The 231,592-nt window shown below is 29.1% G+C and overlaps 1 protein-coding gene, 2 long non-coding RNA genes and 14 other non-coding genes across 20 annotated transcripts; 8 read left to right on the plus strand and 9 right to left on the minus strand.

Moving 5' to 3' along the window:
* Positions 1-4,314: 4,314 nt before the first annotated feature.
* Positions 4,315-4,388, minus strand: TRNAN-GUU (transfer RNA asparagine (anticodon GUU)). The gene has a single exon. It is a non-coding gene; the product is annotated as a tRNA-Asn (tRNA).
* A 3,772-nt stretch (positions 4,389-8,160) lies between these two features.
* On the minus strand, positions 8,161-8,234 carry TRNAN-GUU (transfer RNA asparagine (anticodon GUU)). The gene has a single exon. It is a non-coding gene; the product is annotated as a tRNA-Asn (tRNA).
* Positions 8,235-8,983: 749 nt separating this feature from the next.
* On the minus strand, positions 8,984-9,057 carry TRNAN-GUU (transfer RNA asparagine (anticodon GUU)). Its single transcript has one exon. It is a non-coding gene; the product is annotated as a tRNA-Asn (tRNA).
* A 570-nt stretch (positions 9,058-9,627) lies between these two features.
* Positions 9,628-9,701, minus strand: TRNAT-AGU (transfer RNA threonine (anticodon AGU)). The gene has a single exon. It is a non-coding gene; the product is annotated as a tRNA-Thr (tRNA).
* A 1,615-nt stretch (positions 9,702-11,316) lies between these two features.
* On the minus strand, positions 11,317-11,389 carry TRNAK-UUU (transfer RNA lysine (anticodon UUU)). Its single transcript has one exon. It is a non-coding gene; the product is annotated as a tRNA-Lys (tRNA).
* Positions 11,390-13,582: 2,193 nt separating this feature from the next.
* Positions 13,583-13,655, plus strand: TRNAR-ACG (transfer RNA arginine (anticodon ACG)). Its single transcript has one exon. It is a non-coding gene; the product is annotated as a tRNA-Arg (tRNA).
* A 27,264-nt stretch (positions 13,656-40,919) lies between these two features.
* Positions 40,920-79,176, plus strand: LOC107437305 (zinc finger protein ZIC 4-like). Its single transcript, NM_001323803.1, is given in 2 exon segments — positions 40,920-41,894; positions 78,259-79,176. Coding segments are annotated over 2 exon segments (1,308 nt in total). The 5' UTR covers positions 40,920-40,984; the 3' UTR covers positions 78,657-79,176.
* A 7,896-nt stretch (positions 79,177-87,072) lies between these two features.
* Positions 87,073-199,500, plus strand: LOC122270466 (uncharacterized). 4 transcript variants are annotated; one of them, XR_011636192.2, is made up of 5 exons: positions 110,840-110,996; positions 143,013-143,327; positions 149,119-149,199; positions 181,950-182,002; positions 197,526-199,500. It is a non-coding gene; the product is annotated as an uncharacterized LOC122270466 (long non-coding RNA). The 4 variants fall into 4 exon arrangements; XR_015431445.1 differs by lacking the exons at positions 110,840-110,996; positions 149,119-149,199 and adding an exon at positions 87,073-87,215; XR_006225813.3 differs by lacking the exon at positions 149,119-149,199.
* On the plus strand, positions 88,631-88,704 carry TRNAN-GUU (transfer RNA asparagine (anticodon GUU)). Its single transcript has one exon. It is a non-coding gene; the product is annotated as a tRNA-Asn (tRNA).
* On the plus strand, positions 96,100-96,172 carry TRNAK-UUU (transfer RNA lysine (anticodon UUU)). The gene has a single exon. It is a non-coding gene; the product is annotated as a tRNA-Lys (tRNA).
* TRNAK-UUU (transfer RNA lysine (anticodon UUU)) lies at positions 97,623-97,695 on the plus strand. The gene has a single exon. It is a non-coding gene; the product is annotated as a tRNA-Lys (tRNA).
* On the minus strand, positions 112,674-112,746 carry TRNAK-UUU (transfer RNA lysine (anticodon UUU)). The gene has a single exon. It is a non-coding gene; the product is annotated as a tRNA-Lys (tRNA).
* On the minus strand, positions 122,929-123,001 carry TRNAK-UUU (transfer RNA lysine (anticodon UUU)). The gene has a single exon. It is a non-coding gene; the product is annotated as a tRNA-Lys (tRNA).
* On the plus strand, positions 128,278-128,350 carry TRNAK-UUU (transfer RNA lysine (anticodon UUU)). The gene has a single exon. It is a non-coding gene; the product is annotated as a tRNA-Lys (tRNA).
* TRNAK-UUU (transfer RNA lysine (anticodon UUU)) lies at positions 132,270-132,342 on the plus strand. Its single transcript has one exon. It is a non-coding gene; the product is annotated as a tRNA-Lys (tRNA).
* Positions 135,738-135,810, minus strand: TRNAK-UUU (transfer RNA lysine (anticodon UUU)). Its single transcript has one exon. It is a non-coding gene; the product is annotated as a tRNA-Lys (tRNA).
* LOC139425092 (uncharacterized) lies at positions 161,775-168,355 on the minus strand. The gene is made up of 2 exons (XR_011636287.2): positions 168,001-168,355; positions 161,775-161,904 (listed from the first exon to the last, which is right to left on the minus strand). It is a non-coding gene; the product is annotated as an uncharacterized LOC139425092 (long non-coding RNA).
* Positions 199,501-231,592: the final 32,092 nt, after the last annotated feature.

Genomic DNA, 231,592 nt, shown 5'->3' on the forward strand with positions numbered 1-231,592 from the left:
ATTTAGAGGAGAAAAATATGAATTCCTTTTTGTTGTGGTACAGAGGAATGCTTGTTCGCCGAAAGGAAAAAGAAAACATTGCACGGGAGGGTGTGCTGCTTTTAATACACTTCTTGAAGAGTAAAATGAAGTGGTCACCAATCTATTCAAGACCATTCAATGCATAAATGGAGGGCCAAGTTTAATACACAACGTTGGATAAAAGATAAAGGGGACGTGGTGGACCATGCATTATTATACTTAAAGAATTCGCTAAATGGGAAGGAATTTATATTGAGGCTCTTCAGATGAAGATGTTTCATAAAAGAAAATATTTGCTTTTTGTGAGAATGCTGAAAGGTCTTAGAAATTTTTTTTCATGAACTTTCTTTTATTTAGACAGAGTTACGCGTTTTCTCCGTAATTTTTTAATGGTTATTAATGGATTCAGAGATTGATAGAGCCCTCTTCTCTCACCATATTGATTTTTTGGTTATATTTTTGTTCTTTCAGAGCCTTTTGTTTTAAATTGTTTTATTTTATATTTTATAACCGTTGTTGAACAGTCAACCCAATTTTTGGGTTCACGATTACCAATGTTCAACTTCGTAGCCTTGTAATTTTGAACACAATCCAGAAAAAAAATAAAAAATAGTGCGTGGAGTCCCTTCGCGCGGAAGAAGTTAAACTTCGTAACCTGCAACGTTAATTGTAGAAGAATCAGCAGTCGTAGAAGGATCACTAGTTCTATTCAACGACTCTTTTTCCTGCTCCGCTCGCTTCCGTGCTCTGTAATAACGGTAATATTGTGCATTTTCCCCTCGTGGACCTCTTGAACCAGTGGAAGTGCTTGTGGTTGCCTCATCGTCTCGCCATGGAAAATGTATTTGTATTAATAATGTATGTGAATGCGTCATAATGTAATTTCAAAAGAGAAAGCCTAACAATCAATTGATATTCACAAGAGACGTACCTTGATATAACCTTAAATCCGTCGCATTGTCCGTGGGATTGTTTTCACTCATTTTTTACAATTGTTATCCACTAAATTTGAAAATAAAAAATACTATCCTATTAAATTATATGTGTATCAAATCAAATTAAAAAAATATTTATAGAAAAACTTTTATGACTTTTATTATTTTTATGCTAGTGAGAACCAAAACAATATGGAAATGAATGAGGGAAAACCTGATCCTACCACGTGATTTCCCGGAGAATAAAAATGTAGCGTTAAACGTTTAACGCAACCTTGTTGGAAGTCGCATCAGAAGTATAACTTCTAAAAGGGAACGCTTGGATCAAGTATGGGAGAAATTTGCGTTAGTGGAGGATTTTTCGATGTAACTAATCCACATTTGTGTTACATGGAAAAGAAAAAAAAACGAAAACCTGACACGGTAAGGAACTTGAATCGGAAGGGAATTCTAACCCATGATCCGCCGACCATTGAGGTGCGGAATTCGTATGGAACAGCCCTCGCTGGGATTCGAACCCGTATCACTTTATTGGGAGGCTAGTGCTCTAACCCCTCAATCAATGAAAAATTCAATGAAAAGTCAATGAAGTTAGTAATCGGTTCATAATCATATGCTGCTTTGAACATATGGTTCATTATAAAAACCAGTACAAATGTTCGCATAATAGTGCAGGTGAATTTTAAAATAAAATGTCTATATACCCGTCTGACGAAAAAGATGTCATTTTAAATCCTATTTAAGTTACATTTAAATAGTATAGAGTAGAATTTAGTATAATATACTAAAACTCATTAAAAGAATTTCTTTTTCGAATTTAAAACAGTAGAGATGGAAAAGTACTGAAAAATGTTATTATCTCGATAACCCGAATATTTAGACTGTCCGAAGTAGTTTAATCTCAATTATTTCAAATAACCAATGTTCTAATATATAATTTATTTCAATATTTTATGCATAATTTCATATCAAATTACTACTACTACTAAGTAAAAGAAAATGGAATTCTGAGTTTTGAGCTATTGAAAATCGATATTGCAAGCATTACTTTCAAATTTTGAAAGTTATCAAATTAAGGGTATATACATTTTCCTTAGTTTGAAAATATACATGAAAATTTTTTAAATTTCAAAAATGAATGAACGTGGCCATGTATGATAACTAGCTAAGTTTATGTAATTTGAGCCACTATTGAACTGCGCCCCCTGCTCGCTGACGCTCGCCAACCCCCGAAAATTGCTACGCAATCTTATATGGTTTGCTTCGCAAACCAAGCTCGCTTCGCTCGCTAACTTAGATACGTTGCAAATGCGCAAAATTCTAAGAATTCAAAACAATCATTCAAATCCATATAAAAACTTTTTTTTTAAAAAAAAATTACATCTTTTTAGTAAATACTAAGTCATTAAAATAAATTTGAATTCAAATAAATGACACGTAATTTGTTAAACCTATTAGAAATGTGCTATAGTATAAAATCTTAAGATAAAATTTCTAAAACTGATATCTCTTTAAAAAGGTTAAAATTTTGGCTATAATTAAGTCTATTAGAAATTGAAATAAGTGAATTGCAATGGAAAAACCTGCATAAACAAATAAATTCTCGTTTCACAAATAAATTTGTGATATAAATCAAAAATCGTCAAATAAATTTGTAATATATAAATTCGTGAAAAAAAGCGCTTTCGACATAATACTAAAATAGAGATCTATCGACAAAGACTACTCACTTCTGCCTAGCTTATGCTCTCTCTGGTTATTTCAGTTTCCGTTTTTAAAAGCGCTATATGTTGAGCCATCTCAGCTAGATATGGCATGTGACATTTTTAGAGGCAATCATTGGTCTATTTTCTAGCGTTGCCATTCGGGGAGTTGTAATGAGGCTTTTTTTTGTCGCCGTGTAAGAGAAATATGTATATATATAGATATAAGTCCTAAATTATAAATGATTAAATCTTACAACTAAAAGTTATTCTTCATTTCATAGCTTTATTTTAAAAATTATTTTTCAATGTATATAAAACTAAAAAATTTAAATTAATGAAATAAATTTTAGTCAAATATATTTGTAGCTAGTATTAATTTAACATTTATCTACATAAGTTGTTAAAAATGCAAACACAAATTTCTGTAAATTTTATGATAATACATGAAATAGTTTTTCAGAAATCATGCCTCTAAAAGTTTTAAATTTCATAAAACTTGTTTTCCTACTTTTTAAAGTGTAAGAAATATATTTACTTTGCAATATCTTACAAGTTATCAAATCATTATTCGTGATATCAATTTTCATTAGTCAAAAACTCAGAATTCTATATGGTTCTGATTAGAAGCACTTTAAAATATTATGGGTTACGGTTTTCGTGTCCTTTCAAGTGTAAAAAGGAACTCAAAAATAATTTATATTTATTAGCTCCATGCAAAGCCTTATGTTGGCCCACTGTTTCAAGAGGTCCTAAATCACGTGAATGTTTAAATTCATGTCTGTATTATTTTTACTCTGCATGAACTTCGGTTCCACCGAACTTCGGTTCTTCTTTAGGAGGACTCCATACCACGGGAGAAACTTTTCATCGCTAATTCTCTTTCACCTCCATTACTAATTTAGAATGAAAAAAAAATAAAGTAAAAAAGTAAAAATGAGTTCAGGCAAACCTAGAGTAAGCTATTAAGTTTCTGTTGCCGAAAAAAAAAATTAAAATATCAAACTGCAAGCAAATTATTGGAAGAGAACTTCTCCATTGCTTAATCGTAAGTTATCGTCTCATAATTTATTTTCATTTCACTATTTAAAAAACATTCTTTTTAGTATTTGAAACTTCATGGCTTACTCTAGGTTCTTCTGAACTCACTTTTTCCATATTTTCAATTAGTTATGGAGGTGAAAAAGAATTTGCAATGGAAAATTTCCCCCATTGTATAGTGTCCTCTTAAGTCATTTTTTTAAGTAAACTAATATTTTTTTTTAAATCCAATTTGTTATATTTAAATAGGAAATTTGAATATTTAATCACTATTCTTGTAATAAGCCTGAATTTGTGCTTACTTTTAAAACTTAATATATCAATAATAATAACATAAAATCCAAATTAAAAAAACATTTTTAATTAAAAGACATAATACCCAGTTTTTCCGTAATAAAAGTTATAAAATTATATGCGCAATTTTTGTTTGGATAATGATAAATACGTCCACATATTCTAAATACCAAATATATTCCTCTTTTAACTCAAAATTAAAAACCCTGGAGAGTAGAAATCAATAAACGGATGTGTATAACAAATTGATTTAAAAATGACGAATTAATGCATACAATGAATTAATTAATAAATTAATGCAATGAAATTAAAAATGAACTCGCCCCCGGGTGGGCTCGAACCACCAACCTTTCGGTTAACAGCCGAACGCGCTAGCCAATTGCGCCACGGAGGCCACTGCTATTCTATAGACTTTACTTCGAAACGTTCATCTAAATTATCATGCATAAAAGTCTACCTCACATTTAATCTCAAATTCGAAATGAATCCGAAATGAATTGGTTTTTGAGGGTTACTTCAAATATGCTAATTAATTAGTGCTAACTATTAGTAAAGTTTGAAATCAGACACAGGCTTGTAAGTTACATATATTTGGTGATGGTCCCAAAAAATAGCCAACAACTGAAGGAACTACACTTTCTACAACTGAAGGAATTGTTGAATGTTAAGTGGCATTTAAAAAAACATTGAAATATGTTATGTTTCAGAATAACATATTGAAATAATATGTTGCATTACTTAAAAAATCGTTTCATTCTGTCAGATATTTAGGCTACATATTTTTCTTTGTATAAAGATGATTTGCAAATAACATCCTGGTGTTTCGATACGTTCTAAAACTTATTTTCGCAAATTCAGCATAAAGTGTCGCAGAACATGTTCTTCAATAACTATAAGAAGCTACATTTATCACCAAATACCGCTACTATGATTTCTTTGTTTTCTTACACATATCTGATACGATACTCTTCTTCGTGTTCGTAAGGTCCTTAAGATACTGAAATGGTGGGGTGGCACAAAAACTTAAACGATAAAATATTCAACTTCCTGAACTCAAAATATCTGGTCTCAAATTTTTAAATTTAAAGTGAAAGATAACTTCATAGTTACTATATTGATGCTACGGTTCTCTAAGACCACATGAATCCTGTTAAAATATTAAAATGCATATGTTTATTTTTAGTAAACTGGATATATAATGGATATATAGTATAATAGTAAACTGGGTTTCCATCGCATATTCTTAACCTTGATACCGCTATTATTAAATTAATGGAATAAGCTTAGATAATAATAGTTAAATTTGCTCTCATTAGCTTTCAAGGAACAATATGTTTCGTCCAAACAGATTTCAACTCTGGAAATAGTGAAATTACTAAATAGGTTTTTGGGAGCAATATCATTCTTATACTCTTATGAGGAAATATAGAAAAAAATAGGTAGTCACAGTTTCTGAAAAAAGTATGTTAACCTTCTCGCTGCGTATTTTTTTATTTATTTTTATTTTTTTAATCAAAATAAGTTTGAAAAATTGCATATTTTTTATTACATTTTTCAAATCAGATGATGATTCTAAAATTGGCACAATTTAGAATCATCATATTTACAAATTTCAATTTTTAGTATTTGCTGTTTAACAACATAAGGCATTTTTTAATAACAAATTATGCTATACTAATATCTTGGGAATTGTGCTAAAGTTAAAAAATAATTTTAACATAAGTATATTTTTTCAGCATCTTTTGGTAAAAGAACAGCTTCCTTTAAATTAGCTGCATAATATATAAGTTTAAACGTCAAAATAAAATTGCGGTTTGAATTTGTTCATTTAGAAAGCATAGCGAACAATTGTGGTTTTTTGAGTTGCACTAATATGTAGTTACTTTTTACAAACCAAGCAAATAAGAAACAATAATTAAATAAATAAATAATTTGTTTGTTCAATCTCAGAGAAAAGGGTGCACTTATTTACTATACGATGAGGTCAGGTGTTTTCCGCCGAGTAATTTTAACACATAAATCTTATCAGCTTCTTAAAATCTTATCAGCTAACTGGCTATAGTTCTGAGACTCGAAAAAAAGACTTAACAATTGCTTACTACGAGAGTTTATTTTAAGAAAAACTTTAAGTACCAATAAAAATTAAATAAAATAGTTAAGTATATTAACGGAAAGAAATCTACGTGGTAGCATACAGAAAGAGGAAAACAAGTAATGAAATAATTAGTTAAATAGTTCTGTGAATAACATGTGACCAGGTAATTAAAAATTTAATTTTACAATTAAAATGTTAGGATGACATTCAACATACTAAGATATAAGACGCTTAAAAATTTTGGCTACGTATTCGACAGATCTTTATATTCGGTATCTTTATACTGCTGGTGATGACTAATAAAACATAAACACTATTTCAGATAATCTATTTTAAAGTTACAAGAAACAATAAAAAGAAAAAAATTTCAATAATTTATCTTCATTTTTTGAAAAAATAGTATGCTTAGTAAATAGTCAACTGTTTTGCATTATATTATTTTAAACAGTAGAATGTTTTTAATTTCTTAGCATGATTTTATTCTCAGCTAGTAGGCAATAATTCTAAGCTTTCTTCAAATAAAAACTTTTTGAAAAACAACAATTTAAAAAAGAATTTTACTTTAAAGGATAACCTTAATTAAAGTACTTTAAAAATTGATTAGTATCTTATTGAAAAAATGATATACGTGGTAGCGCAAAGAATAAGATTTCTAAAATGTTAAAATTTAATTAAATAGCTGGTAAAATAGCATTGCGAAACACGCGAGGACTGTTAATTAAAAAAATTACTTCAAGATTAAGACATATATATGATGTTGGGAAATTTTAAGATACTTAAAAAAGTTGACTGCGTATTCGTATTAATAATTATAAAATATATTTAAAGAAATTGATAAATATATTATTCAAAATCTATGCATACGCATGTATATTATTGAAATTGTTTCAATTACTGAAAAACAAACTAGAATATTAAATATAATCACATTAAATATAATCATATTCCAGCAGAAACATGCTTTTATAACACTTAACAATCGTTGAATAAAAAGGTTTTTTCTTCAATAAAATGTTTTTTTCTTCTTTTTTTTTTTTAAATTTCTTTACTAAATTACAAAAAAATTTTAGACGACTAAAAAAGAATCATCGTATTTTATAATTAAAAAAAAAGAAGAAAAAAAAGATTAGCAATCGGCTATTAGCAAAAAATTATGAATGAAATTTTACGCCACGAGGGCCCGCGGGCATAAGTCAAGTTCCTCGTTAGTAAAAACAAGTAAATATTAATCGCCAAATTTAAATATTTCTTCATTGTCGCCAAAATATTTTTAAAAAATAATTAATTTTAATTTTTCTCGGCTTCTACTAAATAAAAACACTAGAAACTTCAGATTTTTCAATAGAAAAATGTGTAGATTTGTATGAGACAATAAAATTCATACCTCATAATTCAAAATTTTTTCATCCTCAATTAAATTAAATAATAAAAAATAACAAATAATTTTTTCCATCAAATTATCTTTGGGTCAGTGAGTTTTATGAGAGGTGCAGTGAGTTTAATGAGTGGTTTGAATTGCTTAACTAGTTATAATAATATGACTAAAAATGCAAAAAGTGAAATTAATATTAAGGGGTCAAAACTTTGAATCGCTCTTCTGACCTAACTATGAGAATCATATTTCCCAGATTGTGGCTATCCCCTATAAGGCTTAGAATCCAAATACGTAAAATAAATATATATGTTTATTCAGAGAAAGTGCGTTCTTGTGTCCGAGTTCGTAACTTAATTAATAGTTAGTCCTAATTAATTAGCATATTTGAGGTCACCCTTAGGTGCCATTAAGATTAACGCTTGGTTCGTAAAAATCCGATCATTAGAACGAAAGTTATTCAGCGTGATTCCTTTTTTTTTCTCCCACTGTACAAATATAAACGTCCAGTACCTTAACTTTTTAAACATTAAAAAAGAATCGCTTTAGAAAAAAAATTAAAAAAGAACCGGCTAGATTTGGATTCATGATTTCCTGTTTCAGAAAGTATGCTTTTATAAACTGAGTACTTTTCCAACCTTAAACCTTGCAACAAATTAAAATAAAATATCAAGGCAATAAAATGAAAAGCAAAATAACCGCCCCCGGGTGGGCTCGAACCACCAACCTTTCGGTTAACAGCCGAACGCGCTAGCCAATTGCGCCACGGAGGCTCATGTGAAAATTGTTGACATCATTATGAAACGTTTACATTAATTATCATTCATAAATACATCGACTTGAATGATTGTCAAATTTATAATGAATTCGAAAATGAGAATTTTCTTACAGTTACAAAAATGAAAATTTACAAACAGTTTATAAAAAATAAACTTTCGTAACATAAACTCATAGAAACTTTTTACCTTGCATTAAAAGAATAATTAAATCAATGCAAAAATGAAAATTCGCAAATTGTTTTTAAAGAATAACTTTCTTGGCTCAAACGTTACATGTAAAACAGAAAAGTAGAAACTTTTCTACTTCATAAAGGAAAAACTAAACAGGAAATACGAAAATGAAAAATCACAAAACGATTTTAAAAAAAAACTTTCTTGTCCCAAACATTACATGCAAACGAAAACATATTGAAACTTTTCTATTTACATAAAAGAAAAGAAGAAGAAAACAAAACATGAATTACAGAAAGAAAAATTCACAAGGCGATTTTATAAAGTAACTTTTCTATTCTAAACGCAAAATACAAACAAATATATCTCACAACTTTTCAGTATACATTAAATAAAAAATCGTAAAATACGAAAAAGAAAAAAAAATCGTAAAATATGAAAAAGAAAATTCACTAATAATCTTTAAAGGGCGTACAAACATAAACATTTAGGACATAACAAAATCATCTAACTGCCAACTATTTTCAGGAAATGGCTCTATAAAACAGCTAAATTTTAAGAAAAAGTAAACGCGCCCCCGGGTGGGCTCGAACCACCAACCTTTCGGTTAACAGCCGAACGCGCTAGCCAATTGCGCCACGGAGGCCTGTTATTCGAGTAGTAAGCTTTATTTCGCTATGTTTATCTTAATTATCAAGCATAAATACCTCAATAATTAATGTCAAGTTCAAAATGAATTCGAAAACGAGAATTAATAATTTTTTTTTTAAAGAATATCCTTTTTATTCTGAAAATCTCGTAGCCTAAACATAATGAAATTATTCGACTTACATTAAAAAAAAAAAGGGGGGGGGGAGAAATGCAAAGATGAAGATTTACAACTCGTTTTTGCAGAATAACTTTCCTGTTCTAAACGTTTCATTCAAAAAAAAAAAAAAAACTTCCAAAAATTTTCCAACTTACAAAAAGAAAAAAAAAAAAAAAAATCCTGAAATGCGAAAATGAAAATTTACAAAACATTTTTAAAAATTAACTTTTCTTATTTATACGTAGAATACAAATAAAAGTATCTCAAAACTATTCAATTTACTTACAAAAAAAAAAAAAAAAAAAAAAAAAAAAAAAACGTGAAATACGAAAAATAAAATTTACATATCGTCTTTACAGTACATACAAACATCATTATCCAGTAACTTAGATTAAAAAGGAATCGCGAAGGCACCGGCGAGATTCGAACTCACGATCTCCTGTTTACTAGACAGGCGCTTTAACCAACTAAGCCACGGCGCCACATTACCGTAAGTCAGCATAAAAGAAAAATGCGTGTTAAACTTCAAAATCGATAACAATGTCATTGATATCAAAATTTATTTATTGATTTTCTTTATAATATGACTACTATCAGCAGAGTGGCGCAGTGGAAGCGTGCTGGGCCCATAACCCAGAGGTCCGTGGATCGAAACCACGCTCTGCTAGTAATCATTTTATGAATTTATATATTCCAAATAAAAATATTTCTATTTACGGCTAATATTTTTTATATTTCTTTTTTTCTAGCAATTTTTTATATGTATATATATATAAATAGATTTATTTATTTTAAATTACTTAATTTCATTTGTTTCATGTATTTAACAATTAAAATCAAATCAATAAAGAAATAAAATATTAATTTGAAAATTATTGACATTATAGGCTTGACTCCCATTTGTAGGTATATTCGGTGTAAAATGCACTTAGCATTCGGTATAAAATAAAATTAATCAAATGAACTAATTAAAGAGAAAAGAAATATACTAGCAAATAACTAATTAATTACTGAAAATAATTTCAATAAAATATCAAACAAAATATTGAAAAAATATACTAACTCGTAATTTATTAATACTTACATCATATATATATTAAATCTATCAAAATGGAATAAAAATTTATACATGTACATGACACGAAAAATTGTTTATTGTCCGTTGTTTCAAACAAATTTATGTAATTAAACTGATTGTTGATTGCATTTTTGTTACTGGGGTACACATTTTTTAATTATATTTTCAATTGTAAAATATTTCTCACAAAAGATATGAAGACCTTTGAGATTATAAATAAGTAAATTTTTTATTAATATAATATAAAGCTAAAATTTAAATATAAACTTTTATTACTTAAATTTTATTACTTTTTAAAAGTTCAAAACATAGTTTTTGAAATTCAAGAGTTATAATATATTTTATATTGGTACAGAATTTCATTTGATGTTTGGTAAAGAAGCAAAACCTTGTTAATTTTTTTTTCTACTTCCTGAGAAAATACATCGTATATGGATAGCATAGAGGCTGACAGTGAGCGAATTTTTTATAATTTTTTTGCCCTGAGTAAATCTTTTGAAACTTGTTAATGTGAGCGTCAATTAAAAAGAAAATACAAATGTCTGCCCAGAAAAATAAATAAAAAGTTTTCAAAAAAGATTTATTTAGTCCGAAACATGCTACTTTCAGACTATATAGTATATCGATATCAAAGAGCGGACAGGTTGAAAATTATTTATATGTTTTTTTAACGAAAAATCTGGTGAAACTTGTTTTATATTAAAAAGTGAGCTTCAGTTTAGAAGAAAATACAAATATTTGCACAGAAAAATTAAAAAATAAAAGTTTAACAAAAGGTTTGTTTTGTCCAAAACAAGCTATTTTCAGAGCATACATAGTTTCTATTTATTAAGTATTCCAGCACTTAAATTATGTATATATAGCTTTTCAAATGTGTCATAAGACGCATCCCCAAAATATTGTGAATATATTTATGCTAAAGAAAAAAAAAGAAGAAAAGAAACATACAAGCATTTGTTTATATAAACACCAGTTTATATAAAGGTGAAAAAGTTTCAAAAAGGAGAAAAAAATAGAACCGCCCGAACAGGGACTCGAACCCTGGACCGTTAGGTTAAAAGCCTAACGCTCTACCGACTGAGCTATCCGGGCTCTGTTGTAGAATAAAAACTAAAATAAAAGTCACATGGTAAAAGTTTTTAGTATTTTTATCTTTCTAAAGGTTTGAATTTATGTGGTAACAAATCATTTCATTCACTATTTAAAACTTTCTACTTTTCAATAAATCTTAGTTATTAAACAAAATAATACTTTTCTCTAGCGTCATTCGACACCACTATACCTTTCAGAAAACATTGAAGAAAAAAAGATCGCTTTATTAGGTTAGAACAAATATAATTACTTCCTACTTCTGTTGAACTGGTGTAAATGTAACCAATTACAACAATAAATAACATTTTACTATAAAAAAAAAGGAGAAAAAGTTTAATTTTGTAACTTTTTTTTCCCTTAAGAATTGATGGCTACGCAATAAAACGAAAATCCGAACAATAAATATGGGGAAAACTATAACAATTTTATTAGAAACAAACTATACTCCATGCCTTTTTTTCTTACGCTAAAAATTTTAAATTATTAGATTGATTGAAAGCAGAACTCAATTCATTCTACTTCCCGAACGCATGAGCAGAGTGGCGCAGTGGAAGCGTGCTGGGCCCATAACCCAGAGGTCCGTGGATCGAAACCACGCTCTGCTAGAAATTACTTTTTTAATTCAATCTGAGGATATTATTTGTTTTATTTTATACCTTTCAAACTACAGACGAATAATCGAGTTATTTTCTGTTTATTTTATTCATTTACTTCAGTTCAGTTTTTTTATTAAAATTTATATGGGTCGTTTATTTCCTTCACATTAGGAATATGATAAGCAAAATATTCTTGTATATTTAGTTTTTAAATGCTTTATTTGTAACATAAAATATTCAGTTAAAGTTTCCATTAAAAAATACACAAAAACTATAATTCCGTAATAAATCACAAAATCGAAGTGAATTAAGTTCTTTTAATTTCGTAATGGAAATAACTAGCTTTATATAGTTCATATTTTTAATTTTTTAATATACATCTAAAAATGGAGGCTAAATAAAATTAAATAATACATAATGTGTAAATACAAATTAAAATTAAAGGTTAAAAATTTTAAATAAGGAAATGACTGAAATTTCTATTGGATTTAATTTTGTTTATGTATCGTAAATAACACTCATAATTGACAATAAGTAACATAATTATCATGGAATGATTTGATAGTTTGGTCATTATGTTCTTAGATACGAAGATTAAATAAATTAATCAATATGGTGTTACTTTTTTGATTTTTTTACCCTCACTATAAAAGAAATTAGTGATTTAAAACAAAAATTATTTTAAACAAAATCAAATTATTAAAAATAACAAAATTATAAGTAATATTAATTAAAGATTTTTGCTGCAGGATAAATTTATTCTTTTAACTGCAAATGTTTTAATGCTTTTTTTTTTTTTGTAAATAATATACATTTTTATTATTTTTTTTCTGATATTTACTCATTTATTTTGTAATGCGTTAGAAAATCCAAACAAGAAAAGAATTTTTCTCTTTTTCCTCAATCAAAAAAAAAAAAAAAAAAAAAAGATACGCATTTTAATAGCATTAAAAATGTTTTTAAAACTAAGTTTTTTTTAAAAGAAGAATAAAATATTTATTTAAACACTTTTGCTAAAAACAATTTTTTCAATTACATTTTTTTAAATTTTCAGATCGTAACGAAGTTATAATGTATATATTAAAACAACACAAATGAGAAAAGCAAAAGTTTCGTTCAGTCTGAAAAAAATAATTTAAATTGGGATTTAGAGGCGTTGTGAACTTGTGGGAGGTAGAAAATTTCCATTTTGTCGAATGAAATTCCTAATTCGATGGAAAGTGGCACCAAAAGTGGATCTATGAGCTATGAGCTATGAATAAGTAACATCTCGGCATTTTAGCGCGAAGCGCCACTCACCGATTCATCGGAATTGTGTTGGCATAAGTTGGGAAGACATAATTAAATCAAACAATTTAGATAAAAGGAGAAGTAAAAGTGGATTTTCTATTTCCTTTCCTTTATAATAGACCAGTAGACATTTTTCTTCCTTCAATGGGAAAAGTTAGACTATTTTTGGTTTATGACGTTAATGCCAAACATTGGCCCTTGTATCTCTTGCCTGCGTACCACACAAATTTGTACAAAAATACATATATTGATTTCGCATAATCTACAAATGTTGGTAAACCAATATAAAATTTTGCAGCACCTTCGCGGGCCTGTGGCGCAACGGATAACGCGCCTGAGTACGGATCAGGAGATTCCAGGTTCGAATCCTGGCAGGCTCGAAACGGAACATTTTTAAGCTTTTTCTTCGAATACGAAGAAACATACACAAGATAGAAAGGCAAAATAGATAACTATTTTTTCTCCCTTTTGATTTTTTTTGGTCTCTGTTGTCAAACTATTATTTATGGAATATGCAGGTTTTTACCTCTCCTTCTTTCCTTTAATGTAAAATAACTGGAAGAATAATCCCATCAGTTGTTAAAAGATGGAGACACATGTTCTCTACAAAATGACAAGTCACATCAAAATCACCACTAGTAAACTAACGTTATTAATTATTCTAATAATGTTGGTTTAAGATTTTCGAAATAGCGTAATCGACTATCAATTGCAAGCACAATAAACTTGAACCTAAGCTACAAAATAAAAACTAGACAAATTAAATTTGCTTCCTTGTCATTTATAGTACTTTTGTTATAGTCAATTACTGTGAATTACTATTTTTATGCTAACCGATTCTCCATCAGTCAGCTGCTTATTTTTTTTTTTTTTTTAATTTTTTTCTTTAAGTTTCACTTTAAAATTTGAATTTGAAATCTGAATGAACAACATTTCAACAAACGAAACCGTGGATTTATAATAAATATTTAAAATAAGTGATAATAATGTTATAAAATAAATTAAGCAAAAAAAAAAAAAAAAAATTAGGATTTTCATTATTTCTTTTAGAATCCCTTGGGTTTAGTTTTTGCGTATACATTTGTTAAATTATATCAATAAGTTAGAAAAATAATAGCAAACTAAAAATATTGTTGGAACTGTTTTATACCACATTTATTCATTTTTTTTAAAAACTGTAAACATGATTCGCTGGTTTTTTTTTTTTCTCCCTTTTTCAAAAAAAAAAAAATTTCAAACTTCATTAATTATGAAAGATAAGTATTAAAAAATATATTTATTAAAAAGCTGGCGGAAAAAAGAAAGATATAATCACTTTATTAGTTCATACTTTAATTTACACAAAAAGGAGTGCTTTATAATATTGTATTAATATAGCCAAAGAAATGTGACAATATAACCAATGAAATCAATACAATAGTGTCAGGAGCACTCAAAAGCAGAGAAAGATTGAAGTAAGTGCTGGACTTGTTAGAGCGGCTAAATAATTCGGACCAAGAGACAAATCTGTCCAAAAATTTTTTTAAAAGAAAATAAATTTGATAAAATGGATCAGAATTTTCATCCAATTTATAGATTTCTTCGTACACTGAATAAATATACAACAAATCCTGCTTTACTATATTTATTTTCCTTTTTTTTTATGTCGAATTATACAAGCAACTAACAAAGTAGTGTAGAATGAAATATTAAGTGCTAGAATTACTACAGGTGAGAATTCTAACAAAAGGACAGTTCTGACAAAGGAAATCAACATTTTCAACTACGTTGTTTATTTATTTTCTCGCACACTGAATAAGTATATGAAATCTGACCTACACAATTTATTTTCCCTCTAATTATATTCACATTAAAAAAGAAAAAGAAAAACGGGCAAAGGACTCCAGATTGAAGTAAAATTGAAAATTAATGTGTGTAAAATGTGCAAAATGAAACTTATTTGGTCACTCTAGCGATGCTTGCGCTGAAAAACAACTCTCTAGTTCGACCAAAATATGTGTAATTTAAAGAGGGAAAAATTTGATATGTCAAGTTTTATATATTGATTCAGTATATATAGAAATTATTAACAATTGGTACCTATGTAATTTCTTTTCATTCTGACTATTACCTGAAAAAATTGTTGAGAGTCTGTAGTTTTTGTACTTTTATATTTGGAGGGGAGGCTGAAAACGAATCCACATTTTGCGACCAAAATTTTTTTCGGGCGGGCAATATGCTTCTTTTCGCCGAAATGTACACATTTAAAAATGTTATATATAACAGGGTGTCGGGTTAATGTTGAGACAAAGTTATAGGGGAGTTAAAGCAATTCAGGATTAAAATTGGATAGGCATCCAAACCCGGAAATATCGTAGTACGCAGATAGGAACGCTCCCCTATCGTCAAATGACGGCAATTCCAAGTAGAGGTTTCTAAGCAATTTTAATGCAACTGATGTGATCTAACTTCTTTAGAAGTTTGTTGTAACATTTACGTGACAACGTGTTATATGTAACGTCTTTAAACTTATACATTTCGACAAAAAATTGACTAAAAATGTCAACAAAAAAATTGTAGCTTGTATAGAAAAAAATCATTACAGATTTGAAATTAGTGAAGTGAAAATATCTAAGATCTGTTTTTAAAAAAAAAAACTTAAACAGAAGTGTTATATCATCTGTTTTCCCCTGAAAAGAAGTTAAGGGATCCGTTATTACAATGCTATAGTTATTATACCCAAACTCATACTTGTTTGATTATTACTCGGCAGACACATTGTAAAATTTGTAGGAAATCTCCTCTAGCTTTCAAGCAGGCCATCAGAAATTTTGTATCTTAAACTAAAAAGAGATTTTTCCAGAAAAAAAAAAAAACACATTTCCAGGAAAAAGTTATGATCGCAAAACGTGAATTCGTGTTCAGCATACATAAAAGATGTACAAAAAGTAAGAACCTGTCGTACTACATTTCTTCTCTTATTTTTTATATTGAATTAAACAAAGAATTTTGGCAAAGGAAATAATCCTGACAAAAATATCATTATTTTCTCACTATTTGTTTATTTATTTTCGCATGCACTGAATAAATATCTGAAACCTGAGCTACCTTTTCTTCTCCTTTTAATTACATCGAATTAAGCAAGAAACGAACAAAGAACGGAATTAAATGCTCAACTCGCAAGAGCGGGAAAAATTCTGACAAATGGAGAATTCGGCAATAGTAATTCTGACAAGAAGAATCAATATTTTACTCCTATTTGTTTATTTATTTCTTCATGCACTGAATATTATCTGAAACCTGAGCCACCACATTTCTTTTCTTTTTAATTACACCGAATTAAACAAGAAACGAACAAAGAACAGCAAATTGAAGTCAATGCTCAACTCGTAAGAGCAGAGAAATTTCTGACAAATGGAGAATTTGGCAATAGTAATTCTGACAAGAAGAATCAATATTTTTCTCCTATTTGTTTATTTATTTCCTCGTGCACTGAATAAATATCTGAAACCAGAACTACCGCATTTCTTTTCCTTTTAATTACATCGAATTAAACAAAGAAACGAACAAAGAACGGAATTAAATGCTCAATTCGCAAGAGCGGAAAAAAGTCTGACAAATGGAGAATTCGACAAGAGTAATTCTGAGAAGAAGAATCTATATTTTCCTCCCATCTGTTTATTTATTACCTCGTACACTGAATAAATATCTGAAACTTGAGCTACCACGTTTCTTTTCCTTTTAATTACATCGAATTAAACAAGAAACGAACAAAGAACGGCTGATTGAAGGAAATGCTCAACTCGCAAGAGCGGAAAAAAGTCTGACAAGGGGAGAATTCGGCAATAGTAATTCTAACAAGAAGAATCAATATTTTCTTCCTATTTATTTATTTATTTATTTATTACCTCGTACACTGAATAATATCTGAAACCTGACCCACCACATTTCTTTTCCTTTTAATTACATCGAATTAAACAAAAAACGAACAAAGGGAGGCAGATTGAAGTGAATGCTCAACTCGTAAATGCAGAAAAAATTCTGACAAATGGAGAATTCGGCAATAGTAACTCCGACAAGAAGAATCAATATTTTCCTCCTATTTGTTTATTTATTTCCTCGTGCACTGAATATTATCTGAAACCTGAGCCACCACATTTCTTTTCCTTTTAATTACATCGAATTAAACAAGAAACGAACAAAGGGAGGCAGATTGAAATAAATGCTGGACTTGCTGGAGAGGCCAAATAATAATAATCATAATAAAAAAAAATTTTATTTCGTACGTGAGCTGGAAACAGCGTGAAACTAGACTGAAACTTCGCATCTAATTAGCTCTCATCGAGAACCAATTTCTTTCACCACAAACAACCCTCCTCCTCCAGAAAAATAAATTAAACACCAGCGGAAGTAAATAAAAAGAAAGAGAATCATTCTCCTTTTTTTAATTCATTCTCTCTCTTTTTTTTTGTTGTTATTAGCAGTGTGTATGGTGCGGTAATGAGCGAGTAATGTTGTCATCTATCTGTGCACTGCTGGATTCCTTTATGCCTTCTTTTGACGTACATAATTACTTTTCCCGTGCGGTACTGACTAAATTATCCCTGGAGCGGGGAGAACAACACCACGGGTAGCCGTGGTTCATGATCAGCAGGGGTAGCTGGAAATTTTTCATTTCGCGTCGAGCTTATTGTTATTTTAATCCTTTTATATCAGACCTGAACTCTTTGATGTTCATTTCGACGACTCTACTTATGAAATTTTTTCTCTATCCACCTAAAAGATTTTCCCCTTCCCTTCTTTAAAATGCGAAAACGTCACTTTAGATTTTGGGATGGATAACTTTTTGTCTGGAACACAGTTTATCATCTCTACCCCCTTCTAGTGCGATCAAAAGTTTTTGGTAAATTGATAACTTTATTATCCCCGATAGAGATTTCGGAGAATCAAAGAGTTTAGCTGAAATTGCACATTTCTTATTTTTTTTGTGGAAACAATCAATTTAGGTTTTACTTGATTAAAAACTTCATTCGCTTCATAAGTACACAAATTCGAAATAATAGATGACATGTTTTAAGCGCTCAAAAACAGGCACCCATTTTCAAGACTTGTCAGATGTGAATGAGAAGAAACAAAAGTGATTTGGAACATAAAACGTAATGCTGCCAACGAAAAATGGAGAAATATAGACGAGAAACAAAACTGGAAAAACCACAATAGCCAAGAGAAGAAAAAGAAGGAAAAAAAAAGAACAGGAAAAAACTCAGTGGCCAAGAGGGCAAATCAGGGTAAAATGCATTTCTGCGCTGGCGATACATTTTGACTGGAGACGCACGGAGAACGTGGAAATGCCTTTTACCCTGATTTGCCGCTCTCGGATACGGTAGTTCTTCTAGTTTTGTTTTTTTGTTGGCTACTTTTACGTTTTATTGTATTTCAAATCACTTTTGTTTCATCTCATTCACGACTGGCAAATCTTGAATGTGGGTGCCAGTTTATGCGCGCTACAAACAACTCGACTGTTATTTCCAATTTGTGTATTTTTGAGCCGAATGAAGTTTTTAATCAAATTATATCTTGCTGCTTCCTTTTTCTTGGAATTACTCATTTAATATCAAAAAACGTTTAAATTTTGAGTACAGTATAATAACCACACGCCTTCACAATGCGATACACCTTCGAAAACGCTAGTTTATCTGAGCACTAAAAAAATTAAGTGCTACTTTACGCCAACAACTACTTTACACCACCAAAAGTGATATAATCAAACACCAGAGATAATTCTTGATATAATTCTTGATATAAATTGAATATTAAAGATAGTTTTTGGTGTAGTAGTTACTAAAAAAACATTCGGAACTCATAATTTTACTCGTCTAATAATTTTAAAAAAAAAATCTGTTAGATAATTTTTTCTAGGTATCTCTGTTCTCATAACATAATTGAACAGGTAGCGTAGTGAGTTTAGTTTATCAATATATCTTCAGAAATTTTAGTGACAGTATTTCAGTTTTGTCTGAATTCTATGTGTACACGAACTTGTATGATTGAATTCAGAAATGTCAACTACTTCGGTTTCGACAATAGAAAACTACAAACTAAAAATTGCAGATTTTCGGTTATCCGACTTTTTATAAGGCTCAACGTGACTTAACTGTAACAAAGTGGTGTATTACAAAAGCCTTTGAATTATTTGCAAGCAGTATTGAGTAAAAACCATATAAATCGAATTTGCTAAACAAAGAATCATACATTAAAAGACTACCACTCGAAAATATTTATCCGTTGTCCAGAGCAAGTTGGCATGTCTGTAAATTGATACACAGACCCCAACTTTTCGAATACCAAGTAAGTTTCAATCCTGTTAACTGATTGAACAAAACTATTGAGTTTCGTCGATTATCCGCAAATAATTTCAATCATCCAGTCGGTTTCAATTGGCACACTAATCGTAGTCTATTTAGACGTAATTTTTTGTGTGTAGTGTTTTCAAACTTAATGACATACATTAAAAGACTACCACTCGAAAATATTTATCCGTTGTCCACAGCAAGTTGGCATGTCTGTAAATTGATACACAGACCCCAGCTTTTCGAATACCAAGCAAGTTTCAATCCAGTTAACTGATTGAACAAAACTATTGAGTTTCGTCGATTATCCGCAAATAATTTCAATCATCCAGTCGGTTTCAATTGGCACACTAATCGTAGTCTATTTAGACGTAATTTTTTGTGTGTAGTGTTTTCAAACTTAATGACATACATTAAAAGACTACCACTCGAAAATATTTATCCGTTGTCCACAGCAAGTTGGCATGTCTGTAAATTGATACACAGACCCCAGCTTTTCGAATACCAAGCAAGTTTCAATCCAGTTAACTGATTGAACAAAACTATTGAGTTTCGTCGATTATCCGCAAATAATTTCAATCATCCAGTCGGTTTCAATTGGCACACTAATCGTAGTCTATTTAGACGTAATTTTTTGTGTGTAGTGTTTTCAAACTTAATGACATACATTAAAAGACTACCACTCGAAAATATTTATCCGTTGTCCACAGCAAGTTGGCATGTCTGTAAATTGATACACAGACCCCAGCTTTTCGAATACCAAGCAAGTTTCAATCCAGTTAACTGATTGAACAAAACTATTGAGTTTCGTCGATTATCCGCAAATAATTTCAATCATCCAGTCGGTTTCAATTGGCACACTAATCGTAGTCTATTTAGACGTAATTTTTTGTGTGTAGTGTTTTCAAACTTAATGACATACATTAAAAGACTACCACTCGAAAATATTTATCCGTTGTCCACAGCAAGTTGGCATGTCTGTAAATTGATACACAGACCCCAGCTTTTCGAATACCAAGCAAGTTTCAATCCAGTTAACTGATTGAACAAAACTATTGAGTTTCGTCGATTATCCGCAAACAATTTCAATCATCCAGTCGGTTTCAATTGGCACACTAATCGTAGTCTATTTAGACGTAATTTTTTGTGTGTAGTGTTTTCAAACTTAATGACATACATTAAAAGACTACCACTCGAAAATATTTATCCGTTGTCCACAGCAAGTTGGCATGTCTGTAAATTGATACACAGACCCCAGCTTTTCGAATACCAAGCAAGTTTCAATCCAGTTAACTGATTGAACAAAACTATTGAGTTTCGTCGATTATCCGCAAACAATTTCAATCATCCAGTCGGTTTCAATTGGCACACTAATCGTAGTCTATTTAGACGTAATTTTTAGTGTGTAGTGTTTTCAAACTTAATGACATATATTTTGAAAGTGTACTCTCATTATTGCTTCGAAAAATTTCGCCCAGTAACAGCTAAGATCAATTTTTATATTATGACTTAACTTTTGAAATGGGCTCAAATTTTCATTCCGACTCTAATTCATGTTTCAAAGGTTTGAAGCATTGAATAGAACCGGGTAACTTATTACCACAGTTCACATATTATGTAACATATATTTGTATATTAAATACCTATTACTATAGTACCTATTACCGCGATATCAGTGCTGCCTGTTAACTCAACTACTAAAGCATCAGTCTCGTCAATAATAGCTAGATGATATTTTTACTAACTTCGAAACGGAGATGTACCTAAATTTATAACAATTTGCTTCATAAACTGTTGTAAACAATATAGCTTTTTAATTTATCAAAATCAAAACTAATTTTATTTCATTTCTTACAGAAAATATCCTTTTTCTTGTATATATATGGGGAAAGCAACACTGTAAAAACTGTGATTCAGTATCTCACCAAATATGATGTTGAATAATCCAAAAAATTGGGTGAAGTATTATTCCAGGTTAACTCTATCAGACGAGCTTTCATATACGATTTAAATCTTGGGATTTAAATCTTATATAAAAGCTTAAAATTGAATAGGACCGAGCATTCAAAGTTTTTAACCCTTACGAGAATTAATTTTGTTTCCGTAAATATCAAGGTTAGTTGGTTGGTAGAATAATTTAAAAAAAATTGGGTGAAGTACAACTTTATTTCAGAAATAGCAAGACGAGCGTTTTTATACGATTAAAACCTTGTGATTTAAATCAAAACGCTAAAAATTGAATAGGTTTACATCAAACATTCGCGTTTTTATACCATACGAGCATTATTTTTACATCCGTAAACACCAAAATTGGCGCGATTTGTTGGTGCATATAATTTGTTTGCCATTCAAAATGATCTGGTTGCAGTGAAACAAACATTAACACTAGATCCAAAAGTTAATCACGGCTTTTCCCTACATCACCGTAATGTAAAGTAGTTGCCACGATTTTTGGTGTTGAGATTCACGAATTTTTTTACATCGAACTCACCAAAGTTTCTCTCAAGCATCCTCGTTCAAATTTATAGAAAAAATTTTGAATATTAAAGGAAGTATGAGACTTCATAACGAAATAAAGCATGGCATTATATTAAATTATGTTTCGGTTAACAATTTATTGTGCACTTATATAGCTTCCATCTAGTGCAAAATATAAAAACTAATTTTTACACAATTCTTATCTTTTTTTTTTAAAAAAAAATAAGAGATTTAGAGGCTTAATTAAATCTTTGATTTGAATAAGAAGTAGATGCGGGTAAGGGATAGTGTTGAAAGGTCCCTGTCATTCAAAAAGACTAACTGTTTCATTCCAGAATGATTGATTCTGGATTATTTACTAACACAAAACATAGCTTCTTGGAAAATCTCAAAAGAACCAACCTCTTCTTCCAAAGAAGATTAAAATCCCAATCTTTTGAAACATTATTTGTTGAAAAGTTGGAGACGTTTAGAAGAAATCTAACTGATTGTTGAATTCCTTGGCTTTTTATTGCCGTTAACGAAGTTCTCGGTGGTTCGTAATCCTGTCCTTTCAAAAACTTTCTGAATAGCTTCTTTCTTTCTTTCTATTTTTTTTTTCTTTTTTTTTTTTTTGGCATCCCTCTATTGTGACTCTACTCTCAAATTAAAAATTCCTTAAAAAGAGTGCAAAAGGTATAACACCTGATATCCTTTGCAAATCTACGGATTGCAATCTTTAGTGTCTGATGTACTTATGTACTATATATGTCTCTCTCTGTCTCTCTCTCTCTCTATATATATATATATACAGTAGAGTCCCGATTATCCGAGCCCCGGTTATCCGAGTTTCCGCTTTAACCGAGCTATCAAATATTTCAAGGATTTTTTTTGTTCTAGTTTATTTTTTAAAAAAAACCGCTGAAAAATAAATCTGAATTTTATCTTCCAAACACTCAGAAAAACAAAATCCAGCAACTTGGTCTGATGAAATTATCGTTAATATCGTCAATAATGATAATGAATCTAGCGAAGATGATGAGGACAGTGATTATTAAAATCAACATATAAAAATCTCTCATACAGATGGACTAAAAGCTATCGCTATATGTACTATTGAATATATAGAACAACAAGAAGAGGCGACACAAGCCTTCCTGTTATCCCTAAAAAAGGCGAAACATTACTACAGAAAAGCGCCAAAGTTACGTAGAACGAAACTCGATTAAGGACTTTTTTTAAGTAAAAACTTTTTAATTCTCGTAAAGTATGCTTTTTAAGTGTTTTTAAGTAAGCTTTTTAATTATAATATGAATTGTATGTGGTATACTCGTATACATTTTGTATTTCTTAAATATATTACATTTATACCTTCTCTTTTTCTTTCCGTTTTTATACTCTTCGCTTTAACCGAGTTTTTCAGTTATCGGAGTTTGTTGCGGTCCCCATTAACTCGGATAATCGGGACTCTACTGTATATATATATATATATATATATATATATATGCTTATAGACGTGGAATTCAGACGATGTATTTATGTTAGCGTTTTACATTTTGGATTAATAACAAATATTTTTCTTTATTATTTATCAATTAATCATCCAAAATAGGGATAAAAAGTATTTTTCGAGAGATTTTAGCTATTTATGATCATTATGATTCGTAAAATAGCTTTGAAATTTTCCATTTTTGAAATTTTCTATTTTGAAATTTTCTATTTAACGGTCATTCATTAGTTATTTCGTAGAATAACTAGCTAAAGTATGAAATTTTTCTTCTATTATATACTTTAACTGACTTGTCTATTTATTTCATGAAATACCTTGTTATTCTGCGAAATAACTGAACTATACGCTTTAGTGGTAACATATATAGGAGAAAAAAATTAAATTTATGCTATTTTCAATTTTTATTCTTTTTTTTTTCCATTTGGTTAAGTTGATCAAAATTTCAACTTGTAATTTGTAATATGCAGTTTTGTTTTATTAAAAAATTATTTAGATCTCAAAATCGTATTTTATTTTCAGAGTTCAATTTTTTTTTTTAATTGTTTAATTTGCAAATACGAAATAGTTAAATTGCATAAAATTGCAAATAGTTAAAGTCAGTGAGATAAATTTAAAAAGAAAATGCTAAAAAAAAAAAAAAATAATAATCACAACTCGTTGAGATATTTAAAACCAGTTGAGACATTTCCGCATCTATTTCAGGAACTCCAAGCAGCAGAGAACAGCATGGTGAAAACTTTTTAATTATTTTTTTTTAACATTTCTGTATCGTTTTAAATCTAGTTTAAAGACCTCCCACATTTCGAATAGATCTTCTCACGGGTTTTAAAGACTTGAACAAAGTGATTCGTTTAGCTAGAAAAAGGGGAACTTCTAAATCCTTTAAATAATCCTATTCCTTTGATTGTATACATTGAAAAGTGTCCATTTCCTCTAACTTCTTAAGAGATCTTCATGTAAAAGGATTTGATAGTACTGATGAATTTTTGTACATTGTTAGAAATTTTGCAATGCATGGAACAATAATATTATTAAATTTAGCAAATTCAATATGCTGCTAAGTCGATTGATATTATGAAACTTCTTAAACTTGATTGCTTGATATTCTAGTTCAATTTGAACGGAAAACTAATTTTGATTTGAGATCAATTTACATAGGGGTAAAAAGTTCTATTTCAAGGTATGAGTAGTAATTAGTATGAGTTTTTTTCTTTTTTTTTGGATCTATATGTAACTTTACAGCAAGAAAAAAGAATGTTTTTTCGTTCACCATTTTCTTAACCGTGTGAGACGTTTGCGTTTAAACTTTAGATTTAATAGGAAGAAAAAAAATCGATTAATTTTTATCAAACTTAGTTATTTATTTATTTTTATGTTTACAAGAAATTCAAAAACATAATAAACAAATACGAGGTTTCTTAACATTGGCTTAGTTTCTTTTTTTTTTTTTCTTGCTTTATTTTGTTTGACAATTAAATCAAATATTCAAATATATTGTATACATCCTCTTCATTACCTCGAATTACGAGAAAATTAGTAGCTTTACCTTCATTGAAATATTCGTGGATGTTAGAACTTTTTGCAATAGAGGCAAAAAATGCAAATTACTTGGGTAGAATTCCACATAAACAGAAATGATTTTGGAAAAAGGACGCTAAATACATGTGCTTAAAAATGTAACTAATTTGAAATATTACATAATTTATTTATTCTGAAAATAATTTCTTTCCGTTACTTAATAGTTTTGTGATCTGGGAAGCTTTAAAGTTTATATTTACCTTATATTTAAAAATAATATACTTAAAAACATGCAGATCAACGTATACTTATCTTGGTACGCATGTCGAAATTTGTGACAGCATAGCAGTCACGTAAAATCTCATAGTATTAGGCGTATTAAATTTTATATCTATTTAGTAGCACTTTTATGTGTATTTTAATTAATTGCTTTATACTAAGGTACATACATACACTTAATAACTTCAATTTTCCGTATTTTTCACCCTAATTTTGAAATTTTACCCCCAAGAATTAAATATATTTTTATTGTTAATGTTAGTTTTGTTCAATACTTATTTATTCTGCATTGTTTGCCTAATTAAAACATTTTTTAAAATTGAGATTTCAAGCAGTAATGCTCTGGTAAGCATTGGTATTGCATTTAGCATTGCATTTCCTTGTAAAAAAACTTCGTATTTTTTAACATTTATTTCCTTTTATGAATAATTATTAAATCTATTCATCATTGTATTTAAATACACCGTAATAAAACATTATGCGTGTTTGTTCTTACTTTAGGTGCAATTTAGCATTATAAATATTTATATTATTTTATTTAGTTAAATCCTGAGGGCCATGTATGAGTACATAAAATAATTTGCCCCCCCCCCCCCCCCCCCGGCTGTATAATCCATATTCTGTTTATCTTATTATAATTTACTGCAAAAAAAAGAGATATTTGGAACTGTAAAGTTTTTTTCTATATGTATATATATATATATATATATATATATACAATATATATATTATATCACAATATTTCAGTATTTATTGCTTATTCATTAATTTAAAATCTAGAAATCTAAAAATTAAAAGATTTATAAATCAAAAGTTGAATTTACATCTACAAATCCTAATTGAATAATAGTCTTTTAGATTAAAAATTTATATTTTAAGCATTTCTTTATAATATAGTCAAGATCAGTTATATGGAATAGCTAATAGGTTGCGAGTGAAAATTAAACGAATATCAGTAAAACGGAATAAACTGTACAATCCAAGGGTTGACTTCTGCTGTCAGGCATGATACCTCTTTAAATCATTGCAGATCCATGTGCTGCCATCTATTTAAGAGACAGAGAAATTATTGCAAAGCATTCTACCAAATATAATTTCGCAAAATAAATATATTTTTGAAAATCTAAATCTCTTGAAATCTTTTAAAATGCTGGTTTTGTATCACGTATAGTCTGAAAATAGTCCGCTCTGAAAAAAAATAAAAAAATAAATAAGTAAAAAATTTAAAATTTTAAAGAAACTCTTGATTCATTTTTTAATTCTTAATGAAATAGTTCGTATTTTGTGGGACTAATTCGTATAGAAATAGACAGTATCTATATTACGCAATACTATAAGCTTAGAGAGATGAATAAGGCAAAAAAGAATTATAATAATAACTAAATAATTTAGATAAAAATAAATAAATAAGATAAAAAATTAATAAATTATAAAAAAAATAGTAGAGGCAAAATTAAATGAAACTTTTGGCCCATAGCCAGGGTGGACTTCTGTTTTTGGGCATGTTTTCTCTTGAAGTTGGAAACGAGTCTAGTGCTGCCACCTATTTAACAAAAGATTAATTGAGAATTAAAAAAAAAAAAAGAAAGAAAAAAACAAGACTTAACACAATGCTATTAATTGAATAATAAGATTGTTTAAGTTTTTTAAATGCTTCTTTTAAAAATATTATTAACTGCGATTAATAGTATCATGACATGGGGTTATTTTGAGTTATACGACCAAATGTACCGGAGTTTAATATCATGTAGTTAGTGAATTTTTCTCCCATCTCAAGAGCACTTATGTGGTTACCGCAGCGCGGGCTGATTTAAAACAATTATCATTTAATAGCATTTTTTTAAAGCAAATTTCATGTAACATAAAATAATTTTCGATTCTCTGTCAAATTGCATACTTATTTAATGTTTTTTAAGTATTTAGAATGTGAACTCGTTTGACGTGAACTATGTTTTAAAGTAAAGGCGAATTTTTTCATCCCTGGAAAAATTATTCATAATTCATAAATGATTTATGAAATAAAAACTAATGATACAAAATTCTATAGCAATATTAACGCTTTCATGTTTGGTGATGTAGATTTGCTTCGCATGTTTCAAACTACTTCATATTTCTTTATGTAGTAAACTTTGCATTTAAGTACGTATTATTATTTTTTTTTTTTTCAATTTTAACTTTTTACCTACATGATTTATCATTTTTGAAAGTAACTAGAATTTTCGACAGTTTATTTCTTTATTTGCGACTATTTTCATTGCTGGCGTACTATCTGAGTACAATTTTATTTCGGTTAGCACCGTTAGAAATTTTTCGGAAAAATGGCTAAATAGCAATTTTTTTAATTGTTCTTTTACTATATCCAAAGAAAACAGTTAAATAACCATAAATAGGATAGTATTCAATCTGTTAACTGTGAGAAAAGCAACCAGAAATTTATAACATCGAATAGGCTCATCTAATGAAACCACTTAAATCCTTCTACCTAGTTCCTTAGGTACATATTATAGCCGAGAGTGCTAATCTGTCAGTTAACGACCGATAGAGCTGTTTAATGCAAAAAAGTAGTATTTCCCAACTCTTACGATAGGTGAAACAGTCATATAAAATAAAATAATTCCACGATTTTTTCGATAAAATAGAACTCAACCACGATTTATGTCCATTACCTAACAGAAAGCCTAGCTCTATTGTTCAATAAAAAAATTTTCCGGTTTTGAAACCATGCTCGTTGTAAATGGTTAAGAAACTGTATAGTTTTGCATGAATGGTTTTTTAACCATATTAGTTGTGAATGGTTTCAAAACCGTAAGGGTTAAAAAGTTCTTTACCGTAAACTTTACAGTTAATTGGATGGACAGTCCTGCCGACAGTAGCTGCCGGTTATTTTACCGCAATTTTGAAATGAAAATTCTAACAGTGTGGTGATATGATTTAAGATTGCTTAGATAAAAAGTAACCATGTTTAAACTATTGTTGAGTAACTATCTTTGTTCTATATATGATTACAATGGGGAACATTTTTTTTTCTCTTGCATTACATTTATAATAATAGATCTGAGATATCTTCGTATCTCTGATTTTAAATCGGCGATCAGTTTCTCTCTCTGTGATAGAGTTTTTTTATTTTTTATTTATTTTTAAATGGCATTTTTTGTTTATTTTTTGTCGAAAGTTATATGACTTATAAAACGTTATATAAATATAACAGGAAGTCGCGCAAATGTTGTTACGACAAGTTCTGGAGGAGTTAGAGCACATCATCAGGATTAAAATTGCATAGGAACCCATATCCGGAACCCAATCCATCTTCAGATCAATGGGTTCCATCTTGTTTGGGAAGTGAAGACGGCCGGTGCGTAATGCTGACAACATGACACCCTCGTACGTTTATGGTCTGAATTGTGACCAGCGAGATCAACGAGTCTCGAGCCTTAACCACCACGAGCGTCTTAGCCAATAATTTTAGTTGGAGTACTTTAATTTAAATTTTTTTTTATCATCTGCCCCTGCTCGCTCCGTTCACCAACCCCTGTGGTTGCCTTGCAGTCATCCTTGTTTTTATTTCACCCCGAAAAAGTTGATATTTTTTGAAAAAATATTTTTTTTCTTTATAAAATACATAATTATTATAATTTATGAAAAACATTTTGTTAATATGTTAATCGTAATAAACTGAACGATTATTTGAATTTGTAAAATAGCCAACTGTACGTGAAGAGGAAAAAATATTTATACTTAGGAATACAGAACGCGTGACAGAATAAAAAGTAATAAATAAAAAGCAATTTTATTTACAAACAAAATATAACGGAAACCTTATATTGTATAACAGTTGTTAATTGGAAACGATATTTATCTGTCTTGAGACTATTATATTTTTTTAAAATTTCGATATAAATGTTAAGATTACATCGAAAACCGTGGCAACATTTTCTAAAATTTTATTTATTCGTTTTTTTCGTATTTTATCATTCGTTCACTTTATTCGTATTTTTCATCATCTCTTATTATTATTATTATTGACATCAAATCTAGCTCTAGCCAAGGGAGTTAAAAATGAAATTTTGCTCGAAAGAGAGATAGTTTTATTCATTAATGGCTAAGTAATTATTATTTAAAGCAAAATGAAAATATTCGTTAAGAGCAGTTAAAAATACAATAACTTTTAAACAATCTGAAAAAAAAAAAACTTGCATTAAGTTTATAATTCAAATTGGTTTTTTTAATTGACCACATTTCAACTCTGTACTAGCTTTTCAACGAGCATCAAGATTAACTAAGTATTTTTTACAAAAAGTTTAACAGTTTACAATTCTTAAACGAATTGAATCGTATATCTTTTCATATCATCGTATTCCTAGTACATGTTTCGACACACATTCGCAACCTATATCTAAGTCTTATTTATATCTTATTAGCAACTTCTCAAATTCTTCTCAATCTATTCACATATGTTTGTTGAACATACCTATCGCTAGAGAAACTCTATAAACATTTTTCCTCACTGCAGACTTTTTGTAGATGACTCTTATTTTAATTTATATTTTTCTTATTTCATATTTCCTTTCAAAATTCTTGCTGTCCAGCCTCCTTGAGAGCCTTACACTCTAAAAACTGTACCTCTGATTTCAGAGGCACATTTGGATCATTTGTGCCTCTGAATTTTAAGGGCACAACGTACCTTTAAAAATGAAAGGCACAATGTACCTCTGATTTCAGAGGCACATTTGGATTGTTTGTGCCTCTGAATTTTAAGGGCACAACGTACCTTTAAAAATGAAAGGCACAATGTACCTCCGATTTCAGAGGCACATTTGGATCGTTTGTGCCTCTGAATTTTAAGGGCACAACGTACCTTTAAAAATGAAAGGCACAATGTATCTCTGATTTCAGAGGCAAAATCAGATGTACCTCTTAACTTGAAAGGTACACTGTACCTTAGATTTTGCTTTTGTGTACCGCTCATTGAAACAAGCATTTAGTGGTTCCAAAACCTGTTATTTACCAGATTTGAACACATTTTTTTTTACCTATTTGTAATTTGCTAGCACTTCATATAAAAAGGGACTTTCTATTTGGTTTACACTATTACCAAGATATTAATTATAATAATTCTTAATGAAAAATATTTCTCCATTCTTTGAATATTGGCCACTTGAAAGTGATCATTTCAAGGGATTCCATCTAAGGCTTTTTCATAGACAATTATAAAATATGTAAATTTATACCATTTCTTTAATTATGTAGCGTTTAATGATACTTCAACAACTAAAATGGTGCTTTTCTGATCAGATATAGGTACAAAAAGATAATATTTATCTCTGTTAGCCCAAGTCAATAATAATTCATGGATTTTTTTTTCAAAAAGCATCCTCAAAATGGAAATTTCTTATAAATTTAGATATTTTTTAAATATTTAGAGATTTAATAAAATAGTTTTATAAGGATCAAAATTAAACACTAAATATCATGAAATCTAATATCTTTTATTTTCACACATAAGGAACAATTTTACATAATTTAGTAACAGTTGCAATATGATGTATACAGTTGCACAAATATGGAAAAACATAGAACTTACATAGAATATTTTAAAATGATAGATGTAGATTTTGACAACTTGGATATTTTATAACATAAAATATGTTTAATCAAATGACTTAACAAGTGTAAAATGAAAGATTTCCTTCCATTGACATGAATTCTTTTAAAATCCAGATTTTGGCGAAGAATATTAACCAGTTAGGCGCCATCATTCCTATTTTGGGAACATTAGCTTTCAATTTTTTTAGAACTAACTGTACTTAATATTATTTAATCGATGATTTTATTTGAGCTCAAAATATATGAAAAGCTTTCTGCAATTTTTCTGGAAAGCTTGTTTCAGAATTTTTTTTTATTGTATTTTAAAAAACGTGAAATTCTGCATTTTTGTCCCAATCATTAAACATGCATTTGTTTTATAAATATCATTAAAATAAGAATTACTTTCGTGCTTCAACTTAATTACAACAATCGGATTATAGTCGGATTGAGGATTAATAAACTTCAAACTTCTATCTTAATTCTCTTTTCTATAATCCGAATTTCGATGTCTACAGTATTTCTTAAAATGCTCTATTTCACTACAATAGAAACATTCACTTTCAGATCTAAATTTCTTCACAATACTTGGCGAATTCCATTTCTCATTAAAATGTTCTTTCTGGCGATCGTTATTACACGGAATATCTTGTGGATCATACTGAAAATTGGCAATGAGATTTTCTTTAAAGTAATAATAATTATAATCATAAATTTCTGACTTTTCAGCAGGAATAAGATGTAAAGCACACGAAAACCAAAGATCGAAATTCACACTAAATCTCTTCGCTTTCTGTTCAAAGAGTTCGAAGTACCATCGAATTCCACACTTCTTGGCATCAATTTTAAACATCTCATTCACTAATTTTTTCTTAAGTAGGAAATCCATAATAACAATAATATTTGTCACCAATTCTTTCAAAAACTTAATAAAACATTTCTGGAACGGATCCCAACGCTGCCATCAATTAAATACATAGCTGTAGCGTATCAAGCTATATTAAAGAACTGTTGAGTTTTTTTATCAAAACATTTATTTCACACCACAACAAATACAATAACAAATATAAAGTACCCGTAACAGGATAGTTAAATCTCATAAAGGAAACTAGAAAAAGTGCCCGTAGCGGGATATATGAAAACTCACCCGTAACGGGATAGATAAAATATCAAGGCACTCTAGATAAACCCGTAACGGGTAATATGAAAACACAAATTCCGCACAAAACTAATTCTAAAAAATCAACAACTTTCTGGTGTTCTAATTTTATCGTCTGCTTTTATTATTTGTATTTCGTCATAAAATATTTCATTGATGTGCGCATGCGCTTCTTCTCCGTTACATCGTACCGAAGAAAAAGAATTGAAGCCCATTTGAGAGGCACAGGGAACCGGTAAAATCCTTTCGTACCGCGCATTGACTCGTGTTTGCTTTGGTGCCTTTCATTTCTTGTTGTGCCTCTCATTTTTAAAGGCACACTAGTTATGTGCCTCTAACACGAGAAAATGAAGGGTACATTTAGCTTGTGCCTTTTATTTAAGAGGTACAGTTTTTAGAGTGTACACTTTCGACAGCTGCCAAAATAATCTTCTTATGTTTTCCAGTTACTTATCTGCCATGTAATTTCATTATTATTACGTTAAAATTAATTTCTATGCTTTTTGTTTAAGGCATTTCTCTATGCCTTTGTATTTTATAGTGTAAATATTTTCAAAATTTAATTTATTCTTTATATGTCATTTATACTTGTTGCTAATGTAATTTTTTGTGTTTTATGTGTGTTTTGTCAGTAGAATGTTTGTTCTACTCTCGTGTGCCCTGAATAGGGCGGGTCGAGGTATAAATAAACAATATCTTATTAGCATCTAAGTCTTATAGTTTTTGCACTGCAAAAGAAAATGTAATACAATAAAGTAAAGAAAGTGTAAAAAATTTGCAAAACAGTACTCAAAATTGCAATAATTTTCAAACAAAATAGAAATTTAAAGGGGGAAAAAAAACTTTTCAGTACGCAACATTTCAAATCTTTAATAGCCTGGGCCTTCAAAGAGGCACACATGATCAGTTCTACAAATTTAACAATGATTAATTATCTAACTAGTTATCAAAAGTTAATTTTTTTTATTCGATTGTACATTTTTCTACACAATTATGCATTTTCAAGTTTCTAAGTCTTACTGTTTTTGAGCTGATAAACAAAATGTTGAAACGCTACTCGTAAACGCTAAGTTGAACACCCATTACATCAGCAGTGCCTCCGATTTTTTTTAAAATATATATTATTAAATCTATGACATTTTTTTTAGCTATAAAGCATTTCAAAACTGACTTAAATTTTGAGATTAAAACTTAAAAGTAATTCACTCAAGTATAAGAATACAGAGTCAGTACTAAGTATACACGTGTCCCTTAACCATACTAGTTTTCCCCACCCACATTGCACTGCTGACGTCAACGTCTATTAAGTTTCCAAGAATGGTATGACGTTTGTTGAAAATTATCGAAAGACTTTCAAAGTCAGGAATTTCCTTTGTCAGCTGTATGTCAATACAACAATATTTTACAAGACCACCAAGTAGGTACGAAGTCATTAAAAAGCCCACCCATCTTTTGGTAAATTCGTTAAAGGTGATTCTAATATGATGTTGAAGCCAACTCTAATTTACTTTCATTAAAATTTAAAAAAAAAATGTTTTGGATTTTTTTAAAAATTATTCTAAACTCATGATTTACAATTTTTCTTTTCTAAATTCAATCACTGATTCCCTCGTGAAAGTTCAATTGAAGTGATCGATAATATATATATATATATATATATATATTAACATTGTTCAAATAATTTCGTTTAATTAAAAATGGTAGCATTCAAAAATTTATTCGCTCATTCTCTTATGAGAGTTAAATTGGAAAAAAAAAAATTTCTATGGACAACAAAATTTTTTTAAAGATAATTCGCATCTATTTAATTGAAAATTAGACAAAAAAAATGCATTCACTGATTCCCTTATGAAAATTCAATTAAACTTGAAAAAAAATTAATATTAATTATGAAAAATAAATATAATTTATTTTATTATTGTTCACATTATTTCATTAAATTAAAAATTACAGTGCTTGAAAATATATTCGCTGATTCAATTATGAAAGTTCTATTAAACTTGAAAAAAATGAATATTATTTATGAAAAATGAATATAATTTATTTTAACATTGTTCACATTATTTCATTAAAGTAAAAATTACAATGCTTTAAAATTTATTCGCTGACTCTCTTACGAAGGTTAAATTGAACTTGATAAAATAAATATTATGAACGACAATATACATTTTTTTAGCATTATTCATGTTTAATTAAAAGTTGCTGTGCTTAAAAAATTGTTCGCTGATTCCCTCATATATGCATTTTTATATATTCACATTATTTTAATTAATTGAAAAGCTTGGCAGCATTCACGATATCTTTTCTAAATTAATTCGCTGATACATTTGGAAACTTTAATATCATAATGAAAACTATAATATATTATGTATCATATTATAAAGTTTATATAAAAAAAAAGAATTACAAATAAAATAAACATATGATGGACAATATATCTATAGAAAGTCTTAAAATTGCTCATAACATTCAATTTTATTAAAAATGACAATATAATATTTTGCGCATTAAAACCAATTTGCTATGTAGCTTACGCAATACATTATTTTATAAATTCATTTTAATCTAATACTTTTTCAAATTTATTTAAATAGTGGGGCATGGAAAAAGATGATATAATTAAGTAATGGATAGTTTGTCAAGGAGAGAAAGGTGGCTAAAAAAAGGAAAAGTTAAAAATATTAGGAACAAAAATGTGACATAATATTTTGAAGGCCCCTAAGAGTCTCAAAAAAAAAAAAAAAATACTATGAATTAAAATACAAAACTGTTAAGGTTTTTTCAAAAATTTTAAATAAAAACCTGTTCAGTAAGATGCAATAATTATGCATTTAATAATTCCAATATCATTATTTTATAATTATAAATATAATTATATATTTTTTCAATGCAGTTTTCTTTCTTAATTTGACTACGCCATAACCATAGATTTCGTACGATTCAAAAGTTATCTTTGAATAAAGTAAATAATAGTAATACTAATATTAATGTTTAATATTGGAGGTATTAAAATAAAGATGAATAAAACTAAATAAAAATTTGCAATCTTTAACACGTCAATGCAAAATCAAACTACATAGAGTCACTTATTTTCTGTGAATATTTGTACGAACAATATTGTATTCTATAGTCTCTGACAAAATTTTTCTCCTTACAGCCTCAATATCGGCATATATTTTACCATAGATAAGTTATAAGGTGATCAATAGAGCCATGTTTATTTAATTAAGTTTTGGAAGAATATTTACGTGATATTACGGATGCAGCAAATTTGAAAAGTTAGATAAGTATCTAACGAAGAGAGGAGGCTTCTGATTTGCCTACACGAGGTTATGAGTTTTGAAAGTAAGACACACTTATTCCAATATTTTGATTTTTTTTAATGCACTCAAAAAAGTTAAATTCGGATAAATTTCAAATTTCAGGGAATAAAAAACTTTTTCAAGAAGTTAAAAAATTTTGTAAGATAAATTTTTTATGTAATTGAATTTTTTTTTTTTTTTAGTTACATTTTTTATTTGAATTGAATCCTCAAATTTTTTAGAATTAAAAGGGAAAAAATCTAAGTTAAAGGAGGAAAAAAAAGAAGAAAAAAAAGAAGGTGATACGACCTTCTTACGCAAGCGTAAGACGAATCTTATAACTTGCTTACTTTTGATGACAAAGGTGTAGGCAAAAGTGCTAAAAACACGCCTATACGTGATTTAAAACACAATTTTTTACTATTTTTAATTCAGCAGATATATCATAATTTAGTTCAGCTGAGTCGTGGTGGCTCAGGGGATAGAGCGTTCGCCTTTCAATGAGGTGACCCGGATTCGATCCCAGATTCGCTCCATTCGAATTTCGCCCTCGGCTCTCACCGACCACAGTGCTAACATAAAATATCCTCAGGGAAAGACGTATGACGGATTAAAGTTCCTTTGCCGCCAGGCTAACCGTGGAAGATTTTTTGTGGTTTTCCTCTCCATGTAACGCAAATGCGGGTTAGTTCTATCAAAAAGTCCTCCACGAAGGCAAATTTCTCCCAATACTTGATCCAGAAGTTCCCTTCTTTTCTGGATTGGGTTCAAAATAATAAGGCTACGTAGTTGAATAGTAGCCGTAAACCCAAAAATTGGGTCGGCTGTTCAACGACTGTTGTAAAATGAAATAAAATTTAGTTCAACAGAAATATCAAAAATAGTGTAATTTACAAAATTTGAAACCTTTAGCTTGAAAAAAGTTTTCTAAATAATTTTAAACAATCCTAAAGTATTCATATACTAATTGTTCTTAAAATAATAATAATAAAATATGGCAAGTCTTTGACAATGTTTTAGTTATCTATATCAATATCTATTTTTATTTATCTATTTAAATATTAATTTTATAATTAAATAGATTCAAATTTGAGGAAATTTATTGTTTTGATAATTTAATAAATATGAGTTAAGTTATTGGTTTTATAATTAAAAATATAAGTGAAATAATAATAATTTTTTTTTCTTTATTTTCAGAACTTATACCTAAACATGAAATTTTTAAATAAGATTTCAGAAAATTTAGAATCGTTTCAAGTTGAAAAAATTCTCCGCTAAGTAAATTCAACGACTGGTCAGCAGTCAACTTAATATTTTGTCGATAACAAAGAAAAAATTCACTTAATTTTTTTACTTTTTTAAAAAATACATCAACTTCTTTTATCAGCTCCAAATATTCACAATAAGCTCAACCTACTTTATTCAAATAATTTTTCAAACAATAAAATTTTGTTTAATAGAAACAAATAACTTATTTAGTATATTCGATTTAATACCTTCAGAATTTATCAGTCAAAGAAAAAGATTTTAGATGATTTATTTATACGCTCAATAAAAACCTAATTTTCGAATTTTAATTAATGCTTTAAAAAGTACACTTGAACTTATGAATTTCAGGGAGCTAAATTTATCTGTTAAAGGAAAAAGAAGTATACTAACAATGAAAAATTTTCATCAATGTATCCACTAAGTTAGAATATTTTATTACATTTCTCATCTAATAATAATTTCTTTCAGAACTTATTCAACAGATTTTGCACATTAAATTACGTAACTTAAATAGTATTTGTTTAGTGTCTTTATAATTCAAAATCATTTTAATTTCATTTTTTATAAATGTTTACATTTATTTATTTAGCGTTCAATAATTGAATGGATAAAAGTTAAGTTCTTTTCTCATTGGAAATTTGCATCGCAGAATTTAACCTTAATACTGAAAATTCGCTGAAATAAAGTATTCAAAGTGCATGCGTTACAATAAACTGCTTCATTACCCCTAATTTAGATCGAATTTCCTTTTTTTCCCCTATTAAAAAACTTCTTTGAAACAATTGTTATTCTGTCAGTTTTGTATAATTTCGCATAATAAGTGCAGTTCTGTACTTCAAAAGGCTATACAGTAGAGACCCAATTATCCAAGTTAATGTGGACCATGAATAACTTGGTTAACCAAAAAATTCGGTTAAAGCGAAGAGTATAAAAAAGGTATAAATGTAATATCTTTATCAAATACAAAATTTATACGAGTACATCACGTACAATTCATATTATAATTAAAAAGCTTTCTTAAAAACACTTAGAGAGCATACTTTACGCTCTCTTTTTTGTTTTACATTACTTTGCCTTTTTCTGCAGCAATATTTCGCCATTTTTTTTTTTTTTTTTTTAGGAATGACAGGGCTTTTTAGGGGGCTAGTGTCACCTCTTCTTGTTTTTCTGTATATTCAGGCTCGGTTAAAGTGGAAACTCGGATAATCGGGACTCTACTGTATTTAGTTAACCTTAACTCCAAAAATGGGGGTAGCCCAAATTTTTCATACAGCATATGGGTGATCAAATTTAAACCTAGAGACGTCAAATGGTAAATAAATCAGTAAATCATTGATAAAAAGAAGAAGAAAATGAGAGAGAGAGGGTGAGAGGAAGGGAGAGAGAATGTAAATAACAGAAGCACGGACATGTCAATTAATTTTAAAATTTATTTTTTGTAAAAAAAAAAAAAAAAAAAAATTATAAGAACTGTGACAAAATTTTCTGTACAACTTTTAGTGTGCTTTGCTATAAAAGGTAATTTATCATAAGCAATTTAGGTAAGATTGTCTTTTTCCCCAACTAAAAATAAATAAATAAAGAAAGAAATACATAAATAAAAGAACCTACGATGAAATAAAGAGCGATTGACGAATTTTTAAAAATTTATTTCTCTTTAATCTAACTGCCTAAAATGTTTATAAGATGGTACAATTGTGTAGGGGAGAGTGGGGTCAATTGTAACATTTTTTACTTAACTATTTTTAACTAACAAAATATCCAATATATTATTAGTATTAATTGACAGACGAGTAAAGTAGACTATCCTCTACTAGAAAAAAAAAACAAATACCTGATTTTAAATGTTATTATATTAGTTATTAACAATTTTTGACAGTCGTGCACTTGTTACAATTGTCCCCACTTACGGGGTCAATTGTAACAATAAATTCAACTAAAACATAGTTAATTATACATATTATCATAGTTGCGATATATTTTTTATTGATCAAAATAGTAGTGATATTTTAGGAATAAAAATAATAATGAGCAGAGACCTAAAGGGTTAAACTTTTAACTTTAAGGGGTTAAAAATTTTAATTTATGCTGTGAAAAGTGACAAATAAAATAATGCACATGCAACATAATATAAATGATATAGGAAACTATTGGTGGTTCTTAAAGGGTTAAGTAATGGTTTGTAAACATAAGATTATTTATTTTCAGCTGTTACAAGCGTCCCTTTACTTATTGTTACAATTGTCCCCAAGACGCCATTTCAGCTTCATTTGTTAAAAACAATGCTAGTTAATTGGCAAAACTAATCTTTCTTTTTATTGAAATGTTAATTAAGGTGTCCACTTACATATTCGGTTACTAATTTTTATTTGTTTAAACAAAACTACTTTGTTACAATATAATATTCTAATACCAAAAAAAGTACTTGGGTGGCGTGAAAATATCTTTTGTGATGTAACTCTTTCAAAATTACATAAAAATGGTTGCCATCAGGGGTGTACATGTAGATTTATTAAATACACCTTGTGCGCCACCTAGGAACGAAATCTAGAACCCGACACTCGAAATTTTTGCTCTGTTACAATCGTACCCTGTTACAATTGACCCCACTCTCCCCTACTATATAAAAGATTCAGAAAATTTAAACGATATTATAGTTTAACGTTTACAAAATTTTTATTAGTGTAGCTATCATTTTAAAATAAAATTACGTTTTAATTATGCAAAAGTGCGATCAGTAACAGTTATTAACCTTTTTTTTTATCTCTCTTAGCAGTGTGTTAAAAACTGGGATTTTAAAACGATCAATAGAACCATGCTTCTGTATATATATCATCAATTAAATCATCGGTTTGAAAGAAATTTTTAGAAATCCGTCAGTCGCTCTTTATTTCATCGTAGTTTCTTTTATTTATATATTTCTTTCTTTACTTATTTTTAATGGGGAAAAAAGACAATCTTACCTGAATCGGTTTGCATATCTAGCCGAAAATTATTATTTTGAATGATAGATATTATGGTTTAATGCGTCCTAAAAATTTTAACAGTTTATCTATCATGCGCATATAAATGTTAAAATAAAGTTATTAACCATGTTAAAAGTGCAATCAATAATTGTTATTAACCCTTTTAATACAGTTTTACAAAAAGTCAGCTTTTGTTTATTACATTCACACACTTAGAACAATCGGCTGAGCATTGAACCACCATATCGGTACCAATTTATAGTTCAATTATCCATAATATAGTTGAAATTTACTTCAATAAGGTGTTACATTATACTATATTTCAATTCAAGTTAAGTAGTAATATTTTGTATTCAAACATAGAAAGGAAGGAAGGAAGATTAATTTGTAAGGTAATATGGTTAAAATTGATTCCACAATAAGTAATGTAATTTAGAAAAATGCCGTGTTTCAATACGCTCTAAAAATTTTTAATAGTGTATCAAGTGAAAACTTATTGATGCAAAATAAATAATATTTTTGTTCCATTTAGAAAGACGAATTGTAATATATCATATACAAATTAAAAAATAATATCTAAAAAAAAATTATATCCCCGTAAAAAGAAATAATTTTTTAAAATTTTAAGAGTTTAGTTCGTAATTTTAAAAATATTTTTATTTTAAAATATAGCATTGTAATAGCTATTCGTTACTCTAAATCAACGCGTAATAAATATTTTTAACGTATTCAAAAATTATTTGAATACGTTGTTGTAAAGTACATTTAATGCATTTATTTTTTCAAAATTTTGTGGCCTTTGTTTCTTTTATTAAATACTTATGAAACTGGAAATTAATATGTAAATGTGAATTTTTAGCTAATCTAATAATAGTTAAGTCTGTTAAATAAAACATTGCTTGCATTTTTAAATTCAGAATTCTGTAAACAAACATCAATTTTAAAATATCAAAGTATAAAATTTTATCGCTGATTCGAAGTATAAAATTCCGTGTTAAAATAAATATTTTTTTATTGCTGAACCAAAAAAATTTGAAGCATAATTATAACCAGCATGGAATTTTGTGTCAACCTACCGTCTATTGACGAATCTGATCTATTCTAACAGGTTCGAGAAAAATTCTTTTCAAAACAAAACACAGTATCAATGTCCCACCCACAGTGCTTGATTGGCATGACGTTCCACTCCTACCGAGAATAGCACTTCTCCATTGGGTGGAATCCAGTAACGCCTACTTAAGCAAGTTCCCCACGGCCAATACGACTCCAAGCGAGAAGCTGGTGGGTGGGACGTTTGACTGCTTCACAGGTGCATTTTGAATGGTTGGAGTATCATTATGGCCAGCGGCTTGAGGCCAAACCAAGCAGTGCTGCGCAGTTGGATAGATCCTCAGATAGACAGCGGGATGACGGGCTTCCCGTTTTCTCAGCGCGCGACTACCACCGATTCTCAAGTCGATATGTTGAACCACTTCTCCGTGGACCCTGGTGTGTCCATCGCAAATATCAAACTGAGTCCAGGTCACCAAGCTAACCATACTTTTCATCATCAGCAATTTCCACAAAATGGATATGGTCACATGCCCTCCGCGGGTTATGGATCGATGCTGCGTCGGGATCCCATGCAATCCTTTTCGGACGCATACGGGACCCCCACTGGGGCCCTTCACGCAGATCCGTCTCACATGCTTTTCACAGGTATGATGTCCGACCCTCACAATTATCACAGTCACATGAGAGTGCCATTACCGGGGGGCGCTGATGTGTACGGCAGGACTGATGGTTTTAACCCTTCTCACCACCACCACCATCAGATGACCAGGACTGATCCATATTCGGCTTCGTATCATCATCACCACCATCACTATCCCACGCATCATCTTCAACCTCCAAGTGGTGCCTTTTTTCGGTACATGAAAAATCCGGGTATCAAGCATGAAATGGCATGTTTATGGATTGATCCTGATCAGATGCCACCCAAGAAACCGTGTAATAAAATTTTCCAGACTATGCACGAGATCGTTTCACACATAGCTGTGGAGCACGTAGGTGGACCAGAGTGCACGAATCATACCTGCTGTTGGCAGGAGTGTCCCAGGAATGGGAGGCCGTTTAAGGCAAAATACAAACTTGTCAATCACATACGGGTTCATACTGGAGAGAAACCTTTCCCCTGTCCTTTTCCTGGTTGTGGGAAAGTATTTGCTCGAAGCGAAAACCTCAAAATTCACAAAAGAACCCATACAGGTAAGTTGTACTCTTTTCGATCTTAATGTCTTATTTATTTGTATATAATTTTATGAGTTCGTTAACAATAACTTTAATATAGTGTTTAATTATTTTTAAAAAGAATAATTTTTCCATTTGTATACAAAAAAAGTTAATCTGAAATCTAAAATATCATTTAGTTCAAACTGTTTTTACAAAAGTGATTTTTATTTTTAAACGGTTAAAAATTAGATCGGAAAATCCTTGTAGTATAATAGTATTGTGTTATAATTTTTGTGTAATTGCCTCCATATAAATTATTCAAAATTAATTTTTTCGAAAAATTTTATCTAAACATTTTTATTTATTTATTTTTTCAAAGCATGTGAACTAATTTTTGTCCCTTTACTTAGTTTTCCTATTGTTGTCATTCGCTATACAATTGCTTTTCTGGTCGAATTATAAATTTTTTTTTTTTTTCATGGGTATAATCGAGAAAAAAATATGAAAGTTTAGCTCGTGATGTAGATAAATAAATAAATATTCATTTTTCAATTAAATGCTTTATTATAAGGAGATATGACCAGGGTTTTAGTAGTTCTGAACCAAGCAAAGCATATTTTTTTTTAAATTTCTTGGCTGAATACATGCTAATAATTTTTCTAAGATGAAAATTTTGAAATTATTAATAGGTATATCTCATTACTATTGATAAGATGTGTAGTGTATACTAATAGCTTTTAGAAATTTTCTTTAGATACTGCTTTCAATAATTTTAATTTATTTGCAATTTTACATGTTTGTTAATGTAGCGCATTAATGCTTCTTGTTAGGCTATGTAATTGACTACATTCTCATAAAAATTGGTGGAGCTTAAGATCATAATATCAATACCTTGAAACAAATTACTGTGCAAATTCTCTGTAAGTTATTAAATTGGATCATGTTTCTGTCAGAGTTTATCTTGTAGTAAAGTTCAAAAAGTACAAAAATTAGTGTTATAATAATTATAGTATAGTTAATAGTAGAAATAGTAGTAGTTCCTATAGTGGTAACCGACATACAATAGATAATAAATTTGTAGTAAACATTAAAATAAGAAAAGTAGTTCTAATTTAATATTTCAGGCACAATTTTCGGTATTATTTAACCCCACTATAAAATTATTTCTTTGCAATTCTATTATTGTTTTAATATGTTTTATATTCGACTTCCGTCGACTAAAGTGTTGAAAACTGGAATACAGTCGAATTTCATTAGTGTGAACTAATTTTTAGATCTCAGTCCGATTGTAGATGTATTTGTAAGTGATATTATATAACTTGCATTTTATATTATAAGTGAACACGCTTAATTTTAAGATGTCTATTTAGGTGAACTCGAGTTTCATAACTCTTGGAGAAAAATTTTACTTTTAAGATGGACAGAATAATTCATTTCACACCAACCCATAAGAAAGCTTGCAGTTATGATTCACAAATCCTTTTCGATAATAACAGGGTATTTCTGAAATATATGCCATTTTCATTGATATAGTGTTGATAATTTGCACATTATAACTGTTGTATGAATTGAGTCAGTCTGAAGGGGCGTGATTGAACCAACATTCTTGTTTATAAAGTAGACAATAAGTTAGACACTTTGAAAGAATAAAAGGACTTTCCAGTGTTGGAAAAGATAATTTCACATGTATGAGTGCATTCATAAAAGAAAAGGATATCCTTATTCTTTGTTCTGTATGGGTGGTCATTTCTCAAGTACTGTAACAGGTTATTCTAGGAAATTGATATTGATGATTCAACTCCTACTGTCGACTGCAACACCTGGTTATTAAAATTTTACTTCTTCCTTTGAGTTTCATTTGAGAATACTACGGATAACAGAACGATTTTTGTCTTACACCAGCTCTTTTGTATGATTTCTATGCATGAAAATTCTTTGGAGATATGGATAATTATTTTTAAAATATTAAAATCTGTAATAACTGTAACGGGAATTTCGTTCGAAGTGTAGGTTTTAGTGTGCGAATTAATTTTATTAAAAATATTATGCAGGCCTATATATTGGGTGTCGATTTTAAAATTTCCTGTTCAAATAAGGAAATAGCATTAACGTTTCTCAAAAATTTATGAGTATTCCATATTTTCTAACATTAATAACATGAGTGTTTTTAAAATTATCTAATGATTATATAAAGATATTCTAGCAATTATTACTCTGTATAAGCCTAGAGGATCTTGCTGTTTCATCAATAATTTATCAAGTATTGTTACTTTGCCCAAAAGGAAAAACATTTAATCACGAATGCACTAGTCGTTTTAACTCGATATACACTAGTTGTTTTAACTCTCACCTTTGGAAATTATATCGACAACAATTTATAAACGAGAAATAATTATTTTTTTTGAAAATAAAAAGAATCCTTTTTTTAAAACAATAATAAATAAATTATTAAGGAAGTATGGTCAGTGTGCAATGCTGACTACATTACTGTCTTTATGACATATAGCCTTTTTATTACAATCCGCGCATAAATTGTATTTCGTTGATAGCATTTTAATTGCAATCCTTACAAGTTATATAGTTTTGCTATGTAATGATTGTTTGTTTAAGGTTTGATGTTTAAAATTAAAACCCACGGACAGAATCTTAATCGTTTTACTCTCAAATATTTCTTTTTTTTTTTTTTTTTTACTATGAAATAAATCAAGAAGAAAAATTCCCTACTTATTAATGTTTGAAAATGTTTTGCGCACATTTATATACATTACTACTTCACTCATTATTTTGCGAACGTAGTATAATGGTTTGGAGAATTTAAAACATATATAATTTAGGTTGGACGTAGGTTACCGACCTTAGAAAAAATAAAAAAGTTAACAGTACTGAAGCTGCATAACTTTTGCCTACTATTTGGGGAAAAGGAGATGCAGAACTACTTGAGTTTTTAATAAAATGAACCATATGCAGTAAATATATTAATTTAACGGAAAAGACAGATTTGTCTAAAATTGTTTCTTTTCAACATCAATTATAAAAATATAGACTCAAAAAAATTTTAAAAAAAAATTCGTTATAACACCATGACACGAGCAGAACGTTAGAGAATTAGAGAGAATGCTGCAACATTGACTTTGTCCCATTTTTGGCGAAAAGGTAATAAAATTTCCGTTCAAATGTTGTCAATTTAAACAACATGCAGTAAAATAATTTCAGAGTTCTTTTTCCCCCTGCGCAATCTGTGTGTCGTCTAAATTAGCAGCTTTCAATTATAATTAACAGTTGGGTATCCTTAATTTAATAGATGTATAAAATTTTGAACAATAGGATGTTATTTAGTCTGAATTTCTTCAATCCACAAGATTTTTTCGCAATTGGTCGGAACTTAGTCATAAACTTCTTTCTTGAACCAACTCGAAGTTTTATCGGTTAAGTTACTACGATCAGGATAGACGAGAATATTCTAGGATATAAAGCCGTTATAAACATTCTTAGGAACATGTCAAAATGTTTATTTACTTATTTATTTATTCATTTAAAGTCCTTTAAGCTTTAGGAAAATTAATTGATAAAATAACATCAATTGGAGATTATTGTACAGAGGATTCGATTGAAAATTCGAATTTTATTTTATACCGTTAATTCTTTGATATCCTAAGGTAAATTAAACATGTATGATATGTAGCAAGGTAGTATATTGCGAGCTGAAAACAAGAAAAAGGTTATTTCCTAAGTCTGATGAAAACTGGGGATATTCTAATCCGGGTTTAGAAAAAACGTATTCGATTAACAGTAATATATTATTTGTAATCATAATTATAAGCAATCGTCACTAGCGATTACAACTGTTAAATGCGATGATCTCGGGGTTTAAATCATTGCGACTGTGTAAACTAAAATAAAAAACCACGTAAATATCGCACGGTTAATCTATACATGATTTGTGCTTTATTCAATTCTATTCGAAGAAATATTTTTTTTAATAAGGAATTACTTGTAATCGTAATTATAAGCAATAGTTGTTAACGAGTACTGTTTTAATCGGAACTAATATTGAACTATATATTTTCAGAAGTAGTATATATATATATAGTTCAGAAGAAGTATATATATATATATATATATATATATATATATATATATATATATATATATATATATATATATATATATATATATATATATATATATATATATATATATATATATATATATATATATATATATATATATATATATATATATATATATATATATATATATATATATATATATATATATATATATATATATATAAAGTGTATAAACGGTTATGTTAGTCGTTAATTGTCCAATTTTTTCTTTCCCTATACTTTTTAAGCTCTCATTTTTGTTTATCTACTTGAGCGATCAATTGTTTTCAATTTGACATCATAAAATATTTCTTTAGAAATAAGTGCTTTGTTGACATTTGCAAAAATTGCTATGTTAATATTTTGTTTCATCATTATCGTTAACGATTACACTAACATTAACGAAGAGATTCAACATAAAAGCCAGTTTATGTTGAAAATAAAATAAACAAGCAGTCGTAAATTTAAATTATTTTCTATACTGAATTAAAAATCATTTCGTCACTAGTTTACAAATCATTACTATAATCGATTTAAATGAGTTGGTGCAATGTTAAGCGTTTTGAACGATCTCAGTTACAATAAAAACTTTACTATGCAGATTAATGTGAGCACTTTTCTCTCCGTTTTCAGGCCTTTTGTAGTGATAGCTTATTACATCTCGGCTATATTTTTGCAAAGTAAATTCTTATCACAATGGACAAAAGCATTGGTCTTTAGCAATATAAAATCGGCAATGTTTGAAATCCGGCATTCTATAAAATGCCTAGACACTATATATGAAATTAGCAGACAATGTATGAAACGATTCATATCTCACACATTTCCCAGACATTCTATAAAATGCCAAATGAAAAACCGGAAAATTATGAGACACATCTCCGATTCGTTTCAAATATAATGAAATGTAATTCAAAATGTCTTTCAAGCCTTCCATGTTGCAACCAGTAGGTTATTTTTAATTTCTTATTCTTTATGAGAAAATTTTATTTCCCTTAAAATAAGAAAGGCTTAACGTATTTTGAATAATTTTTTTAATGGCACTCTTATTTTTTCTTTCTTTTCAAAATAATATTTAAATTTTTGAGGAATGCTCGTCATTTTAATAATAGCCTTATCAGAATCATTTTTCATACTTTGTCTAAATAGCATTGGTCATTTTATAGAATGCCTAGGTATACTTTTACTGCAATTTAAATTTACTAAATTCTAGTATATTATATACAATTTTTAAAACATAAATAAATGGTGAGTACTTGCCGGTAACATTTATAATTTCTCACATAATCTGTTTAATTAATTTTTTTCATCCTTTGTTATTGCAAATAATTATTTTTTACCTTTTCTTTTCGTTTTTTTTTATTCTTTTTATACAGTAGTGTTTTATTGCTTTTAAAAAGAAATTGTTTTTCTTTTAAATAAATTTAATACTTTAGATTGAAATATTTTGAAATTACACTCATAGCTGATAGTATTATTAATAGAACCATACTTTCAAGACAGAAAAATCAGTAATTTTCCCTTTTATTTAGAACATATTAAATTTAACACGCTAAATTTAAGAAAAATCCCAATTAATTTTAGGCAATGAGAATTTATTTTAAATAAATTTAATACTTTAGCTTGAAGAATTTCGAAATTATGCTCATAGCTGATAGTATTATTAATAGAACCACACTTTCAAGACAGAAAAATCAGTAATTTTTCCGGTTATTTAGAACATATTAAACTTAACTTGTTAAATTTAAGAAAAATCCCAATTAATTTAAGATAATGAAAATTTATATTTCTTTTCTCATTCTTACCAGATGCCTGTACTTTGTTACGATAGAAAAAGATGCGCTTCTAGTGAGATCTTTATCGTTTTATTTACGAGCAATAGTTGACAAAAAATCCTCTTGAACTTAATTGATAGGCGTTATTTTCTTTCTTTCCCGGAAAAAAATTCATTCGTTCATTTCGAATCTGGAAAAGAATAGGAGGATCAGATCAAAGTTTTATGTAACAAAAAAAAGGGGGGGTTGGATAGTAATACATTCGAAATAAAATCAATTTCAATCTAATGGGACGCGTATACTTCGTTACGATAGACGAAGTTAAGCTTTTATCGTTTTTTTTAATGATCTATAATCGAACTAAAAGTCCCTAGAGATACTTTTTCCTCTTTATTCATTCCCGGAAAAAAAAAAATCGTATTTAACCCAGAGGTACAGAATGTTCAGAACTAATGATTTCTGTGCTAAGGAAAAGGCATTGGTGTTTTAAACATTGGTATTAAAAACATTTGGAACAAAATCAATTTGGACACGTGTATTTTGTAAGGAGGGGAAAAAAATACGTTTCTGGTGAGATCTATATCATCTTATTTTCGAGGAAGAATTGACGAAAAATTCCTTGAGGTACTTGATCGATAGTTGTTATTTTCTTTTCTCGAAAAAAAAAATGCTTCAATCTTTTTAACTCAGAAGAAGAATAGGATGAGCTGAACTAAGGTCTTCTGTGTTAAATAAAAGGGGTTGGACAATAATACATTTGGAACAAAATCAACTTTGTTACTTGTGTTACGCCACTCACCTCTTACTCAACAGGTGTAGGGATTAAAGTTTGAGGGTTACAATGCATGGTCATTTATCAGGGATGTTTAAGATTGTCCGTGAATAAAGAGTTGGGCACTCCTTTCAATAAGCAACCTATCGTTACTAGTCTAGATCCATTGTCTAGTTAGGTAATGTTTTTTTTTAAAGAGTATCACCACGTCACCATTCGTTCCACAGGATCGAAGAAATATGGGACTATAATGGGCAGTTCAACTCCTTAAAAGTAAAGGGTATTTATCTTTTTTAAAGACGTCCGTTCCTTATACTTGGCTCGCAATAATTATCATAGATCAGCAATAAAGAAGAGATTACCCTTATTAGGTGATAAACTTTAAAGTAATCAAGTAATAGGGGACTTGAGTATTACTTGGAGGAATATTTTGAGAATATAAGATAAACGTTGATAGTTTTCATTTGGTGTTCAGACTACTCTGAGGAAGGTTCTTCTTTTTTAAAAATCTGAATCTATAGCATACCCATATCTGTACTTGATTTGTACTTTAATTTTTCACTCAAGTCAGTTCAGTTAATAATTTTGTTTATGGCAATTTCACAATTTGACCTCTAAATTACTGCGTGTTTATTTTAATTCATTGATCCATAAATGCTCAAGAAGAGTTTTGTCGCCGACTTTTAAAACCCTATTTTAATAATATATAGAATGAGCAGAAATTTTCTGGTGTGAAATATATTTGTACTTTTGTGTTTACTTTAGGGAGCAAAATTATTGATGTAGTTTAAAAAATTACAGTGTGAGAAAGAGGAGTTAAATTATTTTCTATAGAGGGAAAAATCGTATTTGTATTGTAGTCGTGTTAGCCCTTTGACGCAGAATTCTTATTAAACATATTTTTTATTCGATTTTCATTATTTCGTATTAATTTAGGTCGAAATAAGTAAAAAATATTATATTTTAGAATTTTAATGTATTGTTATGAAATACAGCATGAATCACGGTGCCTTTTTTTTGCTACTCAGCTCATGTCCAAGCAATAGTTTTTCAAATTTGCATTTATTTGCAGTTATTTAGATATAAAAAAAATAAAAAAAACAATTATTCATCATTAACAAATCTTTAACTTACATAATCAATTATTGATACATTTTCGAGAATAAATGAAGAAAAATTACTTTATTATAAATGTAATTCCGATTATCTAACACATCGTAATATTTAATTTTTATAACAGCCGACCCAATTTTGGGTCTACGACTTGTAATATTTAGCTGCGTAACCTTGCAATTTTGAACCAATCCAGAAGACAAGGAAACTCCTGGATCAGTACCCACAGAGGTATGATTTGTTATGGAAACATGGAGGACTTTGTGACTCGACAGATTTAACGTGCATCAGTCACCATTTACTACACGGGAAGTCTTCGGTCGACAGGGATCGAACCCACGACCTCTTAGCCATAGGGCCAGTGTCCTACCAACCAGGCTATCCCGACCAAACTTATTTTTACAGTAACTATTGGGCTGTTTTTCTATATAAGAAATACTGAAATATATTTTTACTTAGAATTAAATCGTTAGAATATATATATAAGGCACACCGGTGTTCCATTTGCATCAATGGATTAAAGTGCTATACACTTATTTGACATTTTAGAAATATAGGATTTTTCAGAGACAAAATGTGTTGGCACTTTTTCTAGCATTTGTATTAGGAAGCATAATTCTTGACGTATTTTTAATGAACACACAATATCTATAAGGAGAGATTAACTCAGAAATTCGGAATATCGCTTTAGTATTCTAATCGTGTTAACACGATTGTTGCTTCGTTGCTAATTTGAAAATAAACATGTACTTCAAGAGTTTCATTCATAACTTTATCAATACATTTCGTGCTTACTACGCAACTACTCATTCTTATGCACTTAGGTTTTCACGCAACTTGATAGAAATCGATTGTTGCTCCAATGATATTTTAGGTCCCTTACTTTAAAAGCTAAACTCGTACTTACTACAACGCTGCCTTTAAATAAAGTCATGGCAGCAGTTTATTTGATGGCTAATTAGGGCTTATGGGTGTGTCTACATCCTGCCGAGGATTGGTTAATTTATAAACTATGCTCAAGCAAGAGGGAATTAATGACTTTGTTATTTCTAAAATAATACTTTCATAACAATGTTCATATTGCATAGAAAATTTAATAAATATTAACTTATTATTTAATAATCATTTACATGTTTTTCTTTTAAATATTTTGATATCGCTTTTAAAACTAGGTGCTGTTTATTTAAATTGATTAATGATAATATTAGTTTTGTAAACGTGTTAAAATGTTAGAACTTAAGTAGTGAAACTAGTTTCGAATTGAAATGGAAAGTAAGTCAAAGTAGAATAAATATAAATAGAATTGTAATTGCTCCTTATATTGTATATTTTTGCAAAGGTTTTGTAATAATAATCATTTACCGTTTCTGTTTTAAATGTTTACTTTTTACTTACTATTAAAACTGGGTGTTGTTGATTTAAATTGATTATTAGTTTTGTAAACGTGTTGAACTATAACAACTTAACTAGTCAAACTAGTTGTTTATTTCAATGTAAAGTAAGTCCAAGTAAAATAATTATAAATAGAATTCTAATTGCTGATTAATATTTTATGATTCATTGAATATAGAATCCTTAGAGGAAATTGTTTTGTTAAATTAATCCAGTTATGATAATCTTTCAAATTGTCTAAACCAGGATTTTTGAACTTTTTGGAGTGAGGACCCTATACTATTTACAAAAATTTTGCGGGACCCCATAAGCATTGAGCAAATCCGACATGCTCATGAGTTTAACTGACTGGTTCTTCACTTGTACTGTAAAATATAATTGTAGTTTTAGGTCATTAACTTTAAATTTATGACATGAAACAATGCAAAAATTTTAAGTAACAAAATTAAGAATTTAATACAATAAAACGAAATAAATTCAATTACATGGGAAAATTCTGTAAGGTATTGTATTATCTTTATCTATTTTTAGATACATTGTATAAAATTACTTGATAATTGTAAACTTATTGCAATGAGAAAAAGTGATATCAAAATTGCAAACATTTTTGTCGAGTTTAAGAAATCCAAATCTAAAATATTAAATGCAAATAAAATTTGTTTTAAAAACACAAGTGTCTAGATTACACCAGCTTCTGTTAAATCCTAGTGAGATCAACTCTCAGTTTTTACATATTTTGGAAGTATTCGAAAAGAAAGAAGTATTAAGAGCACTTATCGTCCGCGGAGGGGAGAACAAGAATTTTTACTTTGTAAAACTTGCTAAAAAAACAATGATCTGTAACTTCTGATTCTCTTACAAAAGAGTCATTTTGTGATTTATCGCTCAAAAAAAATCATTATTACAACTTTGTTTACATTAACACTAAAAAGAATTAAGTAATTAGGTTAAAGCTTGCCATGGTAACGAGTATCGATTTCCTCAACGCTCCAACTCTGCAGTTTCATCAAGAATCTTTTAAAATCGATCATCACCGAATAATCACGTTAATCATCTGATGATGTTTCAAGAGTATGGTTGAAGCCACAACATCTGTTGATGACCATCTATTTGAAACCGTTGGGGGTCGTCCCACAACTGAACTCAATAAATCAACTTTTAATCTCTTAAAAATTACCTCTGTTACTCCCCAATACTCCCCAATGATCGGTCTGCGATAGCCTGGAGATCACTTGTCTATCAGTGGGACAGGGGAGTTTAAGGAGGGGTAATTTCACTTTTCTTTCAACCCCTCGGGCCCACCCTCTTTAACAAAACGAAGTGACCTCTCCAGGGGAGAAACATTGTCCGAGGCGTGACCTCCCAGGTGCTTGTGGAAGTAGGAGGGATTTCAACAATTTATCCCTCTTTTCTAAGAAGGGGTTGAAAGTGTCAATCCTAGAAGGCAAAGTGTTTCCGGCTGCTAAGCTTGTAGACAGTGTAGTAGTAGCCACTTTTTGAGATCATTGTTTAGTGGGTACCTAATCCAGAATGTAGACATTCCTTTTCTGCTAAGTTTTTAAGAATACAGTAGTTTTTATTGTAGACTAAAGCAAAAAACAATGCGAATAAAACATCAATGAAAGTATATAAATTGACATACTATTGTTTCAATTCTATAAACAAAACCTTCCTCAGTGCCTAAATATCGAAAAAGTTTTTTAAACGTTTAGCCACAGAGAAAGGTTCTTGTTTATAGAACTGAAACTATAGTATGTTAATTTTTGTACTTTCTGCACTTAGTATTTTACTTTAGCCTGCGTAGTACAAACTATAACTTTTCCTTTGTTGATGTTTTTATTCTAATTACAAGAATATTTTTAAATTGAAAATCCAACACAATGATTGCCGGAATCCATTAAACATTAAAGCGAAAATCATTAAAAAGAAATAGATTTTATAGATAGAGATTTTAAATAATTGTTAATTTTTTCTGCAGTTCTGGAAACATGATTGGTTCAATGTTTGCATTTATGCAGAATCTAATACTTTAGATAGATTCGATCGAGCGAATGATATTTAATAACTGAATCGGGTTTAATTATGTCTATTGATTCCAGTCATTGATTCTATCTCAAATTTTTTTGTAATCTCAAAAATTAAATAATTAAATTTATATTTCAAATAGCGTAATGCAGTATATGATATTTTTCTTATCAGATAAAAAAGTTAAACTTACAGTTTAGTTTTTATTTCTATTTAGAAGTTTACGATAATAAAAAATATCAAAAACATTTTTTTGTGTAAATTGAAAGTCGTAGATAAATAAACTTTCAGGTGCCATCATTACTCTTATTATAGTTATGCTATTACAATAATACATTTCAGCCACTATTATTTGTTCCCTCTTATTAATCGAAATGCATTAGTTGCTATAGAGGGAACAAACCTTTTCTTGGAGTTGTTCACTTTTTTATTGTGACTCGATTAGTCTTAGTCTTTCAATCAATGTGTAAATGTCGAAAAGCTTTAGCAGATTTAATATGAAAAACTAAGAAAATCGAAAGTGATTTTAAATTATTTAGTTATTTTTTCTGCACTTTTGACACTAGTAGTGAAGCAATTAAATTCGTGTAAATAGAATTAATCGAAGCATACTTGATATTGGAGATAGATTCAATCATGCCAACGAAATTCGCTAAATCAATCGCATCTATCAATTCCACTTATTGATTCTATCTTCCGATAGTATACCACTTCCTCTTTAATCATGCTAGTCATCGTTTTGTGTTGCACTTATAATCAGCAAACTATTCAAGATTATTGTTTTTGTGAAAGAATCTATGGGATTCCTTTTTAGTTCTGTCTGAAGAAATTTATATGACTGCTTTGTTATTTTCATGACGAATATGATAACAGATAATATTGATAAGAATAATGTCAAAAATACAAAAGCAAGACTAGCTACTTCAATGGATGTTTGATAAGAAGATCCCTGTAGGTCATGACGTCACAGAAAGGGGTTTCTGATGTCATTGATTGCAATGGAGAAGTTTGTAATAATGCCCTAAAATCATAATTCTAAATAATAACATGTAACTTTATTTCTTGAGTGATAATTTTTCAAAGAGGCATTTCGAATATTATTCCCATTGCCAAGTATAACGCTAGCTTTTACCTCCACAACTTTATTTCTATTAATAATATTATTTTAGAGCTATAAATAATGAATCACGAAAAGACAACCAACAATAGGAAAGACATATTTATTTACTCACTTCTAAAACAGCTTTTAAAATAATTTAAGTTGTATTTTTCAAAATAAGATAGTTTCAGTATAAATCATGTAATTACTGTGTTTGAATATTTGGGGTTCGATTCCTTCATAAAAAAAATATTAAAACATATTGTTATTTGGGTTTTGCTTATTTAAATGCAGACTGATATCTCAACTCAGTTATTTACGTTTCACTCACATTCTTTTTATATTTGTACTCAAAAAACTGCGTTCGAAAAAGATTTTGCATTCCATACCTAAAAAAGGACATTTTAATGCTTTTTTCTTTTTTAATTTTTCCTTATTTTTTGGTATTAAGAGGAAGCAATATGGAGGGAAACAACCAATTACTTTGAAACCTTACTTGGTTTTGCAATATTTTTATTTTAGAATTCTCTAAAAGCTCCGAGTCTGAAACAGATTTGGTATTGTATAAAATAAGAATTCTCATAAAAACACATAAAAAAAGCAGGGTATTTTTTCATGTTTTTTCTTCTTTTCTTTAACTTCTTTCTTTTTTTTCTTTTTCTTTTTTTCCTTTTTTTAGTTTTAAGGAGAAATAATGCAAAGAAAAAAAATAATAAATACTTCGAAACACTAGTAGATCTTACAATATTTTTATATCGATTTATTTTTTGTACTCTCTAAAAACTTTATATTCGAAATAGATTTAGAACTGTATACATGAAAAAGCTGGGTATTTCTTCATGTTTCTTCTTTTTTTATCTTCCTATTTTTTGTGTAAAGAGGAAGCATTATGGACAAAATATTCCAAATATTTCGAAACACTTATCCAAAAATTTTAACGACTAACAATCACTAAGTAATTTACTTTACTAAAATATAAAGGAGAAATGTCAAGCTTAGGAAGATGTCCACACGTAAAAGCAGGTGTTTCAATGTTACTGACGGATCAGAAATTCTCTTCCCATAGAATAGTTTTGCCACACCTTTAAAGTCTCTTTTTTTATTCCTTAGCTCGTAACGAAGTATATAAAACGAGTGTTTTTATTCGAGTCGTTAAGAAAGTAATTTTATTTTTTATTATCACTAGGTTGTAACCAGTTGTCCTTGGGTGGACAACTCGATGTAGAATTCGTATCTTTGCGCTCTCGCGTAACAAGCCGCTTGAGTTGGTCTTTTGCATGAGATTAAACTGAGAATTAATGGGCACTTTATTGCCTGTTGTTTGAATCGCTTATTTTGCCAATAGATGTCAAAGATATGTGTTTTAGGTAAAGTTCCTAGATGTTTTTGGATATGTATCCTGCGGTGTTGGATGGCCGGAAATCAATATTTTAACATGTATGTTATTTTATCACATGTATCCTACTGTTTTATAACAGCAAATAAAGCTGGATTTTGTTATTAAATTGCGACGCTTGATTTTGGTGGATCACTTTAGAATAGGTTGGGGTTGATTTTTTTTTTGGGGGGGGGGTGAGAACAGATGTTTTATGCATACATTAATTATGCATGTATATTAATTATATATATATATATATATATATATATATATATATATATATATATATATATATATATATATATATATATATATATATATATATATATATATATATATATATATATATATATATATATATATATATATATATATATATATATATATATATATGTATGTATGTATGTATACAGTCGTTACGTTTAATCTGGAAAATACTTTATAAAAAAAAGAAGAAAAAAAGTATTAATAATAAAAATTTCTTTTAGTGATTTCTTGTCCAAAACGCGCCTTTTGGGGACTGGACGAAATTCTAGTAATAAAAATCAAAACTCATACATATAGTTTTTGTTTGTTTTATGAATGTCTTCTTTAAATCGAAAGTATGTGTGATTTTTCCATGACATGATTGACATTATTTCTTTCTATTAAAAACACAACATAAAAGATATGAAAAGTAAATTGGAAAAAATTTTTATTTGAAATAATGAAATTTACATTTGGGGAAAGAAAAAGGTAGAAAATTTTTTCTTCAAGGAGTTTCAAAATTTTAAATAATAAACTTACACATAAATTCTGTTTTACGCAAGTTACATCTTTTTCTAAAATTTATAAATTAGAGCACTACAGTTTAAGTTAAAACTAAAACAATGGGAGGATTGCGACTTTCTTACGTAAGCGTAGGATCTTGTTTGTAATTTTTGCTGACTAAGGGTTCGTCCCAAAGTGCCAGAAATATGATTACATAATACTTTAACTGCCTCATTTCTACAGTTCGTGAAGGGAGAAAAAAAATCTAGTAAATTTACCATACCGGAAGGTAATGACATTACTTTTAAAACAAACAAACATAATTCTGGTTGATAAAGCAAAAATATACGATATTTAAATCATTCGTTTAGTAATTTTTCCGTTCATGTCGTTACGCTTTACTGGAACTTATAGTTTACAACAATATAGTTCTTAGTACCACACATTTAGTAGAAAATTAGCAAGTAAATTTAACCAAATAATTGGTCTTATGCCACGCTCTAAGGTATCATGACAAAATTACCAAATTTTACCACATTTACCGAATTGTATCAATCAACCAAATTGTATCAAATTGTATCTACTTATTTTTGATTGTAATTGCAATGCACCGGCTCAATATACGATTATCTTGTACACTTCATTAGTCTTCTTATTTTTAAATTGAATTAAATCCATGCAAGAAAGACTTAAGTGAAAAATTCAAAACTACACATAAACTATTCATAAGCTTAAACTTATGAAGAGATTACGGTTGTCAAAATTCCAATACAGGAGTGCTTGACGGAATAGAGATACTTCCTGTGATGGCCAGCGATTAAAGACTATCAAAAACGTGACTAATCGGTTTAAGTAGTAGCAGATGTTGAGGGTAATAGAAACACATCCTGGTTAATGATATTGTGTTTTGACTAGTGATTTGCGATGTGTGTTATTACTTGTGACATGATCACTAGCATCCGGCCCCCCCTTATATCTCCTTAAATAATAATAATTTAATGAAGATCTTATCTAAAGTAACACTCTTTGTGTATTTAGTAAAATAGTGGGCTGTCTTTTCCTAAATAACTTATTAACCGTAAAGTACCGGCAATCTGGATGCCGGTACTTTTCACCGTAAAATCCTTTCTTACCGGAACATGTTACAGGACACAAATCAGGATTTACCGCAATTTTTACCGTAATATAGCTAGACGGATTTTAATGATTAAGAATTTTTCTGACACTTTTCAGGTTTTGGAAAAAGTAGTGAAAAGAAATTGAAAAGTAGTGAAAGTTTTCTTTCGTTTCAAAGATAAAATATCTTATGTTTTCTTTTGAAAAAGGATTTTCAAATAAAACATTTAAAAATTTTTCTCAATATTTTTATCGAAACAATTTAAGATTCATTTTTAAAATAATGAAACTCGGTTTAATTTTATTTGGTTAAATTCAACCAGAGCAATTTTCGGTTGAGCAAAAAAAAAAAAAAAAAAAAAAAAAAAAATAGGAAGAACAAAAATTTTTTTGTTTCACACAAAAAAATTTTTCTAAGGGAATTTTATTGAAAATGTTTAAAAAAATACGTTAATTTCGTTTTTCTCTCTTGGCTACAATGGTTTTTCTGGTTTCGTTTTTCACCTTTATGTTCCTACTTTTCATAGTTAACGTTACGTTTTGTATTTCAAATCATTTTTGTTTCTTCTCATTCACGTCTGGCAAGACTTGAAAATGGGCACCTGTTTTTGTCCGCTTGAAACATGTCGACTATTATTTCCTATTAATGTATTTTTAAGTGAATAAAGTTCGTACTCGTAAATATCTATAACATCATAAATATTTAAATTTTTTTATTTAAAAATTTTAACTTTTAAATGCTCTTTTAAATAAATAAACAACTCTAGATTAAACTATTGTTTCATGGGATGCTAAAGCAAATATTAACTGCGATTTATTATTTATTTACTCTAAATGTACATACATTGGATGAGGGGAACTAAAGAAACGCACTTTATGAAGACCGTTACAGGGTCAGGGGGGTGTCTAAAAACCGGAACTCTTCAAATCTCCCCGAGCCTTATCCTTATTGCAATGAGTTCTCAAGTATGACAGGCCTGACAGCATTCTGCGGGCTATTAGCTCTTCAACAGATGTTGTATTAAGTTATGGAGAGGGATTTTTCGTTATTAGAATTGAGATAAGTAGATAAAAAAAAAGGGTTCTGTCATTCGAAAGTGATATTAAATATAAAAAATGTGTTTTGTGCAGTTACATAATCTTAATTTAACTCCTCCCCTCAGTGTTATCCGAAAAAAATAATAATAAAAAAAAAAAAATTGAGAGTAGTTTCACTTATCAAATAATTTTTTTTAGTTTGAGATTGAGGTGTGAAAAAGAGATAAATATTCGTAAATTACTATGATTATATTATAATAAACATATTAACTACGTAAAGTAAACAAAAATTTATATTTGACCAAAAATATTTCACGTTATTTTCATTTTTTTACACTATGGACAGTTTCATTAGACTAGTGTTTCTAATAAAAAATACTTATTAATTTGAATTAATATTTATACTGAATAATTATTATACTGAATTTTTTTCATTCTATCGTTTCTATAATTTTACATACATGGTGAAAGCATTTCATGTGAAGGCCGCAAACTACCGATTTTAGAAAAAATAGTCATCTTTCTTTAAGAAGTGAACCTCATTTACTACGCGGAGAAAAAATTCTAGTAAATGTTCCTTACTGTATGGTAAGGACATTTCCGTTAAAAAGAAGAAAAAAAAAACGTAATTCTGGTAGTAAAAATCAAAATATACGGTACTTATTTAGATATTCAATTTGTATTTTTTCCGTTCGCATGGTAACGGTTTGCCAAAAATTTTGGTTTTCAAAATTATAGTTCTTATTACTACATATTCAGAAAAATACAAAACTGAAATATAAATTTAACCAAATCAATATAAATTTAACCGAAAATTGTTTTTATGCCATGATCTAAGTCAGCGGTTCCCAATTTCTTTCGGCTGCGGAACCCTAAATAATCAAACTTCTTTTGGCGGAACCCCGACTTTGTAAATAAAGTTAATTTAGATAATTGTGATTGCTATGCCCTATAAAAAAAAACTTTTTTTTTAAAATTTTTAAGTAGAGGAATTTAGATTTTTCATCGCTTTATCTTTATTAATTTTAAACTAGGTTTTATTTCCGTCAGTGAAATTTGGAGTCCTTTTTTTACGTCTAGTCTAGTAATGACTTTGTTTTGATGTATATACATAAGCTGAAAATGAATAAAATAAACCCGATTCCAGATAAAAACTGCTTTTGAAAATGCTTACTAGGGAAAAATGTTTCTTTATATAAAAGATTTATTTTATTTTGATTTGAAAAGCGCAATGGGAAATACTAATGCAATATTTCATAAATGTTTGTTCGTTTCATAATTTGTTAAATTCATTGTTATTAGAAATACTATATTTTCGTTTAAAAAAATGCCATTTCTATTTCATTGGCGGTTTAATTGAAATAATTTTATAAAGGCAACCGAGAAATAAAATAAATTAAGAATTATAGGTTGCATAAAGAACTCAGTGGCTTTAAAACTCATCACTGGTCATAAAAAGTCACGAAACCCCGAAAATCTTTTCAGGAACGCTAGGGCTCCGCGGAGCACCATTTGGGAACCGCAGCTCATGATAAATTGACCACATTTACCAAATTTGATCACGTATTATAAAATCATATTTTATGGATAGACTTTCCAAAGCCATTACGAAAGCGGAACGGTAAAAATTACCGAATTTTCCTCTGGAGTTAGAAAAGCGGTAACTTTTACCATTTTCTGGTAATTTCAAGCATACTTTTTTTTCTCAGAGTATGAGTGAAATACGCTTCCAAATGCGTACTCATGAACTCAGTCTCCATTTTCAAAGATGCAAAACTTCGACTTCATTTGATTTGTATTATATTTTTATTCAACGAATTTAAATTTCGCTTAAACCGTGATACTATTTAAAATTGCGTTTCGATGTACAATTATATCTTAATTTAAAGATATATATATTTGCAAATTTATTCTTGTAACAATTCCCATTTAATTTCTTTTTTAATTAGATTTTAAAACTATGTGGTTTAGATTTTAAGAATATTAAATTTTTATTGCACATCAAATTATTTGTTTTTGGGGGGCTTTAAAAATGTTCCTTAAAAAATACAGATGATATTTTTAGATTAGAAAGTTAATTTCTTGCTCAAATATATACACTAAGTTCTATTGTAGACAGTGAAATGTTCTTATAACTCTTAAAAAAATTTATTGTTACACTATTTTTGAATCATAAAGTTGGATAGTCCATGACAATGATGCTACTTGAATTTATGACCAAAATTAAAAACAAATAACTGAAACGTTTTCAAATTAACTGAATTCAAATAAATTCGGTTATAAAAACTGTTTTGAACTATGCTATTTAAATTTATGACTAAAACTGAAAATAAATTCTGAAAGGTATTAAAAATTTATAAACTTTATAAATTTAGGTTGCGTAAGTGTTATAAAGTATTTATTACCTTACTGGATATATTTTAAAACAAAAGACAATTGCTTTAAATAATCACAAAATTGCTCTTTGTATTCGCTACAAAGCATTCTGACAGAAATATTAGAGATGCCTTTTTCATTTTGTTCAAATGCTATTTTTATTAACAAAACGTGCAACTTTTTTTCCTACATTTTCAATTTACCTTTTCAAGCAGAAAACGATGTCATGTATCAATGCTAAAGAATTTATTTTTACATAAAAGAAGGTTTAAACTCCGCCAATCCTAATTACACCCTTCGGGGCATGCTCATTACTTTTGAAGCATGATTTTATTTCAATTCACATCCTTTAATTTAGCGTGAGAATAGTAAATAATAAAAAAATGAGAAAAATATTTTTTTATTTACCAAAATCGCTATGTTACGCGAATGTGTTTTAAAATTATCACAAATAATATATATATATTAGAGTCCTAATTAAACATAATCTTAGAGAGATCATTAAAATAATTTCAAGGTTTAAATTAAAGAAATACGATTACTTTAAAGATGGAATGATTTAAGAGCGAGATCATGGATTTTAGATTGTTAGATTAGAATAAGTACGGTTTTTAGTACGATAATTTATGCAATGCACTGAAATTTTATTTTCAACATAGTGTCTGCGACAGATTATTCAAGAATGCAAAGCTTGATATAATGGTTAAATCTTAAAGGGCATAAAAGGTATGAACATTTAAACAGATTAAATGATAGCATTATAATAAAACATATTAAGAAGCCTCTACCTTTGCCACATCCTGGATTTTAGATTAAAATTTTTATTTGTGTTTTTTCAATATTTCTTTTACGAAGCAAAATTTTGATTTGTACTAAAATATTAAATTCTGAAAAAGAAAAAAAAAGTAGTTTGAAAAAAAAAAATTTTTTTTTACCATTCATATTCAAAAATCTATCAAATTTGAAAATTATAGAAATTTCAATGATGAATAACTGTTTCTCTTAGATTTAAAAAACTGCATATTTGAAAAATTATTATTTGGAAGTAACTCGTGTATGGAAAATTTTACCTAAAACGCAGAAAAAAGACATGGGTGATTCAGGCTGGTGTCTTTTTCTAAAATAATCACCGGTGTCACAGAAAAAAGCCCCGGTGATTATTACTAATGTATCATAACCATGAATTAGAATGCTAAATATAATATTTTTCTCTTGTTTTGACCTAAGCTAATAAAAAATAATGAACAAATTATGGAAAATATTTTTAATAAAAAAAGGATTACTGTAAAATTAAAATAATTTTTAAATGATTTTAATTCAAAATTTTCATCGATGTTCTTACTTTTTAAATTTATGAACTTACGTCCAAAACATTTCTTAGACGATTATAAGTCCAACTTGAAAAGGTTCAAGGCTTTAATCGGTCGGTTGCTCCCTCCAAAGAAGTTAGCTGTCGCTCACTTCAGTTGAGCGGGGAGAGGTGGAGGGACAAGCCGAAGAAGAATTGAACACAGACGCGGTTATGGCTATGAATGCACAAGCAGTGCTCTCGCCTGCAGAAGTGTAACATTTTGTAGTAATTCTCCCCTTGGCGATAACTTTGTTTATGTATCGATGAATGTAAAAAATGCGACGCGTAGGAAGTTGATTTGAAGATGAGTTTGTCTAACAAGTGTATTTGATTTACAGAATGATTAGTTCGTTTAAATGATTTCAGAGTTCTGGATTAGATCTGTCGAAAAAGCAATTTAATAACAAAATGATGTGTTGGTGAATCCATGTTTCTGTGATTATTCTTCCCGTCAACTGAATTTTAAACGAATGTAGGATACAAAATGTGAATTAGAAAAAAGTTTTTAAGAAAATAGTTTCTTTGAAGCTTTTTTTTTTTTCGTTCAATTATTCTACAATTAAACAAAATGTTCTAAAAGCATGCTGCAATATTTTTTTTTTTTTTTTGAAATTTAAATAAATTTTTTTTAATTTTAATTAGATTTTTGGTCAGAAATATTGAAAATACCGTTCTGTATAATAATTTTAACTTTTTCTAAATTCTTGTTGTTTCTTTATTGTAAAAGAGACTTGGAGCAGTATTCCACAGTTATGAATTGTTCATAAAAGCGTTGATGGTGATAACGAACGTATTTTCCGCTTAAGAAATTATAATTTTTTGGGTATTGAGTTGTTATCAAGTAGAAAATGCAAAAAATTTTTGAGCTTCTATCGGAAAAGAATACTGGAGAATAGTTATACCGATTACTGGCCAACTGATGAACATTACTGATGTAAAATAACTATACTCATAATTATATTGTCCCAATGATAATGATATTGTTTTGCACTAATAATGCCGTACTTATTTCCCCCAAAGCCCTTCATGTGTAAATACACGGTATTAAAAAATTCTGAATAGTAATATCATTTGACGTTTTATTATGTTTAAGTATGTTAGAGAGTTAAAATATATTTAATTTGACTATCAAACCACCAGGATACACGAAAAGAAGAGTAAGAATTGGTTAAATAATGCTTTACCGTTGGAGAATTCTATAGAATAACTTAGTGTATATTCTGTAACATCTAATATTTTTTTTAAAAAGTGAAGAAGTAAATAATTTGTGGTTTTATGTTTATTTGTGACTATATATCCGTCTTCCTTTACTTAAATTATTGAAAACTTTCTAAAAACTATTTTTAAAATGGATACCAACCCGCATTTAGCGTTATCGTAGGTAAATCTTTTTGTTAATTAAAAAACAATCAGGCTCGACACGCACGTGTGATGTCGGTTATGGGTATCCAATTAAATCTGAATTAAATCACATGGTTTGGCAAAATCACTTTACTTCTTTACGAGGTGCAAATACCCAATTGTTTATAATGGACGGTTTTTTTCCCTAATGTTTCTTATAAGATGTTTTTATTATTATTAAGAGGGTTTCTTTTAAAAAAACATAGCTTATTATTTAATTTTCAAAAAAAAATTTAAATGCTCAAAAAACTGAATTCATTATACTTGAAAAGCAGAAGCAATCATGTTCGAAACCACGCACGTGACGTCGCTTATAGGTATTCAATTAAATCTGATTTAAATCACATGGTTTGGCATAATCCCTTTACTCCTTCATAAGGTGCATATACGCAATTGTTTATAAAAAACGGTTTTTTCCCTTATATTTCTTATACTGAGTTTTTTTTTAAATTATTTATTAAAGGAGTTTCTAATAAAAATCTATAGTTTCTAATTTAATTTCTATAATAAAAGAATTTAAGTGCTGAAATTTTTTTATTTATATTACTTGGGAAGAGGAAGCCTGAACAAAGAACTATGTATACATAGTCGATCGCAAGCAAAGCATGTCCCCAACATCCGCAAACTTTCAGATAAGCTTCAGAAAAGCTCACTGTAACAAATTGATTTCATTACATTAGATTCTAATGTATGCTTCCCCAACGCTCTCCGTTGAAACAATTTTTACGCCACCCTCTCAAATAATCATCAAATGTGGCAGGTAATATACCTACTCAGCGAACAATTTTCAAATGTGGCAACCCTTGGCAGTCTGTCTGGATTTTAAATCTTTCTGTTTCATTTTTATTATTATAGGCGTTTTTATTACTTTTTTTTATTTTTTATTTTACCTGTGCCTCCCCTACTCTATAACCCGAACACGAGCAAATCTCTTCGCATTGTTATGACAGTCGGGTACGCGTGGAAAATAGCGTGGTCCCTTCATCGGGTAAAGAATGGAAGAAAAATAAAAAATAAAATAAAAATCCATAGCTTTTTCCAACCTCTGTACCAAAGGCCGCATTGGTTTGTATTATTATAAGCTAAAGGGGGCTGGGGGGACATTTTATATTATATAGTTTTTACCCTCCACCCTACTAAGCTCTTGTCGCCCATTATAAGGTCGCATAAATCTCTCCGGCCCTGTTAAATGGCCTTAGAATAACTGCTGGCTGAGACTGGATACGTCACGGCCTCTACAACATTCGATCTGCCCAAAGTAGTCTGAAAAAAGGGGAAAATAGGATATTGAAGGCAGTGTTTGCAAACGTTTTGGATTCATGTTTTGGGTGGGGAGATGAGAGGTTTATGAAATGGGTCTTTGAACGACATTTAATATTCACGACGTTTACATTTGCGGATAAATGGTAAAGTTTACATAACCGCTTTTTCAGTCTCAAGTTACGTCTTCAAACTATTTACTATTTTACCAGAACAAGAGATACTGTTGTATATTAGTGACGATGAGAATTGAAAGTATGTTTTTGTATCTGCGGCTTGTTAAAAAATATGTAAATATACAATACATGATTAAATATGATTATACAATACATGACATGACATACATAATATACAATACATGATTAATTATTTAATATTCACGACGTTTACATTTGCGGATGAATGGTAAAGTTTACATAACCGCTTTTTCAGTCTCAAGTTACGTCTTCAAACTATTTACTATTTTACCAGAACAAGAGATACTGTTGTATATTAGTGACGATGAGTATTGAAAGTATGTTTTTGTATCTCCAGCTTGTTAAAAAATATATAAATATACAATACATGATTAAACTCGTTGTTGGTGTCTGCCTCTTTTTAATACTGTTATTTTTAATCAACAGAGTAACAAATAATGTGATTATCTATTAAAATATATTTAATGCAAAAATGGATCACTTGCTTTTGTCGCTAACGCTGCATAAACCATTCAAATCCTGTTGAATTCCCATAGAATAAATGTTGGTTGTGACGAAAAACGTCACGAGCTGCCCTAAGAAATCTAAAAAGAAAGAGGGAAGTAGGGTATTAAAGGCTTTGTTTAGAATAATTTTGGATTCAGATTTTTGGGTGGGTAGATGAAAAAGTTAATGGAATGGGTTTTTGACGAGACATTTCCGCGCGAATAGTAAAGTCATAGCTGCTAACTGTTCCGAATTTTTTGGATTTGTTCATAATTTTTAAATCAAATCTGAAAATCTGATATTTTTATAAAAAATCTGAATTTTCATAAAATTGCAGTACATTTGCTTTTAGACCAATCCCTTATTCTGATCGCCGCAACTGCGCTTCCTTTATTTATTGTGCTGAAGTAATTTTTAGTAGCTTTTTATTAGAAAATACTATTCCAATAGCTGTTGCTGATCATTTCGCTAAGATGAATCTTTAACAACTATTAGCATTTTTAAAAAATTCATTGTAGTATTTTAACACTTGCGTCAGAAATATTTGTTTGTGATGTAGATTATTATTTACCTGTGTCTTATAATTTTGAGAATAATAATTATATATTAATAGGTAATGATTGTTTTTTTTTAACTATTATACCGGTATTCCTAATTATAAAATATTAATATTATTAATTTCCCACAAAAAATAGTGTTTCTAGTTTTGTTTTACTAATTTACATACGGTATTTAAATATATGTCTATTAATGTTATTATTTATTAGTTAAATTTTTGTCTTACTCTCGTAATTTTTGCGTATTATTTTGTCGCATATAGTGTTCCTAATTTTTTATTCCTAAGGTTGGCAGCTGTGTAAAGTTTGTATAACCTCAGAGAGCGTTTTCAAACTCCTTCTAATTATTTTCTGCTACTTTAAAAACAAGATATTCTGTTTATAATGTTATTAGAATTGAAATTAAAAAAATATTCGAGGTTTAATGTTCTTGAAATCGATGATGTATATATCAGTGGCAATGAGTCCTGAATGTATCCTTATGTAAGTGGTTAATTTAAGAATATATAAGCATAATACATGGTCAAACTCGTTGTTAGTGTCCACTTTTTTTAATATAGTTTTTCAATCAACAGTGAAAGAGAAGAAACAAATGATTTGATTGTCCCGAAATGTACCTTATTTTCTTTTTAAAACTGGAAAATTATGGTGTGAAGCTTAACAGAAAAATTACTGTTGCATGTCGAGGAAATTTGAATTTTAATCGTTGTGTTATAGTTTACTATGTTCAATAGTTTTCCTGTTTAAAATTTAAGAGTAGTTACCAGTTTTAAAAAGAGACCATCTGTTCAAATATTACTTTAGAACTAAAGGTGTGGGACTAGCTATCTGCTTATTTTCCATAAAAACAGAAAAAAAGTACCAAAAAATTATTTAAGCTCTTCGTACTTGATAAATTCAGATTGATATTGTCTTTTTTTTTTTCTTTTTTTTTTGAGCAAATTATAATGCTGCTGCCCTAATGATTTATGACTCTGATTTTTCATATTAAAATTATCGTAAAAGCAAAAACCTTAATGCTTCATGAAATTTTGTTATTGGAAATTAGAATTACTGTGGCTTTAATGTTGGGATTCAGCACTTACATTTACCATCCCGCACTTTCACATACATATACTACGAAGTAACTAAACAGGCGCAGTTTGAGAAATCTGTTTTATGGGCTTTTGTTGTCAACTCGGAACGCACTCGTTCAAACGCACATAAGTTCATTCTCAGTTCGTGACATTAAAATTTCAGCATGCAAACGGTTTTTAAAAAATTATATACATATTTGTTAATTTTAAAATCGTTATACTTAGTTAAACTTCCTAGTCAACAGATTTGAAGTATTTGAATAATAGTATTAAAATTGGTAAAACTGATACGAGTTAAATATGTTGCTAATTTAAAATTTATTTAAAAAATAATTGTCGCTTTTGAGTTTATTTAAACAAAGCAAATTTGCATTTTCTCAAAAAATAAGGAAACGTTTCCTTCAACTTCCGCCTCAGAATTTAAATCCGAATCCTTTTCTTTGCCATCAATTTTCTTATCACAAGCAGGACTTCAGCATGCTTTTTCTTAACCTCTTAACTCCACGTTCAAAATCTGAACCGAAATAATAAGAAAACCGAAAATATTCTTTAAAAAAAGGAAAGAAGAAAAAAATTACTGCCATTTAGTTCCAGCATTTTACACGGAAAAGAAGAAGTTGGAAAAATTAGCCGAATTACTGAACTACACCGAGGAACTGAATGTTTACTTGCACATCCTTAACCTACTTGATGGGATAATTACAGAAGACGAAATTTCTACACAAAGACCCTTTAACATTTTTGTTTGTTTAAGTTCTTATTTCCTGCCAATATTCTTAAAGAGCGTTTAGTTAACAAGATTTGGATGTTAGTTCATTTATTTATTCCATTTTAATTACTTGTGCTATTTTTGCCCCTTTTAAATGCTTGTTATGTTTGTTTAATATAAAATAAGGGATGTTTAAAACAATCTTTGAAGCAACTAATTTTAAAGCTGTTGTTTTAATGTTGAAATATATAAAATGAAAATTCCTTAAAAAAAATTCGAAGAAAAAGAAAACGTTGAAAAATCAGAAGAAAACGTTAAAAAATCACTTTAAAAATTAACTTGTGAATGGCAGTGTTTAATCTTGTTGGGGAAAAAAAGCAGAAAAAACAATATTTTAAGGTGAAAAAGAAATTTTTTTGAGAAAGCGGCTCTGCTAAAATTACAATATAAATTTCTTTTTCTAGCTTACAGTTATAAGCTCTATTCGAATGTATTTCTTTGATTATCACGGAATTATATTTTTATTTCAAAACATAAATGGGTTAAGTAAAATTACAAAAAAATAAAAAAATAAATATTTATTTTTTTAACATTTAAAAGAATTTGAGAACAATATTTCTTGGGAAATTGGATTAAAAAACATGCTCTGTTTTGCGTAAATTAGAAGAAAAGTCAAAGTGCAGTTTCTTAAAAGAGTCACCGTAATGAATTACAATTAATAGTAATTTATTAATATTAATTATTTTAATGAAAAAATTGTAATTAATCATTTTAATGAAAAAATTGTAATTAATCATTTTAATGGTAAAATTATCAGCGACAATTTTATATTTATAGAAATGCCAAACATATTTGTTAAACTTAAATCTCAACTCAAAAGAATTTCTAATATTTTCTATATTTTTTGTTCACTAAAATCGTTAAATATATTTTCCTAAAAATAACCTTGCTGTTATCACTGCACTGGACAAAGGGGCAAATCCCGGAACATATAAGGATAAAGTCTAACTTGAAATATAGGAGTTGGTTATTTTTAAAAATGACTGCAAAGTCACTGATGTAAGTAGCACCAAATTTACATAGTAATATTACATTATTTTTTTATTCAAAAACAATGGGTTATTTTATTTTATTTTTAGAAAAAAAATACTATAAAGTCAACTAAATAGTTTCATACAGAAACTGCACTTTTTAAGAAAATTCTTAATGCAAAACATAGTATGATTGAATCAGAAAAAAACAAAACTTCGATTGAAAAATAATATTAAATAATCAAGGTAATAAGCAAAAAACTATAATCTGTTTAAAATCAAAATTTATTCATCGTTCCAAAAGTTAGTGAACTCGTTTATAATCTGACTTAATGCATGTCAAAAAGAATACTTTTTTTATGTGGTTTATAATCACGAGTTTAAACTGAGCAATCATTTTTAATCAGTCTCCATGAATGGGTGCGAATGAAATACAACAACCCACACGCCACAACAGTCAAATCTTATTTTGATTAAAAGCATAAATCATAGATCGAAATCTATTTTTAAACCAGCTTTTAAGAAAATTAAAAGACCTTTTTAACCTAACAATTTGTTCAGTTGAGCGACCCGTTCGAAGACTACCTAAATCTCGATCGACGCATGTTCGACTTCAACGCATCACTTAAAATCCAGGTCAAAAAATAAATCGGCATATTGGAGAAGAAGCATCGAACAACACAACTCCAATACTTTCAGCCCGTCATCGTGATAATAACAAATTTATAGTGAGATTGCAAAAATAGACGCTCATCAGTCTTTTAATATGACACAGCGATTGACGCGTCGGGCAGGTGTTAAAGTAGAAGACAATAGACAATTTTTTTTCTTCCCCTTTGCCAGTCTCTCTTCCGGGATGATTGAATTTGACAAGTTTCTCAAAGTTTTTTTTGCATGTGGCATCAGAAATTAAGACTTTTATTGTGTACGGGAATAGTCAAATACAAAGAATTTTCAAAGCTATTTTCCCATCAATATACGTCTAAAACATTTAGTCTTTCTTTTGTCCATTCTGTAAGTAAAGTTTATTTATCATTTCTTGCATAGATTGAATGTTTATGTGGTTACCCAGGTGCCTTTTTAAAATGTCTAGAAAAATAAGGCTATTTTTCAATTAGCCCAACAGAAGAGTCATTCAATATTTTTGAGTTCATGAACTGGAGTCCTTTGACGAATTACCAACAAATATAATATTTGCCGCTTTATTTAATAATTTTTAATTTACAATTCGTACAGTTGGAAATAATTGAATACCACATCCTTGGCCATTACATTGCTTGGAATTTTATTTCCATTAAGTCGAAATAAAATTTGAAAACAATTTTTTTTATTTATTTATGTTTTTAACCTCCACATTAACTATATTGTTATTTACCTGATGCTTGTCGTAGCTGATGCACAATTTTTTTTCATTTGTTTTACAAATGTCATGCTTTGTCTGAAATATTCCTTATTTTGTCGTAAAATCCAAACTCTAAAAAAAAAGTTCATTTCTATTTCAAATAAAGAGTTCTATTAATGGAACAAAAACTGAGAAACCAGCTTGCCGCCAGGCTTTTTAAGTTGATGAACAACATCAATTCTTTGTTAAATTAATGAATTGTCATTTACCTGACGCTTGTCATGCCTGTTGTTGAATTTTTCCGTTTATTTCACAAATTTCATGCTTGGTCTGAAATATTCCTTATTTTGAAGTAAACGCAAAACATTAAAGTCCATTTCTATTTCAATTAAAGAGTTCTATTCATAGAACAAAGACTGAGAAACTAGCTTGAGGACGGGCTTTTATAAGTCAACGAACAAAACCAATTCTTTAAGCTGCGTCAACGCGATAACAAATTGCTTTGTTGCTTGTCATTTGAACATTTTCATGCCTGTAGCCAAATGGTACCGTTATTCATAAAATCATTGTTTGTGCTTATGCTCACTTGATCCAGATTAATTAAAAAATCCTTTTAGTTCTTTGATTAAAAGCACTAATCGAATAGAGAATCATCCAATTGACAGGTAATCACTGCGTTTCCCACCGCTCTAAAATCTAATCTCTGTTCTGGAAGAATAGAATTCAAGTAGAATACAACACCGATAATTAAACACTCTACAAACAAGGAGTGTCATTTCACCTTCCTCTGTTGTCTAATTAAAGCCATGCCACAGTGAAGAGCTTTGTTAGAAGCCGTCGATCAAAAAGACTTACTAGCCCGTCTGTTACTTGTATTTGGAAGCAGAAAAAAAGTGTTTTGACAAGTTCTCGCGATCGGCAAGTTTTTGATGAACCAACTTGTCTTATTATTGACCTTGATTTCCTCGAAATACCAATGATAGTAAACAGTTCTGCTGCCAGGAATACTCGGAAATAAACTTTTCGCGCTTGAATGAAGCCTTTATCATCGAAACATGAATTAGTAAAAGCAATCGATAATTTCTTGAAATTGTAAATGAATGAAAAAGTGACGTATTTTATGTACCTTTAGGTATTATTTTAACCAGGAGGGTTCAGAAGTTCAAAAAATTCCGTTAAAATTCTGAAAAAGGAGTGAGTTCTTTTTATGGTAAAAAAAAAATTAAGAGGGCTTATTAAGTTCCAATAAGTGTTTAGATGGGGTCATCGATTCTGGAAGTTAGAGAACGTCTGCTTTAAACCATTTGAAACTAGTACAGGATTGCTACTCTCCTTTAAAACTGATGATAAAAAATAAAAAACTTTAAAATCTTGGTAACTTTATTTTTTAAATAATTTTAAAAGAGTATAGAACTAAAAGTTATAAAAGAGTACAGATCTAAATTTGTGCTAACCGGTAAATATATTTTATAATATTGCACTTTTTTGTTCATTGTACTATAACAAATTACTTTAAAACTGGAGCAGGGTTCCTAAAACTTGAAATAATCTAACTTTAAAATCTTAAAGAAGACGGGGGGAAATGAAAATAGCTATCAGTACAAATAATTATACAAATACAAATAAAAATACAAGAAATTAAAGCTAAATTAAACGGATTAAAAAAATTTAGTAAAATTTTGGCTAAACTAGTGACACATTGGGTCAATAAATGTGTAAATGACTCGACGTTGTAAACTTGAAGAGTTATCTATAATAAGAGTAACTTTCTGAATTGTAGAAGGATATACAGATTATCACACACCCTTACAGTTGTTCACTTCAAAACTTTTCCTGGTTTGGTGCGGCACAACTCCCAAAAATAATTATTAAAATCGTAAAAAAAAGTTTTATATTCTCCTCTTTATTTAAATACTCGGCACAATTTGATGGAGTTGATTTTTTTTAAGGTTTCTTAATGTTGATGAACTCAATAAAGACATCCTTTATGACGCTTCGCGCAAATAAGGAGAAGTGAGAACAAGGCTTAAGTCGCGGAAGTCACTTTGCACTGGGAAGGAAATACTAGACTAATCCTTCTCACAACTCCATCTTCATTTCTACATTTATTTTGACAGCCACAGTGAAATTGTGGGCGCAGGCAACCGGCGAAACTCGGATATCTGTTTTGGCATGTCTCCTTTTTGGCCATTTTCTGTTCAACTGGAGAATATGAAAGAACAACAATTGGTGACACACCGGTTGACATTTTGAAGGGCTCCCATGAGTAAAAGGTTAAGTGTCCTGAACCTAGAGATGATGCTCTAGCTTTGTTTATTTATGCAAAAGGAACGAGATTTGCCTTCCGGGATTAAATCATTGTTTACGTTAATACACGTGTTTATGTTTTAAGTTAATCAATATTGATAAGACTGATGTTGTCTTGGGCTTCTAGGATTGATTTTAGAGCATAATTTGTGATATTAATAATTCTATTAGTTTGAGTGAATTTGGAATAATTAATGCTTAAACCCTTTCTTTGACTATCGACTGTCGAAGAGATGAGAGTATTGTAAATATGCTTTTTTATTTCATTTTTAACAAACAAACTGATGATGGATATTTACTCTATTTGGCAGTAACTTTCGTAAAATATAAGGCCGCTACCTAATCGCAATTTGATATATAAAATCCTAGGGATTTTAAATTTTCCATTAATTTTTCCTAACAAAATTATGCCAGTACAATTCTGCAATCAACAATTTTTGATGGGTAGTAAACAGTATACAGTTGCCCGTTTTTAAATTTTGGCTAAGCATCTTTGTTTTTACGCAATTAACATTAGAAGAATATTTTAGTGTCATTTATCAGTTTAAACTGTAAGATTTTAAAAAAGTAGATTTTAAAAAAAAATCTAAACACAGAGAAATGCGTAGTTTTAAATTACTTACTCAAAATAACGAATCCCATCATATTATTCCTTTAAAGTTGTAAGGAAAAATTCATGGAAATTTTAATAACTGTCAATTGATATTTCTCCTAATTTAACAAGATGACTACCTTAGATAGATTTCTACCTTTGTAAAATAGATTTTCTACCTTTTTTTTAGAAAAAAAAATATTATGCTGTCCAGTAATACCATAAATAATACCAATAATACCATAAATAATACCAATAATACCAAAGGTTTTTTAAGTACAAAAAATATCAAGCAAACATAAATCAAATATATAGCGTAAAATCCAAGAAAGCGAGATTCATTTCTAAAACATATTTTTTACCTAAAAATATAAGCCTTTTGAGATACAACTACAGTGTAATTATTTGCGCAAATACCATGTGCTTTGAACATATTCTTTTTATATGGATTTATAATTAAATGAAAAATATTAACAAAAGTGGAAAAAAAAATTGATTCAAGTGCACTTCTCCGATAGTTTTATAGCCTCGATTTGAGTCTTACACCTTTTTGTTTCTTGACCTCAGCGTATAGAAGTACACAATGACAGTATGCTTAGCTATCAAAAAAAAAAAAAAGATCCAGAAATTTATTTTGTCATGTCATATGAATTAATAATAAAAAATAAATTAAAGTTACTAAATAAAAATTTAAAAAAAAATTAACTTTTATGTGTAACTTAATTTTAATTTACATTTTTTAAATAATTATTTTAAGTAAAAATCAAATTTTCTGCAAATATATCAAGCTCGGGTATGAGGAGTCTAAAGCTAAAATATTTATAATATATCTATTTATCTTTTAAAAACTTATGAGGTTGACGTGCGTATTCCTTTTTTCTTTCAGTTTTTCAGAATTCAAACATTATATAAACGTAAATATTATTTTCTCCTATCAATTTTCATATTTTATCAATTTCCATTTATGTGCGGGACATGTGTTGTGTCGACATTTAATTTGAATACCAATAATATCAATTAATTTTAATGTATTCATTAAGTCATACTAATCCATTATAAGCAGTTATATAAAGCAGCGGTTTCAAAAAAGTGTTCCGCGGAACCTTAATGTTCTGTGAAAGGAACGAGATTTAGGGCATGTTTGCAATATGCAAAATACAGGTATGCAAAAACTTATAATTGAAACTAAACAGGAACATCATTCCAGTTAGTAACAGGATTGATCGAAAGGCTCAGTTTCGAAGGGAGTGTCGTGTAGGCATAGGAATTAATCGAACTGAATAAAATAAAATGTGAATAATGATTTTTAAAAAATAACTGTTATAAACTGAGAGAATGGTTAAGGGAGGATAGATAGCTGATGGAGAAATTCTGTTTTTTAAAATTGGCTTTTTCTTTTCTATTTGTATTTTACTTAATTTCATAAAAATAGCTTTTATAAAATAACTTTTATTAAATATGAAATAAATAAGCAATCCTTGTTTAGATACAAACTTATTATAGGTTTCAAACATCATTACTGATCAAAAAAAAAAAAAAAAAAAAATCCTGAATCACCCTGTGACTTTTTCACGGAACCCCAGGGTTCCTCGCAACACCTTTCAGGAATCACTGTTCTAGATTCATTAATCATGTTGAAGCACGACAATGGCTTTCTTAGCTAAAATATTCAATGATTACAAGTTGGGGTTCTTCTAAAAGGGGGTCGATCTCTTAGGGTTCCATAGCTTTAAAAAAGAAAAAAAAATGGGGGCAACTGATTATAAGCACTTTTAGATAGTTAATAAGAAAATCCTATTACTAATTATGTAAATGCCAAGTAGAGACTCTACTCCAGTGGTTCCCAAATAGTGTTCTGCGGAACCTTAGGGTTTTATGGAAAAGTCACAGGGGTTCCGCGAGTTAGAATATTTTTTTAAAATCCAGTTTTTGAAACCTGTAATAGGTTTGTATCCAACCAATAATACATCACTTATTTAATATTAAGGTATTTTTTTCGAAAATTATTTACGTAAAATTGCAATGAAATTGAAATGGGAAATTTTAAAAAACATTTCTTTTCCTAATAACAATGCATTGAATAAATTGCTAAACAATATGCCTCTATAAATTATTGCATCAATATTTCTCATCGAACTTTGAAATTCAAAATAAATTAACAAAATTCAAGAAAAAATAATTATTTAGCTCTTAAAATCTTTCTCAGAACTTAAAACATTTTTTTTTTCAAAAATTATAATTCAGCCTATTTTATTCAATTTCAATTCAAACTGCAAAAAAAAAAAAAAAAAAAAAAAAAAAAAAAAAAAAAAAACGGAGCCTTTGTAAACTTGCGAATTAAACTGTCTAATATAAAACCAAATGTTAAAAGTTATTGATGAAGTAATGAAAAAATTTCATTCATATTAAATATTTCGGAATTTTTTTTTTTTCCGTTATCATTTAAAAGTCAGGGTTCCACCAAAATAAGTTTGCTCGTTTTGCGTTCAGAGACTGAAAAAAGTTAGGAACCGTTGCTCTACGCCATTCTAGTGTAAAAATATAAATTTATATATATGATATTCAAGGAAACTCGTTCACGGGATTGCCGTTCTGCGAAAAATGTAAAACCAAATGTTACTCCCAGAAGTCAGCTGCATTATGTCTGAAGGATTATGCCTCAATAATTTTTTTTTAATGTGTTCATTCTTAGAGATGCAGGAAAAATGAAACTCTTCCACCTTTTGACAATGAATAGAGTTTCTTCGAAGAAAGAGATAATTTTTTTTGAAGACGTCAATCACGCAGAGTTTCTTTGAAGCTGATGGGTAGGAACTGCTGAGGACGTTGAAAAAATCTACTGATATAAAATCTTTAAAATAATCTTTGCGATGTTTTATGTCTGGTTATAAACGGGAGTTGTACATCTAAATATTTTTTTCTTCCTTAGGTGAATAGCATTTATGTAAATTTTTAGTGCAATTTAATACCTTGAAAAAACTCTTCTCTTCTTTGTACTTCCAGTTTAAATAATTTAAACTATTGTTTTTCTAAGTAATTTTTAGGTCTCTTAACTTTAAAAAACTACTAAGTTCTTCAACGAAACTCTAAAAACTACTTTGAAGTATTGGAAGATACCTAGTGTAAATCTTATAAATTCTGATGCTGAATATTCAATTGAAATTTTAAAGCTGTTATTTAGAAAAAAAATGGAAAGTATATTTTTCGAAAATGTAATTATTCTTCGTTACTTTTTTTTTTTTTAACTGAATACTAAAATGTAAGGACATTAAGAAAAGTTTCTTAAAATTATAATTTATTTAAAAATTAACCAAGAAAAGTTTAATAGATCGACAATTTATTGAATTGGTTGCAATCGATGAGTTTTTGCGGTAATGAAAAACTAAGATAAAAGCAGTTTTCTGGATTTTAAAACCTTTATTTAGTTTTTTGTTTTGCTTTAATGTGTTAAGACAAGACGTTGTGATGATTCTAATTAACTGAAATGCCACTGTAAATTTTTCACTCAATTTATTGCTCAGATTTTGTTAAAACCACTGCATTTTAACATTGATTTTAAAAGAGGAGATGAAAACATTATACTAGAAACATTTTAGGTCTGAACTTTTTTTTTTTAATCGTCTAAAAGCTTTTCTTACAAGTTATTGCATAAATCATGGTATAACGATGCATTTTAATAAAACTAATTCTAATACATGATAAGAAAGCAGTATTTCGAAAGCACTTAATGCTTAAACATTCAAAAAGACAAGATGAAAGTTGTATTACGGAAATATTCTGAGCTAAAACTTTTAATTGACATTCTAAAAATGTATTAAGACATCGTGGACATTCTAACAGTCCGAGATCTTGCGATAAATTCTTCCCAGCTAATATTTCAAGCAGTTACAGCCCTAATAAATATCTTGAACCTTAGACAGAAGAAAAAAAAAGAGGGGCTTCTATGTTTTGTATCCCTCCTCCTTTGCACCTGTATTGAAGGTAAACACAAAACAACACATTCCATTCTTTGCAGGAATTCGCTATGGGTATGACTGGAAATGATGGGTAACTCTTGACTGTAAAAATCACTTTCAATTAGATGGTGGTGGGTGATTGAAGAATGCAGGTGTAGGGAAAGATCTGCTCATGGTAGGGGTTTCAAATTGGGAGCCTCAGCACCCATCTATTTTTTGATAAACGGTGCTTTTGGAGAACTGTAAATTTAAGATATAAAAGGTTTCTATTCAGAGCTACCCAAGTGTCAAAGTGTTCGATTTGGTGAACAAGGGTTCGTGGTCCAGCGGACAATGGAGTGGGTGGGAACCTTGTCTTAAAGTGGGCCATTCTTTGTATGAGGCATGACAATGATCAATTCTCTCAGTTTTATTGGATGGAATTGAAAAGACTTAAAAAAAAAGTGTCATCAGCACCTTTAGACGAACTTTATCATATTTAAGATATTTCGTGATATATCTGCAATTGTGCTGATTCTAAGTTTTCTTTTTGAATTGTATTGTTAATCTATTGGAATTCTTACATTCACTTGTAAATAATAAAAAAAAATGTTTATTTTAAAATTATTCTCCACTGTTTCCTTTGCCATCTTTACATCTATAATATTTCTAAACTGTTGCAGCCATATTGTATTAATATTTGGGTACAAATACATGAACCAGTATATGTACGCCTTGTTACAGCAATGCTTCTTTGCTTTTTGCTAAACATAATAATTGTACGGAAAATAAAATTTCTACAATTCAGGAAAAATTGTTATCAGCAAATATCACACATAAAGGCAATCAAGAAATAAAATTTTTATGATTACATTTCTCTTAATTTTGAAATATATCTAAGTACATATTTACAACATCTTCTAATAATAATCCATAAAATAGTTATGATTCAGGATTGTTGGAGGAGGGTATAAAGAATGTTTGGTACATTTTTTATTTGTACAATTACTACGTACATGAGTTATTTTAAATCGATATTAGTTTTATATCGAATCAAATGCATCTGTTTTGCAATACGTTCTACGACTCTGGTTCATAATGTATCGAATTTAGAAACAGAAAAACAAAGTAGTAATTATATTATAGTTTTTAAATTATTTATTTGCTTATGCTTTCATAAATTTTGTTACTAATCTATCCTTTTCTGTTGCAGGTGAAAAACCATTTAAATGTGAATACGCTGGCTGTGATCGCAAATTCGCCAACAGTTCCGACAGGAAAAAGCACTCTCATGTACACACGAGCGACAAGCCTTACAACTGCAAAATCCGAGGTTGTGATAAAAGTTATACGCATCCATCATCATTACGTAAACACATGAAAGTACATGGTGGAAGTGGGAAAAGTCCGCCACCAGTGACGCCAAATGGAAGCACATCTGGATCTGGATATGACAGTGACAGTGGCACTACAACGACAAACCTCAGTGAGTGGTATGTATGCCAATCCACCATGCCAACTCCTCCAAGCAATGAACATTCTCCAGTTGCTCCAGTTCCGAATCCTGTGTTGAACACAACCAGTCATTTACCTCTTCATAGTGTCTTCTGACGGGGTCTCAACACCACACAGTGGTGAGCAAGCGTATTCTTATGGTCAAAAATTCCATTGTATGCAAAAGCAGTTTGCATATTAAGACGCAGGCAGTCTTAAGTATTAAAGCTGGTCATATCGAGCTCTTGTGTTCTTAAGGTGGAAACGAGATGGCTTTGGCGTAGCTCGGCGAAGCCATTTCGGAGTGTTATGCCAATTTAAATGCAATCATGTCTATAATAAGTAAATATATAAAGCAGAGTTAAATAACTAAATTTTCTATGGTTGTACTGCCAGTAGAATTGAACACGTATTATATGGTACAAGCGTGATGTTACACATTAATTTAGCTGGTTTCATTTATCACTTTGTTGACCGGAAACATTGCGCATTATCAATTTCATGTCGCCTATCGTTATTTCGATGTGAATAGACTTTTTACCAGAGCAGAAATTAAAAAGTCCAAACAAATATTTTATTCCTAGATACAGGTATCTCAAAGGTATATTTAATCATTTGAATACGTTTTCTAAAAAAAGGGGAAAAAATAACATTTTTAATAATAGAGTTGTATTCAGAAATATGAATAAATCAAGCTTAGGCTTTCTGTTATATTCGGTTTGCTCATAATTCTGAGTGCATAAAAAAATATATAAATTTAAAAAGTAATTTAAATTTTTTTTAAAATGCTGTTTGATATTTAAAAGATTTTAATTTAACTTTAATTGTAAAAATTGTATTGATCAGTTTGAACATATATTTAATTTATTTACTGAAGTGTTTTGTTCAACAAAGTGTTAATTATTTCTTAAAATCAGAAAGAAAAAAAATAGATATAGATTATAAAAACTACACGTTTGACTCAATTATGTTAAAAACTTATAACTGTGATTCGTTCTAAGAAATGTTGTAAATCAGATTAATTTTATGACATCTTGCATACAAAATTCAGTATCATTCGAATTTTCGTATTGAAAGTCCTATACGCTTTAAAATTCAATACAATATAAACTTTTTTCTTTATGATTCAGTTGCAACATATCTTACATAACCAACTGTAATAGGTTGTATTTATGCTTTCAACATCTGATCCATGGCGTATTGAAGGGTAGACGTAGAAATTTCACCATACTGATAGTAAAACCCCATTTATTTTAAAAAAATCCGAAATTATTTTGATTAAGAGCATACAAATTTTTAGCTATCAATACACATGCCTGACAATGTTTGTTTTTTTTACATCTGCAAATAAACTATCGGTAAGATAGTTATAATCACATAGTTATGTGCAGTAAGAGCTTAAATCTATTAAAATGCTGTTATGATTTTAACAAGAAATTTTGACATTTCTTTAAAAATTTGATTTACTTTTTTTAAGCAAATTTTTCATAGAAATTGCTTTAATACCCTTTTTAGAATGTTAATGCCTACCTATTTGAGTTATTAGTTCAGTTTACCCATTGCCTGGCAATAATTACTCTCATTTCAGGAACGTTATTTTTTATCCCTTTTTCTTAATATTATTTAATAGCTGAGTTTTGAAGCAAAGAAGCAATCAATCACGTCTATTATATTTATTAATAAAAATATTTAAAACAATACAAATCTGTGGGATGACTATTTATTAAAAAAAAAGATCTCTACCTAGTATAGGTGGGGAAAATGTAACACTGAACCGCATTTATTATTAGTATTATTATTTTTTTTTAAGAACTTAAAATTCTTTACATCATTACAAACGATAATATGTTAACATTCATGCATCAAATAACACTTTTTACCATAGTCCTGATCCAAAGCTTGCTAGAGATCCTCTTTATTTTTTTTATTTTTGTTAATCTTGATTTATAATTAGGTTAAATTTTCTTCCATTAATAATGTTTGACGCATTATAGTCGCTTTCAATTTCTGTGACATTAATCTCAATATTTAATCAATCATTGATTAAACTTTGCAAAACTTTTAAGACGAATAAATATTTAATTCTAGTCTTCTAACTCTCCAATGATAAAGGTGGTCAAAAAATATAGTAAATATACATTCCACATTCAATAAACAAAAATGAAGGAGTTTTGTCAAAATCAAAAGCATACCATGTTTCATTTTTACTACCATTTTTTACACTGTATGAGATTCTTTGTAGTGGTAGCAATATAGTAATTAGTTCAAAGCAGGAGTTATTTTAACGATGAAAACACTTAATATTTTTTAAGAATATTATAAAAATGATTCATGTGTGGACAAAATCATTATAAACCAACTTTGCTGACCATTTATTTACCAAATTATTAAAACATTACCAAAGTTCTGTGAAACTTTTTTGTCTAATTAAATAATATATATTTTACATTTGGAAACTATTATTTTTATTTTTTATGTATTCATTATTATTTTATAATTTTTTATCGATGAATCATTATAATGTTTTATTTATGACCCAACACCACATTATAAAAGTTTAATTAAAGTTAAATAATTAATATCGAGTTGAAAATGTTAGTGAATCAATAGAAAAAAAATTAAATACTTAATTGCAAAATTGAGTTTAAGAATTTTCTTGCAAGCTGAGAATTCAGGAAGCATGGCTAGTTCCACTGGGATATTCTGTACCGTTTCAATGCAATATGGAAATAATATTACTGTGACCTAAAAATCTCGTCGGTATAAAAATAGGGTTAATAGGGTAATAGGGTTGAAAATAAGGGGATATGGAAACATTAGCATTTAAATATTTTTTTTAGTCTTAAAAATAAAAATAAAATGTTTCCGAAAAATCAGGAGATTCGGCATCTAGTTAATCGTCGCAAATTTATGCAACTTATGAGCCTATGAAGTCCAACCGGCATTTTCTTCAAATTCCTTGTGCAAAAGTTTATTTTTTAAAAAAAGTACTTAATTTATTGAATTATTAAAAGATAAAAAAGCTTTTCTTAAAAAACAACGGGACAAAACAAAGCATTATTTTCCTAGGAAAAGACATTCTTCTAGAGTTCGATATCTACCTTTTCAATCTTTAAGATCAAAATGCAAACCTAAATTTAGATTCCGATATTTATCTCTGAATCTCTTCCCCAGTGTTGTAATTAAAATCAGTTTTGAAATTTCTAAAATTCAAAGTAACCCGAAGAATAAAAAATAATTATAGTACCCTGTTTTCAAATCTTTGGAGACTTTTTTCTCCAACCTTGCCTGTTATCTCTGCTTCTTATTAAAATTCCCGTGGGAAAACTGACCATATTGGTGCTAAAAAGGCTGACCTTTCTTCAGATAAAACCTTACAAATTGCTTGGTTTTGATGTATTTTTTTTCTTCTTCACTTTTCTCACCATTTAAAAGGGATATTTTATTGCTTTGGTCTTTTCACTGGAAAAATGTGCAATTTCCCCCCCATCTCTTCACCTTCATGGGTGGTCGGAACACACATTTGTTTCGGGGGAGTATCTGGAGTTTACAAGCAATTTGTCCCCTTTTTGTGGTCATCCTTATCTTACAATAGCATGTTTTGGTTTCTATACTGGGTATTCGATATCCCTTCCCACGATTTTCAGGATTCGAAGTTCTTTCATGGAATTTCACGCCAATTATGAGCGTAAACCACACGAGTATTTATTACAAAACGAATATATTGCAAATCTAATTGCCTGTCAAATGTTCCAAACCAAATCTGCTAATTGGATGTTTCACAAAATTCTAGCAAAACCTGTCGATTTTATGCTTTTTAAAAGGATTTTTCCTGGGTGGCATAGAAATATGAGTTTTTAATTGAACTTTGAAATAAAAGTTTAATCCAAGAATTGGGAGCTTCTTTCAGTGGATTTTATTTATTTTATTTTATTAATAATGGACGCATCTATGAAAAGTTTTGAAACAAAGAAACTTAATGTCTCATATTCAGACTACTATTATATTGTAGTCTGAAAATGAAACATTGAGTTTATTTATTTTAAACATTTCGTAGCTGCTTTCATTTAAAGAAAAAAATAAAGAAAACTAAACAATAAGCTATTAAATCAATATTTATCATTAATTTATTAAACATTGACTCTTAAAATTTTAATATTCAGAGTATTGTATAGTTGCTAGGGTTGACAGAGCTATATCTCGAAAGCAAACGGTTGTACAGTTTTTTTTTTTAAAATTTTTTTTAATAATTTCCCGACATTTTAACAAGGACTTTTAATATTTAAAATAATTACAAAATCTAATTTATTAAATCATTAATCAAGAAACAAAGCGTACATTTAAGTAAATGTGCGTCATGTGGAAGCTATAAGAACATAATGCAATCATATCTGCTGAATATATTTAGACTTAAATAAGAAGGTTTTTACCAATGATATACGTAGACAGTCACAGTTAATTTGTAACATGTATTCATTGCTAGAGTTGTTTGAATGATTTTGAAAAAAACCAAAGATGAGGTGCTGTTAATTGTCTCAGCTGATCACTAGTGTCATCCATTGTAAATACTTCTGATAAGCAGTTTTTGCAGCTATCGTATGATAGATTGTATGTAAAATATTGTAAGAATGATTTTGTACAAATGTAATAAAGTTATTTGAATTTTTACTTATTGTATATTATTTGTTATTTACACGCACATTGAATAAGTTAGACTAACGTTGGGTCAGAACTGTTGTTTCCAACTTAGGGGTGATTGCCCTCAAATGTACGCTTTCTCTGCTCAAAGAATCGATAAATTCTCATGGGGTAAAAGAAAATAAATAAAATGTCCTCAGTATGTAAAAGAAAATAAAGTGGAGCATCGTTTATACGACGCCGAAGGGACCACCGAAAAACGTCGTATAAACGATAACGTCGTATAATCGATTTTTACTTCTAAAACTGAAACTAACTCTGTTTTCAGTTAATTTTAATGTTTAACGTGTTGATTTACATAAATTTCTAAATTAGACAAAGCAAAACAAACAAATAACCAAAGAAGAAAAATTGCAGTGAGCAATTTGAATGTATGATACCTTTAATTATATTTTCTTGCTATTAGTCTCTACAATGCTTTGAATAGCGAGATGAACTTACTGCTTTCTATTATGCAATTTTAGATTTCTAATCACGGTCAAATCTAATGGCTGAAGCGCACTTGTGCAATTTGCAGGAAAAAAAGAGCTTTTACATTTTCCAAAATAATTAGTATCGATGGGTGCGCTGGATATTGGTCGATGAATAGCAAAATTTTTCGTTTTTGCCTCCTCCTAACATTGTCTAGTTTTTCAGTCATCTAGTAAAAATTTCGGTCGTCATCTAAGCATTCTTGTTAGCACCCTTTTCTGTATCATTCATGTTGGCAAATTCCGCCCTTTTTTTAAATACACAAGAAAAAATAAAAAATTAAATAAACGTGAACAAAATCTAAAAACCGACGTATAACCGATTCTGTGCGTCGTATAAACGATATATTTTTACATTAAAATGAATGGGAATGATTTGGGACCACACTAAAACGTCGTATAAATGTAAACGTCGTATAAGTGATCGTCGTATAAACGATGCTCCACTGTAAAGCATTGATAAAAATCTAGCGAATATCGAAATTGAAAACTTGGAAGCCGATCGTTACTAGTCGAAATTACGAGAAAGAAACGATCGATATTTCGAATTACCATTACGATATGAATAACTATAAGTGAAGATCGAAATTAGGAGTTAAAAAAATAAATAAATAAGGAACGTCTTCACTTACCTTGGGCTAAACAGAGATCTGTCTTCCAGTTCCTTTCGGAACAAAGAAATATGTTGAATATTTGCTTGAAAGGTGATCACTAACGAATATGACTTTCAAGCTTTAATTGAAAGTATAAGGCAGTCATAAAGATGAACAATCGAGTTTTCAAATTTTAATTATCAACGTTTTAAATTTTTCCAGATTTCAGTCAAAAAAATAAATATTTACTCCTGTTTTAATTATATTCTTTCAAATATCTGTTCTTTTTTGTCGGGGAAAAAAAGACGTAAATGAGCTGCATTGTCATTTTTTGCTTGATTCAGTATTATCGATGCTTATTGGTGACTCACTCATGATCAAAAAGAAAAGAGGGGCGATAAACGGAAATCAACATCTAGAAGGGAGTGATGGCCAAAAAAGGTTGTAAACCACTTGGTAAGAATGTGTTAGGCTGTTTAGTATTATAATTTTTGCAAAGCACTGAAATTATTATTTTTGTTTACATAGCGTTTGCCGCTGATTTTCAAGAATGCGAAGTTAGATATATTGGTTCAACCTTGAATCATATAAGAAATAAAAAAAAGTTAAACAACTGAAATGATAGTAAGAATTAAACATATTAAAAAAATATAGAAAATGAAAAAATAAAAAAGAGTTAAACTCTCGGATGCCAGATATTTTTCCAATGAATATTTAACGACTAAACTTAACGCAGTAAATTTCATTCTTTATAAATAATAGAAAAATTTCTGAAATCATTCAACAGAAGCAAATTTTTTATTCTGTATTAGCTTTGAAGCTACGAATTTCGAAATTCATAAAATTTCATTTCCTAAAAATATTAAATTTCTTTCCTGTAAATATGACTATCTTCAAGCAGAATTATTCTGCATGAATAAACTTTTTATATAATGCCAACAAATAGGAAGATGTTTTTTTTTTTTGGTAGGCAGAACAAAGAGCACCAAAAAAGCACTAGGAAAAAGGGTATCTTAAAAAAAGTACCAGATATCACTTCTAAGGGTATATATTAATATTTTATTATTTAAGCATGAAATCTCCTTGTAATTGCGTTCTTTCATAAATACTTTCATTTCAATTAATACTTGTACAATGGAAAATTTAAACAAAAAAAAACTAATGTATTAACACTTTTTAAAAATGAAAATTTAATTTAAAATTATAATTAGCTGGGAAAATTTCTTTTCTTTATTGTATTTTTAAAATTAATATTTCCGGCGAAACTCTATTATTGCATATCAGCTGAGATTTAATATTAATTTACAAAAGTTTATAAAATTAAAATCAAATTCGACTTAAATAAAAAAAAATATTTTTCTGAAAAAAATTATATTTAAAATCCACTTGTTATTGAATTTTTTTTAAGGTTCGCTTGTTAATTATAAATTAATGCTTATTGGACCTTAACATTAATTAAAATAAAAAATGTTAAGATTATTTATTTCAGAGGTCATTTTTGGGTCAAAATCAATTCCAATTTGATTATTATTTACTCTTCTTAATATCAACTCTAGTTTTAATAATAAATTTTATTACTTGTTCATACTTACCCTAATACTTGCTTCTGATCTGAAAATGCACGTACTATTTCGATCATAAGGTCATACCATGTTCATTAAACGATCATTAAATTTATATCTCATTAAACAATTAAACAGTTATAAATATATTATCAAATTCTTCACATCAAAAGTGAATAATTAATTTATTGAGTTTTTTTTTAGGCATAATACATATCTTTTCTGGCGCTTTTTACTCTTGTTTTATTTTCCGTGATATGATTGTTTTAGAAGTAGAATAAGTCATGAATCTTAACTCCTTATTAATAATAAAAAAAATTTAATTAATAAGATATTGGCATAATTTTTTTTTACTGTTTGTTGCGAATTTATTGGTTTAAATCAAGATAAAACAGACAGACTAAACACGTAATGAAAATCGAAATTTTTAATGAAATGGATTGAAGAAGAGCATTAATTTCATATGGAAATTATTGAAAGATCTAAATACAATTAAAAAAAATCGAAATTTTTAATGAAATGGATTGAAGAAGAGCATTAATTTCATATGGAAATTATTGAAGGATCTAAATACAATTAAAAAAAAGGTTTTGAAAAAGAAAAAAAAAATTTAAGCCTGATAACTGGTTTCTTTCTACCTGATTTTGTGATCTTGTCCTTATAAAATCTTTAAAAATCATAGTTAAAAGGCATCTTCTCAAGATTTCGTTCAATTCATGATTAGAATGTATAACTGCCACAAAACACTAAACGCCAACAAGACTGAGCTGAAGAAACTAAATCTTTTCAAAAAGCAGACGATATTGAAAATATTTCCTAACGTTCTTTAATTTTCATAGATGATAAATAAATGCGTCATTTATTTATCATTCTAATGGTTTTAAAATTTTAACTGTGACAGAAGATTTTATAAATTTCGTATAAGTAAATAGATTATTAAAACACATTTTTTTTTTGTTTATTTAAAGAAATAAGAATATGTGATTTTCAATAAAAACACTAAGCAAAATGTTCTTGTATGAAAGCACTAAGCATATAGACGTCCGGAAAATTTAAAAATGCAGACGATATTTAAAACATTTCGCGGTCAACTTTGTTTCACTTGTTGCTGCCTGATGATATTTATAGCAGACGATTTTATATATGAATATCCCTTCAGTGAATGTGTTATAAAGAATCAGATAACTTGTTTATTCACAAAAACTGAAGCGTTATATGATAGAAAATTTAAATCATAGTTTTAAAGTACATTTTTTTCTTAAATTTGAAACATTTTTAAATGAAATAAATGACATTATTCTACGCATTTCTTTCATGGGAGTTATGTGAAGTTAACATTGATAAGTCATGATGGTGAGTAATAATAAATTTGTATATTTTTTTTCTTCAGAATTTTCTAAACTTTTTCTAATAGAAAGAACTATCACAGTATTAATAAATGACGGTTTTGTTGATATCTTTATTTTGGTAGTTTGCCTAAACATCTTTACTTCATGGTATATATTTTTTGATTTTTTTCTTCTCGAACTTAGGTTGTAATGAGGAAAAACAGAATTTACAACTCAATAATATCAAAGGTTCTAAGTTACGTAAAATTTGAAAATTAATTTTAATATAATTTTCATGATAAATATGAATGATATTTTTTTATTGAAATCGTAACATATACATTGAATAACATTTATTTATGTAATGCTTACAATTACATCTTTAGATTTGTATTATATAAAGATACAGCTCCTTCGAATATTTTTTAGTCTTAAAAATGATGCCCTGATTTCTAAGCCCTTTTCCCTCGATATCTTCGCAATTACTTCTTAATGTTAAACTAACAATTAAACAATGCTTATATATACTTTCAGTTTCTACAATATTATTAAATACAGCTCATACATTACTTGTGAAGGAAAACCTTATTGCAAAATCAATTGAAATTCACGTTTTCATTGTTTTTTATTAACTTTTAAAATAAATTAAAATATTACTGAAAAAGTTCTTCGTTTTTAATCAGTTTATAAAAGAATAAAGACAAAATAATAACAGCGTAATTACCCTTAAAATATTTATAATGAAAAGATCTATATTTTATGAAATGAAATTTAAAATGCAGCGATATCTTAACCAAAATGTATTAAAATTTTTTTACTGCTTTCATAGTTATTATTTGAATTTCCTTCCTCATGGCCTTCCTTTGTTTAATGAAAACGCTTTTTATTTTATTCATTTTTATTTGTTTAAAATTCCTAATTATAGGAGAGCTATGAATTAAATAAAAATATATTAAAGTATTTTGCATCATATTTTTAAATACATTACACTGGAAAAGTAATTTGAATACATTCATATCTTGTTTTCTGCTTATTAACTTATTGTAATTATTTAGCACTATAATAATAATAAAAAAATAATAATAAAACATTAACTTTAACGGTGGTTTATTCTTTATGTAACCTCAAATTTTTTATGACTTATGGTTTAATAACACAAGGTTAGCCAACTAGAATAATTAATTAGAAAATGACATTTCTTTTAAAATAAAAATTAAATTTGATAATAATTGTAGGATAATACAATTATAAAATAATTGTATACTTTGAATTTGTCTTTAAAATCTACGAAATAATATTCGCAACAATTATATCAACATTTAGTAATCGTTATTTAAATGACGGAGAAAGAATGTTTATCTCAAATAGTTTCCTGATAATGAACATTTTGACGTACAATTGACGTTTTATTTCTAAACAATAATCGTGAAGGTCAGGTAGGCCTCCGTGGCGCAATTGGCTAGCGCGTTCGGCTGTTAACCGAAAGGTTGGTGGTTCGAGCCCACCCGGGGGCGAGATTTTTCTTTTAGAAATAAAAGTTCATTCTTTCATCTCGAATCTTTTTTTTAACGTTATCATACATGTACGTTTTTATATACAGTTGTTATTAATTCAAGTTTTGAAAAGAAAAAATAATTCAGAAAAAAAGTCATTTATATTTTTAAATATTAGAATTTGAACATTTTATTGATTCATACTCTTATTTTTGACTAGTTGAACAAAGCTATTATTCGCAATATTTTTATTTAAAACAGTAATTATTTTAAGGCTACACAGAGAGTCAAAATCTGTTTGAAAATTTGTTTTGAATATGAATTAATATAAAAATTTATTTATTTCCCACTGTAAGAACTCAGTTTGAAATTAGATATTTCAAAAAATTAACTTTTGCATTAAATGATAATTACTTATACATTAATAATTAATTGTAAAAAATATATTTCATACATTATTTTTTAATTACATATAGTGATCGACGAAATTGTACTTTCTTCTGAATTTATAAAATTTCGTCTAAAAATTAAAAGTAAGAATAATTTATGTTACAATTTCGACTTAATATTTGATACAATTATTATTTAGGTAAAAAAATAATAATAAATAAATAAAAATATTGGCTTTTGAACGTAAGGTATTGCAAAACATATAGATGTGTTCGCTAATAAATGAAATAAACTAAATCTGTTACTTTTTAACATAAATAAATCAATTCAATCAAGTCCATTTTTAAAAATAAACAAACTACTAGTTCAGTTTAAAATGAACTTAAGTTTAAATTCAAACTCTTAAGAATATACATAAAATGCAGTTTAAATAAATTAAATTATTCTTCAAATTTCAAGTCTGTAGAAATAATTTATTCTGCCTTTTATAAGATTTTTAATTACTAGAATGATGAAAGCCACACAGAGAACTTATTAAAATAAATATAAATTCCGTAGCGTTACAATTAACAGAAACGTAAGCCGAGTTTTCAAATAATTTTATTTCAAAACTTAATTAACAACCCCTTAAGTAGGAAAATATAAATTCTCAACCGCAAGCAAACTATTATGTCCTTTAAAAAATATTTATAGATTGTTTGAGCCAAAACTCAAACATATTTTTCGATTTAATATTCCTTCAGCTCCATAATTGTCTCTTGTTAATTGTCAATATCTCTCAGTTTTTCTATTTTTTTTTATACCGATAAGAAGCCTTAAATAAATTTATTGCTTTTGTAAGCAAATAATATTCGAAGTGTAAAAATTTTGAATACTATAATTTTATTAAATATGACAGATAGAAGAAAAAAGAAATTGCACCTATACATAAACATAAAAAGTTAGGATGAACTGGAAAATCATAAAATTCCACCATTTGGCAGGTTTTCTTGCTATTATGTTCATCGCCTTCTGCTTTGGACGACTGGATTGGATTGGAATACTGGGGAACAAATATTTTCTTGAAATTATGTAAATACTTGATTTTTCCTGATTCGGGTTTGCGGATTTCAATTCTGGAATTAGCTTTGCTACTAAAGCTACAGACTTTTTTTTTATATATAAAAAGGACAATTTTGGTCTATTTTTTTGCTTTTGTCAAAAAGTAAAAATTTCAAATCTCTATAGTATATAACAAGGAGTATCGTAAATGGTACGGATAAACTCATAGAGGAGTTAGAGCACATCACCAGAATTAAAATTGCAGGAACCCATGCTCGTAAACGTCATCGTACGTGGCTAAAAAAGCTTCCTTATTATGACCTGTTCAGAAGCACACGGAGAAACAATTCATGATAGTGAAGTGCCCCTAGTGGCGTATGACGACATTTCTTGACACTAGTTTCTATACAATTTTATTCCCGATGATGTGCCCTAGCTCCCCTGGAAGTTTGTTGCAAAATTTATGCAACCTCCTGTTTTATATACCGTTTTTAAACTTGTACATTTTGACAAAAAGTAGACTAAAAATGTCATTAAAAAAACTATAACTTGGAGAGAGATACCGATTGCAGATTTGCAATCAACAAAGCATAAATATTCAAGATCCGCTCAAAAATCTAAAGCAACAATAAATTAAAAAAAAAAATAAAAAAAAACACTTGAGTAATTTAAGGTTTTTCTCTCACTTATTCAGTCATAATATTGCAATACGCTATATTATTGAACATTATTTTATTAATTTTTAATGAAAATTTATTTACTTTATTATTATTAATTAATTTATTTTTAAAACGTCACGTTTTTGTCAGAAATAATCAGCATAAGAATAAATTATAGAGGAATATATTGTATAGGAATACATTAACGGTATTCTTTTTCAAGAACTAGTTGCGAACATTTTATTCTTTTAAATAATTTTGCATAATTGTAAAGGAATGACGACTCACTTCTTCGATTTTTTTTGTTCCTTTGTTGGAAAGATATATGCTTTATAATGATTATAATTAAAAAGAAAATAGTTGAAAAATAATTTATTTAAAACTGGAAAACAAGATAATGTTGTAGGGATTTAATTATCGACGATGCCAACCTTCATCTATGAAAAGGTACCTCTTGATAGAATCAAATTAACATGTTTTATATATTAGTGAATTAGTATTTATTATTTATAGCGGTAGTACAACCACAATGTAAGCGATTAAATACATCATTATAAAGTAAAAACACGAGAAGCGATTCTTGCATTGTAAAAGTTTTTCTTAGAGCATTGCATCGACGAGCTTGAGGCAATAAACTGATAAACCACACTTTATAAAAAAGATAACAATTTTGCAACGAGCTCTTATATAACAAAATGTTTCTAGATATGTATTTACAAGTTTACTCGGGATAGCACTACAGTACATAAAACATCTTACGAACGACATGGAAATTGTTTATTAGTATATACCACTCTAAGAAACGTAATCTTAATTATTTCTGTTTAAAATGTGGTTTATTATTACATTGCTTGAGCTCTTAAATTCAAAATGTCGCTTAAGTTATCAAATTAACACAGCGATATTTATATTTATATTTCCGACATAAACTGGAATTTCATCATAGATATTTGCATAAGTAATTGTCAAAGAAAGTATTGATTAATTTATCAGTCCGAAAGATTCCTATTTGGCAAATTAGTTATGCATTTATATCATTCGTACCGGTGTTGGCGAGAAATGATAAAATGAAAAAGATGAACCACATACCCGGAACCGAATCTGACCTTCATATTTGAGTATATAGGAGGGATGCGCAGAAAAACTGAAAAAGTGGGTGGTATGATATTTGTCAATGTCTCGAGTTTGTTTTGTGATGGATGGAATTTATGCAGACTCCCTCCTGAGAAGTTAAAAGAGGGGAGAGATTTTGTATCGTTTTTCTTACCACCCCCACAATGGTATGCTAGGAATTGTTTGGCGTGTTTGTTTCTTTTCCTTTTAAATTTTAAATATTACAATCCAACATGTAATAATTCATACCTTACAAACCTGAAATTTAGTAAAGGGAGCATATGGAGTTTCATAAAAAATACTCTTGATCATCGTGCAAAGCAAACCTCCACGGAGCAAAAAGCTAACTGTTGACTGATAGGTTGTTTAAGACCAACCGGAAGCGATGTCTTTTTGCAATAAGGGAAACCTGAGGGGTGGTTCAGGGGATAGAGCTTTCGCCTTTCAATAAGGTGATCCGAGTTCAAATCCCAGCGTGGGCAAGTTGATTCGAATTCCCCATCTGCCTCGCACTGAGTACAGTGCAAGCGGAACATATCCTCAGTGGTAGACGGATCATGAGATAGAGTGCTCTTTTCGTCAAGCTATCAGTGAGAGGGTTTCGTGGTTTTCCTCTTCATGCAACGCAAATGCGGGTTAATTTCATCAGAAATTCTTCCACGAAGGCAAGTTTCTCCCAATAATTGATCCAGGAGATGTCTTCTGGATTGGGTTCAAAATTACAAGGCTACGGAGTTGAGCATCAGTAGTCGTAAACCCGAAATTGGGTCCACCCGGTTATAAAATAAAATATAAGATAATCCTAAAATTCATGTACGTATTTTCTTAAAAACCTAAATTTTATTGTTTTAAATTATTCTTTTTCTGCATATTTTTTGAAAACGTTCTATTTTCATACTATGTTAACTCATCTCGTCATTTTTCTAATCGTTGCCTCTGTGACGCAATCGACTAGTCAGTTTGGCTTTTGTGGGTAAGGTTGATAGTTCCAGCCCACCCGGGATCGTTATACTTTTGCAATAAGCGAAACATACAGCTCTTCTATCATCTTTTAAATTATTCTCGTATTATTTTAAAAAAAAAATATTTTATTATATTATTTTTATCTATTTTAAATCACTTAATTGCATATTTTCTGAAAACAGTCGTCCCGCAGTGGACTTATCATAAAGAAGTTATTTTTCCTTACGATCACCGTAAAGAAAGATAAGACGGAAGAAGTCAAGCATCACTGATTGTGGTCAGTAAGCGGATGAGTGATCACTTCGATCGGCCTGCCTAGGGACCGAGGATGCGCAGTATCGGTCCCCGTTAAACTGTTCTACCGTAAAGTGCTCTTCGTCGAGCTTCCAAGGCAAGGGAGCCATCTCCTCTGCAGAGGATTAAAATTGCGATGGCACGTCTTCGGATCATCCACCGGGATGTTTTCCAGACCGTCGCCAATAGCCCATTGTGCAGCTCTAGTACGACGTAAATAAAGTACCTATCTACCTGTAAATCGTCAATTAATTCTCTTAAAACGTTAATTCAAAACGTTATTTTTTAGAGCTCGTCTCCGTGGCGCTATCGTCTAGTTCGCTCGGCTGTTAGTCGAGAAATTGGTAGTTCGAGTGTAACGTGGTTGGTGTTAAATTATTTTTTATTCGTATATTTTTTTATTTACTTATTTATTTAATATTTTTTTTTTAATTAACAAGAAGCGATACCTGAGTACAAATGGCGGGGCTCGCAACGATCACATTGCTGACGTAAAATATCATCAGCGGTAGACGGATCAAGAGTTAAAGAGTCCCCTTGAATTCAGGCTGGCTGTGTTGAGTTTTCGTGGATTTCCTCTTCATGTAACGCGAATGCAGGTTAGTTCCTTCAAAATTTTTCAAATGCTCGGACCTATTCTCGGAAATTATTTTTCGTTTTTCTGTCTTTTTTACGTGAATTTTGAAATTATGTTATTTTTAATACTTATTGCGGCACAGGAATTTTAAATTTGATCAATCACTTTTGATGAATTTTGAATTTGATTAATCACTTTTTGACGTGCTCAATTCGCGACTATGCCATCGCAAATCCACGTCATTTTCTAATCGTTTTCTTGGCAGTTGTTGCAGTTATCTTTCTTCCAGTCTGGTAACTTCCACACTGTCATTGAAATATTGATATTTTAAATACAAAATTATTACACGTAATCGTATTTGGATTCGCGCATTTGAGTATTTAAACTTTCGTACGAGTGTATATATTTAATATTTACCATTCAGTAATCGTTTCATTGCAATAAGTCACACAGAAATGATTATGTTGAATTCTCTAAATCATATTAAGTATTGCGATACCGCTTTAAAAAATACTTGTATGTACCCTGATTTTGCAAATAGTATTTTTTAGCACTAGCAAACTTAGTTACTGATTTTGAAAAATGAAATCATGCCCTGAAATCATGCCTGCATGTATGTCTCCCTGTATAGCAAAACTACAATCAAATTTCGAGCATGTTTTGTTATATATTCATTTCCTCAATGCATAGCTTCATCAGTAACGAATAAATTGAACCAATTTTCTATCTATTAATGAGGAAAGCAGCGCACCCAGAAATTATCAAACTCTGAGTGGTAAAATACAATAACATACTGTATTATAAATGATACAGGTTTTCTGCAATTGCTCTGGGCCCCACCTTATTTACAGACAGATTGCACAGACTATTGAGCCTAATCTATCATTGTCCTTTGCCAACTATGACTCTTTCAAAATTTCAGAGGTTGAGCCAGAGACATATGTAACTCCACCTACGTATAATAAGTTTTTATTTGAAGTATCTGAAGTTCATTTAATTTGCCTTCTTCTTTATTCTTTTACCTACACACCCTTACGTTATTAAAGATTTTGATTATTTTCATCACTATCAATCGGATTTTGAAGTTATTTTTTAATTTTCTTTTCCACTTTGAATCCGGATGAAATAAAATAATCATTTTTAATAACTGACGGAATATAATTTTCCATGGATATCTAACTACATCGTAAAATGACCTAATCATTATTAGATAACGTGTGATCATAGAGGCCTTTCGATATTAAAGTCTTTTACTATTAAATATTATAGAATATTGATAGTTAAAGTTAATGTTTTTAAAAACAAATAGTAAAGTTTCAATTTATTTTCATCACTATCAATCGGATTTTGAAATTATTTTTTTATTTTCTTTTTCCACTTTGAATCCGGATGAAATAAAATAATCATTTTTAGTAAATGACGGAATATAATTTTCCATGGATATCTAACTACATCGTAAAATGACCTGATCATTATTAGATAACGTGTGATCGTAGAGGCTTTTCGATATTAAAGTCTTTTACTATTAAATATTATAGAATATTGATAGTTAAAGTTAATGTTTTAAAAAACAAATAGTAAAGTTTCAATTTATTTTCATCACTATCAATCGGATTTTATAATTATTTTTTAATTTTTTTCCCCACTTTGAATCCGGATGAAATAAAATAATCATTTTTAATAAATGACGGAATATAATTTTCCATGGATATCTAACTACATCGTAAAATAACTGAATCGTTATTAGATAACGTGTGATTGCAGAGGGTTTTCAATATTAATGTCTTTTATTATTAAATATTACGGAATATTGATAGTTAATGTTTCAAAAAGCAAACAGAAAAGTTTCAATTAATTTTATTTAATAATTTTTATTTTGAATAATATTATGAATAATTTTATTTCGAATATTTTTTTAAAAAAATTATATGATTCTGAAAACACCTTTATGAAATTCGCATCGTAGCTCTTTTTCATTTTATGTGTTTCATAAAAGTAGGTCTTTATAAAAACGTATAAATTCATGTTATGGTAAAAGATAAGGTGAGATAAATAAAAACACAAAATTTCATAATATAATCATAAACAGTTCGTAATGTATAACATAGATAAAATTTTTGTAATAAAGCTATTTTAATAGTTGATTTATAAAGCATAAAAAAAAAATAATAATAATAAATTTTTTTTAAATAAATTTTGTGAAATAAGTTTAAATTATGCTTCAATTAATTAATTATTGATAAAATTTTGCATTTAAACCTAATTTTAATAATAACACAATACAAAAATTCTCCTTTCCTTTTTTAATGTACTTAATAAGATAAAATGTATTGCTAGTTCTTGTCCAAACTTCTTTCATTATTTCCGTTAACCATCTGAGCCCGGATAGCTCAGTCGGTAGAGCGTTAGGCTTTTAACCTAACGGTCCAGGGTTCGAGTCCCTGTTCGGGCGTATATGTTTTTGATGGTTTTCCGTTTTACAATTATTATATTATATGCATAAGGAATTGTATTTGCATAAATATGCCTGATAAATAGTATATCTTTCTGTGCAAAAAAAAATTTAGTTATTGTCGGCCTCACAGCAAATTTAATCTTTTAAATATTATTTTTTTTAATTAATTTTTTACAAGCTAATTATATAAAAAACTAAATCTCGTTGTTTTATTTCACGCTTTGTTTCATTTTCTCGTCTATTCACTTATTACACTATTTATTCACTCGCTATGTTAAGAAAATATATTGTCGTATAACGCTTATAGAACATATTCGATATAGTATAATAATAAAAGACTCTCACTATATTCTCATTTGTATTTTAATCTGTATATAATTTAGTTTTAATTTGTGTTCGCATTTTATTTGACTTTATTTAGCTTCAATTTTTAGATGCATACTTAAAAATTAAAAATATGAACTGCATGAATCTGAAGTTATTTTTCGCATTATTTTCTCATTATCTCATTCTCATTATTATTTTCCCATTATCTCATTATTTTCATTATGAAATTAAAAGGATTTAATTTATCTATATTTTGTAGTTTATTACGGATTTATATTTTTTAGCTTTAACTGAATATTTTATGCTACAAATAAATTATTTTAAAACTAAATATATAAGAATATTTTACTTATCATATTCCCAATTTGAAGGAAAAAAATGATCCATATAAATTTTTAGTACAAAAACCAAATTGAAGTAAATGCATAAAATAAACAGTAAAGGAATCAATTATTCGTCTGTAGTTTGAAAGGAATAAAAGAAAACAAATAATATCCTCAATTGACGAAAAAAAATAATTTCTAGCAGAGCGTGGTTTCGATCCACGGACCTCTGGGTTATGGGCCCAGCACGCTTCCACTGCGCCACTCTGCTCTCTTTGACATGACGAGAATAAGAATGAATTGAGTTCTGCTTTCAATCAATCAATCTAATAATTCAAAATATTAGAACAAGAAAAAAAGCTTGGAGTATAGTAGGTTTTAGTGTTCGGATATTCATTTTATTGCCCAGCAATCAATTCTTAAGAAAAAAATAGTTAATAGAATGAACTTTTTGCCCTTTTCTTTAATGAAATCAAATTTTGTTGTTGTAATCAGTTATATTTATACCAGTTCAACAGAAGTAAGAACTAGAAGTACGAAGTAATTATCAAGCACTGTTTGTTCTAACGTAATAAAGCGACCTCTTTATCTTCAATATTTTCTAAAAACTATAGCGTTGTCGAATGACAACAGAAAAAGTATTATATTGTTTAATAACTTAGATTTATTGAAAAATAGATAGTTTAAAATAGTAAACGAAATGATTTGTTACCCAATAAATTCCAACCTTTAGAAAAATAAAAATACTAAAAACTTTTACCATTTGAGTTCCTTTTTAGTTTTTATCCTTCTACCGAGCCCGGATAGCTCAGTCGGTAGAGCGTTAGGCTTTTAACCTAACGGTCCAGGGTTCGAGTCCCTGTTCGGGCGAATATGTTTTTGATGCTTTTCTATTTTACAATTATTATATTATATGCATAATAAATTGTATATGCATAAAAATGCCTAATAATTTGTATATCGTTCTGTGCGAAAAAATATGGTTATCGTCGGCCTCACAATAAATTTTATCTTTAAAATATTTTTTTATTCATTAATTTTTTACAAGCTAATCTCTCTATTCTAAAAAAAAGTTTTTGTAGTTAATTTTGTCCCCTGAAAAACTTTTTAACTACGTGATGAAAATCTAAGATTAAGGAATCAATTCATTCAGAATCTTTCAGGGAAGACATTTAGGGCATTCAAATCTTTTACATAATTTTAAATTTTTATTTATTTTAGTTTTAAAGCACGATTTTGCAGTTAATAATGAAGAATAACCGCCGTTCACAACAGCCAATCACATGTCTGAAAACGGCAAGCTTAAAAAAGCGATTTACAAGTCTGAATTTTCTTTTTCAGAGATGCAACCAATCACAAAATAGTTAGAATTTCATTCTTCAGTTTTACAACATCTCAACTTATTTCGTATTGATATATTGATTAATCTGATTATTTGTTTTCTAAAACGTTAATTCGTAAGTTTAATCTGGTTCCGGCATATAAGATAAAGTTGAATGACAAGGAATTTAATTAATATGCAATACAGTAAATAAGCGAAGAGATATTTTATAAAAGTATTTAATGAAAAATAATAACAGCGAAATATATGCGTTTGCGAAGCGTTCTATTTACATCTCTGAATGTTGCCACCTATTTTTATGAAAGTTAAACTATTCTCTGCTATAATAAAATTAGACTTATGCGAACCTTACATTCTATTGATCTAAGTGACGATGGGATTTGTATTTTAAAAAAATGTGATAAGATTCGCTTAAAAAATGTTGACGTTATTATATGGGACGAAGCAAGTATGATTCCCAGAAAAGCAATAGAAATGATCGATAGAACTTTTCGTGATCTTCTAGCTAATGAGATACCATTTGGTGGTAAGATAATCATTTTAGGTGGAGATTTTCGACAAGTGTTACCTGTCGTTAAAAAAGCTACACATATGCAGGTTATTAATGAAACTATAAAATACTCTTTTCTTTGGCCATATTTTGAAATCCTCCATTTGACAATTAATATGAGAGTTAAAGCTGGTAACCAAGAATTTGCCAATTGGTTGTTGACAATTGGCAATGGAGAACTTTTACATCTTGATGCAAGCACTCCTGATCTTTATTGTAAAGATATCATTTCTTGGTTTTTTGAAAAAATCGATTGTCTTAATACTAACTTCATTAATCACATCATATTATCACCGCAAAATGATGAAGTTAACAAAGTTAATGAAAATATTTTATCACGTGTGCCAGGTGAAGAGGTTATAAGTTATAGTATTGATAAGGCCACACTATATGGAGTAGATAAATCAGACGGGAGAGAAGAAGAAGCTACTTTAAGGTATTCTATTGAATATTTAAACTCCATAAATCTCCCGGGACTGCCACCTCATCAGCTCAAATTAAAAGTTGGATGCATTGTAATGCTGATCAGGAACATATCTATTGTTGATGGCCTTTGCAATGGAACTCGATTGACTGTTCTTAAAATAGGGAAAAGAGTATTGACTTGCCAAATTGCTACTGGTAATAAAAATGGTAGTATTGTCAATCTTCCAAGAATAGAATTAAATACATTATCAAGTAATTCTTCCTTACCATTTGTGCTTTATCGACGACAATTTCCTGTTAGATTAGCTTATGCCTTAACAATTAATAAGGCCCAGGGCCAAACGTTCGATAAAGTTGGGCTATATATTGAACGGCCTATTTTTTTCTCATGGTCAATTATATGTGGCATTGTCAAGATGCACAACGAAGGAGAACATTAAAATATTTATTAAAGATGATCCTGTCATTAACAATATTGTATATAGAGAAATATTATAACATATGTATATAATGTCAAATTTATAAATGTATTTAGCGTAAAGAAAATGCTATTGGTGCATTGTTTATTTTAATTCCGCAAAATTAATGTTTTCATTTATAGTTATTTTGCTGAATATTATTAAAATATTTTTTTAAAAATTACCCTGTTCTTAACAATATTGCTTATTGAAAAATATTATAGTGTTTGCATATATATATATATATATATATATATATATGTATATATATATATATATATATATATATATATATATATATATATATATATATATATATATATATATATATATATATATATATATATATATATATATATATATATATATATATATATATATATATATATATATATATATATATATATATATATATATATATATATATATATATATATATATATATATATATATATATTGAATTAAATGTGTTAAAAATATATTCATTTCTTTGGGACAAAGTCTGTATTATTGTGATTATCATTTTTTTTTAAACAAGTTTCATATTAAGATTATATCTGCACATTGATGTTAATTTCTGACAATTTTGGCTCATTTAAAGAACAAATAGGACATAGAAGGAACTGTAGTCAACGAAAAAAAGTGACATTGATATTGACACACTGCTTATTCTGCATTTAAGAAAATTAATTCTTTTCGATGATAACAGTTACTATTCAGTTTAATATTGAAATATATGAAATCAAAGCATTCTTGGTTTTGCGAAGCAAACCAAGCAAGAATTGCGAAGCAATTCTCCGGGGGTTGGCGAGCGTCAGCGAGCAGGGGGCGGAGCCCTCTAGTTATTTAAATAACTAAATTTCGTTGTCTCATTTCTTGCTTTCTTTCATTTTCCCTGACTCGTCTATTCACTTATTGCACAATTTATTCACTCGCTTTATTAAGAAAATATATTGCCGCGTAACGCTTATAGAACATATTCGATTCTGAATAATAGCAAAATCTCACTATAAAATGCTAATTCTCTCACGTCTTTTACACTGAAAAAAATTGCAATAGACTACTCTCAAAGAAAAGTAAAAATATTTCATATTTTAGTATTTTTCAAGTAAAAAAGTAATGAGCAGCTAAAAACGAAACAAAAAATTGTAATTCTGTTTATGATATTAATGTGATAAAAGCAGTAAATCTCAAATATGTAGCAATAATTAAAAAAAGGAAAAACAACGTCAAATGATGCATAAATGCGAGTTTTCTCCCCTATTTTTTACATTAATTTTATTATTTTAAATGGTTTTTTATGTACAAAAAAATTAGTGATAATAAAAGAAGTTTGAAATATGTATATAATGAATGTTTCGAAAAATATAAGATGACGTACGTATTTCCAGTACGTTAATTTTTTTTATTTTAAATCTCAATCTCATTATTACGCACGTTTTGATTAAATTAATCTCTTGCAATCATAGTGATATTTATTTTTTGGGAAAAATAATTTTAAAATGTTTCAAATAAGTAGGATCATTTTAAATTATTAATTGAATTTAAAATTTTAAAATTAATCTGTTAATTACTAAAATTACATTTATAATGAAAAAAATGCTCTGAAAGAGTTTTTAAATGTATAATTGATAAATGATTTAAGTCATATATGTATAACTATCGACTTATCACCAGATGTTAGTAAAAGCGTTACAATTGAAAGTTATCTATCATAAGCTGATGTTGAAAGCGATTAGTGAAATGTACTTAAGATGAAGTTTAAGAAAATTAAGAAAGTTTTCTCTCCGATTTTAATTTGATGTATTTCAAGTTACTAATTACAGTTCTCACCTGGTGTTACCACTCGCTGAGAAAAAGGGTTAAAAATGACTTTTATAAATGATTTGGCGAAAGATTCAGCGCCAAGGAATTTTCAGCTTCATGAGGTCTGCAGAGGCGAAATATAAATGCCACAATTTGACTGAAGTAGTTGGAAACTTCATAATAGCAAGATGATAAAAACTAAATTTGCTAAAAAAAATTATAAAATTTTGTATCAATTTTTTTTTACCTGCATGAAACGTATAAAAACTTATAAAAATTTTTCTCAATTTTGTAATATTTTTCTAAATTCAAGTATTGTAATGAAAGAATACGTTTTTAGGAATTAGATGGCAAATGCTCTTTTGTTATGAAATTCGAGTATCATTCATTCAGTATAGTTCACTATGGTTCATTCAGTATAGTTCAACCACAGTTCGATGTAAAATTACTCCATCACCATATTAATATGTAAATTTGCTGCAACTTAATTAAGTGCTAACTTGAATTGTGTTTTCGTCTGAGTTGCACCTTAGTATCGTGAAATCCAATTAAAGAAAGATTAATTTGCTCAAAAATATGGTTCAACTTGGTTAATGCTGTATAAAGTTGGAGCATTATAGTTGGAGCGTTGCAGCATTAAAGTTAATAATGCTGTTACGTGAAGATTCAACAAAATTTTTCAACAAACTCCATCAACAACGTCAACCAAATTTAAGATTGCACAAGCGCTTTTTTGTGAGGAATATTCCATTAAATTAAGGTGTTGTTTTGTAAAATATTTAAATAAATTACTATAAATATCTGTTTTTTATCCATTTACGACAGGATATCTGGCTGAAAGTATTGTCAGAAAGATATAACAATATTTTAAATCTCTTTAAATAGTAAGTTGATTAATCTCTTTAATATATAAACAAAATTAATTAAAAAGAAATTTTGTAAAAAACTGGAAAGTTAATTATCATAGAAGCAATAAGTAGGCGGAAAAAAAGTACCCGCATTTTGAAAATCTCTGCATAATAAAATTAATCATCGTTAATTATCTAATGATAAATGATCTTGCTGTTGAATTATGTATTCATACTCAAGGGAACAAAGAGGAACTGTCATTGCTAAAATAATTAACCATAATGATGAAATAATTTTTTATTTTATTTATTGAGAAATATATTTTTCTATCTAGAAATATTAATTTAAGCAAAAAAGGAAGAAAAATGCAACAAAAATAGATTATGTATTTAATTAAAAAAGAATGTTTAATGATTAACACTTTCAGATTTAACTATGCAGAAATATTAATGTCTATGTTAAGCAAATAAATATTATTGTCGATTTAATATTATGATATTGATTGTAAGAATTTTCTATAATGATTAATTTCAGAATGCTATTTTTTTTTTAAATTTATTTATTGAGAAACATATTTTGTACCGAGAAATTTTAATTTAAATTTATTAGAAAAGGTTTATCACAGAATGAGAATGCGATACTCATTTAATTAAAAAGAAATGTTTAATGATTCACTTTTTGAAATTTTTCGTAAAAAATATAAAAGCTAGAGGATAATATTTATTATTTAACTATTAAATATTTAAATCAAGAATAAATATAGATTTTTAAACAAAATTGCCTTTAATTATCTTAGTTAACATGCTAATTACCACGAGTAATATCATGAATGGATAAATATATCTAATTCTTCTTTTTTTAAAATTGAACCTTTAATTTTTAAGGAGTATGAAAAGTGTTTTATACCAGCCCATGTTGAAATGGCCAATTTTTATGCACCTCTCCCAGAAAGGATAAGTAGCAGTTTGTAAAACAATTTGTTTCTCTTTCCACCTTTTTTTTCATGTTATGATTCTTATTCCATTATATCATTTATTTATTTATTCCTTTCAAAATTATTTATCCCTATCAAAGCAAGATAAACAGATCAATAAATGTTTTTAGAAATTTTTCCGTTTCTTTTCTGGCGGAAAGTGGCATTTCAACATAGGTGTTGAATAAAGACCCTTTTCCTCTTAAAATAAACTGGAATGGTTTTTTTTCTCGTAACATTTATAGATTTTTCCAACTGTTATAAGCTGAAAATATGTTGTTGTTATTATTATTATACTTTTGATTATAATAATTATAAACAGTAAAGCCAAAAAGCAAAAGTGCTATTGATTTATTATTAAGTAATCAAATGATATTACTATGCTATGCTATAATTTATAATGGAAATATTTACAGTTATTAAATGGTAGATAATTTATATCTACTTTAAAAATAAATTTTGTGTAAACTTTATGTAAAACTGTGTTTGCAACTTTTTACGCTATTTCGAAATAATTTCATTGTGAAACAAACAGCAAACGAGCTCTCTTAGATACCAAAATTAAAATAAGAATTTTAAAGTCAGGTGCATGAAAATATGGACAACCCAACAAAATTTTAAAATTCAAATTTTTTCTCTATAGAATCGAAAATGTAATCAGTGAAACCAAAGCTGTATTAATACAACGAAAATTAGAAATTGGGATGTTTAAGGAAGCAATAGTGAGGACGAAAAACTCGAGGGAGTTGACAAGTGAACTGAGAAGGAGATAGAACACCCTAGTAAACTAAAACATAAAAAGAAAGAAATATCAAAGAAACTAAAATCAACAATTTCTTTCTTTTTTTTCATATATAGAAACACATTTAAGGCGTTTTAAGGAATTTTAAGGACATTAAGGAATTTTGAAGAAAAAAAAATGTAATAAAAGTGATTATAGAGAACTGAAATTTTACAAAATGTGGGCATTACGGAACCACTTATTATTTAATGATTCCTCAATCTTACTACTCCTAGTTTTAAAACTAATGAACATTTAGTTTGAATTATTTTGTATTAATTACTCTTGATTAATTCATATATTATAGTCATAATTAAAATAATTAGTTGTTAATTATATTTAGTAAATTGTGTAATAATTTCTCATCTGTAAACATTGAAGTCACGAAATTTTTATTTATTTAAAATTAAGTTTTAATTCAATAACCAATTGAAATAAAATAAATTTGAATTCCCAAACAATTATAATTACGATTTCAGAATTTTGTTTTTCAATTTTTCTTTAATAATTTACAACAAAATTGGATGTAACTTTCTATTTGGAGAAAAGTTTTATGAAATTCGCGATTTTTCAACTTAGAAGTTTATCAGACCTCGAATTGATGACATGTTTTTTAAGTAACTGGACCCTGATCAAATTCAAAGTACTGCAGTACTTAAATCAGTCTTATTACAGTAATACTTATAATTTTACTTTATACGAGTTGCATCACTCACTAATAAAATAAAATTTTAAAAGAGAGGAAAAGAAAAATCGAAATGACAAGACTCTTAAGAGTAAAATGAGACAATTATATCCACTTCCCATGAGGAAATGTTCTGAAGAAGTACAAGCCCCATCCCGGGCTGTTGTGCCAATGATGATGATGAATATCCACTTAAATTATCCACTTAAGGAAGAGTTGTTCTTTCACTTCATTTGTGTTTATTTTGCCAGAGCCACTGTAATTATATAGCTTCAAAAACCAACAGAAAAATTTTTTAATTTTTTTTTTTAAATTTCATTTCTAATTGTGTCTGCCATATCGAAAAACTGTTGGTCAGTGCAAAAAAGCAGCAGACTAGTCTCACATTTGTTCCGACCTGCCAGTACATTACATAATATACGTTTCGCTTCCTCAAATACTTTAAATAATTAAAAAAATTCAATGATCAACTAATTCGTAGTAGATAAAAAAATTTACATGAGACAAACATTTTGCTAAATTCTTCCTGATTTGAAAGAGCTCTCAAACTTAAGAATAAATTTACTTATACCTTTAACACAGAATCTAAATAAATAAAATAAAAAATTAAAGAAAAATCAACCACATATTTAAGCACCATATATTAAAAATGTAAACATGCAAGAAACTAAACAATGAACACTCGCACAAATTTTATTTCATTTAAATTTTCTACGTTTCGTAACAGGGTGAGAGTTCATGAACTCCCGTATCTTCCCCATGGTTAACAACCCTGATCTATAGTCACACATTTAACACATTATAACACATTTATTAATGTATCTTCCAAAGAATAAAAAAAACAACCGTAAAATCAATAGAAATCTATACATCATCACGATTATAGTAAATATTAAAACATTAAGAGGACGTTTTTCATTTCAAAAATGGCAGACACCGTGGGGTTGTGATAGCTTCCCACTGTATGCGCCACTGTGAAGCATATTGGATCACAATAGGTGCCATGTTAAGACTCCTTTTCAAAGAGTGAGAAACAACTCGCCAAAAAATCGCTGTTTTGAGCCAACATTAGGGCGCACCCCATCTTCCCTTCCCCCCACGGAAAGGTAGGGGTTGGGGGGCTCATGGAAAGGCAAGCTCTCACCGGGTGTTCTAATGCCCGCCCAGAAACAATGGCAACTCTCAGTGGCAGAGCCAGCCCTGATTAATTAGATGTTCGCCACTAATTGTTCTCGTGGCTTTCTTATTTCTTTGGGTTACCGCCCATCCCTTGGCGGTTATTCTCTTTAAGTTTTCTTCTTATTTGCGTGGGATGCGCAACTTACATTGCGCCGATGTGCTAACAAAGTGAAGAAGTTTGCGCTTCATCAAGGAAAAGAGATCATCTATAAAGTGAAAAATGTATACTTATATCAGAGATTTTTATAGTTTCTTTTTGCGAAGTTTCTTATATCTACATGTTTTTGCTTAAAAAAGGGTAAAAATTTTGTCCTCTTTTAACTGTTGCTAAACAGATAAATAGCAATATTTAATTTCGCCCGACACACACCGGGTCTAACATATTTTTCTTACAAAGAGAAATTATGAACTTGACATTTTTAATTTAGTTAAAATTTATTAATCTATTTCGTGAAACTGTATTAATTATTATAAATCTACAACTATTTTTTTTTTTTTTTTTTTTTTTTTTAGTTTAAAATAGCATAACAGCTTCCGATTTTTACTCCGTGAAGTCAGTATTCTAATTTTACGTAATTTTCTAATTTCTTATTAATTAACAGTAATTTTCATTTGTAAGTTTCCGGAGTTTGAAAAAACTCGTTCAAAGTTTATAAATAATGGATATTAGATTGAATAAAAAACAAAAATAAATAAAATAAAATGAATAGTGAAATTTTTCTCTAAAAATCACTCGAATAATTCTTACTATTCAAAATTGTTTTAGGCAATGAAAAAAATTTGATAGCCTGAGGAAATGAGGAGTGTCTCTGCTAAGCACTATTCAACTTCTGTTTCCTCCGGCAATCAAACAAGTTTCATAAATGATTCGATAGATTTCTTTTGCTTTTTTATTATTTTTTTCGCACCTAAATATTAATTTCCTTTTATATGTTCAATATGGAGCAAAAAAATTGAGACTTACAAAAAAGTCTTTATTTAAGTAAATAAAACTAGAAATAAAAATTAAAATGCATTTCAAGATGCATTTATTAAAATGTACTTTCTTAATACAACATTATACTGATAAATCAGTAGTAAGTTCTTTCTCCTTTAGTTTTTTTTTAACCAATCGAAGCAGTCTTGGCGCAAATACAACGACAGACATAAGAGTGTCGAAAGTTATTTTGACCTATATTTTTACCAAGTCTTCATCTGATTCTTTAACTATTTTCAAGATTATTTTTCACTATTCTCTACGAATTTTCCTAAGGATAAACGGATTTTCCAATTTGAGACCAGGGAATGAGGAAGGCCACTTCAAAATATTTATTTCATTACAGTTAAGCTATTTTGTAGTTTGTCTTGAAGTGTAAAGACTTGTGTAAGAAAGAAAGTAAGACAAAAAGCCGTCAGGGTAAAGTGTTTCCATAGTGAAAACCAAGGCAGTAGCCAGGATATATAATTTTTTTTTTTTTTTTTTTGGGGGGGGGGGGGTATGGTAAGAAGCAATGACGGTTTAAGACATGCAAAGTAGGGGAAAAACATTGTAACAAATATTGTTTATTCTGTTGTTTGAAAAAGTTAAACTCGTAATTAAAAAATATTCATGATAATTATTTTTCAATTTATATTACATAATAATTTTAATCAATTTGTAAACAAAGTTTACAAAGACATGCGACGGGGATTTGAAGGAAATTTTTCGATTACTTTTTTAGGACAAACCGGAATATCCCGAAATATGCTTAATAAAGTTAATAAAAGTAGTTAATAAAAGGTTTAATTCGACAGTTTTTGTTTTTCTTTTCACTGAGAGGCTCAAAGAAAGACTAAAAAGTTTGAATCCCAGAATTTCGGGGGGGGGGATTTGTCCCGACGGCCCCCCCCCCTGGCTACGGGCCTGGTGGAAAGGAACTTTCGTTAATTGTTCAGTACTCCAATGATCATTTTTTCGCATTAAAAAATAATATTTTACTCTTATTATTTTATAGGAAAATGATGATAGGTCTTTAAGTTCCTGGTCTTCCTTCAACCTCTTCGTAACTCTTTCGGCGTGTTTTTCATACGAAAAATTGTAGCTCTGCTCAGGGCCTAATAAAGAAATGTTAGGGCCCATAAAAGTCAGGAACTTTAAACCAGGTCGGAACTTTCATCCAAATTTGATTGTCGTTTATTGGTGAAGTGCTTTTCAATTATTTTTAACATGAGTAAATTACGATAGATTAGTAACTTTGAGCTGATACCTATTACAATTTTCTTTAATTCATTATTCTATTGGACAATTCTAAGGGAAAGACCCAAAAAGAAATCTCTTGAAATATTAGGGAGACCCTAGAGCTAGGTCACTCAGGCCCATATATGGCAGTACTTTTACTTTCGTTACTTGCACCGCCGGTACAAGTAAAAAGTACGTACTTTTACTTGTACTTCGTTACTTTTTAAATTTAGTACTTTTACTTGTACTTTCGTTACTTTTTTTGGGAAAAAGTACAAGTATTTGTAACAGAAATGTCGAATGAAATCGTTACTTTTTTCTAAAACTCGGTAAGTTTTCTAAAAATAAAATTAAAAAAAGTGCTGTCAAAATGCAATTATTTTGCAAAATGAATAAAAATATTAATTAAGAAGTTATTTTCATTCATTTTCGAGTTTTATGCATTTGTTTAATACATTTTAAATAAAAATTGTTGGATTTTGCTATTACGTTTTTCAATTTTCTTTTTGATTTCACTAATAATACATTTTTGTCTTAATACATTTTTTACTAAATACATTTTTACCTAGTACATTTTTTCCTAAAATTATGTTTATGCCCGACCTTGTCAAACAACGCCCAGTCAAATCTCTAAGAACTTCGGAACTATTTGTGCGACTGAAAACTATTTTACTATTTTAACTCTTGAAAACTCGAAGGTATTAATTTAGCCGCTGATACTAAAATTCGTTTACAAATTTTAATCATTCCGTTTGGCAGAAATGTTCGGAAAATGATTTTCTCGCATGACTTCAGCATTAGCCATTGTTACAAATAAAACTGTAGACTGTTCTGTTTCAACTTACACTGCACATTCAATTATTTTTTACCAGCTCAAAGAACACAAAGCTATCTGAAACCCCATGTTTGCTTTGTTTATTTTTGTGCTTTTAAAACGCGTTTCTATAGAGTAAAACAATTTGAAATCAATGGTAATTTAAATAAATAAAAATAATAAACTAAAAATTAAAATCAATAGGTAAAATTTTTTTTTAGTGCAAATCCATAACAAGTTTGATGTTAAAATTATATTTGATTTTAAAATTATATTATGCGATTATATCATAAAATTATATTATAACATTCCGAAAGTAAATTAATGTTCATAACTTTCAAAATTAAAAATAATTAAATAAATAAAACCAATTTTGCAAAAACATTGAAGAACATAAGAATATTATTCAATAAAATTTTAGATTACTTTGAATTTTCGATTTCCTAGAAATGTACTTTTAAATCGTTACTTTTTTTGTTTAGTACTTGTACTTTTTACTCGTTACTTCTTAAAATAAGAGCTTTTTACTTTTTATTCGCTGCTTTTTTTAAAAATACTTGTACTTTTACTCGTTACTTTTTAAAAGTAACGTTGCCATATATGCTCAGGCCTTATGGAAAAACAAGCTATGCTCTTTCTAGTCATTTTCATTAGTTTTTAAACGTCATGAATTTCACATTATTAAAGTTTCAAGCGTCTTTTTATCTTTCTTGTCTATCCATAATTCTTTATTCAAACCAAATTTTTAAACTAAAATTTATTTTTAAGCAAAGAACCTTGACTTGTACAGAGTGATTATGTTCAGTGTTTAGTTCACTTATAGCAACTTTTATATGTAAAATAAAATAGAGACAAGAATCACAAAAATGTAAATTTTTAGAAGTCTTTTCCTTCGTACTGTGTGCTTTTGTGTCTTCATTTCTTATAAGAACTCAAAAAATACACATAAAGGATGGTGATTGCAGAACACCCTACGAAACTTTTAATTAATTTATCAGTTTCGTTTCTATTTAAAAGCTTGTAAAAAAATTAGCATAAAAAAATATCTGTCCTATCTATTAAAAAAAAAAAAACGTTTCCATACAATCTTTATACTCTAGAGACCCGAGCTTTAAATAATGGTAGAAATTTTTTTTTTTTATTTAGAACTTTTACCTGAAATAAATTTCTATTCGGAAAAAAATAATTCATAAATGCTATAAAATATTTTTTGAAAATGAATAAATGATACTTAATTATTTTTGTAGTTATTTTTAATAATTACATAAAAAGGATACACTAAATTTTTTTAAATATTTTTTGCATATTGTAAGGATAACGCATATTTCTTCACATTTTGTTCAAGAAACTAAATCGACTAGAAAGAAAATTTTAAGACATATAAATATAATTATAGTATATTTATATACCGTTAAACTTCCCAAAAAGCTATTAGAATTACTTACCTTTCTTACAATTTTTCATTGTATTTATAATCTCTAACAAAAGAAGATAAATCCAATTATATTTTTACATAGCTTTGTTAAGAGGCTTATCCTCGTAGTTTATCCTCGTATAGTTTATCCTCGGCATCTTGGATTTTAAATAAAATTTTTAATTTTAAAATTGTACTGAATGCTGTCCAATATATTGGACTCTGGATCTTAGGTTATCTATATAATAATTTAATTAATAGAAAGAAACTCCTATTTTGAATCTCACAAAAATTTTGTAAGCTTCCGTCTAGAAAATAAAAATGGATGCTATAAATAAAATCGGAGAAGTAGAAAAAAAACAAAGGTTCTCCTGTGTCTAAAAATATTCTTATTCTTTCAAAAATAAAACCAACATGGAAATCCTCTGGATACAATAGCATGATGCATGGAAAAGGGCTTTATGTCCCGCCCTGTTGGATGTCGTCCGGGCAGGGGCCCCCCTAAGAGCCCCGGCAGGGGGTCTCCGAAAAGCGAGCCTCGCCCGGCCGCGGAACCGGCAGACGATTTTGCGGAGGAGGCAGCCGATCGAACGTTCTGGTCAGCGGAAGGTGGGATTGTGTGAGGATTTAGTCGGGTTTTGCATCTTCGCTAGGTCCGTTGCCGGGGCTTGTTTTACTCCGAGTTTGGGTTCTTGAAGTAAGTAGATTCCCCATTCCTTCTCTTTTTTTTTTCTAACTTTTCAAGTTTAAAGAGTTTTTCTGTTTCTTTCCACCATTTATTCTGAAGTCCATTTTAAATTCTTGATCTCAAAATTGTGTAATAATTATTATTTCCTTTGATAACATGATTTCCTTTTTATTGCATTTTCATGCTCTCGTATAAGAAATCATAAGATTTAAAAAAAATTTAATTTTACGTCATTTCCTGATTTAAAGGGAATGCATATATATAAGTAAACTATAAAATTTTTATAACATATTTTTACAATTTTGACACTGATATAGTATTAATATAGTAGCAAACAACATATAAAGCACAAATCATGTGATAGAAAACTATTCTCTGAAAAAGCGACAGCAGATTTGGTACTACAATCAGAGCCATATTTAAACCCTTTTGCTTACGGCTGGTACGACATGTGAACCACATCTGGTGGTACAACATGGAACACCGGAAGCAAAGGGTTAAGGGTGGCAGAATGACAAGGATAATTGAAAAGGAACCAAGGACTGCTGAGAGCCCGATTCTTTATTCAAATTGGAATTTGACTCTTTATTTAAAAGTACAATGTTTTTAATTTAATGTTTTATATGTATAAAAAAAATTTCATTGATATTTTTATTATATACATTTGAAATCGTTATACAATTTTTTTCTCGAATATGCTCACCACATTTCAAACAAATGAAATTATTCGGCAATAAGTATTTAGTTTCCGGAAAAGATGTGCATTGATAAAAATATAATTAAATACTTTAGTGTCTTTATAAAATATATACTTTGAAAATCAAAAAGTAAATCACCGTTTTAAGAGATGCTTTTTCACACAGCTTACAAAATATGAAAATTACAAAATTTGTCTACAGAACATAAAACAGCGTGAATAAAGCACAAATAAATAATAGAAATGGACATACTATAATTTCAGTTCTCTAAATAAACGAACCTAAGAGTAATTAAATTTCGAATCTGATCGATGTAGAAAAAAAAATTTTAAAACATTTTTTGACGATATTTCAAATTCTTATAATTGTAATAATTTTTATTTCTTAAATTAAGTGGTTTTTAAATAAGTGGTTTTTAATTAACTATTTTAAAGTGGTTAATTTTAGCGTTTATATTGTAAACTACTATAATTATAACAGTTTTTATTTCGCAGATAATAATTATTATAGTGTTATAGTATTATTATAGCATTATAGTAATTCTAAGATTCTTTAAACACAAAGCAGACTGCTTTATTTTGAACAGTGCAAAAGGGTTCATTTCTTATCTCTTTTCTTGACTATAATTTTATTAAAAATTTTTTTTGCTTGCAAAAATAAATCCGATTCTACTTAAATTTTCTAATAAATAAATTAAAAAATAAATAAATAAATAAAGTGAATAAAATAAAATTTACAGTAACTTAGTTTTCACATTACTTAGAATCTATCATATTTGGCGAATAAGCTAATACGAGCAATTGGTTTGTCAAGGTTCTTTCAAGACAATTAAATTTAAATTCTTAGACCAGTAATTTGAAAAGAATTATAAAAAAAAAAGAAAAAAGGAAACGTATTGAAAGTATACAGAAATACATAAGTAATACTAAAAATAGATTTCAGACATGGAGTTACACTTGATGAAATAAACTGCAGCAAAAACAAATACCGCCCGAACAGGGACTCGAACCCTGGACCGTTAGGTTAAAAGCCTAACGCTCTACCGACTGAGCTATCCGGGCTCAGCTACAACTGGTTTATCTTTTAAAAGTTGTGAAGTTTCAAAAAGTATACATCTCAGCAAAATTCCTACTTTTGCTGTGTCAATTTCCTCTCACTTTTTATTTTTTAATATTTGCTTCATTTAAGGCAGAATTTATTTAATAATTGCGATTCATAAATCTCGTTAAATGAAATCATGAATATTTTGTTAAAAGTATCACGAAATTATTTGTTACGAAAAGTAACGGAAGGAAGGGGAAACGAAAAGAAACATCATAAATTTTTTTAAGAACTCCAACATACCTATTAGGTTACAAAAGACAAATTGGAGGTATGAGATTTTTTTTTTACTGAAGTAATTAACAAAAATACAGCCCGAAATTGAATTCGAACCTTTAACTGTTACAATAAAAGGCCTAAAAATCTACTGACTGAGCTATCTCTGATTACCGTACTGACAATAAATCTTTTAAAAGTAATTTAATCTTTAAAATTATATATAATCTTTACAAAATTCCTTCTTTTATAAAGTCACTTTTTCCTATTTTTTTTTTTCACAACCTTTGCTTCTTTGATTGAAATACATTTACTTTTAAATTGTGATTCACTATTCTAACTAAATTATACAATGAGTTTTTATTTAAAATAATTAAAATTTTTTAAATATTTTAACAAAAACATGAGGAAAAAGGAAATAGCAGAATCCATGGGGGTTCGATTATTTACGATAAAGGCAGGGGCTAGTGGGACTGCACTTTCTCTAGTCATTTCATAGTGATCTACGACTATGTCATGCTCCGAGCAGGAAAAGTCCATGCACGGTTGGGCGATTGGGAAGTGCGTTGCGGAGGTCGGATGATTCAAACCACCATCGGTCTTGCGACAAAAGTGGTTCTAGTTCCTCAGACTATTGCCAATATTTTATTAGTGTAATTCCAGTACAATGGTAACAAACAAACCAAACACTTTAGTTATTAATCTATACAGTTTTGCTTGTTACAAATATAATTTCTTGGAAATTTTTATTTGTCAAAACTTAAAACTATTACCGTATGTTAAAAGTTCCCAAAAAATTCAATCTTAAAGGAATGCAATTTGCTTTACCAATTTAGTGATGTATAAGTGCAATTATTTGTAAAAATTACCTGGCTTTTTTTTTATAATTAAAAGTAATTAATATTTTTTTTTAAAAAAGAAAAATTTTAAACTATTGTTTTTGAAGTATTATTCAAAAAGAAAAGTTATTGTTCAAAGTTTTACGCCATTGGTGTTACAATAAAAAAATTAAGCTCGTTTAGCATTTACAATCAAACTGTTGCCGGCCAAGGGTAGGCTCGAATCACCACCCTTTCGGTAAACAACGAAATGCATTAATAAATTTTGACACAGAAGCTCATTTAAAGATTTGAATCGATAGTAAGCAATATTTTTTAACTAGTATAGTTTATCATTTCCCTAGATTATGAATCAGTTTTATAAAAATTTTTGCTACAAGTATACATTTTCAATTACAGATTGATAAGCATCTTCTCTGTAAAAAGAAAAAGTATAAAAATGTTCGAAATCGTAGAGATCTACAATAAGTCGATTAGCATTTTATGCTGCTGTTGTTGTTTTTAATGCTACATGCCAATAGCAAGAAGTGAATTTAAAACCGAGTGTACGTTTCTAGTTTTTCAGTAGCGCCATCTATGGCCGAGAATACGACTTCAGCCTCACACACGTCCACCGCAAGTTTATAGGGTGGAACCATTCATTAATCCATAAATAGTAATTTTGGCTGAACCAGAGACCGATCAATCTCCAATTCAGAACTCCCAGAGGTATTGATTTCTTATAGGAGCATGGAGAATTTTGTGACCCGACAGATTTAACGTGCACCAGTCGCCATTAACTGCATGGAGCTGAGATCGAACTCACGACCTCTTGGATATGGGCCCAACACCCTACCAATAAGGTTAACTGGACCTGTACTTTCTGTGAAATTTTTTTAACCCTATGGGTGGACTCAAACCAGCAACATTGCACTTAACAACCGAACAAGCTAACCTTTTGCTCCACCGAGGCTCGAGCTCTATGAGCATTCTGATTTGATTTTATGAAATTTCTTATAGGTATAACTTTTTACGCCACATACATAACAACCTTTATTCTTTAAAAAAGAGAAAGAAGAAACCCATAAAAATAAAAGAAATCGTAAATAAATTAAAAGTCTAGTTCGCAGTTCTGCTGCTGTTGAAATACGTTTGCTCTCAAATGGACTTCAAATTAACTGACGAATACGCCGTATACGTTTTTTTCGATATATTAAATTAAGATAGATTAAATTAAGATTTCACTCTGAAACAAATTTTTTCACATAATATACTTCAGAAGTAAAATAAAATAAAAACCATATTTTTCAGCTCTAAGAAAGAAAAATTACATGTTGCCATCAACTGGGATAGAACTGGCGTTCTTTATGCTCTCACCCAATCAGCGATGTTTGTTAGTTTGTTTCCATTTAAGATTTCAATTTATATTTTGAGTTTGAAAATCTGGCGATTTCAGGTAAAAAAGAATTGCGATTTAATTGTTCCATTTTTTGAGCTAAAACCTACAATAAATAAAGTTATATTTGATCTTCATGATCAACGAATATTTTGATCAAAATTGTAAATATTTTCAACAAAATTGTTAATTTTTTAACCGTATGACGCAGAATTTTCAGTAAACACATTTTCATACTTTTTTAATTATTGTGTATTAATTTAGATCAATCTAAGCGAAATTTTATTAATTTACGGATATTATTTTACGGAATTTTATTAAATTCTGGTCAACGAATTTTATTAATTTACGGTTATGAAATAGATATAGATAGGTGAATATGTCCCTTGGCAAGTAAGGACTAACAGTTCACTTCCAAACAATAATTTTCCTAATTTGTAATTATTTAGATTGAAGAGAAATAGTAATTCATCATTGAATCGCAATTGAATAGCAATTAATCATTTCTTTGATTTACAAAATCAATTATTGATAATGTTTTGAATCTGCATAAAAAAAAATAACTGAACTACTTTTTTAGACTTTATATTTTATTACAAACATGATTCCTATCATCTAACGGATTTTTTTTCGTAGCTAATAGACTGTCTTTTATAGTTACAAAATGCAAAAATATTTTTTTACTTGTAAATTTGAGAGTCGTATAACGATTTTTGAGTTAGAACATCTTTAGTTTAATTTATAACAATGATAAATTAATCAAATGACAAATCAAAGATAAAAACTTATGTTCAAATGTCACTCCCGAACATACTAATTTAAATTTTGGAACGATATTTAGCTGCTGGGGTTAAAATTATCCTTCGCTGCTGTTGTCCCAATTTCGGGACTCTACCTCAAATGGTTCTGGAGTTATAACCCGTACAGCACACAAAGTTGTAGGAATGTAACAAATACATAACAGTTAGAAAAAAACGCAACGAAATTCAGAAAGTGATAACAAACATGCTTCTGCAACATCGCGATTGAAATATTATAACAAAGTGCTCACAGAAACATTTCTGCAATTACTGTTCTTGTAAGCTTCCTCTGTGCATGTGCAACGCGTGACTTCTCTTGCTGCTAAATTATCTCTAGTTGCTGTTTTCAGAATTGCGAGACTCTACTACCTCAAATAGCCCTGGAGTCCTCTGTGCTTGTACGACGTGTGACTTCGGCATAATGTATTAATATTTGTAACATTTTATGCTTATATATCTTGTACTGCATTTTGCTAAGACTTATGGAAGAGGAAAAAAATTATTTTAGTTTTGAGGAGACTATTAAATTATTAAGAAGCTTAGCTTCAAGTTTGTCTTATTGCTTAAAAGCAATAAGAGAGGTACGCAGACGCATGCGCAAACTCTTCTTTACATCATTATAGATGAAATAGATGAACAATATCGTGGAAAAATAAAAGGAAAAATTTTCCACGACAGCATCTTTTATCAAAAGCTCATAATCGTTTCTATAATAAATATCTTTTTCAAGAAAATGAGTTATTGAAGAATGGTTGTGTCGAAACAATGCGTGATATCTTTCAAGACGAAACTCTATTTTTCAATCTCAGCCATTGAGTTATGAGAAAGTAATGGCTCCTTTATTTTGAAATATGGGTAAATTTATAACACTCTTTTTTTTCCTCATCTATCTTTTAAATAAATTCATTTTTTTTTCTGAGTAATATTAAGCAATTTTTTATGTAGAGGTGAACGAGTAGTATTTCAGAAATTTATAGAAATAAATTTAAAAAGGTTATTTGCTTTGAATGTGCATTTTTAATCTGAGGGAGGGGGGTTTCAATTAGAAAAAGTAAGCAAACTACAAATCCCCTTCAATGCTGATGCAAGGAAGCCACTCCCCTCTCCCTCCATTGTTTTTTGCTTTAATTTATATTTTTACTATAGTAATCCAATTTTAAAAATTTTTGAATTGAAAATCAAATAAATGACGTAAGTTTACATAGAACAAATTTTGTTTTGATTCAGTTAGTAAAAATTTTAAACACCATGAAGAAGATTTTTCTTTCCCCAAATACAATTTTTATTTAAAATTTAAAATTCTTCCAATTGGAAATTTTTTGTTTCAAATACAGTCGGACTTCTATTTAACGAACTTCCATTTTGCGAATTTATCTAATTTGCGAATTTTTTTCCAGGAACCGAGAACATTTTGGAAATTTCTTCTTAAAATAACTTTTGAATAACGAAGTGAATTTTCTATTTAACGATCATTTCTTTGAGAACCACATTCCCTATTTCCCAAAATATTTCGAATCATTTCAAACTTGTTAACGCATTCTATAGGAGAAATAGCTTTGAATTAATTTTCGAAGCCACTTTTCGCTTTTTGTTTGCATTTCAAACGAAAAACTCAGACAAAATTAACAGATTTTATTAGCAGTTAAACTTAAGAACCCATGTGGAAATGTATTTAAAATTACTTTTAAAATAAATGCAGCTATAACTTTATACATAAATTTAGCTTCTTTTCTTCGTTGAAAATATATGTAGCGTGATAGTGTAACACTGGATAATGTTTTGCTCTATTCTTGCTTACCATGCAGATTTCTTTTGCGGTTAAGATTTATAAAATAAATAGTAGATACTAGTCTACAAGATAAAAGTGTATCAATTGCTATTTCAATTATATCTACTGTTTTGGAATTTAAAGCCTGTTTTGTGTTAAGTATTTCAAAAGTGATTTTCTGTTTAACGAATTTTCCATATAACGAACTCATTATTAGGGTTTAACGACTTCATTAAATAGAGGTCCGACTGTACTTATCTTTTTGTTTTGTTTGATAATTTTACGATTTGAGTGATTCTGTAAACAAAAAGCTGTTTTTCAATCGATTTAACAATTTAATATAATGTTTTAATTGCTGACCACTTTAACACCTGTCGGTCGGAAAATAATAGCATTTGTATATTTATGACCAACACTGTCCCGTTGTTGTTTTAATTCCTATAACTGTATCAAGATTCTTTCGTTAACAAATTTAATATTTGCTCTTCCTTAAAAGCACCATTTTAATATATATATTTTATAAACACTGTTTCTAATCTTTTTCAATAATTTTATTTTTCTACTGTCTTTAAGGGATCTGAAAACATCTATAATATATTAGTAATTCAATTTCAGTAAATACCTTCTGCTGAGAAATTTTCAAAACATGCTTCAAACGGTTATTGAAACTGCATAATTTTCCCACTTGAGATTTATTATATGTTTTTATAATTGGTTAAAGTTGTAAATTCTGGATATAAAATTTAAAAAAAAAAATATATCGTGAAAAAAATGATAATTTTTCTATTTCTAATTTAATGGTGCGTTAACGCACCATTGGTCGAATGCATGAGAAATAGGCAAAATTTGAAAACCTACTTTTTATGCAAGGTTTCAGAGTTTTATTTTATAACCGTCGTTGAACAGCCGACCCAAAATTGGGTTTATGCCTACTAATGTTTAACTCCATGGCCTTGTAATTTTAAACCCAATACAGAAGACAAGAGACTGACTGGATCAGGAATTGGAAGAAATTTGTGTTCGTGGAGGACTTCGTGATGGAACCAACCTGCACTTGCTTCACATGGAGAGGAAGACCACGAGAACCTCCCACAGTTAGCCTGACGGCAAGGGGACTCTAACCCATGATCTGTCTACCACTGAGGATATTTCACGTCAGCACTGTAGTAGGTGCAAGCCGGATGCGGAATTCGTATCGACCAGCCATCGCTGGGATTCGAACTCGATTCACCTCATTGGAAAACTAACTCTTTATCCCCTGAGCCATCGCGGCTCTTCAGAGTTTCATTGAAAATTTAGAGTGATTTACTTGAAATTATTTGAGTAAACGATTGCCAATAATTCGGAAATGCATGAGTCGAAATAGATTTAAAAGCATAACGCAAAATATTCATTTGTCGGATAACTCTTGTCTTGATAAAACCGACAAATTTGCTAAGCTAAGCCCATTTTTTTATGCACATAACTCAAAAGTATCTACAATTTGGAATATTTTATCAACATTTGTCAATTGACGAAGAGATAGTGCCTTATTTCGAGAAGGCATTCGTCAAAAATGTTTATAAATTGAAAATCCGTAAGGTTCGGATTTAAATTTTGGTGTTTGTGATCCTTATTTTTGTCTGACGAATATCTTTTCCAATTCATTCCTTGTGGAGGTTCTGAAGCTAACAGTGATCAACAAAATATACCATTAGAAGCAAGCTCTGTTCTGAAGTTACTTAGCGTTGCTTCAAAACCTGAGATGCTCAAAATTTATTTTAATAACTTTTTCTCTTCCTATGGTTTATTCGAAATTTTGCAAGAAAAGGGTTTCTGTGCATCTGGTACAGTTCGCGAAAATAGCACAGCTGGTTATATCTTATATTACAAGGATGCAGATGTGCAAAAAAAAAATGAACGACAATACTGTGGTAAAAATTGTTACTAATAGCGGTATCGTTTTTCCCCTTGTAAATTCCAAGCGATTCAGTCTCAAAGAACGAAAAGATGCTGTGATTTCACAACGCAACGTTATTTCGGATTACAATAAGCATATGGGAGGTGTAGACCTACATGACAATACCATAGCTAATTACCGCATCAAAATTAAAGGTAAGAAATGGTGGTGGCCATTATTTAAAAACATCATTGATAGCGTTAAAGTAAATTCATAGAAGCTACATAGAATTTCAACTTGCTCAGAAATATCACTTGTAGGCTTCAGATCTTATATGGCCATTCCCCTATTAAAATCTGAATCCAAGAACTATCCATCTGGTGAAAGTACATTATAAGTTGACCATCCTAACGAAGGTCGCCCATCATCCGCAGCTCTACCAAAAGAAGTGCGGACTGATAGAATGGGCCATGCAATAAATAAACATGAAAGAAAGCCAGCAAACGATGTAAAGTACGCAAAAATTGCACGATTTATTTAGGCATCAAATGCAAAGTCCGTTTACATTTAAAAAAAATTAATTTTTAATTTTTCTATTAAAAATGTTTGTTTCTATGAATGTTTCTATTAAAAATATAACTGTTGAACTAAGCGAATTATTCATTGATCTGGCCAATGGTGCGTATACGCAACATTTTATTTCTTAAATACAATATTATTTTTCATGCACGAAACTTATTTTTTGTCTTTACCCATTTTAGGCCAAGCATAGGAATTTTATGAAATGTGGTATTATTTTCATTGAAATACGGAATAATTATACATTTTACAAAAATTTAAATTGTCAATAACAGTTTTAGGTTTTAAAGAACTTGAATAATTTAAAAATTTATCAACAAAAATTGTTCATTCATTGAATTACTAATAATTTATGGATGTCTTCAGAACTCTTGACAACTGCAGAAAAATAAAATTAGTGAAAAATATATGTCACAGTGTACTAAAAAATATTTATTGAAATGGTACGTTTTCGCACCTTTCGCCGAAAATTTGTTAATGAATGTAGTTTAAAAATATTTCAATGAAAATAATACCACATTTTATAAAATTTCTGTCTTTGGAAAAATATGGGTTCCTTAACAAATAAATAAATAATCTCCCAAAATTTCTTTTTTTTATTAGTTTATAATAATTTAATTACTAAAAAATTTGTACTCCTCTGAAACTTATTAAATAGTTCACAAAAAATAGTAGGAATAATCTTTTTTTCTTGTCTAGATATTTGTTATTGTTTGAATAAACATAGTTCAACCGATTGCTCACTAAAATACCATGAAGTTTTCGTGTATTAAGTTAAAATAAATATATATGAAACCAGCACCCAATAATGATTATGATTTTAGTTTACAACAGTATAGATAAATTTTGATAGTTCAGATTATTAAAATTTCTTACATTTTTTCCGAAAGTTAATGAAACATTTTTAGCAATGTCTCTTCAATAAAAATAATAATTGATTTTTTAATTTTTTTATATTTAAATATGTTTTACGAAATTGGTAAATCAAAGAAGAAAAAAAATGCTTTTATTATCATTCTAATTGAGGTGAAGATTTCTGTTATAGTTAAATAATTGAAAAACAAAACAATTTCTAAATATCTATATAAAATTATTCAAAATTATAAAATTGTTGCTTATAAAATTTGTGACAACCTTTATTAATACTGCCATTATATTCCCTTTATATTGTAAATAATATTTGCAAGAAAACAATTCCTTATTTTATTATTACCACGTTTATATAAACTTGCCTTCGTGTATGTCTGTCCGGGTGGAATTCTGTAATCGATTTTAAACTAACTTCCCGACTAACTACGAACTTCAAATTTGGCACATAGTTCAGAATTGGATGACAACACATGAAAATGAAGAGAAAAAAGACATACAAAGTAAAATTAAATTAAAATTCAAAAAAAAAATATTTTCGAGATTGTCTTTTGTTGTCGATTCCATTATTTCAAATTAGTATTGCATGGCAGGTGAAAAGATTTTTATTACCACGTTTATATAAACTTGCCTTCGTGTATGTCTGTCCGGGTGGAATTCTGTAATCGATTTTAAACTAACTTCCCGACTAACTACGAACTTCAAATTTGGCACATAGTTCAGAATTGGATGACAACACATGAAAATGAAGAGAAAAAAGACATACAAAGTAAAATAAAATTAAAATTTAAAAAAAAAATATTTTCGAGATTGTCTTTTGTTGTCGATTCCATTATTTCAAATTAGTATTGCATGGCAGGCAAAAAGATTTTTACTGTCGGAGTATTTTTCATTGGCTGAAATATCACGTGGTAGGATCCAGTTTTTCCTCATTCATTTCCAGATTGTTTTGGTTGTCATCAGCATAAAACTAATGAAAGTCGTAAAGGTATTGTTTTTCTATAAAGATTTTTGTATCCCTAATTTAAAATGAAAGTTCTATTATTTTAGTAGTGGTCTTGTAGTAGTCTTGACTGCTCTTGACTAGAAAAAATAATCTAGATAAAAATATATATTTTTAGAAACCACGTTTTTTGTAGTGAAGAATAATAATTGAAAAGTAATAATTTTTAAAAAATATAAAATAAAAATTAAAAATTAAAAAAATTATAATTTGAAATAAAAAAAATCCAAAATGAGAAAAATTAAAATAAAAATAATATTTTTAAAGACCACGTTTTTGTAGTGGAGAATAAAAATTAAAAAAAAAAATTGAAAAACGAAAAACGTGGGGCGCATGAAATACATAACAGTACATATACACATACATATACACATTTTCTTAATCATACACATGCACAGCCACATATACATCCACATACATATGCATATACACAAACATATTCCACATCCACATTCAGATACAATTACAGATGTGCATGCACATATTCTCAAGAGCACACATACAATCACTAATATAACATTACTGTTATGTATTTCATGCGCCCCACGTTTTTCGTTTTTCAATTTTTTTTTTAATTATTATTCTCCACTACAAAAACGTGGTCTTTAAAAATATTATTTTTATTTTAATTTTTATTACTATATTTATTTATTTTATTTTATAGCTTGTTTTATAGTCATATTTAATAGCTAAAAATAATATCTATATGTTCAGCTAATTTTTGTCAGCTATTCAGCTCAGAAAAAACTCTTAACCAATGAATACCATAAACTCACATTTAAAAAAGGAAAATACATACGATAAATAAAAGTAATCCGCCCGAACAGGGACTCGAACCCTGGACCGTTAGGTTAAAAGCCTAACGCTCTACCGACTGAGCTATCCGGGCTCGTTTTTGAGTTGGATATCTTACGAAAATTAGCAGATATGAGTACTAAAAATCCTAAAACTCCACACAGAAAACTTTTAACATTTATTAACAAGATTGAAAACTTCAATCCACTTATGGTGTTTTAGAAAATTTGGTCGATATATATATATATATATATATATATATATATATATATATATATATATTATATATATATATATATATATATATATATATATATATATATATATATATATATATATATATATATATATATATATATATATATATATATATATATATATATATATATATATATATATATTCTGATTGATTGGACAGATATCTGATAGACAGATTTTTAGTCCGAATCTTACTATATATAAAATTCTAATGATGGTGTCGCAGTTTTCCATTGTTGTCGGTGCATTTTTATTGGTCAGAAAATCATGTGGTAGGATCCAGTTTTTCCTCATTCATTTCCATATTGTTTGGGTTGTCATCAGCACAAAATTAATAAGAGTTTTACATGCTTTTTTTCTATGAATGTTTTTGTATCCCTAATTTAAACTCATTTTCCTGCTCTGATATTATTACGCTTTTAATTCAAGAGTCTAAAAAAACTAAGAGAATCGTTGTTTTTTCATTATTATTATAGTGTAATTTTTCGCTACGTTTTAAGATAAAGTTATTTAGAATAGAGGTCTAATCTTATTTACCGTTTTAAAATTATTATTTTTGTGCAAATAACATTAATATACTGTTATAAATTACAGTTAAAGAGATCTGTTAAATGATTTAGAGCTTAATGATCATCTTCATGCGCTTTGAGATGCAAGCAAAAATAGTATTTAATATATGCTCTTAGTTTTAGACTTTTGAATTAAAAGCGTAATAATAGCAATACAGGAAAATAACATTAAGTAAGGGATACAAAAATGTTTATAGAAAAATAGTACCTTTATGACTTTTATTAATTTTATGCTGAACCAGAACAATATGGAAATGAGTGAGGAAAAACTGGATTCAACCAAGTGATTTTCCGGCCCATAAAATGCACCGACAACATTGAGAGACTGCGACATAATCGTTAGATTTTTATATAGAGAAAGATATTATAATGTAATTCTGGAGCTATATTTTATGATAAAGTTATTTAATAGCAGTTATTAACATACTGTTATTAATATACTGTTATAAATTACAGCTGAAGAGATTTGTTAAATGATTTAGAACTTAACGATCATGCACAATGAGATGCAAGCAAAATTTGTATTCAATATATCAGCCCGTTTGGTAAACGTAAACTTTAAATTACGGTTGTGAACTCAACAAATTTGTTTGAGCAATATAATTTGATAACAATATAAATGTTATTTTAAAAAATAATTTGCTCAGAAAAATTACTTCTGTTCACCAATAGATCTAATACAAATAGATATTATAATACAAATAGATAATAATATTTGCACGTGGGAAGTGGAGGTACAAGCATATGCAAACAGAATCTATATATATATTTCTCTTACACTGTGACAAAAAAAAAGCCTCATTACTACTCCCCGAATGGCAACGCTAGAAAATCGACCAATGATTGCCGCTAAATATGTCACATGCCAAATCTAGCTGAGATCGCTCAACATATAGTGCTTTTAAAAACGGAAACTGAAATAGCCAGAGAGAGCATAAGTTAAGCAGAAGTGAGTAGTCTTTGTCGATAGATTTCTATTTTAGTATTTTGTCGAAAGCGCTTTTTTTCACTAATTCATATATTACGAATTTAATAATTATAGCCAAAATTTTAACCTTTTTAAAGAGATATCAGTTTTAGAAATGTTATCTTCAGATTTTGTACTATAGCACATTTCTAATAGGTATAACGAATTACATGTCTTTTATTTGAATTCAAATTTATTTTGATGACTTTATTTACTAAAAAGATGTAATTTTTTTTTTAAAAAAAAGTTGTTATATGGATTAGAATGATTGTTTTGAATTCTTAGAATTTTGTGCATTTGCAATGTACCTAAGTTAGTAGCGAGCTTGGTTTGCGAAGCAAACCATATAGATTGCGTAGCAATTTTCGGGGGTTGGCGAGCGTTAGCGAGCAGGGGGCGCAGCCCACTAGTATAATATAATTTTTGAGTTTTATTTAATCCAGAATTTCCTAATAACTAATTCCAAAGATTTACTTACATTTTAAATATTTATATAAAATTGTCATTCTGCCCCAACAGGTATTCGAACCATTAGGTTAAGGGCAACAACTCTATCGACGGTGATATCCGAGCCCATTTGACTCGTTCAATATCACGCAAAAAAAAAAAAATAAATAAAAAAAAAATACATAAATATTAAAAATCCCAAAATCAATTTCAGCATTACGCAGGAAATTTTTTTAACTTATTTTTCAGCAATATTAAAAATCTTATGGTGGTTAAAAAAAAATTGTTGAAATTTTCTAACTTTTACCTTTTTGTAAACTTTTTTTAAAAACTTAAAGATCGTTTTTTATTAAACCCAACTACTATTAAACCCGTGATTCATCGTTAAACGCATTACAGTCTCAAAAAGTTGATAAGTCAAAGCCAGGGATGTCGACGCAGAACGCAACAAGATAATGAATTAAATCCGAAATAAATTTTTGTTACACTACGTGAATAATAATGATTATTTTTCATTTTTTATGCATATTTTCACAACGATTTTGTTGTTGTGTTTTAATATCTTAAAACAGCAATATTAGTACCAATTAAGATGTCTTGCGCTATCTGTCCTTATAAAAAAGAAACAAAATCTACTTGAATCAAAATATGCAATATTTATGCACCATGAAACAGTCTAAAATGTTACTTGAATAATTTCTTACCTTTCTTTTGATTTTTTATTGTAATTTCAGAAAAATTAATGTGCTTCATCACTTTTTATTGGCTGTATAGATTCTGAGATTTCTTTAGATTTGCTACCGAGTCATTACCATATCAAGTACTTATAAGATCTGTACTTACATGCGCCAAATACGCATTTGTCAAAAGACAAATGCGTATTTAGTGCGTTCAAAAGAAAAATTCTACGAAGTATTTTCGGTGGTGTCCAAATTAATGAAATATGGAGAATGAAATTTAACCATGAACTTTACTGTCTTCATAAGAAACAGGACATTACTAAATATATCAAAAATCAAAGGATGAAATAAGCTGTCCTTCTAAGGCGGTCACTAAACAAATTTACAGTACTTCCACGCCTCCCCCCCTCTCCACACACCAAAAAGAAATAGACTATCCTGAATAACTTTTGGTCTAATGAACAACTCTTCACGTTCTAGGAGACTCATTCTCACCGTTCGAGTTGTGTCCTCAAATATGCTTATTAATTGGTGCAGACGATATTTTTTTAAGCTACAAAATCAGACACAAAAACATTCTTTCTCTGAAAAAATGTAACTTTTTTGGATTCGAATTTCTGACTTTCAAAATATAGGGGGTAGCCGCAATCTGGGAAATATGGTCCCCAGAGTTTGGTTAGAAGAGCTATCTAAAGTTTGGACCTCTTAATGTTAATTTTACTTTTTATGTATTACAACACAACTCATGAACTTCTTAAACGAATTCAAAAATTTTTACACACAATTGTAGAATTCCTTTATTCAAAGATAATTCCATTAAAAAAAAAAGATAATTACATTAAAAATTAATTAGAAAAAATTTCGAATTGTAAGTTAGAATTATTTTTAATATAATTTTGAAGCGTGAAAATTTACATGACAAAATACAATATTTATACGTGACATCGATCAAATAGTTAAACAAAAATCAAATTTTATGGAAGTCGTATTTTTAAAATCCGATTTCTCAAGAACTACTCTACCGAATGCACTCAAATTCTGTATTTTATTACGTGCATTTTAATTGATGTAAAAAGTTTTATACCTTACAATTAAAAAAAATTTCAACTATTTTTAATAAAATAATAAAGAATATTAAATATTTAATAAAAAGTATTTTTCGCTAGAAAATATCTTTGGGCAAGCGAATTTTATGTTTGTGTGCAAAAATTGCTCAATTCGCTTAAAAAGTTTCCGAGATATGGCAAAATGCGCAAATTGTAAAACTTTGGATGGCTCTCCTGACCGAACTATGATGACCATATTTCCCAGATTGCGGCTATCCCCTATGTTTTTTTCCCCTATGTTATGGAGGGTCAGAAATCCGAATTCGTTAAAAAAAAACGTATGTTTATTCAGAGAAAGTACGTTTTTGTGTCTGATTTCGTAACTTGAAATATCGTCTGCACTTCTCAATTAGCATATTTAAGGTCACCCCCTTGAGCTATTAAAAGTGAGTCCCAGAACGTGAAGATCCGATCATTAGATTAAAAAATAAACAGTCTTTTTTAAAAAAAATTTTGCGCACTGTATATCTAAAGAGATTTTTATGACTAAGTCATCTGGGAATCGACCAAAAAGAAGACCCAAACTCAGATGGCCCAATTCTGTATATTTGTACATCCTCGTACAGAACTATAAAAACTGGAAAATTGTTGCTGCGAACAAGTCAGGATGGAAGATCCTTGAGAAGGCTAGGGCCCACCCCGCGCTTTCCCGCCAGTAATAAATTAAAAACCTCGTCCAACGCGGATAAATCCAATTATATTTTGACGAAGACAATAGCTTTGCAAAGACATACAAATGGAAAAAAGTTCTTCAACTACTATTTTTTTAGTGATAAAATTTAACTAAATTTTGTCAAATATATTGAACGTTGGGTCTCAAAAGGAAAACGTTTAATCACTCTACCTGACAATCTTATATTTTCATCGGAACTTCATTAGGTCAGCGATAATACCTTCTCGAATTATACTGGCATGTGTTCTAACCTTACGAGTTAAAACTTTCCAATTTAAAATCTCCCCACGTTCATTTTTTACTTTCAAAGGTTATTATTTTTAACTTTTTTAAGATCAATCACACGAATGCAAAATGTTTCAGCCCTTTTAACCTATAACAGCACAATAACAATTTAAGTCACGTGGCTGGAAAAAAATGAAAGAAAGAATTCCAAATTTTTACGTTTAATTTCTGGCAAAACAACTAAGACGCATTGATTGCAACATTTTTGCGATAAAATGAGAAGCGAAAGATTAAAATCTATTTTTGTTCTTGTTTGTGGGTGTCTTGTTTTTAGCCAGCTGTCAAATTCTCATCGACAGTTCAAATCAGAGAGTTCAAAAACAAATCACACGATTTTAAACTGTAGAACATTGTAATATTTGTAAAAATATACAGCAGCAAGCGTGCCCGGATAGCTCAGTCGGTAGAGCGTTAGGCTTTTAACCTAACGGTCCAGGGTTCGAGTCCCTGTTCGGGCGGGAATGCTTTTTAATTTATATAGAATGTTTAATTTGTATAGAATGCTTAGATCTTCATTTTAATTCAGTCCGAGAAAAATGTGAAACAAAAATTGGTGAAACTCTGTTATTGAGATTTTTCTAAGATATTTGATAAACAAAGTGATATACTCTCTTGAAAATTTTTATACTGCTACATTTAAAAAAAATCAGAACTTTTTATATTTATAAGTAGAGTTTTTGAAATCTTGCTAATTTATTATTTGTTTATTTATCTATTTTTCATGAATTTGTAGGCAAGTAAAAATCATTTCATAGGTTTTTTCTAAAAAATAATCAATAGCTAGCAATCCGGAGTCAGTTCAGCGTTAGGCTTTTAACTAAACAGTTCAGATAGGTCGAGTCACTGTTCATGTTGTATTACTTTTTATTTATCATATAGGTAATTAATTGATTAGAACTACAAATTAATTTTTCCCGAGAAAAGCACGAAACAAAAGTTAACTAAACTCCAGTTATCGATATTTTTTAAATATTTGATTAGTAAAATGAGCTATTTTCTCGCAAAATATTATTTATTAAGTTAAAATAAATAATAATTCATTTAAAAAATTCAAAACTTTAAACATTTTATAAAAACGTATTCAAAATTTTGATAATTTTTTAAAATGTATGCTAGACAATTGAGCGTAAATTATATCGTAATATTGAAAATAGTTTTTTATTAACTATAATTAAAAGAGTAGAGTAGCAAACGAAAGCTATTAAAGTGAAACATAACTATTCTTTAATCATAAGTAAGAACTTAGATTTGTAGACAAATGAAATTGTGAGATGAGGACAAATTACTTATGAACGATAAGTGGGAAACTAGAATGTTACATAAATACCATCAGAATATATTATTAATTAACCATAAGTAAGAAACAAGAATTTATCATATTTGTTATAGCAGGAAGAAAGAGAATTATTTACTAACCATAATTAAGACAGTAAAATTGCACATTAATAGTATTAAAGTTAAAAGAAAAAGTTTTTTTATTAACTATAAGTAAGAAATTAAGTTTGAGATAAAGGATTTTTATTTACTAACAATGCATTTTTTCATGATAACACTGGAGAACTAATTCTTTTTTATTTCCTTCAACATGAGATTTTCTTAACATATCTTAGATACTTTCGTATCGCTGATTTCAAATCTATAATAATCGATTTCTCTCTCCAATCAACAGTTTTTTATTTAACTTTATTATTATTTCTTTTTAAAGAAATTTTAATTACATTTTTTGTCAAAATGTTCAAGTTTAAAAAGTTATCTATAATAGGGGGTCGTGAATATATTGCGACAATCTTCTACATGGAGTTTGGGTACCTCATCAGGATTAAAACTCATGCCCTAAAATGTCCTCTTACGCCGCTTGGGCACTTCCACTACTATAATCTTTTTCTACGCGTGTTTCTGAGCGATTCATAACTGGTAAGCCCCTCTAACCACGTGCGACGACAATTCCGGGCATGGGTTCATGTGCAATTTTAATCCTGATGATGTTCCCTAACTCCCCTAGAAGTTTGTCGCAACATTACGCGACTCCCTGTCATATATGACGCTCACAGTTCGACCAAAAAAAAAAAAAAAAAAAAAAAAACAGACTAAGGATATCATTTATAAGAGCGTCTGTAACTAAATTAGCAAAAAAAACTGTTTGCAGATTTGAAATCCCCTCCCCGAATTAGGCAAGATTAGGCATTTGCATAAATGCAACAAAAAATTTGTTCACCAGTGTAATTAATAGTTAATTTTATAAAAACATATTTTTCTTTTATTTATACGTATAAAATATAAATTTCATTCCAATTATGCTTTAAAACCGAAATTTTCCTTTTGTGTTCCTAGTTGAACTAATCCACATTATTCGTCTTAATTAACATTACTAGATAAAAACCACCTTCCATTTCATTCAATTCAAAGAGAATTCATGTTTTGAACGGGGGCTACCCTCTCTCCATAATCATGATTAACCACTCATCATGAGTTACACCCACGCATTGTGCTCATATTGAGTTATGAAATCAATAAATGCTCAATTAAGGGATCTAGTTCGCGTCTTTTCCCCTCAAACTCTTCATAACTTTTTCTCCTCATATGCTGCTCATGTCCCCCCTTTCCCGAAATCGGGGTAATCAGGGAACCCTGAAGCCATCAGGGACAGATGACAGACATTAGGGCATGCTTTTAATAAGGGGTGGAAAGGAGTCGTTTGTATTGAAACAGGAGGGCCTATGCAATAGTGAATAAAATACATAAAAAAGTATCTAATGATTATTTCATGCTTATTTTAGATCTGAAAAGAAAATAATGTTGATGATTTCTAGGAGGTATTTTTATATCGGGTTTTTATTATTATTAAACTAATTTAAAGAAGTTATAAAGCACTAGAACAATAAAGTTAACATTAAAAAAAGGCAAGAATATCTCGATCTGCTGATTTGTAATTTCAATATTTCTCATATCTGCATATTTTTCGATTCCCATAATTATGCGCTTATTTATTTCATTTATTTTCTTTTTTTTTTATAAAGTAAGCAGCCTTTTTTTCTTTTTCGAACATGCTATTAACCCTTTGACCTTGATAATTTTTCAAATTTGCACTTATTTGCAGTTTAGATCTAAGAGAAACAGTTATTCATCATTAAATTGTTTTTAAATTTATATAATCAATTATTGATACATTTTTTAATGTGAATGAAATAATAATTTTTTTTTTTTTTTACGAACTACTTATTTTAAATTTTATATTTAAGTACAAATATAATTCCAATAATAATCATAAAGATGTTTTTAGTAATTATTAAAATGTTTTTTTCTTATATAATTAAAAAATACCATGATATATTGGTTGTAATTAGAGCATCAGAAAAAATATACAAAAGGGATACCGGTGTCCCATTTAATGCTAAAGGGTTATTAAATTTTCGATGAAGATCTTTTTCTTTTTGCGAAATTTTCGAGGAAAGAATTCTTTAACATCATCTAAAAAGGTTTCCATCGCTTTAAAGTCTAAAAAAATTAACTTTTAATGTATCTAAAAACTGACAAACGTATAATTTTAAGCGACTTACCTAAAGCCACAAATCGCATAATTTGTTCGATTTAAAATTTTCAGGAAAAAGCCATTTAAGTTCTAAAAATGATCACGTGATATATCTCATAATCTAATAAAGTGATCTCTTTATTTTTGATTTTTTTTAAGGTATTGTGTTATCGAATGTTCCCATGTCATCAAAAGTGTTTTAAGTACAAATAAATAAATACCAAGAAAACGAAAATCAGAAATTTACTTAAAATACAAAATGGTAACATGGGTAACGGCCTCTTATGAAGGCGTTTTCAATGTTCATAATTTTTACTACTTTGAGATTAAACTACATCAGAATGGAAAGAATATGCAATAATAATAAAAATTATGCAATAATAGAATATGCAATAATAGAATATACAATAATAGAATATACAATAATAGAATATGCAATAATAGAATATGCAATAATAGAATATACAGTAATAGAATATGCAATAATAGAACATGCAATAATAGAATATGCAATAATAGAATATGCAATAATAGAATATGCAATAATAATAAAAAAAATTTAAAATTAAAATTCAGTTTGTAAGAAGATTGTTCCTTTTGTCGTAGATGGTCACGCAGGTTAGCCTAAACAATTTTTCGGAAGGATGTCATTTTACAGGATGGAGCTAGGCTTTATAATAACTAGGCAAACAAGATACAATTGTAAGGCTTTTCATTCTGTAAATTTAGAAACACTGTGAAACTATTATTTTCTTTGGGTGGTAATGAAAACTGAAATTAAAGTTTTGAAAACTCTAAAAATAAAAACGTATAACGAAACAGAGCATTTGAAACTTCATCAGTTGAGAGCCCGGATAGCTCAGTCGGTAGAGCGTTAGGCTTTTAACCTAACGGTCCAGGGTTCGAGTCCCTGTTCGGGCGGACCATTAATTTTGTTCCTTTTTGTGCAGCTGGATTAGAGGAAATAAACAAAAAATTGTGAAACCTCGGCGCCTAAACGTGTACAAAAATCCGTTTTTTATGGAAAGCGTAGGGAAAAGGTTTTAAGGCTCGTAATTGTTGTATAATGTTATATAAATGATATATATGCAAACGTGTGCTTTATTTTACGCTTTTTTTTTTTCACATAGCCGAAAATATACCGTTATCTCCTCATTACTACGTAAAATATATTCTTAATAAATACAAAATGCTCATAACATATATCATGCTTATTTTTAAAAAAAATATTCAAAGGAATTTAGCAATTCAGTAATGAAATAACTTAATAACTTTCAAAAATCACTCAATTAGGTTTATACACGTCTATAATTATGCGGTAAATATTATTGTAAAATAATATTTTAAGTATTTTTAACATATTATTAAATCAACTTTTAAAAAATAATAAAATTAATTTAGTAATTTACGAAATAGTTTTTAAAAATTAATTAATATATATTTTTTTGATTTTTTTTTACCCACCATCTTTGATAGATTTTTATAATCTGGCTTTTAACATTAGCAGCCTATAACCCTACCAGCACAGTTTTAAATTCACAAATCCAACAACATATTTATGTAGGATATTTACACCGTTTCAGGAAAATAGCTTCCATAACTCAAAAAAAAAAGTAGCAAAACATTCGAACACTCCTATTTCTTTTTAAGCATTCCATGCCAAAAATGTCGTTACTAGTTGGAGGCTCAAAAGCCACGAATAGTAAAAAAACACGGGAAAAAAATGCACAGTAGCATTATTGAATCAGAGCAAACCCAAACTTTCAGCACCTCGAGCACCTATATGTTTGCATGGCTCTTGAATCGAGGGGTTATCTGGGTGCCATGCCACGGTATCATCCCCAACCCCCTATGCACATACAATCCATGTACACTTTTACTAAGCCACCCCAAGTAAACTGAATATACATAGTACGATTCAGGGACATGAGTCAGATTATTATCACTTGACAGGATTAGTAGGTGATGGTGTCGGGCACCCATATATGTGTGTGGCTCTAAACGGATCTTTATCCTATATGGGGAAAAGGTGAGAGGTTTTATAGCAGTTAATGTTATCGTTTTGGGATCACTTTTAAATGAAAAGGAAATTGATTGTTGCTTATTGACTATGTGTCAGGAAAAAGATTCGATACTCTTCGATTGCGAAGGGGGGAGAATGATATGGTTTGATAAATATTCCAGATTTTATCAGGAATCGGAAAGGGATGATATTGCCAACTAGGTTTTATAAGATAAAAATTATTTCATAATTATTTGTATTAGGAATTAATTGATGAAGTAAAGAAATTATATTTTTAACTATAAAAAGAAAATTCTTTTTCGAAGCCTTCTTTTTATTTTACTTATTTTGCTTATTATTCATATTTTCAAAAATAATGATTTTCCTTTTTTGGATAAATTGATAATGATTCTTAAAATTACAAAGCTACGGAATTGAACATTGATGGCAGCAAGCTCAGAACTGGGTCGGTTGTTCAGTGGAGGTTATAAAACTCTTCCCTCCCCTCCCAATGAATTGACCCAGGTTTGAATCCCACCCATGGTTGATGTACGCATTCTGCTCTTGACTTGCACCGACCACAGTGATAATGAATAATATCCTCAATGGTAGACGGATCATGGGTTAGAATCCCTTTGTCATCAGGCTAACCACGGCAGGTTTTGTGATTTTCTTCACCGTGTAACGCAAATGCTGGCTAGTTCATTCAACAAGTCCTCCACAAAAGCTAGTTTTTACAAATACTTGATTCAGTCGCTCTCTTGTCTTCCAGTTGGAGTTCATAGTTAAAGTGCTACGGAATTGAACATTGAACGTAAGCTCAGAATTGGGATGGCTGTTCAACAACGGTTATGAAATAATATGATTGTGCTAGCAATAAATCAATAAAACCAAAAATACATGCAGTATTTTTCCAAGAAAAATTTTTTGGAAGCTTTTTTTAGTCAGACAGAGTCTTTAGTCTGGTTTGTAAAAATAAAATTCTTTTTGGTAAAAAATTTTTCGAAAAACAATTTTTTTTTATTTTTATGTTCAGGCTTTTTATATTCTCTGTTTCTTTCTTATCTAAAACAAATATTAAAAATTATTATTCATTTATAATATTATAATATTCACTTTAGAAAATTTTAAATAATACATTTTTGTAGTAATATTTTTTTTAGTGAGAAAAACTCGTGACCACTGAAATTACTTGAAAAAAAAATTTCCAACTCTTTCTTTTCCCAAATTTAACTTTTATTTTAAATTTGACGTTTTTGAAACCTGTAATTTTTTACAAATTTTTTGCTGCATAATTTTTTTGTTTTTGTTTTCTTGGATTTAAGAAAAAATTGGGAATCGGGTGATTTTATTATCTTACGTATAAGCATTGATTATAATCTCCTCCTCCGTAAAACAAGAAAAGAAAAAAAAACTTTTTCTTTTCTTAAGTTGTTTACGTATAATTTGAACAGTAACAAAATATCGATGATAACTTACTGATAAAACATGAAATTCTGAAATTTGTGTAGATCAATGCGTAAGATGTGTATGCTTCAGATTAATGTACAAAGTTTTAACGTAGGAATGATCAGTTATGAACAACAAACATTTATTCCTACTGCCGTACTAATACTAGTTTAAAAGTTTAAGTTACAAAAATACTTGAACATATTGATCAGCACTGTAACTTTTGATCATAAATTTAAAACTATCAGGACGCAAGAACATGTTTTTAGCCTTTTTGTGCAGCTTTTCTAAAGAACTTAATGTATAATTATTTTCTGGTCTTGTAAAATACAATTTCAATTAAAAATTTAAAATATTACATAGGATGATGTTCCGTAAAAAGTGCAAGCTATAAACTAAATAACACTTTTATAAACCCGATTTTATGTGTACTGATTTAATACTACTTTTGTGTGAAACACAAAAAAGTGTTGTTTCCAGTTCCAGTTCTTTAAGTCTATTATTTTTATTAACTTTATTAACTACAGATATTTTTGTGAAATATAATTTTCTTTCTTGGATTATTCATAAAAATGTGTTTTCAATCAAATCAAAAAATATTAATTCAAAATAAATATTATATATTTTATAACTATTTAAAAAAACTTGTTAGTTATAGTAAAATCTCTAAATTTATAAACGAGTGTTTTCGTTCTATTTTTATTCATTTTTTTCTAAAACTAAATTTTTGTAAATTACATATTTAAAAAAAAAAAAAATTACATTTTGGCTATATTTCTTCAACAAAATTTCTCAACCAACTGAAGCTATAGTCAATTTTAACTTACCATACCTTGATTGCTTAAAATGAACTAAAAATAATATTCGCCCGAACAGGGACTCGAACCCTGGACCGTTAGGTTAAAAGCCTAACGCTCTACCGACTGAGCTATCCGGGCTCGAACTAAAGTAAGTTAATTGCTTATAAATAATAGATATAACTGATGTTAGACTTGATAAGATAACTTTAATTTTTATCTACTCCATTTAGCTTTTTATTTTTTGTGTTTTCTATTTTATTATATTTCTTTTTTTTTTTAATGTAGATTTTAACGTGTTTCTTGAAAAAGGGACGATCCGCAGTGATTAATATTTTCAGAACTTAATACAGTGGAGCATCGTTTATACGACGATCACTTATACGACGTTTACATTTATACGACGTTTTAGTGTGGTCCCAAATCATTCCTATTCATTTTAATGTAAAAAGATATCGTTTTTACGACGCGCAGAATCGGTTATACGTCGGTTTTTAGATTTTGTTCACGTTTATTTAATTTTTTATTTTTTCTTGTGTATTTTAAAAAAGGGCGGAATTTGCCAACATGAATGATACAGAAAAGGGATTCAACAAGAATGCTTGGATGACGACCGTAATTTTTACTAGATGACTGAAAAAACTAGACAATGTTATGAAGAGGCAAAAACGAAAAATTTTGCTATTCGTCGACCAATGTCCATCGCACCCATCGATACTAATTATTTTGGAAAATGCAAAAGCTCTCTTTTTTCCTGCAAATTGCACAAGTGCTCTTCAGCCATTAGATTTGGCCGTGATTAGAAATTTAAAATTGCATCATAGAAAGCAGTAAGTTCAACTCGCTATTCAAAGCATTGTAGGGACTAATAGCAAGAAAATATAATTAAAGGTAACATACATTCAAATTGTTCACTGCAATTTTTCTTCTTTGGTCATTTGTTTGTTTTGTTTTGTCTAATTTAGAAATTTATGTAAATCAACACGTTAAACATTAAAATTAACTGAAAACAGAGTTAGTTTCAGTTTTAGAAGTAAAAATCGATTATACGACGTTATCGTTTATACGACGTTTTTCGGTGGTCCCTTCGGCGTCGTATAAACGATGCTCCACTGTATTTAGTTTTGTTACCTTTAAAAAGGGAAATTCTGCAATGACTAACTTTTAAATGCTGTTTTCTACTTTTTTTCTTTCTCTTCTTTAAAATCTGAAGCCTTTAAGAATTTATAATTATTTTTAGAATTTTATATTTAGTTTTGTTAAATTATTTGAAAATTTAACAATTTGATATGCGGGTTGTCAGAAAATTACATAGTCTCTGATCTCTTAGCAGTTTAATTAGCCCCCGCACGGAGAAGCTTTCCCATTAACCTGAATGACGAATTGGGGTATAAAATTGTTTCCAATCTGCTCTATTAAAATAATTCACTTGGTATTTATTAAATAAATTTTTTGTCTACTTTACGATAATAAAATTTTGGAATAAATAAAAAAATTTAATCAATAACCTTAGAGTTGAGAAACAACGAAATTTTGCGTGAAATCACTCTATTTTTAGGAAACAAATCGATAAAATTTCAGTCTACACAAGGCTGCAGTGCTGATTAAGAAACATAAATTAAGACATAATTTTTTGCTTACTGTAATTGTAAACATATATAAATGGAAAATAGGAGCGGCAAACTTCAGGGACCCTATTTAAATTTTTTTTATTCATATTTTCTAGGAAATTTTTTTTGGAATTGAACTTCATAAATATCTGTTAATATTCATATAGTTGAAAATTTAACTACTCATTGAAAAAAATTTTTACGTTATTTTTTATTTCAACTTAGCCTTCTTTTATTTTTAAACTTTTCTGCTTTCATCATTCATTGTTGTTGTGAAGCTTTCAAATAACGCTTGAAATAGGTATGTCATTTTTTCCATATACGTTATGTATTTGTTAAAGTTTTTATTGACTAGTAAAAAAACGTGTTGTTATTATTTTTTTTTTGTAAACTATTTCTTAGTGCAGATTTCTCAATTTTATTACAATCTATTATGATCTTTATTTTAAAGTATCAAAAACATACGTAATTATGAATGAATGGAATATGATAATAGATAAAAACAATTTATCAGTTCGTTAAAAAAAAAATTATCTTATTTTTTTTAGAGAAAATTAAACTAAATACTGTAATTTAAAAATTAGTTATAAATTTAAAAAAAGAAAAATAGAATATTGAAAGAGTCAAATTTTCTTATGACAGATCTGGATGCTGAATTTTCATATTAAATGCTGTTAAAAACTAAATTTTGAGAACAGTGCTCGAATTTCATTAATTGTCCCCAAAAACTTTCAAGATCTTTAAAGACAGAAAATGTCCTCAAATATTAACTTATGGTCCCAAAAGTTCTCGGATTTCTCCAAAAACATATTTTTTTTTACATGCAGTAAAATATCAAAAAGATCGAAAATGCGCATTTTTTGCATTGTTGTTAAATTTTGTCTTACATCGAATGCAAACGGAAAGCAAAAAAAATCATGCTTAAACTAATAAATGAAAGCGCGATACTCTTCTTTATATGATTTCAGTAAAACAAATTCTAATTTAACAGAATGTCATATGATATTTCAAAACTATTTAGTAATGAAATGGTTCATATCACATGGTTGATGAACATTGTTCTGCATCTCACATAAATTATCAATTTAGATAAAAAGAAAAATAGAAGTATATATTTGTTGCTTATATAAATTAATATTTTCCATAATTGTACGTGTCCTCATGTCGTAAAATTTTTAAAGGACCCCTGTTTTGTCCTCAAAGTATAACTTATGAATATAGTCACATTTTTATAATGAAGGTATGATTGTAGCTTTTACTTATTAATTATTTCTTCTCAAATCACCAAGTAAGCTACTTTTTGAAATTCAAAAAAAAAAAAAATTTAATAACATTTAATACTCAAATTTTGTAAAGTTATATGTCATTTCAAATATTTTAGCTATTTGTACGTTCTAAAGCCCAGATAATTCTTTACGGTAAGTGGAACGTATAGTGTAAAATAATTGCTTTGTATTAAGAGTAAGGCATTTAAAATGAAGCTTTCCTATTTCACTTTTATTTATTTATTTATTTTTTTGACTAAAGAGCTTTGGAAAGGACAGCTAATCAGATGTAAACAGATATTTTCAAATCAGATATCAAATATGAACTTGTTAAGAAAATCGAAATTTCTCGCCAAATGGAGCAATATAGAAATTTTTTAGTTGAGTTTCGTTAAAGAACTATATTTGGGATGGTAACCTCCCTAGCAAAAGAATTATAGTTGGAATGGTAACCCTACAAATCAATTTCTTATTTCAAATAACACGGTCGCACAGGTGCGTAAATGCATTACGAACATCCGTTTTGTCGGGGGTGGGTTATGGAATGCCACCCTTCTTAAAAAAATCCCCCACTTTTTTTTCTTCTTCTTCTTGCATGGAAAAAATGTTTGCTTTCCACCAACATGAAGATCAAGGATTTTTTTGCTCAAATTTAAGAGAATACAATGGACTGAACACAGCATACAAAGGTGCGGCCCTTTAAATTTAAGAATCATCCTTTGTAGGGGACGTCCCACCAGACAAGAATAACAGCACAACAATTTCACAGCTGTTAAAGCTATCGAAAAACAGTGTAGTAAAGGAATAATAATAAAAGCATATTTTCACGGGTTCTTTGTTAGTGATACGTAAGCACTAAATTTATCTCTTTTATTGAATTTTTTTTAGGGGTGTGGGGGAGTTGGGATTAGGAATGAAATGTATGTTGCGTTGTTGAATCAGAACATGTTTAAGGAGTGTAGGGGGCGATGCAGAATTTTCAGACTGGTGATCTTAAAATTATTCAGATTGCATTGAGTATCGGGGTGTAAAGGGTTTCGAAAACGAAATTTTCGATTTTTTTTTTTTTAGAGGTAAAATAATGCAGGTTATGGCCTGTTTTATTCTGAGAGAAACAGCAAGTATAAAATAGCATTCAAAAAACTTTTGAAGTTACTGCAAAAATACTGAAACCCTATTACCGAAAACAGAAAATACATACTCATTTTCTAAACTGCCATAGTCAAGTATTTTTCTTAAAGTTAGTTATACAATGCTTTTTCCTTCAGTTTTTCTTTTCAATTAAATTTTTTTTTGAACCAAAATTACTAGACTTCTATTAAATGTATTGTGTTAAAAATTATTTTAACCTAGTTTCCGCAAAAATGAAAATATTTATGAAAAGTAACAACAAACAGGCGTTTAACCCCTTGAAGCAGATGGGAAACCCTGTGTTCTTTTTAAATACTGTTTTTTTTCTGACACTAATTAAAAGCAAAAATGTATTTTAGTATTTTCCTATTAGTAAATCCATCAAATAGTTACTTACAGAATCTGTTAGATTATCGCAATTATATTTATAGTAGAATATAAAATCAAAAAAAGAAAAAAATAATATCAATAATAATTAGAATTTTTTTTCTATTTAGATTCAAAAAAATTATCAATAACAGATGTCATGAAATTAAAGAAATTTCTATGACCAATAACTGCAAATAAGTGCAAATCAGAAAAATTATAGTTTGTAAGTGAGCGGTGTTTGGAAAACTTAGCCTTTAACGCAAAAAAGGACAAAAGTGTTTCATTCTGTATTTCATAACCATAAACAATTAACGCTAAGTACAATGTTTTTCGCTTATTATGACCTTAATTAATACAAAATAATGAGAAAAAGCATGAAGAATGTGTTGAATAAAATTTCGTCGCCAAAGAGTTAATATTAAATTACATTCCAAAAAATTTTGATTACAAAATTGGTTATAATTTTATCTGGGGAAAAAATGTATAAAGAACCAAAACTACCACACACACGCCTTACATCTTAAATTTTGATTGGATGATATCATTGTCTTTCATATGTTTTGAAAAATAATTCTGAATAGTGTAAATATCTATTATCATTTTATTCCTAAAAATTTAAAGCCCATTTAAAGCTGAGTTTGTAAAGAAGAAGACTTCTTGTCATGTTTTTTTATTTTATTTTATTTATTTCTTTTTTTTATGAGTTTTATGAAGCGCTCAAAACGTCATAATGCTTTTTATTTATATTAGCTCTAAAGAAAACTAAATTATAAGAATTTTCAATATCGGGTCAGTTTCCCAACGCATAACGCGTTCCAAGCTGCTCAGCCGTTGCCTTTCGATAATAAACTAAAAAAGTTTGAGTTGGTTTTTATTTTAAAAAAGAGTAGATATTCTCTTTCCTTCTCTTTTTATTATAAATAAACTATTTTGTGTAGAATTCGAATGTTTTGAAAATAAACTGTTCATTTTAATACAAAATATTCTCTAATGCTGCGCCGACTGTATTTTTTTTGCTACTTTTTCATAAAAATAAAAATTTAAATAAAATATGCATTTAGAATTTTAGAATTTGCAGTTTCAGAACATTCAGAAACATTCCAGCGGAAGACATTTACAATACTGAACAATATCTTCCGAAACTTGTAAAATTTAAAGTCGTCACCAAATGAGGATTTCAGATGTAGATCGAGCGATATTTCAAATCCTACATTCATTTTTTCTGATAAAATCATATTAACACAATTCCAAAATCAATGATTTTGAAAGGAAGTTCAGTATTATACATTTGCGTGTTTTTGTACTTTTAATGAATATCTTTGTTTTGCCGTAATATACCATAAAAATATCTTTATAATCCTCCAGATTGATTAGAAAGGGGAACAATTTTCTGTTGCATGAGATTAATTAATAGATCTTTGATACGTTCGTATCGCACCATATTCAGCAGGAATGTTCCCTAAGTTTATAAAAATCGAGTTTTTTTTTTTATTATTATTCCTTATGATTTTAAAATTTTTATTATAATTAAATTTTGTGAAAGAAATAGTTGGTAATTTGATATACTGATTCATGTAAAAATTATAAATTGAATCAAAATTGTGAATTGAATCAAAACTGTGAATTGATTCAAAATTGTAAATTGAATCAACATTGTGAATTGAATCAAAATTGTGAATTGAATTAATCTCTTGGAGCGGGCTTCAATAGCTCCGCTAAATGAATTTGTATTTCAATTAAATAATGTGTGGTGATCTTAATCTTCACACAATCGGTCATGATGGGTGGCTAAGGGGACGACAGAGTGCTCGCCTCCCAATGAGGTAAACCTGATTCGAATCCTAGCGATTGCAGATCAATACGAATTTCGCACCCGGCTCGCACCGACCACAGTGCTGACGTAAAATATCCTCAGTGATAGATGGATCTTGGGTTAGAGTCCCCTTGCTGTCAGGTTAACCATGGGAGATTTTCCCCTCTGTGTAATGCAATGCGTGTTAGTTCCATTAAAAAGTCCTCCACGAAGGCAAATTTCTCTCAATGCTTGAACCAGGAGTTTCACTGTCTTGGGTTCCAGGATTGGGTTCAGAATAACAAGGCTATGGAGTTGAAAATTGGTAGTCGTAAACCCAAAATTGGGCTTCTTTTCAACGACGGTTATGAAATGAAATAAAATCGTCACGCAATTGGATGTTTTCATTATTCTACAAACAATGAACTTCGTGTAAAAATATTTCTAATAACTAAAAGGTTCTATCCCAGGTCAGTCGAAAACTCCCCGTGTTGTAAATGGTGACTGATGCACGTTAAATCTTTCGAGTCTCAAAGTCCACATAACAAATCAATGCCTCCGGGAGTATTGATCCAGGAGTTTCCTTGTCTTCTGGATTGGTTCAAAATTACAAAGCTGCGGAGTTGAACATTAGTAGACGTAAACCCAAAATTGTTTCGGCTGTTCAACGACGGATATAAAATATAAAAAATAATAACTAAACGGAAGCAATGCGATCTCGTTAAGTCGTGGTTACAAGGGGACATAATTTGGATTTTCTTTTAATAATTTTTAGTCTCAATTTTTGAATCACAATCAATCAATATTATTGCAGATTATAAGAATCACGGTATTAGAAAATAATTAATTAAACTTAAAAGGGAAAAATGGTCGCAAGCAGCCCTTTCATTCTGTTTACTTTTAAATCGAGAAATGTGTTGGGATTATTTTAAGTACCGGCGGCGGATAATAGAAGTTTTACCGCATCATATATCACAATGCATCTTTAAAGCTGATTTCAGGTGTAACATGCAATGTATGAAGTATTTTTGTATGCGTGTGGCCGAAAGATAATCATTCGTTACTGTGACGCTATATCAATCTTAATAAAATATTTATCACTCCAAATTTTATTGCACTCTTTCATGTTTTGACACGCTTTTGTAAGTAGGCTCAATACAATTTTTCATGTTATAGGCTTTGGGTGGTCTTTCTATCTTAAGTACTGGACATGCAAGACAGATGAATAAAAGAAAGGATACATGCAGTGGTCAGCAGATTAGTCTACTTCAAGAAAGTGATAAAGAAAAGGGTGAAGAAGAAAAGAAGTGGACAACGAGATTGTCATTAAGTAAGAAAGCGGTATGAGACTCAATAGAGTGGACAATGTGCACTGGACCTGCTATTCATATTCAGAGTGGAATTTTTATGACGCATTTCCTTTGCTTACTAAGTCAAATGCGTAGTCCTGTGGTGCAGTAAAAGCAAGTCAGATGAAACGAAGTTATTTGAGTAAGCAATATTTTTCTTTACGCCAATTACTATACTGCAAAAAATTTTTAGAAAAAATTATTACAGAGTTTTTAAAACATTAAAATGCTTCCATTCGAGCATCGTCTTTGAATTACGAAAGAAAAAAAAATTTAAAATTGGGTGATTTTTCTTTATTTTAGTCAAAGGAGTTAGTATTCCTATCTCAAAAAAGGTGCAAAAAATGTACTCGTGTGTCAAGTAAAAAAAAAAAAAAAAAATCAAGAAAGCGAAAGTCAAAAATTTAACCTAGAAACTAAACTTTTATTTTAATTTTTTTTATTAAAAGAAAGTCATTGTGCTGTCTAATAAAACTAAATTATCAAAAGTGTCTAAAATGAAAAAAATACCAGAAAAACGAAAATCGAAAATTCAATCTTGAATACAAGATGGCGAGGGAAGAAATCTAGTCACTCGTAAAAAGTGTTATCAATTTAAAATTGTGAGAAAAAACCATAAGAGTTCGAAAAACAGCCAAGTGCTATATCTCCGAACTTAATAAAGCGACCCTTTTATTTTCCACCTTTTTTAAAAAGTATTGTGCTGTCTAATAACACTTGATTATCAATTCAAAAGAAATGTATTTAATGAAAAATATACTCGTGTGTTAAGTGTCAAGTACAAAAAAAAAAAAAGAAAAAGAAAAAAAAATTAAGAAAATGAAAGTCAAAAATTTAATCCATAAACTAAATTTTATATTAATTTTTTATTAAAAAAAATCATTGAGCTGTCTAATAAAACTAAATCATCAGAAGTGTGCAAAATGCAAAAAAATACCAGGAAAACGAAAATCGAAAATTTGACCTAAAATTCAAGATGGCGAGGGAAGAAACTATTCAATCACAAAGAGTACTTCCCAGGAATTATTTTCTGCACAGAGTCATGGAATTGTTAGTTGATCACTATCGTGGAATTATTTTCTAATAACTTTCATGGAAATTCTTGTTGATGACCGTCATGGAATAATTTATTGAACACCGTAACCCAGAATTATTTGTTAATCCTTATAACAACGATTCATTTATTTTTTATGTAAATGAGATCGGGCACAAACTTCTTAACTCTCTGACTTCCAAGTCTTGATCTGATAGATTTATAATTACTTTTGTTCTATTATCGTACAATACATTCGCAATCCGGGAGATGAATGAATTTGAGAACACGAAACTGCCTCTTAAATGTAGTGTCTTTCAGTGATGGTAATTCTCATATCACAAAGTATAAGAGCCTAATTCATCAAAACGATTGAATGAAATTGTGTAATTGCAATGACATTATCCCGTATTCACGCGCTTCAATTACACAATGTTTGCTGGGCCGAAGACAAAAAGCTCAACAACTAGTTTAAGTAATTGTTTAAAAATTCGACCTTGACCAAACTAAAAAAGAGAGAGGAGGCTTCAAGAAAATGATTCTGCAGAAATCATAAACCATTTTCAACTTTGGCGAACAATGCCTGTTTAAGAAGCGCGATGAAAAGGATCACAAAAAAAGATCCGGCCGGGTCTTGATTGAAAATTAACACAGCATGAAGCCCTTCCTCGGACAGTGAGCTTTTAGATGAGCATGCACAATTCTTATGATGACAGATCGAATGAAAAAACCATGGAGCGTGAAATATTACTTTTTTAGTGGTTTTTTTCCTTCTCTCTTTAAGCTTTAATGCTCAGTGAAAATATGCTGCTGATGTTATAATATTCAATAAATTTTTTTTCCTTCTTTAAAAAAGAGATGTTAGAAAATAATGGATTTAATTATATTCTCAGTCACCGTGCTTTTAAATCTGACTGCTATTATATTAGATGCAATTTTCATTTGAGAGAGTGTTTAACGCTGAAGGAAATGAAGCACAGAAAATGCGTAAAGTAAAACACATTTTTTTTTCCTACCTGATATTTTTCATAAGTAAAAATTTGCAATAGTACAATTGAAATTTGACCAGCAATTATTTATTCAATTAATATTAATGGACGCATCAATAATGATTCTTGAAATCATGGTTGCAGCTCTGTTCTACAAGGTCATAACGCAAATTACAAACATAATTTTAACTAAGAATGATCTAACGTTTAGCTTAGATTATTAATTTCAAGGAAACGGCTCTTTGGTGAGAATTTTTCAAATAAAATGAGTGCATTAAATACAAAAGAGCTTTAAAATAAAATTCGTGTTTCAGAAAACGCCAAATAAAATTTAGCAAAAACTTAAGAATCTATACTGTTTTGAAAACACGCAAAAATTTAGCGAAATATGCCATTAACTTCAAAGTAACAGCACTGTAATAATTTTTTTCTTAAAATTAAACAAAAAGATTAAAGTGTTAAGTTGCTTTGAAATAAATCAACGATCCAATGAATATATCAGATAAAGGAAATAAAAATAGTGATTTGCTAGTCATCTTATATTTATTATATTAAAAAACTAATTATATATTATTAGTTATTATATTAAAAAACTAATTATATATAATTAGTTATTACCCAAGTCAAAATTTTTGATGGTTTCCATTGATGGACCAACATAATCTTGATGGTAACCATGAATAATTCCATCTCCTTAATGTAGGAATTCAGACGCATTTATGATTGTCCAACAAAAGAATAGCAACTTGCTTTGATGGTTTGTTCATGTTGAAGCATCGGAAGTTCCCATTAAACCATAATATAAATGTATAGGTGAAACCATCATGGATAGTTGGTTCATGAGAGTCAAACTTCTTTTGATGGCTAACCATCCTATTAAAGTAGCATTTTCTATCATGGAATGATGGTTGTTTCTTTGCATATAAAAAACTATGAACACATAGTGGAAATTTTGGGTGATGGTGACCGTAAAGCGATACTGGACCATCATGAGTCACACTGAAACCATCATCATTTTTTGATGGAACCGTCAAGAATTTTTAGACTTGAGTATATTAAAAAACTAACAAAGTGAAGAACTGTCCTTTGATAATAGGAAACAATTATCTTTGAAAAAGGAATTTTTAAAAGATAACTACATGAATTATCTTTTAAAAATAGTTCCGAATAACTATTTCCACGGAGTTCAAAAAAAATATACGTAATCATTTTGAAACATAATTTTAGCTAGAACTTGACTTCATTAATTTATCTAAATTGAATTTTTAATTTTCAAATTTAAATACATCGATTCAATTTTTTTGGTCCTGTTCTTGCTTAACTTCAGTTTAAATTTTTTAGAAATACTTTTCTTGAACTGAAAATAAATAAAAAATAAGTTTTCTATTAACTTACTGAAAGTTAATACTGAATGCAGTTTACGAAAAATTCAGTACGCAATGCATACTGGGTATTGTAATTAAAATAAATAAATGACAAATATCGGATTTGAGAGGAAATAATCATGTAGCTGTATCCAATACAGTATAGAGGATTTTAAAATTTAAATTTACCAAAAATTAGATATTTGATCCAAAGTTTACTATCCTGTAGTCAAGCCTTTTGTTGATTATGTTTCGCTAAAGAAGTTTCTATAGAATTTTGACAAATATTTTAAGAATTTTAAGAAAGTTTTTCTGTATCATTAGAAAAGCATAGACATGGCAGTATGTATACATAAATGTATCGTATAAATACATATAAATATTCAATGTAAATAATTTGACAACCATATTAGCCGCAAAATAACAAAATAAAAAGGAAAATAAATTTTTAAAAATGTATGTAAAGAATAAAATTTTAAAAAAAATATATAACATACATTAGGCATGTTTGTAAATTTATTTAAGTATTTAGTACATTTTTATCATCACCATTGGTATGACAGTCCAGGGTAGGCCTTGGCTTTCTCTAGAAAATTTTTTCCACCCCGTTCTTCTTGTTGCAGGAACTTTCCAGTTCAGTATCCTGATTATTTCACAATTCGCATCATAGAGTCTAGTGATGAAGTTTCATGTGTTCTCCAGCTAATTATTATTTAAAAAAAAATCAGTATTTTATAATTAAAGTTTTAAGTCATTTTAAAAAATGTGAAAGAAGAAAGGAAAAAAGAAGATGATCTAAACGTTTATAACAACTTTCGAATTAAACTAGTCTTGCAATATCAAACAATTATTGAGCATAACAATTATTATGCATAACATAACAATTATTATTTATTAATTTATTAACAATTTAAAATAAATCTCAATTTTAAAATAACTTACTATAATTTTAAATACTGACTGATGCGCAAATAAAAAAAAATATAAAAGAGAAAAAAAGAACAAAAAAGAAGATACTAAACCTGTATAACAACCTTTAAATTAAAGCATTTTAGCAATATATAACAATTATTGAGCACATAACTTCACAAGCTTAAATTACAAAACAATTGTAAGTTACTGGCGCACACAGAAATAAAGAAACAAATAAAAAACGATCTGCTTGAATCTGTTTTAAAAAAAGAAAGGGGAAAAAAAAGAGATAAAAAAGAAAGATAAAGAAAGAAAATAAAACTAGAAGGTGGAAAATACTTGACAAAATTCCCCACCTCAGTTGACAATCTTATACTATGACCCGTGTCAAATGAATCTGTATAAATCCCAGACACTTTCACTGATTTACGGCCTTCATATATTTTTTCTAACCACTCTGTCGGATTTTTAGTGGTTTAACTAAATGCAGTCTTTGTCTTTTGGCCAACGGAGATCTCACATTGTAACAGAAAATGAAAAAGGGAAGAAAAAAATTGTTACTACCGTTTTCTGTTACATAAATCATGCTTTTTTTTTGTTTCTATTGTCAAGATCGCTTTTATATATCGAGGAATGCTTTTTGTAACTTTATCGTTCGCATTGTCATTTTTTATTGAGTTGGATGCATTAGAGAACGTTTTTAAGATTTAAAGTTTATATCTTTTGTAACTCGTTGAGTTAATTTTTTATTAGTTTGATTTTTTTTAATTCATTTAGTGCAATATCTCTAAATTAAGTTAGACATTTTTTTCTTCCTCCTCTTCACTTTTTTATGGGGAAATTTCAGTTCCGGATTTCAGCATTTCAAACTTTCTCACAATTTGACGCAAAACAATAAAACGTATTTGATAAAATGCGGTATATATTACTTAAGCGTTTAGTATAAAAGTTTTTCCTAAGTATTGATATAAAGACGTTTTTAGAAATATTTTAAAACAATTTACGAATCCAAATTAAATGTTTTTTTTTTGAAGTTATAAATATTTAACTTTCTGTTTAATATATTTTTAATTTATTCTACAACAAATTATTAATTTTTTTTAAAACTAAAACTGTTGAATTTAGGTCCACAGAATTTAGATTAGCGAATTTAGGTTCATAGAAGTCAGGCTTCAAGTAAGTAATTATAAAAATTTAAATAGCAATCACATTCATAATGGTAATGGGTAAAAGTGAAAAACTAAGACGTTGACTTATAATGATAAATAAGTAAAGTCATAAATTCTTATTTTCCGTTTCCAGCGAGAAATTAAACAATTGATATAAATAATTGCTCATTCGCCTATAGCCTATTCGCTACCTTTTTTTAATATTTTTTTCCTTTTTATCATTTATGAATTTTATTTGAAAAATAAAAAGAATAAGGAAATGAAATTTACGTAAAATTATTTCCACTGTTGAAAGTGTATTATTTTACATGTTTTTCTGTCTTCTAAAAATTTGTTGTATAGTTGCCCCGATTTTGGGTGTGGAGGTAAACTAAAAGCTTTTATGGTGCATTTAATCAGATTTTTTATTGAAATTTTCATTTTTATAGTTTTATTTATTCATTTTTGTCTGTCTTTTTATTGACAGGTTATACTTTCATGCGCATTAGAATCAATTTAATGGCTACATTTCAAAAAGCATTTCGTTCAAAAAACAAGCACATTTGTGGTAATATATTCTTCCTAATTCTTTGGAACAATTGTTATTTTGCAAATTTTAAATAATTTTTTGCATGATAACTACACTTCTGTGCTTAAAAATGTAATAAGTTTACCTGAACTCTAAAAATTGTGGTAGCTACGCAATAAAAATTATTTTGCAGTGTAGATCATGCTGCCAATGCAGTTGATAATGTTATGTAATTCCAGTTCAATAAAAAAAAAATTATCTTAAGGAAAAATGAAAAGTTTTTTACGTTTCTTAAAGTTTTTTGTCAGAGACCTTTAAAGTAAAGGAATAATGTTTTTAATGAATATAACAAGTTAAGCTAAAACATTTTCATAAATCATTTCCTCTAAATACTATGCCATAGCATAAAGAGAGGGGGAGAGAGAGAAAGAACTGAAAATATACTGTTCATATAATTAGCAATTACTAAACACGGAATTAACTGATTAATCTTTCTATGATTGAAAAAGAAATAAAAGCTACATAATGAAAATTAATAGAATAAAAATTAATGAAATAAATTAAAAATGAACATTTCTTTAGATGAAAACGTTTCTTTTAATCAAAATTCAAGCATTATCAAAACATAATAAATTGTATTAATATTGTTAGGATACAATCATGCATGTATCGTAACTTTCTAAGAATGACAAAAAAATAGTTAAAATCCTTTTATTATTCAAAATTAAAACATTTAATAGTAAAAATTGATAATTCTGTCTTCCCATTCATTTGATTCTTTTCTGTATATTAAATACATATTTTTTTAATTAAAAACAATAGCTTGAATCATGTATGTTTAAGCTGATAAAATTACCCTGTTGTTAAAGAGTTTTCTGATGATCCAAAAATTTATTTTCATTCAATTTTTACATTAAGTAAAAAATAAATCCCGTAAATTAGTCCAGTAATTAATAAGTTCATTCTCTGTTATCATTCCGCAATTATTAGTAAGTTATATTAGAAGTTACTTTGTAATGAGTATACTGTCTCTAAGCTTATTTTCATTCAATCTTGAACGTAGTCTCTTAATGCTTAGTTAAAATCCTAAAAAATTAGTCCATTAATTGAAAAGTTACAAATCAGAAATATTATTATGTGACAAGACTCATAAGCTGTAAAAAGAAGGCATTTCGAGAATCGAGGGTGGCAGAGTATAGCTTGGTTAGTAGGGCGTGGGATACCTGTCCAAGAGGTCCTGAGTTCGATCCCCGCCGTCCGAAGACTCCCTGTGTAGTAAATGGTGACTGATGCACGTTAAATCTGTCGAGTCGCAAAGTCCTCCATGTTTCAATAACAAAATCTAACCTCTAGGGGTACTGAACTGGAAATTGATCGTTCTCTGGTTCAGGTCAAAATTACGATCTGTGGATGTATGAATGGGTCAACCCTATAAGACGGGCTGTGACTGAGGTCGTATTCCTGGCCATAGATGGCGTCACTGAATAACAAGAAACGCACCCTCTGCCATAAATTCGCTTGGTTTCACCAAGCAAACTTGCAGGTTGTAGCATAAGAAACAACGACAATAACAACAGAATCGATGGTAAGACATAGAATTTGGAAAAGGAGATTGAAAAAAGTTCATAAAACATAAGGAACAAACAATCTACTATTACAACATTCTACATCAAAATCTAATACAATGTGAAAAGATTTTTATAATTTTCAATAACAAGTACTATCTAAAATATGCTCTATTTATTCATTATTTCATTTTGGGTTCAGATAACTTTATTTCAAAAAAAAATATTTTTTTATGCCGACATCATTAGTTCATACATCATTAGTTAACTACTATTAATTATTTATTTTGTTTTGAGACATGCTTTATCAACGTGATAATGAGGGCAAAATTTCCCCCAGTTCCCCCTTCTACCTTGGATTCTAGATAGATTCCATCTTTCTCCATCTTGGATTCTTGATAGATTTTTTAAACTTGTATTTTCTTGATATTTTTGAACTTACATTTTTTTTCTTGATATAGTATTATTAGACAGTCCAATATCTTAAAAAGAAAAAAAAAAAGTGGGAAAAAATGGTGTCGCTTTATCAGATTAGGAGGAATAGCTCTTGATAATTTTCAGAATTTCTATGAATTTTTCTTCAAAACTTTAGAGCAATAAAATAATGCGATTTGTGTGTTTTGAGTAAGTAATTTAAACCTACACGTTTCTCAGTTTTTTTTTTCTTTTCTATCTTATAAAATCTAATCTCATTGCAGCTTAAGCTTATGAAAAGCGATTTGGATGAGGCTAAAAATTTCTTTTAACGTTCATTGCACAAAAATAAAGATGCTTATTAAAAATCTAAAAATTAATGACCATTTGATTTTTAAATATCTTTCATAGACTTTTGATTGCAGAATTGTATTGGCTTAATGTTGTGAGGGAAAATTAATAGAGAATCTAAAATGGGACTGCGTCAAATTGTGATAGGATGATTGTCTCGTATTTTACATACATCGAGTGATACTACCATATAGATTAAACATCCAACATCTGTATAATTGTGAAAATTAAATAAAAGAAATTAAAAGCATATTTAGAATTTTCCCTCCCGTCTTCTCCCCTTCGATAGATAAGTTCGGTCGGAAGTGGAAGGGCCTCTTAATCGAATAACATGTGTTGGAACGGGATGATATTTTTTTAAGCGGGACCAAGAATTTTTGTTTCTGTGCTGTTCAGTTTTCATTCAATTTACGTAATTTCTTGACACGTTAAGTTAAGTTAAATGAGTTGAAATGTTTAAAAAAAATATTCCATTAATTAAGACGTTTAAGTAATTAATTAAGTGAAAAATATTATTCTGCTATAGTAATTACTAGTTGTATAAGCATGCTGTCCATAAGTTTTTTTTCATTCGATCTTGCACGTAGTCTCTTTATACTTACTTATTATGTTGTTGCTGTTGTCGTATGCCTGTTTAAGCAGTGGTGGTGTGATTGTTCCTGTTTTTCAGTGGCTCCATCTATGGCCAGGAATTTCCACGCTGCCACGCCATTCACACAACCACAACCCGTTTATAGGGCGGGTCACATTCTCACACATTCACACACAAAGGAGAAAGGACATAGAACACACAGAGAGAGAGAGAAAGAAACATCCATGTCTTGTCCGGGATTCGAACCCAGGACCTTTCTGATGCAATGACAGTTCCCTGCCCCCTACACTGGCCGGCCGGTACTTATTATGTTGAATAAAATAATTTGTTAATTATGAAGTGAACACTAAGCTAAAAAATATTCCATTAATTAAAAAGTCATACTAAGTTCAGAAATTGAAATTATCCCATTAATTATGAAGTTATAAGGTAAAAATATTATTCTGCAATAGTTGAAGTTTCCAGTTTTAGTAAGAATTTTTTCCGTAAGTTTATTTTTATTTTTATGTAAAATGTAGTTTTTCTAAACAAAGTTAAAACGATGTTGCTTGGTACAATGTATAAGCTTAATGTGTTATTAATTTATTTTTATGACTGTTTATCGCTAAACACAACTTTCTTTCATATTTACTATTCAATAAATGCCGAAATCAAAGCAAAAAGGAATATATTTTTTTATGTTATGTTTTTTTATTTCCAACAATGCGGAGAGGAAACTATTGTATCATCTGACAATCCCAGCTGTTTCCAATTAAGCGCCCTATCCCCTCGATAAAAGAACCAATAGCGCCATAAGTTTGTATAACCGTTATGCATCTTTGGTAACTGTATTTGAAAGAGATTATCCTTTGCATCGGATCACTTTTTCACTACTCTTACAATAATAACTCCCAATTTAATCTCTTACATGCATAATTATGATTTTTTTATTATTAAGATTTAAACACCATCAGTTTTAAATGTACAAAACTATTTTAATTATAAAAATAAATATCAAGATTTGAAAATTATATTGCTCGTCATGCTAAAAATTTTGATTTTTTATACTTTTGCGTCCGATCGGACATGTTAATATTTAATCAGAAAAGCTAAATTAACGCCCTCTCACTTTGCATGTTTTTTGACTATACATGATTTGTATAAAAACAACCAATGAGCTGTACACAACTGTTCCATCATTACTCATTCGAGCCTAATACTTCTTAGCTAATTATATTTAATGCTTCTTTGTTAGAAGTTCGTTAATATAGTTATCCGCAAGCAGTGGTGGTTCTGAGAATAGAGAGCTCACCTGAGGTGATCCCGGGTTCGAATCCCAGAGATGGTTGGTGGATACGAATTCGCACCAGGCTCGCACAAACCACATTACTGATATAAAATATCCTCAATGGCAGACGGATCGTAGGTAAGACTCTCCTCGCCGTCAGACTAAACGTGGGAGGTTTTCGTAGTTTTACTCTCCATGTAACGCAAATGTGGGTTAGTTCTATCAAAAAGTCCTCCACGAAGGCAATTGACTCCAAATACTTGATCCAGATGCCCTCTTGTCTTCTGGATTGGGTTCAAAATTACAAGATTACGGAATTGAGCATTAGTAGTCGTAAACTCAAAATTTAGGTCGGCTGTTCAACGATGTTTATAAAATGAAGTATAAAATATAGTTATCCACACCAAGGTGGCTCAGATAGGGATAGAGTGTTCGCCTACCAATAAGGATCTCCGGTTCGAATCGCAACAGTAGCTGGTTAATAAGAATTCTTCTTGCGCGTTGTACACATACAGTGCATGCGTAAAATACCTTCAGTGGTAGATGAATCATGGATTAGAATCCTTTCACCGTCGGGCTAATCGTTGGAGGTTTTCGTGGTTTTTCTCAGCATCTAACGCAAGTGTAGATTGGTTCAATCAAAAAGCTCTCCACGAAGGCTAGTTTGTCCCATTGCTCGTTCTAGGAGTTTCCTTACATTCTGGCTTTTGTTCGAAATTACAAGGCTACGGAGTTAAATATAGATAGTCGTAAATTCAGAATTTTGTCAGCAGTTCAACGCCGGTAATGAAATAAAATAAAATACAGTTATCTATAGTTATAACTATATGATTGAACTATAGTTTGTACTTCTTAATTATTTTTAGCATAATTCTTCTGATTTATACTTAAAATAAAAGTACTGGCAAGGATTAAATCTTGAGATTAATTAAAAATTAAATGTATGTTTTATCGAAAAACGTATCTATTTCGTAATGGTAAGTGACAGTTTTACAGTAAAAAGTATCTTTTTTAGAATTAAAAGTGTCTGCTTTACACTGCAAGTGTACATATTTGCTAGAAAATATCCGTTTTACAAAACAAAAAAAAGAAAGAAAAAAATCTGTTTTTTTTTAAAGGAAAGTATATTTTTTACAATTAACGGAGACTTACACATTTTTTTCTTGTGAGTGATCACAATTGTTGGAATATTTATTTTAATGTTAAAAAAAAATTATTGTAAATTGAATATATTTTATTACATTTCAATGAATTTATAGAATAATTTAATTATGCATTTCAATATTATCAAAACTACAGTAATTATAAATAACAACCAAAAAATAAATCGAATAATTATTGCAGTTATAATAATCTCTAGTATAAAATAATTTTTCATTGCTGGTCCTTTTTTAAATGCATTTATTTCTAAAAATCTAAACAACATTCACCTATAAATAATTATTCCAAAAAACTATAATCAAACTAAATTAAAATTGCATTTATAATCATTCTTTGGTTAACCAAATCTCATTAAGTTAACACAAACAAAACCCAAGTGTTAGAAAAGATTAAATAACAAGTCCAGCAAATACAACGAACATGGTAGGGGGTCATTGCTACGAGATGGAATTAAAGAGGGGGGAAACATGGAGGAGTAGAGAAGCGGGGGTAAGGAGCGTAGGGGAGGGGAGGGTTGAAAAAGAAACCATATGCTGCATAGTTGATGCTGATGAGCTCATAAAGACCTTACTTTAGGAGGATGGTTATTGTAAGTAGAGGAGAGAAGCCACGCCTCCTGCCGCAACAACCACCAATTGGGATACTTCTTTGTGTCAGATGATTTAGATGCCAAAGTTGGAAGAAAAGGTAACTCTAGACTAAAAGCTAATAAAAAGCTAATTTTGAGGAAAAAAGGAGAAAAATATTTTAAGCATTTCTTTGCAGCGGTTTCAAATTAGTGAATCCCACCTGGTTGAAAATGGCAAAGATGCAAAATGGAAAACGAATTTTTTTTTTTTTGAAAATTTGGATGATGATAATTTACAGATAGTAATTAATGAATAAAATAGTTATTATACAAAAAATATTATTAATTTAATAACCGTTTTAAAATTATAATTTAAAAAAAAAGTACTTATCTGTTACTAGGATCATGTGTTGATTGTTGAGTGCACTGAAAAAAATGTTGGTGTACAGTTTGTGTACAAATAGTGTACAGCCATTTAATTTGTGTACTGACAAATGAAATATAAACAAATAAAATATTTGCATATTTTATTTTTATGCTCGCTAGAATCAATTTGATGGTTTTATTGCAAAAACATTTCGTTTAAAATCAAACACATTTTTAGTAATATATGCGCACTGTTTCTTTCAAACAATTGTCAATTTGTCAATTTTATATCATTGTTTGCGCGGAAATTACAGTTCTGAAATTAAATATGTATTTAGCATATCTCAGCACCAAATATGATGGCAACTATATTAGATTCTCGATAATTTGAGGTGGATGGGACCTCGAACTTTCGAAAACTCGAACTATCTAAAACGTCAAATTTAATAAATATCTCAATATATGGAACTTAATCAATTTTTAAATTTTAGCATTGAATTGCAAAATATATCATATTTAAAGAAAATTTACTTACATTAGAGGATCAGGGAACATTTGCTGCATTAAACCAAGTTGCAATATTCATTATAATACTGCATCAGGTTAATTGAATTTTAAAATAATTGTCTTATGGTTGAACGCACTATTCATATTTCAAAGTTGAACATTAAATATCGTTTTTCAACGTTTAGTCGTAGTAATCGTCGTAAAATTAATCGTAGTAATTGTTCCACGTATTGTGTGTGCGTTTGTTATTATTTATTATTATTTAGCTCAGAATAATTAGAAACTCGAACGACCGAGACTCGAATTATCGAAACTGTACTGTATACACCAAAATATTAGATATATATACGGTGTGCTTTTCTGACATATCATCACTACAAACATAGTCCCTATAACCGGATAAGTGATAAATTTCAATATCGTGGTATATTCTAAAAACATATCGATGTATTAAAATATTGTTAACAATTTATAGCGATATTTTTCAATTTAACTGATTTGTATTATTTTCAAATTGTTCAATATTTCCTTGACTCAGATGAAATTTGTCTACACTCGCAATAATATCTTAGTCAATATTTATCGCTATGAAAATCTTTCGTGCTATTATATTCAGATTTTTTCAATATTATCGTATTCGTGCTATTATATTCTGATATTATCGTATTCAATAATAATAGTTATTTATAAAAATCACGATGTTGCAATATTTGATACACGTATGTGTATTATCTTATATGCATGAAGAAAAAAAATTAAAACGGGTCTTTTTTGTCAGATGAAACACAGGGAAATATTATTAGGGACTTAACACAGATGGTATTTAAGTATATTTTGGATAATTGTAGCAAAACCCTCTACCCCTCCCCCCTTGTTGCAAATTTTGCATCTACACTTTCTGCAAAATGAGCTAATAGTGTTAGGGCAAGATCTGCGAAGAAAAGTTTTAAAAAATAAACTATTATAAATAACGTAAAATTTGATAAGGTTTAATAAATATTTATTAGATTTTGTAAAAAGTTTGGAAAACAATTTTATACTTGACTCAAAAATTATTATACCACCAAACAAATGCTAGATTTTACTCACACAATTTGACGTTTTAAAATAGCAATCTTTTTTTTTTTTCGTTGATAATTTTTCAATTCTCTTCTCCTAGCCTTTACCTGTGGGCAGTACAGCCCATGGTAGGTCATAGTCTGCTACACAAAATTTCTCCAGACAGCTCTGCCCCTGACCTTGATCTGCCAGTAATTTTTCAATTTGAATATTCTAAAGGGAATTGGGTTATGGAAGTCCTTTTTTTTTTTTAAACTTATTATTATTATATTTTAAATTTATTTCTGTTTCTTGGTCCAGATTTGGATATTTTCTTTAGTAGGAGAGGGGAAAAAAGGCAATGGGGAGGGGAGTAAATTGTGACACATGATTCATATACCATAATGGAAATGATATCTAATCATTTTTAACAATAATATTTGTTTTTTGATATTTTAAGATCTAATAAAAACATAGCGTTAACCTTAGCCTTTCAAAACCTTTTAATTACAAATGGCAATCAAAATTGCTTTGATGCTTTTAATCTCGATGATAGATCCCTATAGTGATGCGTCATATATTTCACTTTATTTTTTACTAGGATTTTTAAAATCTATATTAATTGCAGTGATTGCCAAATACCCAATGCATACATGTGTTTAGAGCTAACTTATTTAAGCAAGCAACTTCGGAATATATGTTGAAATAAAATTTACTTGTATTGTTTAAACTTTTATTTACCGATGTCTGTCGTGATATGTTCAAAAGAGATTTTAAGGGCTTGGAACAATATAATGAAAAACCATATTTCTTAAAAAAAATTTCAGCAGGACGTTTATGATGAAAAAAAAAAACCTATGTAGGCAATAAAATAAAGTTTGTTTTAAAAAAGGGAAGAAAAGAAAAATTGTTGGCACTTATTTTTAAATTGTTACTTACGGGAATTTAAAAATAATCAATTTAAATTTCGGTCGGTATATTGGAATAAACAGTTCAATTGGGACATTCTTATGGGGGCTAAAGTGACGATGTGAAAATGGAACTTATCAGCCGTTTTGGTAGAACGGTCGTTGTGAAGGGGTGCACTAAAGAACGTAGACTTTGTAACTAAGTACTTGAATAAATAGAAGGAAAATTTTATATATGCATAAAAATTGAAAGGCTTGGAGCAATTTAATGTCAAGTCACATTTTCATATTGTTATGATATTTTTGCATCGTTTGAATTAAAATTTTCACCACAATGCTGAATTAAACTTTTGCTTCATTTAAATTGAATCACTTGAACAGTGACCGAATTTTTTAAAATTTAAAAAAGTGCCGTGATGACTTAGGGGATAGAGCGTTCAGCTTCCAATGGGGTGAACCGGGTTTGAATCCCAGCGATAGCTGGTCGATACAAATTGCGTACCCGGCTCGCACCGACCACAGTGCAGACGTAAAATATCCTCAGTGGTAGGCGGATCACGAATTAGATTCCACTTACCGTCTGGTTAACTGTGCGAGGATTTTCGTGGTTTTCATCTCCTTCTAACGCAACTGTGAGTTAGTTCCTTCAATATGCACATCTCGAAGGTTAGTTTGTTCCAATGCTTGATTCAGTAGTCCCCTCGTCTTTTGGGTCGAGTTCAAATTTACATTGATGGTAGTATATTCAAAATTGGTACTGCCGTTAAACGCCGATCGTAAAATAAAACATTTAAAGGACTTATATGAATTCATAAAAGTACTCCAAAACTAAGAACTATAAATTGGTTTAGGTTTTTTTTTTATACTATACTATACTGGTCGATAATTCTCGCCAAACTGGCGATTTTTTAAAATTTTAAAAAACCTTTGAAATATTTAAGTTACATGAACTCTCTGATTACCCTGTGCATACCAGATGGTATACCTAATTTAAAATTATAGCTCAGTCTCCAGTGTAAAAAAGCCTTTTAACTGTGACTCCTTAATTATTTCTTGGCGAAAAAGCTTCGAAAAATCACTGATTGAGATTGTTTTGTAATTATTTTAAATTGAATAACAATTATTTAAGGAAAAATTTCTCAGATGAGTAATAATCCGAAACCAAGCTTGCGAGAACTGAATAAGGATCCACCCAGCACATACATTAATTCTATCAACTCTAAACCTCAATAGATCATCGTCGTTTTAAAAGAAGTGTCATTCCATTTTTTTTGCTTCTTTTTTTTCTCCATCTCCTTGTGGCTTGTGTTTTTTGTCGCCGGGGGAATTATTAATCAATTGGACCTTACCCACACTCCCACAATCGTCCCCCACCTCCAAACGAGGGTGCAAATGAAATTAGGGGCGCAGTTTCCCGGCGATCCATCTACAGGACCTGACAGCCCAGGACTTTGAAAAGAATGGGACCCCCTGTGGCCCCATTCTCTTCCAAGGAACATTCCAGTGGAATAATATGTTTTTTGACGATCTATCCAAGGATCGTTTGGCAGTAGAGAAACTTTTCGCCTTGCCTCTCATCCAAATGAGAGGTTTCAGTGGAAGAGTAAATATTGAATAATCAACTTCCTGTCTGTAGGGAGGGTACTTAATAAAAAGAATCTTATCTTATTCCCGCTGATAAAACAATATATTACTTAGACACATAATTCTGTATAAAACTGTGATAAATAATTGATATTATTTGAGTATTTGTTGTAATAAAATGTTTTATGAATATTATTATATCGTATATTTCACAGCATGGAAACATTTAATGATTTAAAGAAAATTGACACGTTACAAAATACTAATTGCTTCATTTTTACTATGCTTTATTTTTTCTTTTAAAATAAAGTAGTTTTTTATTTTGAACTTTATTTATTATTATTTTTTTTAATAGAATGGTTTGCTAAGATTTTAATCTGTATTTTAACTTATATCATTAAATTATAGAATATTAAATTTGAGGGGAAGTATTTTTAAAATTAAATCTTTTAAAAGCAATTATTTTAGTTGAGATTTTTTTCGTAAATATGCCAATAAAAATGCTCTTAAACTGCATTCTTTCTGTGGAGTGCTCATATCAAAATTTAGTTTTATTTTAATGAGAAGACCTTAAAAATAAAATAAAATTAAATTAAATAAAAACCTCGATTTGTTTCATAGTTGAAGTAAAAAAAATTTCGTCATTTTCGATTACTTGAGCACTATTCTTATCGTCCTGATGACAACAAGAGAAAGATTAAATAACGTGTTTTCGTCTAGACGATGAGTGTCGAGTTCGAGCGCTTGAAACATGCTTCCAAGACATCAGTGTATACTTTCAGAGCACTGTCTCCTTCTAGTGGAATAATATATTTTTTGACGATCTATCCTCAGGTTTGAAACATGTTCCAACGGGTTTGAAGCATGTTTCCGAGTACATACACCCTTGTGCAAATTAATTGAAACAAACTTTTTTTTTCGTGTTTTTTAAAGAAGATGTTTTGGGGTTGTTTCGGTTACAATGGGGTTGGACCTTTGCAGCCTATTGACGGTATGATGCGCTCTGAGCAGTACATTACTATTCTGGGTAAAAAAGTTGTTCCAGAGTTGAAGAAACGATACCCTGATGGAACAGGGATTTTTCAACAGGATTTAGCTCCTTGCCATACGTCCAAAATTGTCAAGAAATTCAAGTCTGAGAATCAAATTGAGACATTGGAATGGCCAGGGAACTCTCCGGATATCAACCCTATTGAGAATCTCTGGGCCATATGCAAGAATCGCCTATTAAATATGGACTGTACAACTATGGAGAAGCTAATCACGGCGTTAATTCATGTGTGGTACAAGGACACAAATATTATAAATGACTGTAAAAAATTAGTGGAATCCATGCCGAATCGTGTCCAAATGTTAATAAAGTGTCGTGGAGATCATATTATGTACTAAAAATTTCTGAGTTTGTATAAATTTAAATAAAATAGCATTTTCTCTTAGTTTTCTGAATTTATTGAGTTTGTTTCAATTAATTTGCACAAGGGTGTGAGTGTATACTTTCAGAGCGCTGTGTCTTTCTAATGGAATAATATATTTTTTTGACGATCTATCCTCAGGTTTGAAACATGTTTCGAAGTACATAAGTGTATACTTTCAGAGCACTGTCTCTTTTTCGTGGAATAATATTCTTTTTGATGATCAATCCTCAGAAACTTTTCGTCTTGCCTCTTCCAAATGAGAGGTTTCAGTTGAATAAGCAATTGAATAATTAACTTCCTGTCTGTGGCGACAGGAATTAATAAAAAGAATATCATATTCTTGCTGATAAAACAATATATTTGGTTGCCATAAAATGATTTATGAAAGTTTTTATAACATTTTAACACAGCGTGGAAACATTTAAGGATTTATAGAAAATTGGCATACTACAAGATACTAATTATTTCACTTTTATTAAACTTGATTTTTATTTTAAACAATATTATTTTGAAATAAATTTTTTATAAATCGAGCGGTTTGATTTTAAATAGAAAAATTTAATTTCTATTTCAATTTAGTGTAGAGTAGAGGTTCCCAATTGATGTTCTTAGGGTTCCTTGGAGGATCATGAGAGTTAAGAGAATTAAGAAATTTTAGATCAGTTACAATTTTTGAAACCAGTCATTAAATTTATATTTAATTAGTGATTTCTTTATTTATTTAACATTTCTGACATTTTTATGAAATTATTTAATAAAAACGCCTATGAGGGAAGAAAAGTAAAATGAAAAAATTTATTTTCTATCAAATGAATACTGAAGAGGATACGCATTTATAAAAAATTGCATCAGCATTTCGCTACAATTAAAAATAATAATGAAGAAATATGAAATATTTTTATTTAAAGTTACAATTTTAAAAATAAATAACTCATATATTAGTTGATTTGATTCATCCTTGTCCTGATTATTGCAATTCAGTTTAATTTTCCTTCCTTTTCAGAGACACTAAATGAAAAAAAAAAATAAAAAAAGAAATTTCATTAGTTTCACGAAAATATTTCTACTTCTATACAGAAGCATAAATTAGAAAGAAAAATAAATTGGTCGTAAAATCATTCTGGTAGGACAGATAATAATCAATTTTCGTAACGAGTCTCCATTACTTCATTTCTGTGCCATAAATCAAGATGGGGGGGAATGTGATTTTCATGTGTTGAGTATGCGAGACAAAACAACCCCTAATTGAGTTAGCTCGGGCTTTGAGGAAAATGTAATAATCCGGGAGGACGAACAACGAATTATTCTCTACGAATATTGATAGGTTGGGGAGAACATTAAATGAAAGTTTTATTTCTCAATTAAATCACCATGGTTTATGAATAAATCGAGTTTATGAACTATCCGTCAATTAATATTAATAAACTCGATTAGAAATAGAATATGCAGTGAAAAAGCGTTAGTAGATTTGTTGTGTCATTGTTTAATACGCTTAACAATGTCCTTTTTTTTTTAATCGCGCATTAATTAGTTTTTACATTTTCTGTTGGAGTTTCATTCTTTCTTTCATTACTCTATTTTTTTTAAAAAAACTTTTTAATAAATAAATAAAATTTACGTACTATTTATCTATAAATTTCAATGTGTTTCATTATGAATAAAAAAAATGAGAAAAGATTCATTTTTTTGTCAATGTTTAAAGCAATTAGAAATGCTGCGTCGCTTTTTTTGAATCACGCAGAATTATTTTCTTCATGTTCTTATGTGAAATTTCGTTCTTCTCGCCAAGTGTTCTTTTATTTTTATATTTTTTTAAAAAAATAAATCGAGTTTATGAACGTTCCGTTCACTGATTTTTATAAACTCGATTATAATTAGAATATGGAGTGTTATGTAGTAAAAATTGTGATAAAATTTATTATTAGTGTGTCATCGATTAATACAATTAAGTGTTATTTCTTTTTTTCTGATTACGCAGCAACTATTCCTTCTTCTTCTAAAATAAAATTACGTTTTTCCTTTCAACACATTCCTTTATTAATTTTTATTTTTTTTGAATTTTTGTTAATAAATAAATTGAGTTTACGAGCGATTCATCTAATGATTTTTATAAACTCGTAGTGTATCATCTAGTTATGAAATTTATTATTGTTTCTTATTTTTTTAATTACGTAGCAAGTACTTTCGCCATTTTGTAAAACAAAAAATTACGTTTTTTTTTTATTCCCCTCATTTTTTTATTCATTTTTAATTTTTTTGAAAAAATATTTTTCTAAAATTTTTGTCTATAAATTTATTAAGTTTATGGGTGATCCATCTATGAATTTCCATAAACTTAAAAATAAATGGAATGTGCAGTAAAAGGAGTGACAATTTTTTTTTGTTTTGTTCCACCGTCAAATAATCAATGTACTTTCCATATGCCACGTAGTAATCATTACTACATATGGTTCTTGAAACAACATTTCGTACTTTCTTTCTTCGTGTTTCTTGTTATTTTTATTCATTTTAATAAATGAATCAAGTTTATGAGTTTTCATTTATTGATTTTTTTAGACTTATTGTTAGTAGCTTTGGCCAAGGTTAGTAGAAAGTGTCGTAAAAATGGCAAGAAAATATTCTTACTAAATCTTTTATCGTATCAATGTTTAATCAGTAATGCTCTGTCTCTTTTTGTTTATGTAGTAATTACATTGTTTATTTTTTGAAAAAAAATTTCATTCCTCCTTTTCTCAAACTTTTTTTTAAGTAAATGAATAGAGTTTCAAATTATTCATCTATTGATTTTTATAAACTCGATTAGGAATAAAATATGCAGTAAAAATTAAGACGTAAATGCAGTAAGAGGAGTGATTTTTTAATGAATATGAATAAGTGAATACAGTTTAAAAATTATTCATCTAATGATGTCTCTTAAACTTGATTAGTAATAAAATATGCAATAAAAAATGCGGACATAGATACAGTGAAATGCGCGATTTTTTGGTGAATATGAATAAGTGAATGTAGTTTAAAAATTATCTATCTATTGATTTCCATAAACTCGATTAGGAATAAAATATGCAGTAAAAATGCAGACATAAATGCAGTAAAAGCAGTGATTTTTTAATGAATATGAATAAGTGAATACAGTTTAAAAATTATTCATCTAATGATGTCTCTTAAACTTGATTAGTAATAAAATATGCAATAAACAATGCGGACATAGATACAGTGAAAAGCGCGATTTTTTGGTGAATATGACTAAGTGAATGTAGTTTAAAAATTGTCTATCTATTGATTTCCATAAACTCGATTAGGAATAAAATATGCAGTAAAAATGCAGACATAAATGCAGTAAAAAGCGTGATTTTTTTCTCGTAACTGATTAATAATAAATGAACATTGTTCTCCTTTTTTTGATCTGCAGCAATTTCTTCATCTTTTTGAAAAAGAAAAAAAAATTGTTCTTCCTTTCCTTTCACTGTTTTATTAATGTTTTTTTAGTAAACTAATCGAAGTCTTGATTTTAATGTTTTAATTAGTACATTAGAAAATCATGAAAAAAAAATCAAAACAAAAAAGTTTATTTTATACCTAGCTTATAATTTTTTTTTCCCTATTCCAATTTGAGAAGTTTTTTTCTTCTTCTTCCTTTGAAATAAGAAGTTTTTTGAAGAAGTATTTTTTTTTCTAAGGTAATTGGGAATTCAAATTTACTGTGAAATTTTTAGAAAGTAATGCAGGAAATTACATCAATAAAACTTATTACATACAGATTTCCATTCAATAAACTATTTTAATCGCTTTATTTTTATAAAGCAATAGCTGTATCCTATCAAATGTATAAAAATAAATCATTCCTTTCTTTAAAAAAGAAATATATATCTCTAATATCGAAGTTATAAATACTTATCCAGTAAAAAGTATTTTATGTGAAACTATAAAACTGAAAAATTAAATGCTTTTCGTATATAATATATAGTAGATACAGATGTTCAATTAATATATCGTAAAAATATCGATATTTCAAAATGTATTTTAACAATATAAGTAATTTATTGAATAGACCTGATGATATCACGATTTATCGAATGCGATATCTTGAGTATCACTCAAAAATTTACATAAGTAACAAAAATAGCTAGTTGAAATAAAACAGAATTGCGTTTTATCACAAAATATTGATATATCTTAACGATATCATGATACAGCGATTCCAATTCTATTGATAGTGTTTAGAAATTTCGTTTGGTAACGGAAATATTGACTAGTGTAGAAAAAGATTTAAGCTAGTCGAACTTCAATAATATCACGATAATTCTGAGATATCGATATTTTCTGGATATAAATGAGGATAATAGCAATAATTAGCAATAATTGAGGATTTAGCAATAATGCATCGCAAGAACGTTTTGAGTTCCCGTGTCATTTTTTTCCTCCCTTATATCGCAAATGGCTCACCTTTTTCTGTTTATGTTTCTAATCTTTTTTTTTCTTCACGCGAGTGACGAAAAATCAGTTTACACTACGTGTGAAGTTGAATTCTGTTCTTAGTCAAAACACAGGTTTTACCGATAAGGAAAAAGAACTCGATATCAGTTTTACGAGGGTGATGACAATTCGCGATAAGATTACGATTTTCTGCGTGTGAGTTTCAACGCATCAGACAGCATATACAGTAAAGTTAGCAGAGCTACGATTTTCAAACGTCTTCAGTTTTTAAAGTTTTTTTCATTCGAGATAAATACAGTGAAACTTTAAAAAAAGACGACATCTATGTAGGGACTTCCTCTATTTACGATCACTTTTGGAAGGCACTGAATTTTTGCCATAGACTTTGCTTTGAAAATCTTTAGAAGAAACCATCAATATCTGTCCTAGCAATTGGACAAATCTCTGCACCAAATGCGGATAAGGTCAAATAAGGAGACGTGAAAAGGTATCAAAACAAAAAAATATTAACAAAACAAGTAGATAAAAATGTATTCAAAATATTTGTGTGGGGCTCTTTTTAACGATCGCTTAAAGAGATTTACAACCTCATGTTGCAGTCAAAGTGCACTAAAGACTATGCAATCAATGATTTATTTTTACGGTTGAAAGTTAAATTTAAAAAACAAAATTTACAAAAAACTAAGCCTCTTAAACAAACATACATCTTCTCGTTTTTTAAAGCTAATTTTCATGATATGAAATTAAATGCGAATTTTAACAAAAAACTTAAATGTAGATTTATTTAAAATAGTTCTACCATTCATAATAAGTAAATTTGATGTTATTCATAATTATATTAGAAGGGATCTTTTTTTATTAACGCTGAATTTTAGGAGTAAACGAGTTGAATAACTCGGGTCTTGCCTCAATATCTTAAATACATCAGTTTCATTTGTTAAAAAAAGTGTTGTTGAATTCAGGTAATGAGAAAAAATGACCCAGTAGTCCGCACTTGGTGTTGAATAAAGCAGACGCTCTTTAGCAATTGTCCAGCTACCATTCCTATTTTTCGCTAAATGTGGGTTAGAATAATTAAAGATGCGTCGGACACGGATAACATCACATCATTCGATCAGAATTTTAGGACGCCAACACAAGTGGCATTTCCGCACCAAGGAAATAACACTGGCTAAAATTAAAATAATTTGTGAAAAATCCTGCGCCATCCATAACATTTTGAAGTCAATGAAGGTTACCCCTAAGAACGAACAACCTCCAATTAACGACGATTTTACTGTACGACGATTTACGACGAACAGAGAGTGGTCACTCCCAAGAAGTTTCAACACATTATTAAATTTTTGTACGTTTCTTTTACGATAGTGTAATTATTTTATTTATTAATTTTTTCGCGCGTGTTTTTGAAAGGAATCTACTCGATTATTCAGTTAAATTACCAGAAAAATCAGTTCCACCAGCATTCGAAAAAGCTATTTTTTTATTTATTTTGTAGTTATCTATAACCACTACCAGTGCCTGTTTTATCATAAGACCTGAGAGGACATTCCTGGGAGCCCCCTTATCGTTGAAAATTTCTTCTGACTTTTCCTTAAGCATTGTCTATTAGAGTTATAAGTTAACAAAAATTGTAATAAGTGTAAGATCAAATTTACTAATATCGTCATTTAATCATGTTATAAGTAATTTAAATCACATTGTAAACGTTATAGCTTTATAAATAAACAACAAGATTAGATTTTTTTTAATAAAAGTTATAACCAGAGAGCCTGTGCCTAGAGCCCCCGCTTCTCCAGAACAGGTTCTGTAGCTAGGCAAATGTAGCTAACTACAACCACTACTACTTCATTGCAAAATTAGTTAGCAACGACTACTTCGTAATAAGTGAAGTAATCAAAGCTTTTGAAATGTGTTCACTACTAATAATCTGCTTTTAGACGACAGAAAGTTTAAGGTTAGATCAAAGTTTAAGGTTAAACATTCAACTCCATTTTCTTATAGTTTTAATCTTTTTACAATTTTTAGCTCAGAACATAAAGGAACTGCTATTTAGCGTAGTGACCAACCCGCTTTTAAGTGAAAATAACCCGTGTTTTACCTGCAATGAGCAACTAATTTATTGATTAGAGCATTGGTCGTTATTTGCGAAAATGGGATCTATTTGGAGCTAAACTGTCATTTATTTATTCCCTAATTTTTTTACGACTTCAATAGTACTGCATTCCGATGTTTCACCGAATTACAGTTTTTAAAACATTACCCAAATTGATTTACCTCTGCTGACATTTTTAAATTCATTCAAACACTAATCCTTCAAGGCTTATACCACTTTCCAAATGTACTTATTCCACTTTCAAAAATAGCGGCACATACTTCAGGGACAAAATTTATTTTCTGCCATCTACTCGTAAAATAATATGTATCTTAGTCGTTAAATTATGATTTTGAAAACTCAGTAAACATTAACACTTTTTTTTTCATGACAATTGAAAATATGTAATAAATTTACAATTCTTCTGGTTCTATTCCTCTTTATTTCATGTAATTTTTTGGAACTAAAACTTTTTAATGAATTTTGTATTAAGTTAAAATGACTTTTCAAGAGCTCTCATATTTATTACAACTTGACAATTTTGATAACAGCACCCTGTTGTACAAAATGCCACTTACCATTTAGCTCAAATTATACGCTCACCACCAAAGCGCACTAGCCCACACCTCAGCATGGCATCTAGCAGAATAAAAAGTGTAAATATCAGCCTTCCAATTGCCAGAATGGAACACCTGGGGATGCACACAATCGTCCTGCCACGTCTGTCCTTTCATAAAACTGTCGTTATAGACCCCCCTATAACTGGAGGGTACAAGGGAGATGGAACAGGAGAACATTCTTCTTTTTTTACCATCCACCGCAATCAAGGTATTATTGTGTTTTCTGATCGAAAATTTCGAGAAAATTGGGTTTCTCTTCCCTTCGCCGAAGTCCCCCAAGTATGGTGATCTATGGGACTTTTCTGGATTTCGAAGGATTCCAAAAAGGTCAAAAGGGAAGGAGGAACGTCTGGTTCCGAAATGATTGAGTCTGAGTTATTTGTCAGGTTGAGGTTCGGAGAGAGATTTGTAGACGCATTCGTAGCGACCGTTTTCAAATTATTTTTGAAAAAAAAAAAAAATGCTTCTTAGCCTTTTTTATTTTTATTTTTACCTGGAAACTATACTTCAAAGTAAGATAAGATCGAAGGGTTTGGGTCATTTTTTCTCCCTCCCTTTCTATAGCTGATGCAGAAGGCATTTTTCATGATTTGAATGATCTGTTTGTTGTTATTTTTAAAAACAAAGTTGTGACAGTGCGTCTTTGTCATGCGCAGTTTCTGGAAGCACGCGTACATTTAGCCCCTACCCCCATATATTACACTTTTTATATATTCAAGAGAGAGAAAAAAATGCTTCCTCATTTATATATTGCGGTAATAATTTTGCCTGCAGTTTTACCTTTTTCGAAAAATATTAAATTTATTATTTCGAGACTGATTTGTTATCAGAATAAAAGAAATTCAGTCTGCGTCTTTTCGAATGCCTATACACGGTTGCCGCTTGCGACTAAAAATGCAAAATGAGGTGACTAATAAAATTCAAAATTTTATTAAGAAATAAAGCCTATTTTTTTCAGTTTACTATTAAAAGGAAGGCAAAGAATGTTTGTGTTTTAAATATGAACAAGTTGAAAACTAAGCTCTAGTGGTAGTTATACGATTACATAATCAAAGGGATTATAAAAAAACAAAAATGAATTGAGTATCTTCCACTTTTGAAATTTTTAGTCGCCTATTTACATCCCTACAATAATGCTACAGTTTTCTTTTATCGCTTTTTTTTTTTTTTTTTCTTTTTTGAAAATGAAGGTAAACTTTGGAACTTTTAACATAGAGGGAAATAAAATTCTTAGAAAAAGTTTATAGTTTGTATTAAAATTCATAGAAATTAATGGAATTTTGAAGTTGAATTTTGCATGAAGAAAATTTTTTTTTATAAGCTGCTCTGTACGGTAATAATAATAATAATAAAAAAATAACAGAATTTCAGTTGATAACCGTACTGCATGGTAAAAAAAATATCAGGTATTTAAACCATTTATTTGCGGTTTACTAGAAATTTCAGTTTTCAAAATTATACTTCTTATCGCCCCACTTTTAGTAACAAATACAAAACTGGAAAGTAAATTTAACCGAATAAATGATTTTTAGACCACGCTCGGAAGTATTATGATAAAATCATCAAATTTTACCGCACTTATCAAATTTTATCACGCCATATTTTAATGTTAATTTTAGTAAAATCATTAAACCAAAGCGCTTTTGTAAAAATTTACGAGTTTTTTGATATTACAACAAAATTACTTAGAAACTTAATCTCCCGCTTTTTATTACTTAATTATGAAACTCCATTTTGCGTTCGCTATGAAAAAGCATCCTTAGTTGTAAAAATTTTCGTCACTGTATTTTTAACTACCTGCATTTACCTAATTAATGGTAAACTTTGCAATAGTGCAATTGCCTCTCATTATCTTATTCAATTTACACATTTGTTTACAGCGTGGAAAAGTGTGTCGTCTTTCAAATGGGGTAATCCCACGACCTCTTTTTTTATTATTAATTCATTTTCAGAATTTACGACAGTTTGCTTGAAAGAAAGATTTGCTCTTTAATGCAGCTGTTTTGGGAAACACTGTCTTTTGTTTTCCACTGAAAGTAAGAAAGACGTGTGCCTGACGCCCATTCTCTGTTTCGCTAGGGTCCTATGTTTTACTTTATTTTTTTCCTGTCGTAAAAACAGGCGTTGCCTCCACATTTGACCTCCATGTTAGAAGTCTCTGAGTCAACTGAAATTTATCTTGTTTTGCCTCGGTGACTACGTTGTTGGATAATAGGACAGACCATAACTTCCAAGAGTAACTTTGTTCGCACTCTTGATGGCTCACTAGAAGATGTTTTAATATTAAAACTGTGTGAATTTTGGTTTAAAGGGAAAAACATCGTAAATAAGGAATTTACTTGCTAGAATATTAAAAAGTCGAAAGTGTAAAACATCCTAAGCAAGGAATTAACGATTACAATATTAAGTTGAAAATGTAAGACAACCCAAGCCAGGAATTTCAAATTACAATATTAAAAAGTTGAAAATGTAAGACATCTTAAGCATGGCATTTAAAATTAATATATTAAAGAATAGGAAATGTGAGACATTCTATGCAATGAATTTACAAATTATGATATTAAGGAGTCGAAAATGTAAGACAACGTAAGCAAGAAATTTTCAAATTACAATATTAAAGAGTTAGAAATGTAAGATATCGTAAGCAGGGAGTTTATGAATTATGATATTAAAGAATCAAAAATGTAAGACATCGTAAGCAGGGAATTTAAAATTGAAATATTAAAATTAAAATATTAAAGAATGGGAAATGTAAGACATCCTAAGCAAAGAATTTACAAATTACGATATTAAAGAATCGAAAATGTAAGACAACGTAAGCAAGGAATTTTCAAATTACAATATTAAAGAGTCAGAAATGTAAGATATCGTAAGCAGGGAGTTTATGAATTATGATATTAAAGAATCAAAAATGTAAGACGTCGTAAGCATGGAATTTAAAATTAAAATATTAAAATTAAAATATTAAAGAATGGGAAATGTAAGACATCCTATGCAAAGAATTTACAAATTACGATATTAAAGAGTCAAAAATGTAAGACAACGTAAGCAAGGAATTTTCAAATTACAATTTTAAAGAGTCAGAAATGTAAGATATCGTAAGCAGGGAGCTTATAAATTATGATATTAAAAAATCAAAAATGTAAGACATCGTAAGCAGGGAATTTACAAATTACAATATGAAACAGTCGAAAATGTGAGACATCCTAAGCAAGGAATTTGCAAATTACAATATTAAAAAGTTTAAAATGTAAGACACAAGCTTAGAATTTAAAATTGAAATATTAAAGAATGGAAATGCAAGACATCCTATGCAAAGAATTTACAAATAACGATATTAAAGAGTAGAAAATATAAGACATGCTATGCAAAGAATTTACAAATTACAATATTAAAGAGTCAAAAATGTAAGATATCTTAACAGGGAGTTTATAAATTATGATATTAAAGAATCAAAAATGTAGGGCATCGTAAGCAGGGAATTTACAAATTACAATATGAAGCAAGCGAAAGTGTAAGACATCCTAAGCAAGGATTTTGCAAATTACAACATCAAAGAGTTGGAAGTGTAGAGCAGCCTAAGCAAAGACTTCACTAATTACTGTATGAAAGATTCGAAAATGTTCTCTTACGCAAGAAATTAACATAACTCAACATTAAATGACTGAATAGCTAAGACTTGATCATATAAACGCAATCTGAAAATATAGGAAATAATGTCAAAATAGCAGTGAAAAACCAGAACTGTAACTTGAACATCTTTTCTCCTGTCCGACCATTTTGGCCATCTTACGACAGATTAGTGACTGTCCACAAGAGGATCTTTATTTGGACATTTGCTTTGATACAATGTATAGGAACTTCAGTCCTATACATTGGACTGAATTGATTTATTTTCCATGTCCATATCACGACAACCAACCAACCATCAATAAATAAAATCTACAGTTAGTATGTACAAAAAGTTCTCCACTCTTTCATCTTCTTTCGTTATTCTTTTCCTCTTCAGATCTGATTTGTAGACCTGCTATTTTGCCGCTGCAAGTTTGTATGCTTTCAAGAATACAATTTATATCATACATGTCTTATTAGGCCAATTTAAAAAGAAAGATTTATAATCTTTAGAATTCAATTAGAACTTGATCGATCATTCTCTACGATATAAGCGTAATCTGTAATACAAAATAATACTAACGTATCAGTGGGGATATACAGTTCAGTGTGAAGTTCCACAGTAACTTGTGGCTCGAAAGCACTTTGCTCTTGTCAATCCTTCAGCTTCCCTTTTTTCTTTCTTCACATCCAATTTGCAGCAATGAAGTGTGACTGACTAACAGACCTACTATTCTACCAAGACAATTTCGCAAAATTCTGCTAAATATTAATTATATGATACATAAATTATTTGGTCAACTGTTTTGGTAGGATATATCATATCCAAAATTCATTTAATAGATCATTTTTGTTTTAAGCACAATCAGATGGTGCACAAAATATTACTAGCGTATCAGTAAGGCAAAATATATATCAGTTCCACAATAACTGTGGCTTGAAAGCACTTCCCTTACGTCAATTCATCATCTTCCTTTTTTTCCTTACATACAATTTGCAGCCAGGAAGTGTAACTAACAGACCTACAATTCCATCAAGACAATTTCACAAATTCTGCTGAATGCCAATTATATGATACATACATTATTTGGTCAACTGTTTTGATAGGATATATCATATCCAAAATTCATTTAATAGATCATTTTCGCTTTAAGCACAATCAGAAGGTGCACAAAATATTACTAGCCTATCAGTAGGGCAAAATATATATCAATTCCACAATAACTGTGGCTTGAAAGCACTTCCCTTACGCCAATTCATCATCTTCCTTTTTTTCCTTACATACAATTTGCAGACAGCCACGAAGTGTGACTGACAGACCTACTATTCTACCAAGACAATTTCGCAAATTCTGCTGAATACCAATTATATGATACATAAATTATTTGGTCAACTGTTTTGGTAGGATATATCATATCCAAAATTCATTTAATAGATCATTTTCGTTTTAAGCACAATCAGAAGGTGCACAAAATATTACTAGCGTATCAGTAGGGAAAATATATATATAAGTTCCACAATAACCATGGCTCGAAAGCACTTTCTTTTCGTCAATCCTTCATCATCCTTTTTTTCTTTGCATACAATTTGCAGCAATGAAGTGTAACTAACAGACGTACTATTCTATCAAGACAATTTCGCAAATTCTGCTGAATACCAATTATATGATACATAAATTATTTGGTCAACTGTTTTGGTAGGATATATCATGTCTAAAATTCATTTCATGAGAGTCTTCCCTTTCGTCAATTCTTCATCATACTTTTTTTCTTTACACACAATTTGCAGCAATGAAGTGTGACTAACAGACCTACTATTTCATCAAGGCAATTTCACAAATTCTGCTGAATACCAAATATATGATACATATATTATTTGGTCAACTGCTTTGGTAGGATATATGATATCTAACTTTCATTTAATAGATCATTTTCGTTGTAAGCACAATCAGAAAATGCACAAAATAATACTAGCGTATCAATAGAGAAAAAAGTATATAAGTTCCACAATAACCCTGGCTCAAAAGCACTTTCTTTTCGTCAATCCTTCATCATCCTTTTTTCATTACTTACAATTTGCAGCAATGAAGTGTGACTAACAGACCTTTTATTCTACTAAGACAATTTCGCAAATTCTGCTGAATACCAATTATATGATACATATATTATTTGGTCAACAGTTTTGGTAGGATATATCATATCTAAAATTCATTTGATCGATCATCTTCGTTGTAAGCACAATCAGAAGGTGCACAAAATAATGCTAAAGTATCAGTAGGGAGAAAAAGTACATAAAATCCGCAGTAGGTGTGTATCGACAGCAATCCCCACTCGTCAATCCTTCATCGTTCTTTTTCTTTTCTCTTCACATCCGATTTGCAGCAATGGAGCTTGACTAACAGACCTACTATTCTGCCGCTGCAAAACATTCCAGAGAGCACTTCATAGAAAGAATAATGTGTACCTTAGCTTCCATAGAAAAAGGTAGGGTGAGAGTCTGAGAGTAATGTTTGTGGGGGAAGAGATTTAAAATTCAATACCCGGGGCCTACAGTTGAAGAGGGGCGATGTTGGGACCCTCGACCTCGTAAAATGTGGAACGCTCCACACTCCATTGCATTTGAAACGATTCTTGTGCCCTTAAAAATAGGATGAGGGAAGGGGATTCAGAAATCCTACTATTTCTTCCCCTTTAGAAATATGTGTGATAACAACAAGTTTTATTTAATTGTTAGAACAAATCTTTCGTACTATTTATTTAATTGTTGGAATAATAACCAAATCTTTCCTACTACTTATTTGATTGTTAGAATAATAGCCAAATCTTTGGTACTATTTTTTTGATTGTTAGAATAATGACCAAATCTTTAGTACTATTAGATTGTTAGAATAAAAACAAAATCTCTGGTTACCTTTTGGATTATTCGAATATTAACCAAATTTTTGGTACTATTTATTTAATTGTTTGAAGAAAAACAACATCTTTGGTACTATTTATTTGATTGTTAGGACAATAACCAAATTTTTGGTACTGTCTCACTGAAAAAAAATTGTGGTTATTTGTTTCTGGAGCGAAAATAGTATTTTTGAAATGTGTTTTCCAGGTTCTTGATTAAGAAGTCATGCATATATATATATATATATATATATATATATATATATATATATATATATATATATATATATATATATATATATATTCTACTTGGGATAGGTGTACCATAAATTGGTTAGTTTCAAAAATTTAGTCATTTTTGTTTGCAAATGAAATAAAAGAAAATATAAACTAGACTTTCGAGCTCTGCCAGAAAATTAGTGCAGCAATACAGGTACGTACATTGAATCACAATACGATTTTGCTGCAAATTTGCTGAAAATTGAGCATTTATATGCTCATACTGTACATCACGTAAAATTTATGAAGTGAAACCGTAGCTTCATAGTTTTTTACCTTATAAAAACCAGTATTCTCCGTAAAAATTCCATAGAAAATTCGTAAGCAGACTGGTTTATAACCAGAACGAAATAATTTTTAGCAATAAAAATTAATCAATTGCCTCAGCAGACGTTTACCATATGGGAACAAATTTTCTTTTTGAAAGTTTCGAATTAAATCATTTATTGCACTAATTCTGAATATTTTATAACTCCAGAATTTGTATCGACCATTCATCGCTCGGATTCTAATTTAGGCTTACGACTACTGATGTTCAACTCCGTAGCCTTGTAATTTTGAACCCAATCCAGAAGACACGGGAACTCCCGGAACAAGTATTGGGTGAAATTTTGCCTTCGTAGAGGAATTTTTTGATGGAACTAACCCGCATTTGCGTTACATGAAGGGGAAACCATAAAAACCTTCCACAGTTAGCCTGACGGCAAGGGGACTCTAACCCATGATCCGTCTACCACTGAGGATATTTAACGTCAGTATTGTGGTCGGTACAAGCCGAATGCGGAATTCGTATCAACCAGCCATTACTGGGATTCGATCCCGGTTCACCTTATTAGAAGGCGAACGCTCTATCCCCTGAGCCATCATGGCTCTCGCATTTATAATTGTATTTGTACCTTCACGTTGCTTTTACATTTCGGCAATGTGTGAAGTAGCAGTGGCAATGTTTGAATGGGACAATGATTCGGCATTCCTAAGAAAAGATTACAGATTCGTCAACTGTCGTTGCTCAGAAACTTCAATACTGATCTTAGTTGGTTAAACGAACATCATAAAAACCAAAATTTCTTGCTTACAGAATGCTATACGAATAAGTAGAAGTAACATTTAACAACAAGTCCCCAGAAGCTCTTGTCGACCAAATAGTAGTATTCTGATTACACAAATATTGCCATTTTAACAATTTTCAACAAGCGTTGAAAATTTGTGGAGAAGGGGGATTCAGTAATATCCCCTTCTCACGGACAATTTATCAGGAAAAGTTTATTGATTGTCGGGCAGGTATCAGCATTCCGGCGCTAAGTCCAAATGTTGACAAGGGATTATAGGGGTTCTAAAATGCTTTTGATACTAAAGCAGGAGTGAGTAATCTATCAGCAGGGAATCCACGCACTTTCATTGCAAGTCAAGACCTCTATGTTATCCCAAGCCCTTCTAAAGCCCCCGAATTTTTTTTCCAAACACACAAGATTGAGGAGGCCTGTCTGTACCCCAACCCCCGACTATTCTTTTGGTCTTTCTCCACTTTTGGGCTGTTTATCTCCGTATAGAATAACGAATGCTAAGTCCCAACAACGGTCGAGTGTTGTAGGCCTGCTCCAGGTTCCATTGTAAAGCGCCCTACCCTCCATCAATTGCAACTGTTTTCCCCCTTCAATTTTTTTTTAATACCACCCTCTATTTTTTTTTTCCTTTTGAGGGAAAATACTACTCTACCGATTTACTACTACTACATCAGCGGTTTTTCATTCTTTGGAATTAGAAATGTCCGCATTTCTCCGATTCAAAAAGCATTCGCCCCCACCATTTTAAGATCTGAACAATAAGTCTTAAATTGGTTTGGTATATAGTCTTATTACTTGTAAGTGTGACCGTGAAGATTTGCTATTGAGGTTTTCATCACTTGATGCCCTTTAAATTGACATTCGTTTTGTGGAGATTCGTGGTATTTTGATAGAAAAAAATTTCTGAGAAGTTTTGATCTTTCATTTAAAGTATTTACCAGCTATTCTAAAAAATTGATATTTAAAATGATTACCAATGAGAGTTTTGATTCTTTTTTTGCGTACCATTTAGGACAAAAATATTAGTACACGTAGGGTTAATCAAGTATACTCATTGATAACAGAACTAAACTCTATAGTAGACTGTAGTAAAATCTAAGCTAATCAATGACGTTTTTATGTAGTTTGATTCTATTCCATAGTAATAATGTTCTATTCCTCTGTTGCTGAAGATTCATAACTTCTTACTTGTCTACTGAACTTGCGCAGAGTATACGAACGTGAAAGTGCAAAATTTCTCTAACTTACTAGTAATCAGAGTACAAGTATGATTCATTTATATAATTCTACCATGGTGGTCCGACAGTATTTTTAGATAAAATTTTCCATACCAGTTTTCCAATGAACTATAAAAAAAGAACTGACCATATTCACTGTCATTAAGTTTAGAAGCTATAGACAATTATTAAATAAAGACGAAAACATTTACTAATAATATTTATGCCGACCATTGCATTCAACTACTGCTTTCAAATAAATTAGATATTTAATTTTTTTTAAGAAGGATAATGTAAAACTTTATCTTGGAAAAAGTACCGGACTATTATAGTAAAATAATATAACTGAATGCTTCACGCACACTAATTACAAGTACAGTAGAGAAAATGCAAAATTTCTCTGATTTACTTGTGATCAGAGTAGGATTCACTTGTATTATTCTACTCTAATAGTTAAAAGTTTTTTTTTTCTTTTTTTTTAATAATTTTTTTATATCAATTCTTTTAATGAACTACAAACAATAACTGACCGTATTTAATCTTATTAAGTTTAGAATCCATTTGCAATTATTAAAGAAATCTAGTAGCAAATATTCTTTAAGTTAATAGGCTTTCCATTAAGTTCATATGTTTAATTTTTTTTTAATGATATAAATTCATGTAAAAATAACCAAAGGCAAAATTACTTTATTAAGAAAGTAATTTTGCCTTTATTAAAAAGTAAAAATAAAGCTTTACCGTTATGGGAGAGGTGGATCATGGAGCTTAAGGCTACTCAATTTCCTGACCAACGGCATGATTGTGGCAATGTGATCAGCACTGGTCTTCTTCACTTATAGCTGGCAAGCTGATATCCATTGACGGGCTTTAAGCCATAAGCAATCACTGGGATTGAACACTAGTTCTTCACAATAACAGTTCAGTGCCTTAACCGCTGAGCAATCGTGGCTACTTTATTAACGGCAATAAGTTTTATATTCCTGCTTTTTAATTTTTCATGTTATTAAAAATAATAAAAGGAAACGCAACTGCATAGATTTTCTTTTTATTTCAAATTTTCTAAATGCTCTAAATAGAATCTTTTCACCAAAAGCTGTTCTTTTTTTAGTTTTTTTTTTCTTCCTTTCACGAATTCTGAAATTCAACTCTTCTTACCATGGGCATTATCTGCAATATCCCATCATACATCATTTTTCATTAATGCCATACCTCAATGAACTTAACCAAATAATCGCATTACTTCGGTTCGCCAAGCCTTGCTGAAAGTTTGGGCCATAAAAGCGGGGGCGATTTCTTTGAATTGCTCATAGAAAGAAGGATAAGCTTTGCACCGGCTAACAAAAACAGATTCTGCTGAAAAGGTCCTGCTTCTGTGAATAACATAAAAGATCAGGACCTCCTCTCTAGAATAAATATTACGCCAAGAGGTTTCACGGACGGACGGACATATAAATTCAAGTGTTGGTAAAAAGAGGGTCGCTTTTCACTTTTTATTTTTTTTCCGTCAGGAGTGAAGAAGTTTATTCAAAAAGTTTTGAAAATCAGAGACGAATAAATGAAATTCAAAAAAAGTCGATTTTTAAAGATATTGTTGCCAGTATTTCTTGGATCTGCTGGGGTCAGCTAGATGAATGTTTTTTGACCATGTGTTTGTGATTGCACTATCAAAGTTCGTACTTTATAAAAAAGTTTAAAAAATGGTCTTCATTTTCTTTCCCCTTTTCAGATTTAGAAGAAGTATGATAGTAGTATAAAAGAAAAGTGAATAAAACTGCAATTAATATTTTTCACTTTGTCATTTGTAAAATCAAATCAGAAGCCAGTAAAAACTATTTATCATCAGGAAGTCAGTTTTTGTTTTAAATAGAAATTTTTAGACGGTTTAACAAAAAAAATGTGTTTATTGGTAATTTTTTTAGATAAAAACTATATAGGGCATATGATTTTGACCGTGTCTAAAAATATTATTTAATTTATACTTCGACTTATTTAAATGTGTTTACAGAAAAATTATCATAAGATTTTTTTTAATGATAAATCTAATAAAATGTGAGTAAAGCAAATTGCAGAAAATAAGAAATTAAATAATTTTTTTTCCATTGCACATGATTCAAATAAGTATTCTACTTTTCTAAGATATAAACATCATGAAATTTGGATAGTACTTTTCAGTTAGCCGGAAACAAGAAAATTTAAATATTTTTCCCTCAAATATTTTATTTATTTTTTAATTTTTTACTTTATTTAATTTTTACGTGTTTTAGAAAATAAATAAAATTTAAGAAAAAGATAGCCTGGGAACTGCATTTATTGTGACTTATCGTGTTCGCCCGGCTAACCAAAAGTAGCATTCTGATTAAAAATTTGCTGGTGAAAATACAAAGCTTTCCAGCATTGATTAAAACACTAATAAAAAATAATAAAACACTTTAATTTGTGACTATGATTACTCTTAAAAACTGATTATTCCATTTAATATTAATTTAGAAATTATAAATATTTCGTTTTACAAAACTGTAATTTTCTTGTTGTATAGTGTTTTTGTGAAGAGAAAGGAATTGGTGCTTAATGCAGACAACATTACCACCATAATGTCGTTGGTTTTGAAGCGACGGAACCTTAACCACCATGGCCGACAACTGGCTGTTCGTGAAATTATTAAATTTTTTAGAGGAAAAAAAAAAAAACGTATAATTTGATTAAGTACAAGAAAATGTTGATTACTTAGACTCTCTGAAATATACACCAGAGGTTGTGCAAGGCCGGATTTCAGGACAAAGGACTGTCATTAAACTGACGTTGCATGTGCGCTTCTCAAAACACAATATTTTGTAAGCGTTTTCAAAAGAACTCTTGAAGCTAAAGGCTAACCTTTAAATTTTGAAATATCGATTTATATTAATAATTTTAAATATAAATTTCAATATTTTGTATGCTTATTTTAACTAATAACTAAATGTTTACGAGTTTAAATTTTTATTAATATGTACTAAATGTGATGAATTCTATTTTTTTAATTTGTATGTCAAAAAATTAAAAAGCATTTTACTTCAGTCCCGGAGTGGACTGATTGTTAACACACGGTTCCCAGCAGATCACCGAAATCAAGCATCACTGGCTACGGTCAGTGTGCGGGTGGGTGACCACTTGGATTAGTCTGCGTAGGGACCGAGGGTGTGCGGTATTGGTCCTCGTTAAACTGTTCTGCAGTAAAGCGCTCGACTTCGCATGCAGGTCTTCGGGCTACCGAAGAGGAGGCGCCATCCCCTCTGCAGAGGATCAAAATTGTGATGGCATGTCTTCGGATCATCCTCAGGGAAGTTTCCCAGACCGCCGCCAATAGTCCACTGTGCAGCTCTAGTGCGACGTAAATGAACTACTACTACTACATTTTACTTCTTGTGAGGAATTTCAACCGGGCAATAGGACAATTGTCCGTGTCTACCCAAATCCTTCAGTATGTGTTGTAGTAATACAGAAGTATGCATTAATACTTTTGTAATACTGTGTATTATAGTTGTATGAGTATTTTTCGATTCGTCGAAAATATATTGACCGGTTTAGAAAAAGTGGTCATTAGATTACTTGTGCAAATTAATTAAATGTGAAAAGGGAATGATTTAAAAACTAGTAGCCTCAAGTGACTTTTACTGAAAGTTTTGAAATGATAATTTCAATTTAAGAACTTCTCTATGTTTAAATTAAAGGTCTTAATGTGAGAGCCAAGTAAAATCGAGTTTTTCATTTTTAATGCATTTCTGACCTGGGAAAATGTAGCTATTTTATTTAATGTAAAATCAGGATACAAATCATTGGGTAAAACTACATCAATCTGGTGCCTTATTTAATTTAATTTGGCTTTTTAAATTAATTAAATGTGAAAAGGAAGCGATTTAAAAACTAGTAGTTTCAAATGACCTTTGCTGAAAGCTCTGAAGTAATCAATTCCATTTAAGAACTTCTCCATGTATCAATTAAAGGTCTAAATATGAGAACCAAGTAAATCTGAGCTTTTCATTTTTAACGCATTTCTGACCTGGGAAAATGTAGCTATTTTGATTCATGTAAAATCAGGATACAGATCATTGGGCAAAACTACATCAGTCTGGTGACTTATTTAATTTAATTTGTTGTCTCACCAAACTTGATTAGCAACCAGCCGCCAACCAGACCACGATGAAACCGAACCACAGGACAGACCACCATATTTTGCAAATCTTTCTGGACATGGGTGTCTTGCATTAAACTTCATTTGCTTTACTTCATGAAAATTTCTTCTGTAGACTGTACCTGTTTCGATGAGTGCAAGAACAAAGCACAAATATCACATACATCAGTGAATAACTTGTGTTGTTCCATTTGACTTTTCACTAAGACAACAAACTAGAACTAGACTAACAATCAACTATAACCAGACCACCACCAAATAAAACCATCGGAATTTGTTAGTCTGTCTAAACTTAATTGTTTCTTACATCAAGCGTTACTTACTTTACTTTATCTTTTTAACAATGAACATTAAAATTTTTTCTGTAGACTGGAACTGTTTTGATTTGTGTAAGGACTGAGCACAAAATATAACATCAGTGAATACTACTTCAACTTTTTGTTTTACTTAATTTCATTTGACTTTTCACCAAAGCACATAAGTAGACTTCCAACCAGCCACAGACCAATCATCAACCAGACCACCACCAAATCAAACCGCAAACTAGACCACTAAAATTTATGGGTTTGTTTAGACTAACCTTTTTCTTGAATCGAAGCCCTCGTTTGTTTTATTTGGCAGTGAACGTTGCTTTCATTTTATGAATTTTTTAGCAGTGAATGTTTTTTTGCAGACTGTTCCTGTTTCGATGGGTGCAAGAACAGAGCACAAATGTAACATCAGTGGGTAAGACTACTTCCACTTTGTATTTTATTTAATTTTATTCGGTTTTTTACCAAAATAAACTAGACATCCAACCAGTCACCAAGCAGACCATCACCAAACCAAACCAAGTCACAAACCAGATCACAAAATATGTGGGATTGTTCGGATTTACCTGCTTTTTGTATTAAAGCCCTCAATTGTTTAATTCGGCAGTGTATGTTGCTTTAACTTCACGAAATTTTCAACGATGAACTGTGAATGCATTTAAAATATTTTCGGGCTAGTTTGTTTATTTGTGTCCCAGAAAAAAAACACAACTGAAAGCACTGTTACCTTCCATAAGACATTTCTCATATTCAACGTGGGTGGCAGAGCACAATGAAAAAGAATATTATCCTTTTTATTCAGTTCAGAGAGCATCTTCGTTCGGAACACTTTTGTCTACCCCGAAAACATATCGAACATTCGAGCTCTCGACAAAAGCAGACGAGAAGGACGGTTTCCGAGGAAGGCTTTGTTGTACCACAGAAAAAATCCTTTCTGGCTCAAAAAAGATGAATTGTCCGGGATCTGAATTCTTCCCACGCTTTTGAATTTCCGGGATAGGGTGGGTGGAGTACGCCCACCCTCGCAGAAAATAATGATTGGTTTTGGGGGATATAGAAGCGATTCAATCCGTCCAACCAGTTGCATCATGGCCACTGCTTCAAATCTTTTGTCCTAGGATGGAAAAAGGTGGCATCTTGCACACGTGTTTATCTATCGTTCGTTTGAGGGAGCTCTATTAAACATGTCATCTCCACGTGCCCTTATTTTAGTCTCCCTTCTTTTCGTTGTTAAAAAGAAAATATTTTAGTCATAATTTATTAAAAGACTACAATGTATAAATAAAGCGTGGAAAATATAGTTCATAAAAGTACTCAAGGATATAAATTTTAAAAATAAGTATTTTTTGTTTGTTTTTTATAATAATTTTTATGTAATATTTATAGTTGAATTATTTTTTAGTCGTTTTTTGCTAGTTATCTGAAAAGCAAGAGAGTATAAAATACTAATTTAGTTAATTATGTATTAATTAAACTTCCAAAAAATATATTTCAAATAAAAAAACCCAAAAAAGGAAAATCGAAGTATTAAATTTTAGAATTGTCGAAAGATTTCATTGGTCCCTTTAGACTCGAATTACCACGAATTGATTGTACATTTGCCCCGTCAAAGATGTATTGTGAAATAATGGAAAGCAACTAATGCTTCTGTTCAGTTTTGAAAATTATTTTAACAGTAATTTAATTTGCTATAAAACTCCTTTATGCATGAAGCATTAAAAATAAATACATGAAACATAAAAACACGAAACATAAAAAATAGAATCATAAAAATAAAAAATATCAAAATATTAAAACATAAAACATAAAAAAACAAAATAAATATAAAAACATAAAATATAAAAATATTAAAACATAAGACATAAAAGTATAAATATTAAAACATAAAAATATTAAAACATTTATACATAAAAACATAACCCATAAAACTCCTTTAAAATGTATTAATTACCATTTAATTTCTCTTAGTCCAAAAATTTGCTGTCCCTGTTGCGTTTCTGCATGCAACTTACCATAACTTAGAATATTATAAAGTGAAACGTCCTTTTAAGACTTACTTGAAATCGAGTTTAAAATCTTAAATCTCGTTTTTTACTTTCAATTGATTGAAGTTAATTTGCAGTAAATTTTGACTTGAACACTGATGAATTATTTTTACTGCAATAAAATTAATGATTAATGAACTATCTCATTAAATCATTATCAAATATCCCAAACATTTAACTTCTTTAAAGCTTATCAACATTTTATGCATCAAAATAAAAGAAATGTTAATAGTCCACTGTGCTCTTTCTCTATTATAATAAATCTGAGTATTTTAAAAAGTGAAAGAAACTTTTACTATCAAACCAACTTAGTTGGAGAATCTTGTTACATAAATTTTTACTTAGACACTGAAAAATCATTTTTACTGAAATGAAATTAATAAATTATCATGTACGAACTATCTTATATAAAACATTTTTTGTAACTTAATAACATTTCATGAATTTTTTTTTATTAATAATCTCTGGTTAAGGTCGACTTACAATTGTACCATGTTTCCTTCCAAGTTGATCCATAGCATCGTGTTATATGGGGAGATTGATTTGTGAATGTTAGATGGCAGTAATAAGGTTTAAATTTGGCACCTTCTTAGGATTGTGGCTAATTTAAGCACTATTATTATTGAACATTCATTAACGTTTGTGACAGATGGATAATTATATTTACCCACTTCAATTTACTAAAAAATTTTCTCAAACACCGATTAAATATTTTTTATCCATGAATACTTAATACTTAACTTATATTAAAATTTTATAATTATTTATAATATTTCAGGCATAAAAAGCAATCACTGTGTGCAAAGTTGAACCATGATTCCGTCTAAGTTAATCCTTAATATCATGTAAACAAGTAGGACAAATTTGCACAATAATAAGGTTCAACTTAGCGTCATATCAAGATATTGGCTAAATTTAAATGATATTCTGTGCAATACATGAAATTCAGCGCGATAAATGAAGATGTAAATTATTATATTTACCAACCTTAATTCAAGTTTGTAAATCATGCTAAAAATTTCATTGATGAATCATTTTTACCAAAATTAAGTGAATGAATCAAAATATCGAACTTGAGCCTTATATTAAACTTTTTCAAAGCAGTTTTATTAACAGCGTTTACGCATCAAAGATCAAAATTTTAATCACTGCAAATCAGCACACCACATATTTTAATTAGATTTTTAAAATAAAATGTTCCCTTTATTCCCTTAAGAGGTACATGAGTAATTCGGTTACCACAAGAACTTAATAAATTCCATCAATCACAATTTTGCTTGCATACAAGCCGAAAGTTGCATAACACATACTCCCATGGATAAACGCACCATTGTATGAATAGAAAGAAATGACTGTACGTTTATTTAATGCATATGCCCCTCAGTACTAAGTAGGCTTAACAACACCCCATAAATGTCAGTATAAAACAGACACGTGACCGTTTGGTGGGAAATATGGGGACTCCATCATGAAGCCAGAATAAACTATGAATCCCTTTCCGATTTTTGCTCTCCCGTCTCCCCTTAGGAGACTAAATGAGCTTGATGCAGTAGCTGATACATACCAAAATGCTAATATTTTTAATTCATCACAGATCGAAATTTTTTTAATGATTAATGACTTTAATAACCCTTACGATATTGTATGAATATAAAAATATTTTCTGATTGAAGTGGACAATAGCTTAAGGCTGTTGCTGGGAGTCCCTGTCGTCATCTGTAAAAAAAGACTTTATATAAATATATATATATATATATATATATATATATATATATATATATATATATATATATATATATATATATATATATATATATATATATATATATATATATATATATATATATATATATATATATATATATATATATATATATATATATACAGTACACTCTCGATTATCCGTGCTCATTCCGGAGTCACAAAAAATATAAAGAGAAACATTTTCAGAATTAAAAAACTTTGATTCTTGAAGTTATGACACTACAAAATTTCTGGAAGCAATATTCGTTATTGGATTACAGTATATGGAATATCAGCAGCATGGTCAAGGGTAAAATCGTCTATGTTATCACAATCTTGGAGAGAGATCATACCGCTTGATGAACAATCTTCTTCAGATGTTCAAGAAAAATATGATAACAGTATTTTCGAACAAGCAAAAAGAATCTAAGGTTTCGAAATTCTTGATGAAGAAAATTTAGAAGATTGGTTTCCAGTATTTGACAGATGAAGGCATCGTTATGTTGTTAAATCAAATAGTGATGATAGTAACTGATGCAGAAGATGTAGTAAATGAGGGAAATACAATTTCTCATACTGCTGCTCTGTGGAAACTTTATTAGATTACATGGGAGGATTTGATTACGGTGACATTACTGCGGTTCGTAAAATATGTGTATCGATAAATGGCGAAGACGCATTACACATTTTTTTAAAAGGAAAATTCCTAGTCTGATGTTTTACAGCATGCAATTGTGAGTAATTTTTATATTTTTTGTACTGATATTGATTTTTTCTTTAATAAAAGGAGTTTTCGGATTATCCGTGTTTCTCGATTGTCCGTGCGACCTGTCCCGGTGATTAGCCCGGATAATCGGGAGTGCACTGATATATATATATATATATATATATATATATATATATATATATATATATATATATATATATATATATATATATATATATATATATATATATATATATATATATATATATATATATATATATATATATATATATATATATATGTTCAAAATGAAGAATAAAACAAAGAAAAATAATAGACAAATTAAAAAAAGGGAGGGAAATAATAAGTAAAAAAATAACAAACAGTTTAAAAAAAAAAAAAAAAAAAGGTGAAATTTTATTTAAAAAAACCGGCAAAAAGAAAAGATATAATCTTTTCTTCAACCCACACGATTATATCCGCAAAACAGAGTGCTTTCTGATATTGTATCAATAAAGCCGAAGCAAAATATATTAATACAATAGTGTGAGGAGCACTCAAAAATTTTTTAAAAAAATAACAGCAAATAAAATACTTATTGTTTTTCTTAACTTTCTTCGTGTTTTCCTGTATTTATTTATTTATTATATATATATATATATATATATATATATATATATATATATATATATATATATATATATATATATATATATATATATATATATATATATATATATATATATATATATATATATATATATATACTGATTTTACAACTTGTTCAACACCGTAAAATTATAATTTTGAACCCAACCCATCCCAGAAGACAAGGGAAATCATAGGTCCAACATCTGTAGAAACTGGCCTTCGGGAGGTCTTTTTGATGAAACAAACCAGCAATTGTGTTATGTGAAGAGGAAAACCACGCATGGTTAGCCCGATGTCAAGAGGATTCCAACCCATAATCCGTCTACCACTGAGGATATTTCACGTATGCACTGTGGTTGGAGCAGAATTAGTATCAACCAGCCGCCGCTGGGATTCGAGCCTGGGTCACCTAACTGGAAGGCGAACTCTCTATCCCCTGAGTCACCGGGATTCTTTTTTAAGTACTAAAAAAATCAGTCACAAACCTTTTCAGTCACAAAATTATCAGTCTCATTTTCATAAAACTGAAACTTTTCTTCTTATTGATGTTTTGTACCGTTCATAGAATTAGTTTAGTGAACGTTGGCTAAAAATAGCGAATAATATGCCATTTATTCATTATGAATTTGTAACAGTTATTTATGACTGTTAGGTCAGGCTTTGTACACTTTTTGCCAATGCCTTCTATGCTAAAACTGAAAATGGTACGAAAATATCATTGTATGAAGAAAGCTGGCAGCTTTGTAAGATTGAAAAGCATTTGTGATCTTTGCTTTTTAATAATTTATAAAGGCTACTATTAGCTACTAGCTCTCTCTTTATGGTATATGTAAATTAACATATTTTTTTTAAAGAAATATACTATTTTCATGACGCGCTGTGGCTGAGCGTAGCGCTTCGCGCTGTCGTGCCACAGATCCCTGGTTCGATCCTTGGACCGGGCAAGGTTGACTTAGTTTTTCATCCCTTCAGTGGGTCGATAAAATGAGTAACAAGCGCATGCTTTGGAGCTAAACACTGGTCGTTCCGCATTGGGCTGACCACCATATCTGCTCTTGCACTACACAGCCCAAAGGTCAAGAAAACTGAGATGGTTACCGTAGGCCTTGGCCCTTTTTTGGGCTGTCGCGCCACTGAGTTTAGTAGTAGTTTTATACTATTTTCAGAACACTTCTGAGTTTGAAACAGTTATTCATGACTGTTTGGTTCATGTTTAGCTTATTTTTAGCCGGCACTGTCTATTCTAATTCTGAAAATGGTGCCAAACGTCAATGTGAAGAAAAGCACTTCGTTTTGTGATAATGAAAAACGTTTATGATCAAATTTTTTAATATTCATAAAGTTACTCCAACGTAGCATTATTTGCAGAAATTTATATTTATTCATTGATTTTGATAATTTTCTTCTTTCTAGAAAGCCAAACTCCAGCCAAATTGGCTACTTTTAAAAAGTTTACCAACTTTTAAAATATTTTATTTGTCCCTTATAAGGGCCAGATAAATTGGTAATATCATATATATAGTTGGTATATATGGTTTAAAATTTCAGATTTGCTTTAATTGTGATGCATATAAATTGTGGATTTTTTATTTCCTTGGCGAAAGAGCTTCAATAAGCACTGTTACTCGCAATAAAAAGAGTGTTTTTTTCCCTCCTTTTTTTTAGTTCTAGTTTTGCTTTGAACTTGAAGCACTTAAACTCGTGATTCGTCTTTTTTATTTCTCTTAGACCTTAGTTTTATGATTCAAAAAGTAATAATAATAATCGTAACACCAACTTTGATTGCTAGTTAATTCTCCTGACAAAGCACTTTCACTAGTTGATCTAATTTAAACTAATAATAATAATAAAAGGTTGACTTGATAAAAAATACCGATAAAGAATTTCCTTTGAATAAAAGATGATGGATTTGTTCTATAGAATGTAAGTTTTTCCTTTTTAATTTCACACTTTTTTTAACAGACGTTCAAGGTTAACATGACTCTAAAAAGTAATTTAATTGCTCTACTGAATTATAACCTATATATAAAAAAAATACAAATAAAATATGCATAATAAATTGCAGATATTCAATCATTGAATTAATGCAGACGTAATTTAATTTTTGATTTACTAAGAGTTAATGATTAATCGAAATGAATCGGTGTAGTACGTGAGCAAGAAATATTGTTTGAGTAGAATATTAATTAGAATAACAATAATTGACTAATATATTCAAACCATCACACTTTTCTTCATTAATTAAAAAAAAATTCTACTCAATTTATAGTTTTCCTCAGCGAAAGTAGATAGTTATAGAGAAAAATTCCTTTTCATTTACGGTGGCGTATATTTATAATTTTGCAGTACTTACATCAATGACACATAAATGAAACATTCGGAAAAGATAATCAGAAACAAATAACGTAATACAAACTTTTGTTTAATGGAGGCAAAAATTTAAGTTCCATTAAAGTTAGTGATTTGAGAACAGGCTTGCAATAGAGATTGCTGATCTCCGTCACTGCCAGTTGACTTTTACTTTGCAGAAAATTTAAATGTTAGCATTTTATAAATTTATTTTGGAAGAAATAAATTACTACAGAAATATCCAAAAGCCAGAGTCTTTATAAGGGAGTCAAGAAAGTTCGCGCTGATTTTTGTTAGGTACAGTATGTACAGGTCTTCATATGTTGGAATGGTTTACAGTTAATGATATATTTACGCCTTAGCGTATACGCCAGGGCTCGAAAAACCACCCGTCCGCCCGTCCTCGGCGGTCAAAAATTCCCCGCGGACAACGAATTTCTCGAATCCGACGCCCGCGCTGACGGCCATTTTCCCTTCAATGTTCGTGATACATTTTCAATTTTTGTTATCTTACAAGAGTCTAGCACTTCACTTCTAAAATGACCCTCTAATCTAGAAATACAGCAACATACTGCGTATGGTGGAATTGATGTTTTCGCTGTCTGGGAGTACTGCAACGCTTGAAAGGGGCTTCTCAGCAATGAACTTAGAAGAAAACACATTACGTACTGGTTTTAAAAAAGTAGCGTTATAAACGCAATGATGAACATCTACCTAAATGGAAAACCCCTTTCAGATTTCTGTGCAGAAACCTCTGTAAATCATTGGCTTGATTGTGGAACTGGCAAACGTCGTATTTGATTCATTTAAAAAACGCAATATCCTCGGATAAATTAATATTCCAGATAACTTGACCTTTGTCATTTAAATTATTTCATAAAAGAAATACTAGGTTACTATCAGTAACCTAGTATTTCTTTTATTACTGTATAATGTAATCCTAGTAACTACTAATTCATTGTGCAATTTATATAAATGTTTGTAATAAATGAGAGGAAATTATATTTTTATTTATTTAGAAGCGAAGGGTTAGTTTCAAAGGAGGACGGGTATATTGTTGGACAAGCCGTCCACGGGGACGGGTAAAATTTCTGAGTTTTTTCGAGCCCTGGTATACGCTATAGGATTGAATTTGAAAAGTATTGTTTCCAATTAGAAGATTAATCGAGAGAAATTCAACAAAGACGTCAAGAAATAGTAAATCGGACGAATGTTAGCAGCTGACGTATCTTTCACAACTTGTACAATATTGTTAACAATCAATCAGTGGGATGTTCTACCCCATCAATCTTTTTTACAGGACCTCTTACCATAGATTAGATACTCTGATCATTAGAAGGTCGCTTTAATGGTAAAACAACTAAACTTTTTGGTCGAGGCCATAACTCACAAAAAAAAATTTTAGCACATGAGATTTTTTTAAAATTGTTTTAATTTTTTTTTTTTTTTTTTTTTTTGAGAGAGAGAGAGAGGTAGGATACAATTTTCATGTTGTCTGAAAGATGAAAACTCAAATAGATCACTGTAAAATAGTCTTTATAATTTATTAAATAAATGGGGAAAAAATTCAAATTTACTGTGTTTCTATTTTCTGTCGAAATTGGTAAGAGCTTTCCGGATAACCTAACTTAACTTCCATACATACTGACTACGATATTATCTTTCCTTGAGAACTGACATACAAAATAAGACAACAAAAGATTGATTTGCAACAACTTTTTTTCTTCCAAAACATAAAAAAACTCAGTGAAAATGTTCACTAGACCACTACAAATACCCACAAATAGCCCTAAACACAGGTTGCCGCCCTTTTTCGTTATTGTTCACCCATCATCACTATTTATATAACACAGAATGGCAACACAGTGAAATCATTTTGTCATCTAATTGTTTCTTTGGCATAATTTACAAGAGTGTAACTAAATGTACTTGATAGTAATCTTTTGTCATATCCATTCATATAGTTCGTATAATAGCCGAGGGGAAAAAATAATGTGTAAACAGGATAGAAAAAATATTAAATTGGATTAATAAAAGGAACTAGAAAAACTCTAACAACAGGTTAAGCGGAACTCGAAGAACGAATTGTTTCAGCTTGGCTTCACACCACTTCACGAACACTTAGTGAATGAAAATGCGTATCAAGATGATTTTATTTTATTTTTAATATTTTTCTCACACCTCATAGCTATTTGCCCTAATATTTTTAAAGGAAGTAGACAAAGGGGTTGTATCACAATAAAATATCAATTGGTACACATTTTAAAATGTATAATTTGTTATCAATAGTTATAATGTCGTCAACAGATCATATAGGAAGCTAAATATGTACATACAATGATCATAAAAATCAATGAAATAAATAAATAAAAAGAGCTATTTGTCCCAAATATATTTATAGGAAGTAGACAAAGGGGTTGTGACGCAATAAAATAGCAATTGACACATATTAACATTGTCATCAATAGATACAATGCCAACAACCAATTGCATAAGAAATCAAACGTGTACAATGATCATAAAATTTATGAAATAGATAATTAAATAAAAATAGCTATTTGTCCCTAATATATTTAAAGGAAATGGACAAAGGTTATATGAAATATATGAAGTGTATAAAATGTCATCAATAGATGCAATGTCAACAACAAATTACACAAGAAATCAAATATGTACAATGATCATAAAATTTATGAAATAGATAATTAAATGAAAACAGCTATTTGTCCCCAATATATTTAAAGGAAATGGACAAAGGTTATATGACAATAAAATAGCGATTGATACATATTTTATATATTTTGTCATCAACAAATTATCTAGGAAATCAAATATGTACAATGATCTTAAAATCAATTAAATAAGTAAATAAAAAGAGTTATTTTCCCCTAATACTTTCAAGGAAGTAGACGAAGAGGTTGTATCACAATAAAATAGCAACTAGTACATTTTATAAAATGTATACTTTGTTACCAACAGACATAATGTCATCAACAAATTATCTAAGAAGTCAAACGTGTACAGTGATCGTAAAATCAATGAAAAAAATAAATGAAAAGAGATATTTCCCCCCAATATTTTTAAGGAAGTAGACGAAGAGGTTGTATCACTAATAAAATAGCAACTGGTGCATTTTATAAAATGTATACTTTATTATCATCAGTCATAATGTCATCAACAAATTATATAAGAAATCAAATAAGTACAATGATCGTAAAATCGATGAAATAAATAAATAAAAGTAGCTATTTGACTTATATATAAAATGGAATTGTGTATAATATATTTAATGGAAGTGGACAAAGGTTTGTTTCTTGATAAAGTAGCCAATTAATACATATTATAAAATTTATTCTTTGTTATTAACGAATCTAATGTCATCAGCAAATAATCTAAATCAGATATGTATAATGATCTCAAAACCAATAAAATAAATAAATAAATAAAAGCTATTTTTCCCTAATATATTTAAAGGATGTAGACGAAGGGTTTTATCAGAATAAAATAGTAATTGGCGTAAATTACAATATGTATACATTGTCATCAACAAATTATATAAAAAATCAGATGTGAACAACAATTATAAATTCAATGAAATAAATTAATAAAAAGAGAAATTCCCTTTATATATAATATAATTCCCCCAATAGAAAATTCCCCTAAAAAAAGAACTTTTTGCCCTATAATCTTTAAAGGAAATAGATCTCGGGGTTGTATTTCAATAAAATAACATATTGGTATTTAATAATAAATTAATAACAAATTACTTTGTCATCAACATTTTAAGTAGTAAGTTGTTGATGCATTTTTGATGCAACTTTGTTGATGCATATTCATGCATCAACGAAGACAAATCATCAGTCCATTTTCATGCATTTTCTCTAATTTCCATAAATTTTTCAGGAAAAAAAATCTCATTTGTGGAAATTTTTTTACAAAAACTGAAATTGTTAACTGCTTAAAGATAGTTTTAATCTTCATGAGCATTTTTGTCTTTACTTAAAGGAAAAATATAAACTTTAGATTTATCTTATTTTGAGGCATTTCATAAAGTTATATTAAAAAAGATTTGATTTCATGAAATTAATGCTAATTCTACTGTTTGTTTGAGGTTAACTTATGAAGTTTTTTTCCTTGAAAACGTATTGTACTTTTTACTAATGCTACTATTACTAATAATAATAACAACAAAAACACAAAAATTAAAAAAAAAAAAAAAAAAAAAAAACTCAGGAATTCAAAAAATAATAATATTAAAAGTGCAAGCTTGATAAAAATCAAATGAGTAACAAAAAAAAAAAAAAGTGAAGATAGAAAAGTTATAGATTTTTCTAAAAAGCGTGGTAAGAAAGTTGATGTAACTGGTATAAAGATAACATGATCTGATAGCATATTAAGTAGTTGATGTTAGGAAGGAACAATACTAATTTTTCCTCGCAGCAAAATAGATTTGATAAAAAAGGTGCATATAAAAAAGTTATAGATTTTTCAAAAAAGCGCTGTTAGAAAATTTATATAAGTGGTGTTAAGATAAAATGACAATTAATAAATAAAAAAATTTAATTACCTATAATAAAAGGAAATAATAATTTAGTGATTCATGACTAAGTTCTTAAAAAACAATGATTTGAATTAAGTTTAGAAAAATTAAATATTATTAAAACCAATGAGTATGTTTTTATTATGTTCATCACATTTTTAATAAACTGCATTAAATATTTTGATTTTTCATGACGGAATCAATTTAAAAATATTTCATAAGTGCTGAAAATGTAATTAACTTTCTTGGTTCTCGATTGATGATCAAGAACATAAGAACAGGCTACAAAAAAGTAAATTATAAAATGAAAGATGCTCTGATAGCATATTAACCAGTTGAAATTAGAAAAGAACAATACTAATTTTTCCTCGGAGCAGAATACATTTGATAAAAAAGGTGAAGATGAAAAAGTTATAGATTTTCCTAAGAAGCGTGGTTCGAAAGTTAATATAACTGGTATTAAGATTAATACGTAAAAAATTTAATTACCTATAGTAACAAATGCATAAAATAATCTAATAATTTAATTGTGTATAAATATATAGATATGCATATATATATATATATATATATATATATATATATATATATATATATATATATATATATATATATATATATATATATATATATATATATATATATATATATATATATATATATGACATATATATATATATATATGACATACATATCAAAATGAAGAATAAAACAAAGAAAAATTATAGACATATGAAAAAAAGGGGTGGGAAATAATAAGTAAAAAAATAAAATAACAAACAACATTTTATTTAAAAAAAAATTGTGATAATTAATTGTGAAATAAATAATAAATTGTGAAAATTGTGAAAATTAAATTTTTTTTTTAAATAAAATGTTGTTTGTTATTTTTTTACTTATTATTTCCCACCCCTATTTTTTATATGTCTATAATTTTTCTTTGTTTTATTCTTCATTTTGAACTTATCTAATGAGTGCTGTTTACTTGCAGCTTAAGCGCAATAAATGCAATAAATGATACTTATTGTTTTTCTTAACTTTCTTAGTGTTTTCTTGTATTTATTTATTTATTATATATATATATATATATATATATATATATATATATTTCGGGGAAAGTCTTGCCCCCCAAACCCTCGTCAAAACTACGCCACTGTGTTCATGACTAAGTTCTTAAAAACACAATGATTTGAATTAAGTTAATATATTAATAAAACCAATGAGTATGCTGTTATTTTATTTATCACATCTTGAATAAACTGCATTAAATATTTTTCATGACGGAATCAATTTAAAAATTATTTCATGAGTGCTGAAAATGTAATTAACTTTCTTGGTTCTCGATTGATGGTCAAGAATATAAGAGCAAGCTACGAAAAATAAATTATAAAATGAAAGATGTTCTGATAGCATATTAAACAGTTGAAGTTAGAAAAGAACAATACTAATTTTTCTCTGCGAGCAGAATACATTTAGAGAATAGTCATTAAAATGACAAATTACGGCTTACATTAATCAGAAAATAGAAATAAATGGTAATGAATGAAAACAGAACAATTCGAAACATCGACTTCGAACCATCTGGAGAGACACTAATAAAAATATTAATTTATCACTTTCAGAACAACCCCCCTCGTAACGACCTAAAGACGTCAGGTAAAAAGAGGAAGAAAAAAAGTAAGAAAATAAAATACAAAAAAAAAAGAAGAAAAAAATCAAAGAAGAAAGAAATAAGATGCATTTACAAAGAGCAGAACGGTGATGCAGAAGAGGAAAAAAAATAATAATGAAAAAGGAAAAAAATTATTTTCGAACTAGGGGGAAAAAGTGTGAGGGCCAGACTGCGTGGTGTCGACAAATGGAATGTGCATCGCTCGAAAAAATCTTAATGAACCGGACGAGAGGAAAAATAAAAATAAGAAAAAGTTTTACGGGTTACTCCAGTTTTTAGCAAGGGACGCCAATCAATTCGTTCTATAGAGCGCCAAATTTTTATGACTGGAAATGAATTGGAAGAATTTTAAAATTGTTTCCGCTTAAAGTTGAAGTACTTCATGCATTTTGACTCTTTTGAAAAAAATTTCGAGCCATATGATGAAAAATATTGACTTTTATATGGATGTAATTTTCGATTTACTTAAATTTGTTTTCGCACCTTTTTTTGGCCATTTTTTGTACAATCAAATCATTAAAAAAAAAAAAAGAACGTTAAAGAAAATGAAAAAAAAAGAATATATATATATATATATATATATATATATTATTTTATTTATTTTTTTAAGCGTTTCTGGGTTTTTAAATGTTAAAAATCATTATATTATATAAAAAATTATATTATAAAATTATATATTGCATAAAAACTATTAAAATTTTTTCTGCCAAAAATAAATTCCAAAACTTGCACTCCCTGATAAATTTGTTCGATAGTGAAACTTGATAGTTTGTACAACTGAACCGCATTATTTATTGAACCGCAGCTTTCTTAACTTCTCTTGCATTACATTATGTTTCGTTTTCTAAACGTTTTTAAAAATTTTTTTTTACTGAACCATATTTTTCTTACGTTCTTTTTGTTACTTCTCTTGCATTACATAATGTTTCGTTTTCTAAACGTTTTTGAAATTTTTTTTACTGAACCATATTTTTCTTACGTTCTTTTTGTTACTTCTCTTGCATTACATAATGTTTCGTTTTCTAAACGTTTTCGAAATTTCTTTTTACTGAACCATATTTTTCTTACGCTCTTTTTGTTACTTCTCTCTCATCATTACATTATGTTTCGTTTTCTAAACGTTTTCGAAATTTTTTTTTACTGAACCATATTTTTCTTACGTTCTTTTTGTTTCCTTTATACATTCACATCACTTTTTGTTCTGAATGATATTTAATTATTTATGCATTCCTAAATTAATCTTTATATTTAACAATGTACAACTCTTAGATAAATTATTTCAATGTTGAAATTTAATATGGTACGAATTTAAACCACAGTTCTTTATTAAACAATTAATACCATACCTTCTTCTTTGAAATATATTATATATTCATATTTTTTTTTCTTCTAAATGTTCATAAATACTTAAATTAATAATAAAAATAAATAAAATTTACACGATCAGAGAAACCGGTGTAACCTAGACATTAATAGGTTTCGAATTAAAGTAACAGGGTTTCACTTAAAATCCGTAATATTTCGTGAATTTGAACCGTAGCCCTGAATTGAAGCACAGTTTGCAAAACTTATCTTCGCAGTACATTATGCATTCACGCCACCTTTTTTTCCCCACTCAATGCTTTTGCAACTTTTTTAAATTCTCAATTTGGAAAGTAATAACTATAAAACATTCTCAAATTGGTACTACCTTAAACTTTACTATGGTAGAAATTGAAATAACAAAGTGTTAGTTTGCTTTAATTTGTTCAATTTAGTTTAAGTTGAAAAAAAGCATTGCGCAATTTGCTTTAAGAAGCATTAATTTGCACTGTGATATGAATCAATTTGACAACGTCTTAATGTTGCAACAAGTTTGCACTATATTATGAATTAATATGCTAACATTTTTAACTGGGTACTTATAGTGAAAATGCATATAATTTATTTATTTTAATTACAAACCCTTTATTTTGAAAGTAAATATACGTTCCCTTTTTTCACGCTTTAAAATTTTGAAGAAAATTTTTTTCTAAAAAAATATGTGAAATATATGAAAAAGTGTTCAATTCAATTTTTAGAGCATTTTCTCATAAAATGAGAAAATACAATTTTTATATTTAAAATATTTAGTTAATTAGCAAGATAGAGGATTTGTAGATACACATTCGCTTTATTACACAATTTAAAAAAATTATTTAAATGTTATAGTAGCTCATAGAATTTATTTCTTTTTTTCTTTTCTTTTACTAGGTACATCTATCAGAAAGGAATCACACTGGAAATTATCAGGATTTGATTGGAAGATATGTTGGATTCAAATTAAAAACAATAGATTTCGACTTATGGATTTTTGCACCTTATAAACTAATGGATTTTAATTTTATACTGATAAAAATAAGAAAGAAAAATGTGTAAACAAAGACTTTTCAAGTAAAATTGAGAAAAATGGTTGACAGGATCTACTAACTAGATTTAAGATAAAACTATGAATTGTGTACTGGGAAAAATATTCATTCTTTCCTGAATGAAAGGCTCTTAGTAAATTAATGCACAAAAAATAACTTTTTAGAAAATATTTCATAATCTAAAAATTTTTTATTAAGAAATTATAGCAGATGTTATTTCATTCTTAAATGTGTTTTTTAAAGTTAATTTTTTGTGGGGATTTTTTATTTATTTTAATTAATTCATTTACGCTAATTAATTAATTCTTATTAATTAGTTAATTTATATATCTTAAGTAGTTAATTAATGAATTCATCCTAATGAATTAATTCATTCATTCATATTAATTAATTTTAAATAATTAGATAATTTATTTATTTTCATTAATTAATTAATTAATTTTTATTAAGTGAACAATCTATTTCATATTTTCTTGAAGCAAATGCGTAATCAACCTTTTTTTTGTCTTTCTTTTACAAACTGTCTCAAACAAGTGTAGTCTTATATTTTTATCAATGATGATTTTTATCAATTTTTATGAGAATGATATTTATATATCTTAAGTAGTTAATTAATGAATTCATCCTAATGAATTAATTCATTCATTCATATTAATTAATTTTAAATAATTAGATAATTTATTTATTTTCATTAATTAATTAATTAATTTTTATTAAGTGAACAATCTATTTCATATTTTCTTGAAGCAAATGCGTAATCAATCTTTTTTTTGTCTTTCTTTTACAAACTGTCTCAAACAAGTGTAGTCTTATATTTTTATCAATGATGATTTTTATCAATTTTTATGAGAATGATATTTATAAATTGTTGATATAAAACAATGCCTCATATGAGACAGTTTATGAATAATTCTTCAAGATTTTGGATCTGTAATATTCTTATTTAGTTTTTAACTTCTTTTTGCTTCATACGCGAGTCATTTTTTTATTTATCCTATTAATTGTAATCAATAATCTAATATGTTATCGTTTAAAATTACATAATATTTTTGACTTTTTTAAATTTTTACATTATTTTATAAGAAATATAACATAAAAAGCAGTGATTTCTTTTATAATTTTGTATTATTTAATGGTTTTTGAAGTTCAAAAAATAAAGATTGTTGATGACTTATCATTCACTCTCATAGAAATTGTTGTGAATAATAATATTGGAACTAAAACAACTTGTAAATTTGTTGCAACCACAATAAAGTGTTCAATTTTACCAAGTTTTCCTAAATGTACCTTTAGCATTATGTAATAAAATCTAACAAGGATTAATTTGCACGATATTATGGATTAACTTAGCACCATATTAAGATTGCACCATATTTGGAAGATATTTTGTTTGAATGTGACTTAAAATTATTAATAGCGTAGGGAAAATGTAGCATTTGTATTGATTTATTTGTTTTCCTGTTTATTGATGAAAATATATTGCAATCGTCAATGCGAATAATATTACATAAATTTGTAAAAACTTGACATAATAGGAAAAAATATATTGTGTTGTAAATTTGAGATAGTTATGTCACAAGGAGAAAAATATATTACATCTTAGTTATCACCGAATTTACTATCATTATACTTTATTTATTGTCTTTGAATTGTTAAAATCTTAACTTTACATTAGACTGATTAACATTAGGATAGATTTATTAATTTGTATAAATCAAAAAACTGTTAAAAATTATCGTCCTGAAAAATGTATAGCCCTTTTATCAAAGCTACCATCCATACTGTGTATTATAAATAAAATAAAAAAAGAAAATGTAAAATGAAATACTTTATTTAGAGTGGAATATTATTTGTAAATTAATTTACTACAGTATTTTTATACAGTTATTATAATAATTCTCATTTTAAGTGTTTATTTCATTAAAAAATTTGCTACTTGTAAGCAAAATATGTAGATAAGTATTTGAAATATTATGTAGATAAATATTTTTTAAAGTTGGCATTATTTGATAGCTGTAAATGTTTGTCATCTGCCTCTATTTATCATTTTTTTTCTTTTAATCTAAATTACTGCCTACTCTTTTTATTAATGATTTTTAAGAATGTATAAACTTAGTAAAAATTTTATATTTGTGTGTGGTATAGCCTAATGAGAACATAAAGAGCTATTTAAACCTATGTAATGATAATTAAATGTCTGAAGAAATGTTACAGGCAAAAATAATATTCAAGGAAATATCTACTTTATCATTATTGATGAAAAGGGGGACATCTAAACAGGGTAATTCAAAATGAATTCACTTCGAATCAGTAAACTAAACTATTTAAAGATTTTTTTTCTTCTAAGAGATCTTTTTAAAATTTCGTGAAGTTTTCTTTTCTTTCTTTCTTCATGCAGTGCTTCTTTCTGGTTTCTTGATTGTGAGGATTACTTGTTGATACGGAAAATCAAACAGAGAGTCGTGATGGCTCAAAAAATAGAGCGTTAGCTTTCCAATGAGGCGAACCGGGTTCGAATCCCAGTCGATACGAATTCCGCATCCGGCATGCACCGAACACAGTGCTGACGTGAAATATCCTCAGTGGTAGACTGATCATGGGTTACAGTCCCCTTGCCGTCATGCTAACAGAGGGAGGTTCTCGTGATTTTCCTCTCCATGTAACGCAAAGGCGCCTTAACTCCATCAAAAAGTCCTCCATGAAGGCAAATTTCTTCCAATACTCGATCCAGGAGTTCCCTTGCCTTCTGGATTGGGTTCAAAATTACAAGGCAACGGAGTTGAACATTAGTAGTCGTGAACCCATAAAATTGGGCCGGCTGTTCAACGATGGTTATAAAAAAATCAAAGAGAGAAAGAAAAAAAAACATTTGTACAGAGTACACAAAAGTAAACGATAGTATCAGCTGCTAGTACTTTGATTTTAGCACATAAATAATTCAACTTATTCTTTTAACAAAAATGGTACAAAAGAGAAAAAAAAATGGTATTACAATTTATTTTACCCTGCTGTTGGACAGGAAAAAACATGTGATTCCGACGAAGCGAACATGCGATGCGACCAACATGTGATACCATGTTGCTAATATTCTATATTCAAAATTGCATGCTTAGGACATGATTCGAATTGGAGACAAAATGGTTTGCGAGTCAGTTAGCCTAACGAACTAAATTTTACAAATGCGTGAGGCATTTTATTTTCCATGATCATCAGGAGGAATGGTAAAATTAGTGATGACCATTGTAATGTTATTGATTGTATTGATAGTCTATTGGTAGTATTTTTTAAGACAAATATTTTAAGTCAGAATAACTTCCCTTGCCCTAACTTATTTTCAACTACAAGAAATATGCGAATTAGTAATAATACGTTATGTTCGTTAGGCTCTATTAAAATGTACATATGTCGTTGTTAGCTTGCAGGATAAATTTTCAAGAAATGATTAGAAAAAGAAATGTACCTTAAATAAGATTTTCGGAAAAAATTGGAACCATCGAGTTATTCGTTTCAAGGAAAGTAAATAATGCTGGCAATAGTAAACCTTTCCATGCCGTTGCTCCCTGAGCTGCTGTAAAAATTTTCCATTAAAATTTCCATTTTTCTAAAGAGCTGCAAAAAAGCATTTGTTATAATGACAAAATAGGATTTACTAAAAACAAGTGCAGTGCTTTTTTCTAAAAGGAAATTCAAGAAGAAAAATTAAAGACTTTCACGGAATTATGAGTTTTAATTACGAGAATAAAAAAAAAAAGCTTTTGGTAGTCGAGCTCCCCACAGTTGAAATGTGAATTTTGATTTTTAATTTGATTGATAAAATTTTAGTCTTCGTATTACACCAAACTGGTTATGTTTCAGTAAACTACTATTGTGCAACAAGTAGTTCCAGTTAGTACAAAAAGGTGTGTCCCAGATATAAGGGAAATTAACTAGTGACAAAGCAACTAAAAATTAAAAACAAGCAGAAAAGTTGCTGAAAAAATCATTTTTACTAAGTGCCAGCCTTTTTTAGAATATTCTTAGTATGATTTTATCAGATCTTGAACTTTTAAAGACTTCCAAAAAATTTACATAATTTGAAAATATATTAAAGTTGTAACATCATAAACCACTAATAATGAAGTGGTTGAAATTTGTCCCAACCTAACGTTAAATATGGTGGTCCCAAATTGCCAATCCATCTGTTATAAGGGTATAAGACATTTCATTTCTTTAAAAAATATTCGCCAATTAGATATCGCCAAGATTGAAGATGTTCACGCTGCCCTCGGGTAACATTGGCGATTGAGGGGCGGGGTCAGGGCCACGTGTCTGAAGACAGGAATTCCGTCACAATGCGCAATACGCTGTGACAGGTAGTTCCTGATAATCGCACAATCCACGTTCTACAGCGATTTACAAGCATAACCCGGATCCAAAAAGAACTTTTTTTTTCTTCTTCTTTCTTTTCTTTCTCTTCTTTTATAATTCTGTTTTCCTTTCTCTTTCTCATACACTCCCAGGGCATGGGGTGTGGGGGAAGGCAATCTACCTAAAGGATGGGGGGGGGGGAGAAATCATAGCGCATAAAGTTTTTTTATTGGTTGGAAAAATGAAATTGTTTTTTGATGGACAAATGAAGGCTATAAATTGCTTTTGTCTTAGCAGGTGAGCAGTTAAAGACATAAAGTGTATCTAGTATTTGATTAGATTTCTTTCATTGAGGAGGACATTAATTACCTTTTCAAGTACTATTGTCTTTACATATTCTCTCCATTTCTCGAAGCCCATTTTAATGTGTCTTTAACATTTTATTCGCTAGCGTTTTTCTTTTAAATTAGATCTGTAATATGTAAGTAAAAATTATGGCACTAAGTTCTTCATTAACAGGCAACTTTGAAGAAAAAAGGTAGTTCAATTTTTACATAAGTATAATTTTGGACTTTCTTTCCCCCCGTATCAACAAAAATAACCAAATTACAAACTAACTTCCATGCTTACGTAAAAAGTTGCCACACATTTCTCTGATTTTTGCTTTTACTTAACTGTGGTAGTTTGCTTTAACTTTTACGGTAGTAATCTAATACTACGATTGGCCGAGATATCTTGATTTTATTTTATTTTATATCCGTCGTTGAACAGCCAACCCAATTTCGGATTTACGACTATTAATGTTCAACTCTGTAGCCTTGTAATTTTGAACCACTCCAGAAGACAAGGAAACTTCTGGATCAGTATCCCCAGAGGTATTGATTTGTTATGGGAACATGGAGGACTTTGAGACTCGACAGATTTAACGTGCATCAGCCACCATTTACTACACGGGGAGTCTTCGGCCGGCGGGGATCGAAGCCACGAACTCTTGGAGATAGCCTGATTGGTAGGACGTTCGGCCCATGTCCTAGAAGTCGTGAGTTCGATCCACACAGGCCGGAGACTCCCTGTGTAGTCAATGGTAACTGGTGCACGTTAAATCTATCGGGTCATAATGTCCCCTATGCTCCCTTAACAAATCATAGCACTAGGGGTACGGAATTGGCGAATGATCATTCACTAGTTCAGGACAAAATTATAATCTGCGGATGAATGGACCGCTTGATAAACGGGTTGTGGCATATGTGTGGCTGAAGTCGTATTCTTGGTCATAGATGGCGTCACCGGAGAACAAGAAACTCTCCCTCTGCCTTAAATACAATATTTCGGGATAGGTATGTCGCATTAGAAACAAGAACAACAATATCAAGATTGAAATATAGAAATTTGCGTTAAACAAAAATTACCTTTCAATTAATTTTATCGAATTTTGAATGAGGTATTCTTTAGGGATATCTTGTGTTTGCTTTTTGTGTTCAAAACTGTTGGCTTCTGTAACTTTTCAAAGACATGTTTTTTCTCAATTTTTTCTTTCCCCAAATTCAACTTTTAATTCAAGTTTTTTTTTCTCAGTGTAATTTTTTGTTACATTTTTCACTTTGATTTTAAAGAAAATTTTGCAAATATGAGCACTTTAATGTTTTATGTAAGCAGTTAATCATACCACTCCTTCTCTTCGTTAACAAAAATAAGTAAATCACAAAACCACTCCCTCCCATTTGTTGCTTATCTAATATTTGAACAATCCCTACTGAACAGCGTAACCATACTATAGTTTTGAACTTGCTTTACATAGAGAAGATTTCATTTAGCAATAATAAAACTTATGTGTTAATGGCTAGTCTGTAAAATTACCGACAGACCGAAAAGTGTACCAACTTTCCGTTGTACTAAAATCTGCATCAGCATCCAAAATGCTGAGATCACACTTATGCAATAAAACGCTAGACTTGTTATATATAATATATTGCAGTATATTTCCAGAAATAATTCGGAAAAAAATATTTGTTGTAGAAGACAATCATCCATCTTCAGATTTTGTGCCTTCAAACCAAATATTTGACAACAAAGCTGGATTAAATATTTGAAGTGGAAAATTATCTTCAGAGCAAATATTTGTAATAGATGATCATCCCTGGACCAAAGATTTGTAGTAGAATATCTTACCAATCTCCAACTTTCACATTTTAATAAAACACATTTAATGAATCAATTAATTTTTAAATTTTCTTTATTAAATCAAATAGTAGGGGAAAAAAATTGTTGAAGAATATCCTAAACGTTAACCGAAACAATTAGCTTTCGTAATCTTCTTTGAAGGATATTTAGAGCATGTAGCACAATTGGATACCCGCAAGTGACGTCATCGTGGGTAAATTGCAGCATTTGTCGATTCAGAAGGCAATCTGGTTCGATACACACTCGTGGCGTCGCTTATAAGTATCCAATTAAATCTGATTTAAAATTACATGGTTAGGCATAATCAATACACTTCTTCTCGAGTTTCTAGTACCCAATTATAAGATATAGCAGAATTTTTTTTGGATAATCATTCTTTGGAAAACTTTTTAGGTTTTAGACTTAGGACCGCTTTATTTCCAGTACCCTTTGGACTAGTTTTGTTAAAATAATATTTTGACTTAATGTTTTATAATGTTAGTTATCACTCATTAAGAAAAGCAATTTATAGACTTATTTATATATATATATATATATATTTATATGCATAAGCTGCAATTATATAGAGCTCATAAAAAATAAGTTAAAAATATAGAGAAAACATGGAAAATATAATGAAAATTGATGAAAAGAGAATAAGAAACTGTATTAAAATGAAATATTTAAAAAATATTCAAAAAAATTTCTTATTTAAAAATAAAATATTAAAAAATCGGAAAACAGAAGATATAATCTTGTCATCAGCTCACACTATTATATCCGCAAAAAAGAGTGCTTTCCAATCTTGTATTAATATAGCCAAAGCAAAATATATTAATATAATATTGTGAGATACTATTGTGAGGAATGAAAGGGTGGAGACGGAGAGGGAAAATTCTAAATATCTGAATATACTCTAAAAGTTCTTTATTTAACTATCAGAAATAAACTGATAGTGGGTATTTACTGTATATGGCACTATTTCTCGTCCAATATCCTCATAATCTAGTCCCGGTTAATCGAGAGTGTACTTTATTCTGATTTTTCCTTTTCAAAGACAAATACTTAAGGAAAACAAGGCAGACTCGTATAAGTGATGAAAACTCCACCCCAGACACAAACAAAACGAAGGAAAAAAGAAGAAAAAAGAATTCACACCCTCTCCATTCTAAATCACAGCCGCATTAAAAACCAAAACAAACCCCCGTAACTTACTTTTTTTCTCGCTGTAACCACGTGGATGCATATTGCTTACAAAATTGGGTATCATTGATACTGTTGAAGACAAAAAGAACAACCGAGATGAGCCAAACCGCAAAAAAATTGCCAGAGAAAAGAAGAAGAAAAAGTAAAAAGAGATGATTTGTGGATGTGGGTGAGGAAAAACTAAAGAGGTTTCAGTCGTAGCAAAAGTTAGCACTATTTAGACAAGGCTGATACAATATATGGAGTGTTAGCTTAAATTGTTTGTTACTTTGCAGATGCCAGGAACCTACGATAGACGCCCACATGAAAGAAATTCTAGGAATTAAGAGATATTTCATTCGCGCCCTTTCTTCGTTATTTCTTTCTTTCTTCCGAAATAATTCTTTTCTTCTGTTCAGGTTCAGAAACAATTAAAAAAACATGAAAAATCTGCACAGCTATTGTTTTTATAGTAGAAAAAGTTGATTTATTGAAGAAAAAAAAACTTTTTTCAAGAACAGTCATCTCCACTTTATCGGATAATCAAATTACCCGCTTGCTTATACGAATAAAGTTTAGAATTTATATGAAAAAGAATTCCTCTTTAAATGGATATTTGTTGTTTCCAGCCCTCGCTTAATTGCGTTATACTGGAATGAAAAATCTGTTTATTTTTAAGAAATATTTCACCAGCTAAAATGAAATTATCAATTAAGAGTTCAATAGGTGGTCACTTCAATAAGGACTTTCTGTTCATTTGTTGCTCTGAGCAGGTGTTAGGAGTATAGTTTAAGAATTAGTTAAATCTTGCTCGCAGTTATACATTGGAGTGAATGAACGCGGTTTTACCCTTCTTTACTTACTTTGCTAAGATGAGCTTGAAAAGGAATGATTTTAAATAATCTAAAATAAATAACTAAAATATAAGTTTTGGTAGAAATAAATTTCAAAAATCCCAAACTGAAATAGTAAATTAATTTGGAATTCTTAAATTTCGAAGACAAAAAATCTGAAAGTATTCAAAAGGAATATGCAAGTTATTAAAGTCTTAGTTAAAAATGAAAGAGAAAATCGAATTTTGGTAAATTGACGAATTAAACGGGTATAAAAACAGTCTTCAAGTACCAATTTTTTTTGAACAAAATAATATTACAGTACCTGTATTATTATTTTTCTTCATTAGCACAGATTTATTTTTATGTAACTTTAAATGTCATTTATATTTAATAAAACTAACATCATAAAATTGAGTTATTATAGAAAACAAAAATACTATGCATTAAATACCATTAAAAAGTGAAATATCGTAAAAATTAAGCATTTAAAATTGAATAATGCACTCCCCTTTTAATCGAATAACCCGCTTAACTGAATAGTATTGACTGGAACCAATGGCATTCCTTTAATCGGGGTTGATTATGCCTTAAATGTTAATGTTTTGAGCAAAAGCTGTGTAATAGGCTAAAAATGATTAAAACCTTTAGCAGTGTGACCATAATCAAGCAATGGAGGAAAAAATTGCTTTCATAGACCAAATATTTTAGAATTTTGACATTGGTTGTTCCTACGTCAGTTTACAAATTTTATTTAAACAATATCTTTGGTACAACTGTAACTGTAACTTTGATATTAACTTTGTAACTGTACATTTAAAAAAATATATATATCATTTTTTAATTGTTATGTTTTCACATAAAGCTAATAAGAAAGTTTTTATTTAATAAAAAGTAACATTGTAAGAAAATTTCTTATATTATTATAACTTCACGTCCCACGGTTTATCGCGAAAAGATGAGCGTAAAAAAGTAAAATAAGCAAATAAATATATCGCTGAGCGAGAGTTTACAAGAACACTTATATTGGTTGAATATTTATTTGCTCTATTATACGACATTTTTTTTACTGTTTGAAGTTGTTGGTTAGGTATAATAAACTACTAAAAACGTGTTTTGCTTAATCTAATCACGTTAAGCCACCCTGGTAATAACGAATTGTCTAATAAATGTCACGTGAGGATATAATAAAATTGGAATTATTTTATCTTTAATTATATTAATATCGGTCCTTTAGTTTTGTGCATGATTTCGAAGGGTCATTTAGTACTTATTTAATGATTATTTATTTTATACCTGTACGAAGATAGGATATACATCCAGTACAACAAAAAATAAAAGTATGATAGTGTGAATTTATAATTTATTGTCAACCCCATTTGCATCGTTGTTTCTGTATTTGCAAAGATTTATTTTTATCTATTCATTTCTTTATACGGATAACACAATTTTAATTTTACGCGTAACACAGAAAGGTATATATCATATTATTACCAAATTATCATGTCAATTTCCGAACCATAAGGAGTATAAAATCATATTTTTTTTAAATCATCATTTAAATCTACTATGTACTTCATGAAATTAAATAAAATTAGGAATTCCTAGTTTATGAGTTTACGTCTAGATGTGTTTTCAAACAATTTGAATTTTACGGAAAGAAAAATTTAATGATAATAAAACTCAATTTTTCATAATTCAATTATGCTCCAAGGTTAAAAAAAAATTAGATCTAGTAAAAGTAAATAAAATAACTGAAAATAGTGGCAATAGTTTCTAAAAAAATAATATCCTTTAAACTAAAAATTACTAAAAGAACTTTAAGTGAAAACACATTAAAACAACTTATCAAACAAACGACTACTTATCAATTTAACCCCCAAATTTTAATGCTTCGTATCGATATTAAACGATTAGGGTTTTAGGATGAAGAGATCAAATGAAATAAGTGAAGAAAAAACTTGATTTTCAGTCCTCAGAGAAAATTTGCTAAGGCGGCGCCATCTAGAGTGATAATTTGTTACCAGAAAAGAACGAAAGCCACTAGTTTCCTTTAGAGCACATTTAGAATTATTTTTAAAAATAATTAAATAACAAAAATAACTGTTGCATGCAACTGCAACTAAATTGATGGTTGATATATTTTTAGCAAAAATTACTGCTTTCCTATTTTGTTTCTCTTTGTTTGGAATTTCATAGTTGCAATACTATGCATTTTCATTCTTTTATTTAAATGAAAGTTAATTTTGAGATTAAAAAAAAAAAAAATTCGCTCTAATGACTGAAAGTTAAAAGAATATTCCCACTTGACAATTAAAATTGTAGTTGTTACAGTAAATAATATAATACAAATGTAAAATTATAATCTTTAATCATTTTGGGGTAATTATAAAATACTTCGAAACTTTACTCAAAAGATGAGTTTTTTTTTCTTTCTTCCTTATTCCTTTTGAAATAGAATGGCACAGAATAGAATGGCAATTTATGCAGCTCTCGTTGAGTCTTTTTTTTTTTTTTTTTTTTTTTTTATTATTTTTTATTTACATAGTATGAAAAATGCTCTAAAATTGCAAAAATTCTAGTCACGATTTCTATTATTTATCACATTATATCAATGAGTAATTATAGAATATTGATTATTTAAAAACAGATGTTTCATATCGTACAATATTTAAGACATTCCTTGATGATCAAAAGGTGCTACTATAGTTAATTTTAAACAGAAAAGTATAGTAAGTTGTAATGTGAAATAGCATACTGCGCTGGTTTGCTTGATACTTTTAATGATCAAAAGGAGCAACAATAATTAATTTTATACAGAAAGATACAGTAGATTATAATACAAGTTAACAGGCGCGTTGTTTAATGATCCAAAGGAACTACCATAGTTAATTTTACAGAGAAAAATGCATTAGGTTAAGAGGCACGATAACAGGTTGTGCTGTTTTGTTTCAGGCCACGACCTATGACTTAAATAGCTCTGTTTTCGAACACCTTTTCATGTATGATCATAAAATATTAATGATTTATTAAAAACAGATATTTCATATCATCAAATTATATAAGACATTCCTTGGTGATCAGAAGAAGAAATTGTTAATCTTCCGTAGGAAAGTAAAGCAGGTAATAATGCAAGTTAACAGGCTGCGCTGTTTTGTTTCAGGTCGCGACCCATAGTTTCGTTTCGTTTTGTGCATCACATGAGTGAGTAAATATAAAATATTAATTATTAATGATTATTTTAAAACAGATATTCCATATTATCAAATATTTAAGGGAATTAAAATATCAAAAGGAGTAAAAATTTTTAATTGGCTTAGAAATGAGTAGTCGGTTAGTCAAACTGATACACTAATACAAGTAAGCTGGCTACGTTTCATTGTTTCAAGTCGAGATCCATAGTTTAAATATTTCTGTTCCAGCATATAATTTCCGTAAGATATCTTAGAATATTATGATTAACTAGGAGGCTTCGCCCCCCTGCTCGCTGGCGCTCGTCAACCCCCGGAACTGCTTTCGCAGTTCATTTCGGATTGCTTTGCAATCCGATGCTCGCTCATTGAATACGTTCTTAACGTCTAGCTTTTGTATACTTTTTTGAACACTGAAGTTTCGAAAGTTTTTCACTGTAGAAAATTCTAAACCTGTGCATTTCAATATTAATTTGAAATTGCAAACAGTTCGCATATTTTTCTTATTCACACTATTCTAAATTTCAGTTGTTGAGAAAAGTAGCTGTTGTAAGTTTTGTTTTAAAGTCTTTCCCACCAGAGGGCTAAAACCACGTGTTGTAAAACAATATGAAATAGTAGTGAACGCCGGATGTAAAGCATCGGCTTCGATGAAGATAATTTTGTGAGAATTTTCTTGATAATTCGGTGAGAATTCACCCGATTAGACATATGATGCTCACTACGTGCTCTTGCGCGCCGAAGCCTATCAATTAAAACGTATTAGCGTTTTATATAACATGGATTAGCCATATGATGCTCACTACGTGTTCTTGCGCGCCGAATCCAATCAATTAAAAATGAAAACTGTTGCCAGCGCGAGAAAGGAAATATCATCGGTTTTATTGATACAAACATACGTACGTTTTAGCGTTTTATATAATAAGATGATTATTTAAAAACCGATTTTTCATATCATAAAATATTAAAGTCTTGATGTTCATAAAGAGCAATAGTAACTTTAATACAGAAATGTGTAGTAGGTTATAAGAAAGGTAACAGGCTGCGCTGCTTTTTTTCAGGTCGTAACCATTATTCAAATAGCTATGTTCTAGCATATCATTTCCATAAGATATCATAGAGTATAATGATTAAATAAAAACAGATATTTTACATCATACAGAAATTCCTTGATGATCAAAAGGAATAACAATGATTGATTTGATACGAAAAGTGTAGAACGTTATAATACTTATCCTTCATGATTCCTTGATAATCAAAAGGAGCAATAATAGCTAATTTGATATAGAAAATTTCAGAAGGTTATAATGAAAGTTAGTAGGCTACGGGGCTTTGGTTCAGGTCGTGGACCATTGTTTAAATGGCTCTGTTCTAGAACACCACTTCCATAAGAAATCACGGAACATTTATGATTAATGATTGATTAAAATCAGATATTTCATATCATAAAATATTTTAGACATTCCTCGATGACCCAAAGAAGCAACCTCAGTTTAATTTGATATTTTTTTCTTCAACCGCATACATAAATCATGCAGATGTCTTCTCTCATTTACTTCGAGATAAAAAAAATAAAAAATAAAATTTAAAGAACGCGAAATATGTGCTTTTCGATTTATTAAGTAGTGAGGGGCAGGAAAAATCCAATCGAATGTTACAAGGTGGGGGAAAGTGGAGAACAAAAGCGAGATATTAGTGGGCGTGGCCGAGCGGAATGTCAGTGTGATTTATCGGACTTTCGTCGAAATGTCCGTAACTTTTGAAGAGTACTTGTTCCAAGAGTGCAAACATCGAACCGGTCCGCTGGACTGCATTCCTTTTACTTACCGTTTACAGACTGCCCGATTCCATATTTGGCCACTTATTTCTCCTTATAAGTCGTAAGAAAATTTGCATATAAATTTGTTTCGTTGTTAATTAATTGTCTTATTTGTTCGGCTATATTTTGACACTTATTCCTTGTTATATGTCAGGGGTGGCCAAAATGCGGCTCGCGAGCCACATGTGACTCTTTGAAGGATTATTTGTGGCTCTCGATAAATTTGCCCGAGTTCCCTTTTCATTTTTGTGCTTACATTTTAAAAAATTATTATCGTTCCCTACGTGTTTCAAAATGTCTTTTAAATTACTGAGAACAAATATGAAAGAGTAAGTGCAACGTTGTTCAATTCAAGGTGAGTTTTCAATTTCCAATATAATTATGACACGAAAATCTTCTGGAGAATTAGAATTAATAGAGATGCAAGAAGATCAAGCTCTACAATTAAAATATAAGTTGACGTCGATTACTGAATTTTAGAAATTTGTACCAGAATCGAAGTATCCTGAATTAAAAAAGGCTGCTTGTCGAATTATTTCAACATTCGGAACAACGTACTTATGTGAATCATTTTATTATACTTTAAAATTCGTGAAATCCAAACACCGATCAGTATTAACTAACCAGCATCTCAAAGAATTACTGAAAAGTGCTGTCACCAATTATTCACCAAATTTTAAAGAATTATCAAAGGAAGTAAAATAAATGTGTTTAATTTTTAATATTTAAATTCAATACACCCATTTTGTACTTTCACTTATATGTTTTTAATAAATATGATTTATGTAAAAAAAAAAATAATAACTTTTTTGCATACCTTTTAAATACGTATTTTATTGCGGCTCGCGAAAAACTTCAAATTTTGAAAAATGGCTCGACTTTTAAGGAGCTTGGCCACCTCTGTTATATGTCATAAAGAAATTTGCATATACATTTGCTTCGTTGATAATTGCCTTAATTTTTCAGTGCCAACGTTTTATGATATATGTATTAATAAACATATGTATTTAATAATATATAAGTAATATTAATATATAATATTTTACATTTTTTACCAACAAAAATATAGTGCCAAAAGATGTTAGGAAATAAAATAAAATAATCTATACTGTAAAAAGTTCCGGTTCAAATTATGATACCGTCACTTTTACTGTAGTGCCAGTACTTTTCACCATAAAATACAGTTTTAACGAAACATGTAACGGAACAAAAAAAATTGATGTACCATAATTTTTATAGTAATAATTATTGTAAAATCGCGGAATCCCTCTAATCAAATAAATGTAACTGTAAAAATTACTATAATTTTAAGATAAAAACGGATTTAATTATAAAATGCATTTTACGGATGATGCACCCAAAATGCCGATACTTTCTAGCGTAATTTGATCCGGAGTTTTTTACTGTATATAATAATAATTTATTTTGCTGGTTGACCTGTCTGTAAAAATGCTTAATTCCCCCCCCCCCCTGAAAATTCATGTGATTTTTTTCCTGTATACTCATAATAATTTTCAGATTTTCTGTTGCCTCTTTTTTAAAATTAAAAAAAAAATAATAAAAAACTGGTGAAAATGAAATTTTTCCTTAAGTGCACGATAATAAAAAGATATTAAAATGAGTACAATTTCTATAAGTACGGAAATATTTGAATTTACTTGGAAGTAATTAAATGTATATAACAACATCTTTTCAGCTTATAAGTGCTCTTGAACTGTTTAATACATAATATTAATATATAATATTAATATACAATATATATACATTTTTAACAATAATAACATTGTATTTTTGCCAATTTTTATAAAAACAAGAGCAAAATAAAAGTATAATAAAATTTAACTAAAAATAGGGTTTTTTAAATATTACGTTAGCCGGTAAGATACAATGGTTAAAACACTGAGTGGTTGGGATTCTTTCATCACTGTTTGCTTGAAGCCCCCTGAGCTGTAAATCGAGTGATACTAGTTTATATGGAAAGTAAAGACGGCTGGTGCGCAAAGGAGATCAAGTGGCGGAGCTTTATCTGGAGGTCTTGAAGTTGGGGTGCCTTATCCATCAACAAACTATTGATGGAATGTTTATGTTTCAGAAAAAATCTTAAATCAACAATTAAGGAGGTGGAAGCGTTTTATTTTTATTTATTGTGCTAAAAAAGGAAAGGACCCTAATCGCAATATAATAAATTACGCTTAAGTTTATTAACTCACCAAATTTGTTATAATAATATATTTTAAATTCAAATGTTATATTAAACAATGATTACTTAGAAAACTTATTTATGTTCACTAATAGATCATAAGGAATTAGATTAGATTAATTATGTTCAGTAATAGAATCATAAGGAAAATATTTGGATTTGGGAAATGGGGCACAAGGGTAAGCAAAATTATTGCGAATCAATAATTAGGGTTGGTGAGAGACAGCGAACAGGGGACTCACCCTTCTAGGGTATAAAAAGGAGAAAAAGAAGTAAAAATTATTATAAAAATTTTATCTGATGGTGAGATCCGATTTAAACTAACAAATAAAAAAATCAAATACGCAAATCTTTGCGCATCTTTGTCCTTCTAATTTTTCTTATCAATTTGAGAGAGAAGAAAAAGAAATTAGAAATCTGCTAAGTTGTATTTAAATTATTATTACTAAAGTATTTTCAATTTAAAGATGTGTGTATATAGAAAAGTTGCTAAGAATATTTAAAATGATGTTAACTTAACAGCAGATGCCTATTTTGCTTGCAATAGGCGAATAGAAAATAAATAGCTGCCCAACAAAAACGACATATTGTGCCTAACTCTTTGGTTGGCCTTATAATTTACCAAAGATATAATAAAGGCGGCAACAGAAGAAAAGGCATCAAGCCACTTACTTCCACAACAAATCGAATTTGAGTGGACACTGTGCCTCGTGCCGATGATGGCCCCCTGAGGAGCCCAGCTGGCAAGTTTTCTGCCGCCCTACTGTCCGAAATACCTGATGCTCCTCTTATTAGATGTCCACTTATCAACAGATGTCCTTCGACCGCCATCGATGATAAGCTCTCATCTGCTTTGGCTCATTTCTTCTCCTTTGGCAGTCGCCAATACTTTTATCCAAAAGATCTGAAGACAATCTATAAATTTTTCTTTTTGAATAAAGTGATTGAAAGTTTACATATCAATGAACAAATGCGGTACAATTTGAGCATGTTGATGTATTATTCAAATACAGAATTAATTTTTTAATGTTTTTTTTTTTTGCTTCATAAACTGATGATAAAACAGAGAGTGTCTACCATAATAGTATACTGTTACAATTTAATTCTATTATTATAATTTAGTTTTCTTTTTAACACATTGTAATGTACATTACATAACATTTTCAATGGAATTTAAATTTAAAAAAAAAAAAATTGCTGCTCATACATGATACATAGTTAGTTGTTGAAACTTGTACTAAACTTTTAGAGAAATCACTAAATTCATTATAAAAAGATATTTGTATTAATTTTATTCGTGTCTTTTTTTTTATTGTAAGTTAATAATCGAAAAACAAAATTATTCACCATTGCACAATTTCAGGTTGTTACTATTATCATTATTTACTTATTTTATTTTATTTTTTAACATTTCAACCATGTTTAACATGTATTTTGATGTGAAATTAAAGAATAGTGTAAATTCGCAGAAATGATTTGTTATTATCCAAAATTTGAAGGCACATTTTAAGTCAGATAATATAAGTTTAAAATTTTTTTGTATGAGACACTATTGACTGTTATTGTAGAAGCTTACAAGGGAAACTAGGGAAGTGTGACTCGCCAATTTTGAAATAAACTAGTGGGATGTATGCCTTATGAGGAATAATTTCAGGGGGCAGCATTCGTTTCGGCCCATAGAAGGTCCTGTGAGAGATAAAAAATAATTCAATATATAGAAAAATCGGTATTTTATTACTTCAATGCAGACTATTAATTATTGTAATTATCTCATACTCCAATTAATTTTGTGGTACTTTCACGTACTATATAATGCATATTTATTGTCAAAATTGATTACGAAAATTTTATATATCTGTAGTTTTTCAGAAAAACCTGTCAGATTAATTTTAAAAAAAATTGACATCAAATTTGTTAAATTTTTTTTCAAAAAATTTTCTAAATTAATTGGAGTATGTAATTGCATATCAATTAAATAATTCATAATTAATTTGCCAACTATTTATTAGTTAGCAATTTGATTAATTAACCAATTACTTACAAATTAATTAGAGTATGAGACAATTACAATAACTAATAGTCTGCATTGAAGTAATAAAATACCGAAAAATTTTCTAAATTAATTGGAGTATGTAATTGCATATCAATTAATTAATTCATAATTAATTTGCCAACTAATTTATTAGCTAGCAATTTGATTAATTAACCAATTACTTACAAATTAATTAGAGTATGAGACAATTACAATAACTAATAGTCTGCATTGAAGTAATAAAATACCGATTTTTCTATATACTGAATTATTTTTTACCTCTCACAGGACCTTCTATGGGCCGAAACGAATGCTGCCCCCTGAAATTATTCCTCATAAGGCATACATCCCACTAGTTTATTTCAAAATTGGCGAGTCACACTTCCCCAGTTTCCCTTGTTAAATACTTCATCTTTGACTATCAAGAATTGGATGCTAGCGAGTGACGTCATTGCAGGTAAATTGTGACATTTGTCAAAACAAAAGCCAATCAGATTCGACATAGAAGCGTGGCGTCGCTTACTGATTTAAATTAGGCCTAACCACTTCACTTCTACTCGAGTTGCAAATACCTTATTACACTAAATTATTTTTGAATTTATTTTTGCAGCATATGACAAAGTGCCCTGAACAATAAATTCAAGAATTCCTCTTAGGGTTGAAACTAACAACAGATTAATTTCGAATTTTACAAAAAAAGGAACTAATTGTGTGTTCTTTTTTACAATACTTTATCCACACGTTCTGAACTAAAGTTTGTGAAAATGTATATATAAACGTAAAGCTTCTCGAATTATTGTTTCGAGTTATTTAAAATATTAAATGTCGCTGATTCAGAATGTCTTGAAAAGTAAATTTGGTGTTCTTCTGGAATTGAAATAGAGAGTGGGGAAATTTCGGATTCTGCAAATCAAAGATCTAATTATGTAATTCTAATTCTGCAATGTCAGTTCAACGAAAGTTGTGTTCACGTGTTTAGATTGAAACGAAAAACCATGGTTTACGTATAGTTTGAAATAAAGTCTTTTGCTTAGAGTTAAAATTTTTAATTCCGCCAAAACTTTGAGAATACATTGAAAAAAAAAAGTATGGACTAAACTTCCAGAATATGGTACAATTTATCGTGTTTCACACTCTATATTAATATCAAAAAGCTCTGTATTTTTTAAAAAAAATTTTTTTATCAAAGCGCATAGGTAATGAATTTGGTAAAATTAACAATAAAATATGGTTTTATTATGCATGATATAATTTGGCAATGAATAGCTTAAATACCGTATATTTTGGTTTCATTAGTCAGAATTACGATTTTTCTTTTACCAGAAATGCCAATACCATACAGCACGGTAATTTTACCAGAATAGATTTCTCCTTGTACATTTTTTACTCAATTATTGCAAACATAAAAATTCGCCGTTTGAAAAATTATTGATTGTTTCTTTTCATGAAATCGTTACATCGGCAAAAAGATTATCGAAACTTAAGAGACATTTTTCTAATAATACATAATTAATAAAGCGCTTTCATGAAAATTTAAATGCCAATTTTTTTTTTCTACAAAGGCGTATTACCATTAGTAATTCCCATAAATGAAATTATTTCTTGGAAGATTATGTTTCATATTCCAAAACTTGTATACTTACAAATACCAACAACATTTATTTCAAAATTTTTTTATTGACAAACAAATTTGGCGATTTATTTCTCATTTTTAGTAACCCTAGCCTATACTTTTACCTTTCTTGGTGGTCATGGGTTAGGTAAGTCTAGAAAATGACCTCTTGATGGGCGGTTAGACCTGTGACAAAAGAAGACGGGTCAACTGGCGCTGGGCAGCAGTCTAGGAAGACTAAAATTCAAAAACTGCTATGATCATCCACTTTCCAGGGGGTCTCGACCCAACTATACATAGCGGTTAAAAGGCTGTTTCACGCTATAGCAATAATTCAGTGTCCAGATTTCAGACATGAAAAAGATACAGGGCAAAATTGGTCTCGAATCATTTGTTGAAAAAATTTTCTTCATAAACAGAATTCTAGAGTCCCTACCAAAATACACTTTGACAATTTATCAAAAAAATTAAAACTTTTACAATTTAATTTTTTTTTCCTCATAAAACTCTTTTCACACAATAGTATTTTACTTCTAATTATGCACTATAAAGACAAAATCATAAGGCACTTCCAGTTTTTGACATTTATTTAAATTTCTAAAGAAGTACGAACAAAACGAATTGTTCTGTATAACTTTAAATGTAAGTATAAGTTTAAGCTAAATATATAACTTTTTTAATTACTTAAGTAGCTTTTTACTTACACTTTTCTGTAAGGATTGAGAGTAACGAAGAAGTTTAAGCATAATTTGGCAATGTATGCATGGTTTGATATATTGTGTACAAAGAGCTAGATAAAAAATAAATAAATAAAATAAAAAAAATGAAAAAAAAACATTTTTTAAACCGGTATATATGTATAAAGTACGGGTTGACAATAATTTTAATTACAAAATAATCACAAAAATTTATGTTAATTGAGTAATGCATTAATATTATTCTAGAATCCCTACCGAACGACACTTTGACAATTTATCAAAAACATTAAAACTTTTTCAGTTTAAATTTTCTTTTTTATAAAACTCTTTTTTACACAATAGTATTTTACTTCTGATTATACACTATAAAGACAAAATCATAAGGCACTTCCAGTTCTTGACATTTATTTAAATTTCTAAAGAAGTACGAACAGGACGAATTGTTCTGTATAACTTTAAATGTAAGTATAAGTTTAAGCTAAATACATAACTTTTTTAATTACTTAAGTAGCTTTTTACTTACACTTTTTCATAAGGATTGAGAGTAACGAAGATGTTTAAGCATAATTTTGCAATGTATGCATGGTTTGATGTGTTGTGTACAAAGTGCTAGATAAAAAATAAATAAATGAAATTAAAAATTAAAAAAAATTTAAACGGGTATGTATGTATTAAGTACGTTTTGACAATAATTTTAATTACAAAATAATCACAAAAACTTATGTTAATTAAGTAATACATTAATATTATTGCCTGTTCTTATGCTACTATGAATTAATCTTGAACCAATTTTCTTAAAATTATGGATTAGGTTATTAAAACTAAGATTAAGGTACAAATAAACTGATTTCTTAGTACAGTACAGACCAACAATCAAATCAACAAGCAAATAATTCAGACCAACAACCGGAAACAATACTAATGAAGAAAAGCAAAATATTTTATAATTGGTCGTTTATTTTTTAGCTAAGTATTCCAATAAGTTTTCTTACTCCCATAATATATTGTCACCTATTTTATTCATTCATTTAGGATACTTTTTTTCAATTTTAATTAATTCTTTTGACAGGGTATGCCTGTAAACTTTTAAAAAATTTTTAAGCTTTCATAGTTCTAATTGAATTTAACTTCTTATTTTTTAAGAAAAAAATTTACATTAAGTCGTCTTATAAAATATACTTGATTACACCTTTGTGCATTTAAAAAAAAAAAAGGAGTTTTAAAACGATGTTTTTTAATCAGTCTTTTGTGCCTGGAGGTTTGTCAAATATGACACAAGAGTTAAGCTCCCCATTCTTAAATGCGTTCTTAAAGTCCATTTTTTTTTCCCCTTTTCTTCTTTTTTTTTCTTCCCTTTTTTATCATACAAATTTTGCATTTTTTATGTACCGATGTAAAACAAATAATTCCAAAAATTTTTTCATCACAAAAAAAGAAAAGAAAAAAAAAACAATTAAATAAATGAAAACAAAAAACGATCAAAATAAATAGGAACATAAAAACCTGTTTATAAAGGCTATTATTTCAATGAATAGCGCCTCATTTAAAAACTTCGCTAAACAGATAATTTTGGATGCTTGCAACTGACCTTAATTTGCTTTATAACTTGGAAAATTAAGTACTTATTTTCCAAAAATCACTTAATGAATTCCACCATTAAGAAATTATCCTTCTCACAAATTTACAAGGTCAACTTTTTCCAAGAAACTATTGAAACCATTTACTTACAATGAGATACGTTTTATTTAGAAATTCGGCAGAATAGATTCATGTTTTATACTTATACTTTTTTTCCGCTAAACACCCTATTTTGTCTAAGTATTTTTTAATTTTTTTTCTGAAATTTTATTTTATTTTATTTTTATTTTATTTTTTTATTTAAATATTTTTTTTCGTAAAGGAATAAGGAGTAGGATAAGTGACTCAATTATAGGATCTGCTTTGCAGATACAAAAGAGTTCTCTCTATTATAAAATAATTATAATAAAAATATTTATATTTGGATCGGAAATCGAAGCACACAGTGCTTTTCTAAAACTGAAGTGATAGATAACTGAAAGTATAAACCACTTGGTTTAAGCGAATGCGTATTGCAATTTTTTAAAGATAGGAGTGTACCATATATCGACCACTTTTTGTGTTTGGACATAAACGGGTTAAACACTCTACAGAATTAATAATAATTTACAGCTAACCATAATATGTTTAATTATGAAGAATCCATTACTCACAAAATATCACTTCACTTGCTCCGCCATTAAGAAATTATCCATTAAGCTCACAAATTAACACGGTCAACTTGACCCTAGAAACTATTTATAAAACCATTTTTTTCCAATGAGTAACGTCTTCTTTAAATATTTGGCAGAGTAAATTCACGTTTTATACTAACCATAATATGCTTTTAAACTTGGAAAAGTAAGGATTTTTCAAATATCACTTAATATCACTTGCCTGGGCATCACAAGTAGGCATCACCAGTAAGTAATATTACAAGTAAGCACTTTACAGAATTAATAATAATTTACAACTAATCATAATATGATTTTAAGTTTGCAGAATCCAAGAATCACAAAATATCACTTCTCATGCTTCATCATCAAGAAATTATCACTTAATATCAAAGGAATTTTCAAATATCACTTAATATTCCTTGCCTGGGCATCACAAGTAATATCACAAGTAAGCACTCTACAGAATTAATAATAATTTACAGCTAACCGCGACATGATTTCAATTATGCAGAATCCAGGACACACGAAATATCACTTCCCATGTTCCGCCATTAAGAAATTATCCACTAAATTCACAAATTAGCACTGTCAATTTGATCCTAGAAACTATTTATAAAACCATTTTCTTCCAATGAGAAACGTTTTCTTTAAATATTTGACAGAATAAATTCATTTTTTATACTAACCATAATATGCTTTGTAACTTGGAAAAGTAAATAGTATTTTTCAAATATCACTTAATCTGGCACTGTAAACGAAATTATCCTGGTCCACAAATTAACAGGAGCAACTGGGAGTACTGGAGTTCAAGAAAGTCAGTTAGGAAGAGACCTCCTTTACGCAAAGGAGGTTTGAATAAGCACGATTTTCCAACCACTAATTACCCACTATTCAACACTTCGGCACTATTTTGATGGAAGGGGCTGGATTCCAAGTGATTTGTCAATTGCGCGTGGCAAAGGGGCCTTCTCCAATGACCTCTCTGTGCTTGAGTAGATTGACCTCTCATTAAACTAGTCTTTTGTTATAGCCCTATTTTGAACAAAGAGGGATAAAAATTTACTCCATTTGGGTTACAAGCTGTTTTGCATATGAAATGCCGTCTTAGTAGATTGTTTTCGGCCTACTTAATTTAAGTGCGCATATAATGTAAAAAAAAAAAATGAGTTTTGCAAAACTAAATCTATAACAAGATAGAAAATGTTTTGTTTTCTTATACTGAAAATATGTTGAAACCACTTTGAAGCATAAAAACTATGAGGGGAAGCAGTGAAAATTGTGTTTTATTTTATAAAGTTGCGAATAAAGACTCATTTGTTAAAAAAAATAATGTTTAAAAAAGCGAACAATAGCATATTTCAATAGCGGTCAAGCATACAGCTTAACAATCTGAAACTAATATATTATTAAATTTAATAAATTTAGAAGAAAAGGTATCAGAAGAATTAAGTTATAGTATGATGTGGGGTCATCCAGAATTATAGTTTCCACCATTCAATGCGGATGTCTAACTTCGATTCTCAGAGAGCGATTCGTGCCCTTTTAAAAACAGGTACCATTTAAAATAAAGGTACAAACAAGCTGTACCATTTATTTTCTTCATATGATGGAAAGATACAAAACTTATATCGAGGTACAAAGAAGATTATTATTAATTGAAAACCACAAAATTAATTTGCAAGAACTTTTGAACATGCGTTAAAACGGCGACGCTTCCTTTCAGAACAGATAGAAGATACAGCGCTCGCCTCCCAATGATGTAACCCAGATCTGAATCCTAAGTTTTCGGTGGTCTTCCTCTTCATATAAAGCAAATGCGAGTTAGTTCCATCAAAAAGTTCTCCACGAAGGCTAGGTTGTCCCAGTGCTTTAGTAAGGAGTTCCCTTGTCTTCTAGGCTGGGTCAAAAATTACAAGACTAAACAATCAAACATCGGTAGTCGTAAACTCAGAATTGGGTCTGCTGTTAATAAATATTAATTATATTAAATAAAACTAAACTAATTATTAAATAAAATATACTCCTTTTACGCCAGCAGGAGGAAAGAAGCCTCGATCACGAGAACAGAAATAACTGAGTAAATAATTAAATAAAACTAAACTCAAATAACCTAAAATCCATTATGTCTCTGAAGGAGGACATATAATTTTTTTAATCAATTCATGCTATTTTAATAAAAAGAACAACAGCTGAAATATCTAAAAAAAATTCAAAGCAGAAGCAGTTCAGTTCATTTCCAGTATATAAGAAGCATCACCGGCAATCCATCCTGAGCACAAAAGTAAATGGCAGACGGAATTCAGGGATGGATCTTCTGTACCAACAGAAGAGAGATACCGTCAATATCAATATAATCTAAAATCTGCGGGAAGGCGTCCAGCAAGCCGTGAAGAGGAGGTAGGAATGAATAATCTTCCCTGACGGCTCACAACAGTGAAAATGAGAGGCTGACAAAAAGAGTTTCACCACTAAACTATCCCCACATGAAAATGGCACAGCATGATCGGTACAGTGTGTGGTCGTCACACCTTCTGTTTGGTGCTAGTATATTTTAGAGATAATCTTGAAAAATATCAGAATCTCTAATATTTTAGTTTGTTGAATTACTTTAGAAGGTGAAGGTACCAATCGGGGCAATAAATCAGCGTCTCTACTCATTTGTTCGTTGAACTACTCTTGGAAGTATACTATATTTTAAGGAAATTGGAAAAAGAGCGGAATCTCTATTATTTTGCTTGTTGAATTACTCTTGAAAGTACTATAGTTTTTCATAATCAGACTGATATCAGAAACTTTATTACTTTGTTCGAGGATTTTGCTTTTGAAAGTACTACTATATTTTAGGATGGCCGGAAAAAAGGAAGATTCTCTATGTTGTTTGCTGAACTACTTTTGAAGGTACAACAGAAAATGATCGGAGAAAAAAAAAAATCAGATTCTGTAGTATTTTGTTCGTAGAATTACTTTTGAAGGTACTATATTTTAAGATAATCGAGGAAAAAACTCAGATTTTTCTATTATTTTATTTGAACTACAATTACTTTTGAAAATATCATATTTTAGGATGATTTGAAAAAAATCAGATTCTAAAGAATTTTTTCCACGGAATTACTTCCGAACGAACTTCAGGAAAATAGATAAAAAATTAGATTCTCTGAATCATTGAATTACTCTTGAAGGTATTATCCTATAATTACTAAATTATAGGATAATCGGAAAAAATATCTAATTCCTTAAAAATTCGCTCGATGAATTACTGTTGAAGGTGCTATATTTTAGGATGATTGGAAAAAAAATCAGATTCTCTAGTATTTTATTTGTTGTTATCTAGTATTATATTGCCTTATTCTATATTACATGATGATCGAAAAAAAATCAGATTCTTTGTTATTTTGTTCATTAAATGTAGCAATGGTACTTCAAACATTCAATGTACATTTTATAGTAAGAATTTGGTACCATTTACATTGAACCTTGCGTTGTACTATGTTGAACAATAATAGTATTGGCACTTTAAAACACAATATTGCACATATTTATTGAAATTTTTACTGCGGTCTTCAATTACAACATGATTTATTCAGATGGGACCGAATTATTGTTTAAGATAATCGAGAGAAAAAAACAAGTAATTTGCTTGTTGAGTTACCCTTAAAAGTACTAAATTTTGGAACAATCACGAAATTTTATTTTTATTTATATATTCCTGCATTTTGCTCGTTGAATTAGTCTTATAAGTACTGAATTTTAAAGAAAATCGAAAGAAAAAAAATCTATAGCGCATTGCTTGTTCAATTAATCTTGAACTTAACGATAATTTTTAAATCTTTTACTTAAATTTTTTAAGGCAAAAATTTTCAATCTTAAGACATCATTTAACACCTTGGTGCCAATTAACACTGAATTATGCACTGTTCTATGCTGAATCATAATATTGTGACATAGAACCGTTTGCTGCAATCACAATTGTGTGCTGCAATATTGAAATTTGCTGCAATCATAATAAAGTTTTGAATTAAGATAAAGTTTCTCTTCAGGTTTAAACCAACCATCATGTATAAATCAGGATTAATAAGAATTAATTTGCATCACAATTTGGTTCAACTGGCCTCCGTATTAAGGTTGCAACAAATTTAAACGATACAGAAGTTCAATGCGAGTCGAAATTTATAATAATGCTTAAGATTTGATGCATTGATTGTAAATACAATTTTGAATTTTTATTTTCAACCTCACCGACCTGAAGTTAGAGGGAAAAGTATTTTACTCTTTGACAATGAAATAAAGAATTTAATGGCATTATTAGTGTTATTTTTATTTTTAGCTAGTAGTCTCCAGTGACCAGCCTTTTTAAATAAGTAGAATTTGAAGTATTTCGAGATTTAAAATCGTAAAATCAAAAATTAGGACCGCACTCGTTATTGAGTTATTAGTGAACATCCATGCAGACTTTCGCTTTTATATATAGAGATTATGAAACTACTTTTTTCAGAGCTTAGCTTAAAGAAACAAAGAAAAAAAATTTTTTTTCTTCCAAAAATAGTTATTCCGTTTGTTAATAAATTGAGATTTTCGAATAATCTAATAAACTAGACGCGTTGACCAGCTCAATAAATTCATCCATTCTTTCTCTAATTAAAAAGCAGAAGTTTTCCACCGTGAAATTTTGAAATGAGAATTCTACGTGAAGCATTACATTTTAATATCGCAACTATTAAGTAAATTGAACTGCAGACTAGCAATGACGATGTAAAATCACCTTCGTTATTTGTGCTTGCAGGATGTTACATTTCATCGTTCTTTAATTTTTAAATTTATTTACTATTGCAGACTGCTAAATCATACATGAAAAATAAATAATAAGTAACTAAAACAAATTCCAATCAAATATTTCTGATGAATAATTTTAATTATTAATTATTAATAATTAATTTATAATTTTCACACTATAAAATTTTTTAAAATTTTTTTACATGATTTTGTTGATCGCAAATTTAATGAGAAGAAATTTAATAAGATAAACGGCAAGATAGGATTTTTTTGGTTGATTTTTTAATACTGTTGTCTGGTTTTTCATTTTAGCGTGAATTTGTTTTATCGAACATTAATTCTTCTTGAACCTGATGAAAAACTGACACATTAACTGCTGCGCTTTATGCAATTAAAGTTTCCCTTGAACGAGGTAAACAGACCATGCGCGATTTTTTTTCTTCCTTTTACAAATAAGCACGCAAAAAAATCATTAAACCAAAATATTTCCCCCGAAGAAATGATTATAGTTTAATTTTTTCATTTTCACATTTTGATTTTAAATGCGTCTGATTTTTTTCGCGGAACACCGGGCTTCTCCCCAAAAAATTCACTAAGTTTGAGAAACTCCAGTCTAAAAGACTTTTTCATTAATTACTACTTAAATAATTGGAATATTTAATAATCATTATTTTCTTACTATAAAATTCCTTGTACACAAACGAAGAAAAAGAAAAGATTTCATCTACTATTTTTCTGACAAAATATTCCTATCAAAATCCATCGACCACCTGGTAAGGAATCAAATAATCTCCAAATACCAAACGATTCGAACACTGTATATACCTCAGATTACTCTGGATAAGAAAGGAACAGAGCATACCTTGTATCCGCACGCGTCAACAAGATCTTGAGACTTGATAGAAAGTTCCTTGTCACTCACAGCAATTTCGAACATTTCCCCTACCCCCAAAACATATATCTACTGCGCTACAAAACCTCTTTTTTTTCTTCATCCTTTTCATTTTTAAGTATTTTTCTTTTTTTATTATTATTATTTAGTTTCTGAAACTTAAAAGAAAAATGGCTGCTTATCTTCAGCTCGTCCCTTTCTCAGTGACCCATGTCAGAGGGGTCAAAGTGGTTAAATTTGGGGAGCCTTTAGCAGTTGCGGTTCGTAAATGCTAGGAATATGATATAAAATAACGATAAATAGACAAAAAGTTTGTGTTTTGCAAATTCGTTACCTGGATTTTGTAAGATTGTTGCGTGTTACTTAGACAGGTAAGAGCTTTTGGAGGTTAAGCTAAATTGACATAAGATATTTATTTTTGTTGGACATAACTGTTAATCAACATGAGATATGATTGTTTAAAAACATGTTTGCTGCTAAACTGTTCTGATTCATAATTTTTATTTGTTATAACGTTATAAATAGAATAAAATCCATACATCCGCCATAATTACGATGTATACTATATTTCTCTCCAAAGATAAAAGAAAAAAAAGCTATCAGTTTATGCTCTTTGCGTTTGAGATAAAGCTATAATTTTTTGTCGTAAAAAATTTTCTGGACTTTGGAAATCACAATAACTCAAATATTTCAAAAGTTATAAAAATTTTTTTCAAAATTGCCAATTTGACGACATTGTTTTCTTCAGATGAAAATTTACGCAAGCAATGAATGATTCTCCATTTTCGCTATTTTTTTATGTGTTCAGATTATGTAACGTAGGAATTATAAAATTGTAAAAAATTATAAAATAGACTTCATTTTCATAATACTGTGGCAATTTTTTGTTTGTTATGTAAGCAAAGACAGTACATCTAAAATTGAATTATTAATTTTAATCAAGTAAAATAAACGAGATTAATTTGAAAATGAATTAAGAAAAAGTTTGGAAAGTCATAAACGGAAGGTTTACATTGAATCCGAGGAATATGATAGGAAATATCAGCTAAAAGATCAAACTTTCTGTTTTTGCAAATTTGTTACCTGGATCTCGTAACATTATTTCGTGTTGCCAAGATACGTGTGAGCTTTTACGTTATTTACATTAAATACGTTATACATACATAGATACATATATACAAATACATAAATAAAAATATGTATTGTATAAACGCAAAGAAAAAGAAACAAATAAATAAATACGAAATAAAAACAAATAAACAATTAATTGTTAATGTCTATTATTGATTGCTTATAATTTTCAGCTAGAAATGTTTTTTTAAAATCAATGTTCAACTTTAAAAATATAGATTAATTTTGTATATTCAAGAAAAAATATTAAGAAAGAGAAAGATCTGATATAAAGTGAAAATGTAATGAGTAAAAAAATGTGCATATTAGTGAAATTCTAAATATTGATGTAGATTATAGTAAATAACGAAAGAAAAAATTCAGCGAAAAAAATAACTTATAAAACTTGTAAAGGTGATAAATAAAAAAATACGTATAAATCAATAGTAAATCGTAACATCTTTGATATAGATGGTACTAAATAATGAAAAACAATATTGAAGATTTAAAATATTAAATATAAGTGTTTGATATTCAGAAGACCATTTATGTTATTTTAATTAGGGAGTGATATTTAGAGTTCTTAAAGGTAAAACAAGAAAATACATAACCCAAAAAACCAAAATCCGAAACAAACCTCCAAATCAAATGTTGAAACCTTATCTATATACACCTAGCTAACTCAAGAACCATGTAATAATCTCCGCAGGATGCCCAGAAACAATGTAAATGTGTTGTTTAGAAACTATCTTAAGTTTCTATCAGCAAGAGGTCACTGACAACAACAAAGAATAACAAAGAGGTTAAAATTTAGGAGATCATTTAAAATATTTCAATTAGGGAGAGATATTTAGAGCTTTTAACAGTAAACCAAGAAAATACATAACTCAAAAAACCCAAAACCAAACTTTGAAACTTTTTCTATATACACCTTGTTAACTCGAGCACCATGTAACAATCTCCGCAGGATGCCAAAAAACAATGTAAATGTGTTGTTTGGAAATTATCCGAAGTTCCCCATCAACTAAATGTCAAAGACAACAACCCAGAATTACAAAAAGGTTAAAATTTAAGAGAACATTCAGAATATTTTAATTAGGGTGAGATATTTAGAGCGTATAAAAGTAAAATGAGAAAATACTTAACTCGAAAACCTAAAACTAAATGTTGATACTTTCTCTATATATACCTTGTTAACTCGAGAACCGTGTAACAATCACCGCAGGATGCCGAGAAACAATGTCTTAGCTTAAATGTGTTGTTTGGAAATTATCCCCCATCAACAAAATGTCAAAGACAACAACCCAGAGTTACAAAGAGGTTAAAATTTAGGGGATCATTTACAAAACCTTCTCCCTTTCCTGTATCCCATCCATTACATCAACATGTTTCCACCCCACCTACTGACTGAAGGTAAAACCCATAAAAACTTTCTGTTGCGTCCATCAATTTCTAGACAGGTAAGCAACGGACAATAAAAATATAGCGCCAATTTGGCGAAGGTGCTTGTTTCCCTGGAATTCACCATTGTTGTCATTCGTTTGGGTGCGTAAATTTATTCGCTGAAATAGCTTTTAGGTTCAGCGAAATTACAGAAAATAATTTAAAAAATTGTTTACCTCACTTTACAATTCTCGTGATAATTTATTTTTTTAACATTTTGATTTGCATTCGAAGAATATGCAAGATGAAGAGAATTGGAAAAATTAGAGACTTATTAGTACGTAATTAGAGACTGTTTGTTAAACATTTTTCTCTTCAATTTGCTTTTCATATACTCTTTATCAATATTATTTTTTTTATACAAATACAGAATGTTCTCTTATAGCTTTAATAGATGATATCAGTCGTCAAAATACATATTGTTTAAAGAATAAGCTGGATAAATTATTCCGGGTTACAATTTTTTTATTCCCTTTATACAAATAATTCAGGGGAGGGTTTTCAAATGTGATATTAGTTTTACTTCCATAGCTACAGACTTTTTTAACAATATTTTTATTTTATTTTTGTCGAAATGTACAATTTTAAAAACGCTATATAAAACAGGGATTGTAAAAATGTTGCGACTAACTCCTAGGGGAACTAAATAATATCATTAGGATTAAAATTATATGTATATATGTTTTAATTTATATGTATTATATGACGATGCTTCGAAACTCATGTTCAGAAGCATCGTCATACGCAACCAGGGGCGCTTCTCTGTTATATCTGCCCAGAAACACACGAAAAAACAGTCCTACATAAAGATACGCCCCTAGCTGTGTATGATGATATTGCCTGGCATGGGTTCCCATGCGGAATCCTTTATTCTAGGCGAGACAATTGTTCTCCCTTAGAAGTTTTCGCAAAATGTATGCTACCTCTGTTATATATAACGATTTTAAACTTATAAATTTCGACAAAATTTAAACTAAAAATGCCATAAAAATTGTAGTTTGGAGAGAGAAATCAACTGCAGATTTGATGTCAGCAACGTAAAAATATTTTAGATCCATACAAAATCTCATTTAATAGGGGGGAGGGGGATGTTCTTCCTTGTTATTGAGGAAAACTGTAGTTTTTGCAAATGAAGATCAAGAATGCATATATATTCTCATTTTTTTACAAATAATATGTGGAATAGATGTGTATTCTCCTCTTGCATGTGGTGTGCAGAATAGATGTTAGGTGTATATTTTAATCTTCTTACAAATAATATGTATTAACCTCTTTTTGCGTATAATGTGAGAGAGAGAGAGAGAGTTGGAGAATAAGAATAACAAATTAAAATTGCGATTAATGAAGAAAAATCTGTAAATGATATTTAATGAAACACTTACTTTTAAAGTATAACGTGAGAATTAGATGAGTATTCTAATCCTCTTACATATAATATGCAGAACATATTCATATTATTATCTTCTAGTATATGATGCGTAAAATAAGTATTCATTGTCTTCTTCTTTTGTATAATTTGCAGAGTACCACAGCGGAGGAAAAAAAGAATAAAAAAAGGAAAAGGTGTTTTAATGAAAGAAAAAAAAAATTACATGCAAATGCTGTTTAATCAAACAAAACACGTAACTTTACTGTATGATTATCTATATATATATTTCTCTCACACGGCGACAAAAAAAAGCCTCATTACAACTCCCCGAATGGCAACGCTAGAAAATCGACCAATGATTGCCGCTAAAAATGTCACAAATCTAGCTGAGATGGCTCAACATATAGCGCTTTTAAAAACGGAAACTGAAATAACCAGAGAGAGCATAAGCTAGGCAGAAGAAGTCTTTGTCGAATGGTCCCTATTTTAGTATTTTGTCGAAAGCGCTATTTTTCACGAATTTATATATTACGAATTTAATTGACGATTTTTGATTTATATCACGAATTTATTTGTTTTACTAGAATTTATTTGTTTATGCAGATTTTTCCATTGCAATTCACTTATTTCAATTTTTAATAGACTTAATTATAGCCAAAATTTTAACCTTTTTAAAGAGAGTGCATTTCTAATAGGTTTAACGAATTACATGTCATTTATTTGAATTCAAATTTATTTTAATGACTTAGTATTTACTAAAAAGATGCAATTTTTTTTAAAAAAAAAAGTTTTTATATCGATTTGAATGATTGTTTTGAATTTTTAGAAATTTGTGCATTTGCAATATACCTAAGTTAGTAAGCGAGCTTGGTTTGCGAAGCAAACCATATGAGATTGCGTAGCAATTTTCGGGGGTTGGCGAGCGTTAGTGAGCAGGGGGCGCAGCCCACTAGTTAGATATATTTACTGTACTATATTAGATATATATTCTATTCTTCTTACACATAATGTGTAGAATATATGCACTTTCTCCTCTTCTTGCATTTGATGTATAAAAAAGGTGTGTATTATTCTCTTCATGCGTATAATGTGTTTATAGTGTGTTTCCTGCTTCTTACGTATAATGTGTTTAAGATATAATTTTTATTCGTATTCACCATAGAGGTGGAAAATAGTAGTAAAAAATTAAAGCAGCGTATTAGGAAAAAAAATAATAACATGTAAATGATGTTAATGAAACAAAACACTTAATTTTACTAGTATATTTAATAAATTTCAATATTTACAAAGGTTACTTCTCTTCTCATAATATTATACAATGATATCAACACAAACTATGCACAGAATATGAAAATGTGGTTTTTCATTCAAAACAAATTATATTTTTCTATGATCCATATAAATAACAATAACACACAACAAAACTCAGCGATTAAAGAACTTTTTTTAAGAAAAGATATGCACTAAAAATGCGCACAATTCGGCAATACTTCATTCAGATTTGTCCACAAAGTGCTCAAAGCATTTGCTTCAAAACACTTCATTAGATGAAATGCAACACTAGAAAATGCTCCTACAAGTTAAGAAAATGGCGAAATAGCGAAATGCAAACAGCTATACATCAGAAGAAACAAAACAGAAAATAAAAACAACACGAAATTGAAAAATTAAGTAGAATACAATGAGAGGTGGTGAAAGATTTTTTTTTATGTAAAAACTTTGCGAATTATAGAATTCAAAAACCAAGCATTAAAAAATAATGTTTTATCTCTAGTTAGAAATTAAAAACAATTTTATGCTTAATAAACAAATTTTTATTATCATTAATAATTTAATGCTTCTAAATTCGATATAAATCTTAGTAATCAGTATTTTAAATGAAGAAATCGAAGTCTCATCTTTGGTTCTCCGTAATCACCATCCTCAACACAGTTCTTTAAAAACCTTTACCAAGTACTTTGTTAACAAATGTGCACATTAGTGGTCCCAAGTTATTAAACAAAGGAAATAAGAAAAA

Source organism: Parasteatoda tepidariorum, chromosome 2, assembly GCF_982258835.1.
Source record: "Parasteatoda tepidariorum strain Cologne lab strain chromosome 2, Ptep-v5.0, whole genome shotgun sequence".
Lineage (NCBI taxonomy): Eukaryota > Metazoa > Arthropoda > Arachnida > Araneae > Theridiidae > Parasteatoda > Parasteatoda tepidariorum.